Here is a 288,358-nt window from a genome sequence, read left to right as displayed (position 1 = left end):
TTTGCTTATTTTGTTTTCACTGTTGGATTTTTTTACATTAGAAAAACAAATATCTAATCTCTTATTCTCTAATTTGCAAAAGCACCTCTGGGTATCTGGGAGCATAGTGTGATGATACCTCTTTGGCAACAAGACTGATTTGGAAACTTCTTTCTCATCCTGCAGTAGTTCACTGGCCAGTCAGCCCTGCTGATGTAACTGATCCTGGGGCTACAAGGGTGTAATCAATCCGGTTTTACACCACAGTCTTGCAGAGGGTTGCACTGACACACCTGAGGAGGCAAAGGACAAGGAAGGAAATTTCTTTCATGGGAGTTCCTGCCAGAGAAGATGTAACATTGAAGTAATGCCTCAGTGATACTTACTTGTTCTAATTTTTTTTTCCAAGAAGCTATGCTGAGTCCTTAAGGATACTTCTTTTTTGCAAAATGTGATTGAAATTAAGGGTTAAGAGTAAGTAAAAAATGTCAATTTCCTGATCACAATTCACTTCCTTTGATTGCTCTACTTCCATTTTCTTGACTTTTCTTATATGATGTCCTGACTTTGATATTTCTCCCTAGTCAACTAGTCTGGATAGGACTAGAATTTTTATTGTAAAAAGAAGAAGAAAAAGAAAAACCATGCAGAAGATAAAAAAATGTTAAGAAGATTTTTAAAAGTAAAACTTTTAGGCCCACTTTTTGTGAAGAAGGAGAAAAAGAGGCACAAGCCCAATTTTTTTTCCTTTGCAGGTCACCTTTAATGAAAAGGAGTTGCTTCAAACTCCAGGTGACAACAAGAGGGGTCAACAACTCTTGTGTTGTAACTTAATTTCTCAGAAGCTCTTTGCTTTGAGAGGCAACATGATCCAGAAGAATAAGCATAGCATTGGGAATCTGGAACTCCTATGTTCAAATTCCAGTTCTGTCAGTAACTTGCTTTGTGGCCTAAGGCAAGTTTTGTGCTAATTTTCCTCTTTTTCTTGAAGGGGAAACTGGGACATAACTCTACATATATATTCTCTATCTACATAGGATATAAATATTTGCTTCCTCTTTAGCTTAATCTATATTTATCTTGTGGGAGTGCAGAAGTTGGATTTTTTTTTTTTTAAATCAAACTGAAAGCTAAACTAAAATTTTCTCCTTGTTGCTCCTGCTAGCAAAATTCTATCAGAGGAATCTGTAGGATATAGCAATCTTCAGATGTCTTGAGGTTTTTGTTTGCAGTGGTGCTAAACGTTGATAGAATTGGATGATAGTTACCTAAACAAGTATCTGCATAAACATGTTCGTTATTTTTACCATGAAAAACTCCTTGAAGGTATGACTCAGAGATATTGTAAAGGAGGAGTTAAAAATGAACTAATGTTATGAACATGTGAAGTGGTGGTGTTCCTTGTTCATAGTTTCTGACCTGTTGTTCAAATTGTGAATCCATAGGAGTATTTTCTTGTGTATATATTGACTCTGTGCAGAGAGGTTTTGGTCTCCTGTCAGGTTTGTTTTCCTTATTTTTTTTTGTTTTGTTTTGGATTTTTTTAGATCTCTTGGGTATAGGCCAAAGAGCCCCAGGAATTAACAGGCCACAGTTTGAAAATTATTATGCATTGATTGCAAATCTGTTCTAGGTTAGCTTTACTGATAAGCTTAACTGGAATATTGTCTTTAGTGGTGATGCAGAGATTCTTGAAAAGAACCCTGTGTGTACTTCCTGAAACTCTAAACAGGTGAACAGAAACTAAAATTAAAGCTTCTGTGTGAACTGAGGGAGGCTTCTAAAATCAGAGCAGTGCTGATTGTGTTCTGTCTTTAGTAAATATTTCAGCAGAGCATATTGGATATAGTAAACGTTGTACGGCTTCTAAGGGTGAAGTGTCAGGCAGAAAGTAATGGTTTGACTTTTATCACATCCAGTAAAGATTTTAGAGTAACACTGATAAAATGACTACTTTCTTTGAAAAGTCACATTCAGTTGCTTTTATGCAGTTATTTATAGTGTTCCTGTACCGCCAGCAGTTTTCTGTTCTCATTGGACAGTTTTTGGAAAACTGGGAAGGTGCACTGATTGTATGTGAACAATAGCTTATATGTGTACTCCATACTTATTTTGATAGCTACCTTTTCTTCCTCATGTCAGGTCTGCACAAGCTGTGAAGACAATGCAGAGGCTAATGGCTTTTGTGTGGAATGTGTAGAATGGTTGTGCAAGACCTGCATCAGAGCTCACCAGAGGGTTAAATTCACAAAGGATCATACAGTAAGACAGAAAGAGGAAGTATCTCCAGGTAACACACTTGATTTATAATTTCATAAAGAATATGTGTCTGCATTGAAAAATGTATTAGGCTATCACATTTCTTTTTGAAGTGATAAATTTCAAAAATTGTATTCCTTAATCCTTGTAAATGTAAAATAACAGATTCGTTATAACTTTTTGGTGCATCTTAATTAGTGGAACTACACTATTTTACTGGTTAGTAATGGATATGTTTTAATAGTTTCCTCCCTTCCAGTTACTTATTTCAGTTTAATTGTTGAAGGCTGCAACCATTTGATCCAATTCTGGTGTTTCTTTGGCTGCTCTCCATCTAAGTGGATCTCTTAAATGATCCAGCTAACAAAAGAGAAAACTTTATTTTAGGCATTAGATGCATTAGAACGTAGCTACTGGAAAGGGAGACTTTGTCATGGCTGGGGGTATGATAGACATTTTTCTGTCAAGTTTTTCTGTCAGATACGCTTCATAGTGGTAAGAAACCCTATAGACTAGTATTTCATATGATTTTTATGCGAAGTGTTTTAAACCAATAAATACACATAGATTTTATCTTTCACCTGGAATGATTGCAAATTGTTGTCTAGACTTCAGAGATCAGCTGCAGAAAATACTTCTTTATGCATTTGGCTCCTCTAGTTTCTCTAGAGGTCTACCAAATGGTTTATATTAACTTTACTGTCACATGCTACAGCCAAAGGAGCACTAATAGATTATATTTTTTCAGCACTCTGATAATAAAGCATGCTCTGTTAGCAATAAAGCATGCCAGAATTCACCTTTTAGCTAAGTATATTTTAAGTTTGAAATGTTTTGCCTTAGACATTAAAGGGAAGTATGTTATGAATTGGGATGTTTTTTCTCAGTAGGATCTATGATAATTCAGGTTGGAAGGGACCTCAGGAGTTCATCTAGTCCAGCATCCTGCTTAAAGCAGTCAGCTATAAGATCAGATCAAGTTGCTCAGGGCTTTATCCATTTGGGCCTTGAGAACCAACAACGATCGACATGATCTACAGTACAGCCTTTCTGAGAAATCTTGACTATTCTCATGGTAAAAAAGGTTGTACTTTTATTCATTGAGAACTCTCTTGTTTCGGTTTATTCCCATTGTGCCTTGTCTTTTAGTGACATTGTAGGACAATTATAAACATAATAGGATACTGACAAACATTCTACTCGTTCTAATAAGTTCATTGGACTTGCATGATTTATCCTGTATATATATAAATTATTTTTTATAAATTATTATATATTTTTATATGTATTCTAATATATATGTATTTTCATTCCACCATATCTAGTCTTGTGAATTTTATATGTAATGCGGACTCTCACTTCTGTAATCCTTATTGCTCAAAGGGTAGCTTCCAGTTTGATACTTTGGAGATATATGCTATAGTCTGTATCCCACTTTGAGATGTGCTTAATCAAAAGTGAATACTGAGTGTATTTTCAGGAGAGGACAAAAGTAGTGGGTAAAAGTGTCTTGATCATTATGCTGAATATGACTTGGTGGTAGGAATGCTCTCTGTGCATTTATGCCTCCTCCAAGTCTGCTGGTCAGTTTCAAAGATTTTTCACTGAAGGATATAGATCTGAAAATAACTTTCATGAAAATAAGTAAATTAATGTACATGGAAAAGAGACCTTATTGATCTGCAGTGAAGGATGGACTGCAGTGTGAAGCCAGTTTTCAGTAGAAGCCACATAATCCTCATGAACACATAAGAAATTAGACTTCGTCGGTTAAATTGTTTAAAGAACAGATTTCAGTTCTATCATCTGGTGGTGTTTCCTATGCTCTTTGGTATTTGCTCACTAGAAACTGAAGTGAGACTTCTCACCCATTTAGAATGGGGTCCTGAAGGGATGTTAGTAACTTCTGGTTATTGTATTCTGTACGTTTTACACTTTTGAACACTTGTGTCTTGATATTCTCAAACTGCCTTTCACTCATTTGGCTGAGAGAGAAGACAGCAACGAATTAAGTCAGCAATCTCATTTTCATTTAAGAAAGGTTGTGCAATGTCTTTTGCAACTGCAACAGTACTGGCTACTCCTTTTGTAAATAGTTTTGTAGGGCCGTATTAAGTTATGGTAAAATAGACTCTAGACGTTTCCCAGGAGAGAGGGTGTTAGCTCCATGCTTGATCAGGAGTGAGACCTTACAGTTTGAGCTTACAGCAGTTTTGTTCTTGATTAGGTGGCCTGATACACACTTCTAGCATCCAGGTGAGGAATATGGTAAGGAAAGCAGAAGAATGCAAATCTTTAATCATTTCAAGAGACTGGACTGACATCTTCCTTTATTCAACAGAGGCAGTTGGTGTGACCAGTCAGCGACCTGTGTTTTGCCCTTACCACAAAAAGGAGCAGCTGAAGTTGTATTGTGAAACCTGTGACAAGTTGACCTGCCGAGACTGTCAGTTACTAGAACACAAAGAGCACAGGTATCAAAACAAAGTATATGTTTTATGCCACTCACTTGGAGGAAGATAGCTTGAAGTTGATTGTAGCTCTAGCTGTAGGGAATAAGAGTCAGGTGAAAAAAGTGCAAAATAAAATTTTCTGCTTGGAAATGAAGCCCACAGGTGAACAGAGGTTGTATCCAAAAGAGTGTGGCTGATGAGTTCAAGGCCAGGTTGGATGAGGCTTTGGGCAACCTGGTGTAGTGGAGGGTTTCCCTGCCCATGGCAGGGGGGTTGGAACTAGATGATCTTTGAGGTCCCTTCCAGCTCTAACCATTCTATGATTCTACGAGTGTATGATAGTTTAGCATAAAACCTAATTCTTCCAGTTTTTAATCTAGTGATTTAAGACCTTTCTTTACTGTCAAATTATTTGGGTAGAATTTGTTGCTATGCAGCTCTTCAGAGAGTCCTTAGAAAACACGAGGGCTGGTTATGCAACTGTACACTTATGTGCAATTTCTCCATTTGTCCTTCAACAAGATGATTATATAATGGAAGATTACCAAACAATTTCAGAACAGAGGAAATGGGCATTTTTTTCTGTGAAGAGCCCTTTAAAAGGAAGAGTAAACCTAAAGTTTGGCTGTACTGTACTTAGACAACACTATTTATAAAACTCAAATCTTTGGGTTACTGTTCTTTGGTCATCTCTTACTGACCACAGAAGCTGAGAAGCAGAAGTATATACAACGTCTGAGTACAACACAATAATCTTGCTGGCTCACACATAGAGTAGTGGCCTGGGACAGATGTACTCTTAGGTTAAGTATTAATATGCTCACTATACCTGATGCAACCACTCTAAGAACTTGCTTGTCTGATCAGGTGAACATCAATAGATGGAGAAGTGTTGGCCACTGTTACTCCTTGGAACAGCCTAAACCTTGCTCCTTCAGAGTTGCAGTCGTCCTCTTTGATTCTCCTTTTCTTAGGATTTATATCCCTTTCAGAATGTGCCACTTCTTTTTTTTCCTCAAGTTGTTGATGATTTCAATTCCTTGATTTAAAATGTTGCTGACTTCTACTGACTCAGCGATCTCTCTTCTTTCTTCTGTTTCTGCATCCTTATCTTGCATGAAGTAATAGCTTACACACACTTTCACTTACAAAGTGATGACTACAGCACAATATTAATTTTTCTTTTCTTAATATTAAGCTGTGGTCACACAATATCCCTTCATATTTAACAAAATAAAAATTACAGGAAATATACTATAAATTCAAATATACTATAAATAAACTATATCAGCATTTGCTGGCATATACCTCCATGATGTCAGTTAAATTTTGGACTTGAGCAGCATCTTTCTTCAATTAATGAAGTCTTTTGTAAGGCACTCTGCTTTATATCACACCTTTTGCATGTGTAAATACTCACTGTTATTTACTACAGGTACCAGTTTATAGAAGAAGCTTTTCAGAACCAGAAAGTGATCATTGAGACACTAATCACCAAATTGATGGAGAAGACCAAGTACATAAAATATACAGGGAAGCAGATCCAAAACAGGTACGTATCAGATTTGGAGGTTAAAACTGACACAGAAGAGGGCAACTTTATATACACTGTAATTTCTCGAAATGTTTAGATTAGTGCATTTTGTTCCTCTGTCCTTTTATCCTTCCAGAAAGAGAAATTCTAAAGTCTTCAGTTTTCCATGGTGACTGTTGCCTGTTGAATGTACTTGGTTGTGTTAGATAACTCTTCTGCTCAGCCTGTGGATTTAACGGGCAGCAATAGCTTGGGTGCAACAAAAAAACTTACGCAGTAAAGATTGTAGAAGGCAGTCTTATGTTCTTGCCCACCATCAGCACACTTATTTTCTTAGTGTAGATCCCTCTTGGAAAGTGAAAGGTTATGACTCATGTTTTCATAATGCTTGTGACACGTTTGAGGATTTATGTAATGCTTTCATGCTTGGGGCTTTATTCACTCGGTACTCCAAACCGAGGAGAGAAATAAATCTGTATAACGCATACTGCAGTAGGCCTTTGTGGCTGCTCCTTCAGCACCCAGGAAGATTCAACGCAGCTCAGGATGCTGAGTGCAACTTGAACTCTTCCCCTCTGCCTGTCTTGGAGGATGATGGAGATAGAAAAAAACAGCAGACACCCTTCTCTTCTTTGGTGCATCTGAGTGGTTATTCTCCCTTGCATCTTAGCAGGAGTGGTTTTCACAATATAAGATTATGCTTTGCTGTTATGACTTCGAGTACTATTGTTGAAATAGCTGAATTAGAAAATCTATTTATTTTTGTTTCTGGTGGACCATTCTACCTTAGATGGAAATTAGACTTAAACAGTTTTGATTGCCACGGACCATTCCAGAAATGTGCTGGACAATTAAAAATTGAGAATTTCAATTGCAATGAGCATTTAATTTTTATCAGTGGCAGATGTCAGTAATTTTACAGACTTACAGCATTAGAATTTGCCACCAGTTAATTAATTTTATCATCACTGGTATGTGCTCTTCCTATTTCTCCCAGTAATTTTCCTGACTATAAGTATCTGATGGTGTATGTATTATTGGTACATGTGACCGAAATATATTGTAGTCTCAGCAACAGAGTAGAGTGGTTATTTTTATACTGTTTGGAGGCTGGGTTAGTGACCTAAAGAATATTCTTTTCTATACTGTCTACTTACAGAATTCTTGAAGTGAATCAGAATCAAAAGCAGGTGGAACAGGATATTAAAGTTGCCATATTTACACTCATGGTAGAAATAAACAAAAAGGGAAAAGCTCTGCTGCATCAGTTGGAGGTAATTTCATTTCTATCACAAGTAACAAAAATGTCCGTTTTAGATTTTTTTGTGTGTGTGCGTATTCACTTTAAAATAAAATCAATTTCTAGCTTTAGCCACCTGTGCATGTCCTATCACAATTACAGAGTGGAGAGATGTCCCACACAAGCCATTTGAGCAAGTGGGTTTTTGATGGAGGAGGGGAGGAGGGTTTGGTTTTTGAGGGGTTGTTGTTTTGTTTGTAATTATTATCTGTGTTCCCTGCTTTGTGAATCAAGATTGTCTTTGAGCCTAGTTTCTTTCTCCATCCTTATGCAAGTCAATTCTATGCGTAATGCATGAAAACTCTTTCCACCAGAATTTTTCATAATTCAGCAATCCAATGGCAAATCAAAGGAAAGAATCGTCTAGAATGGATACCTAGAAAAATATTACCTCCAATTGTGTTTTAAAAAGTGTGTGTGTGTATAGAGAGGCACATGTATATGTATATATATGTATAAATGTGTCATAAGAGAAAATGGGAATCTGCACAGAAAGTCCAGATATCTTGAATAAATGTATACTCGCTTTTCTGTTTGACAGCTGCAGTCAGGAGGCAGGGGTGTGTTTTGGAAGAGCTAAGTGAAACCACTTGATCATTGTGGATTACAAATATGAAAGCTATTGCCTGTTAGCTGTAAATTGAACCCTTTGGCTGGATTTGCTTTTCTACTTGCAGTCTCTGGCTAAAGAGCATCGGATGAAACTTCTGCAGCAACAGCAGGAAGTGGCAGGTCTCTCTAAACAGCTGGAACATGTCATGAATTTTTCCAAATGGGCAGTTTCCAGTGGGAGCAGCACAGCACTACTGTACAGCAAACGCTTGGTAAGGGTGGGAAGATAGCTCTCTCCATTAATTAGAGACTATGATAAGTCTCTAATTAATAGATAAGGCAGATATGCACATACACACTTGTCAGTAACACTATGGAATTAGACTTCTTAATGACTTCCTACTAATTGGAATATTTGTATATAATTTTTTATGGGTTTATCTTAAACATAAATACAGAATATTTCTAATAAATTTAGCTCTCTGATCATGATTCTCTCCTGCTACACTACCATAGAATTGTTGTAGATCTGCAAAAGTAGGGACGACTCCTTTTCTCTGGCGTGAAAACCATGCAGCCATGAAACACTGGGAAAAATGTGGCGTATCCTACATCATCACTGAGGTTCTTTTCAGTACTCGTTACGCTTCTGAGTTCAGAGAAAGATTATATTTATATACTGTAGAGTCTGATAGCCAGCATTTTAATGTAAAAATTAATGTATTGCTATGTTCTGTCAGACTCATTTTCCACTAAAAGTCTTCAAAAATTGATTAAAAATGAAGCTGAGGCTTTTGCTTGTCCATGCAAATGGTTATGAAGCTAAATATTTCAATGCTATAACAACACTTAAGATCTGAGTGCATGTGGTCTCGCTAAGCTGACTGCTCATGATGAACAGAAATCATAAAAGGCTTGAATAAAAATCAAACGAAAAGCTGACCATAATTTGTCCAGAAGTTGGACAAAGTTAGATTGTACTAGCCTGCTGGCAGAAAGCTGTGGCAATGATGAGGAAAGATGCTAGATCCCTTTTTTCCCAATTTCTATAACTGGATCACAAAGTTTTTTCTTTATTTTCTCATTGCTTAGTTGAGAACCTCCTGGGAGGTTTTGTGGGGGTTTTTTTTGTTTGTTTTTGGGGTGGTGGTTGTCTTTTGGTGGTGTGGGGTTTGGGGTTTTTTTTGATAGCTGTTAAAATGCTGCAGGCTATAGTAGATAGTGGAATATTACTTGGTTTTATCAACTTGCTTCAGGTAGTTAAATTCATTTGAGCTGCCTTACACTGCCTCAGCAAGTCATATTTTTTAATTGAATAGAGGAAAAAGGGCATCAAACTGAGTCATGTTGTTTATAATTGCTTAGTGTTGCCACAAAGACTTCTGCTATGTGAATAAGAAAAGTTATGATGCAGACATCTTAATCTTCTTAATCAAACAAGTTGAAGAAAAAGATCATCTAGCCCATAAAGCTTCAGTAAATTAGAAATATTTTTCAACAGATGAGCTTTAGACTCCCAATTTTTTTCTGAAAGATGGTGTTACTTGGGAGTTGAGTAGCTAACCTGTCTGTGGATGTCTGGAAAATCTGTTCCTGAACATTGATGCATAGAGGAGCACGTGAGACTTCTGTTCTGGCATATCCAACCACTTGATCCTAGGAGGGAGGAATGCCCAGCAGACTTAAACGCAGAGTTACAGCTAGGAGGCAATGTCTGTACTTGAGGGAAATGGCACAGTAAGTCTGCAAGAAGACATCAGTTTCCCGACTGTGGTGGGTTAGGCTGACCCTCCCACACAGCCGGTCACTCCCCCTCCCCCACCCCCAGGAATGAGGGAGAGAATTAAAGGAGAAATGGGAAACCCGTGGGTTGAGATAAGAACAATTTAATACAGGAAATAATAAAGGAAACTGGACTTTCCAAGACTCGTTTTAAAGTTTTAGAAAGCAGGTATTCTTTATTGCAACACTGGGTGCATGGGGGATTTCTTCTCCTAGCGTGCACACCCGCCATAGCAGTTTTCTTGTATTTATACAGACACACTCATAACCCCCTCCCCAAAAGGGCAGTCTCTCTCTCGGGAGATCATTTCCATAGTCCTCGCCTCAGGATCCGCCTCAGGCTCCTCCCTGACACGCCTCCTGGTGGTTGTGGGCAGGGGTCTTTGGGATGAAGGCCGCAGGTCTTCCTCGCTATGTGTTTTTCACTTCTTCCCTAAAACTCTGAAACTCTTGTTTTGGCTGGGCCCATAGAGCCAAACCGTTTCCCTGGCCTTGAGTGGACACCTGGCTGTCTCCTACTTGTTATTGCTTGAAGACAAATGTTAGTTCTTGTTAGTCCTTATCTCTCCTCTTTGTCTGTTTTTCTCCCGATGGGTCACGAGTTACAACCTTGCCATCATTTATTTTGTCTCTCTTACCGACCTTCTTTCTGGATAGCATTCCACAGCAGGGATTAGTATTTGATAACTTCTAACATTTCACAGAGCTATTTCACAGAGCTATGTATTCCAGAGTTTTATGCAGTCTTGTGTCTACTCTTATACCTATCCATAGAAATAATAGATAATATAGTTTTATACCTATACCTATCCATAGAAATAGTAGCTAATATAGTTTTATACCTATACCTATCCCCCTATCACTAAGTCTGCAAGAAGACATCAGTTTCCCGACTGTGGTGGGTTAGGCTGACCCTCCCACACAGCCGGTCACTCCCCCTCCCCCACCCCCAGGAATGAGGGAGAGAATTAAAGAAGAAATGGGAAACCCGTGGGTTGAGATAAGAACAATTTAATACAGATGATTTAATACACAGTGTAGATGCTCACCACCCCCTCATATGCGAAGCCCGTCTCGTCCCGAAGCTGCAATCCCAGACGAACGCGAGGCCCCGAAATAGAGAGGGGCAGAGAGAGAGAGAGAGAGAGTACTCCAAGAGTGGGAGTACTGGGAGAGAGAGGGGAAAAAAAGGCCATAGAGCAACAGCGCAGCAATGGCAAAAGAGCAAAAGCGGCGAAAGAGCCAAAGCGCAAAAGCCCTTCTGTCCGACTGACCCTCACTTTTATACTGGGCATGACGCTGCATGATATGGAATACTAATTGGCCAGTTTGGCCCTCCATCTTAAGTTCCACCACAAATCACAAGGGGAATCGTGTCCCCCTTGTCCCAACTATGCTCCCCCCTTATCCCGCCGTGTTTCTGCACTCCGGCACACTGAAAAGTCCTTGGAGTCTCACGTCCAACCACAAACATCAGCTTGCTATCAGCGTTCTTCTCAGAGCGAGCCTCTGAGTAAAACCAAAACACGGAGCTCTTCTAGCTGTTAAAAAGAAGAGCTAACTGTCCCAGCTAAAACTAGGACACCAGCCTAGTCCTCTAGCACAAACAAAACACTGATAGCTACCAGTATCACTGGCAGGAGGTAACTAGTTTAGTCACTAGTTTATCTACAATATATGTATGTGCATAATAGGAGGAATATATGGAGCAAACTATGGCAAGAACTGTGTGCAACCAGTATTGGTGACAGCACAAAAGACTAGAATTTCTATAGTGTAGTATACTTGATTCTGGTAGTGTACACAGAAATCCTAGGAAATCTATATTCAAAACAGTAGTGCATTTAAAATTTTCCATGGTCATGAAAAAAACTTGTCCTGCTAAATGTGTTTTGTATCTGGTCTAAAACCGACCTGCCTAAAATTGAAAGAAAATACTTGTAAACTGGGAGCTCTTATAAAATTCCTTTGTAAAAGATAACTAGTATCATTTTAAACAGATAAGATGATTTTGCCAAGTATGTCTCTTGAACTTTTCCAGGAAATTATCTATTATTCAGGAAAAATAACTGTCAAACTCTTTGTTTTCTGTATCTGCTGTGTATTATACTAAATTAGTACCTCTGTTAGATATTTCTAGTGATACAACTGCAACGAAATACTTTCTTTCAGGAACTAGATAAATACTGAGCATTTGATAGAGTATTTTGTTTGTGTAGTCATAGTTTGGTCCTTTGGAACCAGGGAATTGGAAGTCTGGAAATATCTGTGAATCTGAGTTTTCAAAGACAAAGTTTATAAAATCTGTTCTTTGTCTCTCTGACAAAAACTTAAATTTATTACCAAGGAAGATTTCCTGTGATGATACTTGTTGCCGAAAAGATGAGATACTTTTCTTTGAAAGAAAAATAAATGGGCTACCATAGGTTTGGGGGGAGGAGGGGAAAAACAATGGTTATGTAACCTGTACTTCACTTGCAAGTAGGTCAAGTCATTGAATGTTATGACCAAGTTTGTGTAAGGATATGCGTTTCTACGGGGGAGAAAAATTAATTTATTTTAGACTGTGGTTGATTGCTTTTTAAAATTACTGTAGGAATAGGGGAAAGATGTTAAGAATACCTCTTTTATTTGTAGCTTGGACAAATTTTTCTCTGTCTTTGACCTCAATTCTCTAGGGGTTTGTTCAGGGGGTTTTTGTTGTTATTTTTGGGGGAGGTTTTTTGTGTTTTGCTGTTTTGTGTTTTTTTTTGTTTTTTTTGCTTTTTTTTAAAGACTTTTTATGCTGTTTGGATACATGGCTCCGGCTCCTGAGAAAAAAAATCTCGTTTGTTCCTGTTCTAGATTACGTATCGACTACGGTATCTTCTCCGAGCAAGGTGTGATGCTTCACCAGTGACTAACAATACCATCCAGTTTCACTGTGATCCCAGCTTCTGGGCTCAAAATATTTTCAATCTAGGTATGACAGAGTTTTATTAGTCCTTTGGCATCTTGATCCTATTTTGAAAGCAATTTTTTTTTTGGTGAAAATAAATAACCTCCGCATGATTCATTTCTTGGTTTACTTTGTTAGATTTATTTCCTTACCTGTAGAAGACATTTAAAGTGTGTTGTATGGGAAAAAGTATTATTTATAAATACTTAAAATTCATAATACTTAAATTAATAAATAATACTTACAACAATTATTATCATTACAATATTATATATTGTGATTAATTTTAATAATAAATACTACTTAAAATAACGTATTAACAAACTTACCTTGCTTGAATGATACATGCAGTGGTGAAAATAGCAACTTTCAGTTTCCTAGGCAATACATGTGCCTTCTGGCTTCTGAAACAAGGAACACAATCTATAACCCTACTTCACATCCTAAGAAAGGATTCCAGAAGTCAGGCTCATTCTGCATCTTCCAGCCCTTTATTCTACTTCAGTCCCATCTTCTCAAGCTGAAAACCATAGCAGCAGCATAGTATGTTCAAGAACCTCCATTTGCTCCCTTATCATGCTGAACAATAAGCTTTGGAGAACTGAGATCAAGGGAAGAATAGGGAAGAAAAGACTACATTTTGACAGTTGTCTGGCTCTTAGATTGTCTTTCCTGACGTTGTGGAGTAGAATTCAGGAGAAAGCATGTTTTTAATAAAGTTGCAAACGTACTTCATCTTCATTATCCTAATAGATTTTGATCTAGTCTCCAAAGTGGTCTTTACTTTTTTTTTTGTTATAGCTACAAGTTGCTAGGGTTTTATGATACTGGTGAATCCCAGAACCTGGAGTTTAATGGAGATAAGCATCCTAGGAGCTCATCAGCTTAGAAGCAGGAATTAAAGCTTAAAGGTCTTTTAGGATTTTTGCCTGCTGTTATGTTTTCTTTCTCTCTCCACTGTTAGCTTGATGGGCATTCTTGTTTTTTCTGTCATGTGAGATACCTGTGGGACGTTTTCTGCCATTCATCAGAAAGTGCAGTTAGCTCTACAGATGTACAGAGAGGTGCAAATGTGTGTTTCTCCACAAAGGCAGAGAAAGAAAGTGTTACGGCAGTGTTTTTAAGGCAAACAAGCTCCTTTCCCTGCACACCAGGACATCGGATGGTAGCAGGGAAATTCTCCAAGTTCCTCCTTAGTAAATAATTTTCTTTGGGAAAGGAATCGAAAGTGAATCTCTTGTTTCCAGAAATGAACTGTCAAGCTGTGTGGTGGTAACTGTGAGCTGCTGCTAAATTGAGACAATGCTTGTCAAGAGGGAGCTTTTTCTTGTGTTTGATTTTGGGGCTCTTTTTTTTGTTCGTTTCATGAGCTGCTGAAATATGTTCCCTTAAATTCTGAGAAGTGCTACAATAGAAATGGCACCTATATAGATTAGCACAGGAGTTCTTGTAACAGTTTATCTAAGTGATAGATAAAACCAGATCACGTTTATCTATCTTGTTTCAGAAATCACAACCTTTAGGCTGTTACATTTATGATCAAACATGTTCAATCTCTGTAGATAAACCAGATTGAAGAACCACTGATGAAAAAGTAAAATAGTCTGAATAAAGAAACAAGTTACTTAGGGAATGGCTTGAATTCTAGTCAGGCTGCATATTGCTGACAGTGTGACAGCATCTGTATGCTCTTAGGCTAGCTCCCTTATGGATTTCAGAATGTATTTAAGAAAAAAAACCCACAACATTTAAAGTGTTTTAATTCCACTAATTGTACGATAACCCATGGTTTTCTAGAATAATGGAAAGGAATCATTCTCTGTAGTACCTTTGGGTAAGTAGCCTTATACCACAGACGTTAAGTCTGCAAAGACTTTTGGAAATGTAAGTGGACTTGGAGAGTACAGAATGAAAGTGCAGTATGGGTTTGACAGTTGATTGTAGTACAGTCAATACCATTCTTTGTCAAAGTAATTCCTTTTCTGGAGAAAGAAAATAAAACACCTATTTTGACAGTATTATTTTGACTTTCATTCAGCCGTATATGGGAAACATTGTTATTCATTTGCATTTTTCTCTGCTCACTTTATGGGAAACATTGACTAGACCTGCTACAGGCTTAATAAAGGTATTAGGCAATGGGCTGGAAGATTTTTTCCATTTTGTTTAGCATGTTTAATATTTTTGTTAATGACTGATGTGGTAGAATCATAATTAAAATGTATGCAACACCAAAATTACCAAGTGTCAATATGAAAATAACATTGTTGATGTTAACTTTCTGCCCTGCTCTGCACTATGCTATATTGGCTGGCCTGGACTCCCTCTGTACCTGTGTCTAGAAAGGGGACTAGAATGATGCTACTTGCGTAGCTTCTTAGCTCTTGGGATGAAAAAAAGAAATACAGAATGCAAGAAGCTTCCTCCTCCTTCAGATAATCTACCCCAAAATGAGCCAGTCTAGACAGCACAGGATCCACAGACACTGATCGAGATGAGGACAGAAGTGGCAGTGTGATTTCAAGTTCTGCTGTAACGGGTTGTCAAACTGTCATGTGGTGTACGCACCTCCTGAGGTGAATGCTCCTGGGAAGCAGCCCTAAGTGTCTGGCAGAGAAGGGAGTATGAGTTGTCTATCTCCCACTTGTATTGAAAAGCTGTTGTGCAACCTTCCAGAGATTATCGGAATTTTTTTTAACTCTCGGTCTTGGACCATAACTTTCCCTACTTCACTCTATTTTAAACCAAGAAAGTGTCTTTGTCTTTTCCTGTACAAACAGCATGCTATCCCCTTGAATCAAATCAAACTCTGTTCTAGTTGGACTTCGTGTTTCTTGGATGAGGTGGGCAGAATTTTACATGACTGTTTCATGTAATCGCGCTATATATCTCTTCAGATAAAACCTCTCACCCAGCTTTAATCTCTAAAAGTTACCTATCTAGTCAAATTTCCTTCTAAGACAATGGAGGGAGATAAAACATCTCCTGGAGGTGCCCATCACATCCTAAAATTGGTGGCGTGCAGCAACTGAGGGTATTGTTTGAGTATTCCTTGATGTTGACTCAGAGGCCAGAAACGATCACAATACCTTTAAGTCTTACGATACAGTTAAATGTGTTTTATCAGATGATTGGATCAGGATTTTCTTTCCCATTGAAGCTTTGCTCCCTTGCTCTTCCAGAGAGACCAGAACACCTTCCTAGGAGAACCCACCATATAGAGGAGGCTGCAGCACAAGACAGTTTGCTATAAAACACAACCATTTTATTTTCAGGGAAACAAACAAAATAAAAGGACTCCTCTATTTCATGTTTATCCGTTCTTTACATTATAATAATGAACAATGAGTGCATGGTATGAAAGAAACTAATTGTGAAAAAAAGCATTTCTACTAACTGCAATATTTTGGTATTTTATTTACTTTGTTTAAACTAGGTTCTTTGGTAATCGAAGATAAAGAAACCTCACCACATATGCCCAAAAGCCCTGTGATGGAAACAAACTTACAGCCACCAGGCAGCTTGCCTTCAAACCAGCTGTCTAAGTTCCCGACGCAGATAAGCCTAGCTCAGCTCCGACTCCAGCACATGCAGCAACAGGTCATGGCTCAGAGACAGCAAGCTCAACGCAGAGCAGGTCCAGTGGGTTTACCAAATCCAAGAATGCCAGGAGCCATGCAACAACCTCCTGCTTCTCATCAGGTAAGTTATGACTATTTCCAGAGAAGACTTTTTCCCATGGCACTGAAGGAGAAAGTAAAGAAAGATAAGAAAAAAGAAAGAAATTAAGTCTAGTTACATAACTTCAGGCAGCTTAATCTTTCGCACATGGCAATTTAAATGTGTTAGGGAACATTTTATTTACTGAGAATTAAATGGGCATTTTAAACTTGTCTGGCAAAATGCACACTCAGCCTATTTTTATTCATTAAAAAAATCATGGTATCCAATGATAGATACATAGTGCTGAGCTACATATTTTGTATTTTTGTCAAATGATTAAAAAGTACATCTATCATTTTTTTTCCAAGGCTCTTTTGCATAAACCTGTGATTCTCCCATATAACTTTCAAAGTTGGAAATACTCTTACTGGCTCTTGTGTTGTATCTGCATTTATTACATCAGAATAATTCAAAACCATCTGCTGGGTTTTGTTTTTAACATTGAAAATCAGTGTGTTGTGTGATCGTTCAGATAAATGTTGTGGTAATATTTGTTTGCATCTAATTTGTTAAGAGTTTCAGAAGTTTAAAAGGGCTGCTCAGTAAAAACTAATGGAATGTTGAATAGATATCAGCTGACTTGCAGAATTGTTTGTTTGATTGTTTTCATGCAGGCACCTCCACGCTTGATTCATTTTCAGAATCATAGCCCCAAGTCCAATGGTTCAGCTCTTCCTGCGCAACAGATGAGATTTCCCCAAAATCAGAATCTACCAAGGCAAGCAATAAAGCCCAGCCCATTGCAAATGGCATTCTTGGCACAGCAAGCTATAAAACAGGTAGAGTTTCTTTCCCTGTTCGCTCGCCGTGTAGAAATTAAACATTGAATGTGCTTTGTATCATCTTACTTTTATATTATGTTTCTAAAGTGCTTTTCAGTTAGAACAGAGACTGCGTTTTCCCTGTGACAAGATACCCACAGTTTTCTTAATGGGGTAACTGTCGAGTTTCTTTCATTCTGACAGTTCTAAGCAGCTGAAGCATTACGGAAGTGAGCCACTGTGTGTGCTATGTAGGTGTTTCATTCTCTTGTTTGCTGTTACTGTGATTTCTGACCACTTATGCAAAACTTTCACATGGCCATGGTCTGCATGCTACAATCAGTGAGCAGACAAAACAGAAAATCCCGCTATTGAGCTTGATGTTACTGACTTCACTGGGAACCAGGTAAAGGCTTGACTAAAAAGCTATAGCTGCCACCATTCTCCAGAGTATGCGATATCTGAACTTTTACAGCTGAGGATAGAAAAGAAAGTCCGCAATTGTGGGACCTCTGATGAGTAAGACTGATCAATACCTAGCTAATCAGCAGTTGAGCTGAGGCAGAAGCAAACACATGTTTTCTGGATGTTCAGGAAGGCAAATCTTTATTAAAAAGCATATTAATACATGAGTTGTTAGGTATGTGGAAGGAAGGAGAGAGTCATGTCACTAAAGATAAGCAGGGAGAAATCAAGTGAATCTGATCTGTGACCTGAGAAGTAGAGTAACAGCATTCATGTTTGTAATGCTTATGTCAGAAGTAATTCCAATTAAATTAAAGAAAGCTGTACAATATCTAAAAGAACATGTTTTGCCTATGGTTGCCATGAAATTCCATTAAAATTGCATGTGTCTAAATGAGAAATAAATTTAGTCTGATGTTGTGGTTTTAACCCAACTGGCAACTAAGCACTGCACAGCTGCTTGCTCACTCTCCCCTGGTGAGATGGGGAGAGAATTGGAAGAGTAAAAGTGAGAAAACTCATGGGTTGAGGCAATGACAGTTTAACAGGCAAAGCAAAAGCCGCACACGCAAGCAAAGCAAAACAAGGGATTCAGTCACTACATCCCATGGGCAGGCAAGTGTTCAGCCATCTCCAGGAGAGCAGGGCACATGTAATGGTTACTTGGGAAGACCAACACCATCACTCCTAAAGTCCCCTCCTTCCTTCTTCTTCCCTCAGCTTTATATGCTGAGCATGACATCGTATGGTATGGAATATCCCTTTGGTCAGTTGGGGTCAGCTGTTCCAGCTGTGTTCCCTCCTGTCTTCTTGTGCACCCCCAGCCTACTCGCTGGTGGGGTGGGGTGAGGAGCAGCAAAGGCCTTGACGCTGTGTAAGCACTGCTCAGCGATAACAAAAACATCCCTGTATTATCAACACTGTTTTCAGCACAAATCCAAAACACATCTCCATACTAGATACTATGAAGAAAATTAACTCTGTCCTAGCCAAAACCAGCACATCTGATTTGACTGTGCACTTCATATTGTGGTTAAACATATGTGTAGGTGGCGATCGAGTCAGCATTTCAAATTCTTAATCACTTCAAGCTGTTAAGGAAAGCACAACATAAAATGCTTGATGGCGTCCAAGTGACACTATATAGCCATTTACTTAATAAAGCACTGGAGCAGTTGTGCATTCAGCCTATTATCTGTAATGCTTTTATTTCACTAAAACTGTTAACGTTTCTCTCACAACACTGTCAATGCAGCATGAAATATTAATAGCTACTTAACATAGAGATACAGCTTTGAATTTAAGGATTCACGTTCATTTCGTCTATTCATAGTTTTCAACTACTCGTCGTCTTCCCTTGTCTTGTAAGATTGATTCTTGAAATTAAATAACTTCAGAGTAAACCAGGATTGTATGTTTGAATTCAGCTTCCCAAACTAAGCTGGTCTTTAAACTACTGAGTTAGAACCAGAATACGCAGTAGATGTGATCTGTTGGAAAAAATAACGCTGAATTGTGGATCGTCATCTTTTCGTTTTAGTGGCAGATCGGTAGCGGACAAACTTCAACTGCCCTTTCAACTTCAACTGCAAGCAGAACATCATCTACTCCATCCAGCCCCACGGTCACTAGTGCTGCAGGATGTGATGGGAAGACATATGGTCCCCCTGTGATAGATTTGAGTTCTCCAGTGGGTAACTCCTACAATCTACCATCTCTTCCTGATGTAAGTGTAACATAAGAGCAATATTTTATGGATTCTATTTTAAAATAAGTCGTAATGTTTGTGAGAAGTAGAAATTTTTTAAGACTGAAATTCTTTCTCTGTTCGTCAAAGTGAGACGGTTCCAGAAAACAGCAATGCAGGATTACCTACATGTTGCTGTAAATATCCAGAACTGTTCTGGGAGGCAACTGTTAGGACAACTAAGAAAAATAACATTGCAGGTTGCAATTGTTACTGGACTTGTTTATTTGGAGGCTGCATATTTTTCCCCCACCAACTCATAATGATACTAATAAAAAATGAGTTATGTTAGCTTTCATTTACCAGTGTTCATAGATAGCACTGGTTTGCTGATGGTATTTCTGGTACATTTTTAACATTTTAAAAATCTCTTTTTAACTCATTGAAAGAGCTGTCCTAGGTAGACATTAATTGTTAGTATGTGGGATATATTCCTTGTGTCTTTTCCTTTTGATATTTCTTTTCCTCACGTATCCTCTAACATGCCTGTGAGCAGGTAATAGAAGGAGCATTGTAAGATCATATTTTCTTACGCTTCTAAACTTCTTTTCATAGTTTCTTCTGATCGGTATGTGTTTGTCAGCGGTCCATGGTAGTGGTGTTGAGTTTTAGTCAGTTAACTTTATTCTTTGAAGTAACTGTCAAGCCTATTTTTGTGGCCTAAAGTTTTTAGATGTCTGAAATGCCATGTTTTTTTCGTCTTAACTTACTGTTACTTCCTGTTTCTCCCACTTGTCTTTTGTGTTCACCAATAAACTCTCAGATAAAAGTGTTCTGTTTTTTAAATAGAGTACATAGAGTACAGAATGACAGCATCTGTCAGGCTTAAAAGGTGAACTGCACAACATGGTCATAAACCTACTGGGTCTGTAAGAGATTTTAGCATACTGATTTTTGTGAACAGTATTACTATGAACTCTTGTATATTGTTAAGGTTATGCTATTAAGGTACATGGCCTAAATCACTGTAAATATTCTGACCTAGCAGAGGCTTCTGCATCCACTTCAGATAAGTCTAGCTTATAAATAGAAATTTCAATGCTCAATGCAGTTGGTGACAGTGGATTTGTAAGGTGCCTGGATAATTGAGGAAATTGATGCCAAGGTGACGTATTTTCTTATCAAATATGATCTTAAGTATTGCAAAAAAACTAACATTTCAAAATGTCATTTCTCCGTCAAACCAGAATGTGTAATTTTTGCAGAAAGTTAGAATGGTAAATGGGGAGCCCCTAAACCAGGGTTCAGTTGTCTGGCCTGGGCTGTGGGTGGAAAGAAGAAATGTTGGTTTGCTATTTGCATTTTGTGTCGATATACATGGCCGCTGCCCAGAAGGTATGTGGAACAGATGGAATTGAGTGTCCCTTGAGGTTCTTCCTGTCCTGTTAAACACTGCGAATTAGTAGGTAGTTTGTGTATTACTTAGTGTCTTTTTCAGAGGATATAACGTGAGCCTGTCAAAAGAAGATATGGAGATAAAAATTCATTTCATACTTCAGTGTGTGAAAGCTACCTGTCTGATGTAAGCCTTCTCTGTAACTGATGGAGAAAAATTGGCACTTATAGAATCATCTGATCTTAAACTGAAGCACTGTCTGGATTTGGCCATTTCTTTTCTTTTTAGAGAAGGCAAGATGACCTGTTTTAAAGTAACCACCTCACTTTCGAATGGCTAAAGTTAGGTGAAATGCATTTTGGTTTTTACCTTGAAAATAACTGTATGGCAAAAGCATGGGTTGTTTTTTTGAGGGTTTTGGTGTGTTGTTTTTCTCCCCCCTCCTAAAGCTAACTGCTTCCCCTCTCGTCCCCAACTTTAGATTGATTGTTCAGGAAACATCACACTGGATAACGTTGTAAGGAAGGATGGTACTGCAGAGCAGAATCAGCCAAAACCCCCGTCGAACAGAACTGTGCAGTCACCAAATTCATCGGTACCATCACCAGGCCTCTCAGGTAGTTGGAATGTGGTGCAATTTTCTGTTTAAGTGATGTAATGAAAAAACCTAATGTGGCAATGTTAACACTGATATCAGAATTAGTTATTTCTATTTTATATCAAAGATGAGAAATATAAAAATGAAGGCAAAGTTGTAGAAACCCTAGTAGGAGGTAAAGTTGCGACAATATTTTAGTGGTGTGAACAAAAAAATCTTAAATTTTTTTTTGTGAACAAAAGATCTTGAATTTTTTTTTGTGAACAAAAGATCTTGAAAAACAGTAGATTTTCGCAAATTGCATAGAAATCCGTAGAAAACCAGCACCCTTAGAGCTTCACCAGAATAAAACCTAGAAACTGTGGTTAGAGACATGTATTTGAAAAACTAAGGTAGGATGTAACAGGAGATGGTGGCTACAAATAGTGACTTGGGAAGTTCAGTTTGGATATTAGAAAATCTTTTTCACTGGAAGGGTAGTGCAGTGCTGACACAGGCTGACCAGAGAAGTTACTGTTATGGGTAGGTGAATGCGGTGGACTTGAAGGACCCAGGGAGTTCATGTCACTGTGCCTGGTGGCAGCTACTCCTTACTCCTGTTTCCCAATCTGACCTGTGCTGAGGCTATGTGAGCATGAATTCCCAATAAGCACTTGTGCAACATTCGTGCATTCGAGTGGCGTTCACCCGCTTGGGCAGATCAGCTGAGACAGGTGGATAAGGCACTCACAGACAGCACAGGCAGCCCACTGTGGATTCTCAGGACCAATGCTCAGCAAAAATGTCCTTCACAAGTCTTTCAGCTATCTAGTCCCCAGGCCTTTGGTCTCTCTCTTGCCCCCAGACCTCTTCCTACTTGCCAGCTTGTCTGGCTTAGTTTGCTAGCAGATCTCATGAGAGATCAGCTAGAATTTCATAAGGTAAGACAAAACAAACTGCAGTCATCAAGTAAGAGGGGTCAACCAGGCAAAGGTACTGACCCAACAGCCTGCTTACATGCAATGAGCCTCTCTTTAGTCCTTCTTTTGTTATCCCATGCTTCTCATCCTCTCAGGAAATTGTATCAAATGGTATATGGGTTAAATGACACTGCAGGAGAAATTTTCCCCAAAACCTCTGTACTTCTCTGAGTCGCATCTCAGACTTGGCACAGACCTGTGTTTTGTTCTAATCTGATTTTTCCGTCCTAGGAGGAGTCAGTGTGACGAACATACACCCTCCAATTCGTTCACCCAGTGCCTCCAGTGTTGGGAGCAGAGAGAGGTAAGGAAAGAGTGGGAGAGAAGAAAACGTAACTTCCACCTCCATGGAACGTGCCTCAGTGTCTTCTCTCATTAATGCATATAGAAGTCAAATTACCTCAGCTTCTCTGTTAACAGGACAGGCCTGATGGTTATTACAGCACTTTTTGCATTCTAAAAGTAGTAATTTCATTTGTAATGTGTTAGTAGCACATCTAAAAATGTATTAACTCTGTAAGTGATGGCTAGGTTGGCATTATTAAAAGAATACCAATTCTAAATTAGTTTTTAAATTCAGAAAAATCAGCTAAAGGAAAAAGTTGCATATTGAAAGTTCTCGTGAAACTATAAATTACTTCAGATTTAAGAAACTGGTGTTACAAAGAGGGTTATTAAGAGTTTTCTGCCATAATACAGTTAGTTAAGTGAGCAGTAGATATCTACTGAGAGTCTACACAAATGTTTTTATCCCTTAGTGATGGAATATTAATGAACAAATAGATTTACACAATGTTGTTTGAAGAGTGCAGATCCATTAATGTGTTCCAATAAATTAGAGCATACATCTGACATGAGATTAATTTTTCATGCAGAGAAAAATCAGATGACATTTCATCCTACTTCAATTGGAAATACAGATGCTTTTAAATATACCTTTTACTCTGTTCCATTTACGTGGTAAATTCTGTGAAGGACTCTTAGGAACTGTTTAAATGTTTGTCTGAAGAGTCTTTTATTTGCGTTTAAAAAAATGTGATTCTATCTGCTGCTGCTTGAATTCTTTTTATTGCGTTTAAAATTCTTTGTTATTATTAAGAATAATAATAAGCTGGTATTTTTGAGTTTGATTGTCCATTCTCATTCTATTATGACTAAACAGATGAAAAAAGACAGATCTAGTTCTAAAAGTAGGGGCACAGTTTTGGTAGAGCTGCAAGGCTGTAAGAAACTCTTCTAAGATAATGTAAATATGTGTTTTGTCTGGCTTATTCACTTGTGTGGTTTACAATGATTAGTTCAGCTCTGGAGACACACTGACTTTCCCCAAAATACAGCTGCATCGCCTCCAAAGTGGAATGATGTTCAGTGGAAGTACTCTTTTGTATATGACCTAAAAGAAACAGAAATTATTTGGAAATCTTGCACTAATGGGAAGTAAACCCATGAGTAATTACGTAGTTCTGGAACTGCACCATTAAAATTTTTGCTTTTTGTAATGCCTTTTCAGTATACATGAAACAAAATAAACTGGGATGTTGTATTCCAGAAAAGTAATACTGTAGTGCTCAGGATTCAAAGAAGCAAAATGGATTAGCATCCTGAGGTCTCAGAAAGCATCAGTGTACAAAAAGTGTCCGGTCAGTCCTGACTCTTAATTTCCTTTTTTTCCTGCCTCTTTCTGTCATTTACAGTTCTGGCTCCTCCAGCAGGCCACCAGGAGCTGATTCTACGCACAAAGTCCCAGTTGTTATGTTGGAGCCGATCAGAATTAAACAGGAGTCAAGCGCATCAAATGAGAACTTTGATTTCCCAGTTGTTGTAGTGAAGCAAGAAACAGATGAAGAATCACGGCCTCGGAATGTAATATTAACAGTTACAGAGATCTCCTTTCTCTTTGATGGAGGGTATTTTGTATTTATGGAGAATAAAATAATTTGCTAATATTCTGTTGGGGACTTTTTCAGGGGAAAACTAAAAAGCTAAATAAAAGGAAGAGGTGAAATTCAAAATCAAACTAGCTCTACTGCCAATTCAATTAATTAACTGGTGCGATTGAGGTTTTTTTGTCCATTAAAAACCTGCGAAGGCAGAAAATAGCGTGCAAACATCAAATTTTCATGTGGTGCTAGGAATTGTTTCTAATCATAGTGCAGTAATATACATAAATAAGGTTGCTAGACTTTTGGGGCATCAAAGATTAGTTTTTTATTAGTGGAGCAGTAAATAGCCTTTCATAGCTAATTTCTTGTGTTTAGTTGCCTGATGCTACAGTACGATAGTGATTTTTGCATGCATGTTGCAAGTTGTATGGCTGCTTGCATATAAATTTGTTATTCTGGTCAGTTTAGTTATTGTTTGGGTCATGTAAATTCACATAAACATTACAATCTGGCTTCCTTTCTTCTTACAGGCCACCTTTTCAAGAAGCATACTTACGTCGTTGCTGTTAGATAGCAATCATAATTCCACTTCTGATGAAGCTGTCCCAAGAACAGATGCACCAGACAGCACAGATGATCAGCCAGGGATACTGCAGGAGAACGTGTCCAGTGGGAAGACAGGATGGATAGGCCCATCCCACATTGGAGAGGGCAGAAAAGAGGATGATCCAAATGAAGATTGGTGTGCTGTATGTCAAAATGGAGGGGAGCTCCTTTGCTGTGAGAAGTGTCCCAAAGTATTCCATCTTTCTTGTCATGTCCCTACATTGATGAGCTTTCCAAGGTAATTATGACCCCTTCAATTCCATCTAAACTTGCATTAAAAGACATAAGTTTCGTGTTGTGAAACCCAGTACAAGAAGTTTCAGCGTTGAAGAAAGCAATGTCTTCTTTGGAGTCTTGAATCCAGAAGTTTCATTAATTGGTGAAAATTAGAATTTACATTGAAACTTCAGTTTAACTTTATTGTGGCTGCAAAATCTGTAATAAAACTCTTCACTTATTTGACAATTAAGCCAGATTGCTTACATCTAGGGCATCTATTATTAAAACTGGGCCACAGAATTGCCAATTTGTCATAAAACGTTTTAAGGGTGACAGAAAAGATTTACACTTCAATAGTAATAATAATAGTAATAATAATAATAATAATAGAGAAAAAGCTAAGCCAATATAGTATTAAATACATTATTTACTATAGTGCTGAACATGTCTACACTCCAAGCATGGAAGGTAGCGACTGACATCTTCTAGTAACATCCCGTTCAATGTTGAAACAAGCAGTAGGCTTTCTTGATTGGCCATTACAAAACAACTACTCAGTTTCTTGAGTTTCAAAATGCAGTTTGAAATAAGTTGTTATTATAAGCATTACTGGTGTTTGCTTCTGGAATTAGTCTTTGATTAAAATAAATGGCATTTTGCAATGTTCCAAGTTGGAAATGCCATGCAATAAGCTTATTAGTATTAAAGGATAAAAACATCTGTCATAACATGCTCATTGTTTAATGCTTTTATAAATATTAGGTTTTCTTACTAAACATCAGCACAGTTTGCTGGTGTAAAACATTTGAATAGCAACTTAGGTAGGTTAGTACATTGATCATCTCTGTGCTACTCTGAACAAGCATACTTCTGCAAGCATATCTGCTCTTTTAAATGTCACTAGAAATGGCACATAAAAATGTTTCTCTTACCTTTTGAAACTTCAAATTACAGTTTGTTTGGCTTTTTTAAATAAACGATGCTGCGTTACAGCCTTGTGCCATAAGAAAAACCCAGTAATGTCACAGTAAGCACTTAAACCAATATACATTTGTGCCTTTCTGAAAAGAAAAAAATAATCTTTAAGCAGGTAAATAGCTATGTATTTACAATGGTTCATTTCTATTAAAATCAAGGCTTCAAGAGTAAGTCTTTAAAATGTCTCTTTTTTTTAACTGGATCATTCTGTGGAAAATGAAATTATGATGTGTGGGGGCAAGGGAGCCAAAAATGACTTTTCTGACAAGTATTCAGACCTGTAAAGGTGCATATTAATACAAGTGCACTGTGTTCCTGGACTTCAGAACCACAGTTAGCTTAAGTTTCCTCCTGGCTTTAAACGTATCAAATTTTTGTTGACATCTACATCTTTGTAGGACTTTCCACACACCCCCCCCACCCTCAGCTGTAACAGTCTACTTAACAGCCTTTGGTCTCTCAGCATTAGTTCTTTCAAACATACAAAATATTTCCTTTAATATTATTATTTCAGCAGTGTCAGTCTACTTATTTCATGATTGGTTTTGGTTCTTACTTCAGGTGGATAGAACAATTTCATAGAATCATAGAATCACAGAATGGTTTGGATTGGAAGAGACCTTTAAAGGTCATCGTGTCCAACCTTCCTGCAATGAGCAGGGACATCTTCAACTAGATCTGGTTGCTCAGAGACCCATCCAACCTGACTTGGAATGTTTCCAGAGATGGAGCATCTACATCTCTGGGCAACCTCTTTCAGTGTTTCACCACCCTCTTTGCAAAAAATTTCTTCCTTATATCTAGTCAGAATCTACCCTCCTTTAGTTTAAAACCATTACTCCTTGTCCTATTGCTGTTCTCCTACAGATTCACAAGGTCACTCCATCTTTTTCCTTCACTCCAACCCACCACAGTGTTATCGATTCTTGGACATTTAAATGCATTATTCTTCCATCTTTCGTGTGTTTCTTGTTTTCTTCATAAAGATCATAAGATCTTTAGGTCATAAGCTGTATCAATTTTTGTATACCTACCACATCATTTCTGTGATGCTAGTCCAGGCACAGAGGTTACACCGTCATGTAAATAACTCAGTTAAGAGAGTAGAATGTAAAGGTCTCTTTGAAGTAAAATGCCCATTTGTTGTGGTTTAGCCCAGCCAGCAACTAAATGTCACACAACTGCTCTCCTACCCTCCTTCACCCCTGGGGAATGGGGAAGAGAATTAAAGGGGAAAAGGAAGGACGCTCATGGGTTGAGATAAGAACAATTTAACAATAATAACAACAACATCAACAACAATAATAATAAATTAAAAGTAATAAGGATAAAATAATAATACTGTATGAATATATATATATAAAAGTATGACAATAATATATACAAACAAGTGATTCACAGTGTAATTGCTCACTAGCCAGTGACCAACACCTGTCCCATCCTGGTAAACAACCCCGAAACAGCTAAGTCTTGGCACTGCAATCTCAGATGAGTGAGAGGCCCAAAAAGAGAATAAGAGAGAGAGAGGGAACTCTGAGAATCTGAGAGAGAGAACCCCAGGAAGAGCAAGAGCTTATTCCCAATCAACCTTCATTGACAGTGGGCATGACGTTGCATGATATGGAATACTTCATTGGCCTATTTGGCTCTCAATCCTAAATTCAAATCATAAAGGGAGTGGTGGGCCCCTTGTCCTGGCCGTGCTCCCCACCAGCCTGTTGTGCTCCTGCACACTGGCAAAAACATGGGAAGCTGAAAGGTCTCTGATGTCTCAGTGCCAATTGTAAACATCAGTGTGTTATCAACATTCTTCTCATAATAAATCCCAGACTAAATCCAAAACACAGAGCTCTTCTAGCTGCTAAAAAGAAAAACTAACTCTATCCCAGTCAAAACCAGGACAATGTTATTCACTATTGTATGCTAAAACTAGCAGATGGTGGAAATCTTTGGATTACTCTGAATAAAAACCAGAAAGATTTTTTTTTTTAACTTGGAAAGTCTTCTGCCTTACTATTGAAGTTAATTAAAACGTGCTGCGGAAACTATTTCCCATTTACAAAGATCTTATAACATACCTCTGAGTAAATACACGCAGTTAGATCTTGAAACTGGTTGTTGCTGAATTCGGTCATCTATGTCAGAAGTACAATTCAGCCCTCTTGTGGTTATCTGCAAGCATGCACGTTTCTTCGTTGGCAGAGAACTATCAAAAACATGGAGTCTTCACAGGTTTTCCAAAACTCTGAGGTGTGCAAATTGTATTGGAGAATCAGTGAACATAGCTTCAGAACTAATTTTGTTGTAATCTTATGCTGTCATTTAAATCTATAGGGTTTTCCTAGACTGACTGATAAAATCAGGAACATCTGAAAGTTTTGGGGAGTGAAGAATTTACAGTTTTCCAAAAACTCCTGTCTAGGGTAATCTATATAGAGTAGTATGTGTTTGATCAAGCTTATAGAGAGAATATATAGTTCACGCTGAAATAACACTAACGCTTTTCCTTCTGTTCGCCTTAAATGATTCCTTCAGTCTCTGTGCAGATAGAAAACAGAACTCCTAATAATGCTTTGCTTGAATCCTATAAGCTCAAGTGAAAAATTTCTGTTCTAATAAAGGTAGAAAGCATTTGTCTATTATGACAAACCATTTTTCTGTTATGACACCATTAATGATACCAATGCCATTAAAAAGGAAACAAAGTTCTAATAAAGACATTTTTACCAGCAGCTTCTGCCTTTTGTAGTATTTAAAAAAACAGCACCACCAAAACAACACATGATGTAGAAAAAAACACCCCACAAATGAGGAACTTACCCAAAAATATGTGGAAAGCCTTTTGTCACGTGTGTGCTGCATCACTGAGGTCAACATGTCTCTTTGTCTTCTTTAGTGGAGAGTGGATTTGTACATTCTGTCGGGATTTGTCCAAGCCAGAAGTTGAATATGACTGTGATAAACCTGCTCACAGCTCTGAAAAAAGAAAATTGGAAGACACTGTGGGTTTGGCGCCAATAGACCGTAGGGTAAGGATAAAATGAGTACTGTCTCGTTGTTTCTTGTATTCTGGAATGTATGCATCTTTTAAAAAGGGATGGTAAAAAAAGAAAATTAACTTTTAAATAGGCTCTGAGATCAGAACAGCCTTCATGTAAACATGCTGAACAACAAACACATGCTGAATGTCTGAGAAGCATCTGGAATATTGTGTCCAGTTCTGGGCCCCTCAGTTCAAGAAGGACAAGGAACTGCTTGAGAGAGTCCAGCGCAGGGCCACAAAGATGATTAAGGGAGTGGAGCATCTCCCTTATGAGGAAAGGCTGAGGGGGCTGGGTCTCTTTAGCTTGGAGAAGAGAAGACTGAGGGGGGACTTCATTAATGTTTATAATATGTAAAGGGTGACTGTCATGAGGATGGAGTCAGGCTCTTTTCACTGGCATCCAATGATAGAACAAGGGGAAATGGATATAAGCTGGAACATAGGAGGTTCCGCTTAAACATGAGGAAGAACTTCTTCCCAGTAAGGGTAACAGAACACTGGAACAGGCTGCCCAGAGAGGTTGTGGAGTCTCCTTCTCTGGAGATGTTCCAAACCCGCCTGGACATGTTCTTGTGTGATCTGATCTAGGTGGTCCTGCTCCGGCAGGGGGATTGGACTAGATGATCCTTTGAGATCCCTTCCAATCCCTAACATTCTGTGATTCTGTGAAGCGGTTGTGATCTGGTGCTCTGAACTGGGGCTGTGTTCTAGGAATTACTAGGTGCTGTTTCAAACAGAGCTCTTGTATTCAATGACCTTGCATTGAGAATTTCTTTCTTTGTGCTTTCCAAATTGGCATAGATTGACGTTATCAACTCATGGTTTTACTCTTTAAAGCACTTTGTCAACATCCTTTTAAAAAATTAAGGTGGTACTTTCACAATTATACAGAGATGCGATACTGATCCTGCAGAGACTAACACAAGTCTCTTGGGAATAACTACTATCCTTTTGCAGCTTTGAATAGTCTGATGGAAAAGCTAGAAAGCAAGCAGTGGGTCTCCAACTTTCGGTTTTCCCTTAAACCTCAGAGTTAAAAGAAAAAAAATTGTGCCTTTGAGCAGACAGTTGAACTGCTTGACAGAATCTTTTGGATTCTTGGGGTTTGGGTTTTTTCTTGGTGTTTTTAAGTTTTTCTTATTTCTTTGTTTATTATTTACAACTTTTTTAAGCAATTTTGAGCTGTATTGGAAACTTTCAGCAGTGTTTTACGTGGTTTCAGTTGGCAACTTGTGTAATATACTGAAATGAGTATTTTATTTGGGGTCTTAGTCTACCTGTAGAACTATTATTTAAACGTGCTGCTATCTAAAAGCAAAAAAGTTAGCTCTGTATTTTAATTTGAATATAAGTTATAAAAATGTAAGTTATATGTCTTGTAAATATTCTGATAAAGCACCAGCAAGCATAAAATCACGCATCAACTATTTTTAGAATCTCTTTCAAGGCTCAAGATGGAGTTTAATATATTTGGATACCCAAAGAAAAGATACTCCTTCCCACTGCTAACAAAAAGCGCTGTAGGCTTTGCAGTTACACCCGGATCAGGAAAAGTATTTCTGCTATCTCTGAGTATTTGTGAGGCACTAAGAGCCGCGCATGCTTTTTCATTCCCTGGAACGTCTGCGGGGCTCAGCAAACGCTGAATAGCACTGTTGGTAACTGTATGAGGTTTCATAGCAGGCATTTGAGAGTTGATAGAGATGTATCTGTTGCAGAGAAGGAATATGGTAGGCCACTAGTTCTGACAGTTAATCGTGCTTCCAAATACAGTTTCTATGCTCACTTTTCTGCTTAGGGGCTGGGGGAGTATTGAGCATCTGTTTCATATTTTCTGTAGTTTCTTATTTTAGAACAAATCATGTAGGATTCTCTAATTACTTGGGTATCTGTTTTTCTTGACACAGAAGTGTGAAAGACTGCTGCTATACCTCTACTGTCATGAAATGAGTCTTGCTTTTCAAGATCCAGTTCCTCCCACAGTACGTACCCCACTTCTTTCTGGTTTGTTAGTAGCGTAATTGGCATGTTTCTAATGGCATTTTTATGTCCCATCACAGTCTATTGTCAGAAGTCAAGTTTCCCAGACATTGAGTGTATTAAATGTGTTTAATTTTATTAAAATTGTCTGAAGGGGAGTTAAAAGTTGAAGCATTGGGTTGGAAGGAGATTGCTAGTAAAATTCCCCAAGAACTTATTTTACTTAATGCTTCAAAAATAAACACAAAAAGTAATTTCTGACACTGTCTGCTGATTTCACAATGCTGAGTGGTATCACTAAAAAGGTGAATTGGGATATGTTTGGTTTTTTAAAAAAAAATTACCTGATTTTAAGTATTAGGGTACTCCATAGTACTAATATGAGTACTTACTCATATTGAATTTCTTACTATTAGCTTGAAATGTTATAGTTTAAAATTATAAACAATACCTGGGTGCACTGGAAGTCCAAGGATACACAGAAGAGTTACCAGCGTGATCAGATGAAAAGTACCTCTTTTATGTTCTTCAAGACAAGTCAATGGCAAAAGAATTCATCAATAAGTAATATGCTCCTGTGCACCCTTTTAATTCCATTTGAATAAGAATTCTTCTTCTGAATAACATTCTATAGAGTTTAATAATAAGAAATAGCACAAGGCATTAATTGATTAATCATATGATGGTTGTGTATTACTATATTCAGGTATTATAGCATTTATCTTAAAATGTGAATCTAGTTAGGAAAAAAGTATAAAAATAATATCATTTGATTTCATATCGTATTTTCTAATTTCTAATTCTTTCTAACAAAAAAATAAGTCTTAATCCTACAACCACAGTTTGATTGCCAAAATCCTTGATATCTTTGAAATTTGCCACCGTTTCCAAGGACATATTTCATGACCAAAATTCATTTTAAGCAACCCATGTACCGCCTCCATTTGAGTGGATTGCCAAAGTTACCATATGGTGGTCTTGAGAGTGAAACTTAATAGATGGCTCATTTGACTACATCCAAAAATAACATCCAAATCGTTTGCTCTATCGTATGTAGCCAATGTAGGTGGGGTTTTAATTTGTTTTTCTTTTATTTTAAAATAGTGTCATGGTTTAACCCCAGCTGACAACTAAGTCCCACACAACTGCTTGCTCACTCCTCTCTGGTGGGATGGAGGAGAGAATCAGAAGAGCAAAAGTGAGAAAACTCGTAGGCTGAGATAAAGACAGTTCAATAGGGAAAGCAAAAGCCTCACATGCAAGCAAAGCAGAACAAGAAATTCAGTCACTACTTACCATCATCAGACAGGTGTTCAGCCATCTCCGGGAAAGCAGGGCTCCATCACGCATAAGAGTCACTTGGGAAGACAAAACGCCATCACTCCAAACGTGATTCCCCTTTCTTCTTCCCCCAGCTTTATATGCTGAGCATGACATCATATGATATGGAGTATCCCCCTTTGGTCAGCTGGGGTCAGCTGTTCCAGCTGTGTCCCCTCCCAACGTCTTGCGCACCCCCAGCCTCCTCGCTGGTGGGGTGGGGTGAGAAGCAGCAATGGCCTTCACTCTGTGTAAGCACTGCTCAGCAGTAATGCAGACATCCCCGCACTATGAACACACTTTCCAGCACAAATCCAAAACACAGCCCTCGGCTAGCTACTATGAAGAAAATTAACTATCCCAGCCAAAACCAGCACAAACAGGTGTTGGGAGGAGTATATTTTAGCCAGCAAAACTAGCATAAGTCAGTTACATGTTTAAAAGTACAATTCTTATATCTTAGAATTGTACTTTGAAGATGAGACCAATCTTGCCTTCTTCCGCAGAACTAAAGGTTTATAAAACAGTAAGTAGTGAACATGACTGCATTTGATAAAAAATTTTGTTCTCCATTTAGGTTCCTGATTACTACAAAATAATCAAAAAGCCTATGGACTTGTCAACCATCAAGAAAAGACTTGAAGTGGCCAATTCCTTCTACACAAAGCCGGAAGATTTTGTGGCTGATTTCAGACTGATTTTCCAGAACTGTGCTGAATTTAATGAGGTTAGAAAAGTAGATACTTTATCTGGTTTTGTAGACTTAGTTGCTTTCAGGAAAACTGTAGTGGGGCTAGAACTTGCAGCACAAGAATTTATTGTATTAAATTTATTTTGATGATGAAACTGCAGCAAAAACAGAGATCACAATTGAAACTACTGTGATGTTAGATGACTATGCAGTGGAGATCTTTCCATAGAAGGAAGGAAGATTGTAATGAACATGCTAGCCGAACAGCAAGTCAGCAGGTAAAGAATAGGACAATTGTTTATCATTGAGGTTAATGATAGGCATTTGATTTAAAAATTGGTTTAATCCTCCTTGCCTCAAATCTTCATTTCAGTGGGATTTTCGTTCTGGGAGGTCTGTACTCACCTTTATGATTTCTAATTGCATGTTGAGTGATTGATGTAATTCCTTATGGTACATAAGGGAATATGTGGTGAAAAGGGATGCAGGTGCTGAGTGGACCACAAAATAAGAGAGAATTACAGTGGGAATAAAGGCTTCTCTAAGTGGCCTCGGTGACGTTCTCATCCAGTCACTCTTGATAGCTGGGAATGCTTACTGCCATGGTGACCTCTGCTTCAGGAAACTGATCAGCCATGATGGCCATGAGTGACTTTGGGACTGCCTAGTCTTCCAGGTTACAGTCATCATCTATCCTAGTAATATTTTCACCATAATTAAAAAAGGTCTGTAAGCTAGAAAAATTATAGCATTTCAAGCAGTCATTCCAAAACATTTTTACACCCTGAAGACATATGTATATATTTCACAGCATAAGCCAACTTTTTTTTTTTTCTTTTCAGTCAGGGTTTCAGAGTTTTTAGAATCTCTTTGTATAGATTTCGGAAGCCAGGCAGTATGACTTTTGCAATTGGCTTCTGTGGTAATTCATCAGAGAAAAAAGTCATTGGGGCTGTTGGCTGAAAGATCTTCCCTCACCATCTGTTTGGCAGGTTTATGCTCTGTGGGACTATATGTTCCACAGGTGCCATTCTTACTGCCGATAGATTTTTTTGTAGTTTGTAAGAGCACCTGAAAGACCTAATGTGATCTTAATATAAAGCTATTTCGTGATGCATTGATGTTGTTAATTCACCCAACAGCCTGATTCAGAAGTGGCTGATGCTGGCATGAAACTTGAAGCGTACTTTGAAGAACTTCTAAGGAACCTTTATCCTGAGACAAAGTTCCCTGTACAACCCAGCTGCCAGAATGAAAAAGATAATCCAGAACTTACTGATGACTCGGATGATGACTTTGTACAGCCCCGGAAAAAACGCCTCAAGGGGGAAGACCGTCAGTTGATTAAATGAACCGCGTGTGTTACTATGGAACGTTTTTTAAAAACTGAGAATATTTATCACTGTTAATTGTGAAAAGGAGAAAAATCATGACTGCTTTGACTTGTACGTTTGTGGATATTTGCTAGACTTTCTACCCCTTGTCTGAAACACAAATCTAATGGAGACCAAGGCTTCAGAGCTTCTCTGAAGTTCCAGACTTTCATCATACTTCTGGAGCAGCACGGAAATTGCCATTTGTGTGGGGTGACAGCTGTTTAACTTTACTTTGAGGAAGAAAAGAAGTTTGTATAGAATCGAATTTTAAAACGTTACGTGGGTTCAACATGTGGCTTTCTGAGTTTGAAGAAAATGTGATCTCATCAGACTTTTAATTTTACCAAAGGCATGTGGCTGGCCATAATTTGATTTCTTTGTACTGTATTTAACAAGCCATGAAAACAGATGGTGTAATATTATTGTCCTGCAATACTGACTGGTACAGTGAAAGTGAGGTTGCCCCCAAAGAAGTTATTGGTAATTTTAAAATTAAGGGAGAGTGTATTAAAAATAACTTTAAAAAAAAAAGAAAAAGAAAAAGGATTTGTTTGAGAGTTTTTAATGGAAGAAGTAAAGGACAGAATACTTTGGTTTGTGCCATTTTTCTCACCACCAGCAAGAAACAAAGGTATTCCTGTACTATTTTGTTGATTAGATGTCTCAAGTTTGATGTACTTTTGTATAATGGAGTTGATGGGAAAGTCTTGAGGAGAAAAATGTTTGCTTGCAGCTATCAGTCGATCTTTGTGTATGTTTAGAGAGGGGAAAAAAGCATCCTTTCTGTCCACAAGCACTTGTTTTTCCAAATTTCTAAATATGTTGTTGTCAGAGAGCAACCAGCATCCTTTCTGAATCATAGAATGGCATAGGCTGGACGGAACCTTAGAGATCATCTAATCCAACCTCCCTGTCATGGGCAGGGACGCCTCTCAACTAGACCAGGCTACTCGAGGCTCCGTCCAACCTGGCCTTGAACACCTCCAGAGAGGGGGCATCCACAACTTCTCTGGGCAATTTATTCCAAAGTCTTAACCACCCCTGTACTGAAGAATTTCTTCCTAAGGTCTAATCTAAATTGGTTCTCCTTCAACTTAAACCCATTTCCCCTTGTCCTATCAGTGGACACTCTTGTCAAAAGTCCCTCCTCAGCCTTCCTGTAGGTTCCCTTCAGGTATTGGAAGGCAGCTATTAGGTCCCCCCGAAGTCTTCTCTTTTCAAGGCTGAACAATCCCAGCTCCCACAACCTGTCCTCATAGCAGAGGTGCTCCAGCCCCTGGATCATCAGGTTTGAAGAGATGAGGGGAAAAAGAAAGATACTGCTCTTCAACCTTCCATCTGTCCCTGTTAAAATCACCAGAAGGTGAGGACAAATGACCTTTTTTGTTCTGTCTACTTTCCAGAAGCACTGACAACGATGTAGATGGTTGTTTCTGCCCTCAGAGATTGCAGAGTGAGAGAGGTACTTGTCTATGGTTGTCCAGCTGTTGGTTTATACTCTTCATTTACGTCGCCTTAACTGGAAACTGAGTTTTCAGGAGAGCAGGCAGTCTTTTGGATTAATTGAGCTCTGATTGTGCCAGAATATTGCAGATGGAATTGTGAAGACGTCCGAGTGTCTGATATGGTGCCGTGGATAGATCATTGAAGAGACTACGCACACGGGCTGCTGCGCCTCCCTGCTGTGTACATATGCAATCAGAAGAAAGCCCTTTTTTTGCTTCTCATCAGATGAGATGCTACCCACCTGACTTTGTCGTAGAGTGGCACCGCACACTTGAATGTTGTGGATGCTTCAAAAGAACATTCAGTCATGTTTGCAGCAGGCCTTTGACATAGCTTTCGAAATGCCATGATGAGTTGCTTGAGTTTTAAGCTGCCTAGAGTAACCATTTATTTATTTCCCCCCTCCCTTTTTTTTTTGTTTTAAATTACCTGAAGATTGTTTCTTGTAACAGGAGTTTTACCATCTCAGAGAACCAGAAAAAAAAAGGGAAGTGAAGGAGAAGAACAGGAGGGTGAGGGAGACCATTCTAACAAAACAGGTGTGAGCAGTGCACACTGCAGTAGCACAGACGTAAGAAATAAGAGGCACTGCCATTGCAACATTTGAAGTCTTAAATACGTAGCAATGCCTAAAAGTCCTAGATACCCTGTCACCAAGTTTAACAGTGGTTCCAGAGGAAGGTGCTTCGTGTTTCTCTGGACCGTACGTTGCAAGCATAGGTTTGTTAGGAGGCTTAGTGCATTTAGATGTAAAGTTAATACAGCTTCACACTCAAGTTGTTCTCTCCCTGGAAAATACTGGGGAGAGGAGCATAGATGTACTTCTGCAGGCCAGTTACTTATCTGTCTGCTGTAGGCTGTTTGAAAATGTCTCTGTTTAGATAAACCACTGGAAAAATCTGACTCAGCTTTCATTGTGTGATCTTGAATGTCACCCTAAGAATCTTCAGAAGTTGCCACTTGCATTGAGATTGGAGATGTTAAATGCAGTTTAATGCAGATGATATGTACACAAATAGTCGAGGGATGCTATTTTGGTTTTGAGGGAAAATACTGTGTTCTTTCAAGCTGCTGTGGTAAAGACTATATCTACTTTGCGTATTTCTCCTCTCTGCCTCAATTCACTGAATGGTGGGTGGGGTTTTTTTTAGTTTTGGGTTTGTTTTTTTTTATGTGTGGAATGGCACTACTAAAAGCACTAGTAGTAAAGAGTCTTCATCTTGCTTCATGGGACAGGTAGAAAGCATCTCTTTATTGAATCAGAAGAAAGAGAATGTCCTTGAGAAATTTGTCATTTATTTATACAACTCATAGTTCTTACACTGTTCAGTTGCAATTTTTTATAATGGAAATAGTATGGAGAAGCAATCAACATCAAATGCAGATTACAGGAAATGACAGATTCCAAAGATTTATTTTTCTTTCCTCCTCAATCCAACATCAAACACTTGTTTTCATTTTACTTGCTAAAAAGGGGAGAGAAAAAAAATAATACATAAAATTAATAAAATGCACATGAAAACCAACAGAAATGGATACAGGGGGAAATAATATGCATTTGATATGTCCAACAGGTCTCGCCTCTGAGAGGCAATCCCCAAGACTGCTTTAAGAGTGGAACGATGCTGTCCTAATAAACTGAAGCAAGAGTAAGTAGATAGGCTTTTTGAATGCCATTGTCTAGATTTCATAAAAACCTACTTACATATTTTTTGTTTAATTGATTCATTTAGGCCTAGTTTTAAGGAACACATCAGTAGCCTGGAGCCTCAGGACTAAATATTGCCCTGTTAAAAGAGCTTTTACATCATGTATGTAAATTCTTATATGGATTAGATGACTGTACTGTTTGAGGCCCTTGACAATACATTCAACAGTCATGATTCAGCAGTCCCTGAATGACCACGTACACAAATGTATCTCCGAAATGACCATGAGATAAGAGTTAGCAAGTTGAATTTAAGATCTAATGGTGGCTTCTCTGAGCACACGACTTGTGCGTGGGAGGCTGAATGTAAACTCTCTCCCTTAGTCTTTGCGCTTAGTGTTTTGGCTTACTGCTTTACAGGAAACAGTAGCCACGAGGGCTTAGCCAACGGGCTGACACAGCTGGGGCTTCTGACTTGAATTTGATGAAGAAATGGCTGCGGTAGTTGAAGGTGCTACTTGTATCTGCCGTCCTCTCGCCCTACAGCACGGGCAGAGCAGAACATGTGCCTGTGAAGCAGCAGCTTCCCGGCAGGACTGGCGCTAGAAGCAAAGCAAACGCGCTGGTCTGAGATAGCCGGGCCCGGGCAGCCCTTCTGCTTTGGTCTGTTCTGAGAAGCGAGCTTTAGAGCTTTAGGCCACGGGGGTGACAGTGCTTTCAGCTGCTGCAACAGCACCTTCCTGTGCTTGCCTTACCTCAGCTTATGAGCCCTCAGGGGAGTTGGGTTTGCATTCCGGCTGAATGGGAATTGACTCCTTTCTAAATAGCATTTGGATCCGCAGGAGCCCCTGGAGTGGGAATACAAACCTGCAGCGCCCTGCCCTTGGTCTCGATGGGCAGCGTGAGCGCAGAGATGGCACAGACGACGCACACAGATGAGAAAAGGCACAGGGCCCCGATGAAGGAAGCGCTCATCAGAACCTGCGGGCAAAAGGACAGCTCGAGCGTCAGCTCAGGGGTACGGGGGCTGGCAGGTAGTTAGGAATTAGAGAGTGGACGAAGGGTCGCAAACACCTGAGACACTCCACAACAGAAAACCAATGTCTTGTGAATCTAAGAGCTTTCAGAAAGTAACAAATACTAGCTAGCTGAGCTCTGGGAAAAGGTTTTTGCTGATCTGCATCTGGCAAAGACCACCTAAGTACTCTGTATAAACATCAGATAAAGAACTAATGAGTTGGGGGGAATCGAATACATATCTCTTTTTTTTTTTTTTTTTTTGTGAACTCCAGGGGCATCTCTGTATATTTGATAGCAATGATTGGCACAATGTTTTCCAACGTTTTCAAGCATGCTCTTACTTGTGATATAAACGGGGCCACCATAGCTCCGACACGGCACAATGACCCACTTGTTCCCATCCCCAGGGCTCGCATTGTGGTGGGATAAACCTAAAACAGGCCAGAAAGAAATCGGATTAGTGCAACAATGATCTGGGATATGTGTCCTTATTTTTCCTTTTTTTTTTTACATTTTTTCTTCAGAGAGAGACGCATTACATTATCAAGGGCAGCTAGAGGGATAAGACATGAAAAGAAAGAAAGGCTCTTTTTGGTCTCGTTAGAGCCATTACAAATCTGCCATTTTTCACCCCAGGTAAAGTTTAGGGCAAGTCGATCAAAGCTGGATGTGATTCCCCTGCTCTTTGCTACCGCCACCACCTTTCTCCCAGCTGTGCTGGGCAGCTCACAGCAAAGTCACAGAGGATAGGCTGGGGGCTCTAGGAAGAATTTGATTTACATTGCCAGGCCCTGTATCTGGAAAGTAGGAAGAAAGGATGTTGTCTGCAGCCTTCAAGTTTGCCTATTTATTTTTATCAACAGCACTTTGTTTAGAAGGAGGAAAAAGAAAACCAGATCCCAATAAGCAACCTCCAGGCTTAGAGGAAATACACAAATATTTTCTTTTTCACATCTCCCAAACACCTGTGCCAATAAAACACTTAAGCATGTATTTTTCTTAACTTTAATTAAATCCTGTTAATAGATTTTAGCAAGTATACTCATGTAAGCCTTTGTTTAGGTACTTTTCTGGGCCAAGGCAATGGAGGTAAGGCAATTCAAGAAGAGTTCAGGCACCTGGCCAGAAAGAGGATTTCCAAGTTTGGTTTTAATCAGTGATGAAATTATGAGTAGTCTTGATTTACGATATGGCTGTTGCAGCAATGGTCTGAACATCAACAGCATCCAATTCAGGAGCATTAAAAGGTTAATGTTTAATCAAGCCTGGTACATGCTTAAATATAGTGTGCTATTAAAAGAAATATCAGGCCCACCCAGGAGAACCTGCTTCTATTTGCTTTTTATCACTTTACTCAATCTGGAAGGCAATACATTTAACTCCATGCAATTGTGGGTTTCTTTTTTTTTTAAAAAAAAAACAACAAAATGACAGCAAAAATCTCAACACTGCATACTTACACCATAGAGATCGTGGCTCCAAAGTTGTGTGAAGGACATGGTCTCTGAAGGATTAAAACTATTTGCAGATGGAGCACAACCATTTTCATGAAGTGAGAAAATACATATATACCATCTCATATACTACATCATTCCTTAAATGCTGGAAAAAATTCCTTTCTGTGATAGTATGTTTTCTAATTTTGCAGGGCTTGGGGAGGGAAAAGATTGTGGGTTTTGGAAGATGGTGGTACACAACAGCCTCAAAAATAACCTTTTGTAGTAGCTGACCAACAGATGGCTCAGTAGAGCATTCCTCTTCCACCTGCTCTTGTCTCCAACTAGTTGCCTGTTTTCTTCTCTGGTCTCACATGGTAAGGAAGCCAGAGATACTTAGTTCAAGAAAGGTGACTCTAACTAGTCAATCAATATGGCAGTGTTGCTGGGTCTAGGCAAACGGGCTTTCATGCCCCAGAGTAGCTTACCATACGTTCAGAAGGACCTACCTCTGCTGTGTAAATGTAGATGGTGTTGAAGTTTGCCGAAACCAAGGCACGCAGCACGAAGAGAAACCCAATCATGCCTGCGCTAGAGAGAGAGCCACGTGGAGCACAGTTAGTATCGCTGAACGGTGATCAGCAGAGACGCAGCCTAACACATGCGCTGTGCTAAGGCTTTTACCAGCTTCATATAAGGGAAAGCATAAGGAAAAGTCGAGCGCTGACAAGTGTAGTCTTTCTGTAAGCATGTTTGACAACGGGCTGTTGCATGTTAGGTTTCCTTTAGGCCAGTGTTAGAGGCTGGAGAGAACGATCTGAACGGGATCATAGTAGCTTAGCTGGTGCCTTCAGCGTTATGGTCAAGTCTTCCAGCCCAAGCTTCTGGTTCCTCAGGAAAACTGTTGCAAGTGAATTTGATGGCCTGGCTAGGATTTGGGGAAAACTGAAAATAACCATAATAGCAGCACAGAGGCCAGTACCTTAGTGAACGACTCTAAGCTTCCCGACAGGAGCTCGTTTAGCTTAACGACTATATGCAGCCTCCCCCTCCAGCTCCCCCGTATTTCAGCCAGCCTTTTGGGGCCAGTAGCCCACAGGGCAGGCAGCAGAGCTGTACGCCACTGACGAGCAGCCGTCAGGCTACCCGCCAGTTTAGAGGAAACTTCAACTTGAAGCCATCCTGATTTGCAGTAACTGTTAAACTCTGCCAGTGTGAGAGGGATCTTTCTTACACATCCCCACAAATGAACTGATAATTACAGCACTCATGGCAGCCTTTCCCTTGATGCCTTGAGCTCCTTTCAAAAATGAAAGGAGGGAAAAAAAGAGACTGAAAGAAAACTATGACTTCTTTCTGGTGGACGTTCTTCACATAATTTTTGATTTTCCAGACTGGACTAGAAAGCAGCTAGTCATATGCTTAGGAGAAGCCATACAGGCTCAGTAATACAAGTGAGTTGCTCTGCATACCCCTGCACCCCAGCATCTGCTGCCACAGCTTTCCTGGGAAGTGCAGGGAACCTGATAAAGGGGTTTTTCAAGTGTACAAGAGTTACTAGCCTGACTGACTGGTGACCCGAGAATACTACAGGTACTGCCTCTGCCCACAGCGTTACACATCCCCCCCCCCCCGCCTCCCCCAACACCCACATGCTGAGTGAGACTACCTCGAGGTGCAGATATTGAGAAGAAGAAAGAACAGTGCCGTACATCCCATGGTGATACACAGGCTCAGGCGTCTTCCGAGGAAATTGATGCCGAGAATGTTCAAAGGATTTACTAGAGACAAAAAGGTTAAAACATTAGGTGACCTAACTGTAATGATCATCTGTCTCTATGGACTTTGTGCAGCGTGCCTCGAAAATACCTCTCTGCATCCCCAGCGCCTACCAAAGGCTGTACAAAATGCACAAACCCTATAATTCTCTTCCAGCACCCCAACCCTGTGATAATTTGTCCTCTCTGTTTTGTTTGTCCTTCCTTTCAGAGGATGGAGCCTGTCCTTCTCTGAAATTGCCGTGCTGTGCTACGGCAGGACGCTGCTGCTGGTCCTGAGCCGTGCGCAGCGCAGGTGAGGAGGGTACCTGCTGGGTGACCACCGCTGACATGGGTGGTTCTGCTCTCTCTGGCCACAGCCCCCCCTGCAAACACAGGGGCCCAGACTGTGCCCTGTTGAGTCCTCCCATGAGCCGGGAACCAAGCAGGCAGCTGGGTACATCACTGGACGGGTCCCAGCCCGGCTGCACCTGCAGCATCCAGCACCTGGTCACTTTGCAGCTCATTTGCTGAGAGATGAACCAGAGACAGTGGTGGCCTCCCAGGAGCGTTGCAATAGCAGAACCACACAAGGCACCGAGTTCCGTCACGGGTGCCATGTGGGTGCCTTTGGGCTGGCCTGCCGCCCCCCGTGCTCCCCAGCAGGCTGCACCAGGAGGCATTTTGGTTTGCTGCGGATCCCCTGGGCACTCAGCTGTCCTCTACTCTAGTGCTCGCACAGGACCAGCTCCTGAAGACACCGCCTCATTGAAAGTAGGGCACTTGGGTGGTGCATTCAGTTATGTCAATGCGACTATTTGCAATCCTTGCTTATTCATGACTTTCCAAAAATTACCTCTGGGAATTTGGGAAGCCAGGCTTGATTCTGGTAAGTTAGGAGCAATTTCCCCTGGAGTTCAACCAAGACTCTCAATATGTACAAACTGCAAAGGAGGCCTTTGGCTCTGCTGTTGAGAGGACTCATGCTGAAGTTAAATTATTCACCTGGGAGCAATGCCCTCCCTTGCCCCTTGCCACTAGCTCAAGGCCTGTGTCCCAGACTTTCAGCTGAAGAGCTTGTGCCTGGCACTTGCCAGCGGCACTGAGGACGTTTTGACCTCTTGGCACATCACTAAGTGCTTGCAAATCAAGCTTTGCAGCGAGCATTGGCTGGCCATGAGAGGGGGAATGGCAGGAAGGGGAGAGGTGGTTACATGCGATCTCCCCGACAGTGCTGATGATCATGGTCTGGTAGGCAGCGGGGCTGAACAAGTGGCAGTGGCAGGGGCTGCGGCTCTCCTCGGAGTCATTGCTGGAGTCTTGCAGCGGCGGTGCTGCCGAGCCGCAAACGAGGTCCCGCTCCAGTAGCTCAGCGCTGGCCAAGATGACGCCGTAATAAGCAAAAGATATGCCAAGCCTATGGGGGAAACACTGCAGTGAGTGGTGGCGACAACAGGGAGGGTGAAGAAAGTGAAATGCACCAGGTTTTGGGTGCCTCGGGACCCCAGCGGAGTGCACCAGTTCTGCCACACTGGGTGCAATGGACCCCCTTTAGCCTGAGCCCTGCAGTGACTCAGGTGCCTACCAGGTCGCTGGTCACCTCATGCAAGACACACCACTAACACCTATGTCCATGCACCTCTCTTCCTTGGAGGACCCCACCTCAGCTCATGACTCATCTTTTTTACTTGCCTCTCAGTGCCATTTCTCTCTCTGCAGCAGGTCATGCTAGGGAGAGCGTGTCCCTTTGGTCCCTTTCCTCACATGGGGCTGTAAGTGAAGACTTTTCCAAACCACCCCTTCCCGGGGGACCAGGGAGTCTCAACATCAGGCCCCCATGCTTGCAGCTCACATGAAGCAACTGTCCAGGGTTTTTTTTAGTCCTTATTCTTTCTGCCCAGGGATTTTTGAAAGGAGTTTTCATTAACTGACTGGAGAGGCTCACATCGTACCCTGGCTGGCTGTCAAGAACACGGCATTGGTGACAGCAGCCTGGCTGTGTCATTATCAAGTAATTCAGCAGATGCCTGATCATAAGCAGACCAAGACGTAATTTTCACTTTTTTATCCCCCCTGGCGGTTTCAGAAATGAGCAGCAGAATCTCGGCTAGGGAACAGGCTGCCTGGGTTACTTGGGGGATGCTTGGGGTGTGGGAGGTGGGAATGCAAACCCGAGAACACGCCAGCGACTCCTGGGGGGACTAGAAGAGAAAGGAGAATTAAAAAACAAATAGAAAGATATTTCATAACACTCATACAAGTTGAGGGGGAAAAAAAAATAAAAAATTCAAGGCCTGACTTAGCAACATTTTGGGTCAATGAGTTCCCATGGACCCGTTATTTATACATTTCCATTCCAGACAGGAAAGTCAATGAAACGTATATTATCCTTGCATACAGCTACTGGGAACGTTGCACATGAAACCCGTCTCTCGTCAATCTTAATTTTCCCCAGCCAGTGGTACTGGTAACGGTTAATGAGTTGCTGTTAGAGCCCTGTTTCACTGACACCTTGGCTAGCCTGCAAAAGCGGTACATTTGCCCTCCTCTTGGGAAGAACAAGTTTATGCCAAGAAGGGAAGCAAAGCCGTGGGCACATCACTGTGGGCAGACACGTGCTCTTGCCTGGCTCTCAGCCCACCTTCCCTGAGCTGTCCTGTCCTGAGAAAGGACTCATGGCTCCATGCACCATCCTGGATGTCCAGCCTTTTTCTGCCTAGGTCAACACCAACCAACACAGTGTGTCTGAAGCATAGTCTGGGATCAGGATAAACCTACACCGACTCATGCCCATATACTCCTCCTCCAGCTGCTAAGGATCTACAGCTGCCTCCTGAGACAGAAGTGGTGCCTTGTACTGGCAGAGTCAATGGGAGACTTCTGCTCCCTGCACATGTTCAACTGAGAGGATGAGCTGATAAGCAAGAAGGGTAAAAAAGAAAAACAAAACAAACTTTTTTTACCATATGATCCATATCTGCAAAGTGGTTCTGAGGTATTTGGGGTGGATGAGGTCCTTGAATCTTCCTCTCCTTTCCTGCAAGTCATTTGTTACAAATAGAAGTTTTTAAAAAGCTGTCTTTTATGCAGGAGCAAGTGTTCTGCTGCAACAGACAGCACCCCAAGCCTCCCTGCCCTCACCCGAAGCTGCCGATGGCACAGACAAACTGGCAGATGGTGCCACACAGCACCCCATCAGCCCTCCGGAGAGGAAAACCCCTCTTCCCAAAGGATGCCCACAGGAGGAGGCACTGCAAAGGATGGAGGAGAGGAGAAGAGAACACCCTGAGCCCTCCCGGCCCCTACAGCACTCCCCCAGCTCCTGGCAGTCTGGCCCCAGCATGACTGTCACGGTGCCAGAGGGGGACATGACTGCTGCTGGGGCCAGCACTGCCAGGGCTGCTGGCAGCTCCTGTTGCCCCACATGCTGGGGAGAGGGGTCCAGCATCTGCTGCTCTGCATGTGGAGCAAGTTTGTGGCCACGTGTGTCTTGCCGGGAGGCCTGAAATGTCAGTGAGCAGAGAGACAAGCAGGCACTGGGGGGCTCTGATCACCCTCCTGCTCCCCAGGAGCCGGCAGCTGCCCCAGCATCCCACTGACGAGGGGGGAACGAGTTCACAGGCACAGTCTGGGTTGCCTTTATTTTGATTTTCCTCATCACTGGTTAAGCCTGAGAGGGAGCACAACTGACAAAAAACCTTCCCACAGCCAATGCGGGTCCATTACATAAATTCAATTAAACTACAGGGAAGCTTTAATCCTCATTAATTTCAATACAATAGCACCATCTTGCACAAATTGCTGAGGACAATGCTGGGTGCCTGTGGGATCGAATAAGCAGCAAAGAGGTCCAGGAAAGGGACTTAAAAGAGCTGGATAATAATTTTGAGGCCCTGGAGAATAGTTTTGTCCAATCTTCCTCTCTTGGGGGTCAAAGGAGCCACCTGCATAAGTCCTCCCACCCCGCAGTCTGCAGGGCCCAGACTGAGGATAAGGGGGAATAGCCTGGGGGAGCCCCCAGATCCTTTCCTGCCCCACCTGCAACACCCACACACACTTTTGGGCATTTCACTCCAGTGCTGGGACCCAGTGGACAAGCCAAGCCAGGAGCTGGGAGAAGCCTCTGGGAGCAGGGGGTTGACCTCATGGCAGGGACCCTTGCAGCCTGACCAGTCACAGCCCTGAGAGGGACCCCGAGGAGCAGGTCCCAGGTCTCCTGGCACAGGGGACACTCCTAGGGGATGGATGGGCAATAAGGAAGAACGTGCTTGGCCAGGAGCCCTTTCTATGGTAAAGGAGGCAAATCTTTTCTCAGCATGATATTTTTCTGAGCGAACACAAAAGATGTGATAAAAAGCTGAAAACTCAATTCCATTTCGAGGGCCAAGATTACTGTCTCTCCAAAAGAAAAATGACATCTTCATGATCATATTCAACAGTTTGGAAAGAAACAGATGAGGAGGGGGAGAGAGGCAGAGTGAGATGTGCTCGGCAGTCCCACTTCCCCCCCCGAACCCCGGATGCTGGCAGCCCTGCTGGGGAAGGAGGGGCCAGGCAGCGCCGCGGGCTCGGCTTACCTTGGGGGGCTCCCTCAGCACCCCCTCGGGCATTGCCACCCCGTTCATCTTGGCTATCCTCTGCAGCGTGGCCAGGGCAGCTGCCACGTTTCCCGTGGAGATGTTGTACCGCGCTGACTCTGGGATGAACTGAAAAAGAAGTGGCATCAGAGAGCCCTTCTACACCTTTCTGTCCCTCCGACCCTACTCACAGCTCCCCGTCCTGCCCAGGAGCTCGGCCAGGTTTGCACAGGGCACTGCCTGAGCTGGAGCAGCCTTTTGCCTGCCCTTGTCCCCAGCTATGCCCCTGGGCACCCCAGCATGTCCCAGCTTCCCATACCCCATGTTGGGGATTCACCCTCCCCCAAAAAACTATTTCTTGCTCCAGCTTGCAGAGGTCTGCTACTGAGCTGTCTGGGGCAAGCACTCGTGAGAGCTGGAAGAAAAAGACACAGATTAAACAAAAACAATCCTTAATTAATTGAAATTCTAAAACAGGATGAGGCACATGTCACTTACTTAAGCAAAAGTCTTGGAAGAATCAACAAAGCGATCAAAAAAAAAGGAAGATACGGATAAAATTTAGGAACAAACTCACTCATCACTAGCATTTGCAACATTCACCCTCACGTTGTGCTCTTTCCAAAATCAAATACCTTTTCATTAGATGATGGCTCTACTAAATTATAAAGAATTACATGTGTATCACTGAAATACGAGTTAAAGACTCCTTTTTAAAGGTATGAATGCTGACTGTGTCTTTTTTTCTTCTGGACTAAAAACATTTGATACTAATTTTTTTCTGGCAAGAATAATCAGGGAAACCAAAAATCAAATTTATAATAGTGAACATTCAGAGTGACCTTGCATTTGACTGCCCAGGTGGACTTGTGCGTTCGTTCAGCTGCAGGAAGGGATTTCACATCCACATGACTTGCACGAGCCACAGCTTAGCACTGGGATTTTCCATATCGCTCCCCAGAGATAAGACGGTCCTCATGTCTGAGGCTGATGTTTCTGAAGCATGAATAGACCTGGGGAAGCCATGGTTGGCTCTGACAGCCATTTGCTGTGTGAATGCTTTACTGAGGCTTCTTTCCTCAGCCCTGGCAAATGTATAGACTGAAGAGGATGTGCTGCGGCCAGCACTAGACCAAAGATATTACTTGTGATTTTTTGAACATCCTGTCTAGCTTGTCTGCCTTTCAATGCTTTGCCCATCACCGTGGTCCCTGGGTACTGCTGGCAGCCTGGATACTGGAGCCTGGGGTGCTGCAGGGCTGCAGCAGGGCAGCAAAGTCAGAGGCTTTGCAAAACAAGTCAAAGCCAAGCCATCTCCCACAGGGTGACATTTCCCTAACAGCTGGTCTGCAGCCCCCCTAGACCATCAGAACCTTCTTAAGCTACCTGGGTGAGAAGGCTGTGATGTGAAATGAGGACACAAGGGCAGCCCCAGGCTTGCAGGGGTGGAGGGCAATGACTCCTGGTGCTTGGGGAGACACCAGGTTGGTGGCGGTGCAGCAAGGAGTGGGGACAGGAGCTCTTCCTACCTTGAAGACCAGGATGAGAAGGATGCCAGGGATGGAGGCGATTCTGATCAGCCACCGCCAGCCGATGGTTGGGTTCACCACCGACGCCAGGCCAATGATTAACAAGGATCCTGCCAACCAAAACACCTTCCCAAGGGAAAGGAAAGGGTTAAAGCATGAACACATGGAAATAATTTGTTTCTTTTCTTCCCTTCTGGTCTGGTTCCATGGATGGATGGGGATCTGTGCTGGGGAGTGCTGCAGTTCAAACCAAGCCATCCTGTGGCTGTCTGAGAAGCTGAACTTGGCTTGAAGGACGGAGGGAACGACAGACAAGGATTTGGGGAGGGATGGCTGAAGATAATCTTAATTAGCTCCAGATGAAAACAGATAACTTGCTGTGGCTACCATTGTACTTAAAGCCACTTCTTTTGTCCTTTCAGTCACTTCTCTGCTAATGCTCACGACCCGGAATTTTCCTCTTGTCTAAATCTCTGAGGTGAAGCAGCAGATTTACAAGCACTGAAGGCAAAACCAGGCCAGATTTCCACTACTGGAAGTTGGTGGGTCTCCAGCGATCTCAATGCCAAATTATACCAACAGAGAATCTGGCCCTCAATCTGCAAGTACATTCCTCCCTGAAGTTCACTTGTTGCCATGAGGAGACGCTTCCCTTTTGAGGGCACCACCCCAGGGAGCTCAGCCAACACAAAGCACAAACAAATACATAAAAGCCACAGCAAGTTCATGAGTAATCTGCGGGCAGAAATAACGAATTTCTGGGGAGAAATACGAGATCGTTCTTTTTTATAAACCTTTGTGTTTCTGATGACACTTTGGTAATGAAGCCCTGGGATCAAACAGGCAGTAACGAAAAGCGAATTATATCCCTGCCACCAAGACCATTCACAAACATGTTTGGTTCAACAGTCAGATGAATTCATGTGCTCGATCAGGCCTCCGCAGATCTTTTGCGCATTCAGCAAGTGCCTGCTGCAGAAATATGGAGTAAGCAACAACCCCAGCCAGGTGTCGTGGTTTAGGCTGCTCCGGCAGCTAAACTCCTCACAGCCGCTCCCTCACCCTCCCCCGCCCCCGGGATGAGGAAGGGAATTAAAGGAGAGAAGGAAAAGAGACCCGTGGGCTGAGATAAGAACAATTTACTACTACTGCTACCAATATATATATATACACATATATGTACAATGATAAATGCATGTGAACAAGTGATGTACGGTGCAATTGCTCACCACCCCTTGACCGAGGCCTGTCTCGTCCCGAACTAATGATTCCAAAACGGATAAATCCCGATACCACAATCTCAGACGAGCGAGAGGCCCGAAAATAGAGAGTGAGACAGAGAAAGCACTCTGAGAGTCCGAAAGTGAGAGTCCCAGAAGAGCAAAGGCCCTTCTTTCCGGCTGACCCTCACTTTTATACTGAGCATGACGCTGCGTGATATGGAATACTAATTGGCCAGTTTGGCCCTCAGTCCTAAGTCTAAGTACAAATCATAAGGAGAGTCGTGGACCCTCCGTCCCAGCTATGCTCCCCCCTTATCCTGTTGTGCTCCTGCACACTGGCAAGAACACGGCAGCTGAAAAGTCCTTGAGACCTCAGTGCCAACTATAAACATCAGTGCGCTGTCAGTGTTCTTCTCAGAGCAAGTCTCAGACTACAACCAAAACACTGAGCTCTTCTGGCTGTTAAAAAAGAAGAACTAACTCTGTCCCAGCTGAAACCAGGACTTCAGGCTTGCTGTCATCTTTGGCCAGCAAATGGTCACAATCCTTCCAGCATGTCTCAGGACTAATTTGGGACTATCTAGCTATGCTAGCCCAATCTCACGCAAAGCCCTGTGCCATTCCTGAGCAGGGACAGAGAGAGGCACAGATTAGGACCTCATCTGGGAATCACCTTATTAATAAATTGTTATTAAACAAGTCCAAAGAGAGGAGGGTTGAGCCCAGGCCCAGGTGGAGTCGATGGTGCCGCTAGCCCCAGGGCTTGCCGTAAAGCCCATTGGCCCTGGCCCCATTAGAGTAAGCAGCACGGTTATCGATAAGGCAATCGAGAGGCTAGGTGTCAGCCATCAATCAAAGTCCCCATGCAATGTTTGAAGTATCTGATTATTTGAGAAGAAATTGCCTCTCTTCTGCAGGCAGCTGCCTGTGTACATCTTTAATATCGCAGACACTGTGCTCCAGGGCATTCACTTGGACCAAGATGAGTGTGAATAGTCTGGGAGAAAGGATGACATTCTGGAGAATTGGCTTCCAAAGCAGCTGGACAAATCTCTTGGGGCTAGAAGAAACAGTAATGTGCTCACTCTTACCTGAGACAAGGGCAACATGTATCCTCGGTATTTGGTGGGCAAAAATTCCGTTTTTATGATAAGCCTAGTGAAAAGGAAGAAAAATGTAGAAATGCAGCAGCAATGATAATTTCTCTACTAATCAAGCAACAGCTTCATTGTATATATATATATATATAAAATATCTATACTAATCAATCTCATCTCAGTTAGTGCTGGACGTTGCTGCCCGTAGGCAGAGTCACCATCCCCCTTCTACCACTGAGCACCCAGAGAGGGAGTCCGTGCTCAATGTGCCTCCCACTTGGGCAGGCACCAAATTACATGCAAGGAAGATGCATGGCATGAATCCCCTCCAGGCCAGGGCTGGAGAATACAGGCACGTGTTCCTGTGCACTGGAAAACCTACAAGAAGGCCCTGTGGGGCAATTGAGATGTCAGCACAGGCACAATATACATTTGCAAGAGTGGACAATTTTTAGTGAATCATTTTTTCATTAAACAAAGAAAACTGTCCATTCCACTTCTTATCAAATGGTTGGATAGCCCTTGGGGGAGGGCCTGGCACTGGCATCTCTCAAGCTCACAGGTGTGAATTGTACTTCCTTGGCTGAAAAGAAAGGGATGGAGGGAGAGACCCAAGTTGGCTCTTTCTATCTCAGCTATTGAAGTGCTTTATAAAATGTGCAATTTCCATCCATCCTCATCAGGCTCATTAGCAGCCTCTGTGGCCAGGGAACAGAAGGCCCTCCTGCAAAGGAGGCATCCCCAGGAGCTCGGCAGATGCACAATCTGGGTGCATGGTGTCTTCTCCTCCCAACACCACCTCTCTTCCTCCTGTCCTTTGCTTCAGCAAAGGGGTCTTGGGTCAGTGTGACCAGCTTTAGGCTTTCCTGCATGGACAGCTTGGAGGTTCGAGGAACCACAGAAGATACTGAAAGGTTACATTTGTTTCCCTGAGAGAGTCAAAAGAAATAATTTATTTTGCCAGGCTCCTAGCAAAGTGGTTGTTAATATTGTGAATTTCTCCTCTTCCCCTCCACGTCTCCCTTCCCACCCCAACAGGGCAAAAAGTTTCATTTAAGTAGAAATGTTTTACATCAGTTCAAGAAGAATTTGCTACTTAAGCAGAATTGTTCTGACTTTTTTACGAGAAAGCAGCCTTTGCTCATCTGTTACCTGTCCAATTGCTTTTATAATATACGTGCTTAATAATCCCTCTGCCACTGGCTTAACATAAACCAGCTGCACCCTCTATTCCTGGGCTCGGGAGTCCTTGGGAACTGCAATTTAGGTCGATTGACCAGGATTCAGTGAAATTACAGAATGGCATTTTGTTTCAAGGTCATGTGGGAACTCGCTCCCCTTTCCACTTCCAGTCCCAGTGGAGGCCCCTTCCCCATCATGTCCTCCCGGTCGCCGCGCAGCCACGGCTTATCAGGCTCAGCGCGAGGGAAACCAGGCACTCTGCCAGGGTCGGCCAAAACGAGCCCAAGGGCCTTAGTGTAAACTCGGGGACTCCTCCCCTCCGGGCCCCTGGGTGCCTCTGCTGACCTCCCCGTGACGGCTGCCTTGCCGCTGTCTGTGCTACGAGACACCACCTTACCCTTGTGCGTGGCCCGACACGCCACCTCCCACCATGGCCCGCAGGAACACAAACCAGATGTAAGATGGGGCAAATGAAGTCAGCAGGGAGAAATAGGCTGCCCAGAGGAACGAGAGCAGCAGAATCTGCAAAAGGAGCAAAATTAGGGTCATCGAACCATGGGCTCAGCCAGGTGCATGGCTCCTGTGGGGCTTGGGAAAAGGACGTGCAGCACCTGGTACTCCCTCACCTTCCAGCGGCCATATCTGTCGGCCAGGAGCCCGAGCACTATGCTGAAGACCATGTAGCCAAAAAACACCATCTAAGAGGAATTGAAACACAGCTGTGGAGGGCCCACTCCTGGCAGCACCAGGCAGCTCCACTCCTTGGACTGTGGGTGAGCTGAGTACTTCCCAAGCAGCAGGATGAATTGCAGTGCCCAGAGCCATGAGCGAGGTGGCTTTCAGGGGTTGACCCCATGTAGAGTCTCATTGCTTCAGCCCTCAAAGCTGCGTGTTGGATAGCAAGGACTTCAAAATAAGAATATAGAAGTGGGGGCTTGTTTTGGCATTACAGCTCTGGGCACAAACGTGTGCTTACATCACTTTGCTTTCTGTTTTTCTACAGTTGTGGTACTGTTCTTGTCCCTGAGAGGGTGCTCTAGGAATTTATTTGGTCCACTGGGAAATGCACTTTACAAAGCTCATGGTGGTGTCCTGGACAATGCCCACGTAGTGGATGACCTTCATGGGGGAAACACAAGTCACTCACCGTTGTCACTAAAGCCACCTGCCAGTCTTGAAGCTGCCACTCACATCGGATGACAGGGGACACAACAGCTATTAGCATGATCTCCATGGCTTCGGCCACCTTCATGAACGAGTGTGCATGTTAGCGAGAAAGGAAGCCACAAGGAACCCACAGTGGAAAGTCCTTCAGTTCCACCAAGCCTGCAGCCATGTCAGCCCCACTATGCCAAAACAGCCCTGTGAAGCCATGGTGCCTCAATAGTGGTCAGAGTGCTGTGCCTCATCTGGAAGACGTGAGCACTTGGAAACAGGGAGAGGAGGGGAGGGGAGAAAGGTGCCCCTAGAAAACAGGTATCTAGGTACACTGTGTATCTAGGAAGGCTGGAAAGACTCATCCTTTGCAAAGGTGACTCTTACCCAGCTGTGTTAGTGGAAGGTCTTCAACAATCTCTGGAGACCAAGCTGCTTGGTTAGGTACCCAGCTGTAAATTCAGGCATCTAACACAAAGGTGACCTCTGAAAACTCGTTTTTATTAAAAACTTCATTGCTCCTTTGGCTGTTTGCCCCAGCAGCTGGCTTCAGTTAAGGAATGAGCCTATTGTTTACACAGAGCTAGAGGTTTACACACCTCAGCTGTAGTGATCCTCATAGATATGTCTTTATCACACCTTTATATCAGCCTGGCCTCAGGCTTGTGCCCCAGTTCCCACACCAGATAGATACACCATTAATCCAAGAAGTTGGGAAATTTTTCAGGTAGCCAAGAGTGAGAGGAGCTCAGATTGCACAGGGCTTGGGTGCTCTGGGGATGGCATAAAAAATACCACTGGGAGGCTGAACCTAAGCCTCTGGTGCTGTTGAAGATGTGCCCCATCAGTGTTGCCCAGTGGGACGGTGCACCAGGGCAGGGGCCAGGCCATCATGCTCTGGATCAACCTGCTCGGCTTTGCCCTGAAATAGGTCTGATATCGGTTGTGGCCAATATTGATTTTGGCCAAAAATGACAACAGAAATCCTGCTTGAGAAGGTACATGTGAAAAAAACGGGCCACAACATGTGCCTGAGGTGCTTATGGTTGTTACTGCACAGTAATAAGGAAAATGAGCATTTTTTCGGGCCAGCGCAAATGGCTGCAGACACCTACCCCAGTGCTGCCCATGATCAGGAAAAGCGCAATGTGGAACTTCCCAAACCCAATGGTTTCCACAGCTTCTTCCACTGTAAATGTCTTCTGCCCTGAAGACCAAAGGGAAAGAAAGAGACAAAAAAACACCTTAACAGTCAAATTGTACCTCCTCTTTATGAAACGTGAATGTTTTTCATGCTATTGTGGGACTGCACCAGGAAAAAGACTGGAAACATTCACCAGTTATGTACCCAGTGACTAACCCCTGGTCATGCTGGTGGCTGGGCACGTCGGGGCTTGCTGAAACAGCAGACAGTGGGGGAGAGGGCAAAGTGAGCACGGGGAAAGGACAGCCTCATCCCCCTGGGGCTATTAGAGCCCTGCCCCAAGTTACCCCAGGTGCTTCAGAAACTCAGGGCTGGGACTGTGTCCGGGCAATGGTCTGCTCCCTTCCTCTGCCTAAACTGCTTTGGGGCTCAGCACCTCTGTGCCCCTGGGCTACAGGCTCGCTCCTGGCATGGGCAGTGTAAGCTGAGGGCTGCCCCAGCCCTGAGCCCTATAAAATGAGCACAGCTGGGACCTCTGGGCTCAGTTTCATCCCTAAGCCTTTACTCTTGACTTCCTTCCCCCAAATTTCAAGAGCAAACAAAGCATCTCAAGATCAGGGCTGGGATGACTTTATAAACAGACCTGGCAAAAAGTTTGCAGTACATGTATAATCTTAAGCTCTTATTTAGATAAAGTCATAGCTGCATAAATTTTTCTGTCAGGCCATTTATCTCACAGCTAAGTCATCTCAAACCCATCAACATTACCTCTGAAATGGAACAGAACTTACTGCAGGATTTCAGGAGAAAATTCTATTGCTTTTTTTTTTTTGTAAATGCAGAACTTTTTGTTTTATGCTTTTCTATGATTTTTTTCACTTTAAAATGCTTTTGAAATAGAATATATTTTTCTTGTAAAAAAGTTAAATTATCCAAAATGGAAGAATCCTTGAATTACAGATACAATAAAATATTTACACAAAGCAGAGTCCCGAGTAAAACCAAGCCAGCCAGGTCTTCTCACCGCCGTGGGTAGCAGCCACCAGTCTGATAGCTGTGATGGGAGAGGAGCAGTATGAAGCTGCTGCTTGTGGCTCCATGTACAGAGGTTTTAGGCAGTTGGAGTGCCAGGACTGGGGACCCTCCCTGTACCCTAAATGAGGACCCAAACTCCTAATCCTACCAATACAAACCCACCTTTTGGGGGTTCTTGTCTCTCCATGGGGATTTCTTCCAAGCCAATAGCGTTTTCTGCCTCTTTCGGTGCAGTGGCCATCTCAGCTCCTGCTGGGGTCTACCGTCACTGTCAGGCAAGGCTGGGATTTAACTGTGAAACCTCTGGACAGTCACAAAGCCACCTAAGCCATAAGCCAGCAAAGCAGCAGCATCCCATGCTGGAGTGGAAACATTCAGATACGTTTTAACATGGGTTTGTTTCAGGCAGTTATTAGGACATGACCCTTCCCCAAGTTTTTTTTTTGTGAAAAATGCATAGAAACACCAAAAGGCAAGTTAGTTGAACTGACAGAGATCATTCATTGCATTGCACCGGGTTTTCTTATGGGAAGGCCAGGGACTGCCTTAGGGAAGATTGGACACCCGCTAACACAAGGGAGCGTGTGATGACTTCTCCAGCCTGGAGGTGAGCAAAATGCAGAGGCAGCTGCACCTTGAAGAGCCAAGATGTGACACGGCTGGCAGCAGGTTGCCCCTCTGATGCAGAAATCGCTGCCCCTTGGCAGCTGGGGTTGAGGGAGCAGTGGAGGCATCCACTGCGGCAGAGCCAGCAGGTAGGCACAGCCGTGATGAGGAGCAGGGTGGCCCAGCCTGCTCCCCTAACCCCAACTGCCCTAGGACAGCATGGCTAGTGAGAAGCAAGCACCAAACTCCTCCTCACCCAACCTGTGCCTTGCCAGCACAGCGCTTCCCACTGCAAACCTGATCCTCTGCCTCACTCCCCTCACTGTGCTAATCCCCATCCTCCCAGGTCAGCAAGAAACAGAGCCATGTGTTCCAGAGAGCTGGCTTCCTCCTCCAGTGTTTCTGGTTTCCAATGCTAGATCCCTTGGCCTGATCACAGCTGCTTTTCCTGGTCAGAAAAGCTCATCTTAATCCCAGGGCAGGGATTAAGCACACCGCTTGCTTTAGCTGACAGGTTTTCCTGCCAAGAGCATGTTCAGACACCGGGGTGGGAGGCTCAACCCATCTTCAATTTGATGAAATCCTCTCTCCTTTGATTACCTCCCTTCAGGGTTGCTGAACTTGGCCCAGGCAGCATTCACGACCACCCAGCAGTGATCAGGGAGGCTGCAGCAGGGTGAGAGTTTGAGGGGATTAATGACTGAGAGCATCTAAGGAAAGATACAAAATCCCAGCAGAGGTAGAGGGCAGCACGAGCATGGAAAGTGCCGAGTTACAGTATTGCCAGGTCGGATACCTTAACAGCACTATACTGAGGTGCAGATGTAAGGAGGTCATTAGGGGCTAACGGCAGATTAGTCGGTCGGGTCACATAAACTGACCTTGCTGTTACAGATCGTTGCAGCTCAGCATCCAAGAGGACGTGTAGGATAGCACTTACAACTGTCTCTCAGTGGTGTCCTTGGAGGCAGCAATAGCTGCCAGCTGACCACACTACCACCAGCTGACCACGCTGGCCACCAGCTAAGGACCATTTCTAAGTGAGACTGGCTCAAGAGCAACAAAACAAGGTGCTTGGAAGAGCCCACAAGATAAAGGTAAAGCTTTACTGTATGGCTGAATCACAAAGGGATTTGCAACAACAAAATCTGGGGACCTGTTTTTCTCCATTTCTGTTCCTTTATGATTAGGGACCTGCAAACATGTTCTGCCCGAAGCTGTCACATCACGCCTGTGTCTGGTTAAACAGTCTCCTCTGAAGCCTGTGGTAGACACAGCACAGGGCACTGGCACGCCAGGCTGGGGCACATCCAGGACAAGGATCAAGCCCTGGGCCCTTGCCCACCCATCCTGATGCTGGGATACTCTGCTAATTTTTGCTGGAGCGTTTCACTGGCATCCACCCACCTTAGGCCACATGCTGCCATTCTGGGAAGTGCTGCAGCTCTTCCAGAAAAGGGGAGGAAAATCCCTATCCCTTCACTGTGCAGAACCCCCGATGAGGCTCAGATATTCAAGCAAAAAGATGCAGTGCCACCTCTGACACCTCACGATAGCCAAGACACCCCCAGAGGCATCAAAGTGACGGATAGAACCTATGGTAGACCCACACTGCTCTCAAATAGCGGCAAGTGAGCAGGTGGGATACCTTCTCTAGCACCTCAACACCAGAAATCTGTGCAGGCATCTGCATCCCCTCTGTCCAGATATTGGTGCAGCTGGAGCAAAATTCACTCATCCATAAGCAAACAAGAAGTCACTGTTCAGGTAAGTCCCTGGCACTGTATGTTCTGCTCTGGCATTTATGTCTAAAAGACAGATATTTAGATGCAACACTTCAGTAAGCCTCCTAACAGTTCATACCGAACCCACCATTTGCTCATGCCAAACGCTTGCAGCCCTGTTTGCCTTGATGAAGTAGCTAGTGCTTATCACGCCTCTTTGGGGAGTCACAAATAGTTCCCGCTATTTGTAAATCCCACTGAAAATACTAGATGCCAATTACATGAGCCAGAAGAACAGCAGTGACAAAGCTGCTGCTGGCAGGGAAAATAGCGATCCTCCATCCGAAAGGAGCAATCAAGAGCGCAGTGAAACTGCTGCTGGGAGCCGGTGGAAGGACGCGAGGACACACAATATGCAATGCTGTGCGTGAGACCAGCCGAGAATTTTGTCAGTGAAGTCAGAGAGCTTCTGCACGTGACATACAAATTATCAGATACCCCCACTATTAACCTAAGGCTTGATTAAATACTGTTTCTTTCTTTTTTAAGTGAAGCTTTCTTACCTCTGCAGTGTCTCAGACACAGGGAGCAGACCTTTCCTTTTATCTGTTTCTTTTCCGTCTGTTATTTTCTTTTTCCAGCGTTGGTAGTGCTGTGTGTTTGGGACCTGACTCCCAGGAGTCAGGTTTCCTCCTTGCTGGGTGCAGGCGGGTCTCTCTCCACCCACCTCCACCCTCTCAGAAGTAGGTGCTGCAGGTGGGGTGCCCTAGTGCTGACCTATGCTGGTCCTGTGGCACCTATAGGTCCTCAACAGGGGCTGCCCGCCACAGGTGATGGCATTTGCCCATCCCTTCTTGTGGGGATGGCTCCAGGGAGATGGAGGGAGGGCACTGGGAAGACATCCCTATTGCAACAACAGCAGGATTTTAGCTGACATGTTTCAGGGACAGGTCCTGCAGCACCAGTGCCCATGGAAGGCACCTTTTCCATCCCCTGCAAAGCCATGAGCAGTGCCTGTGAGTGCTGCAGCCACCATCCCCCCTTAGTCCTGGTGAAGCCAACTCAGGTGCCAGCACCATGAAAAAAATGAGGCCTGTTCATCTACTTCATCCTTCTAAATCTCCTGACCAAGGACCAAACTGCAGGGAGCATCTGTGGCTTAAACTGCCATAGTGATCCTGACCTCACCGTGCAGCAAACCTCAGTGCCACAGGTTGTGTTGGCCAACGGATCTGAGCTATGATAGGTATAGAATCATAGAATGGTTTGGTTTGGAAGAGGCCTCAAAGATCATCTAGTTCCAACCCCCCTGCCACAGGCAGGGATACTTTCCACTAGACCAGGTTGCTTAAAGCCTCATGCGCACATTTACTACTCAAGTGTGTTGGCATTGGTGAAGGCCAGTGAAGATGCTGGGATGTTTTTTGTCTCTCTCTCATGAGGGTTCCCAAAATCCTTGTTTGAAACACATACACTGAGCTGGCAGCAATGCTGCAATAGTGTGTAACTCCCACTCTGAGTCTCATACTTCCAAGCATCAGGAAGACATTTGCTGTCAGCCAACATATGTTATTTCACAGCTTTATTTTACATCTTCTTCTTAATAATATCTAATATTCAGCTACAGCCGTTATTGGCATCTGCTGAATGAGATGCATGATCCAGGCTGCCAGATCCATACCATTACGTTTTCATTGCAAAAACTCAGAGAGCGTGTGTGCAATCACAGGAGGATGCAGATGTTTCAGCATTCCAGCTTTCCAGCACAGAAGGGGAAAAAATGACCAAAATATCAGTGAAACTCTCAGCCACAGAGATGTGCTTTCAGGCCCAGGTGTTTAGGATTGAACAAAGGAATACTATGTCTGTCACATTTTTTTAACCACCTCATGATATTTTAGTTATTTGCCACAGAAGTGCAAAGACTGGTCAGAGTGAAGCATGAATGGAAATGTCTACATGTGTGAAAACTCCAGGAGAAACAAGAGAGTGAGGGTGAGAAGAAAGGTCTCCATGCTGGCCAAGGACATGATGTAGAGCCATCATATGGGTAAACACTGAGGAAACTGCTGTTTGCTGCAGGAGCCAGAGGCCAGACTCCAAGAAATTGTAGACTCCTGAAGTTTATGAAAGTTCAGTCCAAAAGCCAGTTCATTATCACCAGTTCAGAGGACCTAAGAGATTAGACAAGAACTCAGTATCTGGCTTTCCTCATCCTCCACATCACCAAAGTCGTCCTGGTGGGAGGGCCTGGCTACACACAGCAATGGCTCTTGTAAGAAAGAATAAAAAATCCAGGAGAGAATAAGTGTGAGTGACTGGAACCAGTCTGATTGACTTTGTTATCCCTTTCCCTTCCTACATGGTCATTCACTGAGGTTTTTTTTTTACATTAATTTCCTACAAAATTTTGTAACTCATGTCACCAGCTCTCAGGAACAAACACCTTCCTAGCAACGGGATGAGCTTTGGATCCAGAAGCACCCATTCCTCCCTAGGCACTGATCCCGAGTCCGCCCTGGAGGGGCACACTGAGACAGTGATTTGGGAAGAGTTCCCAGTCAGGTAGTTACAAGTCACACCTCCTCCAGAAATGGGTGAAGACCAGATAAAGACACTGGGGGTTGTACCAAGGTCTACTAGTCTGTAACAGTGGTCTCTGCTGGGTCTGACCACATCTGGTGGCCACATTCACAGCACCAGCTAGAAAACATGGTCCCATTCAGCTTAGCAGCGGTGCGGGAGAATGAGCAGTCACTGCTCTGCTCCAAACTCCCCCTCCTTTTCTGCAGGAAAATCTTTTAAAAACAAGGCACAATCTGGAACACTTCTGGGTTTTTAAAGAAGCCTTAAAAAGGACCCAGCTGAAAGCCAGGGTTCTCCTCAAAGTGTACAAGAATAATCCTGCCTCCCAACAATGTTTCACCTGGATGGTCCTCCTATGGAGTGGGGAAGTGCCGTCCCCATATCATGAACAGTCAAGTGAGCCACGGGCTCTGCTGTGTTATTCAGTAGCGCACAGAAAGGGAGAGCTGAACACAGAATCCAGCCAAACGTTTGAATCGCTGTTCGGCACGGTAAACAACAGACCGTCTTGTCACCTGCAGTATTGCCAGGATAACTTGTTTTCCTGGCTTAAAATGTAAACCTCAGACAAAAAGCAAAATACCAAGAAGCTTTAAAAGGAACAGATATTCTGTTTCAGGTAATCACCTTCTCAGTTACATTGCAATCACGTGGAAGGGTGCAATAAGGATAAAATATGTGTTTGTGCAGAAAATCCACCCACTGTTTCATAAAGCAAATTGTTTTCACTGTGTTTGGTAATGCATCAAACTGGTTTAGCCTTTCTTGCTTCAAGACAGTTTTTCTCCTAAATAGGAATAAACAAAACAGGCTGGAAGGAAGAAACAAAGGTGATGCGCATACGCTGAGCAACTGTGACATCAGCTGCATTCATGTCCGTGCATTTTTTGACTGTACTGTAGGTTACCCATTCCCGAAGAACTGGTAGGATGAGGTCACATGTGGGTCATGGACACACTCCTGTGCCCACCTCTTCTCAGCTCTAGCTGCGACTTTGGGCCCAAGCTGTTGTTAATAGGGAAAAAGGCTCGTGGCTCTGTTGGTAAGCGGTTCCCAAGGCCAGTAAGGCTTCTTGAGACCACAAGGGAGAAGTGGAGCAACAGCTTTGCCTGAGGATGTGTTTTCTCCTCGGTCACTGTAGCAGGAAGGTGGCTCTCAGGTCTGACTACTGCAGACTCATGGCCCGTGATGACTATTCCACTGTGTGTCCTGCTGGGAACGCTCCCAGGTGGGTTTCTTTGGTGGAGATGAATATCAGGAGAGTGAGGTTTGAAAATAGCACTTGTTCTGTCACACCCCATGGAAGGAAGCACTGCCACCTCCAAATCCATTGATGTGCTGTGTTGGGATTTTACATCCTCCATGGTTAAAAAACCCAACCTGTTATGATTAACACTATTCAATTTGAATGATTAGTAATTCATTAATATTTAGGAAAGATCACAGCACATCAATACTTCAAATTAATCTCAACTGTTTTGACTCCTCTTTTCTTCCTGTTCATTAGGCATTAGCATTTCTACACAGTCTGCTTTAAACAACCCGCCTTGAAAAATACAGCACAGGGGGAGTCATCTTAAGTCTCCAGCGAGAAACAAGTCGATAGAGAGAAATAAATTGGTTGCCAATGTCGAAACTGGTGCACTCTTTTGTTTACACAGCTCAAAACTAACACTTTTGTTAAGTGATGATGTGTGCAAATGTCTATAATCCTGCACTGTCAAGCCCTGAAGCAAATCAGATAAAAAAAGGGTTGTTGTAGTAAAGCATGTAGAAAATTGCAAGCCTGCAATATGATCTGTCTTTGAGCTGGTTTGCATTGTGTGCTAAATGAAGGGCTCCAATCTTATAAGAGACTTAATCATTGTCATATGATCAACCACAGCACGAAACAACAGCCAAAACGTATTTTCCTTGGAAAGAAATATGCCACAAAGATAAGGCAGTAAATGGAGCCAAACACATGTGAGCTGATTATTAATAACCGATTTAATTCAAAAAGGTGCACCTCCTCTTTTCAACCAAGCGGTAAGCAGCTGACCTGATCGAATGCTGAGGACCAGGAACTTGGCAAAGACATCAGTGGAGACACTCAGCCAAGGGTCCAGCCAGTCCGGCCGATGTAGCATCAGCTCTCGGCTCACACAACACTATGTGTGAATGCGGTTAGGACATTTTCATCTACAGCTGCTTATCTTTCAAGGGCCACATCCCATTCTGTTTCACCCCACATACCCCACTCTGTGAGTAACCGACCACAAGAGAATAGAGCCTGGTCTGAGGAGTGAAGCAGCAACATACTGGCTTCAGTCTTCTGCAGTGCCATCGATGATGTGCTTGAACGAGAATGGAGAAAATTTGTACCCGGCTCCCACGTAGAACTTGTTCTGGAACTCCACCCTGGAGAGGAGCAGAGAGGGGCATCGGTGCTGCCCACGAGCAGGACCTACTACCAGCTGAGAGGCTGAAATGTGGCACCCATGGGAAAAAAGAGGCTGCAAGGGTCAGTGGCCTCTAAGCCAGGAATGAAGGCTCCTTCTGGAGCCAGTAGAGAGACATGGGCATCCTACAGAGTGGCCCAGCAGGCATCAGCTCTGACTTTCCATCAGTCAGCCTGTAAACACCTTTCGTGAGGCTGGTTGGCAGGACCTCACCTGCCCGCTAAACTGCTTCTGGCAGCTCCAAGAGCGGAGATGACCGCCCACTGAGCTCATACTCTGGTGGTGTGCCTCCCTCCCTGCACAATGACAAGCAAAGGCACCACAATTTGCCTTGGCAGCATTTGTGGTTAGCAGGATGTCACACGGTGAAAAAGACCACAGCTTGGGGACTCGGGCAGGATGACAAGTTATGGCAGTGATGAGAGGCAACTTGTTACTTTGGTCTTGCTTTACATACTAGCCTAATGGTGCGTCCACACTGCTGTCCTTGCCTGGACTGACATCTAATTAAGGCAGGCACAATCTAACTTGAAACTGGTTTGCCACAAAGCCAAAACAGCCTGGAGCTCAACCTGGACGAACGGCAGAAGTACTGACCCAGGTTTTCAGCAGGTTTTTCAGCCCCAGCTGAACTCTCATTGCAGTAGGTAGTCTCCAGCTGCTTATTTGTTGGTAACCCTGGGTGGGATACGCAACCAGTGGTGTGGCTCTGCCTTTATCATGCAGGTCAAGGTGGCCTCAGTGGTTCTGCATGTTTACCAGGGCAGAGCTGCAGGTTGCCATTTGCCATATGTGCCCACAGCTCAGGAGGACAGGTAGGCTGCTCTGGGGAGCAGCTCAGAGATGGAGCAGGGAGATCTGACCTCCCTTTGGAGGAGTCTCCCTCTCTTCATTCACTAAGGCAGACTGATGTCCTACTGCATAGGTACAAGCACAGCATGTCTAACACCATCTGGTGTGGTCAGCTGTTTCCACAGGATGATCCCTCCCAAAAACTGCTTTGGGAAAAGCTCCCAAAGACCACACGACCTACCAGTGCAGACGCAAGGCATGCAGAAAGGCTGAGAGCCCCTCCATGACAAGCAGAATGGCTACTGTCAGCACTGCGAATGCTGCGAAGATGATGAAGATGACAATGAGGCCTGCCCAGCTGCTGTTGTGGAGCCCGTTGTGCATCACCATGGTCCAAAGGACCTCTGACAGTTCTGCAAAAGAAAATAAAGGGAAAACAGCACTGAGCAACAGCTGTGGACAGATACAGCGTGCAGTCTGGCAGCTCACCCATTTTTCCCTGATTAAATGAGCTGGCCTAGAATAAAACATACATGACAGTAACCATGTGTGGTCACCCTGCCTCTCCACAATGACCAGGGAAGGAAAGTGGATGCAGATTGTTTTCCACTGCTCCTCTTCACTATGTTAGAAACTGATGGGGCTGTTTTGGCTTGGCTTTGCATCGCAAGTCCATGTGAGCACACTACCAGGACTGCTGTTACCTTGGCATGATACAGTCATCAGTTTAATTTGCACCTCTTTAACATGGCAGGTAGGCAGTACACTCATCCTTCTAGGACTATCTGCTGCTAAATCCCAGTGAAGGTGCTTGAATGACACAATCAATATATGTGTAGATTAAGTTACAAGCTGTACTGATTGATGCTAGCTAAGAACCGCAGGAGACATGCAATTTCCATTTGTTCTCCAAACCACTTCTCTTAGGGTGTCAAGGAGAAACTGTGATGAAATAAACAAAGGACAATTGGTTGGCCCCACTCATGGCAAGCTTTACTAATGTTTAGGTTGCTTGCAAGCTCTTATTTTTCCCTGCACAGGTTTTTATTGACATTGACAGCACCAGTGTATCTGACATGTCCTGTCAATGCAAGACCATACTCCTAAACCAGCTACCTCAGTCACATTGGATAGATTTGGGACTGAGCAATTTTCCTCTTGTGATACAGGCAAAGCAAGGACTTAGCCCAGCTCTTCTCCATCCAGATGCTCCAGCCACCAGTTCAGCCTTATTTTCCATTTTGCCAATCATCAGTCCTCAAGTCATATTCAGACTATATATTCAATGACCTGATACTTTAGGTGACAATAGATACAAGGAACCCCTTGCAACACCTGCCCTCAGGAAAAAATGCTGTCAATGCCAGTTTGAAAGGCTTCAAAGGAATATGGTGGTTTTCCAGGCAGAATTCTGACATAACACATAAGCACTGCCCTTAGATAAGCTTTTTACTGGTTTACTGTATTTCATTTAGATACCTGTCTTCTATGTAAAGCTAATGTGTATTAGCTTCGAATCCTGCTAAGCTCATTTCTGTGCCAAGAAGTATAGCTCACCCCTGTCAATCCACGGCACGCTCCCCCTTTTGTTTTCCTTTTTTGTGTGCCAAATTCTTTAGGGCAGGCACAACTGTTAGCCAGAGGCAGTACAGCAATACTAATAAAAAACATTTCAGAAAAATTAGAGTCGTTGAAAATCTGAAGTTCCAGCCTGAGGCACTTTCTAGTATTCGAGCATTTGTTTTTATCTTAAATCAAGACAAAAGACATTGAAATGTTGTACATTTCTTGCAGAATGTGAGGTTCCATCAAATGTTGCTGGGAAAAATCCCAGTGAAAACAACAAGTTGCAGGAGTTCTTGAATCAAAACTTTTCTTTCCAGTTTGCTGAATCAAATCAAAATAACTGTTTCAAGTCATTTTGACATTCATCTGCATACCCTAAGGCTATAGCAAGTGCTGTCTGGGAAATGAAGCTATGGTTCCCATACTCTGTGGACTGGACTACCCATATGGACTGCACCTCTCGCTATCCCACACACTATGAGGGCTGTTACAGAGGAGCGGCTACAGAGCAGCGTGGGAAACAGGTCCCAGCCAGCAAACACAGTCAGGAGCTGCCTGATATATAGATGCCAGAGATCATCACTAAAAAATGAGATAGCCACCACAAAACGCTCAGATTTATCTGACCTAAAGCAAAACATTCTGAGACACAAATGTCCACAAGGAGAACTTTGATTTCACGCAGAAATTTGCAGCAATAATGAAACACCAGCAGAAGCAGTGATGGGCATGGAGTTTCTGGTGAGGTAACTAACAGGTAAGTCAATCACTCACGTGCATGGGCTAAGCTCAGCGCCCAGAGTCGCAAGTAGGATGCTGTGTTGGAGATGCAGCCAAGGCAGTATTCAATGGTATGGATAGCTTGGTGGACAAATATGTCTCCAAAATTGAACTGAAACAACATAAAACCAAACCAAACAGATTAGTTCTTAGTTCAGGGCTTCCTGGTTTGCAGAGCGACACTTCACCAAAGGCTCTTTATACTCCTCCTTTTTCCTTGATATGTCTTGAGCAAAACACAGATATTTCCCATACAAAAAGTCTGCTTTGAAAATTGTCAGTTCTCTGTGATCTACCCATATGTTCTCACGGGAGAAATGCAATTCCAGTGAAAAGCAAACGTTCAAGAATCAGTTCATATTCCAGCCTTACAATTTCAAATCTGAAATAAGATGGCAACCCAATTGCTACCAATCCTTGTGATTTCTTGTAGAGACAGAAATTCTTATATAAAATAGTTTTTTTCAGAGTATCTGCCTGTTGGCATACATGTTTTGGGAGATATCACTAATTAAGCATGTCTTCAAAGACTGTGAAGTTTCCCTGTGACTGGGAATAACCAGTCATGACTGTAACTGAGAATAAGCCAGCCATAACCATACTCAATATTGCTGGTACTCGCAACTGCTACAAAGACTTTTGTTACTTTTTAAACTGTGTTGCTTCATACTTCAGGAGGCCTTGACGATATCTGCCAAACGAAGACTTTTCTCCCTAGCCCACACTGAGGGCTGCCAACTGTTCAATGCTTTTTTTGCAATTTAGAGGAAGGAAAACTCACTGACTCTTAGGGGAGGCTTGACCTTCTCTGAGTGCAATGTGGAAGTGAAACAAATCCCCCTGGGGAAACAAAAGCTTGAGGTTTGTAGAAGCTTGATGTTTGTAAGAGCGCCTGCCCTCACCAGGCAAAACTAAAGGAAAAAATTTAGAGGAATTCATTCTATGAAAATTCAAAGCTTGCTCTGTTTGCAAACACAAACTGTTGCAACTGTGTGTCTTGGTATCTTGTTAAAAAGAAGGGCTGGCAATTCTGAAAAAGCCTTCTGCTTGGCTTTGTGTCTTCTACTATTGTGTCTGTCTAAATAATTTTCTGCCCACGTTTTCTTACCTCTTCATCGTCATCCTCATGTCCTCCATGGCCACCACTGTGATCTCCCTGGGAAGCTTTCTTGGAGTCATTGGTCTCTGGAACATCTACCTCATTTTCACCTCCAGGGTTTTCTAAGTTGGCTTGAGACCGAGTCTTTCAAAAACAAAATGTAATATGTCTTTTGTGTCATGCTACAGGTTGATACCGAAGTGAAGCAGACCATGGCACAGAACTCCATCTATAACCTCATGATGGGTAACATATGAAGAACTATATCATGAACATGAGGACAATTACAATAATAATCAGTCATCACGGACCACAGGCACTGAGTACTCCTGCCAAATGGCTAATAATACTTGAATATTTTCCATCATAGAGCATTTCCCAGTGATTCCAACTAAATCGAAGCTAGTTTCTGGTCTCACAATGCACACTTCATATCCACTTGAGAAGATCCATCACTTTTGGCAAATGAGAAAACTGATACATGTTAAAGCTGATGATCTCAATTAGATGGGTGCAAATCAAAGGAATTAGCATCAAGTGAAAGGGAAATGGAGCCTGAAAGGATCAGGTGACTTGACGAAGGTCACACACTTGCTGGGATACTGACTGAAATACAATTCAGATCTCTCGATTCATTTTAACTTGACAAAAACCTCACGACAACCCAGCTTCTCTCCATAATCATTCTTTGCAGAGTTTTCCCAGAGGCCTGAAAAACCCGATCTGAGCCTCACTCCAGAAATGACAGCACAGCATAAGAATAGCCCTACATTATATGCCTATAACAGTCCTATTAGACAGCATAACCAAATCTGGACCTCAAAGCTTCTGTCAGGTTTCGTCCTGTCACTCATTATAGCTTCCAGCAGGTTTCATGGGCAAGCTCTCATGACAACATATTGCTTCCTACTGCAGCAGTAATCATTGTCACACCACTTTATCTTTGCTTTACCTGAATGTCAGCATAGAGAACAGACTTTGTTGCAAACATATAAATCTGGGTAAATGTAAGATGTGATCAGACAGCTAACATATGAAAATTAGGAACTGAAATACAGGGGCATAATAGGAGGTGGGGAAAAGCTGTCAGATGTTACTAGTATAAAAGCAGGAGATGGAGTCAGCCATGTCAACCTTTCATCCAAATCCCAGAAGAATGACAAAATAAGAAATTACAGCACAGAGGCAGGGCTGCAAAAGTCTCCCAAGGACCTGGCTTTCAGTTATAAGTCAGAAGTGACTGAGTTGGAAAAGGTCACACAGTACAACCAGCATATCTTTCTTCAAATGGAAACATCTGTGCCCTATAAAAGGTACTCCAGGCACTAACTCCAACTATAAAGAGAAGTAAATCCTGATAGACAAGTAAAGTCCTGTTAGCCTAATAAAGAAGAGAATTAATGAACAACTGGGAAACTGCAACTGCCACAGTTATGTGCTGAAGAGCTGTGCAAACCGCAGAGACCATGGGAAGGAGGGCCCCATTAATGTGAAGGCAATCTCTTAGGGAAGAAGGCACTGCTGGAAAGCAGGCAACAGCTTTTAAATCAAGCCTATCCCCCAAGCAGTGTTGATGTCTCCAAGGCCAGGAGTATTGCAGATGCCCTGTTCCTACAGAGCAGCCAGCCAGTGGTTAGTGGTGATTGTGGACTGGGAACCGAGGTCTTTGCCCTGTCTTGTCTTTACCAGCACTTCAGTCTTTCTAAACCTTCTCTGGTTTTGAATATGAGACTTGGAAAAGCTCAGTGTCAGCCTAACTCCTCTCCCAACAAATAGGGCATGGCCTTGCGTGCAAAGCTCCTGCTTCACTTTTAGATGGCTCAGCCAAACATCCATACACATGCCCTCGGCTCATGTGCCATAAAGCACAGTTCAAAATCACTGGAGAAACTCTGAGATCAGAGAAAAGCAGAATTAGATCACTGCAAGCAGTTTCTGGGGTCTGTCTCCTCAGATTTGCCTTTGCTGTACTGAACTCCTCTTGCCTGATCCACATCCCTTACCATGCGCTGCGCTTTCTGGTGGTTGGCTCGGAGGATGAAAGGTTTAATTAGGAGCATCCAGGGAACAGCAATCAGAGCAAATATGACCAAGAAACTCTGCACTTCTCTCTAAAAGACAAAACAACAAGAGGAGCAAAAAGTTACTTTACTTCCTTTAGCCAAATACATTTATGGTTAGAAACCTGATTCTATAAAATGGTATTTTTTTTATACAACAGATATACTCCCTGTATCAGTTGAGTCTCCTCTGCTTGTAAGGACATGAAAATAAATGTATACTGCTTAAGGCTCCAGAAAGCACTGCCAGCTAGAGAAGGTTGGAGACTTGGAGATGAAAGGCTTTCATGTTGGAAAAGGTTAATTTGCCAAAACCGAATGTTATTGACTTGAACCTGGCTCTCCAGTGTCCCAAGTGAATGTCCTAGCTGCTGGGTGAGCCAGTCAGTCTGCCTTGCTTCGATCAAAGAAGAAATGCTGCAATAAGAGCCAAGTCATTCAAGTCTTCTCCTGGAAAGCACAAAATCCAGGTTCTGCTCTACATTTGCAATTCCGAAAGGGAATTGAATCCCCATAACTTAGGTTTCATAACACATTGCTCTCACAATATAAGGTGTTCTTGTTGCAGTATGCCACCCCTATTGCTGTCCTAACATAACTGTTTGTACTTTAAGGGAAAAACAAAACCAAAACCAAAAATAAACCAAAAAAAAAGACTAAGGAAACTCCAAAGTACAACTTTTGCATTTTTTCAAAACTGGCTCTGATCTCTGATCACCTTATGGTTGGTCTCATACAATCTTTGCATTCAGACTACCCATGTGGATGGCACAGAGAGTTACTTGCAGGGTAAGGGGATGGGAATATGATAGGGGGATAGGAATTTCCATCTTGAAAAGGCTTCAGGTTGTTACAAAGCAAAATGTTATTAATGACTTTTTAAAGGCTGGGGAAAACTCTGTTTTCCCAAAGTCCCCTGCAGCCTTCATGTGGTTATTTGGAATTGATCAGGGCTCTCTACTAACTCTGATTCACCAGCAGCCCTAAAACTAAACTCATGTTGAAGTGCCGGAGTGTGTAACTGTATAGATATAGATGCATATTCATAGAATCACAGAATCATAAAATGGCGTAGGCTGGAAGGGACCTTAGAGATCATCTAATCCAACCTCCCTGTCATGGGCAGGGACACCTCTCAACTAGATCAGACTACTCAAGGCTCTGTCCAACCTGGCCTTGAACACCTCCAGGGAGGGGGCATCCACAACTTCTCTGGGCAATTTATTCCAAAGTCTTACCACCCTTGTACTAAAGAATTTCTTCCTAAGATCTAATCTAAATCTGTTCTCCTTCAACTTAAACCCATTTCCCCTTGTCCTATCAGTGGACACTCTTGTAAAAAGTCCCTCCCCAGCCTTGCTGTAGGTTCCTTTCAGGTATTGGAAGGCAGCTATTAGGTCCCCCTGAAGTCTTCTCTTTTCAAGGCTGAACAATCCCAGCTCCTGCAGCCTGTCCTCGTAGCAGAGGTGCTCCAGCCCCTGGATCATCTTAGTGGCCCTCCTCTGAACACGCTCCAACAAATCTATGTCTCTCTTATGGTGGGGACACCAGAACTGGACGCAGTATTCGAGGTGGGGTCTCACAAGAGCAAAGGGGGAGAATCACCTCTCTTGACCTGCTGACCACGCTTCTCTTGATACATCCCAGGATGCGGTTGGCCTTCTGGGCTGCATGAGCGCACTGCCGGCTCATGTTGAGCTTCTCATCTATAAACACCCCCAAATCCTTCTCTTCAGGGCTACTGTCAACCCACTCTGTGCCCAGTTTGTATTTGTGCCTAGAATTGGCCTGACCCAGGTGAAGGACCTTGCATTTTGACTTGTTGAAGCTCATGCAGTTTGCACTGGCCCATTTCTCAAGCATATTTGTGGCTGGAGGCAGCATTTGCTTGTAGATTCTTCATTGATGCTGCTGATGTAAAACCAAGCAAGAAAAATTTTTTTCCATGTTCTGAGCAAATAAATAGAGATTACTTTAAAAGAAGCTTTCTCTTAGGGGAGATTTTTTGCCTTTTTTTTTTTTTCCAAGTGAAGTCCCCAGAGGAGATATTTCTGACAAAAAGCTGCCAGAGATCCTCTAGCTACTCCTATTCTTTAACCCATTGTCCACAACACCCACTGCAAATCCAAATCCAGCTACAGTGGATTGTAGCTGCTTGATCCATACCTGATACAGATATAATGAAGCATTTGAATCGTCACTGTAATTGAACAGAAACATATTGATGAAGTGAATGAGGATGCTTGGTGCATTCTGGGATGAGTGGACATCAAAATAACACCATTTGAAAATAATCATGAAGATCAGGTAGCCAAAAAGAGAGAGAATAAAAATCATCTCTGGAATGAACTGAAGGATAATGTTTACGTATCTCTTGAAGTAGCTGGAAAGAATCAGGAAAGATAATTACAATTAATACAGCAGGTATTAATACAAAGTTACACCCAAGTATGGCAGTACTGTTCACTACTCAGTCTTTGGAAAAGAACGTAAGAAACATACTAGCATCACTAGCCAAGAAAGAAATTTGTAATTGCAGTCTTTATCAATGAAAGCCATTATCTAAACACAAAAGCTTTGTCATACTGATTCTCTTCTAGTTTTTGTACTTGACCCACCAGTATCTCAGTACCTCAAAAGATTACTACATTGAAAATAAATCTGTTATTCAAAAAATGGCTAATTTACGGAGTTAAGCATTATATGCTGAGAAAGGTCAGAACCAGGCATAGAATGTAATTCTGTAGGAGCCATCCTCTTCTCTGTCATCTGCAAACACTCTTCGTCCTTGAAGGTCACTACGCACTTTCCAGTTTTGAAGAGTCTCTCAAGACAGTAGTGTCTGCCTCTCCACTTGAACATAATTTCATATTTTTTGTTGCAAAATACAGAAGCAGAGGTATAAACATGCACACCCACAGATCCTGACCAAAGGCCCACTAAGTCAGGTGAAACGCGCACACAGACACTGTGCAAGATTTCTGTGTGCTTTGAATGAGACCAAAAGGATTTGTTTTTCAAGATAAAAGCTATCAATACTAGGAGGTGCTATATATTTTTAATTTAGTGTACATCAGTATTTCTTCAGAATCAAAAATATAAGAGAGAAAGAGAAAAAGAGATTCTATCCAAGAGAAAATCTGCAACATGATGGCCACCATTCTGGCCTTCAGACTAAGCGCTCTGTACCAACAGTGGTGTGAAACAGTCAGTGTATGGGGCATTTCTATTCTCCCTGGAGAAAGGGCAAAATTCAAGTCATCGGTCTGAGATATGAGGCTTTCTCTGAATCAAGGACACTAGAGATCAGGACTTGCATGCTGCAGCAATGGTCTTGGTGAAACATACTTACATGTGGTTGAAGAGACTGAGTATCACTCCAAAAATCATGTGCACAATCCCTATGACAACTGACATCTTCATTTTGTAGGAGTTCAGAAAAGTCAGCTTGTTTGATGCAATATTCCAGATCTTTGGGGAAATGAGTAGAGACAGAAGAATAAGGCTTTTGGGTGTTTGCTCAATAACAGATTTGTGGAAGTTGTTACTTTGACGTCATAAATTTACTCCTACCAGTTCTAGTAAGAAGATAACATGCGACAAATCTAGATGTTCCTTATAATACTTCGCACTCTGCCAAGCATCTCATCTAAAAGATGTAAAGTATTATCCTCATTTAACAGAGGAAATAACAGGGATTTAAAATGATGTAGTGACTTTGCTTCGGTCCTCCAGACAGCAAAGGCTGGTAGTAGAACCTAGATCTTTTCAGTGTTGTTCCTTGCCCCTAGGCTGAGTCATTGCCTTCAGCAGAGGTGCAAAGACATGAGAAAATCCCTCCTGCTGCTGCAGAAATTTGTACTGTCTTCACCAGAGAAGTATCAACGGCAGAGCACGTTCAAACTTTTTGTTTGAACAAAACAACAGTGCCTTCCAGCTCTTTGGCCAGGGAGATCAGATTATCGCCTGCCTCTCTGCAGTAACTTTTCAGTTGTGTTAGGACAGTAACCATATGCCTCTCCTCAATCCTGCCTTTTTTATGCTACAGAGCTCCGGGGTTCCTTCGCCTTTCTTCTAAAACTTCCTAGACCCCAAAGTCTTCTGATCTCAAAGATGATAAGCAGATACCTCTTTTCAGATATCAAGTATAGTACCTGCACAGAAAGGAGGGAAGACAGGGTTATTTGGAAGGCAAAACATTAGCTTATGTGCCTTTGTCCGATATGCTTTTCCTCTTCTTTGGCTATGGAAGGGACTGCCTAGCCTTCTCAGCCCAGGGCAACTCTTTCTTTTCCAAGATATACCTCAGCCATCCTGCAAAACAAGTTGCAAAACACAAAGAGCCATCCCTCCTTCTGGACAGATGACACGGATAATTTCCACAGAGAGGGCCAGATGGAGGCTGTTGCTTTCTTGTCCACCCCTTCCTTGCCGGCACTTGTTCAGCCTTTCCTCCCTCCCAGTTGAGGGTCTCAGCCTCTCGAGCAAGCAGTAGCCAGGTTTGAAGGGGGGCTAGCCTGGGTTAACCTAAATTAGGGATGTGTTGGGGTAACGTACAGAAAATCCATCTTCCCCTGTCATGACTTCTTGAACTGAGCTGCCTATGTCCTGAGCAGAGCTTTAGAGCCTGGTTTGTGAAAAACTCACAAGGTCAACCTCTCTGCAAACCAAGGGAAGCCAGTGTTTCTTTGTGCAACCAACTGAAATGAGAGCTCATCCCGCAGAACAGAGGTTAATTGGCTGATACGAAGATTCAAACAGGAAAGCTTGATGTTAACAACTGCATTTCAATATGTGATAAAGAGAGAATGGCTAGAAAAGGGAAATAGGACACAGAGAAGAAGATGTGGATCCATTAACTAATACTGGCATTTACTTCACACTTCATACGATAAATACACTGCATGGAAACCAGAACTTTGCCCTCAGACTTGTGAGGTAGCTCTGGAATGAGTTAAGTACTCAGGTAAGGAAACTGAGTCCAACAGCCTGGTGACAGAGCAGGGACTGCAGCACAAGATCAATCTCCAGTGAAATCAACATTCCTTCCTGCTTAGTGTTTCGCTGCTGCCTCTGCAAAACTGTCAGCAGTATATATATTTGATTACTAAAGAAAAATATCACAACTACTGCATAAAGAACAGACAAAGATCAAGAAGAGAAGAGCATGACTCCAGGAGAGAGAGCAGGGAGCTTCTGGTGTACCTGATATGTAGAAACAGGACTAAAATACAAATTATCCTAAAGCAATTTAATTTAATTACCGGATCTATTCCAAATGGATATGGATTTCCAGAGTAGACTCCTGAGACTGCTGGATCCAGCTGCAGGTCTGTATCTTCCTCAAGCATATCATCACTATGAAAGAAAAGTGAAACAGTCTTTGCAGCTTAATCTCACTGTATAAGCCTACAGATTATTTATGTGACATTTGCTGAAGGCCACCATGTGGTATCTGTCACTGACTCCAGTGTTTCTGTGAACTGTTATCCTGGGCTTGTGTGTGTGCGTAAACGGGTGCTACACAATGACAGTCTCCATCACACTGGTAATTCTCTATGCATCAGTCCCAGACACCTGCAGATTTTTATGCACATCAGTGCCTGAACAAACAGGCCTGTTCCCGGGGACTCTACATTTCCATTTCAATAGCGAGTTCGTCTGTGTGTGTCAGACAAAACCTCTGATTCATTCATGACTGCATCCACAGCAGGGAGCTCTTCCCTTCACCACACAGGCAGTCACTATGTCTTTCCTTGAAAGCCTACGTGCTGCATTCGGTGTGTTTTCAGTTGTTGCCCACATTTAGCCACTTACGTCCAAGTGTTATTTATAAACATAGGGGTGACATGCCAGGAGGAGCCAAAGATGTTCAATGATTTGGAGAAGCAGTCATTGTAGATGAAGCCGGTGTACATGGAAAATATGCCCATGAGCAGGATCAGGTAGCGCCCGCTGAAAAACATGTTCCAGATCTGCAGGGAGAGAAGGCAGTGCCAGTGACCAAAGTACCTGCAGTCCCATCGAATGATGGGCCTCAGCAAACAGGAGGCATGATTGTACTAATCCATGTATATACAATGATTCATAGGAAACTTTAGGTTTCTTGGGCCCATCCAGGTCTCTGTGTAGAAGCAGGCAGAATTACTTGCCAATTCTCTGCCTCACAAGCATCTTCAAAGGATCTCCACTCAGCCTTTGGGTGGCTAGATGCTCCCTTTATGAAATGGGGACAATGACCCTTTTCCTATGCTGATAGGGTGCACCAGCTCCCTGGTACTCACCTCATTAGTGCTTTTCTGGGCAAGAAGGCTCTTCTCGTTAATGACCATCCAGAGTGCAAAGCCTAGCATGATAGCGCCATGGCCACAATCCCCAAACATCACCGCAAACAAGAAGGGGAAGGTAATGATAGTGTATGGAGCTGCAGGAAGGAAAGGACAAAGGACAAAAAGCTCAGCTCCTCTTAAACAAAAGACCTCAGCAGAGAAGCAGGCCACCCCACCAGACCATTCCTCACAGCTGCTGCCATTAACGGCCTCCACAATCCCTTCACTGCCCACCAGGCAATCAGATCTAGCGCAGAACTAGCTTTACCACCAGAAAGGCTGTAGGTTTATGTTCATTCTCAGTGCTCTCCTTGAGATGAGTGTTTAACACTTTCCTCAGGTCCTTTTGGCTTCTTTTTGCCTCAGCATGATAAGCTCAGTTTGTATTTGCCTAGTGAGCTTAGGTCTTTTCCTCAGTGCTGCTACTTCACCACTTGGTCACCATCTGTATTTGTGTAGTTCATTATTCCTGCCACAACTGACCACTGAAGACTGATGACCAAATCCTTTGCCTGAGAAAATCCATGCCTATGCACCAAACAGTACCGATATTTACCAGCAGAAAATATGGCTCGTGTTTCTCAATCAGTAACAAGTGCACATTTTAGGATAGTGACAGAGCTCAAAGGCTACGCTTTCACTCTAGCAAGCCAGGTGCAGGTCGATGAGTGTTTCTCACCTGGGTTGATCTCCCTGTAGTTGCCCACACCATAGGCATCCACAATGTTCTGAAATCCAGCTGTGAACTTATTGGTCCTGTTGAAGGTGGGTGGTGCCATCTTGGTTTGCACGGCGGTCAGGATAGGGGCGATAGCAGAGCCACTGCGCTCCTGCAAACCCGGTGACAAGGACAGACACAGTCAGGGTGGCTAGCAGAGAGGAATCGGTCCCGCAGCACCAAGGTCTGCCTACAAACGTGTACAGGCAGCAACATGAAAGCTGGGCTCAAGAGTGTTAGATCTCAACCCTTTTTCTGATATCCAGATTTTTCTGTTTTCTGCGCTATTGATTTGTTCAGGAAAAGTTGCCAGCACTGCTGGTTCCTGTGGGTCAGTCACAAACCGACTAAGATTTAATGCTGACCTTAAACTCCTCCAGGCCAAGCGATCATGTGAGAACCTCAACTTCAATTAAACCAGAAAAGGAAGCCCAGCATTATAGTAACAGACAGAAGTCTGAACATATGCTCAACATATAACAATGCAGTTCAGGTGACAGCTTCAGGGACCCAAAATGTTGGTCTCTTACCATTCCCTGATGGAGAGCTCTTTTTATTCGGCCAGCATCAGCCACTGGGAACCAGATCTCTGCAATGACGCACTGTTGGGTGACATCAATGTTGCAACAGTTCAGGATGTGGTAGATGGCCTTGATTTTCTTCACCTTGATACCCCAGGACCACAAGTTGGCTGCTGCCTCCTGCAGCAGTCGCTGGCGGTGGGACTCGGTTTGTGTCATCACCTGTAGGCACAGCACAGGCAGCGCTCGAGACAGGAAGACATAGATGGCATGGTCTATTCAGCAGTTATTTGGGGAAGGCAGGTGAAAGAGGGTTGAGGAAAAGGAGTGATTCGCATGAATGTGTGCGGTATCCTGGAGGACAGTGTGTCCAGGTCTGGACACAGGAGCATTATTTGACACCAAGTGCACAGTGGTGTTCAATAAGGACTTTCCCTGCATGGCCCTAACAGTCTGTAAGTGTAGAGGAGACTATCAGGAGTTACTGCACTGTGGGATTGGCTCCTTACCCAGTTACTTAGACTGGTCACGTCTCACCATGCGCTCCCACCCTGCCATCTCCTGTAGGCAGCTCTGTGCCACTAACTTGGGCACATCACGCCCATGAGTGTGCCTGCCCTGCTAGAGCTACAGCTCATGGCCCTGGTGGGACCCCCATGAGTTGCGTGCCCACCACAGTGCTGCTGCATAAATGAGCAATGAAGATAGCATGTTAGGAAGATGACCTGTGTGGTCTACAAGTGCTGAAGAAACCTAGCTGCCCACAATGCTCAGGAGTGAAATTCAGTTTGGAAGCAGTCCTGTGTGCAGGCTTGGCAGTCACAGGCATCCACAGAGGGGGTGACAGCAGGATGTCAACTGCTAGATGGTCTGCCTAAGGCACACAGGGCATCCGTTTCCTCCTGCCTCAGGACCCACCGACTGTCATGTGTGACAACACAAAGGTCACAGGCAGGAGTCTCTCCAAAAGGCATGAAGTCTTGAGACAGTATACAGATATAGAAGCTACCGAGCACCCATAGCAACTAACGTGTGATTTTCAGCCCTGTGTTAAATGTTAAAGAGCTTGGAGACTCGTACTTCTATAACAGCAGCCTTGGTTTTCCATTGTTAGTGTGACAAGCACCACAAGATTTCCTTGGTAAAGAAAACCTAATTTAAATATAAAATAAACCCCTAGAGTAATCTCTGAGCCTACATTTGTGACTGAGCAGCTGTATGAGTTGCTGAGGGAAACCATGCTGTAAGAGCTAGATGAAACCACTTTGGACAACGTGCAACTTGATTACAATACCTATAGCCTGCTGATGACCTTAGATCCCACCTTGCAGCCCCTTATCATGAGGTCTGAACCTCTGATGTCTGCACAGCCAACAGCAGCAAGCAGTTTTTGATGCCCTCACATGGGTGACTTTCCCTCAGCAGCTCCCTGGGGGGGTATGAATGGGCAGAGTAAAGCACAGGCACTGGCCTCCACAACAGGTCGAGGGACAGCTCCTGAGCTGGTGGTCTCATCCCCAGCCCCAGCCAGCTCTGCACATTCAGCTCCCAAAACAAGCCTGAGATCTGGCCACGGCCACAGAGTTTCAGATGAGACCAATGTCTGGGCAGGTCTCACTTGCAGGGTTCAGACCCCAGTAAAGCTGCTGGCACTTACTGTGTTTAAATCCTCGATCCTTGTGTTGACTCCGTCAAGCATTTCTCGGCGTTCGGTGGCAGACTCAGGACAAGGATAGACTGTGGCACGAAATCTAGCCTCAGAAGAGAGAAGTAAGAAACACCATTTATTTAACTGACTTTTTCTTCCTCTGGACTCTTCCCAGCTCAAAGGTTGCGAAACCGGACTTTATTCCTCACCCAGTAGTATATACTTCTTACATACTACAAAGTTGTTTCCGGTGTCCCAGAAAGGTCCAAAAAAGGTACACTCACCTCTTAATGAGAAAAAGGATCCCTCCGCCTGTTCTAGCAGAAAAAAATTCACTCCCTGTCTCAGGTGCCACAAGGGTACATGATATCATACAGTGGTCAGCACTAGTAAGTAGGTACCTTCCTTATGCCCACAAGCTGCTTGAACTGCAAAAAGCCACCAAAAAACCCCAACCTCAACCCCGGTCAAGGCAGCCCCAATACCACGGCAGCCAACAGATGTCCCTCTTGGACTGAGGCTGGAAAAATACCGTGTCCCTGTCTCTGCACTACCCTCTCGCAGTCACTGGGGGAAGGCATCAGCTAAGCTACTGCTGCACAGCGAGCTAAAGGAGGGTGACCATACAGCTGGCTCTTGGCTTCTGGTCCATCTCTTTGGCTAGACGGCTTGGGAGCAAGGGAACGATGGGTGAAGTTTTTTAAACAGAGTGGTGTCTGTTACGTCAGCTTACATGCAGCCAGGCCAGTATAAATGCTTTTATAAGCTCACTCCAAAGCTGTATTTTGCAGATTCAGCTGGTTTGTTTAATATGGTAAAATAAGGGCTAATGTGGGCTTCTAACATGTGACTGAGAGGCTTATCTCCATTGCAGGTGGTGTATACTGCTTCATCTATAGTATGCAATGTGACCTTCTCTAGTACAGCTGCAAGTCACGCTAGCATAAAGGTGCTTACACTAGTACAGCACGCTGCGGTGTCGTAAAGCCACTATATGACCCCAATACAGCCAAATAGAAGTAAAGAAGTCACACATCTCTCTGAAATGTGTACAGCTACCTGTCCTGCCTGCAAAACAACTCACAGAATATACTTCATGCACGAAGAGCAGGCAGGAGTTCCCACCGGGACCTCGCAGATCACAAGGTGCGCTGCTGCAAGGCTCCGAGCCTGCAGCTTTAACGGAGCTGAGGTGCTGCAGTAACTAAAATAGCAGAGATTCCTCGATTTTTTCCTACTCTGTTTGTTCAGTGATAGCTAGTGCTTGCATGAGCCCTACCACTTCAAGGGCACTATAAATGCTGTCCGTCAATACAGCCCCAACAGGTCTGCAAGGAAAAGATCATTTCTCTTTACAGAGAGGACATCTTCTGCCCACCTAGGGCAACACATTTCCACCATCCTGCAGTGGAGTTATGCTGAGTTAGGGTTGCTGAAGGGCTGCCTTTCTGCACGTGAGATGAATTAAAAGAAGATACAACAGGGTCACTGAGGTCTATCCCTGTTTAAGAGACGACAAAAACGTGCATGCTCTGTGTACAGATAAGCATCATGTTCTGCCTTTGTCTGGGCGCAGAGTGTTTTGCCACCTGCTCTCCAAAATCAGTTCCAGCACACATACAAGCGAGGATAGTTGCAAATTGATCAAAACACGCAGCAGCTTCCTAGAGATCAGCCCAGAAGTGTGGGTAATGACAGCACACGCTCTTCAGCTAAACTTCCTTTTCCAGAATTGAATCTCTCCTCACTCAACATCTGGTATTCGTTTCCAGAGGTTATTCACCCTGCTTAATTATCTCCATCTTCTTATTCTTCACGGCTCCTACTTCATCTTTAATAAGGATTTTTAATCAAATTTGAAAGCATATTCCTCCATGTTGTACAGTTCCCTCGTTTCCAATAACGTTATTGCAGCAGTGTTGCTTTGATCTTTTAACAGCCATTTTGCATACTGAGTATCAGCTTTGCCCTAATGGCACAGACATCTCTGAAAGCTCCAGGAGAATTCAGCAGGGAATCCTTACATTGATAAACCCAGTTTAGTATTCACATTAGCACCGAGGCAGCCTCAAGAAAAGGAGGAAAAGAAAAATTCTTACATTTTCCTCCTCCCTTCTCCCTCTACACTTTTCACTAATAAATTTGCACGTGGACTTCATGCTCATGAAATTGGCAAACTAATGTTACCAATTAGAGTCAAGCAGGGACTACAAGCGTAACCCGAGGCACACTGGTCTGCAAACAAATCTTACCCTGCCTTGCAGGAGACTGGCTTATATCAGTCCCATGATTTTTGCAGGATATTTACTTGTCATGAATGATGACTTAGTGCTAAGCAGAAATATCCTGCTGGGCCTGGAATGACACTGCCATCTGCTTTAGGTATAGTTAATCCTGCCTTAAAGATAGACCAGAACAAAACAGCTTGACCTGTGTACCAGGGATGGCTGATGGCCCACAGAGCACAAAAGAAGAGTCATGGGATTAATACATTTTAAAAACTACCACTCAGCAAAACATCCATATAAATGTGCATGTTAGCGAGGAAAAAATGTGAAAGGGAGGAAGCAAAGACATAAAGGATGATTTCAAGTCTAGTCTGATTAGTTGACAATAAACAAAACCCAGGGCATTAGCACCACAGAGGACACCCTGTGAATTTGTCTTAGGTAAATATGTTTTCCTTCAGTTACAGGAGGCTGAGAGAAACCACCCTAAGTTCCTTCCTATAAACCTAGCACTGTATATATGTCACCAGCTCATAACACTTTCAGTGCTGCCTGGCCCCACAGACAGCATCAGGTCCCAGCACACTCCTGCCTGCATCCCGCTGCAGAAGGTCATGCCTCCAGTTTGGAAGATTCTGGGTTCAATCAATATTCATATTGCTTGTTCTTTTACTCTCACCCCAGTAAAAAATCTATTGACTGCAGGGAATCTAAAATGCTGCAGGAGGGGAAAGAAATCCTCCAAAATGAAGCGCCTGCAGCACTCTGCGAGCAACCCTAGCCAAGTCTGAAGGTATGGCCTGGCAACTTGCAAGGCCATCGGCACGGGGGCAAATCCAATGGGAAGTGTTCACTGACAGCAACTGCCTGTGAGAGCAGGAGGGGAGAAGGGTACTGAATAGCATCTAAAAAGCAGGCAAAGCAATGGGACATAAGCAGGAAATCATAATCTCAAAAGAGAAAGAGACTTGCCAAAATCTCAAAGACCACCGGCAACAGCATCAAACTGATCCTGCACAGTGGTGATGGTAAAACTCCCGCAATCTGAGGTTCAGGATCAGAAATCAGTGACTAATACCCAGTAGTCTTCCCTCAGCTGTCCGTGCTCCTGTGGCTGCTTTATAGAGAGAGATGTCCAACTCAAGGAGGGCTGAATTGCTCTCAAGATGAGCATTGCCCTCCACTGCCTATAGCAGTGGGCCCCATTTCTAGTGCAGGAATTGCTAATAGTCCCTAGGGGTCTGTCACTTCATGGGACTGAAGTCAGTTCTCCCAGCTGGATCAACAGACCTCCTTGCGTTCGCTCTCATTAAAGGCAGGATGTAAAGGGAAGGCACATGTCGGGTGAGAGCAACTGCTCACCCCCTCCCCGTGACCTTCTGCAGCCTGCAGGCATTTGACTGGCCTGGCTTGGCTGAGAGGTTATACCTGAAATGGATTTGGTGACAGCAGACAGATCCCCTCGTCAAATCTGATTTACGCTGCAACAAAGCCTGTCCGTCATCAGAGTTATGAAAGAGTAACAAAATATTCAACCTGAATTATCTTTTCAAGATGCTTAACAGGGTGGAAACAAGTCAGGCTGTATGAAGCTTTCATTTCTCTTCCGGACTCTGTCTCTGATTACACAGTTATTACTCAAAGGCCTTGGGAAAGGGTTGAATAAACTACAGTGTCATCTTTTTATGCTGAAATGCAGGAAAGCTTGAGAGCAGGTTCAGGATTACTGTGTTCCCAGTGCCTAAGTTGTGCCCCTGATTTTCGGAGGAAGGATACCATTTATTTCTTAAAAACCAGTCCCTTTTAAGAAGTACCAGGTTAAAACCCTAGCAACTGAAGCTCTCAAAATCTTTAAGTCACTTTGGAAAATTTAGGACTTCAATTTCCAAGTGCCAAGGTGATGGCTGCCTTTCATGATTAGGAGCAGCAGAGCTGAGGAGCAGAAGGGAGCTCGGTGGCAGAGCTGACAGCTGGGGCGCGGAGATCTCATCTCCAGCTCCGATAAATTCAGCCAGCCCAGGTTGACAGGTAAACCCCTCCACAGGAGACACTGGGGCTTGCCCGTGGGCCTGCCTTACCCGTCACAAATCTTCTTGATTTTTTGTTTAAGCTGCTCTCCTTGATAGAAGATAATGAACACATTCTTCTTCACCTCTTCTTTCTGCAATGTAATTGAAGTGGAATTTAAAGCACCCAGAGCAAAGAGTCCAGTGCAGAAAAGGTGGTGTTTTTTTTTTCTGGCAGCCTCTTCTCTGGGTTTTTCTTTCCCCACAAGCCCCAGTTTTCCAGCAGCAATGTTTTCCCTGGATGCTGCTTCGTGAACCAGGCATGGGCAGCAGCTCTGGGTTCTGTGGAAGGAGCTATGTAGAGAGGAGAGGTAGGAGACAGGAGGTCTGCCAGGGCACAGGGCTCACCTTAAAGACACCAAGGGGAATCAATCCTTCATGGCTGGTCCAGGGTGAGGACAGCCACAGCCCACCTCCCCAGTGGTCCCCATAACACAGCTGCCCTGCCAGGGCTCACATGCACCTTAACCAGGCAGGACAAAGAAGCCACCTCGATAACAGCAAAAGGGGAAAGTAACGTCAAAAAACTTCTCTCATCCTCAAACTTTCCCACCTTTCTTCTACAGGCTGCCTTCAGACACACAGCTCTGGTGGGAGAGCTGGTGGTGCAGCATGGCCAGGGCACCAGTTCGGTTTCTGCAGGTCACAGGTGTGCACAAGGAGCAGCATGAAGCAAAACCAGGTCAGTACCTACCGTCACAGGGTCCTCCAGGGCAGTGTCCATTTCAGTGTACCTCAGGTAGATGTTTCCCCTGCAGGCTCGCCACAGTAAACGCTCAAAGGGTATCATCCTTTCCCTCTTTATTACCCCTGCTGTGAATCTGAGCAGAGTTAAAATAGAAATAAATTACAAGCCCATTCTAAGTCTTTTGGGACCTGTAGCATACACGAGTTTACAATCTGTTGTTTTCCAGTCTGTGATGGCCAGGGCTTTGCTGCTGTTGTATAGGTGCTTCTAGACCTTGCTCAAGCCCAGCTCTTATTTCAATCTACTGACTTCATCCTGTTGTTTTTTCTTCAAAACATTGTAAGTTCTCCCCATATCAACAGAAAAAAAAAGAGACAATTCTGTTTAGAAACAGAAGAACAGATTGATGTTTAAATTCACATGAACAGAGAGTGCCTGAATGACGAAGGTAGCAGTTTTGAAATGGTGGTTTATCTTTACTCCTTTTTGTTTTCCTTTTCCCAGAAAGCACCAGACTGCACCTTGGAAGCACACTGTGACATGCTGGTATACACCCAGCAAGGCAAGCCCTCCGCAGGCAGGTGCTTTGCTCATACAAGAGTCAAAGAGGACTTCAGAAATACCAGCATGAGCAGCTAAACCCACCAGTTTGGGAGAACACCATCAGTGAGTTTAACTGCACCTAGCTGGCGTAAACACAAGGGAAAGCTGTTTGAGCCTATGCTGGCTGCTGAATTACCATCAGCATTACGCTCAGTGGTGTTTCCTCTCCCCTAAGTCTCAGCTTCAGTGCCACTTGCTACTGTAGACAAAGCACAGTGCCAGCAATCCCATGGCTTTTTGCTGCGGTTAGACATCCATCTCTGAGGACCAGGCTGGTAGTCAGCTGCCAGAGTTCAGTAGCCACAGGTAAGATGTTGTAAGATAACAATTTTCAGTCAAGACCTACTAAAGGCTCATGGAATTGGTGGACTGGAAGTAAAGGTTCATTTGTCCTACTGACCCATAGCCTGACCATAGTTTTGGTGATAACTTCAGAGGAGCTTCACTCTTTCACCTTCCTTTAACAGCTACGCTGAGCAATCTCTGCTAAGAAGCTGAAGGAGCATACTAGTGTCACAGCAATGCAGTGCAGGTGAGAAGCCTGGCCAAGCTGAGGGCCATCACCAATACACACCCCAGCTTGGCAGCTGCAGCGGGAGGAGTGCTTCTCAGCTCCAGCAGCACAGATGTGTCTTCACTGAAGAAATCATCTGGCAGATTGGTTTCTGCCTGGAAAACATTAGTTTTAAAAACTATTCAGCATTGCCAGTTTGAACACTATTTTCACATTTTTCTCCCTATCTTTTTTCCCCCAAAGGTAGCTTTCCACAGAGATTTAGACCAAAGGGTGGGTGGGTGGGGGGAAGGTAAACTATATCTTAGCAAATGAAAAGCATAAACACTGTTTCATAGAGATCTGAGAACCAAGTTCTTGAGCCCCATTGACTCACAGAGCGATGCCAGTTCCAAAGTGACTGAAATGCTTTTGCAAGCATATCTTACTGGCTTGTGGCAAAGACTGTTGGGTTTTGATTAAAAATCAATAACAGCAACACACACCAAATGAAAATGCCAGTATTTTTAGGAACCTTCCACATCTCTGTTGGAAGAGCAAAGAGGCCTCTCACCTCAAAGAAGTCCTGGGTTTTCTTCAGCAGATGTCTGAGCTCTGTTAGCTCGAGGAAGTTCTGCTTCAGCGTTTGCTGATTCTGGTTGGCTTCCAGCAGCTCCACTTCAAGTTTCTCCAGCACCGCCTGTTTAGGGTCCAAGCACATCCAGTAAAACTCTGAAGCAGATCAGTGGCCCTTCACCAAGCTGGTACCAAACATCAAACAATAGATGGTTCATTTTTTTCAAGGGAAAATATAGAAATATTCAATGAGTGCATCAATTAACACTGAGTTTGTAGGAAGATATTCATCAATTCTGACACTTCATTTTCCCATTGCCACACTCCCTGACAGGTGCTTTGCTCTCTTCTGGCATTAGAAACAGAATTCACCTGGCTGAAGAGCAGGCAGGTAAGTGGGTGCCTGGCATAGGTGCCTCAGGCTGCCTTGGCACCTCTGTGGTTCCCAGTAGGACATCCGAGGCCCCAGGACTGACAGTCATTCTGCTGACTACAAAAGGAGCCTACAATAAGGCCATCAGCTTAGGTTTGTTAGCCATAGGCCAAAAATTAGGTGAGGATGTGGGCCCAGGAACACACCACGGAACCACCTTGCTCATGAAGCTGAAGCCCTTAGGAAGCACAATTTTCCTTCCTAGTCACCTACGTGTGCAGCATTTGAAAATGACCCAGTTTGTAAGCTTAACTTCCAGCCAGGCTAGAATAAAGCAACCCTTGCACATCCAAAAGCGAGGCACAAGTACTTCTGTCAGGCCACAATATAGCACAACTGCACTCCCACCAGGACATACAGCCCTGGGGGTTTTATGCAGTGAAGCCAGTTCTAGCATCAGCTCTTCTGGTTAATCTTAGTATCATGGAATGGTTTGGGTTGGAAGAGATCTTAAAGATCATCTAGTTCCAACCTCCCTGCCATGGGCAGGGACACCTTCCCCTAGATCAGGTTGCTCAAAGCCTCACCCAGCCCTTCTTATTCTTACCTACAGGATGATGATGAGGGGGTTCTGTTGGAACGGTATGTTGGATCTGAGCTTTCACAGGGATGGTAAAAAGGCTGGGCTCCTTTCGGAACATGCAATAAGACCAGCCTTAAGCTAACTGCTGAGACAGCAGCTTGGGGAGCACCTCCACAGGCAGGGAAGAGCTGTGCCAGCCTCAGTTACTGGGTCCTTCTTTGCAGGGGAGGGCTGTATCGATCACGTTACCCAGACACCCCAGTGCACAAGCCCTTCCCTCCCTCCTTGGTCCACTCCAAATTCTGTACCTCCATATCAATCATTTCCCGAGGCAGGGGGGTCTCTGGGTACTTTTCTAGTTTGACTATCTCAACACTGTCTTCCATCTCATTTTCCAGAAAACCTGCAAGGAAAGGACACAGACATCTTGATACAGGCTCATCCCTGCTGCACCATCCTGTTCACCAGCTGCTGCTAAAACCCCTGTCAGGACATCTGACACCAAGGTGAGACAAGGGGCAGCGATATACAAGAGCCATCATTCCAATGCATATACGCAACCATCAAGAGCTGAACACCTTATCAGCCTGCTTTCTCCAGAAGCTGTGGTGGTCACTCCCACCCTCGTGCCGTGGACAGCCCTCAGCCCACATACAAAAAGCCGGCATGGCACATCCTTGCTTGGGGCAGTGAATAAGGCACGCAGCAAGCTCTGGCTTCACTCCTCCCCTCTAGCAACAGCGAGCGCTGTTGCAGTGGCTATGGTGGGCACTGTGGGGGGGGAGCGCAGAGCTCACAGGACACGGTCCATGGGACACCAGGCATCACAAGCCCTGCTGCTTGGCTTTTAAACCTTTCAGCTCTGTCCCCAGGCTGAAGCCCTCAGCCACAGGGAGCGTATGCCAACAGCTGGCACATGGGGGTAAGAGCCATGTTATCTGGGTTAGCCTCCTGCCCAGCCCCAGCTTAATTTTGTGATGTTCTATGAGCTAATTAACCTCCTTTCTGTAGAGTTAACCATTTTCAAAACAGGAGCAACAATTTATTGCCCATATAAGGCAAAGCAATAATTAGCTGACGCATGCAAAACATTTCCAGGGGCTCAGATGAAAACATCACCGTTTTGCCACTAGTTCTGCTTCGCAGTGTGAGAGCACTTAACAAAGGAATGAATCCCACAGCACCATTTGGTGGGAAGCCTATTGCATTTGACAAGTGTTTACTCACGCAGGATCCTCTCCAAGGATTCGCACCTTCTCACTTCATTCACAAACTTTCTCTGGAAGCTGTTCACATTCATGTTCAGCTAAAAATAGGAGAGAAAACAAGCCTGGGGCTGGAGGCTGCACGCTGCTGCACTTGTTTTTAACAGCAGCAGAGAACGAACACCTTTGGTGCAGACAACCAACACCGCTGCATCTTATAGACTGCTAGAGGCAGGGTAACACCATGGGTTTCCTTAGAGCCAAGGACATCGTGGCCTTACGAGGCTCTTTTCCACCCAGCCCTATTGTGACAGCAGGAGTCACAGATGGACTCTCAAGGACAGAACCCTCATTTTCTGATGGTGGAGGGAATCGTCCTAAGGTTGTGCACAGAGTGTGCAGAGCACTGGATTGGGACTCAGGAACAGGTCAGGTCTCAGCATGGTGATTGGCTTTCAGATCAGCTTTAGGGAAGTCCCGCTCTCTCCACAGGCTTTTTGACCACCCTGCAGGTGAACCTTCCCTAAGTGCTTTGAGGGAAAGACAAGCACACCCTGGGGCACATCTCCCGCAGCTCAGTGTGCCAGTTGGACACTACTCACATCTCTGAACTGGACCAGACCCAGCTCTCCGAGCTCGGCCACACAGCAGTAGGCAGCCTCCACCTGCAGGAAGAGCTGCATCAGGCTCATCTCCTCGCTCCGGAAGACCGAGGCCATTTCACCTGCCCTCCTCCGATCTAGGTGTCTGTGGAGGCCTTGGTGGCAGCAGCGCAGTCTTCCTCGCCCAGCTAGGCGCCAGAAAGTGCTGAGTACTGTGGGAACATTGGGATCATTGAGTTAATGTGCTGGAAGCTAACCTGACGCTGCCCATCATGTTCTTCAAAAGGGTTTCTTCACCTCCTAAAAGCTTCCTCGGACCCACATGTGATTGTATCCCACCAGCGCGGTGACAGATGCTAAGCTATGCATATATGCGTATGACACAGGGAAAAAGAGGAGACGCTGGGACCCCAGGACGAACAACAAGCAAATACCCTGCCCTGTTCACTGCTGGGCCAAAGATGCTTCAGACCTTTTATTCAGGTTTGGATGCTGAGCCTGTGAGGACTCAATTTCTCTTTGTCTTCCACAACACAGAGAAGAAAAACAATTAATTTCACCTTGCAATTAGGCAGGTGAAAGAGCCCTGACTGGTTTTTATCACTTTCATTGGTAGCATGAACATGACATTGCAAACACATCTGGAGCATGGGATGGAGAGAAGAGGAGATTACGTTATTTAAATTAAAACAAACTTTAAGATTTAAAAAGCATTTTCTCCCCATAAAGGATTGTTTTGAAAATGAGATACATGAAATATCATGCATTTCATGAAAGTTCCTCTTGTCTAGATACTTCTTATTATTTACTTTGAGTAACCTGAACATACATACTGCCTTTAGTTGTTCTTGCACAAAATTAACTGATTGACATGCACAAACACAGTAATTATTCTTTGCTGGAATAAAATATGCAAATAGATACACTTCTTGCATGCATTCAGTTTTGTAGCAAGGCTACGTTTTATAAATAGCAAAACAAAGTCCCTTTATAACCTCATTGGGATGGAAAGTCAATTGGCTTTAACCTTCTCTCTCTTTCTCTTCATGAACTTTGTCTTGTAACACTTTTTTTAAATGTGGATTCTAATAATTTTCTTTATAACATACGAAAGATTTAATGAAAATGCGAGAGAAACATTTTGCAAGATATTAAAGGCTTGTTTAACAAGAGCACTGTAGTCACAAGTCTGTATTTGATCAACTGTCCTGTGAGTTTTCCTTGTCTGACTCTCTGTACCTATTCACTAAATGATTTAAGATGTTGAAAATACAATATATGACAACTAATAGCTTGTTAAATAAAACATATCATGTGCCTGCTCCAGTGGGTTGAATAAAGATATAATCTTTAAAGTTGGTTGGGCACTTTTTAGCAAACTATATTTTTCACAGGAAAAAGGCACAAAAGCTGTAAGAGACCCCCACTACTCATGCAAGAAAGTAAAAAAAATCCCTAGCTCTGATTTTCGAAAAGTTTAAAAGATTTTCAAAAAGTTTAAAAGATCATCAGAATGTCCCATCTTAACTTCTTCAGACTGAAAATTGTGAAGAGATGATAATTTAAAGCAGTTTGTATTTCTAAACCTGCTGTTAACTTCCATAAAAAATGTTAAAACCTTAGAATTAAAAGAACAAAACTCAAATGAAATATTTGGAAATATCTTAGTTAAGCTGCTTCAAACCATCCGAACTCAGGGTTCTACTTCTTGCTAATCAGTCAGTGAAAAACCCCAAAGGCTCACTTTCATCTTGATTTGGAATGAGAGAAAAATGAAAAATAAAAAGAGACCTCTTTCTAGTCAGGAAACCCTTCCCAGCCCCGCTCTGAGGAAGGCAGAGCGTTTTGCCCTTCATCCATTCCTGCAGATACAGGAGGCTTGCCCAAAGGCACCTGTTGCCAGCCATGCCTCTATCAACACCCCCTCCAATTTTTTGCTTTGGCAAAAGAACAGTTACTTGGGAAATCGCTCGCGCTTTTCCCGGTCGCTATGTTCCGGCAGTACTGTACTGCATTAAAACACATTAAAATGTGCGGATTTTCGGGCAGGGTAAATCCTGGTGCTGTAAAGTTTCTTTGGAGAAGGTGTTGCTCGGGTTTACCTCTCAGCCACCGCGCTCGTTTCTGGCAGGCCCTCTCCCCGGAGAAGGGGTGATCTCTCCGTCCCTTCAGGCGATGATAGTGGGGTTGTGCTCCGGCATGGCTGCGGGCACCGCGCCGGGAGAGGAGGGAGGCGAGCGAAGCGTCCTGGCCAGCTGTCCTGTCTCGCACGGGGCACAGCAAACTTTTTCTTTTAAGGTCAGAACTGGTCTGGACCAGAGGAGAGAAACCCTTTCTGTCCCGAAACAGCCCTCAGGTAGTCCGGACCCAGCACTTTCTGGCTCAGTCACAGTCCCCGTGTCAGGTCTGCGACACGCACGAGCCGTGTTGCGGCAGCACGCGGCTTGTTGAGACTAATAACAGACGGGGCATGCCAGCTCACTCTGCCCCGGTCACCCAAACCAGAGCCAGAACCTTTGAAACTTGCTGCGTGCGGAGAGCCATAAACCCATAAAAATTCATTTGCAAGCCCTGGCTGGAGGATCAGTCGCCAGGGAGGTGGAAAAACTTCTGCGCTGTTTCTTGCTGATTTTCCCTCACTGAAGGCAGCCAGGGAAAGGAGAAGGAAACAATGGGGGATTAATGATTTTCCTGCAGCTGGGGGACGGGCAGAGCTATATGGCAAAGAGAGGGCTGGGAGGGCAGGGGCTCAGTCAGCAGAGCTGCGCTAGCCTCGGGCAGCGCCAAGACATGGGAACTTGAGTCTCACCCCTTGAAATAACTAGTTCTGGGGGGAAAAAGGGGCTCTATAGACTTTCTCCCACTTCAGCTGCTAAAGCAGGGGCTCCAGAGAGAAATTCGGCCCCTCTTAAAACCAATGCCTTAGCTCCCACTGAGGTCGGAGGAGGCAGGGTTTCATCCTGGTAAATAAGGCTGGCTGGGTCACTATTAAATCTAGCACCCCTGAGAAGTTTCACTTCGAAAGAAGAGCTAATGAAAATGCATGACTATATGTAAATTTTAAAGCACTCTTTTAAATAAATGCTTTCTCAGATCTGTTTTTTGGGAAGCACCCAATAGCCCTGGCCCAACAAGCAGAAGGAGTCAGCTCATCCAAGGGAATGATGCTGAAAGGTGAGTAACAGCAGAGAGTTCCCCAGCACGGAGGTTTTCTATTGAAAAGCAACAAAGAACGGCCCCACTTCATGAGGTCAGCTCGTGCGAGAGGGCTCCTGCTACTTTCTGAAATCCAGCTGCCTGCAGCAGCATGACCCAAAAAGGAGGTAGTAAAAATTATAAGGCGATTCTAAGGGGTGGGCCTAAAACTTTCATTTTTCTCAGCTGAGCTGCCCGCAGGGCTCCCTGGCCTCCCACCTGCTTTGGTGGCACCATGGGGTGCTGCCACACCAGCCGCCGGCCAGCTCTGCTTTCTGCGTCGGCTCTACCAAGGCAAGAGAGCAAAGGCTGCTGAAACTCAGCACTTTCTGCTGGCACATGGGAGCTCCTCTTGGTTCAGCAGAAGCAAAGTCGATGCTGCCTGCTGCTCGCCACGTGCACAAGCAGCACGTCTGCCACGCAGGGCTGAGGACAGGCAGGTGCGGGAAAGGGAGGGCATTGCCTTGCAGCCCGGGCTGTAATGCTGAATGACAGGAGTCATCGTTCAGTACTCGACCAAGGTATATTGACACAACAAAATGAAATAGCTTCTCCAGCTACTCCTCCAACCTCTGACCCTGCAGCATATCCTCCCCCCAGCAAAGCTGTTGTGTCCATTTCATGATACCAGGATTTGCTTCTGGTTTGCACCTATGCTGCTCTTATTCAGCCCCAGCGTTACACTCAGCTACTCCCCTACAAGCTGTCAGGGTGGGGGGAGCAGAAGGGACCCCCAACACGCTCTTCATCACCAAAGCAAGCCATGCTGTGCCGGCGACTCCATCCCGTCAGACAAGGAGCAAGCAAACTCAGAGCATGGGCATCTCTTGCCCTTCCCTCCACACCCTTCCTAGGAAGAGGAGGGGAGCAGAAAGCATATCCTATTTCATGCCTCTGGCATGTGGAAGTAAGAACATTACTTTATAATAATCTTATCATTAAAGATCAGATGATGATGGCTGACGATGAGGCGCCATTCGGAGGAGCCCCGTCAGTGGGCTCGTTGTGGGTGCTGGCAGCTCTGTCTGGCTGGCCTTGGGCTCCCTCGCTGGGGTCTCCAGAAGGACAACTTGGGGTCACAGCAGGGCAACAGGCTCAACAATAATCTAATAGCAACCCCAGCCTAGACTGGAAAACACAAAGGGCAGGGTTGTGGAGATTTTCAAAATGCTAGAGCTGCTTTCCTCTTCGCAACAGAAAGCAGATCCCCTCTCCTCTTCTTTCATTTAAAGGGTAAAACCTTTGTGGATTTGACGTTTTCCCTCTGTTTGCCTGGTTTTAAAAATCGAATCCTCTGTTCACAGGTAGCTTTATCTGAGGTAGCTATTTTTCACATCAATGAAGGTAACAAACAAAATGACCCCCTCCCCGATGAACGCATTATTGGCATCATGCTTAAAGTTTTGTTCTCTTTAAAGCCATTTTGAGGAGTTTATAAACGCCCTTAAGCTTTTTTTAAGCTTTATACAGGCCAACTGGGAGAGAGCTCACACTGCAATACAAAATAGACAGACCTGCCCTCCTGACAGACACTCCTTCTGCTGCACTTAGAGATTTTGCTACCTAATAAGCAAGGGCAGGAGATAGACAGATCCACTGCTGTGGTCTCAGCAATAGCACAGATGACCCAGCATTCTCCTTGCCATTTAGGACCTCAAAGGCTGCACAGAGCCCTCATGAATAGGAACTGGGAACTGTCAACTAATCATCAAATTCAGTGCATCAACACACAGATCTCTGGGGAGTCCCAAACATGCAACCCCTCTGGCTGGGCTATCATCACGTTCAGCATCATGGGGAAGTTTCATGCAGCTGCAGGTGGCTCTGGGATCAATACCTCAGCTATAATCACCCCATGCTGAGCTTCACCTTGCATGAGGTTTTGCGTGGCTACGTGGGATGTTAATTTTTGAGCTCTCTTTCACCAAAGCTCTCTCCTGTTGCAGAAGCCAAGCAGAATAACACCTCAGGTATGCTGAAACGAGAGTAGGAGTGTAGTTAACCCAACCTCGAGTGTTATACACAAAAAAGAGGTTTGTCTTCTTACCGCTAGTATGCCCAGAGATGGTGTACCTGCTCTGCTGTGCTCTCATGGGTTGTGTGTTTTGCCATGCTATGGCTCAGTTGCCATCGTACTGGTCACTGCTGGGATGGAGCAGGATCACAGCAGCAATCAGCTTTCATCTGGAACTAAAAATATCAACATGTTCTATCAACGTGTCTATGTAAACAGAAAATATATATCTATAGACAGAGTGGGCGTGTACGTGTGTGATAAAGGTAATAACTTTGAGCGCCACACCTGGTTGTGACATGTCAAGGGTAATACCTTGGTCATCAGAGAACTTTACCTGTGAAACGTTCTGTGGCACAAAACATACCAAATGGTAGGTATTGCCTTCTTCGTAATCATCAGAACAAGCAGACCAGCAGCCCTATGCACTGTGGAAGAGTCTCCAAAGGGAACGGGTGAGGACAAACCTAATTTCAGAGTAAACAGAGTCCTGCCTTGAGAACTGCATGGGAATGGGAGCCCCCATCTTTGCCAGTGCTGCCGTCATGCCTTGCGTGCTGGGGCAGCCCGTGGATGTGTAGAAACCAAGCCAGGGGAAGGCTTTGGAGAGTCTTATCACTCTTCGGGCAGTCACAGTGCTGAAATATGAATGTGTTACACAGAAGGAATGAAGCAAATCCAAATCTGTGTCAGGAGATGATTTTATAGGGCTCCCATTGTGCCTGAACTTATCAAGCAAAGCCTTCATTTCCAATCCAATCCAAAAATTGCTGAAGCAGAGAGCAGCCTGTTCGCTGCTTCAGGAGGCTTTGGAGCAGGCCCTTTCTGACCCATGGAGGGAACACATTTTGGAAAGGAAAAGAAATGCATTATGTTAAGCCTGCAAAACATTCTCAGCATCCCTGCGAAATGGGCATGTTTACCTGCAAGCTGACAAAGAGCATTTAGGTAATAGTGAAAATTCAAAAGACATTTCATCGTAAATCGAATTATCCATGCAATAGTGGAGCAGTTTTGTCTTTTCATTCCCCCTCAAACATTTTGTGCTGCACACAACACTTTTGTACTCGATATTTGTGCAAAATTAACTGCCAGGTCAACTTTCAGAAGGATCACAGGTGAGAAATTCAGGAGGGACAGGTGAAGACGGAAGAAAGTGGAGGATCTTTCCCCAGTAAAAAGTTGAGTTTTAGTTTCGATGGAACAGAGTGCTCAGATAAAAACACAAATTAAAGACAACTGGCACGAAAGGACTTAGGCACTGAAATAAGGCAGAGATTAAGATTACCCTATAGGTTAATTTCAAGAAGGTCTGAGCAGTCAGAGTATTTTACAGCACCTGACTCATGTCTACTGAGGCCAAGAGCAATGGTTGCCGGAGTCTCGCTCCCAGCCTAGCACGACACACCTTGGGACACCCCTTGGGTGTCAGCTGAAGGACGAGGTCATGGAAACCCTCAGCAGCTGCAAGTGGCTGGTCGTGGTCCGGCCGGCACAGCCCAAACTCTGCCAGCCCCGGGTGGCATGTTGACACAAAAACAGGGAGAGAAGGTGGGTAAACATGCCCGTTTTAGCTGGCCTGCCTCCACCTGCGGCTCAGTGTGCCCTCTCTCTGGGGGAAACCTCTGGCTGCCTGTGTCCTGCTGCATCACGGAAATATTGGCAGCTAGAAGGGAGCAGAGTTTTTTCAGTGGCCAGGGGTGGCCAACGGGGAGGAAAAGCGGGTTCGCCCCACAGAAACGCTGGGCAGGGCTAAACTTATGTGGGTTTTGCTCTCAAGGCTTTTCTTAAACAGAGACCGAGCAAACCTCACAGTTTTGCACAGCAGCACCCCGTTGTATGCAGTTCACAAGGGAAGCCTATTATGTCCACCCCTGCAGGTTTCAGTAGTGTGGAAGGAAAAAAAGAGAAAATTATAAAATATGTCCATCCTACTAGGCTTGCTGCCCCAGGCGCCTTCCTCCTTGCCTCCCATAGGATAGCTGCACTTCCAGAACAGGTCCCACACGGCTTCGTTCTTCCGTGAGCACCCCCAAAGCCATGAGCGACCGCTGCTGAAGAGCACCAGCAACCGGCTCCCTGCTAAGCCCACCTCTCCCAGCGCCTTCCTGCCTGATTTGACATCTAGCAAAGACGTTACAGAGGGTCAAAGCAAGGAGCAAGCAGAGCCAACAGCCCCGGAGACAGCAGCATCGTGCAGTGCTCGTCAGACTAAGACGACACCACAAGTACTTCAATGGCATGGCTTTTCCAGCCAGGATTGTAGAAAAAAAGCCTTGCCCTCCAGCCAATGTAATTCTACCAGCAAGCCTCCTGGTCTGCAGATATTGCTGTGCTGGTGGGAAGCCCTTTGCCCATGTCATGGTTTTACCCGTGCCATGGAAGAGATGGAAGAAAAAAAAAAAAGCAAGCACCTTTTTCAGTATGACGTTGCACATGGATGATGGAGGCAGCAACAGCGCTGCGCTCACGGGGCGAGAACGGCCACAGCTCCTTCCCGTGCAGGCCCCAGGCTGGAACTCCGTAACTTGGCACAGGTCCTTACAGAAAGGCCGCAGTCGCTGTGTAACAGGTGTCAGTGGCCTACATGAAGCAGCTGATTTCCTCCCATTTCTTGGTGGAAACGCGCCTGTATCCTGTGTTAACTCAGTAGCTGCTGTATTGGCTTGACCAAAGACTGCTTTCGTTTTTTTTAGGCTTCCACACAGCCCTTCCAAAAAAGCATCATTGCCGGGCAGTTTTGGGGGAGGTCAAGCCAGTAAACATATAAAAATCAAAGTTAGACAGGGAGACAAATTCTCTGCCCCAATCCTCTGCTCCTTTCCAGCTCTATTGGACCACCTCGGCAGGACCAAAGGAGACTCAGAAGACAGAAGCTGCCTGAGACCCTATTAGGAAGGGCTGGCTCCAGAGGGCTTTCCTCTCTCCAGCTGCAGCAGATCCTGGGGAGAAACCTTCAGGCTTGACCTTCAGGGGCTGTCCACCTGCCTGGGTGCTGGTATCCACCTCCTGCCGGAGCTGTTTTGGTCAGAGCCCTTATCTTTCCTCACCCGGTCACAGCAGGAGAGTCCAAGGTGTCCTGGCAGCAGGCAGCTCCTTTGCTCCACCCTCCACACCGGCTCTCCGAGCTTACCGGGCATTTGCTGAACCAGAACTGCCAGTGACAGCGACCTGCTCCTTGCGGCTGCTCGGGTGGTAGCTGGACCCCCGGCATGAAGCACTTCTCCTGCAAGCTCCGGGCAGCCTTTGCTGTGCTCGTCTTCACCATCACGCTCTGGTATCCCTACTCAGCAGGTATGTCTCTTCTCTTATGCTCCAGTTTCTATACCCTGCCTTTTCCCTCACCCTTCCCAATACTTAAATATAGCGCCCACCGACAATAATTTGTGCTTTAAAAACAAGGTGGGCTCCCTCGTTTCATCTAAAAAGTCTGAAGAGCTGGAATTGATTAATGCTGATGGGAATTACTTGACGTGGTTGATCATCTTTCAGAGGAGATGTGCTTTTCCAGCTGTTTGCAGACCCGCTGTAAATGTGACTGAGCTGCACATCGCTCCGCTGAATGGCAAGGAGATAGGGGACCACAGTTACTTGGCTTTCACGTGCTTGCTGAGGCAAGGGACCATTTGAAACACCATCCAAAAGGCTCACTGCAGTCCAGTTTAGCTTTTACTAGGTGCTTTTTGCAGGAAGTCTGGCTTTGATGCCTCCTTAATTGGAGAAGTTGCCTAAAACTAAAATGTAAACGAGACCTATGAGCTGCTCTTTTTCCATCAGGCTACTGCCTACATTTGTATATCAGCACCAGATGAGACCTGCCAGATGTTTAAAGATGGGTTAGCTTTGACAGTCTGTCCTTTGGGCTGTAAAGTCTATAAACGTGAACCAATGCTCTGTATTCTGCAGTGTGCTCTTCCACAGGTCATACATAGTTTTTAATGATTCTTCTCAATGCTCCTGTGAGGTACTTATTAACCCAGAAAATAAATATAAATTATGGGCTTGGCCAAGGTCATTCAGCAAGTCCTAGCAGAGTCAGAAAGAGGAATGGGGAGCACTCGGATCCCTCCCTGGAGCAGGCTGCCCAGGGACCTGCTGCGTGGCAGCAGCTGTAAAGAAAGCTCTGGTCTTGTTGACAGTCGGTCAGCTCAAAATGCAAAGTTGGACAACAGCCAGTGATCCCAAGGGGGACATCTCCTGCAGGACAACCTCAGTTAATTTGCTGTTACTTTGAAAATATCAAACTCGACACAAAAGTTTGGTCAAAGATCTTGTTCTGTTTTGTTTTCCTGACCTGAAACTAAACCTGAGCCATTATTTTGAACTCTTCAGTAAAATCGAGCTGGAACTGATTTTCTCTCTCCGTCACGCTCCAAATTATCAGCTTAGAGTGATTGTTTGACTAGAAATAGTTCTCTTATAGCTTCTGCTTGGTCTGTGGACCAGCAGCACGTTGGACCCTCTCCATCTGCATGCAGCAGGGGCCCTTACTCCTGTAGGCTCTCCAGGCTTCCGTGTCTCTGCAGACCATTTCAGCATGGGATACTTCACCTGGCTGAACTTGAACTGAACTGCTCATAGTGGCACAGGAGGAGATAACATCTTTGACTCCCTTCCTTCTGCAGCAGGGGACAGGCTGGTGTCACTGCACAGGGACCACAGCAGCATGCGCACGCGGGTGTCCCGCTGCTGTCCTTGCATCTGATCCTGCAGTGCCGTGAGGCAGATGCTGAGGGCAAGGGGGGCGGTTAGGAGGTCTAAGGAGGCTGTGGCCTGTGGCACCACGTACAGATTCGGAGGGCTGGAGACCGGCTGCAGAGCAGTGCCAGAGCGCACGTGCGCTCTGATTCTGGGCAGGAGGCAGGATAAAGAGGCAAAATCTTCACTGAAGCCCCTGTCCCTCTCCCTCCCTCACTTATTTGTGTGTTGCATTTTCCAGACTGAGCTGGTTACTGTGCTGGCCTGAACAGACACAGCTGGCCTGAACTGCAGCAAAGCCAATGCTTCCCGCTGAGGCTGTGGAGGGTCTGCCGAGGTTCTGCGCGGGTGGCTCAGCCCTCGGCTCTGCCGCACTCCTCCGCACCGTGGAGTTAGTGGGACTTTTCTCAGGGCAAAAGGAGGTAGATGCACAGCTCACTGGCCATGGATCTCCCCTGTGCCACTGCATGCCCTCTCTCATTTCAGCCCTTGCTCGATCTGCTCTTGCAGCTTGGGCAAGGACAGTGGTTAATTTCGGCTCTGAGTGAACGGCTCATGCCAGGGTTATACTCAGGCAGAGGCACAGTGGTTCAACTGCTCCTTATGGCTGGTGCTAGAGGTCTCTCTAGAGTCTGTGTTGACAGTGGTGGGATGAGAAAGCATACCTTGATGCAGCAACATTTAGGGGTAGGAACTTATTTTCTCCAAGTTGTTTCCATCCCACAGACTTCTGCAAGGCCAACAGCTGTCAGATTTTCATGCTTGATGCCCAATATTGCTTTTCTAATCCAACTTGCCTTTTCTCCTATGCTTTCCTTCTGGCAGCAGCTGCAGATGTTTCCAATGGTTCAACAAGCACCACGCTTGCAGATGAGTACGAAGCACCATGCCTTTGTAAGTCTTCATAAACCACTACTACCACGATAAAGCCAGGTGATGAGACTACACAGGTGACCAAGTGGTTATCCTGGAAAAAGATTTATCTGTTGTCAAGGCTTCCATTGTGGGTAAAATTCTAGGATGTGTTTCTTAGACTCCTCCATTGGCTTGCCCAGTATAATATCTCAGGTGCATTCAGAGGGACTCATAGCTTTGAACAGATTAATTTGTAGCTAATTCAATTTCTGTGTCCTAAAGCTCCCTGCCAGATTGCCTGCCTGCAGCCACAACATGGATTCCCCCTTCCCTCACCCTACCAGGTCTTCCCCAAACAGCCAGTCTCAGCAACCTTAGATCCCGTCAGTCCTCCCAGAGTTATCCTCCATCCCAAATGCTGAATATCCCCACCACCCTGCACTTGCCAAATTACAGTACATGTACCAATAGAGGTATGCTACTTCAAAACATGGCATAGGCACAGGGGGCAGGCATCCATCTCCCTTCTCTAGGCACACAAATGATGTCTCTCTTGCTGTGGGAAGAGGTGTTCTCTACAGTGCCGGACAATTGTACCGTGCGCACTGAAGGCTGGCACACAGGAACACGGTCCTGCCAGACATACGTGAATGAGAGCAACTGAGCTGCACCTCCACTTGCCATTTCCCTGGAAATGTGCAAAAGGCTGGCTGCCCTGCACCGAGCTCAGGAGGCATTCACTTCTCACAGCTGACAAGCTTTGTGCACGTCAACAAGCAATGCGTGTTAACTGCAAGGTGGTTTTGGCTGCCTCAGCTCTCCTGGGTACTGGGGTTTCACCTTCTATTCCAGCCCCAGTGGTCGAGACACCATGATCCTCCAGGCTCTCTTTTGATATTTTCACGTTACCATCTAGGATGCAGATACAGAACTGGGTATCTTCACTGTGCCCTTGTGATGGAAAAAGTATGACAGATGCCTTCAAATAACAGCATAAACGAAACAACTAATGACACGTTCCTTAACTGACTTTAGGAAATTGGACTGATTTAAACAACAAAAAAAAAGATGCAAAAAGTGCAAGAAAAAATAAATGGAATTGTTAAAAATTATTTCATTTTTAAACACGTAAAACGAGGATCCCCCAATGGTGGCATGTTTTGCAGTTGTTACACACAAGTCACAGTTAACAGCCCAGCAGAGAGCAGCTGCTGCTTCTATTGTAAGCAGAGGAATTGGGTACCTGAACTATTGGAGATCCTGCTGAAGGTGTCTCCGCTAGAGATCCCCTTACTCTCTCACATGAAGGTTTCTCTACTCTGAGTGTATTTTTAACTAGCTACTTCTATCACCCTCCATTCCTAAAACTGACTGAGGAGATGCTAAGTAGGTGTTTTAAAAAATTTCCATAACGGTGGGCACAGCGGTAAGAGGAGCAGCTTAAGTGTTTGGCCAGACAGGGATGACCAAGTCTTGAAGATGTACAGATGAAACTGAATATTGCCATCCCCCAGGTTAAGAGCAAGGCTTAGGGGAAAGATGCCAGGGCAGAGTGACAGGCCACAGGGCAGACAGCGAAGTCACTGTCTCATCCGCCTTCTAGCAAAGGAAACCTGTTACGCACTTAGCCTCCCATCAGCTCACTTCATTTCTTTGCCACCAGATGTGAACTACTGCACGCAAGCGGCCATGTGCTGCCCAACGGGTGTGGATGATTACGGATGGATTGCAGCGGCCGTCGGCTGGAGCCTCTGGTTTCTGACTCTCATCCTGCTCTGCGTGAACAAGATCATGAAACTGCGGCCTGATGAACCCAAATATTTGGTAGCCTGAAGGAGGGCAAGCCAGCGAGCAGCACCTGGGAGCAGTGACGTGCAGACAGACTGACAGAGCATTTCAATCACTTCCTAAGAAACAAAAAAAGAAAGGGAACATACCTTCAGCCAAAACCCACCAGATTTAAGCTAGGGCTTCATCCTCCCTGGCAGGTCAGAGCTGCCAGCCCAGGTGTGGAGCAGGCAAGACCTTGCAAGTCACCACGTATGTCCCACAGTGCACAGAAAACCTTTCCTCTGAGCCCTTTCATGCTTGCTGTGAGTGGGCCAACGGAAACGAGATGCTGAAGGACCAGTCACCTGTCTATAGCATATTGTCTTAAGACAATCCAGTATATAACCTTTGCCTTTGAAACAGAAAGTGGGCAAATAAAGCTATTTTCTGGAGGATCAATGTTACCAGATCTGTAACTAAGCTATAGGCCAGGTTACATCAGTAAGCAGATGTAACTCATTCGTTATACTGAGTCCTCCTCACTCACCAGTCTGTGGTACTTTTAAGTCTATTAACACTGATACTATTGAAAACTCTGTTATGGATTGTTTGGGTTGGTGTGAAATAAAAACTAGTTTTTCCAGTGCAGTTTATATGCGAACTGTTTCGTAGGAATCAAAAGTTGGTTGTATTTATTCAGCTTGCGTCTGCCCCAGTAACCAAGCCAAGCTGAACCGTGGCAAGCAGGTTTAAACCAGCATATCCAATTCATGCACAAAACTGTTCCTAATTATGCAAGATGATAATAAACACTCTTATTGATGGAAAGATTCACACTGACTCCTTGATACTGATAAAGCTTATAGTGGTAAGGAATTACCCAACCCAAATTGTTAGAAACATGATTCTAACCATAAATATTCATGCAGGAAGGTTTGCCTCATTGCAGTCAAACTGTCTGGTTTGGGGCAGTTGCGCCAGTTTGATTTTTATCCATTATTAAAACAACAAATCAGTGTTAAACTCATCTAGACATACACAGGACTAGCAAACTTGCTAGAGACCAACTGAAATGAAACATTAAAAGTTACTCTTAAACCAAAGAAAGCTGTATTGGAGATTTGCATCTCTTAAATATCAGTAAAGCCTCCCTTCAGCTTATCAATGCATAACTTTTCCAGTTAGAAAAGATACCAATCAGTTTCAGACTCTTCAGATTGATTCTGGCACAACTAGACACATCGATCAGGACAACTCTGCCATTTCAGAGTGATGGGCAGGCATCCCTTATCAACTATCCACCACCAACAAAAACGGGTACAAATTAGACACGGAGGAAAAGACATCCTTTGCTAGCGTTAGTATCACTTAACACAAAAAGTCTTCTGGACTGAAATGCTGAGCAGAGATGCTGGTATCAGTACAGAAAGTTTTGAAAGGGAAGGGCTTAATTATTTTGTGACTTTTTTACTGTGTGTGTTTTGTTTGGTTGTTTTGTGGTTTGTTTTTTTTTTTTCTTTTTTTTTTTTTACATGCACTATGCTACTAGTAGTAAACAATCACAAAACAATTCTCAATTGAGAAAAAAAATCTCAACATTTAAATATGTAACAATTAGAACAAAAGTAATTTTCACAAGACAAATCTCTGTGTTGGACCAGACAACTCCTCCTTTCCACTGAAAAAAAAAATGTAAACAAACTCATATACGTACAAAGTTACAGAAACAAAGGACTGCATCTTATTGTTGGTGTTGACTGAAAGAACAGTGAGTCGACAGTTAATAACCACTGCAGTCACGGATGGACAACAAATCCAGCTACGTACATTTTTTTCCCCTGATTTATTAGTTCTGATAGTGGAAAATGTGCATTGGCCTGAAAGCAATGTGATAGATACAGTGAAAAAGTCTCCATGTGTTGCGTCAGTGCCTACTTTCTGCAGACCTCTTCCTACAGTCCTCCAGTCTTATGGAGATTGTTCTCCTGGTTGGGAACACAGAAGTGCCTGCTGGATATGGCACTGGTTTTCATCTTTGAGGGCATATGTTCCATAGCTTCCACATTTCCTTGGCTAAGGCCATGACTGCATGGACGCAGCTAGTCAAGAAAGCAAATCTATTCCAGTCTGAAGAGCTGTAAGCACAGGATGCAAATTCTAGATGCCTTACAGCCCACAAATAAGCTTCATAACAACTGGGCAATTCTGGGGGGCTTCCTAAAGCCTGCCTTTAAAAGTACAGCTTGTTTGGTTTTCATACTCTTAAAAATAGTTTGCTTGTGTGCAGCTACCTTCAAGGAATGTAGCAGACTTAAACCTCAAGTTTCGCTTCTCACAGCTTCTGTCGAGGATTCCCAGCTCAACTCAACTGGGGAAAAATAAGCAAAAAACCCCACAGTTTTTCATATAACGTAATGCCCTCAAGGATTTTGTATGCCTATGTTCAAGCGCGACACCCAAGTCTCAACAAATTCAGGTACACAAATGGAATACCTTACAGATCATTTCTGCTGTGAAATGTATACGTTTTCTAGACCAGTGATCTGCAAACCTCTGATCTAATTTAACAGCTTTGTTTCCTTACTGCATCACCTACTTTGACACTGCCAGGTTTGATCTATAGCTTCTTCTTTTTGAGTCACTTGACTTCCTATGAAGTGGACTGGGTCATTTAGAAAAATGTAGTCCTGTAATGAATTTCATAAACATACTACTACTCCCACAGTGTTTGAGATCTCTACACAAAATGGCAGCATCCCAAAAGCTCAGAGGCTACCAGTGTAAACATCTTATCTGTTCCTATGCAATATAATACGAAAAAATGCAATACTATTTTAAAGAGACTCTCTGAGGTACACACTATGTATTGTACTGACCCTAGGCATAGGAGGCAATCACAAGTACAAGGCAAAGCAACGCACCATGCAAAAGGAGAAGAAAAGCCCTTACAGTATTATCAGTTTTTCAGGGGCTTGTCAATAGCTACAGAAAGCACAGAATAAAAAAGCTGCATCCAGAAGACTTGAGAAATTGACATAAAGACAAAAAATTAGTATGCAGAAATGGATTATACATACCCGATTTACAATAAATATAATCTAAAGATTATTTGTGGTCCGCTGTTACATTTTGTGGAGTATTTCTAGCTAGGGAACACATAGTAGCACAGCTTGTGGGTTATAACCCCTATTTTAAGGCCAATCAAGTCACAGTAAAATGTTGTGGTCTGGTTTTGATGCACAAATTAAAGGTGACTCAATAGTAAAATGCCTTATAAATGTGGTCCACAAGCAATGTCATAGACTGGTGTACTCATTTATTATGTGTATTATTTCATGCTCCTAATAATATCCCTGACAGTATAATACCTCTAATAGTAGATCCCCAAATAGTGTAATGTTGCCCAAGTCCTGTTGACTTCAAGGGAGCTACACATATACCCAGCACATGTCTTGTTCTGTTGTCTGGGTTTTTTTCATTGTAATTCAGGAAATTTGTCATTTTTGTTTCCATAGGAAACCTTGGAAGCAAAACATAACTCCTGATTTATCAGTGTGCATAAATCATTTCACTTGTGTTAAACCTTGGTTCCCCTTCAGACCGCTACATAGACTGTCATGCTCTAGCACTGAGCCAATTCAGGCTCTTGTACATCTCAATGCATGTGAAAAATAAGATGATAGCTCACATGACCTATTAAGCTGCAAACTACCCTCGTAGAACAATGATGGAAAAGTTAACACTCCAGTTATTTACAGTACATTGTCCAGTCAAATTCTATATTCCTGGACCAAAAAGTTCCTCACTGGAATGAGATGGAGAAGAAATCTATGCCAGCTCACATGATTTAGCACAAAGAAAAAGAAAAAAAATTGTTGAACCCTGGCTGGGTGAATAAAAGTTAGGTGTGACTGAAAGCCACGAGTTTGAACTCTAACATTGCTATCAAGCCAGAACAGTTCTTCATATTTTCTAGACAAAATTTCTGAGTTTCAGGCATGAAGGTATATAGTGCCTAGAAAGGAAAGAGAGATGCAGATGGCACCTGGGAGAGCTGCTAGACAAGTGCCTCGGACAGACAAACGGAGCAGTAGGGACATGTAACCGATCAGCATGTCTCATACCAGAAGAGAAAAACATTAGCAGCAGCACAGCATTCCAGAGTAACTACTTTAATTTGCCTGGAGATAATATCAATCACATCTGACTAGTGATTTTTTTAAATTCTTAATTCAAGACTAAATGGGTTGGTACTTGATGCATGACTCTTCATCTTTTTAGATACCATTGCTCTGGTAATGACTCACATAACTCACTGCCTTTATCCTTGGGGTTTTAGTGAATGAGCTACATATTAAGCAATTGCACTTTACAATGATTACACTTTGCAAAATCACTAGAGGGATGAAAACTGGCAAGCATCAGAGCTTCCTACTCACACGAAACACACAGAGAAAAGACAGGTTAAATTCATAAGAAAAAGCGCTCTGTACTGGGACTCTGTAGGAATTTTGATAAAGCCATTACAAAAACTAAGATTCCAGAAAATTATTGTAATTAATTACAGCCAAGGAATGAAATATATAGGCATTCTTGGGAAGCAACCATCTTCTCTCATCCTTAAGCTCCAGATCCTGCTTATTTTGTGGTATCGGTGGTACCAGCATGTTGTGGAATTCAAACCTCGCTGCAGGTTTCTGTCCCAGACTCAAACATGCACTTTTCAAAGAGCTTATTTCCATCTCTTATTTCATAATAACCTTCTAGAAATTAACACGGGGTAAACAATGCAGTATTGTCTCCCACATCTGCAAACACTTTGGGAAAAAAATACAGCTGTAAGAGAAATGCAGACTTTTCCTCTCCAATTTGACAGTACAAAATCTAGAGATGCATACAGTTAACCATTTTGCTCACCTATCAGAAATAACAATTTATGGGCCCCTATGCCTTACTGACATAAAGCTCCCCCAGCATTGACTTCTCCCTCCAAAAAGAAAGCCTCTCCGCAGTCGTAGGAGAAAGTGTCCTGTCTCAGCGACCAGCAAACGAAGCTGTTCCCAACCCCACAACCTGCTTGTCACGGTGCCCTTTGCTCTAAGAGCTAAAGGACTAAATTAATTGTAAAAGTCTACACTTTCTCCCTCTGCCATAACGTGTGGTAAAGTCACGTCTTCCATCTGTAGACCTGCCAGTCACACATTTGGGAGACAGCGTGAACTAAACACCATTCACGCTGTGTCAGTCCCAAACATTCACGCTGTGTCAGTCCCAAATCCCTCCAATTTTCTGTCTCTCCAAAGTCCTCCACCACAATTTGGTTTGCCACGTGAGGGAACCAAAAGAGCCTGGGGCAATTTATAACCTAATTTAGATGAAGATTCCACCAGCTGTACAGACCTTTCGCATGCTGTTGCAACACCAAAGAGGGATCAAAGGCCCCTCTAGTCCAGTTCTGTCTCCCAGCAGCAGGTATTTGGGGAAGAAGTTAAAAACTACACTGCACCCAGCAATCCTCCCTTCCCCTCCCCTCCCCTCCCCTGCCCAGCTCACAGGTGAAATACAGTGCCCTTCTGATACAGAACTGAGCTCTTGCAGCAGCTCTTCCCCCTGGCATTTTGAAATTAATCCTTTGAGGACCGTAGATAGTTTCATGCAATAATACCTTTCTTCGACTTTTTCTTTTCAACTTTTCCCTTGTGATTCCAATCACCCCCCACCCTCCTCTTTCCCATTGATCTCGTTTTCCATAAACTTCACATAACTCACTACTGAGTCTATGCATCAACTCAAACAGAGCGTGTCACCCTTCAACTATTTAATGAGTGGCTTTATTTTTTAACACAAGCATACAGAAAACACTTCTCTAACCCTCAAGTCCTAGTTGAACTTTCTGCTGACTCTGCGCTCTTTGGTGGCTGTATCTTCCAAACTATTTACCCATTTCAGCTTTACCTTTGTTATTCACTATTTACTCAATACATGATGTTCCTCCCCTTCACTCCCTGCCCACAGCTGTGCCCAATGTTGTTTGCAACAACCCAAAAGACCTGCCTTGTCCTTTCCTCTCTTCCCTTTCCAGTGGGGAACGGGGAATCAAATCGACCTCCAACTGATGATATTTCTGTAATCTCTGCCTCTTTTCTCATGACTTCATTCCACGAAGTTAGTTTTATTAATATCCTTTTCCAGTCTCTTTGATGTATTTAATCATAAAGACAAAACAAGTGGTACCAACACACAAAGCTGCAGTTGGTGAGTCACTGGGAGAATCAGAACCGTCTTTCCTCGCTTCTAGTTTCCAGATCTCACGACTAAACACACAAGCCAAATTAGATCTTTGCTGTGACTTTCTGGAGCAAAAGTTGCAGTACTTCCTCAAGTCCTCCACAGCTCTGTCTGCTTTGTCTAAATGGTGGAAGAGAAGGGACGTATCAGCAAAGCAACCTCTGCTAGACAGTTTCAACATACCGTCCCACAGATCAGTCCCACAACATTTAATTCCAACATGGCAACCCTCTGGGCTCAAGTATATGAAGAAATCACCATGCTTTAGCTGAGCTATACTAATGTCTAGTACAGATGTGTGATGATGTTAGGTAAGAGATGTTAGTCCATCCTTAAATAAAGAGGACTAAATAACACTCATTGGCACTAGTGTCGGGTGCTTCTTAAGTGCAAAGCTGCAGGAACAAGCGCTCTTTGCTCCCAGGCAACGTTGTGTCAGTGATGCAGTCTACGGGAAGTGACAACCAACTTGTCTTCCTTGTAGTAGTTCACTGCAAAAGCAAGAATGTATTTTCCAGCACCCAGGCAAATTTTCTTGCACATGGCAATAAAGTATAGGAGGATGTAGTAATAACGTAAATACTTGAGTGTACCTCTACAAATCCTCTAAATGGGAGATTCCTTACCTTTGATGTGGAATTTTTGAAGTGTTCTTGTTTAAAACTGTCATTATCAAGCCTGAAGATAGAAACTACCATAAGGCTCAAACTCATCCACAGAAATGCTTGACAGGAAGTGTTCCACGTAAAATGCAAGGCAACTTACCTGAAATCATTTCATCCAGGATTGCATGGACTAACAAATCCAGTAATCGGTTCGTGAGTTTGTAGATGCCCAGATCACCTGTACCACATCAAATTTGTACCATTTCATATTTGGCAACTATGTTGAACTACTACTGATAGTGGCTAATCCACAATTCTTTCTCCTGTTTCCTTAAGTCCAAGGATAAAAGCTTCTTGTGTTTTTTTTTTTTTATTTTATTATCGCAGTATTTTTTAAACTCCTATTTCTTTAGTCAGCTTTCTTTCAAATCTGCATTTCAGGACCAAAAAAATGCAGCGCATTGCCAAATATAACACTACATTAATTCTCCTTGAATATAAAGAAATTTTTCCTGAAACACAAACAATATCCAGCTACTGCTTTTAAATCATGCACAGCACTAAAAATCGTTCAAACAGCCTGGATGAGAAAACCAACCTCTGAGAAGCCTTGGGACGGAAACCTTAGGGAAGTTTTCATGGGAACATGACAGAGCTCTTAAGAAGCATGTACATCAGCATATATTTGGAAGTGCAAACCCAGTAATTTTCATCTTTCCGTCTTTTTTTCTACTCTCTTAATTCTCATTTCACTTTGCCTGCTCTACACGTGGCAGTAAGAGGATTACAGTAAGCAAACCTGAAAACCACCATGTCAGGGATCCACAGAGGTTTAGCCTTGATTTCAAAAGAATCTTCAGAGCATTTGTTCAAATGTGCCAAGATTTTATTCCCATTAAGGCAAGATGTAACAGCCTAAACATAAATTTCCAGTTATGGAGTAAGAACTACTCAAAACTAAACAGGAGTGGCCATTACAAAGGAAAACATATACTTTAAATTTAAAGAGTATCAAGAGAAAGTAACACGAAATCAAGACAAAACATTCCAGCTCTACAAACTAGAAGTGCAAAGAAACGTGTATTTTTCTAGTACTAATGCAACTTTTTCTTAATCTATCAGTCTTCAGTGGGATTCACAGGACTGCAGCTTTACTCCGGAAAAGTCTCTTCAAAAATGCAGCGCAACTCCACAGGATTTTTGCTTCTCAAGTTTCTTACTCTCAGGGTAAGTAAACTCCCCCTGGGACTTGTACATCAAGCTAGACACATCTTGCCAAGTGCATCCCAAACAGTACTACAGAATTTGTAGGATAAATTCTCCTTCCCAAGCATACATACAACTCAATGGTTTTCAGTGGAAGTCATGCAGATGCAACCAGAGACAATATGTAGACCAACATTTGGATCTGAATTACCGATCTGTCACAAGCTGAGTTTGTTCTGCCCTCAGTGAATTAGCATCAGAGATACAGAAGAAAATTTTTACAGTTCTCCTTCTGACATAAGCTCCATTTCAAGGGACGCTCACCGTAACAGAGATGCCTGACTTTTCAAGCACTGAAGTGCACTCACACCAAAATACTGCAAAACCACAGTGAGTCTTTATCAGCATTGCCAAAAAAAACTTTCATTTCTGATTTCTGCTTCCTCAGTATTCAGGACCTACAGATAGCGGAATACATGAATGACAGTAGACTGCTGACAGCAGAATACGTCCCCAGGGCTTCCACCTCATTTTTAAATAAAATATAACAGGAAGAAGGAAAAGGTGCCCACCACAAAAGGGAGTTGGATTTTTATTTCCAAGATTTTCTCTCTCTCTTTTTAGTGCACTGTCACAGGTGGTCCTGGAGACATGGTTACTGTCCTTTGCCTTCTGACAATCAGATGTCATTCTCTTTCTTTTAATCCATTTCAGCTTTATGTCCATATTCAGGAATCACCAAACAACTGTCATTTGGTTTTTTATAATACATTTATTTCTTCGCTGCTGCAAAAACATGGCCTACAACATGTTCCTACCTGAAAGTCACAAATGTTCTTCATCCTGCCACTTCAAAGCTCTTGGCCAAGATATGTTTTTTTAGAGGACTGGCACCTGTTAACAAAGAACTGCTAGTTAAGGCATAGAATGGGAAATGCCCATTTCTTCCTTGAGCTGAAAAATTGTTAAAGGTGGAAAAGTGGAGACTGTCATGAGGGTAAGAGTTGACAAATGAGTTCAACTGCCTACTGCCATCCACATCACACAACTGGTGACTTCACTCAGGCTCGAATACATACTAGCTTCCTTGAGTAATCCATCTAATATGTTTTCAAGCCATGAGTTAACACACAACAGTGTCAGCTGTTTTGGTTCTTGGGAAGTTATGATCCCTGTAAAGAGCCTCTAAGATAACGCTGCAACCCTCCTGTCAGTGGTCTAATTTAAAGGCGCTGGCTTCAGCACTTGGTAGGAACATGCATTTTGGGGTGATTAATCTATTTATGTATTTATGTGTGTGCATAAAGGTGCATGATATTGGGGTAGCTAACACCTTGCCAACCACTGCTTTGGGCGCAGAGGTGATACACAGACTTCACATGATGCTGCTGCTCTCCAACCACTACATATGAAGCCTGTTCCAAACCACTGCAAGTACAGTATGTTGCAAAGGGTCAGTGAAATTCCACTTTCTGCTCCAAAGTGCACACATTTACCATGATGAGTCCAGCACATATGCAATTCACTCCTCCTAAAAGTAAGGTTTTCTTTCCTGAGTCACATGCCCACAGTCACCGACAGGACTGTGTGTTACATCCTGGAAGAGAATATTTTATAGGGCTAAACTGTGCCCCACCTTTCAAATTGAGTGTATGAAAGATAATTGTAAAATTTCACTTAGCTCCAAAGATAATCAAGAAGCAGGCTAGAGGACAACGTTTTGGCCATGAAAAGGAAAAGCAAACCAACCAAGCTAAATTATGTAGCTCTCATCTCGCCAAGTTCTTCTATATGCCAAACTAAACACAGACTAAACACAAATGTCAAGGAAAATTGTGAAGAAAGAGAAAAGCCTGAGGATTCCACAACCCTGATGGTTTAGTCATGGAAATGGATGTAACTGTTGGTAACAGCTTTCTGTGCCTGTGCCAACTTCTCATCTGATCAGTATTTTCAGGAACTGGTAGATTCATTAATAGATACTTAAATTCAGGATACTTAAAGTTTCAGAAAAAAAAGGTTTGAGAGGTGGGTTGCTTTTTTTTTCCCCTTTTAATAGAGCAATAAGAAAAATTGGCAAAAGAGCTCAAGCACATGGGGAAGCAGAAGCTTACAGATTTTTTTCCCCTGAATTCCCAAGTAGAAACACACGTTTTGGCACATGCATTCCACAGAGTCCTTCTGTAGCACATTAAAAACCCAGCTTTTCCTATAGCTGCCGAAAGCAAAGCGTGGGTCTTCCTTGTTAAGGCCATCCTTGTAACTGGTGCCTTACGTGTTACTTTTCTCACTATATGAAGGTGCAGACTGTGCCAGCTTGTTTTTTTGTGAGCAGTGGATCAGATCTCCAGCCAGTTTGAGAATGTAAGTTCCAAACACAACTTTCTGACTTGTTATGTTTTACTGTACTGCCTCGTAATATTGCCCTGTGAAATCGTAAGTTTTTAAAGAGGGATTTTTGCATCAGAAAGCTTCTTTTATTTACCAGTACATATTTGTCCTGTGTCCCACATTCTTCGTAAGATTTGGGACTGAAAAGAACAAAGATATTCTTCCAAACATAAAAAGATGGAACATCACAGTAGTATCACCATCACTAGCAAAAATGAACAAGAGATGGCTTAAGTATCTCTAACTTTCAAAGCTTTTATTTCATATTCCTTCTTAAATAGCTGGAACTCAATGAACTTACTTTCTAGAAGTCCACATTTTCTTGAAATGAAGTCACAGTAATGTGCTAATATTATAAACACTGGCCTCTGACCTCACTGCAGAATTAAGCTGGAGAAGGATGCGGGCTATGAAAGAGATGGTTTAAATGGGAATGCTTAGGAACAGTCCTCAGCATTGTCAAAAAGACCAAATGAACATCGCCCGAAACACTCTTCATTCTGCAAAACCTGTCATTTTGCAGAAGTCTTGGCAACATTCATGTTTGCAAACTTGGCAGAAAAGAAATGTTTCTTTATTTTCATCCTAGAAGTGATTATCACACAAAAAGCTTAAAAAGATTCAAAACGTAATAACCTGTTAGCACTGCTGTTCACAACCACGCTGGTGTTCTGACTCCATTCAAACCTCAGCCAGTGCCCATGAGGGCTTCGGGTATTGGCCAGGCAACTGGAAATTAATTTAGACTGCTTCGCTACAGTAAGTCCCTCAAAACAATTTTATACAGCCTTTTGATGATCATAGGGAAACAGAAAAATAACTGAGCTTCCTAATAAAGAAGGGAAACATACCACCTCTTTTTCCACGTCATTGAGCAGCCTGTTCCTTGTTTTCACTTTGGCCATGGTGTCCTCCTACCTGTTTTTATTTCAGTCTGAGTTCTTGTCACAGTTACTGAACTGTGCACTGGAGCCAGGAACAGATTTGGTAGCCAAAGACCACCATATCGCACCAGTGTTATACATCTGTATTCTACCAGTGCCATTTTTACCCCAGTAAGTGAGGCAAATGGTGCCCTACTCTGATCAACTGCTCAACGATCTCTTTGGCGGACTACTGTTCCTTAGACCTTTTCTGACTACCATCTGCTAGTGTTTGAAATACCCACACTGTAGTAACAAATAGTTTTGCTTTTCATTTTTCTAAGGCAAGGCTCCCAAAGCCTCCTCACAAACACTGAGATTACCCCCTATCTCGGTGCCAGTTTGTTAGCTTTAGTCCAGTCTGATCTAAAAATAAACACACTCCAACAAACGACGACTTAAGTAAAATTTCTGTATGTATTATGTCAGTTACAGTTATGCAATGGCCAAATATTAGTAAATTCGTAGCTAATATTAAATTAAAACTCTGGAAAAAACAGCGACAAACAGTTCCATGGCACGTACCATTCTCACCATGGGGATAATGCTTACCCTTTGTCCAAAGGGACAGTGGAAACAAATATAAATATAGAAACTGTCTCAAAACCGCAAATCTAAGCCTAAGTTAATGCTCTAAACTGTCACTGTCTTTCACTAAATTATTCAGATCCAAACATAAACAATGATTCAGGACATCAATTTATAACGTAATGCTGGTGACCCTGTACCAGTCAAGCTGGATTGGTTTCTGTCCACAAAGCAAACTACAGAGTGGCAATGTTTTATCGCTGGTCTTGCGAGAGCATACAGTATGTAAATATATTTTTTAAAGATATACATACACGTTTCCCCAAATTCAACTGTGGCTGAGTATTCCTCTCCCAGTTTTCAATAATTTTTAAACAAAATAAATACCGAGCCCTTTCTGTTTGGATGCTTTGCTTTGTTTTTCCAGCCTGAATGAGTCTACAGATATTTTCTTAGTTATACAAGGCCAATGTTTCACTTTGCAAACATTGAAGATGAAGGAACACTTGAAGCTTCAGCACCAGAAGGAAAACAAGGAAAAGTGTAGAGGGTAGCTCCATTTGGAAGCATAGAGCTAAACAATTATTGTTCCAGTTTGTTACAAGTAGCTCATAAAGACTTTTATTCTAAGTAGTCTCATTATTCCTGACAACCAACGTGATTCTTATGTGGAATCACACCTTCAACACCCTTGAGCTGATACAGTTTGTAATCTTGCAGAACAACAACACAAACCAGTTCCCCATAAGCACTGGAGAGACCAGAATACTTGCAATCTCTTGCAAAAACGTCATCTCAGTTTATTCAAACCTTCACCTACATCCTTAGAAAAAGAAGTCTATCATACTTGGAGTTTGTTCCTGTTGTTTTTTTGTTGCTGGAGCGATGAGTTCTTGACCTAAAGTTTTATTTATATGTTACGTCGAATGAGGGTAGGGAGAGAAGAGGAGCACCTTAATATTAGCAGATTAATTAGTATTATTTGTGATGACACTGATTTTCCCTGTTTGATCCCCGTCTCTCCTTACTATCCTCATTTTGCTGCCTTTTTCAATTTTTCCAGAGTGTTGTCAACAGAGCTGTGAAAGTTCATTCTTTTGAGAGAACAACATTGCTGATTTCCTCTAAGTCTTTGCTTCCATAGGAAGCAGATACCTGGTAGATTTGCAAGGGAATGCTAAATCAACTATGGAAGTTCTGCACTGGTGTCTGTTTCTGAGAAAGTCGTAGAAGTTCTTCTCTAATTGCTTTGATAAGAGAGGCTGAAGAGTGACCTGGCTGGAGGTCTTCAGTGGAACTGGTGGTGTAGCAAAGGCCCTGGCCCTGAAGGCTGTTGTGTGGAAGCTGAGCAGGGGGTGCCGAAGGCTGCCTGGCTGAAGTCCTCGGCATCTGGAATACTGGTGAGGAGGAATATTCTTGGTGTCCATGCATATGCGTCTGCAAAAAGGTAGAAAGCATTATTGTAGTTTCTGAACAAGCATGACAATCCCAGAAAAGACAAGAAAGCAAAAAGGCCAAGAACAGAGGGAAAGCAGCATGGAGATGCTTCTATCTGCTGCCACTGTTCTTCTGTGGTATGAATGATTCCTCTTATGGAGCACAAAACACATGTACACAAAATTGCTGGACTTCCTCAAGTTCAGGGATTTTCAAAATCTCTTTGAGCATCTATGAAAAGTTTGATCCCCTTTCTAATCTATGGTATGTTTAGAAACTGAAGTGGAAGGACATAGGGAGAAAAACCACAGAACTGGAAGTCAAGAGAATTGGTTTCTCTTTCTTTTCCATCAATTTCCTAAAAGACAAATCACTCTCTTCCTGGCTGTCATTTCTCCATACTGTCTATAAACAGAGATACTACAACTTTCACCTTCCCCTTCTCTGCTTGGCTTGCCTGTTCAGACTGTACACTTGTAGGGACTCTGTGACTGACCAGTGCCCAGAAAAACACGGTCAACAGAAGAAGCAGCAAAAGAAGATTATTCAAATTGGAAAGATTATGGTTTTTTTTTATACTTATCAGCTGTTTTACAAATCTGAGAAACACTATCCCAGTTTAGGGACAATCATTGTGAAAGGGTAGAAAGGAGTTAAATCTGCATTTGGTCAGTAACATATTTTCTAACAAAACAAGAGAGAAACGATAATGAAGCCTGAGTTTATGGGGTTGTCTAACTGGAAAAACATCTGCTTACGCTAAAACAAACCATGAATTTACAGTACACTAGATGACCACACGGACTCCCAGCATGGACACAGGCAAGGTACATTTCGAGAACCTAAATTCCAGCTGACATCCCTAAAGCAGGCGTTTCCTCTTGCCTCATATCGCTGAAAGCTGAGAGGCAGCCAGAAGAAAACACCAGATGCAAAGGACTCGGACACACCCTGCTGCACACACAACTGGGAGCGAAGCGGCGTAATCCCCTTTCAAAGGGTCTGCACTGGGGATGAGGATCAGCTAGCTGCTGCAAGTTCAGATCTTGGTTATCACAATTTAGTGAGCACTATCTTTCTCTGTGGATAAGCCTTCAGTAGAAGCAGAGAGAGCAATCTGATGAGGGAAGAAAGGACAGCAAGGTCAGCTGGAAGAGGATTTGGGGGTGAGGGGGAAGGGAATGAAGGGATTACAAAGCAGAGCTTGGGAAGGTTATGAGGGACCTAGAGTGACTGCGGCAGCAGTGTGCAGGGAACAAAAATGCATGAGACCATGTTCCTTAACATCTCTCATCATACGAATGAATAAAATCTAAGCCATTTTGTACAAAGTAGAACTAATAATAGATTCTGACTCTCTTGCACAGCTCATGTACAGCACTCATCATTTACACTCTTAATTTGGAGAGAAAGATTAAGAGGAAAAGAGGCTTTAATAGAAGAATGATAGGTAGAGAAGGTTTTCCAAGTAACATCCTGTCTTACTTCTCACAAAAGGAAGGTGATTTTAGTATCAGAAAGGAATGAATAGGTCTCTTGATTGTTCAGAATTATTCATCTGGCAGCAAAACCTGAAACTAATTCACATGTGCAGTCTCGAGTTAGCAAACCTGACAAGTACTCTGTGGGTTTATAGAAAAGAGATGACATTAAAAAATATTAAAAGCAAACATTCCTCAACACCTGAGCCTTAACAGCAACCTAAATTATGTTTGGGTTACTTTCACATTAAAATGCATTACGTGATGCAGCTCCTATCTCATCCTGCACTGAATTAGCACCATAAGAATGGTTTCTTAAGGAAAGTCAGGAGGAAGATCTGATGACCACACTGGCTGTTTTCTAACATTAAGGCTGTCAAAGTTTTCTTAAATATCTCAGAAAAACAGAAGGGTGTATTTCTGTGATCTCATATATAATATCAGAATTAAACAGGTCTGAGAACTTTCAAATCCAGATTGGTTTAGAAACTTAACCTACACTAAAATACAACAGCAAAATAAGAAGAGTAAAAAAGCTGGAAGAAATTGTTTTTGTTTTTTACTTTTAAATTTTGTTACTAACAAATACACATTAATATATTATATATTATACATGTAACGATAGTTTTATATAGTATACATAAATTACATATTTTTATATAGAAACTTCTGTATAATTAACAGCACTGTAAAATAATCTTTGACAAAAATATCTTTATTGAATCTTCCTTCTTAAGGAATGAAGATTTATGAGATCACATCGTTAATTTGTTATTCTCCATTTAATAACTATTGAACTCTGTTGCCAATTTCAACTGAATTGGGTGTTTAAATATAAACATACACATACATGTATATATATACATGCATGAACAGACATAAAAAAATTCACAAAAATAGGTAGTTAATTAGACATAACCTGATTTGTGCTATCATAGAATCTGCTTCCAAGTGGCAGAAAGACCAGGCCAGGTTGTGCTCAGCTGGACCTGTCAGCCAACATGTATCTCTCAGGTGATAGCTAGGGTTCATGAGAGACAACCTGAAGTATGGTGAGATGGTTTAGAGACACTACGGCGGGCAGCCAAAGTATGAAGATAGAGTTAAAGGACAACGGTGGCTTGGGGGAAACATTGGAAACCTGGAGAAGACTTGGTGGAGAGCTATAGAGGATTGTAGATGGATAGGAGGTGATGCCAGGTGGTGGTACGGAGGTAGAGATAGGAAAGACACTACACATATTTGTAAGAAAACAGCCTTCTTTTGTTCTGTTGCTCAAATGACCACTTGCTCAGTATTGTATTTTGTGTCAGCTAAGGAAATGCTGTAATTATCTTGGTTACCTAGGCCTTCTAGATGGAGAATTGAGGAGAATTGACAGTAACCTGCACACTGGCTTTGGGTCAGGAGACACAAGTGAGAGGTCATATTCCAGTGGAAAATCAGATGTTGGCTGCATAAATAATAGGCGAGGATACCGTGAGGAAAAGGGCCACTGCAGGAACACAAATGCAGATCCCTCTCGAGTTTGCAGGTGAAAAGAGCATTCTAGATCTAATCTTCCTAAATGTAGAGTTTAATTTTAGAAACTCAGCATGAGGGAACAATATGACTGTTTGCAAAGGATAAGTTGCATACTGCACCATAAGGAACATGACTTTAAGTCATGTTTAAATCATGTTTAAGTCATTAAGTAAATTCTCTTTTCCAAAAGGAAGACAGACAAATTTAGAGCTTTTTTCTAGTAATGAATCCAAACTCTGAAGGTAATTATTTAACTACAGAAAATTACAAGACTAGGGCTCATCTGATAATGCTTTTTTTTTTTTTAAAAAAAAGGGAAATAATCCTTTGAAAAAAAAGAAAGAATTCCCCATAGGAAAAGGAAAGTGCAGGCACTAGATGAGCTCTCCTACAACTAAATGACACCATACTCAGATAGTTCTAGCACATGATCTCCTCCTTTTGTGCTTTTTTTAAACAAAAAAAACCAAAACAAACAAAAAAAAACAAACACCAAATTGAGAAAACATCATATTGCAGTAACATATGAACAGCAGCAACCCGTGAGCAAAAAGTTCTGTCAAAGCCAAGGAAGTGTTTAAACTCTGATTAATTAAAAAAAGTCAACCTGGATTGAAGTGACGTGTACCAATCTGAAACAGTGACCGAAGGTGCAAATTGCAACCAAATTATATTGTATTGGGCCATGAATCTTTGAGAGTTGTGCAGATAACTCACATAAAAATCAACTGTTTGCATAGCATCTCACATAATGGGTCCATAACTGAATTTCTAGTATTCTGTTAGCAATTCAAGTAATAAAACATTAAGAAAGTAATGGTTGAACATGCACTTGAGGGTCAGAAGGGAAAGGTCCACAGATGTAGAAAAGAAAAGTCATTTTCAGAAAAGAAATACAAATGATAAGAAGGGGCAATGAATGGTAACCTAGAGATGCCTCTGAAAATGGAACAGGAGAGACACTAAGATGTCTCAAGCAAGTGCTCTTCTAGATGTAAACTGAAATTATGATGTTCTTCCACAGTTCCATGTACAGATATCAAGTTCAATTAAGTAAACAGATCTTACAGCTTTGACAGTTAAAGTTTTTGAATAGTATCAGCAGAGTTTGTCCCTAGTGTGCCCAGTTCTCAAAAGCTTTATGCTGCTCCTCTCAAGTTCATTTGGAGAGGTGGCAGCTCGGTTTCACCAAAATCTAAAGATGAGGCCGATCCTGTTGCATTTCCTTTCTGCAAAGCCATTTCAAGATCATGCAATACTGCAAACTTCAAGTGGTGTGAACACACACTGCCCTAAGTATGCAAAAGGAGATCCTTCCTTCCTCCCTCAAGGAAGAAACCAAAAAAATGAGTTTAAGCAAAGGAGCAGAAGGAGCATAAAGTTGTCGCTCTCAAGAGTATTACAATAAAGCTGTCACGGGTCAGTCTGCATCAGGATGCAAGTACCTCAAACATGACCTGGTAGCAGGCAACTATCTTTCCTGGAAAGGCCATATACTATCTTCAACCTCACACATCTGGTTGAATCAGAAACATCAACCTCTAGAAGCAGCACTGCCAAGAACATGAAATCATGATGGTTGCCTAGGCAACACTGGCAAACGAATACATATTAATGTACCACATCCTGCTGATTGAGGGTGGAAAATAACTCTTAGAAACACCTCTACTGTTATGTGCAAGTATGTACCTTATTCTATTGTCCTGACTCCTGCTGTTGTAGACTGATACAGAAGACAGAAGAACTATACCAATACAAAGTAGGACGGTAGTCTGGGACAATTTAATTCAATGTTTTCTACTTACAATGATCTCAAAATACAGAGGCATATTTCAGAGAAGAAAATGGAAAGCAGTATCCACCTCTGCTGGAGCTCAGAAGCAGAACTGGGTGAACTGCAATTAATGGGTGAAGGCCTCAAGTGAGAGAAAAAAAAAAGGTTAGAGTAAAGTGAGAGAAAGCAATTGGAAAGAAGCAAAGGTGAAAGAACAGCAAGCGAAAGTTAGAAGAGCTAACGAGGGTTCGAAGAGCAAAGCAAAGAATGTCAGGGAAGCAACTGAAAGTATTCCAGGGGAAAAAGTTCCAAACAGTAATGCAGGAAATAAAATACCCGAACATATCACTACTTTGGAAACTATGCAAATGTGTAACACAGTACTCACTGCATCTCGCCTAGCATATTCATCCTCTCCACGGTACTGGGGCCACCCTGGCCCCCCCGGCTGGCCATGCCCTGCTCTGCCTGAGGGGATCTCCACTTGTTGACCTCCGATCCTGCTAGCAATTCCCACCTGAGTGAGGTGCTGTATCTGAGAACCTTAAAAGCAAATATTGTTTTTTCATCTTTATATACAGTCAAGTTTGTAGGGCACACAAATGACAACATAAAACTTTGTTGGAAGCAGGAGACAAGAAGGAAGCGGAGCTGTTTCTGTGCAATTAATAAAAAAAAAATCAGCAGAAAGAAGGCTGTCAGTGTAGAATAAAGAAGGAAAAGTTATGTGCATTTTGTGCAGTTCATTGGAGTGTGATGCTTTTCATTTCCACTGCACTGAAAGAAGAGGTTGAGACACATGCATCTCAGACATGGATTACACTTCATTCCAAAAATATGCCAGCCCTTTCCAAACAGCGTTTACCGAAAGCCCTGGCAATGCTTTCATATAAATTACTTAACAGCAAAGAGAAGACATTTACCCCTGTGGTACATCTTATTTGCATCACACTGGCAAGACCCGAACTCTCCAGACTGCTTTCTATTCCATCTCTCAGAAGAATAAAATACATAACTATATAAGAGTACGGTTCTTTCAGCTTTACTTTGTGGTTAAATATTAAACGATGCTGTCGTTGACTAACGAGAAGGTCAGAACACACTGTATCTCCTTTCAGCCTGAAAGCTAACCCTCCTCCTTTCTCCATTCCTTCCCCTCCCCTCCCTCTGCTTTCGAACACATGCAAGGATAGCCACCACCATTAATTGCAAGAGACATGTAACAACATGCCAGCTTTCCTTTCTCCTGAATTTCCTCTCACAAGGAAACAAAATTAATTTTATTATTATTATATTTTATTATACATTAGAAATGAAACACATTTAATAAAACCACACATAAGTAAGAAAACTCTGTGTGTGTGTGTATGTAATGAAAAGGGAGGAAAAGACAAAAACAACAGTGTGATTTACATGATGGACAGTTAGGTCCCTTTCATTTTTTCCTCTCAAAAAAACCCCAATATTTGAGAAGGTTGATATTTGCATGTAAGTATGCTGAAGGACAGGAATTAATTATCTGAATTGTCTCCAAACTTTAAAGCAGAATACACATGAATATTTAGAGAACAGCATGAATCAGACAATAAAATAATCATCATTAAACTGTAACAGTCACTACAACCCTGTCATTCTCATTGTGTAACATTTACAGGGAGAGGATAGTGGCTATCAGAAGTAGGACTCTGACATGAGTATATGATTGTATTTCCAGTCTTTTTCAACTCTCCAGGAAGAAAACATTTCTCTTGGAGAAAATTGTGGCATTCGCATAAGAACAGAATTTTATTCTTAGAATAAGTGTTTGCCGCTTAATTGCCATGTGATGTTAGAATCTCATTCATGATAGCATTGATAAGTGCTACAGAAATTATCTCACAACCAAATTAGGGGAGATAATTTCATATGGGACAGCAGCAATAGATAATATCATCAGAAGCTAAAGATCCTGCTTTTATGCATACATTTCTAGGAAGAGAAATTAAAAATAAAGATGCAGAAAAGTATTTAAAAAATTGTTATTTAGCAGGTCAGTTTGGGATGCATCAGTTAGTTCATTTAGCACAAAAGAAATAGTCAGCAGTGGAAAGTTAGCATACCCTGTATGCTCTAAAACAATTAAGTAATTTAATAATTTTCCATTCTTAGAGAACGAGAGTTTTTTTAAAACATGCTGTGTGATAACCAATGCTTGTGAGATACTAAAAAGCTGGCAAAGCACTGCCTTTTTCTGCAAGATTCTATGGATGTAAAGTTAACCTCACTTTGTGATTGCTTCTTTTTGGCAGAGAAGGACTACATTTCAAGTGCAGTTGAAGGAGAATGACCTCTTCATGGTGATCTCAGTGTAGGAGTAGATATGGAAAAGGATCAGTTATTTCAGTGCATATTCAACTTAAGTAAAGTGTACCTGCAGTGCTTCCAACTGGTCGAGGCCGTGCCACTGATGGCATTTCCTCTGAGTATATCCCTCTGGAGGAATATTGAACCTCAGGTGGCTGCTGGTCTGGGTGCATTAACTCTGCAGGTTGAAGAAAACCTGGCCCAAAGTTCTGTCTGTAGAAAAGTATGGACACAAGATTACAATAAGTGAACTGCCTAATTAGAAACAGTATTGCAGGTGTCCCCCATACAACAACTCTTTATGATGCCTTTTAATGTATATTTTAACCTTAAACGTCAAAGAAAATTACATCTGAGGAATATTTCCTCATTCACAGCCTGCATTGCATAGGAATAGGAATTAGAAACTCTAACAAAATTTCACGCAAGTGTTTTTCACATGTCGTAGTCTCCTCAATGCAGAGAAAATAGTCCACACTTTGTTTTCCCCTTGAGAAAAAAAGTATCTTCAATAAAAAAAAAAAGGGGGAAAAATAAGATTTCAGTAGTGATGGAGCTGCTTACCTTAGCAACAAATCTGACTCAAGAGTTTCTGGGCATACAGTTTTGGTCTAAATCAAACAATACAAACTGCATTACATGTGTATTTCATGATCACCAAGCGTTCCGATAGTTTTTCAAGAAATTTTCAAACATTGCTCTTTAAGATTCATCAAACTACTTAAAGCTGTCATTGGCATGTATGAGGAGATGCAATGTATACTAAAATTCATGTTTCCAGGCTGGCGCTGGTGGTCATTGGTGTCATACATTTACTGAAAAGAGTTAACAACAGAAACTGTCATCAATCTAATTTCATTATTTGTGCCAAGGTAATGAGACTTGTAAAAGAAACCCCAGAATTCATTCACAGAACAGCAGTAGAGAAGGAGAAGGAAATGCAGCTTTTCCTATGCTTCCTATTATCATATCTTAACCCTGGTATGGAAAGATTATATTTTGAAAGACTGATGGCAGCTGAGTTTTCAAGCATTACTGATTCCTGTCAATGTGGTGGAGGTATGGATGCCCGAACTTAAGGTGCTTAGATTACTAGGCTAGCCTCAGACTCCAGGTATGATCAAAGAAGAGAGACATGCTCCTCAAAGGTATTAAAAGCAAAAGATTAAGTTCACTAAATCATTTTCTGCAGGAGTCTCTCACAGGTGAGTATAAAGGCAACAAAGTGAGACAAACATCCTAAGTCAGGCACATGATATTACAGAAACTGCCAACTAGGGACGTGTTTTGTACGCCTTTTACCACAACAGCACCTAAGCCCTTCTAGGCTGTGGACTGCAAACTATCCCATTCCTCAAGACCTAAGTTCTACACACTTTTGTTTTATAGGAAAATCCCATGACTGCATCTAATTCAAACTATTCTTGATTTGTGCTTTTTTTGGAAAAGTAACCACCTTTGTGTTACAGTCAGATAGCAACAAAAGCTGATATACTAAAAAATAGCCTAATAAAGCCAAATAAGAGCCTAATAAAGCATAAATAAGTAATTGAAAATTAAAGTACTAGCTACTTGGCATACAGTACTAAATGGAGGAGGTATAAGGGGTTCAAGCTGCAACAATCCTGTTGTGGAAGTGTCAGAATTTCCCCAGCTCCCTTGCATACAATCCCACCTGTGCACGAAGCAGATCCAGAGGAAACCATTTCCAAACAGACTTAACGAGCTAGTTAAACGAGCTAGTTAAAATAAATGCTTGAATGGGTAGGTAATGTTTAACAATGTCACTTCTGTTATGCTAATCACTGTAACCAGTAAAGGATGTGATCATTGGGTCCCTTATGCCTGCAGCACTTGGCTGGCATCTTGTAGCTGATAAGTTACTACAATTTTTTGATGTTGTCAACATTACTGCAAATGTATTATTTTTGTGCCAATTTTTCAGAGGACAGGAAGTATATCCTTTATTGTTGACGGGTTTGTACTTGAAAGGTGCACATTTAATAACCCATCACCCTCTCTTCTCAATCTTCTTTATAATACATAGATACAGCTACTCTTTAAAGTCAGAGATCAACGGAAGTGTGTAAAAATGCGATACAGCTCTTAATCTGTATCGTATAGGCTTTTTAGTGCTCCTTCCTACTCCAGACTTAGACCCAGTCTTCAACTTATCTTTGCACATTCAAAAAAATTACTAATCTCCAGTTATTTATTAAGTGGGGAGATATTGCCTCAAAAAAAATCTATTTTACATGACTAATCCACTACGGCTAAGTATCTCTCTCTGCCGCATGACAGAGTGGTCATTTTTTGCTAAAAGCTGTTCAGTATGCCTTTATGTGTGCCTAGCTGTTATGTGACCTAGGTCTTCTACATTTAACTTTTTTTACCCAGGTTGGTTCCACCCCATTAAAGATGCTGACTGCATTTGTACGGAGAAGGGAACAGTATGGTCACCAAACTATTATTCCATGCATTGGATAGTTAAGTCAATGGTCTATGACATTGATACATGCAACTTAATCATGCTGACTTCAGGCTATTTTTCCTTACTCTAATTGGTGCACTATTTCTATCAATTTCTTTATCATTACCTTCTGAATGTGAGCAGAATTCCCGCTCCACAACCATGACAACTCTTTTCTTGTTTTCTATCGATCAAGCTTTAGGAAACTCCTATTTTAATGAAAATTTAAAGGAATTCTTCCTGTTAAGGTTAACGACCTCGCAGATTGTTAACTTAATCTGCCAGCACTGGCAGAGCCAGCACCTGAACTATTAATAATGATGCCATTAATTCGTAACTTAGAGAAATCCAGAGTGCCTATGCCATAGGCTGATAAACTTTTGAACAAAAACTATGCTGCAAAGACACTATCTTGCTCAGGTGTATTAACACAGGTTGCAGCACTTTCATGATTAATTTATCACATTTTCCCTGAATGCATAACAGGCCAACAAAGAAAAAATCCTCAATAACCAACAATTGGTTATGCTTTGTGTTGGCAGGCTCAAAGCTCATAATTTTCAAGGTAACCTGAATTACACAAAATACACTGCATGTCATAGTGTGTCCCTTTCATGTATGCTTCACTCACACTGAAACCATCACCTTCAGTCAAGACCTAAGTAAGAAAATGTGATTAGAGACTCCTCCTTTTCTAGTTGGTCCTTTCAAAATTGGGTTGCAGAACAATGGATAATGGAAAGTTCTTCATATCCATTTTACCATCAAGTTTCCAAGGCAGTGAAGACTTCACCTGAAATCTAATGAATGACACTGATGCCAGCAGATTTCATCTCACATGGTGAGCTGTAAGAAGATAATGAGAGAGCAGCACGAGGCCACCTTTTTACCAACTTGGCTGCAGCAGCTTGGAGAGGGTGAGACAAGTCTGACCACAGTAGGTACCATGACTGAAAAGTCCAACTTCACGTGTCGTTAAAACACAGACAACAAATGTGGAATTAACAGTCAACTGGACAACTGTTTTCTTCTCCTTACATGATCGTCCCTCAGTAAGAAAGTGGAAAAATTGTTCTTCCCTCCTGATGTTATAATAACAGGCCTGCAAGGCAGGCTTTCTCTGTGAGGGTCACCATGCTCTGTAATTTGTTCTCAACTTGGTTAAAACCAGAACGAATCTGTTAGTCATCCACAAACTTTTGTGAGCGAGTGTTGCCCTGAGGCTACAGAAACAAGATGAAAGCGAGAGTATTGGGAGAATTACATGCATCTGAGTAACTGTTTCAGGCTCTCTGAAAGTTGAAACTCAGTGGTTTACTCAGTATTTGGAAGGATATCTATAGGCAAAGAGCTAGAAACATTTCTTTTAAATGGAGGTTTGGATTCCATACAGCATGCATATGTCATTCATGCTACATAAATAAATTACACAGGCTGGATCTGGACTCCTGTTACTTCTCATTTATACAGTAGTTTGCATAATAATATACTCGTGCCAGTAAGAACTCCGAAGGAATTGCGAAGAAAATAATAAATGATAATTTTATCAGTGAAAAGCTACCTTGGTAGGAGACCTGGTGCTGTTGGCGGAGTCATTCCAAACTCCACGTACCTCTGTCAAAAGAACGAAAAAAAAAAAAATTAAAACCAAAATGCATACCCTGGGATGCATACCACTGTCAGCCTTTGTTGTGGTTTAGGTCAATAAAGAAGAACTAACTCTGTCCCAGCTGAAATCAGGACAGCCTTTTAAGTAATGAATGGCAGAGATCACTATGCCTGTATGATTGCAACCATAGGACCTTAGTTTTACAAACCCAATCACACAAGAAGATCTGAGAATCACTGCCACAGTGGGCTGGCAGTCTCTTTTGTCTAATCAGAGTCTTTACTCAACTGAAAAACCTTTCAAAAATACTTTCTCTCACTTGCAGAAGATCAGGGGTTGCTCCAGTGCCTACTTAGCTTACAACCTTCAGCAAACCAAGCTTTGCATTTGAAAATCTCTTTATACCCAAGCAGCATCAGACTGCAGCAGAGAGACCATGGGTTCAGACTCAACAGTCCAATGGCATTATGAAACTTCTACTGAATTGTTGTGGAACTGGAGATCGTCTAAAAGATTATCTGTGTGTCTCAGTGCCCCATAAAATGCAAAAAATCATACTCAGAAATACTGCTTCTCTATCCTTCATCTCCTGAAAGCATTTGGATGGACTGCTGGAAAATACGACCTAAGCCAAATACATTCTTTTTTCAGTGTCAAAATATGAACTAGCACCTAAATTTTAAAAAACATGAAGTTTTACTCAGAACAGAAAAGTTATCCTAAAGGAGAACAACTTCTATCTTCTCTTGTCATTGGGATGGGAAAAGGAAAAAGAATCCAAACAGCTTAAAAAGCAAGTTCACCATCTTGTGACAGTCATTTCTGAATTCTCCTGGTTCCAGAAACTGTCCACATTTGTGATAAGTCCTGACAGAAAGGGCACAGTAACAGCAACCATGGCTCAACTGGTGCTAACTAACTGCCCAGAAAAGCCTTTTAAATTGCATCACTCACATTAAATGGGTTGTTTACTGCCTGAGTTGGACCATAAGGTGTTCCCCACTGGGTGCATGTGGTTCCCCTCCCTGCTCGAGCAGGAGTGTTGTTTACCGGCTGTCCTGCAGAGACCCCGGGTGGCGTGACGGCCGTGGAATTGGCTGCTTGGCTGCTGGGGGCCACCAGCGCAAAAGCATCGTCCAGCAGCGAGTGCATGGTTTGCCGAGCCTCTTCAATGGATGGCTGAGGTGGGACATACTGGGAGACTGGGTGGGAAGGCAAGCCAGGGAACTTCCCCAGATCAGCTGAAGATGATGTCTGAGGTTCAGGAGGCAAGTCTGGATCAGACTGGAGGAAACAGAAAAAAGATGAAGAGCAGCCAGGGGGAAGATCTAACCAGCTGACTTCCAAGCCTCAGCGGGCCTTAAGTCTAAGCAACATTTTCCTTGTCAGGACTACAATAAGATAAATGGCACAAGTGTCAGTGCTGGACAAAACCTGTCCCTTATCCTCTCCACTTCTGCATGCACATATGCATGCACATACATGACACCAGCTGTTCAAATACTTCATTGAGTGTGATCTGGAAGACTCCAATCTCAGGTAAGGAAGCACAGCTTTGTGCAGGAGTTACTCAGCTATAAAAGAAATCTCGCGGTTTGCAAGCACATAATGAAGTCATGCAGAGTGTGTTGGCTCCACTAAGAAAAAGACAATCAGCTTTGTCTACATCTTTGACTTCTCTGCAGCTTTTGCAGCCCCAAGAAATTAATTCAGTCTTTAGCTTAGAACTGACCACATCAGCAGTAATATTAAACAATTATTACCTCCTAGAAAAATGCACAAAGGGAGCTGTTAAGCAACTAAGTGGTCAGCTGCATGGAACTTGAACTTGGGTGCAACACCTGAATGGTACTCATGTCAGCGCTTCATAGCAGCAATACCTGAGGTGTGCATCACAATTGCTACCTGGGATCTTACCACATGCGCTTATTGTTCATCAGTAATAGGAAATGAAACGAGCTTCGCAGCAGCAGAGTTATTATATCAAAGCTTACTCTTACACTGCATGCAGACTGCAAAATCAGTCGTCAAGATGCAAAAGCCCCTACCATCAGGAGCTTATCATTCTGAGTACTGTCTCGCTACAGATGCCAAAGGGGCTGAGCTTGCTGTGTGACACATCTTAACTAAACAGCTTCAGATGATAATTCATTCTGCTGCAGCAGGACATTAAAATCGTCACACTCTTGTTAGAAGGCAGAGGGAAACCACAGAAATTGACACTGCAGTCACTTGACTGCATATGCAGCTAATGGTGAAATTCTTAAAATTATTAAACCATCTTTCACAATGAAAACTGTCCAGAGGTTTCCAATATTAGCATTAGGCTTATTAAAGTCTGCTTAGAAGTGGTTAAAGATGCCTAAATTCCGTTTGTGACATGGATATGATTGAACAGAGGCATTCTCCAGTGTCTTTGCCTTTTTTTTAGACAGGAAACAAAATTATTTTTCCAGATACTGTACTAGAATTGTTTCAAGTTACTGCAGTACAAAGACATTTTTCTCTGTCATTAATAATTATTTCTCACATTTTAAAGATGAGAAAATTTCTCATGAAAGGAACTGAGTCTTCCACTCTGTGAGAGCAAAGGTTGAAATTTTCTGTAACATATGAATACGTAACATCCAGCATATTGGACCAGAGCGAAACTACATTCAAGATATTGCGGAACACGCCAAGTACACTTTCATGTGCATAATCCAGTGGCATTAATGAAAACAAGGTTTTGGTTCTCAGCCTCTAATATCAAGGAATACTTGGCAGGATTTTACTGCTTAATACTGACAGACTGCCAGTGAAATCCTTGTTTCACTTTGATTTACATGCTAACTACATGTGACTGAAACTAGTCATACAGACCATAGTCAGAAGGCCAAAAACCTCCCCATGTTACAACTGTCATTACAATTATCAGAAACTCCTGTCATTCAAGAGACATACATACAATATATGCAGAATTATTGACTCCTGGAGGCCTTTTGTATGTTCCGTCACTGTCAGTTGTGATTAACCTGTCCTTCTCTGCATCAATCGGACTACCATTTATCTGATGTCGCCGGCGCTGCTTGGGAGAACGTTTTGCACGAGAACTTAACAGGAAGAAAACAAAAAGCAGAGGGAGAGAAAAAACAAATAAGACAGAAGTAACGACATTTCTTTTTGCAATTTTTCTTGTCATCCTACTCGAGGTTGAACTCCTTTGCCCATTCCCTCCAAGTCATCCTTGCCTCAGCCCTGTTTCTCTTCCCTTTTCCAGTATTAGTGCCAGTCCCATTAGTTAGCCTCAAATCTCCTCAAGCTTCTCCTACTGACAGTCTCAACGGCAGCTCTCCAAGCTGTCCCCTTCCTCCCCCAAACTGTCTGCAGCATCACCTCTCTTCCACATTTCATCTTGCAAAGTTATCCATCATCCATTCTCCCCCAGTGCTTCTCCAGTACATTTGCAGCATCAGAACAGACCACACTGCCAACAAGGTTTTGCACTTGGCATGTTGTGTTTAACCCTACCAGGTAAAATAGCTGAGGAACCCATGTAGCTGGGAAAAAGCCACTTTATGTCACTGCGGAAGCAGTCACAGGGTACCAGAGCTCCAGGAACAAAGTACAAGTGTTCATCAGCCCGAAACAGAGCCCAGGGAAGACTTTCTCTGAAAATACAAGGCCAGGAAGGCAGACACGTGAGGCTGACAAATGTGCCTCATTAACCAGAGTGAAAATGTAAGATGTTATCTTGTTGATTTGTGCATTTGCCTTTAAAATTCAGAATCTTCATGCTTTTTAAGTTGTTCAAGGGTTTCTTTATTTTGCATCTTTCCCCCCTTTATAAAAATATTGTTTCTTGCAGTTCCTATTATCTGTGAATCTTTTTCCAGTGCTTATTTGATCCCTCTACATCACACAAGAATTATTCGAATAAAAGGCAGACAAAATACTAAATCGTTTTAAGATAGTTTTCATACATGTGGGTTTATTTGTTGAGAGTTCACTGCTCAGAACTTGTAAAAGACTAATTTGAAAACAAACCATACTGGCCTATACTGGAATAAACAGAAGTGTTACATCAGTCCAAACCTTTTCACCTAGATAAATTCAACTAATGATCAAAATGATTTTAAGCCCTGAAAGTTCAGAAGTACAGGTCTGATGTACTTTGGATGCTGACTCTAAAAGAAAATTGTTCTTTCCCATCTTTGAAATCCTTACCTCTTCCTGGGCTCTATGAAGACAGTAGGCACACTGCCTCCAGGGTCCAAGATCTTGTCAATCTGCATCTGTGCCTTGCGATATATTCTGTGCTGTTCTTTGGAGTCAACCACCACCACATCATCCACCACTGGAAATTCATAGTGCCCTTTGCGTTTGGCGCGCAGACGAATCTTATTGCGGTGATGCTCAATCTCAGATTTATGCCTCAAGGCTGTTTGTATCTTAAAGAAGACAAAAAAAAAATCAACTGCATTTTTCATTGTAGTTTTTGCAAACAGAATTTTTTGCTGTTCCTCCGTAAACCTCTCCTTCTCACCTCCTTCCTTGCCTGCCTCTACCTTCCCTAAATCACTGAAAGATATTAAATAAGTCATACAATTTGTAAACACACTTTCTTTCTTGGATATTTTGCAGTATCCTTATTGTCTCTCCGCACAGATGTACTATTATACACAATACAACTACCAGAACAGCAGATGCAATTAGAGAGAGGTGGCAGTTTGTTAACAAAAAGCAGGAGGAACACGAAAAACTCCTGCTGTCCGCCAGAGGTGACACTGCTCTGAAAAAATAAGACTCATCAGTACAGGCTATATCTACCTTTGCTTGTCTAACAGAGATACATTTGATCAATAGCATTGAAGTCTGTCACCCATTCCCTTTAATGACCTTCATCATGTAAGAAGCAATAACTTCAAGAGCTAACTGAGCTCAAAAATCGGTGCTTCTGCTGAGCGTGAGAGGCCACCACAAGCTATGCAAGCGCCAGGTCCCTAGATGAGCATGGCATTATCAGCTCTACATCTTCCATCAGGCTGAGCTTCCATGTCTCCCTTCCACCCCTTTTTCCAACTCCCTGGAGTGCATCTCAGCATCTGGGGAAAGCTACACCAGACTTTTAAGGTCCTGGCCCATCACTCACTGAAATAATTCTTATCAGTGGAAAAGACTTGGGCACCAGATCAGGTAGCAACAACTTCTTTGCCTGTGCTGGACTCGTTCTGGAATGCATCTGCAGCAGCGAATTAAAAACCAAATAAAAATTGATTTTTGTGTATTCTTTCATGAAAATCCCAGAAAAAGCATAAAAAGGACATAAACCAGACTTACTCATTACATTTATAGTTAGAATTATATGTCTCCTGCCCATAAAACCAGATTTCTGTTTTGTGGCCCCTCTTGTCTATGTATACTAGATGTATGTATTTACCTCTCTTCCGTAAGGTACTCAGAAACATAGGATCTTAACACAGTTAAGTTCAAGCTTTCAGTAATCTACCTCTCTGACTTATGAGAAGATGCCATCTTTGTACACAGAACAAAACCAGGATGCAGGTACACGGCACTGTCAGGCAGTGTATGATGTGGCTTTACAGTGCATTACCTTCTCTCCTAATGCCCCAAGCATGCTCATATTCTGCTTACAGTAACCTGAGCCTCAGAGAAAGCAGGAAGTTTCTGTATCTTTACCATCAGATAAACACATCAGAAGTTGGAAGCAATGAATACGCTGCTAATTCACACCCTAGAATATCTTGAGATAACTTGTTTGTATAACCCACATCCTGAGTTGCTGAAAAGTCAAAAGAATTGTGTAGAATGAAAACCTAAGTGGGTCAGACATTCCAATCCTCACGTACTAATTAACACAACTCTCGTAAGTCGTGTCCTGCTGACTACCAAAATGATGGTAACACAAGGTATCCTGACCACCAAATTTGCTCCTCTTTCAGTGTTCAAGTTTTGGGTTAGGTATCTCTTAAAAACAGGTCAGACTATCGCTTTGGATGGAAACAGGATTATTCCTGTAACTTGTCAAAATCCAACTCCTCAGGAACTAACGACGAGCTCCTGATAACAGGAAACTGGATACTTTTCACTTCCTTCTTGGCTGGGCAAACAGTCCTCCACAAACATTCAAAGCACTTCAAAAATACCTCTTTATTAATTTTGTTGGTCTCTGCTACTCGATCAGAAAGCACCGAGTTCTGAACCGGAGGCGCTGCCATCGGTTGCATGGCAATCAGCTGGATCTTGCTTGGGACCCGTCTGCTGGCATCTGAGGAACGTGACATCCTGTCCACATGTTCGAAGATAGAGGCTGAGGAGTGTTGCTCGTTTCCACTGCTGGTCTGAGGAGGTCCTAAATCACCAGAACAAATACAGAGTAAAGTAGTGCTGCTAGGGTTATCTCAGTTAAATGTTTAAGCTCTACAGATGCTATGCTACAAGACTATGCCATGTTTTCCATCTGTGTTTAATTTGCCCTATAGGTCTGCCAGCTGATTCACATTTAGCATACAAGTTCACCCAGTGGTTTGTAAATTGTAAACATTTTTCCACTATATTTCCAGAAGGTGAGCTGTCATTCTTTATTTCTGTAAATCAAGCTCTTGGCATTTGCAAGCCCCCAAAATCTCAATCTACTTTACTCCATAAAAAGCTGTTCAAGTACATACTGCTAATGGTTCCTCTTATCAGTACTTAAGGAGATGCAAATTCCTTGAATGAAAGTTCGAAGAGCAATAAAAGATGTCTCACTGCAAAATGTAGTTCTTAGGACGAGTGACATATGAACTGAACAAAAAACCCCTTAGAAATTCACGCAAAACACAAAGAATTTTATAGACATTTTACTGATTAAAGCTTTTAAAGCACTGTTTTCTTCTCTGTGACAGGATAAACAGTTCACATAGTAAAAGGCAAACTGCACAAATATTGCCATGTTGCAATTTGTTGAAGAGGTTATATCAACTCAAACATGATCGGCAAAAGACGTTAAGGAAACCAACACGTGAAAGTTGTGGTCCTGGTCCTGCCAACAGTTCATCATTTCAACAGAAATGGGTCATCTCCCTCAAAAGACTTGAAATATGCAGGATCACCCTAGTGGTTTGCAGTTAAGCACATACTTAAATATTTTTTTGCTGGAACTAGGCCTACAACAAGGACCATTACATGGATTAGGCTTCCAAAAACTATTGAAGACTTACAAAATAATCTTTTGTCTGGTCCACATGGTAGCACCACAAATTCTCAAACTGCTTTTCACCATGAAGTATAAACAATAAGAGATTAAGATTTGTGACTTTTCTTACGGAAGAAGACAACAGAGCAGAGGGACACAGTCCCACATTCTTGCAGACTTCTAATAATGGGCTGTGGTTCTCAGATTCAAATCAGGAGGAGAATCTGATTTGATTCCAATACAGAATCACTTGTTGATCAATCTGATCCAAATGCAAAAGACAAGAAGGAGAAGAAAACAGCCATTGTTCCGATTCATTTGCAACATGTGCTGGTAATGAAGTATAGGGTTGAGAAGAGGAGTGAATGCTATCTTCTGTAGAAGATCACAGTAGATGACTTGCTCCTTTGCTTCCCTCTTCTAGCACAAAAAGGGAGCAGCAGAGAAAAGGAATGGTACATTGTACTAGATTCACAGCACATTACTTTTGGGCTGGAAAGCAATCTGGCCACAAGCTAAGCAAAATTCTTATTTTTCATGTTTCTCAAGCTTGATCAATGCATTGTCAAAAGTACGCACTTATAAATGGTATCCATCATTTATAAATGTCTTTCCTATGTAAGTGTCCTTTATTTTTAAACAGTTCCACTAAAGATCTGTGTCCCAAATGTTTTGCAAGACACAGCGCCTAAACGAAATATATCTATCTCTCTTCTGTAGCTATTTATCTGATCTTTACCATTTGTCATCTTCACAGCCCCATCTTCATGCGTTTCTTAGAAGGATGCAAGCATTGCCTCTCAGAGAGAGGGACACAAGATATATTAAGTAGTTAGTGTGAATTCCTCAGAGCAATCCTGTAGTACAATGAAATCTGAACTTCAGCATCCATCTTTCCCATTTTCCCCATACATTAGTCACTTTTTCCAGCCTTTCCAGTCAAACAGCAGTTCTCAAAGCTCACTGACCTCCACCATAAAATTTTAAGGTTATTTTCATACTACTAGGTTAGCGAAGGCCAATATATTCAATTATACTGAGCATTCACTCTAAATCTCTATAACTTCATCCATAACTTTTCCTTCTGTTATTCTCCACATAAACGAGTACTTGGCAGAGGCCTCTTGGCTGAAATGGTTCTTAAACTCATTTTATAAAGCTATCCAAAAGCCCCACTGTAAAATTTTGGTAAGGCTCTACAGTAACATCGTCTGTTACTTCCTTTTGCAGAAAAGATGCACATGCACACACACACACAAAAAAAACACCAAACCAAAAGCTGCATATGGCCTTTAAATCCTCTCTATGTGTATACACTGAATGTGTCTATAAATACAAACCAAGATGGAAGTATAGTGAAGTAGATAAGAAAGCCAAGAACTACACAGTGCTGCTGTACACATATGACAAAAGGAGAAATGGTTTCTAACTCAACACATGAACGAGTTCCTTTAGAAGTTCTGACAGAGTGAATAAGAATGGTTTCTCATTTCAAAGTTCTTATATTACACTATTGTCCATGGTTAGAAAATCTGTCTTTTAAAGCTATCAGATGGCATTATGTGAATGAAATTTTCATCTCAGACTAGACAGCTGAGGCTGAAAAATAATAGAGAGGATTTAATACCCAAAGAACGGGCAGGACACATTCAAAGAACTAGTCCATACCGGTCACATGTCAGGATCAATGTTCATCACTGTTCCCTGAGTTGAAACCTCTAATTGAACTGAAATGTCGGGAAAATGGATTGCTCTGCAGAAAGCTATGATTTCATATGAAAACCAATACAGTTGGAGATAGAGGAAGGCTATTGCTTCCTGCACCCTTTTGGACATAAAAACAAGAGGCACAGCAACTAAGGTGCATATAGCCTAATCCAAAATCAGATAAAGTCAATAGGAATCTTCCACTGATCCACTGGTGCTTGAATCATGCCAGAGTATGCAGTTTCAGGTAAATTTCAGGTTTTTTTGTACCCCAGTAGATTATGTGTCAAGGATACAGCTGGTGACTCTGATTAGTTACTTGTACAAACCCAACAATAGAAAGTATCATAGCCAGCCTTTCATCCATCCTTCTTTACCACTACAAGATGAAAACTGCTATCAGAGGACACAATCCTTAATTTATCTCTAGATATGCTATGCATTATCAAAGACAGTGTCAGCTTTACCGTGCCCCATCTTTGCTATGTTTCAGTCCTGACCAGAAAAACACTAGTTCATGAGAAAATATTTATGCTGCTTTGCAGGTAGCCTGCAAAGTCTCGGGCTTCCAGTAAAGACACTAACTCTAACAGCATCTGTAACTTGTTTATGCAAAGCTAGTTTCAGGACCAACAGCTGCCTCAGTTCTGCTTCTTTCACAGTGATGTTACTCTCAATAATTTGAAAGAATTGGGAGGAAATTAGAAAAATGTGCCTGAATTGGATGACTATAATTTGTGTTACTGAGAATTTTTTATACTTCAATAGCTCAAAAGCAATTTTGGTTGGTTTTTTTTTTTTTAAGACTCAGAAGACAAATCCTTCCATCCTTAAGATATAATTGCAGCTACCCTAGCACCTCTGTTCATATTTGTACTCAACTACCAGCTCTGGTTACTTACCCACTCTGTTTGCTCCTGACAACATAAAAGAAAAAGAAGAGACAACACAGTAATTACTACAAATAATTCAGCTAGAATGGCAACTGGAAAAAAACACAGCAGTAAGATGATTGCATTTACTTTTGAATGAAATGCATGAGCTTGGATCAAACCACCAAGCCTCAGCTGCACAAAAAGGGAGCTGAACCTGCCATTTAACGGACAGAGAGCTCTCTGCAGACAGTCCCTCCAATTCTGAATGCTAAAAATAGTCCCTATGATTACCAAACTAGAGGAATCAAATGCTGAAAAAATAGTATATTTGATCCAGTATGGGCATGATCGGCAAAAAGGACACATCTAACACAATATCTTTGCTGTCTCTGCCAGATAATTTAGATGCAGCAATACCTAACGCTTGACACCAAAAGGATATATTACACCTCACATAAGGGTTTTAAGCTAGGTGGAAAATGAAGAGACAAAAATGGAGCTCCAAGGTAAGAAGAAAGGGGAGAGAACTAAATCAGGGCAACAGAATTGAAGTCAGATAGGTTGGAGCAACTCATAAACCATTCTGAGATGTGCTCTGTGATAGCATAATCATTTTCCTATATATGTACTTGGGCCTGAGTTCTGGTCCTTAGAGCAAACGTAAGGCACTGAAAACACATACGGCATCAGTACAGCATATTTTTTTGTAAATTGTGTCAAGTACATACAGCATACTCTGCCTGCTGAATTATTAGGAAGTATAACTTTCTAGTCACATTAGCAGACCCTGTGCTTTGTTTTCGTATATGTTTGTTACAGAGGAAAGCCTGCTCCATCACCCTTGCTCTTTCAGGAGTAGTTCCACATTATGAAAGTTTAAGAATCATACGCTATTTAACTTGCTGTTTAGTCACTCAAGAGCTAGCAGTTTATATAAACTATCTTACTCATTTCTCAATCTCATTTCTTCAACATAAGCAAAAATCAAAGATTGTCTGCTATGATCCAAATTTCACTGGCATTGCATTCCCTAGCAGTCATCTTTACATCTCTGCTGGTATTTCATGAAGTATGTGGAAAACCATTCAAGATAGTGAAGAGACTGCTCAAAATGTGGTCAATATTTTCTTCTTCTCAGTTTCTGCTGCCACCAAGGCCATGTGCATGAACAGACTGAGACATCGCAAGCTCCTTTACCAGATATTCAGTATCAGAATTTTCTCTAGGGAGGCTATTGTGATTTAAGGCAAAGATCTGGTAACTAAAACCTCAAGCAAGGAGTAAGCCATCTAAACCCAAAAGGCTCTCAGAAAAAAACACTTAGCATTTGTGGTTAAAACAATGTTTTAATTTAAAAATGGAAGTGGGTTTGCAGCACTTTATCAACTTTTCGATGAGGAAAGAAATGTATCTTGGGGTACCTCCAAGACAGGCGGTGGCAATTTAACTAGAAGAAGGATGGTTCTTTACAAAAAAATTTCACTGTTATTAACATATTAGCATTGGATTTTCATCTTTCTAAAGCACAACCATTAAGGCATTTTGATGTTTGAATTAGTTATTTGTACAACGTTTACCTCTCTGGTCTCTTTTTTTCTATCTCACTTTTTCAAAGTTACAGACACATACCTATGCTATATCAAGTCCTGTTGGGACCTCTACTGCCGATGTAACTGTCTGTAAGAGTCCTAGCACAAGAGCCACAGTTAGGCCTAAATGGAAAGAGGTTTGCTGGGGGTGTGTGGGAGAGAAAAGGAGGGAAGATTCATTCTTGCTAAGCCATTCATTTCAAAAGCTTGTTGGAATGAAAGGAATGCACAGATCTTCAGCTTCAACAGAAGAAACTAAATCAAAAAGGAGAGAGGAAGAAAATTTTCCACGACACAAACTAGAAAAAATTCACAGCCACAGACGCGTTTAGAAAAGTTACAGCACTAGAGTAATTCTTCAACTTGAGTAAAGCACTGCTAGTGCACATAGAAAGGAAAAAAAAAAAAGTAACAAACCCTTCTTTGCTGCTCTGTGTGGTTTGCCCTCATTTGTAACAGTTGGTCTTGCAGTTTCTTCTCCTGTCTCTCTCTCACTGGATTGTTCACTTGCTGTGGAGTCAGCATCTGATGGTGAAATTCTGCCACAAACATTAAAAACACAAACCAACACGTAATATAAGTTTGTAAAGGCACACAGTTCTCACACACAAAGAATCTTGTGTTAAAGTATCTTGCGAAGACCATTAATATTTTCCTCTGTTTATAAGTAAATTTATTATAAATTATCATAGTTATATATTCATTGCCATGATGCTACTGTTGTTGTGTGTGAAAACTGACTGCAACAGGATTCACACGTGACAAGATTATTAACTAATCTTTCCTTTAAAATACACTTCAAGACAACACTGTGCATTCATAAGTAGTAACTTACTTTTCAGACAGAAAAGAATTATATTAGAAATAAGAAACCCACACAGGTAATTAGTTTAATATTCAGACTTGCTAACTTGGTGTTTTCTTGCTAATAATACAAGTCCATGTGCATGTTTTCCTGACTAGTTAAAAATAGGACCATTAAGAATTGCTGCTTTTATCTATTTATCCATGCAGTCATGAGATTCTTAAAAACATTTGTTAGCTACAAATTACAATCTCAGTGTTCATATTTTTTGTGAGAGATTGCAGAAGAATATAAAGAAATACTGTGATTTTCCCCAACAGAATTATTTCAGCTGTAAAATTACTGAGATAGTATAAAACCAACAAAAATATGACATACACCATCGCCCAGTTGACATCAAAGCCTGTCTTTTCACACAGGCTCAGTCTTTGTGATACTGTCTCTAGTGACCATTTTGCCTTGTGAACATTCATATCCTATTCCTGCAGGGAGTTATTCACTGAAAATGTGTATTAGTCCGTGCATCAACCTTGTTAAGTGCAAGATTTGCCTGGGCTGGACTAAACTAGTTACTGAGGCTCTTGGCTAAACATCAACCTGCCTAGAGCAGGGACTAAGATAACTACACCCAGCCAGACAAGTTCACTGAAAGTTAAACCAATTCCTTACAGCAGGCAATGCTCTAAATTCAACTCCCCTTTTTCTCCTTTCTGAACAATGCACAGATAATTGAACTCTGTCTTTCATTCTTTTCTGCAGGACTGTAATATTAAGAAGTCACATTCCAATTAGAAAAAAAAAGAGTATTAGTGGGGAAAAAAGGAGAAATGGTTCTCAACGAGTTTACAGATCTGCTGTATTGCATCTTTTCCAATTTCTGAGGTGGAGAGGGTGGGTAGAGCTACTGTGTCCATCACCTTTGTCTTGGTCCAGCAGGGTGTAAGGCTGGAGTTCTGCTTCCAGATCTGCTACTGACTTTGTTTCACCTTATTGTGCCTTGTTTTCCTTCATACTTTTCCTCAGTCTATCTAAATTATCATTAATTATAGGAACATAAATAGTGCTAAGTTGACATCAGTCTTTCTCTGTAAGTGCTAAGAAACATGCCGTTATATCCTCTCAAACCAAAGTAACAGGTCCAACTCTCAGCTGGAGCCTAGAGATGCTGTGCTTTCTGAACTCAGTTGTTACTTTTATTTGCTGCTTTTGACAGATACAGAACGTGTACTCACATCACCATTGTATTTCCTGGCATGCAACATACAGTCCTAAATTGCACTGTGATGAACTGAGTTCTGTATTTCCTCACAGAACAGAAAACAGCTAAAACCAACATAACACACTATGCTATCATTTCACATTTCCACTTCTGCCTCAGGGAATAAATGTTTTAAATCTCAAGCTGACATGGGCATGTCAGCCTGTTAAGAAGATGATGGTAACATCTCCATAGTTGAGCCTAAAGGGAGATTTGCTCTTAAGGGAGGATGAGGGAGAGAAGGGAAATTCTCTTTTTTGAAGTGTTTGAATTTAGATGCTATTAAAAAAAATAATAATCTTTGTTCCAAATTTGATCAATGATTCACTATTGTCTTCAGAGAAGCATTAAAATGTTAGCTTCTGAAAATTTTTCCTCTTTCATTTCCTGAATTTATCTAGATGAAATTTAACAGCCTCAAGTTTAAATTTCTTTCTTATACTTACGTGCATGTGAATATAGATACCTTCCCCTCCCCCTAAGTATCACTTGTCTTAGGTCACTTTTGAACTTTTTAAAAGAAACACAGAAACACTTGTCCTTATGATTTACATTAACTTAAATATTTAAGCTACACTAAAACAAGTTAGCTAGTTTTTCTTCCATTATTTTCTAATTCTGCCCCCCTTCCACTGTACCACTTGTAGTCTACTTCTAGCAAAGCCTATAGGGAGTTAGGAAGACAGGCTCAGCATCTGACAAGGCGGAAACTGAGCTGTACAAAGCCTATATGGGGAAGGTGAAGCAAGGATCTTAGGGCAACTGGGGCTTTGGAGGAAGCACAGAAGGTTGAGCAGAGGAGCAAGCTGCATCACAGAGACCTGCAGCTCAGGAAGAACCACCATTAGTGGTTCAGGGCTTCATCTTTTTCCCAACTATTACCTTCCACTTACCCCTTTTTTTTTTTGAGTTTTAACGCACAGAAAAGCCTTGATTGCATAGCTCTGTTACACCGCCTATCTGATAAACACAATCCTTTTCAGCAAGACACATTAACATCATTTGATTATTGGAAAAGGTTATGAAATTACTACTGAAGGTTGACAGGCACTTCTCCACTTGCATAGCTGTGAATTATCACTCCTTTTCCTGATCAAAACTGGTTTGCTATCAGAGCAACCAGGTAACCACAAATAAAAACACTCATGCATCTTCCCTGATTTTTGGAGATGCTGCTCATTTCTGGAAAGTCCAACTTATAATACATGTATTGATCACTATTAATATTATGGAATCACACTGCTATTCATCAGTAGTGTTAGTTTGTTTTTAACCAGCCATTGCCTTAGTAGCTAGAGGTCACTACGAAGAGAATGCATCAGAAAATATACACTTGGTGTTCCCACTAAACAAGCAATGACTTGACTGCAGCCAACCTAGTAGTGTTTTAAATACCCCTCTTAACTGGGCACGGTGCCTTTAAGAGAAAAATGGACACTAAATTCTCACAACCTTCTACTAATGAGTAGCAAGGTGTAACTCTGACAGCCCACTAGAAAATGCAAGTCCCGGAGCTCTGAAACAGTTCTTTCCACTGAAATTGCCTTAAAAATACAGTAATCAACAGCCATTAATAAACTGTCATCTACTAGAATCTGTTTTTCCTCTGTGAACTGACCTCCCTCTGTGTCGAACAGTCTTTGAAGGCTTTGAGGAAGTCTTGGATTTGGGGCTGGGCACATCTCCATTTTCAGATGGAGTAGTGTCCTTAATAGGTCCTGGTAAAGGAGCTGGCTCATGGATAATCAGGACATCATCTTTATTGTGCTGGCCCAGATGTTGCTTAGCAAAATCAAAGCCTTTCACACTGGGGGCTTGTAGCTGTGAGAGAAGAACAAAGACAAAAAACAGGAACAATGAGTACAAAGGCTTTGGTTAAGATCTGCAAACAATGCCCATTAGGAGGATGGTCAGGATATGGTAGTTTCAGGAATGGACATAAGAGAGCTGCAGGAACAAAAAAAAACAACCCACAAAACCCCCATGATTCTGTCATCTTACTTCAGCAGATAATATACAGTTTAAAACCCCTAATCAGCAAAACTAGTTAAAAAAAATAGCCTTCTGTTGCTGCTACATCTTTTCTCAGCTATTTCTTCAAATTTAATCATTGCCTGAGGAGCTTTTTGTGTACTTGTGGGCACAAGGCTGTAGATGCCTATGTACTGACTGAAATGGTTACCACTGTCAGATCATCTTTTCATTTGTTTCATTGTTTCTGTTTGTTTCACTCATTTCCAAAAATGAGTGAAGTTAGTTTAAATAATTTCAGTAACACATCATTGCTGATCTTCCTCATTTTAATCATCTCAAACCTGCAGGAGGTCTGGCAGTGCTTGTACAAACACCCAGTTTAGCTGATGAAAGAGAAACATTCTGTAAATCTGAATCATATGGCAGCCTGGCAACGACTTTTCAGTCAGGATGGATGCCCTCAGGAAAGTCCTGAAGATCTAGCTCTTAGAAATTTTATACTGAATAGATAGAAAAATATATAAAAGACTTTGGAGTTTAAAGAAATTAGATACTTATCCTAGAGATCTCATTAAAGGATTATGGATTCAATGGGTGTCTTGCTTGAGAAAGACGCAGAACTGGGCCTTTTCATAACTGTATTTATAAAAAGGCTACTATCACCTTGTCAATGACTTGATTCAGACCTAATTTAATCAAGCCTCCAAGTTTCAAGTTCTACTGCTGATTTCTTGGGGGCTTTGGAGTAATTAAAAATTCTGAAATACTAATTAATAGAAAGTTTTTCTTTGAGTCTTGCTCAATTTTATGTAGTTTGGAAGTGGAAAGAAACGTTGAGAACTCCAGTTTCCAACGTGCATGCACACATACTCACCACACAGCACATGCACAAAAGCTTCTGTGTGTTCCTAGAGTTGATTTCCTGCAAAGTGAAGCATGTGCTGGAGTGTGTTTATGGGTGCGTCAGGTTCCAGATGTTTAAATGAACCTCCTTTCATAAAGTTTGGCATACCAACATAGCTAACTACAAACAGACTCGTCTGATATCATGCCAAAGATAAGCTTGCCTAAGGAATATTCTCAAACAATCTCTTCAAAATATTTTCTTAGTAAGCAAACATTTTCCAAATGGTTCTTAGAAAGGGTGCCGTAGTAGAGCAAACTGCCTCTTTAAACCAGTAGATGGCAATAAAAGCTTTCCTGTAAAATCTAGCAACTATCTGAACGGTTGAGGTTTTGGAGTTAATTTCTCACAAAATGAGTAAGCTTATTATTTGAACAGATCTGGATGTCTTCCATGATATTCCTTTTTTCATGGGCTTTACAACAGTCCCTTCAATTCAGTATTATGGGTGATTCGATTATTGAATTTATGTAAATCATTGCAACCACTGACTCAAAAAGGGACTGTTGAGCTAGATCTGGTGAAGGTGTAACAGTTTCTCCATTTTTTGAGTCATAGTCACCTAGGTGAATCCTTCCTTAAACCTCCGCTCAGAGTTGAAACACGGCCTTCAGGCTCTTGCTCCCTTAAAAACCAAGCCAAACAAATGAGCCCAAATCTCCATGCCTTTTTTTTTTTTCCAAAGTACTTCTGAGGAGGAACTTTCCACTTCTGCTGTTAGAATTATCATGCCGGCTTGCGGCACTTTGATTACTGAAACTCCTCTTAGTTACTTCACCTCCACTTCTGATCTGTTTACGACATTATGTCTATTGTCTTTGAAGACGGTCCTGTGTGAGACACCCTCCCTTTGAACCCCCTTCAGTGGTTTCCCTTGTTCTAGCCTTTTCAATACTCCACCCATGCCTATACAACCCTGCTGCTGATCCTCAATGATCACTTCCTCTGTTTCGCTACATTCCCCTCCCTTGTCTCCAGTCCCCTTTGCTCCAAAGATAATGAGAGTCTTCACCGTGTGCTGGGCACAATTATTTCACAAAAATTCTTGTGTTCTTCTGCCCTTTCTTAAGCACCCTTGATTTGACTTACAAAGTTACTCTTTTTTGAATTGTGTGATGGGTGGGGTGGGCAGGCAAAACTAAAGAGATAAACTTTCTAGTAATATTGGAATAATTAGTATTGTTTTATTAAGATTACTATGTGTGTCAAGCATGCATTTCAATATACCTTAGAGTTCACTCTAACATACTGGGTTTGTAAACCCTCTGCAGAGTAAAGCAACATGCAAAAATTTAAATTTTTAATCTTTTAACTTTGAATGACCTTATTCCTAGCTGCAGTCTAACATAACCTTTTGTCTAAGCACACTTATGGAAACAGATATATCTACGTGTACATGTATGTACACCACAGCATATGTATGCACAAATGTTCATCTGCAGATAGACCACACAGAAGCTGGATTAAAAGACTGTTAGTATTGCAAAGACAAGCACTCACACTGTAAGAAATGGCACAGTTAAGATTGTCTGAACAATCACAATTGGATCCTTTCATGCACAGGGACTGCAACAGAGTCTTGAGTTATAAAATGATAAATTAACTTCTTCCATAGGAATCCTCTTGCCTTCTCCCACCCTGCTGGATCCTTGGCATAGGCTAGGCCTTCTGCTATTAGTCAAATTTGAGTAGAATATAAGAATGTTACTTGTAGAACCAGAATACTCATCTCATTTCACAGAGAAGCTGGCAAACACGTAATGAAAGAAGGAGGGGATGTAAGAAGAGAAAGGATGTATTATTCTACGCACATCTGCAGCTAGGGTGGCTCAGACTTTGCCAATGGATTTCGGGGACACTTGATGGCAACAGAGGACTGGCAAGTCTCTGGTATCACCATCCCAGGCCTCAAGAAGCACTCACCCAGAACCTGTGGCTCTATTTTCCTAAAGTTGCAGCCAGGTAAATGCCTCATCTGGTCTTACTCTTTCTTGCCAGGCAGAACCAGTCTCTCCATCCCACCCTCTTGATCCTCTCTCCCTCTGCCTACCAGCTGCCAGTTCCAGATTATACTCTCACTACTCCTTATATGAGGAGGCTCACTGCTCCTTATTCCTTTACCTGGCCTCATAGCAACCTCTGTGTACAGCGACAGAGAAAAAACTCTCTCAGCTTTTAAGTGACAATTCTACAGAGCTTATATGCGCAGAACAGGTGTAATCCTATCAGAATTTAACTGGTAAGCCTCTAACAAGTCTCTGTCAATCACATGCAAACATTTTCCCAAACGTTTAAAACTTAGTTGGAAGTGGGTGATTTCCCACAGAATCAGCCAAAGCATCTCCTTCACACAAAACAACCTTCTGGTCTTGTTTCCTTTCCTTTCCCATTCTGTACCCGCAAAGGCTGAGAAGATGCACTAGAGCTTCTCCAAAACAATGTTTAAAATTTGGACAGAGCACTCTATTTCCTCTTAACTTTGTTCTTTGAAAAAACAAGCTCTTCTTATCATCTTAAAAAAAGATTCAGTATGAAACTGATACTTGAATGGAAAACTTCAGCCTGAATGATTCAAATCTTGCAGAGTTTTGTACAAATAATGACATTTCTAGATATCTCCTGTGAAAAAAGCTTAAGTTGGCACTGCCAGCTCCAGCCGATATACGAACAGTATGAGAGATTGTATGCATGTGTGTGTGTCTTTGCACATATGAATGAAAGAACACGACAGAAAAAATATAATGTAAAAATACAGATATATAAAACATGGTAACTGACTGAACATGAAAAGATGGTCCCCAATGAAAAAATTGGTAGGACAACTTATTAAAAATAATACCCATTATTTGAGAAATAGAAATACTATTATTACTACTACAGCAGAAACAACACTGACAGAAATCCACTTCGTTTTTTTTTTTAAAAAAAAAAACAAACTGAATTTCTGATACCTCACCTCTCAGACCATGGTAACATTATGATTTCAACTTAGAACTGATACCAAAATCTACGTTTTCAGTGAAAAGTGTTTAAAAGACACTGAAACACAACTCTGCCTTCTGCAAGACTAGATCACTGAGACTCAGTGGAACAAACGAATAGTGTTTTCAAACTAAAGAAGTTTCCTACATTTTCTTATGAATTTCTGTGTGACGCCTGCCACATTCTTCCTTTTCTTCATATCAAGTTATACAGTGAAACAGATTGGATGATCTCTCGTCATCTTAGGACAGGTGGTTAGAATACCACGTGTGGATCTATCATCTACTACTCATAAATTAACCACCACCAAGGAATGAATACAATCTCTTTTTAAGAGCACATTTGTGGTGATATCGCTACCTGTTCAGGTGCTGAATTGAGCATCTCTTTATCAGCCTAAAATGCCTTTACTTAAGACTGCACAAAACTAGTATTAGCAAAGATTCCTTGTTTTAAATGTAAGTTGTTAGAGAATGTAGTTGTTTTCATTTGTTTTGCCTTTATATACTTGTGAAAGGGAAAAGATAAACTACTCTTAAGCTTACCACAAAGATCAACGCATCTAAACTACTGCATTCATAAGGCATTATATAATTATACAAATGCAGAACCTGCTGAAATCTAAGGAGAAGATGATTTAAAACTGGTAAATCAAGATAGTGCTTTAATTCTATTGTTACATACTGAATGAAATAAAAAATATTTGAAGCTTGAATAATTGAAAAATCAAATCATTTCTACAGAAACCTGCAAAGCCTGTGCACCTCGGTCAAGACTTATTCCATGAAAGCAGCTAATAGTTTCAGCACTGTTCAAGTCACAGAAATATAACATCGTTTCCAATATATTGTTTTCCTAGATGCAGAGACACGCCAGGAATGTCAACAATCTGTTTTCTCAAGAAAGCAAATACTGCACACACAGGTCAGTGAATAATTTCAGCAGAAAGCAGAAGAGAAAGAAAAACACTCACTTTGTAATCTTTCTGTAGTTCCTACAAGCAGCATTTGAATTTGGACATAATATGAAGAAAAATGTACCAAGACAATTTTCTATTGATTTCATACCATAGTCTTGCCTTGTTCCTTATAGAGCTAGATGCATTGAGCAGAGGCTGTTAAAATAAATTTCTAAGGAAACAAACGAGCTGAGCATGATTTCAAAAATAATATTTTAGCCTTGGTATGTAATCTATGAACAGGACAGGAATCCCTGTAAAGACGTCCTGCTGACTTGGAATTCTACAAAAATGATAGAATAAAGAAACTTTACAGAAAAAAAAAAATAATTTCAAGTCTACTAGTTTAAACGAGAATCAGTGTTCTTGAAATCAATGTGAGTTGAAGATGTCAGTCAGTCTGATTTAGGATGGCTTAAAGCTATTAAATATCACAAACTGCCTTCCACAATCTGAGATTCACACCACCAAATCCTCCTCCATATTCCCAGGACACCACAGCACAGGGTAGTGTGAATTCACTGCATTACTCTCATGATGCACCAGCAGGACAATTATTTGCAGATGCTAGTGTACTTGCTAGGGTCTTCCTAATTTTAACTTATTTTTTCCACCATGCTTCTACTATCCCATCCAAGACGTCATCTACTTCTTCCTCCCACAAGGATCATTAATCCATATTATTTGCAGGGACTGTTCCATGAGGTATTTAAAACATCTATCAATCTGCCAATAAATAAGAATTCAGAAATACTGAGGCATGTTCATCTTTGTCAGTCTCATCTTCCCATTCAGCTCATTCCCCTAATATCATTCCCACTCCTTATGCACATAAATATATCCTCTGTACTTTTGTTTACATCACTTTCCTTCAACATAAACCCCTTTGGGATCATAGCCAGGGACTGTCTGTAAAGTATGCATACAAATTATACATGCAATTCAATAACAATAATGCATATCTGAGTTAAGACAAAAGAAACCTTTGTTGATGAAAAAAGCATATTAAAAGATCACACAGAAGCAGAATTCCATCTCCATAGCCTCCCTCAAAATACTGAAAAAAGACCCATTTGTATTTCTCTGGGTCTTTTTGTGCCATTGACACAGTTTCCCTATGAAATGGGATATGATGCAACTAACTTTGCCATAAGCATAAACTCTTTCCTGGCCTACTTTAAAAAAAAATACTAAGCATCACTGAGAAACGTGCAGAGGGATCCTTTATTGCTGCTCGTTTAGGAAATGCTTTTAAGAATCAAAACAAAAAAGGTCTCTAATTTGATTCAAATACCTTCACTTGATAATCATGTATGTATGTAAAAAGAAGTATATGACAAATGTCAGTTCACTGTATTGCCCTTAGGTGGCATGCCATCACCCTCCCATTACGGCTGTGTTATAGCCTGTACTCTCTGTTATAAGCCCCATCTCAAAAAAGCAGGATTTTGAGATGTGAGGGCCAAAAAAGGGGTTGTGTGTACAAAATGCTGTCCATTTTCTCATCTCAGACCAAGCATCTTTTAATATAAACTATGTCTCTCATTTGTCATACAACAGCACTCCTGTCAACTATCACCGTTGCCGGGAACAGGTAAAGCAGTTGAGCAAACATGTCCTTGTGAAGAAGAAACATTTCTATAGTTGCACAGGTTTCTCATCATCCAGTCAGGGAAAAGTAGCAGCCGGAATAGCCAGTACTGGCACAGAAAACCAGAACAAGCTAGTGTACAAGCTCTAGTCCTCCTTCCCTCTGAAAAGTCAACACTGTGGTTTACTGCTCACCAGCATACAAATAGTAAGTAAAGCAGGAATGCCACAAAAAATACCACCTTAGGAATTTTACTCCTAGAGTAGGATTAAAAACAAATAAAGAAACCCCTAAACATAAAAAACTTTACAAAGCCTGAAATTCTTAAAACACCTGTTCTGAAATATTTTCTTAAGACAGATTCTTCTCAAGGATTTTCATCCTCCTCCTTTGTGCATTTCTTCCTGCCACACTAATATTACCATGACAGCTCAGTAAATTTCACAAAATTCAAGAGAGATTATGTTGTTGAAAGCCCGTAACTCTGAGTACATCTATGCCCACAGGCTGCTGGGATAACTGCTGTAACGGACAGAATTTTGTGTCTGAATCACACATGGTTTTAGCCTTCCTTCTCAGACAGAAATGCCTCAGGGTAGATACTATCTTAATCATGGTTCGGTGAGGTTCCTTTGCACACTGGACTGATGAAAGTGCCAGGAGTAAGTTAGAAGAAGATCACCAACTTTATAGGATAGACAGGTCACTACTGTGTCTCAGTTCCACCAGTCTTTTGTCCATAAGTTACGTCAAACAATTACTCCTCTAAGGCCATGTACACAACACCAACAGCAACTGCAACTTCTAAAGAGAGGCAGCACAACATATCAAAATTCATTAATTAAGGAAAATTTGAGTTCTCAACTTGTGAAGCAAAAGAATACATTCGATACATGGCTCTCACTGTCTGGACTGAGTACATACACAACAGTTCAGAAACACTTCCTCTCCACAAATGATGAGAAAAGCGCTATCAGACTTCTGAGGTAGAGCATAGGTCAGCAATCTTCATTTATTTTGTTGGAATCAGTGACTCAAACACATTCATATATCAAAAGAACGTTTAATGCACACAGAAAGAAAGTGCATTCATATATACTGCAGAAATAATCTGCTTTCTGAAATGAAGCTACGACTGAGTAGCAACATTAAAACCTTAGGCAACAATGACTTAATATTGGCCTGTTTCCTTGTTCCTAAAATAGCCAAGTTCTACAGTAAACTCTCTATCATCTTTTGTTAGAAAAGACAGAATTTATTTCCCCAGTATTAATCTAGTCTCAGTGATCTGTTATGTTTAGGATAGCATAAAGTTTATCCATATTTTGAAAATGGATTCTTTTTGTTTAACTCCTTTTCAAAAATAGTCACTATATAAAACATCACTCCATAAATCCATGGGTCACCTACATCTTCAATGGTATATGCAGTTCTAGTCTCTCCCTCTCAAAAAAGATAGAAAAGAATTAGAAAATGTTCTAGCCTTGTCAAAGGCTAGCAGTTGGTTCAAAGGTCAGTTCAAAAAAGAAGGGATAAGAAAACTGGGACTCCTCTGTCTGGAAAAAGAGATGAAGGAGACAGGAATATGACGGATATGTGTAAAGTCAGGACTGGCAAAGAGCACGTGCCTAGGAATCAGCCGTTCACTGCCCCCTCCAATAAAAGGACTAGGGGGCATCACAGAACACAAGGAGACGGCAGGATTAAAGACATATAACATGCTGTGGATACCCCTGTTGGCAGCTCAGATGGGTTTAGAAGGACTGGACAAGTTCATAGAAGAGAAATCTGTTGAGGGTTGCTAAATATCACCACTCCTAGAGAAAGATCCTTAGCCACAAATAACTGGAGGCTGAAGAGTTACTCAAAGCAAAGCATGACATACACTTGCCCTGTTCTTCCTCTCCCTTTCTATAGGCTTTTGCTTTTGGCACCTGGGCTAGCTAGCCTTTTGGTCTGACCTCAAGACAGCTACTCAATTGTTTGTAAGAAAGCAGATGGAGACATTTTACTTTTTAGATCTATCGGTATAAGCAGTGTATCTAAGTGTCGTATTTTATTCCTACAATTTGTGAATAGTTAATCCTCATCACAGAAGAAGAGTTCCCACAAAAGAGCTCTTGCATAGGAATTGCCATCAGAGAAATGTACTGTTGAGAAGTAATTAAGATGTTGAACACTGTGTTCCTTGTTAGAATTCAGCTATTGACTCTAAAGCAGCAGAACCTGTATGTCAATTTCAAAAAGACAACATTTTGGATAGCTAGTTAAGGTTGCTATTAGAAATGAATATTTATTATGCAAACAGTAGGCACAGACATGAATCTTTTGCAGAAACTCATGTCAGTTTTCAAGTAGTTTTTATAAGATTGGTGTCAGCTGCCTTTCTTAACATGAGTCTCTTTTGACTGGAATTATTGTGCAATGCAGAGCTGTTGCCTCTACGTTATACAGATGAACAAAAGCATTACAGGATGTCAAAACATCACAAGAATTTTTTATACCAGGAGCAGAAGCCTAGTATTTAGCCTCCAGCCGGGCTGGCCTCTTTGATGCTGGGAACATCCAAGAGATAGTCTACTGAATACACAATAATAAGCAAAACTCTCAATTCAGAGGTGTAAAGTTACACCTGACACATGAGATTCAGATATCAGATGTCCCTGTTTGAGGGGAAAAAATAAAAACCCAGGCAAGCCTCTCTCAGACATCTTGCAGAACACATGACTCATTACCCCTAACTGTGAGCGACACGTGGAGGTCTGGCTGGCTGTCAGAAGCTGGGCAGATTAGAGCAGACACGAAAGGGCTGGTAATGGTCCCCAGGTGACTAACATTAGCTGAGGTCTGTTGGCACACGATGCAAACTGGCAGCCCTCCAGCTCTAACACTATCTGTGCTACTGGTCAAGGAGAAGGTGGGGGTACTGTGTGCTTTGTCCTGGGCTTTGTGGGGACTGAGCCACCCCACCTCTCCCACACATGAATGCACAGGAGGGGCACTGAGCTGGGGAGATGTGTTCAGCCTTTAAGAACCACAGCGGCATGGCAGGGGGCCCTAGAGAGGAGCAACTCCTGGCTGAAGTAGGCTTTTTAACCCTACAGGTTTAGGATGTGGCCTCGGAAAAACTAGGAGCTGAGTAAGCAACTCAATCCAAGTTAGCACTGTGAAGGCAATGACTTCAGCATGCCCAGCATTTACAGGAGAACATTCAAGACCTTCTAAATAAATCATCAATGAGCTTGTCCACAGGTGTGAGATTCTTTTCATTAGGGTATGGAGCCTTTCCATGAGTAACTGTATAGAGTTGAAACCACCTCCAAAAAGTCCTAGCAAAGGATTTGATTTTTTTCTCCAAATGTTTATACACAGCAGGGAAAGTGAAATCCCTAGGGAACCAAGTTGCATTTTGATTTTTGGATGTCCACAAAGAAAGAAATAGTATTGCCAAATCCATTTGCATTACAGATAATATGCAGAATTTTTTTTTTTGTTCTCTGGGGAAGAAGAAATGGGGTGACAGTGTTTTCACACAAAAATGTCAGTAGTGCAGTACAGAGCAGAATGACGGTTTGGGCGTTAAAGACATTTATCTATTTTTTTTCATGAAGAAGAAAAATAACCCACAGCAAAAATTCAATTGCAAACAAAAGGCATAGCTGCTTTGCAAGGAAAAAAGTTCAGGTTGGGACAATGCTGTGGTGGATATAGGCAATGGCAAGAGAGAGAATCCTGCAATTTAAAAATGCCACTTCTGTATCTTTTTACTTCCAAAGGCAAAGACATCCTTATCCAGTGCAAAAACCCAGATCACATCAAGGTGAATTTCCAGTAGGATGCCACGGCTTACAGATTAAGTCATGAATACTTGATGTGCCCTTTAAATATCTTAGGTCCACCTCTTGAAAATAATCATCCTTGCATAGACCAATGAATCTTGCATTGATCTGCTTCTTTAGCTTACAGTTCAAAAAAAGTCCAAATAACTGATCTAAGCATGTTTTCCCATCTGATCTCCAGAACGAAAAAGGTAACCTAATACTTTTCAGGTATTGTTAATCCTGCTTTGAGGCAGAAGGATGGATTAGTTAATGAGAACCTCTTTGAGGTCCTTTTTTTTTTTATTATTTTATCTTCAAACTTGGTTTTGCTAGTGCCAGTTCCCACAAAAGTTTTCTTTCTAATGTATTTATGTTTATATTCTCTGAAGTAGCGGACTTCTGAGACTATCCAGAAGTAAAATATCCCTTAGTGTTGTTTGAGTTCAGGCTCTCTATGTATTCTTTGCAGAAGATAACATTATGAGCATTTTTAAGAGGGATCTTTAGGTCATCCTGTCTGCAAGACACTGATCCTGTGATGAAACTAGGAAGTCTGGTGGAGAGAACAGCAACAGGTAGAATGGCACAGTATACCCAATCTGCAGAACAGGCTTTCGCTGAATACAGTCTACCCTGCCCGTGTCACCACCTTAGAAGAAACATTATTTTTGCTATTATCTGTATTATCTTTGAGAGCAATCTGGCCTTGAGAGTGGAGATAAGCAGCAAATCTGAACTCAAGCCCAGCTTCAGATCTGCTATGGCACATAAATATAGATGCAATCTTGGGTACTTCTATGGGTTCATCACTGCAGGATCTGAATATTTTTCAATATAGCTATGGCTGCTGAAGTGGGAAATATGCTATTATTGACAGTCACAAGTGAGGGATTGTGACCCAAATATTCTAAAGGGGTGTCCACAGAGCAGATAAAGGACCAAAGCAGCTTAGCTATGCTGGCATGATATGCTGGCCAGTATGACTGAATTGTTGCATAATGCAACTACCTGGTGATTTTTACCCCACTGAGGTGTACCTGGGCAGCCATACCCTCGGTGCACACCCAAAAGGCATGTAGGGTCTTACTATAAACAGATAATAATACTGGTCTGCTTCACTAGAAAATAGGCTACAAGGGTATTCAGCTTATGACTTAACTGTGGTCATAGGAACACAGAAATCATATCTACTCTGTAAAAGTAAACCTTTACATATAGAAGATTAAAATCAAAACTCAAATCAAAATATTTCAGGAAAAAGCAGGAGTTTAAAACCAGAATTAAGTAATTAAGTGAAAGGAAGGCAGAAAGAAAAGATGGTATTAGAACAACACATGAAACCATAGAATACAGGAAAATTTGTAGTGTCTTTAAAGCATCTCTCTAAAGAGAAGAAAGCAAATTTGTAAGAGACATTTCCAAGCAGAATAAAAAGCTCCTGCAAAACTTGTCTTACTTATGTAATCTGCAATACCGTATGTTACAGATGTTCCCCCTCTGTGTTTCAAAGAATCAGCCTTTTAGTGGTAAAGTCTTTCCTCAGCAGCATGAAGCAAACAGGCTTTCCTCTCACCCCACCTCCAACCTTGTTCCAGGCTTTTAAATCACAGGTGACATAATTTGCTATCAGCTGCCACTGTGAATTCTAACAGATTATTATACTGCCCACAGATCTGCTATGTTAAAATGGCTAATTAAACACAGTGAAAAAAAGACTGGTGATACCTCTGGAGATCCACCAGTACAGTATGATATCCTATTTCATCTGAACAAGAAAAGGGTGTCTCAGTTTCGTGTCTTCCAACCAACACACATTTTCAAGTGCAAAACAGATTGTAGACTTATTACATGGTTGAAAGGAATTGTCTTATATTTCCAGTATGGATATGCCATGCATATGTTAATGAAATACTTTGATATTTATACATTCAATTTCTATATTTACATTAAAAGAAAATGTTTTTAAAGATTAATGGAAGTGAGAAGAGCTAGCACTATAAATGCATCTTTATGGCTTTTACCAATGAAATATTGATTCCAAGAGGAAAAACCCAGAACCTTAACCTAAATACCCTTCCATTTACAGATGCAGCGCAGGCCTTCACTTTTCTTTGGCAACAAAGTCAAGCTCTGTAAAGAGGGGATGGAAACAATCGTGGGTGGGGTGAGGAAGGGGAAGCCCAGGACCTTTTTTAGATTGAGTTTATTTACAGACCTAAATCCCTGACCACATGGTTTCACTCCTTTGATCATTTCTTTGCATTTACTGTAATAAAAAGTATAAAAATCACAAACAATTTTAAAGGGCAGGACTAGACCAAACGTCCCTAATTATTTGTATGCTGTTGTGACTGTCTGGGGTCTTCAACGCTTGTTAAATATGCCCTATTCTGACCTTGAATTCCAACCCACTGTTTGAAGACATGAAGAAAACCCCAAGACAGCTTGCTACTAAGGAAGCCAAAGTACTACTTTTGTTCTGCATCCAGGGCAAAGGAGAAAAATCAAAGTAGATTCTGCCAGTTGTTTAATTTGCTAAATGATAAAAATTTAAGACACTTTTTATTGCTTTACCTCATTTAGTATTAACATATGAGCCACCCACTGGCACAAGGATTGGACTAGATGTCCTTACTGGTTCTTTCTAGTTTGCTTACAGTGACTTCCCTAAAGGAGGCAAAGTGACAGGCTCCCTAGGCGAACTGAAATGAGACTTGCATACAAACAAGTTCAAGGCTTCTGACTCATGAATGATTAAAATGAAGAATACTGTGGAAGCAGAGGTGAAAAAACAATGGAGCCATTTTCCCAAAAGAAAGAAACTATGAAAAAGCTTGCGACAGCAGAGGTACAGAAAATGCAGGTGATGAAATAGTGTACCAAGGGTAACGATCTCCTCTTGTCTTTTTTGTATGAATCTTCCCAAATTAGCTGAAACTACTGTGAGGAACTTCTTCAATCAAAATCTGTGTTACATATTACCACACAGCAAAGGTGAAACAAGGTTCCAAGGTGAAGTTCATCAAAGGGTACCACTTGTTGCTGACCTTGATTCTGACACTCAATCTGCAGTGGCAAGATGAGTGGAAGTTACTATTGATTTGTTCTGACTGCTCTGGAAGTGCAACCACTTTCTGCTTCTCTCATCTTTCACATCATTAATTATCTTGAAAGAGAGCATGGTGTACAGACAAGACTTGTTACGGAAAAAACTGTATGACTGAACATGAGGTGACAGCACAAGAACATGACTACAGTACCAGAGGATTAGCACAGGCAGATTATTTTGTCTTTAATAATGCCTCTGAAAGCACAGTCAGTAATAAGCATCTCTGACACAGACCAGTTCTCTTCAGCTGCAAAAGGAAAAGTAGGATTTGTAACCCTTTAGTCACTTTTCCACTCTTTTTACTGAATACATTCTTTGTGAAAATCCTGGACCACGTATTTTTTAATTTACAGCCTTGGGTAGGAGAAAACCAAGACTACTGAATTTCTCACCATCCCAACCCAGTCCTCCAACACTTCAGCCAATACACTCACCCATGCAGTCTCATGCACATCCACTAATTAAAGTTCTAGTCTCACAACAGGCTCAAGGGCCCCAGTAGAACGTGGAGCAGCAAGGACAGGCTCTAGCAAACTCTAGTTCCAGCATGAGGTATAATGGATAGTGCGGTTTAGCTGTCAAATTAATTCAGCAGAAGCTCTCCAAAGAAAAATTCAGCCCTCTGCAGAAAACAAAGTCAGTGATTCAACACTCAGTATATTTCCTTATTCAGTCCCAGCCAAAGCCTTGAAACGAAGTGATAAAGGTTCCTTTCAGCCTCAGTGCCTACATTTCAGAAGGATGTATCTATCTAATGCAGTATCATATACCTAAGAGAAAAAAAATCAAACACTATGGGATTCTTGACTTCAACTACCATTTGACTTTTTCCTTTTTAAACCAGAAGGCTCTGAAAATGTTTCCACATGCTGTCCAAGGATGCTAGGTGTTCCCTAGACTCTCACATTCATTTGTGCTCAGAATATTCACGCTCCTCTCAGCACAGATTCCCATTTTACCTTCTGTCGCTGCTGAATGTTGCTCATTGTGTCCGGCTGAAACTCCAGTTTGTCTGTTCGACAAAGTTTCCAGTATAAAATAATAACGATCAGGAGCACCACAGCAACTGGAACTGCTACACCAACAATAATCCACAGGTTGCTATTCTGTGACTCTGAGGTGGACTCCTTCAGCTTCTCCACCGCTGTGAAGTTAAAAAGGAAGACAGTAATTTTATGTGGTTATATATTTTTAAATAAGGACGCTTCAAGGTTATGTATTTTTATGTTCTTGTAAATGGTAGTTAAGGAATTTATAAGAAACCAGCTGCACATCACAGGAAATGTCATACCACTTGCAAGTTAACGTAAGTCATGCTCAGGGAGCATTGGGCAGGTGACCTATTGTGATGGCCTACCTTCTGAAGATCTGTGCTTAAGTTACTAATGAAAATATACTTCTGCCACGTCATTCTGTAACCCAAAACTGAGCTGACATAGTGAAATGGGTTCAGACAAACAAAAAATGGTGTCCTTACTCAGCTAAAAGAAAGACCCATTTCACGCTGGTGCCCTCCCATCCCACAATTGTGGGTTTTGTGCAAGCTCCTGGGCAAGATAAGCTGTACAGAAATACTGGATTAGCAGAAAGCGATGAAAATGGCAAGAAGGTAACTAGTTAGCACAGTATTCTTCTAGCACAAGCACTAAAGTGAATGCAGTGAGGCTTGCACTTCAGGACCTTGTTGCAATTCCACACTCAGCAGAGTCTTCAAGAAGCAAAGCAAGACCACATAGCTCACTGCAAGACCGCTAAAATTTATTTTCTCAGGAGTGTCAAAATCACAGCATTGCAAGAACAAAACACTGGAACAGTGGGCACTATGCAGTGCCATAATCTCCAAAGCTAATATCACCCTTCCTGTTCCTCTTTGCTGGCACCAGTGTGGTTTTGACAGGGCTTACGCTGCGCAACGGTGCCTTCAATGCGGTATCCAAGGATGATTGCAGCCCGCTGGATATCAACTCTGTTCATTAGGTCTGAGCACTTCAGAGCACTGAGTCTCTCTCCATCTTGGTCCTCCACAAAATAGATCAGCTCCACAGGGTTATCCACACCAACTAATCGTGACACGTTCACAATCTGAAAAAAAATTGGAAAGCTTTTACATTTTAAGTTGTATTTATTTGGAAGCCCCATGTATTTGGTCTTTCAGTCCTTTCTCTCTCTCTCTCTCCCTTCCCTTCAGAGGGCCAGAACCTTAAGGACATTTATCTAAATAGAAACATTTGTAACAGCTTTGCCAAGACATCATCGGTATCTGTCTTAATTGTCACTGTATGCAACACCCTAGTGCATAAAAAAAGATTCCACCTTGTATTATGATGTAGAAATACAATTGCTGTTAAAGAAAGTCCTTCTATCTGTGACACCAAAGAATATGATATTATACTAACCACGTAACTGCTGTGAACAGGTACAATTTGGAAATTGTCAATATCCAGAGAAGTCTGATGAGAAGACATGCCATGTGTAGTGCTCCAAAACATTGTATGCAGCGAAGGCAACACACACAGAGGCTACTTCTCTCATCTGAGAAGAGCTTAAGTCAACGTTGAGCAAGTGTAGATACACAGAGCTAATATTCAGTAGCAATAATTTGCTTCCAAACTAAAAGTCAAGATATTTTCACCTAATACTTATACGAAAGATTCTGAGTAGAAGTCTTCCAGAGAAGACAACACTGCTGGAATAATCTATCAGTGTCTAATTACACAAGCGCTACTCAAGTGCTCCAGGACCCCAGGAAATTTACAGAAATATCTATTTTGTAACTGAAAGGAAAATTTCCAGGGAAGTGATACCTTGTATAATGTGTTTTTACAGCAAACCTGAAGTTTCAGGTTTGGGGTTTTTTTTTTCCTATTTGTTTCATGACACTTCAGTACTGAATCCGTACATTAAGAGAACTGCTTTCACTCTAAAGATGCCAATGCCATGCCACCCTGGAAGCCTCTACTGCCTTTAGCAGTTGTTGGTTAGTAATAGGAGCTACTGGAAAGATTAGTCATTGCTCTTTTCCTTCTCTAAATACCTAACTTGACCCTGCTTTGTTATTCATAAATGTTAAGCAGCAAGACAGGCAAATATTCTGTTAGCTTCAAATAGAACTGTTTGCTCTTCCTCAGCGAAAGCACCTGCACAGTCACTTCCATCCTCCAAACAGCTCCCCCTGGCATCCACCCTTCTTCAGGAAGGAATGTATTTGACACTGTGGGAAGCAATTCTTCCTACCTACTTCTAAAGACATTAATAATCAAAAGAATGCATGCTATGAGGAAGCCCTGTAGATACTCTCTAACCACCAAACATTTCCATTGCATATGAGAATCCCATAACAATTTTGAATTCCTGTAAAATTAAATCATATATAATAACTCTCTGTTTAACCATTTACATGTAAAGGTGAACTCAACCTAGAATTAGATCAAACAAATAGTAAGAGGTATTCTAGCATGTAAAACAGAGTTTGAAGAGCTCTAGAAGGAATTGCCACAAATGGAGCAATATATTTTGCTTCCTTCAGAATTATCCTTTACTATGAAGTACATATTTAATAAATTATAATCTCAAACACTGCCCATAAGCTTAAAAGTAAAGCAAACACACAAATGCTTGCACATCTGAGGCTTACAAAAGCAAAGCTTTATATATTTTTTTCTCTCCTAGTTGCCAACAAAACAATCATGTTGAAAGAAAGCAGTGCAATGTTCTAGCTCAACAGGGATGATGTTCTGGTCTTTGGAGACATAACCTCAACATGTCCTAAAAAAGCATTTCCCAGGAGCAGCAACATCAAGGTATATAATAATTTTTTTTTTTTAAAAAAAAAAAGGAAAAAAGGAAAAAGAAAGCACAACTGTCGTGAAAGTCTTCTAGGCCAAATCAACTGAAAGCAAAGAACAGAGTTCAACATCAGTCACATTTGACGTAAGAAACAGAGCCCCTACAAACAGAACAGAAAAACGTGCAAATTTCTGAAACACAGCAAAACCTACTAACAGGATCCATTAACCAATGTCACTTCTCATCCTGAATGCTATTCACTCTTCTACCATCTAAGGGGCAACCAATCCCTGACTGAAGGTAACAAAAGAGTGTCAATAAATAATGTTTCGATACACATATTCAGCAGCTGTAAGGCTGAATCTGGTTTCACGGAACCCAAACATATCACTATTTAACAAATTTTTACAGCTTCGTACTTCTGCTTTGGCTCGGCTGCCTTCACCACAGCCTGGCCTCAGTGCACAGGGCAGCACAATGTATGGGCTGGTATCTGCTTCCAGCACTGATGAACCCTTCCAAAGTAGCACTTAATTCACATGGAGAGTAAGGGAGTTGAAAGGCCTCATGCGACTGAAAGTCAGTGCATTCTTTGTTTAACTTTATGAAACCTCTCTGCGTGTAGCAAAGCTAGAGTTTGAGAGGTTTAGAAGATTCTTAAATTGAATCATCATACATTTTATGGCATTGTGGAGTATCCAAGAAGTACTGTAACTATGTGTGTTACACACACAGAGTAACAGTCAGAAGCTGTCTGAATGGGTTAAAAAAAAAAAAAAGAACTTCTCCACAGCTGCCTTTAGAAAGGGTGGAGGGGAAGGAGGACAGATTCCAGTGCAAGTTGCCACAACTGAAACAATACAACTTTTAACAAAGAATTAAAAACAGTGTATGGCTCCCTTTGCTGAGGAACAGGGATGGGTAAGAACAGCCAGAGAGGAGATAGAAAGAAGTTGCTGGAGGTATTTCGGCACGGTATAGAGAACATGGGAAAGAGCACAAAGAAATTCAGTGGAGGGTGGAGGTGCAGGCTAGTGTTGATGAACTAAGCTCACTGTTTTAAGATAAAACTTATTTGAAATAATTTGCTCTGTATTTTATGAGTGCTCACACCACACTGAGGGAAGCTGCAGACAAAATTTGAAATCCAAAAGGTGATGGTTATGGATTTCCATTCTGGGAAAGCTGATGGCTGAGCAGGATATTTTTGAGGAGACAACTGGACTTATAGCAATTGTGACAATATTGGTACTTCAGTTTTCATCTCTGTCACACTGATTCACTAAACACTTTTTTTTTTTTGTTTTAAACTAACCTATGGATTTGCTGCAACACAGAAAATGGCACACTGGATCTGAACTGGTTTTAAGTCTGTTTATAAAACTGAGGTACACTAACTGTGTACCATGTACACACTGTGCTCATTTTTTACACAGTTTCCATACACTAAGTTTTGTGCCGTTTTGCTCCAAATAATACTTTCTGTGCAGCTTCAGACTGGTTTTGTCTCATAGTTTACAGAGGTGTGTCTATCCTTGAGAGTGCTAAGAATGTAAGCAGAGGCAGAAATCATATTTTCCAGGCATCCAGTAACACAGCCCGTGTGTAAGGAAGCATTTGAGCATTTTACATTCATACTTGGGCAGTGAGGGTTGACATAGGCAGGGAGGGGATAAAAGAATTAATACATGGGAGGCAGAAAATGAAATTAAAAAGAGAAACAGACTAATTCAACTTCTGTGTACATAAATTATACCATCTTTGTTGATACTAGCTACGCATTTAACCTCCACAGAGTAAAGGCTTAACTATGTTCAGATGTCAGCAGATTTAATTTAAAAAGTGTTTTCAAGAGAACATCACAGGTCAGTGAACAGAGTTGCCTTGGCAACCACGGCCAGTTCGTAACTTCAAGTGGGGCAACCCAGGTGGTGGACAAGCTCGCCCGGCGTTTGCAGAGTGCCTGTCAGCCAGTAGGATGTTCCGTCAGCAGCCCCATCCGGAGCGAGGAACCCCTGGGAGAACTGGTTCGGGGTTTCGAAGGCATGAGCATTGCTTAGAAACAAGTAAACAGGCACACACACAATCTCCAAAACACACCCATGAGGATTGTTTTCCTTTTTTTACTACCTTCATCCCCTAGGAAAAAAAAAGTAATCAAAAAAGATTCTGCTTTCTGCCTTATTAAAACTAGGGTTTTAACGTCCCGGCAGTTCAATCAAGCTGTGCTGTGGCCTGAAGGGTTCGGCAGACAAGGCGACATAAGGCACACGTGGAACAGGCACGGCACACAGCCTGCCCTTCTGGGAAAGCTCCGGCAGGAATCCGCCAGGACGGGACACGGCGGTGCCGCTGGCGGCGGCCGCTTCCTCCGGCGGGTCTGGGCCGGGCCGGGCCGGGCCGGGCTCGGCTCCGCTGCCACAGCGTCCAACGCCCGCCCGCTCGGGCGGAGCCTCTCCCGTAAGCGAGCCGAGGGCCCGCGTGCCGGAGCACGGCGAGGGAAGCGCCTCCGCCACGGGGCGGGGAACGGGCCCTTGCCGAAACAGCGGCAGGACGAGGCCGCGGGACCCGACGGCGGGCCGGCTCTCTGGGCGGCTGTCGGCGGGGCCGAACGCCTGTGCGCGGCAGCGGTCACCGGCGGCTCCGCAGAAAAACCTGCGAACGCTCAGCCGGACCGGCCGTGGCTCAGAGCAGGCGCTCGGGAGAGACCCACACGCCGTCGGTAGAAAACCCAGGGAATGACCGTTCGCCTTAGCGGAAAGCTCAGCTCAGTCATCTCGCACCCCCATAGCTACTGTCTTCTCACACGCGTAACTGCAGCGTCACCTGATGTGCTCTTTAAATCAGAACATCATGCTGTTTCACGCTGCGTAGGATCACCTTGTTGCTTCCTATTGGGTTCAAAAGACAAAGCACGCTGAAATGAAGGAAAACTAATTATTTTTGTATTAGCTCCTGGTGTATTTTTAACTACTACTATTGGCTTAACTACAATTAAGGCATTTAATATTTAAAAAAAACTAATGAGAATTGAGTTATTACGGCAAACTATTGACAAAACATAGCAGAGGGCCTAGTCCCTGCGGATGCAACGCAAACCGAACACGTGCTTCCAATCTGCAGCAACAGCAGATACATATTAAAAATATATATGACTTGCTCTGTGAAACATATATTAATATGAGTGTCACACAAAAATGAATGGAACTATCTCATGTTTAACAGTCAGGTGCAAGGCTTCAGAGTTTTTTTTGTATGCAACATTCATAGGCTTTTTAAATTTTTTATCCTGGAGTGCCACCTGTTAACAGCACAGATAGGCAAATGGGAGGGGAAAGCATCCTATTCAGGCACCCTAGGTAGTCCAAAGCTCTTACTCAAAGTGTTTAGATTTAAAGAGTAATTTTTAACATTCTTAGATCCTAACACATGCCTTTAGAAACGAAATCTAAACCTCACAAGATATCACTTCTATTTTCTTAGTATGTGAAAGGAAACTAATATGCCTGCAGTAAAAGTCACAAATAATTGCTTCACCTTCTGACCCACAGTCCTGATTTTCCACAGAGCTTAGAAATGTCACATTTCAATACACTATAAATATCTTTCACCTCAGGAAAAACTCAGGTCTATAGGGGCTCAGCACAAGTGAAACGTGTGTCTAGTCTTTCGTGGGCATATGCATGTCCTGCTAATAAAAGCATGCAACGCTTCAGTGTTACTGGCAGCAGTTTCTGGTTTTATTTTCACTACCCTAGCAGTCAGTAGTTTGTGTGCAAGAAATATATATGGAAAAATCTGCATATAAAGCACAAGAACATGAACAGCTCTCCCTGAACACACAAACAGATGCATATATACAACACACTTCAAACACAAGTTATAAACTTGGCTATGAGGATTCAATAGAACTAGTAACAGTAAAACCAAAAGGTTTATTGCAAATGACTATGGACCAGATCCTTAACTAGGAGCACACTTGAAAGGATCATAGAATCACAGAATGGTTAGGGTTGGAAGGGACCTCAAAGATCATCTAGTACCAACTCCCCTGCCATGGGCAGGGACACCCTCCATACACCAAGTTGCTCAAAGCCTCATCCAACCTGGCCTTGAACACCTCCAGCGATGGGGCATCTACAACTTCTCTGGGCAACCTTCTCCAGTGCCTCACCACCCTCAGAGTGAAGAATTTATTTCTTATATCTAATCTAAATCTGCCCTCTTTCAGTTTAAAGCCATTGCCCCTTGTCCTATCACTACATGCCCTTGTAAAAAGTCCCTCTCCAGCTTTCCTGTAGGCCCCTTTAAGTACTGGAAAGCTGCAATAAGATCATCCTGGAGCCTTCTCTTCTCCAGGCTAAACAGCCCCAACTCTCTCAGCCTGTCTTCACAGGAGAGGTGCTCCATCCCTCGGATCATCTTCGTGGCCCTCCTCTGGACCCGCTCCAGCAGCTCCATGTCCTTCTTGTGTTGTGGACTCCAGACCTGAATGTAGTATTCCAGGTGGGGTCTCACAAGAGCAGAGTAGATGGGCAGAATCACCTCCCTCGACCTGCTGGCCATGCTGCTTTTGATGCAGCCCAGGATACAGCTGGCTTTCTGAAATAAATCCTCCTCCACTCAGAAGCCCACTACCGGTGCATCACTCCAGCTGAACACAATAGCTTCTAAGGCCATCTCACCTACCACACACCTGAACATCCTTGCCAAAGCAAGCTACCAAGAAGCTATAGCACCTGATGGTACCTACCATTCTTGTGCAGGAAAGCACAACATCTATCACAGACACCCAGCAGCAAGGTATTTCCTTCAGCCTTCCTTCTTCCACATCTCCTTTATTACAGTGCTAACCCCATCTAACAGCACAGGCAGAGAGCACCTGGAGAAGCCCTGTGTTATGTGGGATGATGTGATGTGTTGACCATAACTAACAGAATCCTCCACTGCCCAAAGACAGCAGTTTGCAGACTCTTTGCACTAATTAAGTGGCGTAAATGAGCAGCACTGCTGTTTGGAACATAAGCTGCAGACCTCATCTTATGTCCCAGTAAGTAATACAAAGTCGTAACAAAAATGCTGTATTTTCACTTTCCAAAATACTGTTCTTTAGCTAGAAAGGACGTGCTTGTAATTTTGTGCATGCAAAAATAAATCACCTGAGCTTTATTATGTAAAACAGTAAAACCGTAATCTACATGTACACATTTTATAGGCTGTGGTATCTTTGCTAGCAACATAAAGAGTATTTGTTTAATTTATATGCAAAGAGAGGACTGAGGCATAAAGAACAAAGTGCAATAAGAAGTGTTGGGAATAGAAGATCTGAAGCAGACATCCATTTACAACAATTCAAAAGTACACAAAAGAAAAAATAAAATCTCTATTACTGAAACAGATGTTTCTGAGAGAGGATAACAAAAACAAGAAAATCCCAACACCTGGAAATGTAAGTGGTAGCAAAAACTGTAGGATAAAAGTAAATAAAGCTAATAGGTTTGTATTAGTAGAAGGGCATCTGTGAAGTAAACCAACTGTCAATGAATTAGCTGGAAACAGTAATTTTTAAGAAGATGAGCCAAAGTATTTTGGCTTTTAGTTTAACTGAATAGAAAGAACACGTGAGAATTTAGAACTTAAAATTAAATATCCAAGTCTTCCTGGACATTATGTGAATAATTCCACCTGTGACAAAAGTATAAAGCAGTACTGGAATCCAGATAGCAGAAGCTGCCATGTGTGCAAAATTTGACATCATTAATCATTCCTACTTGAAAGCCATTCCTGTGACCAAGACTACTGCGACAAACAGGCCGTTAGGGGGTAGAATATACTATTCTGCTGCTGCATCAAGGTGCACATGATTCTATTTCATATTTCTACACCACCACCAAACCACCACAGAGAGCTGTGAAGTAGCTGTTCCAGCAGAGCACTTTTTTTGCTCAGATGACCATCCTGTCTCCTTTTGCTAGGCACCTCATGTAAGTCAGACAAGATAGCAAGTTGTTAAAATAGGATGTAAAATAATTTTCAATATTGTTTTTAAGAAGTCATCAGAACTTTTTAGTAGCCACTTAAAATACTCAGTTGTTTCCATTTCTTTTGTTTAGCTTAAAAGACAACAAAGTATCCAACAGAACCATATTTTAGGTGCAAAACACAAATGTCATCAACTGGCTAAACACGATGCATGCTTTTGAGTTATCTTTATCAACCCAAAACCTAGACAATATTAACTTATTCAGTAATTTATTACCCTTTATTTCTTCCTCTGACTTTGAGCTCTTAATACCTGCACAATGTTGCTGCCTGCAAAACTGGCTCGTCTCCATATCCGCCCTCTGACCAAAGCCTCGTTTAACAGGTGAGCTAGTTTCCGCTCCATCTCAGCCTGAAACACTTCCTCCTGAATTCGCTGGTCGACGACACCCAAGAGAACTACATTGCAGAGAAAGTAACCCAAGAACACAAATGAATTAGTAAAACTTTTCAGTGTCTTTCTTGCAACTTCAATTACAAGCTTTGAGTCACCTTGTGACATCTCATGGACAATTCAAGAGCTGTATTCATATGGGAATACTGCCTGAGTCAGCCAGAGGTTACATGTTGTAAAGGAAGACATTGGGTGGGAAAATGTTAGAAGAAATAAATTTAAAAAAAAAAATACAAAATAGGGCAGAGGCCATTCTTGAAATCTCAACTAGTCTAGACAGACTCAGGATATTGAAGAAAGTTTCAATTCTAAAAAACTCCAAACTTATGAGCATTTAACAAATTGTTTAAAAACAAACAAAAGAGAAAATTCAGTCTAAATTGTCTCCTGCAACTACTTTCAGCAGTTATGTTCGAAAGTGATACACAGAGGTGAAGATGGGCAGGGCAAGGGTCCAGAATCAAGGAGAAAAAATAGAAGACCAGCAGCACGTGAATGAAGATGTGTATTCCAAGTGCATCTTTCCCAGATAAGATAAACGAGTATGGCAATCACAGCACAAAAAAAACCCAGTTAGTAGCCCTGCTCGCTTCACTTCCCAACCCCAGGTACTCTGGGTCACTGGGGCAGCTAACGCTGAGAGGAATCCCCAAGGAACAACACACAGGAAAAATGAAAATAAATTGTGGACCTTTAACTAACAAAATGTCATCCAGTAAAAGAAAAGTAGAGTGAATGAAGCGACAGCCATTCAAATGACCTAATTAAACAACCCTAAAGGATAGTAAACCAACTCACTGCTGACTGCAGTAAAATACAGTTTTCATTCCTGAGGCTCTCCTCTAAATTGGTCTGTATTTTTTAGAAGTCTTTTTTTTTCAATAAGTGTTTTCATGCTTATTTTTTTTAAGTTTGATGCTTAATAAAGAGCCATCCAACTAGATATTTTTATGAAATTTTTAATGGAACAAAAATATTAAAACCACTTTTTCCATTTAAAAATTTTCACTGCAGATGTCAGAAAAAGAAAACATTTTCACGATTTCTCATAGGGATCAACATCATCTGTCTTCTAAATTCAATCATAGACTAAATATCTCAGAATTAAATATCAAAATAAATAGACAGTGGCCTAAGGCTATTATATACAGCAAGCAGAAGACCTGTGTATTGAATTTCAGTATCAATGAAACATAGCAGGAACTATGTTCTAAAACTGAGAAGGACAGCTACAGAGAACACTGCGTATCCCAGCGTTTTATGACTATTGGGATACATGCACATATGTCTGGGTAATCTAATATTAAACCTCTCATCTTTATGTGCATAAATGTCATCATTTTCCTATGTCATGATTCTTTATTCTTACAATACAGTATATACAGACTGAAAGGACTGATCCAGCCAAAGTCTACTAGCTCTTCCCAGGCTCCCTGCAAGAACTGGGATTACAAGAAATTCCTCTACTGCAAAAAAGGTGCTGCAATTGGCTTTCAAAATCTTACAGTCAGGAAGTTCAGAAAAACCCAAAGGGACATGATTTCTGAGCTGGAAGAACCCTCTTACTGCAGGATCTAAGGGAACTCCCAGCAACAACAGACAAAGCAAACCTAAGGCTGAGCAAGAGAGGGTGGGGATGTGACCAAAAAAAGCCAACATAAATAAATCTCTAAGGAAGGATGACATTGGGTGTGGGAGACATGCACATAGCTTCTCTCATGTTACTGAACATGATCTGAAACTCTCCATTTTTCTTCTCTAAAACAAACTGTGTGGGCTTCAGAAATTAAGTTGCAACTTGGTTTCCTGTTTAAAAAGTAAACTGGATCACTGGTGAGAGGAGACAGAGATACCTGAAAAAAGAGTAAGTCTATACTACTGATGAACTACAGATGGTAAAGTTGTGGGAAGACAAAAGTGTATCCAGTGGGGCATCAGCACTCTAACAGCAAGTTTGGTAGGCTCTGCCTGGTCATCGTTCAGGCTTTCTCCTTAAAAGAATCAGTTAGGACCTACAGCGCGCAGGCAACCTTGGCAGCCTTTGAGCATCTCAATGTGACAGCTCAACCATATCTGTGAATTACAGAATAAAACATCCGAAAGACTTGGGTGGGAGGGATCTGCTGTGAATGAATCAGAAGAGATCAATGAAATGTGATGAAATTCTTTCATGTACTCAGAATGTATCTATTTTCATTCTGTTTTATTGCTGGCATGTTTTAGTAGAAAGTGCCACACAAATAAAATTTTAATTTTCACTTAAAATGATAAAATAAAAAAAAAAAAACAAACAAAAATCAATGTGGTATATTGACAGCATGCAGAGTAAACACATAATATCCTGACAGTGTAAGTTGTCTCACTAAGAATGATCTGCTTTATAGACAAAAAGTACTTTGTGTGCAATATCAAGGAATTGCGGTAGTTCATTCTAGACTTGGGAATTACATTTCCCAGATATTCCAGGTCACTAGGCCTGGTTTTAGAATTTGGTTTAAACTTTGGTTTTAGAATTTATTCAGCTCAGGCACGTTATTACCTCACAAGAATGCAGCACCCCTAAGCTATCAATATTTATGTACGCTAGTTATCCTGCTAACAAAAATAATTGCACTCTTACTTACTCACAGAGATTGTACGTACCTGTTCTCACCCAGGAAGATTTCATCAACTGAGACACATTAAGCTTAGGATAATGAAAGGCTGAGGGAAAAACAGAATGGAGGAAAAATATCCGTAAGAACAGTATTCTTGACAACATACACAAAAAAAAGAAGCCACTTCATAATTTATACTGTCAGTAAGCATCTTATTTACACAGACGTACTACTACTCCTGAGGCTATGCAGACACAATGGTAAGGAAAGCATTCCAAACACACGCTCCCTAGTTCATCTCCGAACAAAAAGAAGCTAAGTGAAGCAGTCAGATTCATCACCTGAAAGATTTCAAGCTGCTGCACCCAGGTCATTGCGCCTAGAAATTTAAGAAGTTCCCTATCTGAATTGTGACTCTTACTGAGCTAGTTGCAGGATCAGACTTTTGCTCAAAGGGCAACAAGGCAACTCATGAGTGTCTCAGAATGAAAATAAGACCTTCTCTGAGGCAGAAACTACACGGAAACACGAGATGTAACGCAGAAAACTAAATATATCTGATTTGTGTTCCAGATTTGTGCAGGGGGAAGCATTTAAAAAACACCACCTTGAATTTCTTTTTTTTTTTTTTTTTTTTACAAAAATCACAAATAAATGCATGTAGAAACATTATTGTAGGCAAATCTCATGGCTTTTGTGTCTGGCTTGGTGGCTCTGAGCTTTCTTGATTTTTAAAAAAAAAACCCTCTACTCCAGACTGAAATCCTTGCCCCAGTGAGGTAAATAAAGTCTGTTTCTACTGACTTCAGTAGGGATAAGGTTTTTCCCAAGGTTTCCACTGGAGAGCAGTAAAGGCATATTGGGAAACAAGTGAAGATGGGGGCTGGGCCAACAGTTTCCTCAAGGGAAATCTTAAGTTTCACTATGGCGATAAGGAAAAAGAATGGTCTTCACTTTCTCAAAATATTTAATCCAGATGCAGTTTCCTAAGCATTATACAAAGGTTAATTTTTAAACCATTTCATGGATTGAAAGAATGCAGCCCATAACAATTAAATGACCTGGTCCATGCTAGATCAATTTAGAGTAAAGATGTCTTGTCTTCAGTTGTAGACTAGTTTGCCACTATCGCATGTTTCAAAGAAACAGAAAATTACCATTTTTCTAATTTAATTGTGCAATATTTTATAGAGTAGCTGACCTCTGACAGTGTACCTAAAAATTGATTCTGTTGCCCCTTAAAAAACTTCAGAATTTTTTGTTAAGGTAAAAGCAAAAGAACCATTAGTTGTGTCATACCTTTTATTTTCATAGATTTATAAATAGTACTATGGAAAAAAAAAAAAAATTTGGTTATTCCACCTTCACTTCAATAATAGCACCACTAGCTTCAGAAGAACCAACCGGGAGGTACTTTGTGACTTACTATTCAGGAGAGTACCAGAATATGGTCCTTTATTCTGAACAGGAAACATCGGCCCTCTATACACTGACCAGGATGCATCGAATTTCCAAAACTCAGACACACAAAAAGCACCTCACAGTTCATTTAAACACATACATTTATTTCCAGCTTACTGCTACATGATTCTTCTGATTGTAGCTTTTAGATTGGAGTTCTATTTTCTCTGGTCAGGCAATTGTTTATTTCAATTTAGAAATACAACCTGAACAAAAAAGCATAAACTAAACTGCATCTGTTGTTTTTCCAAAGCATGGAAAGAGCAAGATAAGAAAATCAAAAACCTTCCAATGTCCATAAAGCATTGAAGTGCTAGCAGTTGTGAGTTTTTTTTCTTCTTTTAAATAAAAGTCATGTTTTGCCTCAATACTTAATGTGCTCTTCACACTTTTTCTCATTAGTACTTGAAAATGATTTAATTCATGCAAATTGCCGGATGACTACTCACTTAAACTTTTCACGGAATTAATGAAATTTAAAAATAAAACAACTTGAGCAGAAAATCTTGAAACTGAAAAGAAAGATGTGCCATGATCATCGGCAACTAAGGCTGGGTTCTAAAACCCACAAAGAATGCATGAAATGATGGGCGCTTCTGCAACTGAGACCATGCTCAAAAGTCAGAAAATCCACGTTCCAGCTCTTATTCCATAGGTCACTCAAGTGTCTCACCAGCACACGTGGCCAGATCCTGAGCTCAGCTGGAGTCTTAGAACTGCAGTAAGATCATATTTGCAAGACTCCTAATACCCTCTGGAACTCACGATTAAAACCAGCACAAACTGATTGTTATTCTGAGGGGTAAGTTGGACAGACAAAATGCAATTATTAGTTAGATTACAGCTGCTCTGCTAATGACTATAGATGCATTAATGAAGTAGATGCATTAATGAAGTAGATTATTCTAATGCACAGCCCTGAAGCACCACACAGCATAACAGCATTGATTCAATGCTGACTGAAGAGGCAAAGGGTCACCTATTCAGCCAGGAACCTCTTGGCGGCAGTTTGAAGCACACAAACATGACCTTCGTCAGATGCTCCAACATGGATCTCTCTGACTCTCTCGTACAGAGATGTGTGGAACCATACAGGACAGAACCAGTACCATATTGATCATTCTTATTTCTTATAAGTGGAGGAACAGTCATAGAAAACATGGTGAGAACGTAGTATTTGGAATGAGAAGGTACCAACTGAAAAATAAGATTCCATGCAAATGCTGGGGTGCAGGCAATAGTAATACACTATCTGTTATAAGTCTGATCCAAAATCCATCCAGATAAAAATTGCCAAATATTTCTGCAGTCTTTAGACTGCATCATATGATTTTATATTACCCTATTGGCCTTGCAACATCTCCAAGATATCCCAAATAGATGCCACCCAAAGTGCTACTTACAGCACTGAAAAAACAGCAAGTCCCAAGGCAACTCCCTCTATTTAAAGCCATAATAAAACCAAAGACATTTATTCGGGCTGAGTTCATGAAGGCCAATATTCCTCATCTAGTTCACAGTTAGCCTTTGCCTGTAGTCAGAGAAATCTTTCAGCCATAAAGAGATACCGAATATATTGTTTCCTGTTGCTTTTAATAAACTAGCACTCAAAAACCGTGACTAGTCTTGGGTTTTTTCTCTGATGACATGTAGTTCACAACCATCTAACAAGTTTACAATCTAAAATGTGAGATGCAAGGTGGACAATGCGAAATAAGCATGCAGGAAGCTGTAAACTGAACATTTGAATAGAAGCATGTTGCAGAAGTCACCTAGAAGTCTGTGGGGGAAAGAAAAATGTCTGGAAGTTTCCAGGCTTAGCCACTCCAACAGCCCTAGTCCTGCACAGAACAGTCTATTCTGTCAAAATAATAACTTTCACTACTGACTCTGACTATAAATGAATGGAAAAAGCTGACAAAAAATTCCTGTTACTGACATACTGCACAGGGACAACCCACACAGTCAAAAATATAAACAGCACATATTAGTTAGGTGAAAAATCCAGTAAAAGGCAACGTGAAGCGAATAAGCAGCAGGGAGCAAATACGTTCCTTCGAACAAGGCTCATATTCGGGATATCGATGGCAAGGTCTCACTTCACTTAACAGTGCTGAGATACAGTGATATCGCACAAGTAGCTTTTCCTTAGTATGACTCAACTTCAACTCCCTGACAGCTCAGCTCACCTACAAATAATTTCTTTTTCTTCAGATGCAGACTATAAAACTTAGAAAATTATATACAGAGCCCTCAGGGGAAGAAAAAGTCATCACCAAGAGTATTAACTGTTACCATGTCTGATAACTAAGATACAAACAGCATAGAACAATATGGCAAGGAACATGTCACAGTATGGTTTGGGTTGGAAGGGACCTCAAAGATCATCTAGTTCCAACCCCCCTGCCATGGGCAGGGACACCTTCCACTAGACCAGGTTGCTCAAAGCCTCATCCAACCATCCTGTGGATGCCCCAACCTTCGAGGGATGGGGCATCCACAACTTCTCTGGGCAAACTGCTCCAGTGCCTCACCACCCTCAGAGTGAAAAATTTATTTCTTATATCTAATCTAAATCTGCCTGTCTCTTTCAGTTTAAAGCCATTGCTCCTTGTCCTATCACTACATGCCCTTGTAAAAAGTCCCTCTCCAGCTTTCCTGTAGGCCCCTTTAAGTACTGGAATGCTGCTATAAGATCATCTGGGAGCCTTCTCTTCTCCAGGCTGAACAACCCCAACTCTCTCAGCCTGTCTTCACAGCAGAGGTGCTCCATCCCTCGGATCATCTTCGTGGCCCTCCTCTGGACTCGCTCCAGCAGTTCCACATCCTTCTTGTGTTGTGGACTCCAGAGCTTAATTTTGGCTCTAGACAGGGCTCTCACTCGGATCATGGTTCTAGATCACTTGTTGGTGCTAGAGTGGGTTCTAAATCACTCAGTTCTAGAGCACGTTCTAGCTCTTTTCTCTGGAGACAAAATTGGAAACTGGTTATCACACCAGTGATATGAAAACAGGAAAACAATTTTTATGTATTTGGTTTAGATTCAAAGTCCCAAGGAGCATGTTCTAGGTCACTTGTTGGTTGTAGATTGGGGTTTGGTTTTGGTTCCTGATTGTTATGTAACTAGGTTGGGATTCAATTTGCTTACTGGTTCCTGATTGTTCTGTACTCAATTTCATGTTCAGGAAGATGGTCTTGAACTTCTAGCTCACGTGTTGGATCAAGACAGTTGTTTTGTTTTGGATTGCAATCTAGCTTACTACTTGGTTCCAGAGCACATTCTAGCTCGCTGGTTGGTTCTAGAGCAGGGTCTAGCTCACTTGTTCTAGAGTGGGTTCCAGACTGCACTCTAGCTTGCTTGTTGGTTCTAGAGCCGGTTCCAGGTCAGTGGTTGATTCTAGAGGAGAGGGAGGGGTTTTTCTTTCCTTTTTTTCTTCTTTTGAGAGGAAGGCTCATAGAATGGTGATCCTGTCATCTTCCCATAACTCTCCTAAGTTTGTGGCCATTCTTTTCTCTGGAGACAATATTGGAAACTGGTTATCACACCAGTGATATGGAAACAGGAAATCCATTTTTATGTATTTGTTTTAGATTCAAAGTCCCAAGGAGCTGAGTCAAGGGGAACTCGCCAAGCCCAGACCTGTACTGCAGCCATGTCCTACGGCAGAGGTAAGGCTCGAGGCAGGTCATGGGGAAAGCAAAGCAGACACAGAGATTTCCTTGGAGGAAGGAAGAGAGGAACTAACCGTTGGCTGGGCAGCACCAAGGTTTCACCTCATCTGATCCATTGCTGCTGCTTCCAAGGTTTATTTGGGAAGGGCCATATTGGCAGAGGTCTCGGGGACTCACAGCAAAGGGTCAAGTGGATGGTGAGAGACAGTCGTTGGCTTCCCAAGGTCTGCAGTTTCCAGTCCTCCTTCTTTGCCTTATCTTGGCAACGTAACCACTCCACTTACCAGATTCTTCTGTTATGCTCTGAGTTTGATTTCATATTTACATAGAAACAATTTACATATAAACAATAACATATGTAAATTGTTTCTATGTAAGTATATAAATATCCAAAATTCCTCCCAAAATTCATATTTAAAAGCAGAGAGTTGTATATTAATTTGCATAGAGCAAAGCAGCTACCTATCTAAGGAAAATCTTCACAACACCCTCCCTGTTATGAGTCCTCTGTAGACTGAAGGACAGCACAAAAGCAGAGTTCAAGGCCTAGAAAACAAAAACATTTAGGCATCTTCCTGCCAAAGTAGCTTTAAGGATCTGGCTGTTGGTCGTCCTCAACAGACTGCTGAATAAGAGGTCTCAAGAAGGACCTGCCCAATGCTGCTGAGCCTCTGGATGTGATTTCTGTCTCTGAATAGCAAAGATCTAAAATCTTTTGGCTCAAAATTCAGTCACAGCAACAGTGCAAAAAACTTAAAAACAGCTAAAAATAACCAAGTGTGGTTGCCTCACTTATAAAAGCACATGAGCTACGTTCATTATTGTGCTTGCTGAGAGACAGATCCATAGCTCTAACGAGCTGAGAAACTGTGTTCCCACTTTGCTGTCTTACCAAATCACACCGTGTCTGGTGCTCCAAAACGGGGACTACAAACGTGCCGAAGTGCTATTGAGACCAAACTAGACAAGTTCAAATCAAAACGAGCTGTCCTGCAGTGGGCTCAATCTACAGTAAACATGAGTTTCTCTAGCAACAAGCAAGTCAAATGCTCAGCAGATGCTCCTTGATTTAGGACACCATATCCACCAAATCCTCATGTTTTCTACATTGTGAACTTTGGGAAGATCTTATAGTTCTTAAAAATTCTGAATTACTAAATTGAAATGTAATATATTTATTTTAATTTGATTTATTACACATCTTTTATTTTATTTTATTACAACATTAAATGTTTTGAAAATTCAGTCTAGACAAATTTGAAGGTCATCCTCAAAATTTCTCTATCAAACAAACAGACGCCACCATCACCAAACTCTGGCTTGATCTCTGAGGCAAGCGCTATGCTGTGTTGGCAACATTCAATCGATAAACTCTGGCAGCAGTTAGGTGGGGTTGTTGAAGGCAAGGGTGTATATGTAGCTTGTTCAGCTGTCATCATCCCTGCTACTGGGGATGTGCACCAAAGAAACAGCATTTTTAAAGAGCTCCAAATAGGAGAATCTGGGAATAAAGTGTGTATCATGATGGACTTAGTCACCATTGATGAGTAACTCTGCCCTCCTACACTAAGGGTCTGCTTGAGGATTTGAAGCTTGATATTGTTTGGGAGATTTTGGTGGATTTGAGGGGAGGAAGACTAATTTTGTGTTTGAAGTCTGAAGACCTGTGCTCGAATTTGCAGGAATGAAGTACCACACTGTTAGCATACTTGTTTAAAATCACCAATAGGAATAAACAAACAATTCCTGAAGCTTCAGAAACAAAGTTATTTCTATAACTCACCCACAAGCTTGGACATGCCACTGCAGTAACTAAATTTGCCAGGCCACAACAGCCAACATCTAAATTACTTCATTGCAAATCCTCACAGTAGTCAGGAAAGGAGGAGAAATCGAAATGGGACCTTTTTCCAAAGGCACTGCCTGACCTCTTGTCTCATTCTACTTTGCATGATTTTCTCATTAACATGTGCGCTACCACAGAGCTCCCCTGGCATTAGCCAGGAATCAGCCCCACTGGCCAGGAAGTATAAGCATGCAGACAACACAAGGAGAGCTCCTGCTACGAGCACTAAAGGAACTAACTTCGAATTTCCTAAGTACCATCGGGAAAGGAAAATCAGAAGAGTCTACATGCATGTTTAATAGGAATGTTTTTCCCTTATAACCAGCCTATCTTTCAGGATACACCGGCCTTGGTAGAAATTCTGTTGTCATTTAATTGCACCGTAGCTCCATCGCACAACTCAGAAGACGGATTCTCAGCAAGGGGCAGCCTGTGAATTCACTACAAACATTGCTCCAGAATATGTGGACAAAACTACAGGGAAAAAAAAGCCCCATGACACTGAAAATGTTACCCAAGAGACTAGAAGTTAAATAACTTCTAGGGCAAAGGTGCAAAGTGTCAAAAACAAGACAAAGAGATAACAGAGAGCAAAGAGAAATGTGTTTCAAGTAATCAAGGTAAGATCAACATTTAATTCTAATTCAGTACGAGATAAATAAAGACGACAGCTCACAACCTGAGAAGTTCTGTGGCCTCAGGAGGAACAAAGGAAATGCTAGTCATATACGGACAGGGATTCTCAAGGCTTTTGGTCCTGGCTCAATTAAGTACAGTCATGATTGCATAGGTACAGTTTATGCAAGACGGAATGAGAGCAGAAATGTTTAATGGAAATGAGTCAACCACCTTGTACATTTTTCAATTGATTATGTGAGCAGAGGGTTCAAAAGTGTTGAAAAATGAAAACAAAAAGTTTCAAAATCTTAGTACATTTAAACTGCTTCTAGTCATTGGGAAAGTAGCCTGTGCAATCATCTTACATAGATTTAAAGGTGCTATGGAGAACAGCTTCTGTTGACAATCACTCATTTTACAGTATCTTCATTGACATACTACTGCACAGCTGCATAATGAGCAGCAGCTACCATTAGGCCTGATTTTCCACTAGACATTTAACTGTATAACAAGAATCACTGTGTCAGATGTTGTGCACCTATATAGCTCAGAAAAATAATTCTAAAAATTAATAATCTGCATTGGAAAGCACAGTGAGGTAGGAGAAACAGGGAATTAATGGACTGAGTTAACAGCAACACCCATCAGGGGCAAAAGGTAAGTACTGTTCTCTCACAATATTGTTTATGTTCATGAATCACTTCTGTCATGAGCAATCTATTAGTGTACAAGGATAAGCGTTGAGTTTAGAAACCTGGCTTATTTGTGAGACAGCTCATCTGAAAAATCTAACCAAACAAAAGTTGTCAAGGCTGAGTGTTAAGCAAACTTTGCTATTCAGACAGTTCCCATTAATCTAAGTTTAGCATGGCCATGGACTGGAAAAAACTACTTGCAATGCAAGTTGTACATAAGAAGTGAGAGGTATACTTAAAAGGTAATACCGTAAAAGATAACAGACTACTCAGAAAAGCACTGCTGCTGACTAACGGAACATCCAGACAGACTTTATGGGCAATATAAGCTTATGTTGCCAGTGTCCCAGGCTTTCTAGAAGTCAGAGCCACAGTTAAGTGCAACACAAATGCCAAGGTAGCAAACCCTGCTGAGAAGCAGCAAAGGCCCCTGTAGACATAACCACAGAGACACACCATGGATTGCACTTCACAGCAATATTGATCAAAGTGACTCTTTTTTTTTTTTTTCAATCTGGACTAAGACCAATGGACTAATGAAGTCAGGTTAAGCACGACTGGCCCAGCATAAAAGGAAAGGATGATGACAAAAGCAACAAGTTGCTGTAACGCTGATACGCAGTATGTGAACAGAGAGTGGCATGGATTTGCTCTGCAGAATTCATGACACAAGTTAGGTACTTGAAGCTGCGTTATCACTTATGCACAAAATTACTTTAAAATTGTAGAGAAAAAAATATTTAAAAAAGTATTTTGCAGTCTTGGTAAACAGCAAGCACTCACGTTCAGCAATTTGCTGCACAGGAAAGCCCAGATAGAAGCTGAATTCCACCACGGACAAGTTTCTTAGCTGCTCACTGACTTCGGATCCATTTAGAAAACCGTACCTATCTCGGACAGCAAAAACAATGCTCACGGGGCCTTGCCGAAACGCTGCCCCAGGCCTGCTCAGAGTTATATTCAGTATCTGAAAAGACAAGATTGAAGCAGGGTCATCAAAATCATCACTGGCATTTCCATTCCTTCCTTGACAGAAATTTTTCTCCTAATATGAAGGAGGGGGCAATTCACATCAAAACAGAGGAATATCTATTCCAGATTGATTCAGCCTGCTGAGTCTCAGAAGAGGTAAAGTTACATGTGAATTCCTCTTCTAAGAGTTATCCTTTAAGGCCAATTATCCAGAATTATCTGAAAGCTACAGTTCAGAAAATTATGAAAAAAAGCACCCAGAGAGACAGTCAGCAAAATAAATCTACTGATAAGGAAATCTGAGATGAATATCAAACTGTGTGGAACAGACAGGAAGAGACCATAGTAAAGAAACATTCTGAAAATGGATGTTCTCTTGGTCAAAACCTTCTGCATGATGCATGTCCAGATCCTACCACTGGCTAGAAGCCTTATTTTGGCAACAATGTACGCAGCAACTGTGTTCATGTAGACAAATCTTCCAGACAGCAAGGAAGTGTTTAAAATAAAAGTTTGCTAAGCTGATAGTCCAAGAAATTGTTTAGCGTGTTCTATCTTCAGTCTATCCAGTCACATTGTGTCATTCAGTTGTACTGTTCTGAGCACTTTACTGTAGGTACTATAAAGTACTTTAGGTACTATAAAATTTATGCCATTTTTCCTGCTATGATTTTATTTTAGAGTATCACAGATGGGCATTTATGGTGCTAGTTAATAACACGATAAAATTTTTACTAATTTTGGTATTATAGCAAAGTTAGATTAAATTTAAGAATTCAGACAGAAGAGGGAGTTGGTCTCATTAAGCTGAATTACAGACTTTCCAGGGAGTTGTAAGCTCTGCTGTGTGATTCAGTACCCAGCACATATGTGACACATTTCATCTGTGAAGTTCCAGTAGCAGCTGCCATGGACATCATATATCGCTGTAAGTATTTCTAAACCTCAGAAGCAACTAGCATGTTTGCTCACATAACGGCAGAGTACAGATAACTCCTGTATTCATTCCCTAACAGGATCCCCCGAGATCTGAAAGTTGTCTTCTGTCAAAAACATTCTAAACACACCCTACTCTGTAACAGTAAAATCTGATGGGTATGACTTTGATAAGGGTTGGAGCAGTCTTTGTAAGAAAAACTATAAAACCTATTATATTCAATGATGCTTTTGGATATAAATTATCATCTTGGATCATTTTTTCAAAAACCTTGAAACCAGATAGATATGTGCTGCCATATTATTCTGTATGGAAGGAAAAAACTGACTTCATGACAAAGCCTCATAGTTCTACATGATCTAGATGGCAAGTGGTAGCCAGCAAATATCTAATTCATTTTACTGGCTGGGGGAAACACAGGACAACCAAAGGTAAGGAGAAAAAGAGACAGACACAAAACTTGCTAATGTTCTTACCTGCACAGTGAAGTTGTAGAACTGCTGGTGTTTGCTCACCTCCATGAATGCCATCGTCAGCCCTTTCTCAATGCGCCGGCTAAAGTTGCAGAACCCAATATCCACGTTCCGAGGCACAAACTGAAGCACTGAAGGCAAAGGGTACATGTTATTCCTACAGACAAGTACTTCCACAAGAGACAAAAAAATGAGCAAGAGGATCCACAGGGTTATCACTTCTCATGGAATTCAGGACATACTCAGTGAAACGCTGGGTAAAAATACAGTAGAAATACATTTTGTGTTGGTGCAGTAAATTCTCTACTCATCAATATCTGTTGCTGTTGTAATTAGATTACCAAAAGATATCAGTGACAAAATACCCACTGTTTCCTCTTGTGGATTGAAAAACCTTCACTACATACATGTGACTAATTTTATACAACTTGAACACTGAATCAGCCAAACTAAAATTCTTAGTAGCCAACAGATCAATGAAAATCTTAAGGAAAAAAGCAACAAATCTCTTTCTTGTAGCTTGAAATATAATATTTAGCTTCTCTAAAAGATCAGATATTGAGTCTATTAATACACATTATTATCAGTCTAAAACTTTCAAAACACTTAATTAGCAAGCTATCTTTTAAGTCTAGAATCATACACCTTAAAAGTCTTTCACAGGAGAGAAAGAGTGAGCGTAGAGGAAGCTGAGCAGACACACGGACTTTAACTACATGCACATCTGTGGACTTCCTGATATAGTCTTACCCAAAGAAATGCCATAATCAGGTTACAGATCCTAATAGCAATGTCATACAAGGTTCAAGAGCAGTAATTATGCCTACTGTCTATATAACCATGTTATGCAGTGGAAAAAGAACATCACACCAGCACAATTTAAGAACTCATGTCTTACTGTACAGTTATTAACAGAGCAGAAACAATACATGAAACACACCAGAACAAAAGCACCATGTTTGACATTCGTTAACTCTCTGCCTATATACTCAATTCCTGTTACTACCTCTGTTAACAGTCAATCAACCAGGCAGGTAGTTTTGTTATGCAAATAACACCTGAAATAGATTTTAAATGATACCTCTGTCTTTCAAAATCTATTACATGGGTAATATTTTACTTTAGGTTATTAGTAGTCATGGACTTCAAATAAACTGCTGCCATACAGCAGCCATGGAAAGTTGAACACTACATGAGCAATTCTCCTGCTCACATTATACATGAGCAATCAATCCTCCAGCTCACCAATTGTCCTACATTATGATAATCCTAAAAAGTAGCAATTAAAGTATACTTTAAAGTATAAAGTAGCTGCATTGTGTTTTTATAAGTAAATGTTTCACACAAATTTTTTTCTCTTCTCACCTTTTGAAGCAAGAAAAAGAGCACATGTATTTTGCAACATGCCAAAAAAACTTTCCTGAAAAATAATGAAATTATGGGATTAAATGTTTACAATTTATCATGTCTCAACCACAAATCCGCCAAGTATTTCACTAATAACCAAGAACTAAGATTCACAGCAGTAGAACACAGGGTTTTGAACTCACCTGTCTGAACTTGGAATCTGTTATCTGGCACAGTGAAAGAAGGATGCAGTGAGAGGATCATAGGGGCCTCACCACGAAGAAGACTGCTGTTCATAAGCACATTTATGACAGCTACTGCCGTGTAAACAAAAGGACCTGATGTCACCAGGAAAGTAAATTTGGGGGAAATTTTATAAACCTACAAGAAGAGGAAAAAAAAATAATTTAAATAATCTTCGATGTGAAATGTGGCAACACTTTAGACCTACATAGTCTCATGCATTTCAAAGCCACTTCATCAAGAAGTAGGAAAATGCAATCTTTATTTTTCAAAGAGAGAGCAGCAGTACAAACACTGGGAAGGTGCCATGCCTTGCAGCCTCTGCTCCAGTCCATCAGAGAGGCAACTCTCCTGTGCTAGGGGCACCTATTAGAGTCTCTTCAGTACAACACACCAATCTCAATGCTTCTTGATTTATCACATCACAGCATAGTAGCACTCCCGCTTGCCTGCATTCCCTTGGCATAGATAAGAGTTCCCACGCAAAATTGCTGTTTACTTACTGAACCGCTTGCGTAGCTTCTGCATTTCAGTCATATACTGCATAGCGAATACATCCTATACCATTCACATGTGATATGCAAGGAGCAAAATACACATAGCCTGTGTTTTATGGATATAATTTTCACACTCAAGAACACTTTCTACCAGAGAAGGTTTCTATCTGCCTATTTCACCACAGTTACCACAATTACGATTTTCCTCTTTCAATTCATCTCCTGACTTCGAGTTGTCTTGAAAAAACCCTGAGGAGCCTGAGTCATCGTGTAAAAGAAATGAGACTGTAAGTTAAATACAAACCTAGGTGAATGTTTCCATGTAGAAACTCTTATCCACTATTTCTCTGTCACCTAAGTTAGAACAAACTGAAGGCTTTTATTTATTTAAAAATATTGCAGTGTCTTCTCTCCTTCAGAGAAAGTCTCTCAATACTAAGGACACCTGTTTCTCCAGAATTACTTCTTTCCTCTTTGGTTTACTCCCCCAGTTTGCTTTATTTGCCTAAGGCAGTCACACTAAAGTATTCTGAGATGTCCAACATGATGGCCTCACAAATAAATAAATAATCTAAATCAGAGACCCAAAGGTTCTGATAAATGAGCAACTCTTAGATGAAGAAGTGCTAGCACCTTGCAGGCTTTGTGCTGGTGAAGGGACATGTTAGATATCCTCAACTTCAGGACCAGCCTTACAGGAAAGCACAGTGCTACTTAAATTGGGACCTACATGTTCCTTACCGGTATTTCTGCAACAGTATAAAGTGACGGCAATCGCTGTTTAGATGAGACAGCAAGAAGCTCTTTCCTGTCCTCTAAAAACCATGCATTTCAAAGAGATCATCTTCACCAGAAGAAACTACCTCAGTAGCAGAAGGAAATAAAAAAGCAATCTATGCTGCTCATTATTCTTTTCTTCCTTCTTAGTCTGCAAACATATGCAAAATCCAGCTTTTATTTTAAATGGATTTAGACCCATAGATCTCAAATTTGTTTGATATGAATAATATGCACAGCTCTTTCCAGATCCTCTTATCTAAAATTTTATCCTTTTATCTCAGGATGAAACGATCTCTGCAGCTTCAGTTTGTCAAATGGAAACAGCAGTTATAATGGGTGAGAAATGCCAAAAGAAAGTTGCCCATTACTTGCAAAGGAGACTACTTAAAAGGCAAGAAAAAGAGGAATTAAAAATTACAAATGTCAGTGACAATTTGCTGGTGAATTATAAAGCAATATATGCTGAGGAAGAAGAGCGTAGTGTAGCCAGCATATACTTATGCACTAGTTAGGTATTTCAGATGAGAAAGAACACCTCTGATAACTAACGCAGCTGTCTCCGCCTCTGACCTGTTGCCGTGCACCACAGATGCAACAAAAGCAGCCTACTCCAAACACCCCCTGCAATTTTGCATCAACTTTCTCATCTTAACAGCTAACAGTTTTTCACTTTTGTGCCTCACTGCAGCAGAAACTGCAACTCCAGAAGAACGGAAATTTAAAAAAAAAACTTTTAAGTGTAATTTTGAGATAGGGGGACTAGATCCATTACAAGTCAAAACGACAGCTATGTCTGCTTGAGACATTGCAGGGTTGTCTTGAGTTTGCTCTCTACAGCCCAATTCGGATGACAGAAATAATATCGCCATGCCAGCATGATGCTGTCTACAAGCTAATTCACAGAGAAGTTTGCAAAGTTATCTAGGATAGATGAGCACAGCTCACGACTCGATTCATAAATGAGAATAGCTCCTCTTGGCACAGCTCTAATGGTTCACAAACCCATCCATCCATCCAATGCTCTCTTGGAGGTTCCACGTCTACTGCTAGGACAGCGAGAGGCTAACAAATTAGCTAGCTGAACCACCGCGTTTTAGAGCGCCACACACTAAAGTAAACAAGCACAAATTTCTTTTATTTAACAAGTTCAAATTTCTTATCTTAACACTTTGGGCTAGAAAGCTGGAGAAGCACGCAAAATTCCATATGTACTTTGGAGCCATTCCCACAGCAAAATCAGAAACCTTCGGTACGAGTAGAGAACCCTTACACCACCTCAAGTTAAGCTATCCCTTCTCCAAAGTGTGACGGCTACTCCAGCTCTGCTGTCTCCAGGACACAACCTATCTCATTCAAAGCTACCTTCAACAGAGAGTGCTTCTAGTATAGAAAGTTTTTGAGCCTCAATTTACTAGAGGCTAGAAGAGTATTTGAAGAAAACATCACTGTACACTTACTCTGTCCCTTATGACGTTCCCTAAGCATTTGCTATTGATTATTGGCCACTAAAATATTTTATTAGATGCACCTTTGCTACAAATTAATCCATGCCCACACTCCACTGTATTACGCTGTGTCAACATCTGGCAGAAAGCATAAACAACCGATTTCCTCATCACCACCTTATTAAGCTTCCCATAAAGAGCCTTCAGAGAGTGTTTAACTTCCTGAAGATGGGCTACAAAGGCTCACAGGTCTTAAAAATGAAACGAAGCTGCTCCTCCCAAGCAGGTTAGGATCTTAAGGCAACAATTCTCTCACCATTTTTACACACCCAAACGGTACCAGCCAGAACTTCCGCAGCACTGAAGCCAAGTGCAAGCCTACAAGGTGGCATCTTGGAAAGAAGTATTTAACTTTCAGTCAAAGTGAACCGATCTGCTTCCTCTGAAGGCAGAGATTTACCCATTTTGGCTTATAGAAATCAATACGCTAAGGGCAGGTCCAAAACTCCACATTAAATACAGCAACAAAGTGGCTGAGGTACACATCATACTGCATGACAAAATTTCCAAGCACAAACGAAGCTGGCAAAATGCTCTTTCCTGTTGGCATGAACTTAAAGGCACCAGGGGGTCCTGGCAGCGAGTCACTGCCAACACTGCTCTATTTCACACCCCAGTGCAACAAAGCTAAGTCAACAGAACGTTGTATAACAGATCTTACCCAAGTGTCATACGGTTTACGTTAGAGAAAGCTGACAAAAATTGCTCTTATTCAAACAATAGGGTCTTATTCTTTTGCAGATGCAATACATTGAGACCAACTGAAAAGAACTTTTAAAAAAATAGGTTATTCTCACTTTGCTGTAAGGACTTTTGCTAGGAAAAAATTGACAAAAGTTTTTTTCATTTGGCAGGATTCAGGCCTGCCTCTTTTTTTTTGTTTGTTTGGGGTTTTTTTCCACATCAACAACTCAGAATGTTTGAAATAATAGAGAAGCAGAGACCAAAGTTTCAACTGAAAAAGTTGGGAAAAAAAAGTTTTAATTCTCCTTTCGGTGTTAAACTTGGTTTGTACTTAAATTGAGCAGCAGTTATATCCATTGTTGCCATGGATTTTATTTTTTAAGGCATACATTACTATTGAGTTAAATTTAACAAGACTGTCTACTGATTTACTGCGCATTACATCACAGCAAGGGAACAACATCTGTGAGCTGTAATACGAGACACAGTAAAAATGCAGCTTAGAGAAGTGCACTGCTTTACCATAACTTGCAAATGTACACACAGTTCCTGAGTATTCTCAAGTAACAAAAGTCAGGTCTGTTTGATTAATTAAGTTTAGCAATATAGACGAATTCTGTTTAAATTTTTGCATTACATCACCATTAAACATGCCGATACTATAGACGGATCTTTATTTAAAATAACACTTTTGGTAGTACTTCACTGTTAGAGGTGAATACATTTGCTAGTCATTATTTTTAGTGCAAAACTCATACACAAGGCCACACAAAGAGAACACATATGACAGCAGCATTCTAGCATAAAATAAGCATAACTGATTCCACAGAGATGTCTTCTCCTTTTGATAAAATAGAATTTGCAAAGCATAAAGCCAGACTAACTGCATTACTTATAAAAACAGTTGCTTCTGAGCAGCCTTAGGGTCAAAATATCCTATTGAGAGCTTTACAAGGCAATAGTGGGCATGAAAGGAAGGAATTTAAAGGGAAAAAATGTAAAGAAGCAAGATATCAAATGTTTGAGCCAATCAACCTTCAAATATTTAGCAACAGATTTTGTCCTACTGCTGTTACTATTAAGGGAATAAGTGCTTCCATACTATTGAGCCATGTTAAGGTCACTGAAAACTAGTGTAGTTCTATCACCATGAACTTTTGACTTCTACTTGACTATGCCAGTTTGCACAATCTGAGGGTATAATTCACAAAACAGAAGAAAAATCTCTTATTTACAAAAAATCCTAAAAAGCTCATGGGCAGGTATTGCTAAAAGGACCTAAACTAAACACAATTTATAGTGGCGGCTCACTGTGGCTGAAGTTTGGCAGAGATTTGTAACACTCATATGTTGACTGAGTAACAGAGAGGTATATTCAGCAGACAGGAGTTGTTTAATTACTAAGTGCAGTGATTATGGCAGCAACTGTCAAAACACTGTTTCCCCACACAGATCAGCAAGCAGAAGTTAGAGGCACCAAGGGATTCTGTACATGGAGAAACTCAAGTTATGTTCGAAATTCAAACTGCTACTTGAGTGAACTTCGCAATGAAAACGAGATCATAGATTCAAAAAAGGAAGATAATGCGGTGCTAGGTTATTACAACTGGATGGACACAGACATAAAAAATTGCAAGTGCAGCTGAATCTGCACCTACACCAGTAATTCCATTAAAACATTTTGTCTCCAGTGTTGAAGTATCTGATTTTACAACAAAGGTACCCCCAAACTATCTCTACAGTCTTTTCCTCTCAGACAGAGGGTTTGAGACAGAGGGGGGAATCAAGCCTTTAAACCTCATCTCAACCAGACACTTATTTTGAGGTTAGGAAACAACATTGAAATATTGTTCAAAGATGACTCCTTGAACATCAAAACAGAGGACGCTTTCAAAAGAAACCAAGAGCGCAGCAATTCTTAGCCCTGTGAGTGGGGGAAGGACAGGAGTCACACCTGTTTGAAGCTTAAAAATAACATCTTACCATTGCACACCTGATTTTTTTTCCCTGCCTTTTTCATCTGCCAAATCACACATTTGGGATTCCACCACTTTCCCTGCAAGTGTTGATGGCCTCACAACACAAAATAGCACAAGGCTGTGCAGAAGGTTTTGTTTTGTTTAAGGTTCTCAGTATATAACCAGCTGGCAGAAGAAACAAAACTTTTTAACAGGTATTTCAAAGGATAAAAGCTTTTCAGCTTGGTTTCAATTCAAAGGAGGTGAGCAGTAGAGGCTGAGCACCGTTTGCTCACCTCTGGCAAAACCAAGAAAGGTCTGTCCTAGAAAATGATGACATTCTGAAAGTGAAAAAGCTTATGTCATTCACATTAAAAAAACCCACCCACATCATGACTAACATTTAAGCTAGAATAAACCTCTCTCTGATAGAGTACCACAAGTTGGTTTTTAAATCACCGTTTAAGCCTGTGAAATAAAACCACTGTTGTATTATATTGATCAAAGAGTACTTGTACACGCTTCGTACCACTTACCTCTAGCTCTACGGATCGCCTGAACTGAACTCTGAGCACTTCTCTGATGGATTCACTGACATTTTGTAGAACAGCTCTTCGGGCCAGCACTGGAAATTAATGTCAGTCTGTAAATATATTTTAGCTTCATTTCTCGGGCTTTGGTTCAAAGCTGCATTTTCAATTGTGCAATGCATGAAAAAGCAGGCAATGAGATCAACTGCATCAAAAGGACAAGATGATGGAGAAGGAAACAGGTAAAGGTGTGACTGTATCCTAAAAAAGTGACCGTATATACAGTTTAAAGAACTCCACGTTCACTTTCACTCTCTCATTTGTTTTTCCCTATCTAGTATTCTAGTAAAAGAATCTTCTAAAGAGCCACTGAGGCATTCAAATTGGATCTGAAAGTTGTAGCACGTTCAGTCTGACCTATGAATGACGAGTCTGCTGTCATAATGCAGTTAAAGTTTTGTAGGCAACACATGGAATGCAGATGAGGTCACAAAAAAGCCACAGAAAATACACATCTACTTTTCTTTAAATAAAAAGTAAACAAACACGACATTGATGACTGAAAGGGATATTGACTGAGTGAGAAACTGCTTTAAAAACCCCGCGTCCCTATGGATGTCATGTCTGTTACAGTCACACTTGAGACTGTGACGACAGTCACGGAAACAACTGGAAAGTGTTGTGTTGTCATCCTGCATTCACCTTCCATGAGTAACTTGCCTACAAAACTACTCAAATTACAGGTGAAAAAAATAAATCTTTCTTATCACTGGCATAGCCAGAGGAGGATGAGATTATGCCCATTCTGCTTCACATATTACAAGTATATCTTCAGCACAAAATGTGTTGCCTACCACAAAACATGCAGCATTTCTGCAGCTGCTCTGGATTAGTTTGCTGGTATTATTTTGTTAACAAGCTAGGAAGAGGTAGGAAAACACCAAAAAAGCAAACACAGATGCTGAAACGATTAATTCTGAAACACACTAACGTCACTTTTTCTGGTTACAAACACACCAAAGCCAATTGAAGTAAGTAGGGAAGAGGGAAAATTTAAACATAAGCTAGTACAGTAAAATTACGAAAATTGTAATTAAACGCAAACATTTTTTAAACCAATTCTTCTCTTTTGTATTACAACATTACCTCGCATGCAGGCTTTCTACAAACAGCAGCAACAACTGAAAGGAGAAACTTATTCAGTCAGAACACTTAACAGTTCGGCAGCACAGCAGCATGACAGTAACATTCATTCACGAGCCATGAAACGATGAAGCAGCCTCCAATTCAGTATACCCGTGTGCACGCATCAGCAGTTTTAGAAGACAATTTCATTCTCTGTGCAGCGTAACGTATCTGTAACTCACTATCACCACGGACTTGCTCAAGAGAACTAATTCTGTTACTTTCAAGAGTAAATGATAAATCAATGCCTTTACAGCTGTTTGTATAAATTTACACTGTATTTCTTTCAAAGGCTCACTTAGCTAATTCTACACCTGCGATTCAGCAGGCCACATTCAGGGAGTCACATTACAGTAGCTTGTGCAAAACCAGGTCAGAATGTTAGGAATATCTTACCCGCAGTGACTAAGTAAGCATCGGGAATCGTGATGTCGCAGACGTAGGGTTGCCTGGTAGTGGTCACGGCGGAGGTTACAACCACAGGTTCGAATGGAGTAGTGGTTGCCAGAGGGGTGGAGGAGAACGTCCCCAGGCTGCCTACAGCAGTCGTGCCGCGGCTGCCCGCAACACTGGCACCAGTGGTCATGGGGACAGCGGTGGGAGCAGCTGACGCATCAGTATCAGCAGTTACATTGCTTCCTGCTGTATCTTCATTTCCAGTGGGAGGGCTAGCAGTCGGAGGAAATTGCGTAGGAGCAAATGACATGGTCACAGACAGAGATGCTGTAGGAGAGAGCATCACGCTGCTGGTGTCGACACGTGATGTCACGTTGTCCAGGTCCATGGGAGGAAGGGCTGTGTGGGCACCACCCTCGCTGCGAGATGTGAAAAGCAGCGTGGGGTTAACTGTAGCACCGATATCCTCATCAGAAGCCAGAGCAGTTGAGAGCAGAGATGAAGATACATTTAAGACAGGAGTTGTCGGAAAGGTAGTAAACAAAGAGATCAGATTTGTTTCATTGACCAAGATGCTGCTGGTAACAGACTGGGTGTCGGAAGCTGGCAGCACCAGGGTAGGAACCACGGAGTGAGAGGCGGAGAGTGAGGGCTCCAGCTGAGAGGTAGCTCCTGTAACAGCTGAGGTAAACACAACTTCAGAGCCTGTTGGCAATACTGAAGGTGCTTCCAGAAACACAGACGACTCAGAGTGAAAATCTGATGACAGTGTTATCTCAGGAACATGTGCATCTGGAACAGAGGATGTATTTGAATAAAAGTATGATGTTTGGCCGAGAGGGAACTGAGAAACCTCAGCGTCAGTGGCAGAGCTGACAGTGGTAGCTAACTCCCAGCTGGAAATATCCTCAGAAAGTACCGCTATACCAGTCAACAAGGTCTGAGGTAAGAGTGTTGATAAATCACTTTGCATGACAGAGTAAGAATTCAGCATGGCTGATGATAAAGACAAGTAGCTAGGTTCAATAAGAAATGGTGTTGATAATAGACTGGACGGAAAATCTGAAATATTTAAAGATGGTTCTTCTCTCGTAGATGTCTTGTCAAGCAAAACCACAGATTCTGATGGCATTAATTCTGGCAACTCCATCAAAGTCGTATGACTGACTGTAGCAAACGATGCTACCAGCTCACTTGAGATGAAGGTTGAGTCAAACAGAACAGTGGTGGCATCAGGAAGTTCTACACGAGTGTTTGGTGCCAACAAAACTGTTTCCAGAACAGAGAGGGAAAATTGGGCAACAGAGATGTTCATTGATGTTACTCCAGGGAGCTGATGGTAAGAAGAAGAAATTGCTATAGGTGTTCTATTGTTAAGGACAGTGTCCACAGTGCTTAATAAAAACACACTGGAGTCCGGCATTTCTGAAAATCTTGAAGAAAATGAAACAACTGGTCTTGATGGAAAAGATGTATCAAAAATCTCAGGTGTAGGCTCCTCTAATTCGTACCCGTCAGTGATCATAGTTGTAAATGGAGTTATGCCTTGTACTTCAGAGGCATGGATGGACAAAGTTTCCACATAGTCACCTGAGCCCACGTCATGTTCTGGGGAAAAGCCTGCCTCTGTCAGAAGTGAAACTGAGTCACAATACAGACAAGAACTGTGTGATCTCGTGAAAGGCACTGGACTCACGAGCTCGCTGACAAGCTCTGATTGACTTGGTATTTCTGAACCAGCAGGCGAATTTGGTGTTGCACTGGAGAATTCATGTGTAAACAGTCTGGCATTAAGAACCATATCAGAGTCCATGGAGATGGCGGCTGAGCCAAGTGGGAAAGATGCAACTGGAAGACTAATAGGAAACAAAGCAGGCGCAGTGCTGACTGCTGAAGCCGGCGGGGCCCAGGGAATGGTTGGAGTGGGGTAGGTCCTTAGATTGAGAGTTTCTGCTGCCCTGCGATTTGCATAGGCATAAAAGTCACCATACAGGTCTGCGCTTGGTGCTGTGGCATCTGGGGTCACACTGCTATTTTTATCCAGCAGCTTAAGATGAAGAGGTGACCCTTCTGAAGCAGCCCCAAAAGGCAGAGCTGTTAAACTTGCATTTATGTTTTCCTGTACTACAACTCCTGCCTCTGGAGAAATGGAAGTGAAATAAATAGCTGTATTTGGAGGGTACAATGGCAAGTCTCTGCTTGCAGTTAGCATTTCACTATCTGGTACAAAAGACTCCAACTCTGTAAGAGTGTTACTGCGTTCAGGGCCAGCACTCAACGGAGTCTTTTGCTGTGCTATTTTTGAGAAATCATATGGTGAAAAAAGGACAGATAACGAAGGTGTCAGCAACACAGTTTCTAACGTTTCTCTTAGTGGCTCTACTGTATTAACTGAGTGATCATCTGTTAAAACCGCAAAAGACTTCAGTGGAGGAGTCCACTGTGCCTTTGGAAACAAGCTAATAAATTCATGGTCACTTAAGAATGCCTCATTGCTTGTTATGGAGACATCTACCAACGGCATACTTCTCCTTTCTGAAATCCCGACCATTTCTTCTTGGTTAAATAAAGTCGCATCAAAGGGAGCGGTAACTGATGATAAAACTGTTTGAAGGAAATGGCTTCCTCGGGACTCCAAAGTACTTATTGCTAAGGCCATTTGCGTCCTGCTGCCTGATATGCTTTGGTGCACCTTTGAGTCCATTAAGAAAAAGGAAAAATTTTGCTGCTCCAAGGATATTTCATCTGAAAAAAAGAGGGAGAGAGAAAACCAAAAAGCACCAGATTAGCACAAGTAGTAAGATCGCAATGAGCAAACCTCACCCACAGTATTTCCGGAGACAACTGCCCAGAATTCAAGGGCTGAGACAAAACCTCTCAGTAAGCAAAAAACCTCCATGAGTGAGTCAGCACAAATAGTAAGATTCCCTGTGAAACTCCATTCCCTGGAAACGAGCAGGACAACACGAGCTCCTCTCATGCTGCACCTACTCACCTCTACAGCAGCACTCCAGCAAGTCCCACAGAAGGACAGAGTGCGGCTTCCTCTTACCCATGCAAGGCTACCATGCGTAGCAGCTAATGGTCCCACAAAGTAAACAAACCAAAAACGGTAACAAGGAACAATGCAGTAAAAAATTCTGCGTAACTTTAGGTCTTCCGCTTTCCTTTAGTATAACTCGATTTCCTCCAGTTTTATTATTTCTCAATATTAGGCTCACTAGCAGATCTGTTCTGTTTCAAGGACCAGATCCTCCTTCTCATACCAGAAATGAGTGATGCTTATGAGAGATGAAGAGAGGTTCCCTTTAAGGCAAATTAAGGCAACGTTAAAGCAAATGTGGACTTGATACCAGCCACAAGAATTTGCTAAGTAACACGTCCAGTAGTCACATTGTCAGCCATTCATTTAACCTCAGGCCTTTTAGCAGCCAGTGACAAATTGCTTCGCTACACAATTGCAATCTTTATTCACAGCCCCCTGCAGGAGTACTCTGTTTATGGGCCACCTGTAATAAAACTTTCACTGCTTCCATTTGCAGAATTCAAGTAGTAACAGCCGCGTTCAAACAAGAAGGAGAAAAAGCTAAGAATTCACCAGATATTTTAACAAAATACTTGCAAAAATCATATATGAATACCATTTGCATAACTTGACTATAATTCCTCCTCTCTCACAAAAGTGTTCTTGGATTACAGAGAAGAACTGTTATAAGCTTTTTCAACCATGATGTGTTTTGCAGAGAAAAGGTTGATTATTGCTTAAGTACTTTTCTGAAATGTCAAGATTGGATTAGTAGCCTTCAGAGTTGAATATTAAAGAAATCACAGAAAATTGCTGCAGGATATTTTTCAAGGATACACATAAATGCTTCATCCTTAAATTATCTATCCCACCTGATCATCCTGTTTTCATATGCAAGTGTGTCCACACAGTGCTGCTGCAACCGACTGACAGCGTACCTTAAAAAGGCTGGGGGGTGGAAATCCCATTCGGTTAAACCACCAGGGCTCAGTTCAAAATGAAAACGAGAATACACAGTATAAAGTGGCGGATGATGATACAGTACATTGCTCAACTGTAACTACATTTGTAACCCTTTAGAGGATGCCTTTGACTCAGTAACCCATGGCAGATCTTGCAGGAATAGCTCACCTATCTGTTACGCACCATTATCAGTCTAACACTTTCCAAAAGTGATAAACTGCTGTGCTCACCCCTTCCTCTCCCTGGTCTATTTGCTAAATTCCTTGATACAACTTTTCAAGCACTGACATACCAACTTGATAAATTTTCAAGCTGCTGATCTGAAAAGCACAATTACAAGAATTAATGCACAGAGCCAATACCACTGTACTACTTACTAATCACATCTAATCAATCATGAGTGCTGTGATTATATACTTTATTTTACAGATCCCATGCACAATGTTTTGCAGCATAGCAGATACTATTCTCTCACGTAGTCCCAATTTATTTTTTCCTCCTGAAACTCACTGTAGGCATTGCCAGCTTTACGATGCTTAATTATGCTGTGATGATAAAATATACTGCCTTACAAAGCTCTCAGGGGAAAAAACAGACAGACAAGAAAAAACAGGTACACTCTTGTAAAACCCATGCAAGACAAATACACAAGTCCATCCTTGACTTCTTCCACGGAGGTCAGCTGTTTGAACACGGCACAGTGCAGCACAGCGCAGCCACTGTGGAATAACAGCTTTCACAAGCAGTTAACATGGGTAACAGACAAAGCAGTTTCTAGCAAGCGTGGAACCGACAACACGGACCCTGAGCCAGCCCCGTTCGCTGACCAAAAGCTGTTTAAAGTTTTCTCCTCACTAGAAGTCTCCTTAGCCTCGCTCCTTCTTTTGACTTAGGCTTCCAGCCTTTATTTTTCCCTTTGTGACATTCTGGGCAAGCAGAGAGTTACTAAAGGAAAAGACTTACAAGGCTATGAAACAAACACCAGCAAAAAGAATCACTTCTCTCCCTGTGTGCATGCCCAATTCCTTTCAGCCAGCCCTGTAAAATCCTGTCCACCTTGCTTACGCTGTGGACACCAAGCACTTGCTTACAGTGAATTCCAAATTGCAGGCGAACATGCTAACAGATAGAGCTGTTCTTGTTCATCACAGCTTCGTGTTGTAAACCCCTGCAGCAGTAACACAAGACAGCTGCGCTAGCTTCAACACGGTAAACGTGGAATTGCGACACACGACAGTTAATATGATCGGTAAAGGTAAATACATACTAATTAGTAACCGCACTTTCGATCACATAGCTCCACAGATCTTTAACCCAAAGCTAGAAGTGATTCCACAACAAAACAGTTTCATGGCCTATACCTGCCAATGCTGTGTATCATCATCTTCCTTCACCCAGAGAGAGAGCTCCCTTTATCTTTGTTTGATTTGACAGGGGAGCTGTCACAAGGCAAGTTCCTGCTGGAAGCTACTACACATCACGGAAAGATGTTCTGAAGAGTTACTTGCACCACCATAAGCTATCCAATAGACATGCATAATTGCATGCAATTGCAAGGGCAATCTTGGCTTTAAATTCATTCCGACTTTAGAATTTTTTTTTTCTTGAGAGCCGGCTAATATTTTTTCCTTGAAAAACATAGAATAAGTAAATAAGAATTTTATCATACACTTGTGCTCCTTAATGTAAAGAATATTGCCACTGACACCAGGAAGGAAAGACGACAACTTCTGAAAAAGATGTTTCTTTTTTTTTTAAGGAAAACACATCATGCCTTGGAAAAAGTTACAAGCTATTAAGAGCATTGTTACTTGAGGTAAGTGCAGTGGGAAAAATTCACTTGTGCATATAGGATTCTGAAACAACTACTCACCAGTAAGTCCATAAGCCAACGTTCCCCATTGTTTGCCTTGCTTAGTGTTTTAGAAGCAGGAAGCATTAGTGACATGCCATTAACAATACAAATTATTGTTTTCTGCCATCTCCAGAAGTACACTGTACTACTCAAATACTGCTTGTTAGAACTGTGTGAGCATCTCATGGAGGGCAGATGGGACACGGGGCAGATGTGTCTGGGATCAGCCAGACAGCCCCCAAAGAGGAAGGAAAAGCAAAGGAAGAAGGGAAGGAGGCGAGGGCACATCACGGCATCACAATCAGGCCCTCACCAGCGCAGAGTGGCCGACGCGGCTACACCATGGGACAAAGAAAGCAGACAGATTGCACATGTTCTGGTGTATCTCAATGCCATGGCTGCACAAAGCTACTGATGAATATCAATGCTGTCTTGTTTGTTTGCACAGCTGTTGTTGTTGGGTAACGGTTTCGCCATCCAGCAACTGTACCGCCATTGAGCTAGGCAACAGTGACAGGATGGCAACCAGGCAAGCCCACCGCCGCCAAGCTGATAACATCGTGAAAAAGAATAGATAGCTTAAGAAGCAAAGCTGTGATCCCAAGCTACAGAAAAGGGGGGAATAGGAGAGCACAGGCAGGGGCCACGGGAGGCACAGATGGCACCAGTACAATGCCTCAGCTCAGACAATGACATTTGGACACGGGAGGAGTGAGAGCATAGGAAATGTGCTGATGGGCTTGGGGTGACGATCTCTCTGCTGCTTATGCTGCCCCCAGAACTGGTAAAAGCCTGAATGAAATTCATAAGTAATGACACCTGTCACTGACACGATGACCCCCTCAACTGCCCAATCTGTATTAACAGAAGCACGGCTGCGCACCGTTAACGCTGGCACACTTGTCTGAATTTGGGAAGGGTTGTAACACCAGCACGGCACTTTCCCATGACTACAGCAAAGGATTGCTGCAGTCTATAGACTTTACTGGTGACAAAAACATACCATGTCAGCTTGCCAGAAAACTACGCGTATCCATAAACCAGGATCTAGACCAGTCATTTTTCCAGAAAGCAACTAGAGGGATGTAGTTTTCATCCTTCCCATAGCTGCAGTGCTGAAAAGTAGTATCTGTTCTATGCTCTATAATAAAGTAAAAAAGAGATGATTCTTCAAATATATATTTTTAATAATACATGCATATATTCATATGCTTTCATATATTTGTACCTTCATATATATTTAAATGCAGGATCCAAGATGTAACCTCACCTCTGCCACTGACCTCTCATATGACTTCAAAAGAGTTGCACCACTTTTCTGTGCTCTGCTATTAAAACACGGCAATTGTACACTATCATGACTATCAATACCTATTACAATGTAGGTAATTTTGCATATGATAAATTATAGATGATAGATACAGGCATGACAACAACTAATACAACAGAGAAGTCTTTACTTGTGATAAAACAAAACCTTGAGAATAGAATGAGTAATTTTTGCTCTATTATTTTTGCAAAACTAAGTAACAGCTAATAAAGTTTGCAAACACCAGAACATGCCAGCAGACTAGCAGTAAACCAGTTCAAAACATATATCACTTGAAAAAAATGATCTTCTGTGTACTAACACAATGATCTACAAAATTAAATTTTAGTACCTTTATTTTTTAGGCAAGGAGAAAAATTGCTTTTTTATTGCTGCCTATTGTTTCAAACATAGACATTATAGGTAGAAAAGCAACTAATACTACATACATTCCAAGTATTATGGGAAAATTCCTATTAACTAACTAGATAACAACAGCTCGTAAATTATTAAAATTAAAGCTATGAACTCACTAGGAATATTCACCGCTTGAAACTGCTCCCTGACTATGGGGTACAGTAGCACCATCACATTTCAGGGAAGCTTTTAACAATACATTTTTAATTTAACTTTTTGAGAAACAGAAACTAAGAAATTGAAATAACTGAGCACCCAAGGGTAGGGAGGATGATAGATGGAAACATATCTAAAAAAAAAAAATCATAACATTTCCTCATATGGCTTAACACTTAACTCTCTAATTTATTTACAAGCATTTAGTCCAGCTTCCGTCAAAAAGAGCTTGTATGCATTAAGTCATTGCAAAAAATTTACACAGTTCTCTTGGGTAAGCCTCTAACTAAATTTCTTAGGTGTCTGGCTTGTAGGACAATACCAGTCACAGAAGCATGTGCAGCTGAAAAGCTGTCTGCTTTCTTCTCTGGGAGGCATTAAGCTCGAATTGAACAGTGACAGTAATCATCCCTGGCACACAAAAGCCAGGGAGAGGAGGGGATGGGAGCCTGCACTATTCCTCCCTTGCTGAGTTCCAGCTCCCAGCTCCTCTGCGGGGCTCTGGGCAGCTTTTGAAAGGTCTTGTTCCCCGGAGCACATGCTGCACCCGTGCCCAACACTCCCTCAGGGCAGTGCACACTTAGGCTGTGCAAAGGACACAAATCATCTGGAGTCCTAACCGCTGCTTCCCTAAGATTCTCATTTTCTTATTGTAAAAGATCAATAAATCTCTCTCATCATTTACCACATGCACTTACGAATTTTAACTAATAAAGTCGCTTGTATCACCTGAAAGGCTAAAAGAGAGACAGAAAGTAAAGAAATAAAAACAATATGCTAAGTCTTGGCATTCCTTCGCACTGCAGTTGAAGATAAAATTTCATAACAAATAGAAAAAGATGTACTAAGAAAATTAGTGTTAATAAGAAGCATGCAAAATGAGCGCCTATGTACACGCACACTCGCTTTTGCACACTTGAGGTTTCGACATATAGCCAAAAGAGAAGAACGTCTTGAAGTCATTCTTCATCCACATGCAAACAGATGTGGCTCAGCTGCTGCCCAGGTGCAAGTATACAAGGAACCCCTCGAGCACAAGTTTCCATCTCTGCACAAGGGGAAAAGATGCACCAAAGCACAAAGGGAAGGGGCAAAGATAAACCCTTGCTTACTTGCCTGCAGACTTGAGGACTTTGTAACGAAACAGGGTTAGTAGAAGGCAGTCTAAATGCATTTCATACCTGAGTCAGAAAATACATCACGACACTCCTCAAGTATTGCATTTGAAAACTAACACCAATGAACTTGTAATACCAGGCACTAGCATGTACATCTTTTTCCTTATCCAACACTAAAAAACCTCCTCAAAACTTTTGTTAGGACACTTCTGCTGGTAACCATCACATTAAAGAGCTGCTGGCAGTCTGGGATTCCAACTTCCACTGCACAGCCAATGGAACATCTTATCAGAACACTTGCAATCTATGTTCTGATCCAGCAATCTTCCTAATATATCCATTGCTGAGGCAGAACAGGACCCCGTAGTAATTTACAGTAAATGTTAGATTAAAAGAAAAAAAAAAAACCCACCAGTTTTTCTTTGTTTAATACCACTGTAACACATTCCGTTTTGCACAAGAGGAAAAAACCTTGAAACCCAAGTGAAGCTTTTTGTAACAAAAAAGATAACAGCACACGACCAGATCAGGCAGTAAGGGCAGGAAAGCATACAGATGGGGAGGGAGCAAACAACCCCACCACCCACTCCACAATCGCAAGCACACGGCGAGATCCACCTCCCAACAGTATTACTGCCTCCGAAAAACCACAACTTTGCTAACAGGTGGGCTGGGAACAAAACCCATGCACAGAACAGTTTGTCACGCCTACGCAACACCTGCAAACCCAAACGATACAGAAATGCTCACTCACGGAACTGCATAAAGCTCTTCCATCACCAAGATGTCTCAAGCTGACAGCCCCTCTCTAGAACTTCTCCAAATAGAGATACTCGAATGCAGAGGTGAGAAAGCAAATTAGCCACAATAATTCACACCGTTTCGAACATCTCAGAGGAAGAAAGGTAGATTTTTCCCATACAGAAGCCTTCTATTACAGACCACCACCCACAGCTGAGGAAAGCAACGGCTTTGTGTAGAGCTCAGTGCTCTAACATGACCAGGCTGGCTGGCCATGCAAGCACACGCAAAGAAAACTGTAAATCAAACCGTAGTTCAAAGCGCAGCTTTTGCTGGGAGCATTTACGTTTTTTTGGCATTCAGTTGTACACGACATCATCATGTGGGAAGCCATATGTTAGCGATAAAGTACACACAAACTTGAATTGACTTTACAAACGTTAATTCTAAGAAAAACTCTCATCAAATTTGCTCATCATGATAACCAGATCACATTTTTAAAAAGAAAAAGCTTTCCTTTCCCCTAGCCCTTTTTTTGTTTTAAATTGCTCTCTCCACAACAACTTGACTAGAAGTCTCTGAAGAGCCAGTGTTTGTTTTCATCCAACCAAATTACTACTGAGAAGCTCTCTGTTTACGCTCAACACTGCAGTGTCCTCCAAAATGAAGATCCTGGAAGCTTTTGGAAAGACCAATTAAATAATTGATATTAGCCTCTCTTTTGTGCAGATGACATATCAGCAAGTTTGCACTCAATTTATACAAATACTTTTAGGAAAAACACATCCTTAAAACAAAATAATTTTTATTTCTTAAATTGCATTATCACTATAAAATCTCTAGCAGCAATGAAATGACAGAGAGCCTGAAGACAAGAGTAACTGTCTAATTAAAACAGAGCCTACGCTGTATCCTAGTAACTCAGTTATCCACAGGGACCCTCTTCATTGATACGTATCCTTAACTGTGCAGTGCTGACAAAGGAAAAATAATACCGTTGACTGAGCTTTAAGTTGTTCAGGTCAGCAGGTTCGTTGCCCCAAAATCGTATTGCTTTAAGGAACAAATGGAAGTCTCAACCTGCAACACCCAAAAGCAGCTCCTCTGAGAAGTTATTTCACGAGACTTTCGTTACACAAAGCATGATGGAAAATCTGAAGAGACGAGATTTTCAACTGGCACGGTACCATCACTCTGTATTGAACTCACAAAACAACAACTTCATTGCTCCAGGGCCAGACTGTAACAATATGCCTGTACATGCTTAATTTTTCAAACAGCTGTATATGCATAAGCAAATACTACTGAAAAGCCCTTGCACAGTCGGATATGAAGGCATTTAGTGGTACTCGCAGCATGTATCACTCGGCAAATCAAGTCACATGAGAGAGAATCTGTCAATGCATTTTCACAGAAAAAGGAGATTTCACAGAAAAGCTGGGAAAGAGAGCAGAACAGTCCCAGCTACCTCAGCCTTTCGGGCTGAAGCTAAGCACTCACCAAGAGCTGAAAACATGAAAAGAAAAGGCACATACAAAGAGATGGAACAGAAGTTCAAGAAGTACGCCCTTTACGTAGAGGTTTGAAATAAGTTACCTAAGGTTTTTCTTACAATGTGCAAGTGTTACTGGCCTTGACCTCACTTGGAAAAAGAAAAATCTCCTAAAAAAAACCCTGTAATAGAAGAGTCACCAAATAATACTAAAGATCAAACCTCTGCCATAATTTATACCCATAGAACTTCCAGAATATGATTCCCTGGCAAAATTGCTAGACAAGAAGAAAGAAGACAATAAAAGTATTATTTTAAATAATAAAAACCAAGCAACAACAAACAAATAATCAAAACAAAAAACACAACCGGAAAACCCACACACACTTTTCTGCCCTTTCCCTATAGGCTGTCAGGTTTAGGCACCCTCTGCACAACATATGCAAATTAAATGCAAATATCCTTACTCAAGATTCTGGAACTGCACTAGTTTTAAGAATAATTATGGTATCAAGTAGTGAGTCTCCATGTGCAAGTATCTCAAGATTTAGTAATTAATTCTAGTCTTTTTGTCTTTTCCTCCTAAACAACACCCTCAAAACATGACAAGCAAAGAAATCGCCATTGCTAGCATCTTAAGAGAAACGAAACTTGCCCAAAGCCTTTTCTTCCACGTCCTTAATGCAATACAACAGGCCTAATCACTGCTCTCAGAGCACTCCACTGGAAACAGGTTATCCTGAGCTACTGTCATCTAAGTTTTCAGACCTGGGGCCAAGTTCACGACCAACAGAAATGAGTTCAACTCTACTGGCTCCAGCAAAGTTGCATTATCTTTTCCAAGTGCTGAAGTTGGTGCTGTGAGACCACAAGTTATCGGCCATAGAATAATACCTAAGATATTAAGGTGTGAGTCTTCTATTCCTTGGTACTCTCAGTTGCTCAAGATGCAGGTGGCACTCCAAACTTGAGAAAGAAGGTGTGGATACTGAAGTCTCCAAGTCCTGGTAGTAAAATCATCCTGTAATAAGAACTGCAGTTTCTGCATGGCCCTAGAAACTTCATAGCCTCAGTTAATAACAGAAACAAAAGAACAAGGACATAACATGTTAACAAGAGTAGCAGAAATAAATAGGAAAAGGATCTGCTGTAGGGAACAATGAATGTATAAATCCAGAAAAAGAATCTAAGGAGTGTATTCTTACTAAAAATACGCATAAGAGAACCAGAAAGGTAACAAAACAACTGTAAAGGTCAGAGAAATACATGTGAGTGGAAAGCATTACATAGTCCTACTTTATGGGGAAGTCTGCTCACAGCATTTTTTACAGGAACAATATCTCTTCAGGAACATCACACAGTAAAACATCTTAATTAACACATAGGGAAATATACTACAAAGCCAACAATAAAGAGAATAAGTAAGGAATCTCTTCTTATCTAAACTTAACACACATGAGATAAATGACAAACAGAAACAACTTGCTGGGAAACAGATCAGTTAATACCCCTTTCCCAAGCAAGATTACCAGCAGAGAGCAACTGAAACATGTTTCATAACAACTGAGCATTAAAGAAACTGAACTGCCACAGCACAGCCACACTAGCCTTGGAGAAGATGCTTTTGTTTGCTATAACAGACATTTACTAGCAGCATGAAAAAAAAATATATTTTCCTTAAAGCAACGAAGACGAAAGGAGGTGGGCTGGGCATAATGCACATGCAGATGACAACAAACTCTGCCAAATTCCATACTAATCACAGCATGCTTGTCACTTTGCCTGCCATAAAGCATCCTGTAATGGATTAGACTTTTCAAGATCCTGTAGCACAGCACCATGTTAGCTTGGCTGTGAATTATTGCCAAAGTGAACAATGACACTGAAGAGATGGTCCTTACTAGGACCCTTCCTGGTCCTTAAGCTCCCTGGGTCATCCCTTCATTTACCCATAGGCTCTACTGTGTAAGGTTGTATCAGGTTCCATTCTACTCCCACTACTGTTCCGTAAAGCTATCGACACAGGACTCAGTGACGGGTTATAAATTGCAGGACATACTAATTACACACAGACCTATATGCTCAACTCTTTCTGTCACAGATAGCACCATTTAAGGTATTCTCCATTGAAAAAACCTAGGCCAAGATTAGAAGCTCAAGTGAATCTCACATCTGGTTAAAGCCATCCTGATGCCCAAGCACACCAGAGAAATCAACTGGGAAAAAGGGTTGAGATGGATTCTGGCTGCATAGTCTCCAAGACAAAGACAAAAAAAAAAAAAATACCCAAGAAGAGTATACATTTGTCTAGTGAGAAGAATACAGGCTTCTCTTGAATTCAGACCTTGGTGTTTGTTCAGAGAAGATGACATCTACATTTCAGGACAATCTAGAAGTTTAACCCAGTGAAGCACTGATGAGTTCCTTCCTCATACAAGACTCCTCAGGACAGTACACAGTATTTTTGGAAGCTGAAACAGATACCCCTTCGATTCTGAACTGAACTTAAAAGTTGGGTTTTTAGTTTATGATGTTGTCAGTATCTTCAATCTATCTACTTAAACATCACATTGAACCTGGTGAAGCACTGAGTTCCTTTCACATGTGGCATGCCTCAGGACAGTACACTATGTTTTGAAGCTGAAACAGCTACCCATTGGATTCTAAACTGAATTTAGAAGTTGAGTGTTTGATGTCTTGAATAGCTTTAACCTTCCTACTTGCAAAATAACCAATGCATTGAAACTGGGCCCCTGCAGCGTGAATGGGGCTGGCGGTGTTCTCCACAAGGTACCATACATTTGAAGCAGCTCCCTTCTCTTTCCAAAAAATTCCAAGAGAAAGGAAATAATTCAGTTACATCTGTAATGAGGGAAAAAGCAGAACTGTGAGTAAGTAAGAGTTTAGTTTTATCGGGAATCATGACACGAGTTCCAAGAATAAAAGCACACAATGAGTAGAGGTGAGACTGATGTGCATTTTTATCTGCACATAAATGCAAATAAATAGATATGGTTTTCAAAAATAAAGAACAGGCGCCTTCCTGATCACACACAACTGTTCTCCTTTATTGCATACTTAGTACAATTTAAAATAATTGCAGGCTGCTTCTGTTGATTTTTTTAAAAAATTGGCTTATGTATATCACAATGTCTCCCAAACAAAAATAAAATGAAAATTACTGCACGTTAATAACTACTTTCACTTTTATTCCAGATAATGTTACAATAAACAGTATCATTGGATAAAGAAACATCAATACAATAATTTCCATAGTGTATCAGTCTTAAGAAATTTACTATTCAGAAGAATTCTATTTGCAGTGAAACAGGTTCAAAAGAAAGGGAAAAGAAATACACCAACCTTCTCTATTAAGTTCTCAGTTACTTAAGATGGAGTATTTACAATGTACATGAACGTTGTTTGATATGTCCCTTAGAAAGCTGGAAAATCTACTCCTGCCTTAATGGAAAGGGGCTGCTAGAGGTCAGCACATTAGGCATAACCAGATATACTCTTAAGAGCTAACGCCAGCTCCTGGTATGTATGTCAGGATTCTTCCCCTTTCTTAGGTGGAAGAGCTGAATTAAAGATCCTGCTTGACTCTTGATGCATTCTTCTTCTAATATCCTCATCCCAGGAAATAATGTTATTCATAGTAACTATATATCCACACCTTAGAAACTACAATAGAAGTACCAAGATGAGACACTCCAAACAAAAATTTTGTAAGCAACTACCTCAAGGACTCTTCAACAAAAAAAAAAAGGTTATCTGAAGAGGAAATACTTCCCTATGGAAAAGAACAGCCCCCAGTAAAAGAGGATGAAGTCTTCTATATCAAGCCCGTTTCAATTATTTAAGAGGCTGCATCACTTTTTTCTTCCCTTACAACAGCTGGGCCTTTCACAGGTGTCACTGCTTAAGCGCCCACGATCGAAAACGGTCAGTGTTTCTGGCTCAGGTCACAATACAGATACTTTGTACTACTTTGCCACCTATAGCCAAACTAGTATAAAATCTTTCTTTATGCTAAAGGAAAAGCAGGTCAGTCTTACACAAGGTATGAGCTACAGTTTACTCTATTTAACTCCCCGTGGTTTCAAACTCCCCTCCAACAAAATCACTTAGGAACAGACTTCTAGCCTAATTATCTCTAACTGCAATATGCCTGCTATCCCACCAATACTCTTTTGCTTTAAACTGACTTAACATGGAGACTGGCAGAACAGTTACCACGGACCTAAGGCATCATTTCTCCACTTTCTGGATAGAAAAAAGCACTTCAGGGAGGGCTTTTTTTCCCCAGATAAGTATAAGAAATCATTCTGGAAACACAGGGACATTTCCATTTTCTTTTTAAGTACACCAGATGCAGCTTAAAAAGGCCTAAAGAAGAGATGATTTTTGAGTATATGGGCTTGATTATCCTTCACTTTTAACCTTACACAGGTATTCACACATCTGTAAAGTGCTGTTATCCTAACCCGGGAAAGTTTACACACAGCACACAGAAAGTAACTGCCTACACGGAGAATTTGGTCCATTAACTAATATTGGTCTCATCCAGGAAAGAGCATGGTGGTACAGAGAGCGCCTGTTAATTAAAATGAAAAGAGAAAACGCACTGGGAGTATGACAGTTTGAGATTTGCTCTCAAAAGCACTACATTTAAACACTCTCATTTGCAATGATCTGAGCCTTATTCAACCTTTGGAGTAAGAACTTTCTTTTCTGTTCAGACTTCTTCCCACAGGGCTAATGTTATGGCACCCAGCACAGAGGTACAACTGAGCTTAGCCCCTCCAGTGCAGTCCTGTGCAAAGCACCTTGAGTGCTGTAGGAAACGGAGTGCTCCTCACCCAGCTGACTGCCCGGGGGTTCTGCAGGAAGATGTACAAACACAAGCCAGTTGTCTCACGCTGTGATAGTAAAAAAAAAGAGCTTGACGTGTGACTTTGTGTCTGGTTTTGGATGCTGTACTTAAAGAAAATATGGTCTAATTATAAAGAATCCAAAGAGTACGAGAATGGACAGAGGTCCTCTAATGAGAAAACAACTAAGATAAAGATGGGATTAATCATTCTAAAGTAAAAGTGATTACAGGGGGAAGGTACATAATAAAACGTGCCAATTGTTTTCAAGCACATGTAAAGATATAGTAAAGAGGAATAATCTCTTTCCCACATCCATAGTGGACAGCTCAGGGGTCCTATTAGCCATTAGGATGAGTTTTCCAAAGGTTGATGTTGCTCTGTATTGGAAAGGATTGCTCCAGATGGTCCAGGAGTCTCCATCACTGGAGGTCTTTAAGAACAGTTTAAACAACCACATCAGGAACGATAATTGCAGCTGATTCTTTCTTTGAGGCTTTGAGACTTCTTTCGGACCTATTTCCTCTGATCCTCTGATCTGTTCAGATGCACTGCAGAGCAAAATCAATGTCACATGTGTTTAAAAAAAAATTTGCAGGGCTAAACCTCCTGTGCAGTTTCTCATATACAGCAAAGCTATTTTAAAGAAAAAATACCAATAAGCTGTGTTTATGAATATCCAAACTTTCCTGCTACTTGAGAAAGGAATTTCTCCAGGATCTGATAAATTAAAAATGTTAGTTTATGTATACTGAATTGTCACCAGAAACATGAAGTTGTCAAGGAATAGGCCAACCAGCACACTTGAAGGTATGCTAAGCAGGGATTGTAACCGGTGATTATATGGAATTCTCCAATCCTAAATAGCAGTTAGTTGTCAATGGGTAGTAAGCAAAGTGCATACTACCCTCTTTAAGAGGAACAGAACAACGTGTTCTGTATTTGGCTGGATAAAAGCATACACAAACAACTTCACACCACTGAGGACCCACCAGTAAGAGGGATCAGTGTTTGAAAGCAGCATGTGTATGATTTTGTCACCAGTTGTGCATCCTCTGTGGTGAATACGTTACTTAAAGTATCTCTAAACAACCACAGAACTTATTATAGAAACACAACTTGTTTAGCTATGCTGTTAGGGACCTTTCTCCAGTAAGGCAAGCCTCCGTATTTTTTCTCTTGCCTTTCAGCATTGTCCATTCTCTTTCAAAGGCCAGACTGCTCAGTGCTTGATTACAACTGGAGTAAATGCAATAAAGTCAAATGTTCTGAAAGCCTCAGATGAACAGAGGAATATTTCCACCTGTAAACAAAACACAGCCAATGTTCAGCTCCCCAAAACTGCTTCCACATCTTCCTACTAGCACAAGAAAGGAGGAAGAAATTAGAAGCAGTTTCTTAGTTACAACCACAAACATTTTAAAAGCACTGCAAGCACAAATGCCTGTACAATTGCACAGTCACAGAAGTTATCCCCATCACAGACACATACCACTTTTTACTTCATGAGGCTGTTTCACTCTCTCTTTCCCTACCCTGCTGCTTCCCACAATACCTACATCAAGGACAAAACCAAAGTAATAAAAAATGTATTCTGAGCTGCTCTGGACTCCTACAGCTAGCAAAGAAGTTTCTTCAGCAACCAAGGCTGTGGTTATCCTCAGCTGCACTTCAAGACCTACTTGGGCCTCCAAAACGACAGTGCTGCCCTGCTAACAGATTAAGAGCAAAGTAGGACAGTTCCTGCTGCTGTGGAATGCTTTAAATTCCTATCACTGCTGACAACAATTGCGTGAGAGAAAGTTATGAGCATATACTGCACACTGGACTGAAAATTTTCCCCCAAACTTATACTATATGACGCTTCTACCTGAAGAAGCTCAGATGAGAAATGGATACAGACAATTACGCTTGTGTGCTGTAGGGTTGAGGCTCTGGTGTCTGCAGCAGTGTTGGGATATTTCAGCCTGTTAGAAAGGCAAGAGAGGCTGTTCTTTATATGGAAGCAAAGCTAGAAGAAAACCTATACGTGCCTTGCCCTTAGAGATAGAGCTGTTCTAACATCGCCATCCTAGGATCAAAAAAGTGTGGTTTGCCTCCTCTAGTATACGTTGCCACCTGACAGGTAGAATAGTTAAAATGGAACTCTTGGTGAGGCTTCTAGTTGTAGTAAGTGAAAGATATTTTGATGTTACTTGCTGTTTTGTGGCACCATGTACAAGCCCCTAGCAGAGATTCAGACCCCAGGCCTTGGCAGCACCTGCTCCATGACATCCCGCTTCATAAAAATTACAGTGAGTGCTGGTAGGAGTTTTGCCTCAGTCATCGTTTTCTAAATTAAATTTATTTTAAATTACTGGAACTAGACCCCAAAGATCTTTCTCTCTAGCTCCTTATTCTCCTTCCCTGCAAAGTTAACTACCTGGCATCACTTCTACTTGAGACAATCTTAGATTTTATTCATTTGCACACGTACACACATTCATTCTTTATTAATTAGGATTTGGAAAAAGCTAAAAGCATACAGTCACGTAAGCTTCCTACAGATTCAAGAGTAACGTTAAGCACAGTAGCATTTTCCATTTTGGCCCATCAGATCACTGAATCATTTAACCCATGAGTGGTTTTGCTTATTATCTCTCCAAACGAACGATGAAGGCAGAAACCCTCAGTACCAAACTCAGTTAAGAGATGCAAGCAGTAGCGCTCCCATCCAAGAAAACTTTTTTTTAAAATGCATATCCAGGGCTAGTATACACTTCAGTCAAACCACAACTTGCTTAATAAAGAAACAGAAAACAAACAAAAAAAAAGAGGTGTACTAGCACAAGTATTCACAAAGTCAAAGCACAGTCGTCTTCACAGGCAGCTAAGTCACCAAAGCGCCCATTATAAGCTTTCCTGAGACCTTCAGAGTCCAGACATCCCTGTAATTACCCCTGTAATCTTCTTATGTGCTCAAAAGTATCTGCTAACACTAGTCACAAAAAAAAAAAATTAAAAAAATCATTTTTGCACATCTTGCAGCACTAACCCTCAAACCAATAAGCACACTGTGCTAAAGGGCCAATTATCCTTTTAAGGGATAGGAGAAAAGTATTAAAATACAATGCACTACCTGCGGTTGGCAGGTCTAGTTTTAGCAGTTGCCATGCCCAGAGACATGGGATGCGCCTTCCTGTTTGCCAAGTCTCTGAAACATCACATTATACAAACCACCTTAAGATGGTGTAAGCAAAAACCACCTCAAGCAAATGGAAGGTGTCTCATGTCATCAAAATATAAACAGTTAAAAGTCTGAAAAAAACAAAGGAAGAGAACATTAAACATATACACACACATATATAATGCCTATATATTAAATGTAATATATACATACACATAGTACATAATACATCAACATGTACCTGGTGTAGTGGAGGGTTTCCCTGCCCATGGCAGGGGGTTGGAACGAGATGATCTCTGAGGTCCCTTCCAACCCTAACCATACTGTGATTCTATGTGCATATTCAAGATCAGTTCTAAGAGTCCTCCCTCCCACACAGCTGAGCTTAAAGCTGTGATATTTTCTCAATTTCATAGCCTGAGACCCAGTTGTTATTTGAGTAATATCTTCTTCAAACTGTTTTCACACAACAGATCAAAATACAGGGAATCACATAATGCTTATATCCAAACTCTGCTATAATTTAGTGGAGATTTAGATCGTCACCTCCATCTCTCTTCTCCTTCCAGTTCCCCAATTCTCAGTCAGCAGCTTAAATCAGGATGAAGATTTTGCTAAATGAGCATGAAGTTATTCTATGTTCTGTTCTCTCCAGTAACTTCGGATTCCAATGGACAATTCAAAAAATACTCAGCAGAAGTCTAGAAACTCAGAAACAGTCAATTTCACTCATGTTACATGAACATAAGTATCTGATATGAGGAAAGAAGCATAAATTAGTCATTCATCTGCCCTTCTCTCCACTGAGCGAGGCTCAGGCAGAGCTCAGCTTTTGACACGCCTTTGGGAGCAGCTGGCTGGAAAACTTGCATATCCACAGCTCCAGACATAGCACCACACATACTGCTTCTTGCCCAGTACAAATATCTTTTTGACATTGATCTGCTGTTACTGCCTTGGTTGGACAGAGATGGAGGGAGGAGAGCGAAACAAGACACTACTGTCAAGGCACAGGGATTCATAAATTCTGCCCATCATGGAACAGATTTATTCTAAACCAAGTTGCACTTCCATCCACCCACCTAGTTCTGTGTAGAAATCCCAAAAAGCCATGTAGTGACAGCAGTTTTCAAATGGCTGCACAAACGTTTAACCTAATCACTTTAGAAAATGGATCCTTCTTTCAAGTGACTTCTGCACATGAATTGAGCAGCTAAACACTTTCAGATGCAAAGCTCAATCTGGCAAACAATCCAAATGTTCAACACAAACAGAAGACAGTTGTCTTCCCCAAATAATCATTCACTCGTTAGGTAAGTAAAAAGATTAAAACCATTGCTTGAAAACAATGATGAGGACACTATGAAACTGCTACCTTATTCCAACTCTGAAGCCCTTTCCCATTACTGAAAGACTCCACATGCAGACAACGATGGCAGCCCTACAGCAGATTCCATGAATCACAACAAAAATTTTCATCCTAAGGTGATCTCCTTTCATAGGCCCCTCTTCCACTAAAACCAATTGTTGTATTTAAAGGAAATCTGGCTTCTAATCTGTTGGCAGCTCTAAATATCACAAAAAACTTCTTGACAGCAAGCACGGTTTCCTTCTAGTTTTAATAATGGAAGGTAATGTGCAACTACAGCATTGCCTACACTTCAGTCTGCAGCTTGAAGTCTTCTAAAGATTCATTTCCTCTTTCACTCTTATTGAACATTTTGTTCACTTCATAAAAGAAATAATTTCATTAATACAAAATGTAAAATGAGCGTCCTATCTGACATGGTACCAACGAGAACCAATGGAGGGAAGTAGATTTTACGCTTATGTGTTTTCAACTGCAGAGGTAAAACAGAGTGAACTACAATTACGACTTGGACCAAAGGCTGGAGTTACTTAGCACAAAGCACATGTTATTCTCAGTTCTCTGCAGGTCTCCTACAGATACCATGAGTCAGATTTAAGTAACAGCTGGGAACAGAATGCATCACTACGCACTAGTCGGAGCACTGTACTCAGCATCACTCAGAATAAGAGAAAAGGACAAAGGATATGAATCTTCATTATTCTCCAAAGTATTTTTTCCCTGTTATCTAATTTATACTCATAATCAAATTATGTATATATTCATGATTTTAAGTTATTTAATGATTTGACTTAGAAAATCCCTCCTTAGGCTCAACAGTCCTTATCAGACAGTTGTCATTTCTGAATACATAAAGCAGCACTGTATTGTTTCACATTTGGAAGTCAGTCCTCCCAGCCTCTAAGGATTGGAAATTTTACTTCTATTTCAAAGCTGTAAGCTAAATTCTGCACAGTCTGTCACAAAATCTAGATAAATACATCAAGCAGGTCAGATCTGGCCTAAAGGCAGGGCATTCAGTCTTCCTGCATATGCTACGTTCTGGCTCAATGACTTAAAACTCAAATATGCACAGGTTAGACTATGTAATTGATAGAGACGAGCTTGGGAGGCAGAAGTCTAAAATCTATGGGTTATTTTCCCAAATTAAGTCACTATACATACAAAAGACTTAGTTGAGAGTTACGTAAGAACAGGGTAAGCATCATAATTTTATCCATGTTATGTCAGACGCCAGGCTATCAACACACTAAGCGGCAAAACTGAAGTAACCCTTGAAGAGAACATGGTAAAACGGGAGAAAAAGCAACACACCAAATAGCTGGTTAACCACCTGTTGGGAAAAAAAAAATAAAACAAGGTCCTACCAAGAACAGTTATATAAAACAGCCTAGAACAGTCTGTTATGCTATCTAATTACTCAGAAAACTATGCTGGTGCAGTACTATGACTAAGCAGGGTAACAACCTTTTCCATCTCAAAAATAAAAATAAATGTAGGATTCGGCAGTCTGCAGTTGCATGTCAGATTTCAGTGAACTTTGATTAGCACTGCATCCAAGAATCTCACTGTGGTAAAGCTTCCATCCCCTTCATCCCACCAGTAATTTAATTCCCATAAGGAATTAGAAAGGCTAATGAACTAAACAGCTGCATAGAGTTAATTTCTGCATTCTCAGTGCATGCGTGTTTCTTATGTTTCTTCCTATCTGTGTAAGGACATTTCTGTTGGAGGAAGAGGTTGAAGAAAAGGTGAAAGTCAGACTTTCTCTGTTGCACTGCAGCGTAAGAGCAAATAAAACTATGTTGAACATTATAGCAACAAGAACCAGATCAAAAAAAATTTCTACCACCTCTAACTTTCTACTGTTTGAACTTTTGAAATAACCCCAAATCATTTTGCATTAGTATCAGTTTAGGATTTAATTAATTTTTTTCTTTTAAACATATGAAGGAATATCTACTCTAAAGTAGTGATAGAAACTACTGTAAAGTAGGTTATTACTTTCAATTAATACTAGCACTATGCTTACATTTAAAAGAGGATAGAAAAAAGACGACAGTGCTTAAAGCACTCTACACATCTCACCTGCTTAAAATCACATGTGGCCAAAAATGAAGACACTGAATCTTCTCAAGAGAGAACAAGGAGTGAAGAGAGGAGTGAGACCCAGTACAAGGAAGAAGTCAAGGAAAAAAGATGCCCTTTTCACAGTGTCATGGAGCAGCAAGTCAAGATGAAATCCCAGGAGAGAATAAGACCGAAAAGATGCTCTACTGTCACTTAATTACGTAGCCGATTAGCTAGCTAAACATCAGTATTTTTGGCCTGATATTTGCCCAGTAACCCGCAACAGCAGGCAAAGACAAATCAGACATAACCTCTTGCTTATTTCCTGACACATAGAGGAGTCTAAAAGACATGCAAGAGCCATGCAAGATGACGCAGAGAGGAAATGTCACAAAATATTTATTGAGGTGCCAAGAACGGAAGTACCGGAGCACTGCAAACACAGTAAGTGTAAAGTTTGAAATTGCACAGCATTCCAGATGACAGTAACCAGGAGGACACCAGGCTCCGTCTGGTTAAGCTCAGTTACGAACATGAAACAAGCATAAATGGTGCTTTACTGATTAAAAGCACCTCCATCTCAAAAAAATCTGCTTCTTTTGCATTTGATTTCAGAACCTGACAAAAGAGATAATCTCAGGCTTTGATGTATTTGAGGATACATTTAGCTGTTCACTCCTGGTCTACAACTTTTTTCCATTTTCTAGTGCTCAGTTTTTTGTAATCTAAAAACACTGCACTAATTAGTACAATTCAACAGCAAGATCCACTTCTTCTGGGTGATCTGCAAGGCCTCTCTTAAATTCGGTTTAAGTACTGCGAACTTTAAAACTCTGCAAAATAGACTTTAATGCCCTGTCCTCAAGACTAGCTATGGCATGCAGGAAAAATTGCATGCAATCATTTCAGTAAAATTGTTCAAAAGGTAGTACGCATGTCCAAGGAATAGAGCGAGGCTATACAGGTGAGCAGCCTACAAGCAACACAGAATTGGTAAAAGCAGAATGCTTTGGCTGGATTAGTGGGATGCATCAGCTCAGTGAAGACTGCAAAGTGGTCAAGAACCACTGAAAAAAAGCTGGGCAACAGTCAGGACAGTAGAAGGAGGAAGTCAAGTGAAATGTTTCCCTCTTTCAGCAGGAGTAAGAGTTCAGTCGGCTCACCATCCTAAGCACTAACAGAATGCTAACACACACACACACGAAAAAATACAAAGAAAAACCTTAAAAAGTTAAATTAAATGAGGTAAGTTTCAGGTTAAGTAGTTGACTAGACAAAGTCTGTCTAGTTTATGCTGTCTAGCTTATGCTCTACCTCTAGAGAAATGTAAATAAGAATACCTGACCTTAACAGTAGCAAAACTGGGTAGATAGTGCTGAATGCTTTAAAAGCAAGTTAAGTACTAAACTTGTTCTGCCTTTTGCTTTATTCCATATGCTAACAACATAAATCTAAACATCCTAGTCACTGGGTGTGGTTTATTTTAGAGGAGACTTTTTTGAGACTTTGTTTTAAAACAAACCACTGACATTAGCCTGACATTTATTAGCACCCTTGCCACAAAGAAAACCATTATCTGGCCTTCAAAACGAGGAAAACAACCGGAAAACTGAGTTAGCCTCAAAACGCTAGAACTTGAGTTTGCACTGAGGAACGTGTAGTTTTGTTTTTTAATAGAAAGGGTCCACTCTGATGACAGCATATTTTTCTAGAAAATAGTTTTGATTAATTGTGCAGTCTTTTGATTTTGCTTTTTCTTGCAATTAAGCTCTATGCTTGGCATACTTTATCCGTACCGTAACTAAATTATATCGATTAATATAACCTTAAAATGCTACATGCTTCAGTATCGACCTGGCTATCAGCACAACTATACCACAGTATCTTCCTGCAGCTCTCATGCATCAGGCATGAGGACTCCACATCATCTACAATTTACTCGTTTCTAAGCAAAGATTTGAGCCACAGCCCTCAGGGAATTCTCTTGGCTAATTCACCAAGTCCAGTTGAGAGTGCACCAAGTATGAGTCTGCTTTCAGGTTTGAAGTTCATCAGAATGACTCAAACCACTTAAAACGAGCACATTTATTGGCACCTCAGAAACAACGTTTTAGAACAAAAGCATATAACAAATAAAACCTCTGCACATTTTGTGACTTGTAACTCATTATCCCTAGGGTTCCCTGAACTCCATACCTTTGGCAGCATCAAGAAACCTCATCCTTTCCACCTCTGCACTTTCCCCTCTTTCCCTGTGTACCTCTATTCTCTCTTCAGAACACTCCTCTCTTTCTCATTTATCAACTCAGAAATCTCCTTTGATCCCCTACTTGACTTCAAGAAGAGTAACATCCTAGTTTGGATGATGCCGAGTCATTAAAACGTCTTCTAACAGCTGACAACCCAGCAAGGATTATTTTCACTTCTCTAAAGCAAAGCTCCTACAAAGATTCATCCTCACCACCATTTCCTTTTCTAGCCCTGCTAGACTGTCCTTTAATGCAACTACATGGCACCACACCATGAAAACAAGACAGAACTATATAACGTCCATAAAAAATAACACAAATTTTTTTGTCCCGTTTAAGTATCCCAGAAGGGCTGAGAAATCTTTCAAGACAGAAGTGCCACACAGGCTTGCTGTAATTCCAGTACATTCTATATTTAATGCTCTGTAAATTGTGAATGTCTTATTCTGGATCCCCACGTTCCCCTAACTCATTAAAACTATAAAGTAAACATTAAACAACTATTCTTTTTTATTTTTAAAAGCTGAACTCATGTTGGAGCAGTATGTTAAACCCTTGAGAGCTTAAAGGATTGCTTCATCTAATTCTTTTTTCCTCCTTCTGTAAAATGTAATCATGACATAGTATTGCAATGTAACAGCTGTGTCGGTGATACATTACGATGTAATCCCTAAGACTGCTCAAAAACTACTATGTATTTTTCCTTTATAGTCTCCCATTTCACTACAATTCAAACAAAAATGACAGAGAGAAAGAATCATTTTCTGAAGTATTTAATGTTGACCTCTACCTGCCAGCCCCCTCCTTTTCCTCTTTACTCTTCCACATGGGCAAGCATAGATCATTTTAAATCCAAGATAGTCACAGCTTGGATGTACTCACCTGTGCTCATCTAAATATTCAAGGATGCAGCACTTCATTATTTGCAACAGCTTATTAGCTTTATAACACAAGAGGGTACGATTTTCATCTTTTTTTAACCTATTAAAAGGACTTTTGTTAGCCTTAAGCTGATAAAGAACTTCCAGAAGAGTCTTGCAACAGACCAAAATAAAAAAAGCCCTTGCTTAACACAGTAAAAAATATTCTGAGTATTACATAAATATAAAGTGTTTACATACTTCTAATGAATAAATGAAATGCAGTTTTCACTTAAGTAATAGTTAACCTGTTTCAATTTAAAAGTTCCTTATAGTTATTCAGTTGGAAAGACAGCAACGTTCAGACATAACATACAGCTTGTTACCACTTTGTGAAATCTGCAATAATTTTTACTCAAAAAGATCCAATTATTAGTGGTTCAGAGATGGAACAAGTGCCACTGTGCTTCCAGAAGACATGCTAATCACTGCCTAGAGTGCAAATATGTTTTCCCTAGGAGAGAATCAAAGTAAAACCTGACTGCTTTTCTCCATCTACACATCTATTTCATTATTCCACAATAATATTTTGATGTTCATATAGTCCAAAGGGCTTTGCTTTCCACAGACAGGTTTAATTTACAGTTCCTAGCATTGCATGTTTAGAGGCTCTAGAATTGAAGTCTTAGAAATGGGGATAAGGAGATGAGGAGCATTTTGTTTCTTGATTTTTAGGTAGTCATGTACGTTGAAGAAAGAATGAAATATTAAGAGAACTACACAATGAGAAACACATGTTGTTTCAGAAAATGCTTTAAGCTGGAAAAAATGAAACAAAACTCATGCTATACTTGAACTCTGCATGCAAGGTTTTTGTTTAAGAAGGCAGTCTTTTATACATTAAATTTACTTCCATCCCTTTCCCTTCACCAACAAGAGTTTGCATAACCAGATGTTCTTATACACTGCAGTTTACAGCTGCCCCATATGGAACTGCAACAATAAATATGCATAACTATGGAAACCAAAGCAAAGGTCAGAAAAAAGATTCAGTAGTTTGGTAATCTGATAGCACAGTTTTTTAATAGTTACTGAACCTACATATTTCCCAAATGAACCTGATTACAAAACATGTCAAACATATTTTGCATCCAAATGCTTCTCTCTATAGTCTTAAAACCTAAAGAATACTTAGTTTTACTTAGAGAAAAGTCGTTTGTGTTAAGATTGAGCTTCTTCCTACAAGCTGCCAAGTGCTTTCTGCCAGAAGGAAAGTACATGGAAAAACTCACTGAATTCAATAGGTTATCAGTGGTACAGCTCAAAATCTAGATCTCCAAGATTATTCCCAGATCTTACTGAGCTACTTCTTCCTTTAAATAATCCTATGTTTATGTTGTCCATACAGTGAGGACTTCAGTGAACAAATATCATCTTTTTCAAACCATCTCCCTCTTTTGGTTACAAAACAAAAAGTGGATACTAGTACTAACAGATCAATAACGCTACAAACATAAGCTCTCTTATCTTGAAAGATACAAGGAATATTAAAGTATTTGTGCATATCACTACATAATATCCTAGTGAGGAACAAAAGTAAAACACACCTGCAAAAGCAAGTTCAGCTAGATGGGTGATTTACTAAGTCCCCTAAACCAGTCATTTCTCCTGAACTAACCAAAGAATCTAATTTGTGCCCCTAGAAACACATCCAAACTCCCTTTCTTGCTATCGGCAGAAGACTAAATCAAGATAAAAGGTTTAGTACAAAAATATTCTCTCTTAGCCATTCTTCCTTCCATGAGCAGGAAAGGAAATTTAAATCCCAACTCCTTTCTGCCCCTAAATTCAGTATTCTCTCCTCCAAAGCAAAGCTTTCCAGACTCAGTTGTTAAGTTCTCTAACAGGCATGGCTAACAATTTCAAAAGTAGGACTCTCAAACACTGTCCAGATGAAATTGGGAAGGATTATTTATTTTTAACAAAACTGCAGTTGATTAATCTCTGGTGCACATCACAGAATTAGCAAATAGCTACTTGAATAAGGCTTTTAATTCAGAAATCTATAAGGCAAATAAGCTACTTAACATAAAAATCAAGCATTTTCTGAGACATCCCCCCCAGTATGAATGACAAACTTTAAACACTGGAGTTCTTCTTACAACAATAAGGTTGGGGCACAATGGAGAAGTTTAAATATTTAATTTCGACTGAGCTGTAAGTCATTAATTTTTTATTGACGCAAATCTGCAATTCAGCTAGAGCTAGACAGTGAGGCAGCTCACTCTGGCTGAAAGCAGGGTGAATTTCTCCAACACAGAATGGGATATAATCCTTCCCCCCTCCCAACAACATCTCCTGGTTTTACATGGAGATCTCAGGCCACGACAGGGTCAGAACTGCATCTGGGCCTGGATGAAGATGTATCTTCTGCTCATCATTTTGCTCACTATTCAAAAAAATGCAGCTTGATCACGTATCTGGAATATACGATTACAGAATCAATTACACAAAACTATTCTAAAGAACACATTGTGCTCTGAGAATGCCATAGGCAGTCAGAAGCTGATTCGCACTTAGTCCTTGTTGATGGTAAAAGAGCACTGCTCATCCAAAGCCAACACACTGAGGAAGTAGAGATACTAATATTGGACAGTGGCATGGAGTGCACCCTCAGCAAGTTCGCCGATGACACCAAGCTGTGTGGTGCCGTCGACACGCTGGAAGGGAGGGATGCCATCCAGAGGGACCTCGACAGGCTGGAGAGGTGGGCCCATACCAACCTCATGAAGTTTAACCAGGCCAAATGCAAGGTCCTACATCTGGGTCGTGGCAATCCCAGGCATAAATACAGACTGGGTGGTGATTGGATCGAGAGCAGCCCTGAGGAGAAGGACTTGGGAGTACTGGTGGATGAGAAGCTCAATATGAGCCGGCAATGTGCTCTTGCGGCCCAGAAGGCCAACCGCGTCCTGGGCTGCATCAAGAGGAGCGTGGCCAGCAGATCGAGGGAGGTGATTCTCCCCCTCTACTCTGCCCTCGTGAGACCTCACTTGGAGTACTGCGTCCAGTTCTGGAGTCCCCAACATAAGAAGGACATGGACCAGTTGGAGAGGGTCCAGAGGAGGGCCACGAAGATGATAAGAGGGCTGGAGCACCTTTCCTATGAGGACAGGCTGAAAGAGTTGGGGCTGTTCAGCCTGGAGAAGAGGAGGCTCCGGGGTGACCTTATAGCGGTCTTCCAGTACCTCAAGGGGGCCTACAGGAAAGATGGGGAGAGGCTGTTCAGGAGGGCCAGTTATGATAGGACAAGGGGTAATGGTTTTAAAATAGAGGGAGGTAGGTTCAGGTTGGATATTAGGAAAAAATTTTTTACTATGAGAGTGGTAGAACACTGGAACAGGTTGCCCAGAGAGGTGGTGGATGCTCCATCCCTGGAGACGTTCAAGGCCAGGTTGGACAAGGCCCTGAGCAACCTGATCTAGTTGGAGATATCCCTGTTCCTTGCAGGGGGGTTGGACTAGATGACCTTTGAAGGTCCCTTCCAGCCCTAACCATTCTATGATTCTATGATTCTATATTGAAAAAAGAAACACACCTGTATTTCTATTTGCAGAGCAAGACAGAGGTTTTAGGTGATAGTTCATCTAAAGCTGCAGTCTGCCTACAGCAGCTAAGGTTCATTAATCCAACAAAAATGCCAAAAAGAGAAAATACTAACGTCTTCCAAGTTCAGCCAGTATTGAAGGCAAATTAGTCTTTTATTTTCATTTTTAATGATTCTTCCATATTCTTCTGAAAGTATGTATTTAAAATTTGTCAGTCTTGCTGCAAAGTACTAGCCAGTCTTGATATTACATGTGCTTCATAAAATTTACTTCTATGTTTCTGGGAAATAAGAGGAGACCTGATATGTGCTCAAACTTTTTAAGAATAAGCCTTGTTCCAAGTTCAAAAGCTCAATACTTTGTCAGGTTCAAGGTTCTCAGGTTTTAAGTCAAATTGGTCAACCAGCTAGTAAGGAAAAACCTGAACTGATGACATAAGGTATGTTGTTGTGCTCCTTAAGATTACGTACAAGCAAAATAAAACATTGTGAGCTCATTTTGCTGTCACACAGATGCGCATAGCCAGTTTTACAAGGAAGTCTGGTTTTGTGCCATTTCGAACAAAATCCAGAAGTGACAGGTGTCCAAGAGACATCAAAGTGGAAACACTTCATCTACACCAGAAGAATGTATTCCCATAACACCGTTCGAAGAGGAAAGAGCTCACACAGGACGTGCAATAGCTGCACACCTGTAAGTAAGTGTTCTCTGGTCAAGTCTCCTCCTCCCAGTGCTGTGGATGCGTGGGTTAGTCAGGGCCAGGAGTAGAAACTGCTGGGCAGAGGAAGGATGAAGATTAAGAAACAAAGGAAAAAGGAAGAGTGAGGACCTCCACAAGCATTACCAAAGGAGTGAGGGGAAGTGCTGCAGTCCAGCAGACTCAATGTATGCCTGTCTCCCACCCTAGAGCAGAGAGGGAGGAATCCAGACAAATCACCCAAAGACCTGTGCATACAGCAAGGGAAACATCTCAACTCCATCAACAGGGATTCAGGAAGTCTGCAGACTTGGCAATGAGCAGCAGGACCATGCACCAGGCACACAGGGCACCGGGGCTTGTACAGCAGAGGCTCAATGAGACAGCTTGGTTGTTGTGGGGCACCTGTGTGCTGAGGAGCCTCCAGGGCCTGGCAGAAGTCCAGAGACATCAAGAAAGATGTCATGTCAACTGGAAAGAGCTACCTGTTGCATTACAGCCACAGGAAAAGGGTATACGCAGTGCATACTCCATACAGACTACCTGCACCATGGACAAGTTTGGCAGGGCCTGGAGGCAGGCAGAGCTGACCTGGCAGTGATGCTGATGAAGCAAGACCTCTCTCCTTCCCTCCCTCTTCCAATGGAAGCTTAATGACTTTTTTTTTTTTGTGGCCACTATTCCTACTAGTCTTCTCCTTAGACATGGACTGATGTTCCTCTCTACCCATCCTAAGAGTCTCCCCTAAGGAGAGAAAGACAAAAAAGAAAGGAAAATTATTTAACTGGACACAAATGAAAAACGTCAAGGACAGTGAGGGTCAACAAAGAGAAGGAACTGTAACGAGAATCAAGCTGAGCAGTCCCAACAGCATCCACTGTTCTCTGAAAGGGGACCGACTATTGTATTTGAAGGATTTCTGAGTGATTTTTGATCTAACCTAGCAAGGTCATGCTTAAATTGCTGAACAAGAGACAGACGCATATGAATCAGATAGTTCAGGTCTCTGGCACACAACTGTCTGAATGGGAATCAGCTTTATAAAGTACTTACAAAACAGATTGCATCTCTGTTAAAATAAAAACAGTACACATCCTGCTGGCTACTTATTGCACACTCCAGAAGACACACTTTGAACATCTGCAAAGCAGCACATATAAAGTGTTTGAAAAACAGTTATGCCAAATCATTTACTGCAAGTGAGCTAATGCTTGGTTAGACCAAGTTCCTCTAATATTTGTCTTCATCAAGATTCTTCAGCAAAGGCCAAAATCTCTGTCAAAATAACAGCTTACAGAGTATTAAAAGGAAATGATGTTAAACATATCATTTCATGAAGCAGTCTTGCTTAGATGTTTAGCTACTCCATTACTTACCAAATTCATTTCATATTCCAACCATTACTTCTCAACAGAAAGTAGAGAAAGAAACCCACATTGACATGTAAGCAATTCAAATCTAATTTAGTGAAGTTGATTTTGAAGCTTTTTCTCAGGAATGAAAAGTAGTTAATGAAATGGAAGTACAGCTTCTGACTTCTAGCGAGGGAGCTGCACCTAGGGGGCAGGAGGATGGGACTGGATCACACTGCAAAAGTGCTAAATCACGTGTTTCCAATCTTACTCAATTGCTGACAGATACAGTTAAAAAAATTCTAGTAAACTTACAGTTTAAGAATGCATTCTTTTTTGCAGATTTAAAAATAAATTTCGTAGTCTGAAGTCTTCAGAAAGCTATTGTGAGATTTCAATGGTCTAGGTAAGAGTATCATGGGAGGAGAAGGAATAGCAAAAGCAGCTCTGGCAAGAGAATTCCAACTAAACAGAGAAGGAAAAGTGCAAGTAAAATAGCAGGGTGCCTGTGATAACTTCTAGAATCTAATTTTTAAAATTTGTAAGGTTACTTTTTACATAGTCAATGCAAACAAAAGTTTTAAAGATAAGAAATTCTGAAGCAGATAATATATTAATGTTTAAAGTAATGAACATTTACTATATACACATACTTATTAAATATCTATTTAGATATCTGTATACAAATATATAGAAACAACTGGAAAAATAAAAACTTAGCCATCAGTATAGACAAAACTTATAAACAGAATTTTCTTCCTCCTTAATATTGAAGGCTTGAGTAACTTTTTAAGTAAGAATGACCTTTATACTTTGGAGATCCCATCTCATAAATATCTTTATTGGGAGCAAAGTCATTAGATACTTTCTAATAGTATTTCAGTTTTATTTATGAACTAGAAACTACAACAGGACATGTGGAGCATGCTGCTGAGACATAGGTGACCTGATTTGTTTTCTACTGTGCATGGGCCTGCCACACACTGAAAACAGAAAAAGTAGGCAGCTTTTTAAAATTCAACTGGACAAGACTGGACTTTCTGCCTTGAAGTCAGAACTCCGAAAGCTAGAATGATTTTGTTCATAAAAGTGGGTTTTTTTAAAACTCTTGATACCAGCTTATTTCAAAACAGGGGCACTGCTAACTTCAAGTGCCTTAAGACTTACCAGTTTTCTGAATGATCCCCCAAGCAGTTTTTACACTTTTTCTTCTCAAACTGTTCATCATGGCATAAACCCAGATTTGATCATGTTAAGTGGTAAAAATAATAATTTAAAAAATAGGCCACAAGCATGGAGAAACTATGAGGTAATCCTCTTTTCCTCTGAGACTTTAAGATTGCTATTGTACATTTAGGTTTTTTTCTGCATATGTAAAATGTATTTCCAAGCATTTAGCTTCCAATGCAAATGAACTAACAAAGACATCCACAATGCTGTTCAGTTGCTACGAAAGCCATCCTGCTTTCTGCAGCCTCAGCTCTCACCACAGATGTGTCAGATAACTTCTATGAATTTATTATTAACTCTTCCTTCCTTGCTACTATGATGGACTGAATTTAAAAGCACAGTGGAAACAATAGTTGATTGAATCACCTCTTCACTGAAACCATAACAACATTAGAGAACAAAGCAAGCGATACTCAAGAGGAGTCCAATTCACATCTGGCCTTGCAAAGTTATTGTTCTTTGTACTTGTGTTTATAAAAAATATCATATTAAAAATACCAATATAAAAATACCTTTAGGAATCAGTATGCTCTCTTAATGGTAAATACTATGGCAGAGAGATTGCATCACTTGTCAATAAATAGATGCTTTTCTGCCAGCAGGTCAACTTTTCATTGTCCATGCACAGACTACCTAAACAGCTGTGGTAGGAGAACGAGTTAGGAGGAAAGAAGGAACACAGCCTGCACAAACCCCTTTCTGGGCATCCCAGGCCTGGCAGGACACGTGAGCTCAGCAGTAGGGCTATGAAAACAGAACTGCTGGTTTTGGAACCAGCACCATAGCAGCATTTGTGTGAACTCGCAAACTCTTAAACGTCCAAGTCTGCTTTGTGCAGAGCCATCTTGGATGCAACCAAAATCTCAAACAATTTTTAAACACAGATATACTGCTAAATTCCTCTCACAGAAAGGAAAAAACACAAGTAAATAGGAAGACAGTAGCCAAAGCAACCAGCAAGAAATGGTTTCTCTCTCCAGGTTTTGTGTACCTTGGTATCCATCAAGACAGACATCCCACAGTATTTTCTTTGGCACGCTTCTCTGTCACCTATTTCCCCAAAATGTGAATCTTGACAAAAGTGAATCTTCAGAAGGAACTCAAAGTGACTTGTGGATGAGCTCTAAAACAAATTTATTTAATAAGGAAGCATGCAGCCACGTCCATGAAGAGCTCAATAATTAACACCTGTAGGTGGAAACTAGGTAATTACAGGGAACAAGAAATGAAATGAGATCTTGCGGTGCTAATTCAAAGCTCTAGAAAGTGGCTTGTAAGATAATTAATACAACTAGCTTCTCCCTGCAGCAAGAGGTAAATAATGTAAAGGTTCTTTCCACTGCATTTAAAAACTAAGAAAACACTATGTAAGTCATCACCCTAAGCCCAAATTGTTTGTACACAAAACCACCAAGTATTAAAATCTGTATTCTCTTCCTCCTTTGCAGACTCAGGAGATCTTCTCTCAGTTGAATTACTAATGGAATAACAATCACAATAATAAAAAGCCTTTTTGAATAACCAATCTACAAAATCCATTTTCTGCCTTATTAGAAGTGTAAAATGTTTTTTTGGGGGGGAGTTCTTCCTCCCTTGCTAGTACATCAAGTGTCGTCTTTCAATGTCATTATTATTTATTCAATATTTTCAGTCAAGTAGATACTTTGGGAAGATATGACTATTGATTAAAGCAATAGATATAAATCAGGGGGTACATGGAGAAGCCTGTAAAAGGCACCTCTGTAAAACCACTTTCAGGAATCACAGGCCTGGCAAGGCATTTTAACTGAGGCATGCTGCTAATGAAAACTTTACAATTTCTTCTCCCAAGTCTCTTATTTCATTTTAATCTCTCCATGTTTCCCAGATGTAAAATAAGCTAACAGATACGAAGCTGACAGGTGCTTTTTGAGGAGCACTGAGTGTTTCCCTCACCTAAGCCAGGATGCTCATCGGTATCAACCATATTACATAAAGGCCTCAGCCCCACCTCACTGGGAACACGCTGGTTTAGCCCGTATTTAGTGCCAGCAGCATCAGATCTACTTTATATACCTTACTTTTGCGAAAGGAAAGTGCTATTGGTCTACACCAACCCTCATTCCCTCTCAGATCCTCCCGGATTTCACCACTGGCCAGCTAAGGCTCAAAATTATTGCCCACATCTCTTGAGCGCTCCACTGCCCAAACCAATTTTACGTGCAAAAAGGGCAAACTACTCAGATCACAAGAAGTTAACTTACTATTTAGAACAGCACTGCCCCAACAGCAAAGACAGATGGATGCATACAGCCTTCACCACAAGAAATACAAAACATTAAAATAAGCTTTATGGTGCAAAGGAAGAGCTTCCACTCCAATGCCGAATGTCTCACAGGATTCATAGTTTAAGTCAAGAACATTTATCTAGATTAAATTGTGGTAGAAATAATCTCCAGCAACTTGAAAGAAGGTAGAAAGCAGGGCCTGACACATCCAATAGCACTGAAGTCTTCCAGACACTCTGAAGAGCTAACAAAAGCTAATGGTGTAAAGATGTCTAAGCCCCCAGCATTGCTGAGAACATCTCTCTATTTCCTATTTACTATAACACTTGGGTATTTAGGGAGAAGTGCAGCTGCAACCATGTAGACTTTGTGAAAGATGACATTTTGAGGGAAAATTCCTCATTTTATAAAACATAATTTTCATTAAATTATGAATTTAGTACCTGAAAGTTCATTTTCACCACTAGCTCCATTACCAACACAAACAAGCCAGCATTGTTGAGAATACAATAAGCTGATGTAAAAGGGAGCTGACTCAACCCCACCCTCCCCTCCAGATTCCCCCACAGATAAGGTTGTGCCAAAATCCTATCAGATATACTTTGATCGTTCTTCAGTGTTTCAGACAGTATGAACTGGGGCACATCTGCATTTCTTTATTGTCAGAATAATGACAGGATAATGGTGTTGGCATTAGGCCAGCCATTTTTTGGAACATTGTTGGCACAGATCATATTTGCAGTACTGTGAGTAAATGGTCTTGCCTGACAGTTATGAAACAAGTCAAGGAAATACGGTACAAGAAAGTTATCCCTAAGTTTCCCACATTTGTAAATAACTCCTTATTAGTTAAAATCTTTGTTGTTATTGAGTAGTCCACATAACTGTTGGAGACTTTTCTGAAAAGTGACACCTTCTGTAGAGAGCTAGAGGTGCTGTAAAAAGATAAAATGCACCCAACTTCCAAGAATTATAAAACCAACACTGTATCTGCAGAAACACTTAACGAAGTGTTCGCTTGTTAACTGACTTAATGTATTTTTGAATCATGAAACAAGAAAGCCTAAAAAATTTGTATCACATACATGATATGTCCTTGCGATGCACTGACAGCATAGAAATACATTAAATAAACTACAAAGTAGAAAGGTATTCTCTCTCCTTCTTCATCATTTCAAGAAAGAGCTTGTGCACTTCTGGCTTTCTTATCGTTATCTTCGAAATAAGTGTCTACTGAAGAGGAGATGGCAAAGCTGTTAAGTTCAAATCAATACCTAAGTAAAAGGCCAAAGAACTGTAAAATATGAAAGGGACTGTGGCAAGGCTGTTTGTGAAATCAAGAAAGTGACAGCCAGGCAAGGCAGATGTTTTTACCACCATACAGCCTTCAGTCTTCTCACATATGAAAGTATTTCTTATTCATATAAAGGCTTTTAGCAAGTTATGGAGATACACAACCTAAATAAGCTTTTGAGAGATTCACCTCTAGGTGCTCATATCTGTAACAGGCTTCTGCTACATCTAATACTCTTGTGTTCAAATAAGGCAGCCATGGAAAAGCCTACAAGTCTTACCTCATCGCTGTTCTGCCAAAATAGAAAAACAGACAGTAACCAAGTTTGGTTTTTAAAATTAGAGATTTAACAGAAATATCTTAACATCTTGTGTTTTATATGATACTAGAAATATTACTATGTTTAAGATATTAAGTTGGTTAAGACATCTGATCTCACAGAAGTGTAATTGAAGAAAGGATATTTACTTGGTTTATGTTTATCTATACAGTCATACCCAAACTACCTGTTTGTTATAAATTACCATAATACACTTCAGCTGAAGTAGTTTCAGCAGCCACCTGAGCTCTCTCCAGCTCTTGAAATAAGCAAGGCTAAAGAATTTCTGGAACAAATAGGCTTATGTAGTTGTAACAAAAATCCCCCGGGAACTCTCCACAGCCACCATGCTGGGAGCTGTAGAGATAAGAATTGGCTGGAATAATAAAACGGATTTATGGAGAAAAGAAAAAAAAAACACAAAACACAACAAAAAACCATCAACAAAAGTATGGACCATCAGGACACATGTGGGACTCGCATCGGAAGCATTGACACCATTCAACATGCTTCAATCTGTGTGTGTCTACCTGGGAAGGATCAAAAAACATGGCAATTTCTTTAGTTTAGGCAGCACAGGAGCAGTATCTAGGGAGCTACTCCTAAAGCAAACCTACTCAGTATTCCCTATCTAGGTAGTATGAACCAACTGAGTGAAAAAAACCTGAGCCCAATTTCATCAACGTGTCACCAATCAAATAAAAGTTTTAAATTAAGGAAATTTCTGGTCTCCAAAAAAACAATTGACCCTTAATATAAAGTGCATAGGGCTGGACAAGGCCAACTTCCACAACAGAGAAATTATAGCTGGCTGTAAGTTTTAACTGCCCTTGAGCCTGGAATCTGCAGGTGGCCTGGTTCTGCCAAAACACATCTCAAAAGATCCCGCACAAGCACTTCTGTGGGGAAAAAGCAACAGGCATCTGATGCAGGCGGCTGCTCCGCCTGAAAGCACTATAGTCATAGCTCAGAGAAACAAAAAAGTTTCCTTCAAGAGTGGATAAAGGCTTTCTTCAGACCTGCCCTTCAGCCTGATAATAAAATCATTTATGTGCTGCACAGCTAGAAGTTCAGGCACTAGGCTCTTCTAACTAAGCTTAATAACTTGATTTGGTACCAAAACATAGTGCTTCATTTTGAATGCAGCTTTAGGTTGATTCTGAAGACTAGGTTGTTTATTGACCACCTAGAGTTAGGCGTGATCCAAGGTCTATGAAGAGTTACTGGTGAACTAGCAGTGCTGGGGATAGACACAGCCCTCCCCCGAGCTGTAGCCATCATTTTCAAACACAACAGTGTTTAAATTCAAGAGCTCTCAAGAATATTACCACAACAAAGAGTCTGCTGTAACTTAGGACCAATTGGGACCATACTTATGGCAGTATTGCAATATACTTTTAGCTCATTTCACCCTCCCATGTAACATCTATGGATTCCACCACAGAAGCCTGCTACTGTAAGGAAGGACTTTGGAGGCTCACACCTCCAGGTCATTGCTTAGGGTGGGCAATGGGAAGCAGGCATGGAAAAAAGTGACAGAAAGACATTCAGATGCCATATTGATGTCCCATCATCATACCTGAAATATACTGGTGGTCTCAGTTTAGTTCCTAAAGGGCTGGTGACTGCTATCCACAATATTTTTTTGTCTTTTCAATTAGCGTTTCCAGTTGGAAACCTAAACAGCAAAGTTACGGAGTAAGAATAAGGGGCCTTGACAGTACTGCTCTCTCCCACTCATCACATGAGGCCAAGTTCTCATCAGTAATAAGCTGTATGGGGGCATTTTCTGCCCCCACTATACTGCAGATAACTAGGAAGAACATTTATTAATAACAATGTTTATTGTAAAGAATTTATGGAAAAGCCAAAGTTAAATGCATGTTATTTTACAATTTAAATTACAGTAGTTATTTTAAAGTTTATTTCATTGTTCTATGATGCAAGTGCAAGCTTCTATTTAAATAAAGCACCTGCAAGAAAAATCATGAATAGACAAGCACATATTCACTCAGAAAACTTGTATTGTAGACAGCTGTTGATGTATTTTCCTCCTCAAGAGTACTTGAGAGGAGAGTTCTCTTAGGATGAAGAAAGGAGACAGTAATTATTCATATTACTGTGACAAACATGAACTCAGCATTGAAAAAGTGATATTGAATTGTTTGGAGGTACAAAAAACTTCAGGTCTTCAACCCTTCAGCATCTATATGGTGAGAATCCTATGCTCAATATAGAGATTACAGGCAAAGCCACAGTACATCTAGGAAATGGACATTTGAAGGAGAACTCTAAAGAAGAAACTAGAAGTTATCAAAGTTATACAACAAAGTGCACATAAAATTCAAACAGTAAGAATGCCTTCACTTATAAAAGCCATAACAGACACTAGAAATTTATTTCAATAAATTAATTACTGCAGATTCTTTTTTAGAGGAGAGCAGGACTTTTATTTTTAATGAAAAGCAAGCTAGGTGAGAAAGACCAAGTTTATGAACATCTTTAAAACAGTCTTGAAGTGTTTACAAAATTAACTCCTCAGCTCTATGTATCATTCAAGCCTTAGTCATGCAACAGCAGTATTCCTTCTCCATCATTTGAGTTTCCATGAATCATGAATATGTGACATAATTATGAAAAAGAAAATGCATCAAATCTTTGTGGTTTTTTTTTTTAACTGAGAGATTGCAGTGTTTAAAAAACACAACTTAGACCAATTTACAGAAGCAATGGTATAGTTTATATTAACACGTATGTCAAAAGAAACAAAACTGTGACTTTTGTTTAGTTGAAGTTTCTGGCAGAGTTTGAGCTGACCAATTTAGACAGCCACAAGAATGTAAAAAGCACTACTGGGAATTGTAGCTGAACAGAGAGCACTAAGAATCCCCTGCCTACCTCTGAAATATTTATGTTATATCAAGCAATATCTCAATTAACTTCTCAAGCAATAGCCAGACCAGTAGCAAGTCACAGTTCCACAGTACTGGCTGCTCTATAAAGCCACAAGACAATTTACCTTATCTTTCCCTACACGTTAGGGTAACTGCATTAGCCTTCCTGCAATCATAATATAGTAACAGCAGAATCAGAATCATGCTGTCTCTGGGAGTTAAGTTTCACAAGGCTTCACGCACATTTTGGCCCATTTTAATAGTCACCATGTACACAATGGATCCTCAGTCCCAAAGTCGTTCTCTACAGAAGTTTTTATCAGGGTTTAGGTTCACAACCATTTTATTTCTCCCATGTTGTTAATAAGATGTTTTAGCAATTACTTTTTAGAGGCATGTTACATCCTGATGCAGAACAGATAGCAGGTATATTCACAGAACCAAAGTTGTTCAAAACTCTCACCAGGAATGATGAAATACATTGCTTCAGGCACAGAGGCATGACCTACTAGTTATCTTAAGAAGTCCTTCCTACAGCATGCTGTTCACTGTGCTCTATTAATGCTAAACATAGCTTGCGTTTATTCTAACTACACATAGTAAATTACTAGAACTCACTGCAGCTCAGGTTTCAAAATATTTCTGGATTGCCAGTGAAATGCATTAAGAGGAAAAGCATCCAAAGAAGAGGGAGCACACAGATGACAAAAACTCCCACACTTTTACAGATTAGATCAGGTCAAAAGTTGCTGTGGTCCCTTTTCCCTTTCTTGACCTTCCATGACACAGCCAAAGAAGAAAAACAACCCACTAACATGACAATGCTCTCACTTCTTCATATTGTCATAAAATTGAGCAGATAGTTTGCTTCTCATTATTTTCGAGAGAGCTGAAGTCAAAATAGTGCTCATCAGACTGAAAAAAACAAGCAGTCGTATGCTCCCTTCCCCAGTTCTAACTAAAGCGGCAGCTTTAGCTTATAACGCACGTCTCACAGGAAAAAAATGACACACAAAAAAATAATCAAGGAGTGCCATACATCTCAACATTTCAGGAAGTTCTTAACTAAAATACTCCTTTGCCTTCTTAAATAATTCCCTGTAGGACTCTCAATACAACCACCCCACCCTGCCAATGCTCTAGAGGAACACTGGGATACACATTGCTGATTACATACTCAAAACTCCCACTCTTGGTTTTACTTCGCCTGCTTTGGTACTCTCAGATCGAGAGCTGGGAATCTTTTCCATATTGGAACCACATACTAAAAGTAAGACTGCCATTTTAAAATGGAACATCATTTCACATGGTATAACCTTAGATTAGGCCAAATGAGGTCATTTCAAGCTTTTAAAAAAATGGGAGTGGATAAAAAGAAAAGACAGCTCTTATCTTCCTTGAAAAAGCACCACTTATCCAAGCTTGCATTTGCCTTCATGGCAGCAAACACAGACAGAACGACAAACCTCTCCTCTTTTAATGGTTCGATTTAACTGACAACAAAATGCACTCTTGTAATCATAGGGCGGTCAAAGTTGGAAGGGAGCTCTGAAGGTCATCTTCTCCAGCCCCTCTCCTCAAGCAGGTTGCCCAGGACCATGTCCAGATATTCAAAAACTGTCTCCAACAATGGAGACTCCACAACCTCCCTAGGCAACCTGTACCAATGCTCGATCACCCTCACAGTAAAAAGGTGTTTCAGTGGGAACTCCCTGTGTTTCGGTTTGTGCCCATTGCCTCTGGTCGTGTCACTGGGGACCACCAAAAAGAAGCTGGCTCTGTCTTCTTTGCACCCTCACTTCAGGTATTTATATACATTGATGAGATCCCCCTCAGATGACTTTTCTCCAGGCCAAACAGTTCCCAGTGCTCTCAGATGGGAGAGATGTTCCAGTTCCTTCATGATCTTAGCAGCCCTTTGCTGGACTCTCTCTGGTATGTCTGTATCTGACCTGCACTGGGGAGCCCAGAATTGGACTCATTACTCCAGAAGTGGGCTCACTAGTGCTGAGTAGAAGGGAGGGATCACCCTCCTTGATCTGCTGGCAACACTCCTCCTAATGCAGCCTGGGAGACCGATAGCCTTCTTTGCCTTTGATCTCAAAGGCTGGCACCATCCTCTTTTGTGTTTGCATAGTAAAAACAAAAAACAAAAGCAAACCCAAAACAACAAAAAAAACATAGAAAAATAGTTCACAGCGAATAAACATATGTGGTTTTAATTTTCTTTAAATACCGAGTTTCCTTGAAAAGAAGAAAGCTGTACTAGGACATTGCTACAGCACACATCGTTCATGCACCTATACAAAATATAATGCTAGTGCTCAAAGTTACACAAGGAAGAGGAAGACGAAGCTGGGACGAAGCTGGTCACTGTTTCAATTAAAGAATGGCATACACAGTGTAGTAATTCTCAAACAAAAGTGATTTATAACAGATGACTGCAAAATTACCTCTGAGCAGTCACACTGCAGTGGATCTTTATGAAAAAAGAATAATAAATAGCACAGTGTTTACCCCTGAAGTAATCTTTTCCTATTAAAAAAAAAAAGAAGAAGAAAAACAGAAAACACCTTTTGACAAATCCTTCCTCAAACTCAAGTTTTCCATTAACTTCAAAACGTTAACCTTTAGAAAATCTTTGGACATGCAAGAACAAACGAGAGCTTTAACTTTCTAGCTAAGATTTAAACAAATAGAAGTGGCAAAAGATGTCTCGCATCCTGTGCGTTCCACCAGTACACATACTCGATTTCACTGTAGGTTACTGCGATGCTTTTATCCCCAGAACATCTTTTACTTCTTGTTTGTTCATTTTAATTTTATAAATGGACTGTTGTGCTGCAACTAATTCCCTCAAGGCCAGCCACGAGCTAAGGACATTTTCCTGTTCCACCTCATCTCCTATTTCAATGGACTACTCTTGCTTATGACTAGTACTATGTGAAGCAAACCCTCCACAACTTTGGTGTTTAAAACTTGTCAATTCTTGTAAATTACTAGCTGCTGTTTAGCCAAGCCATACACATGGCATTTAGACATTTTATTTAAAAAAACAAATCCCTGAAATCGACACACTCGAATTAAGTTAATGCAACATCCTTTCACAGAAGGAGCAAAAAAAATTAACAAAAGCCCAGTTCAAAAGCAACTTAGTGCTGTGACAGCTGAAGCTGTAAACAGGCCTGCCATTAAAAGGGACTGATATTGCGGCCAAGTCATGAAGAATGGAGATACAGATATTAAATAAAAGCACACCCAATTTTAGGTAGTACTTTACCACAGAGCCTTGCATCTGCATTCCCATCAGACGGAGAAATGGGACAGGAACAGAACAATGCAGTGTCAAGAGTCCTGTCTGATATGCCTCATTATCAAATGTGTAAAAGAGGCACAAGAAAACTGCTTTTGTGTTTATAATTTGCCCAACACTGACGCGTTTAATACCCTGCAGAATTACCTGTTATGTAACATGTTGCTCAGTCAAATCTTCCAAAGCAACAAAATACCTTGTTCCAAACTACTAAATAATTTGCTTTTTGTGTACGTCTCCTGTCACATTCAGTAAATCTACTTAAGGTTTCTCTTCGTGCAACAGGAAATTGCCTTAACTGACGCATTCCATTAAAGCAGACAGCCAGTGCTCAGCTTTGAATTGCTCCTTTGTAAAAAGTCTATGAAACACTAAAATGAAAACTCTGCTGTATCAACATGCACTCTACAGACTAAAATAAGTCAGATTTAAGCAGATGACTCATGTTAAAGTAACATAATATCAAGTTTGCCTTGTAAAGAAAAATGCTGTTTAAAGATTGCTATTAGCAATTTTTTAAAACTATATAAGGACACGTGTTGAAGTCTTCAGGATTTCTATAATAGTCTTAGCATGCTGCATCTGTTACTGCTTATTTTTACTGCTCAGGAATCTTGAGGACCCCTGGAAGCCATTTTCAAATAGCAGATGAAGTAAAGATTCAAAAGGCTTCCCCTGTACCCAAACATAGTTGTTTATGCACATTATATTCTTGCGTTTAATCTAAATATACCTCAACCTTGCACTGTGAAATTAAAAACTTACTCTCTCTCTAGACCACAAGCAGGATAATTTGGTGGTTTATAAGGCCCTACCATACCCCGACTGTCTTTTGTATCTCAAACTCCCTAGACTGGATAGGCAGAGGGAATAGCTTTTAATAACTTTCTGGTATTAGCTTTTTATACATTTAAAAAGCCTTGCATTTTTCTGTCCTAAGTTTTAAACTGTATTTATATTTATTTCACAAAATACTAATAGAAGAGTTATTACTTTCTCTGTTTCATGCTAATAACATTTCCCTTTCAATTCAATTTGATAATTCTTGACATTCCTGCACCGCATTTCAGTACATTATGCAAACCAGTTTTTGCTTAGAGCACAGCTTGTATAGTACTTACAATGCTAGATAACTGAAAAATCATCACTGGTCAAGACCTGCACAGGTCTGTAAGCAGGCTGTACCCAGTACTTTAACACAACCTGCTAGCTCTGCAGCAAACATGTCTCTTTTGAAGTTTCCTTAACAGTAGCATAATGCATTGAACAAACCAATATGAACTATCATTCTCAAAAATTCAGAATATTCTATTTCTTGAATAAGTCTCTCAAAAGTTAGGAAATCTAAGATTAAGTATAGCCACTCATTTAGGGACTTAAGTGAGACTATAAGAGACCATGTGTGATGAGGAGGCCAATAGGAGTTCTTAGGTTCCAGCGTAACTTCAAAGAGAGTTCTGAACATTGAACTTAAATGACATGGCTCACTGAATAATTTACAAGTAAACGACAATAAAAAAAAGAGAATCATGTACTTCATGGAAGCTTATATACGCTTACTATTTTCAAAAGCTTTAGGATAGACCTGAAAGCAAAACTATTCCATTCCTTCCCTGTACATACACTCATTCTCACTTTTTACGTTGCTTTTAGCCAGACACAGTCCCCTTCCTTCTCCTTTCCAAGAGCTAAAAAGTACATTTCCAGAGGCTACAGTATTCCACAGAAGTGATGTCTTGAAATTGCTTATGCTATCTCATCATATACACTGATTTATACAAGAAATCAGAGCCAGCACCTTATGTTCTTTCAAATACACCTGTATTAACATCAAATATTTTGACCAAAACATTAACTGTTTCTATTTGTGACTCAGTTATGAGGTCTTACCAAGTACCACTGATTTGCATAACTGTGTGCAGACAGTTCACACCAGCTATATAGTATACAATTCAGTCTGCACACAAAAACAACTAAATTAAAGTCAAGTCAAACTAGTTTGCACTTACCAACACACACTCTCCATTTCTTCAGGTTCATTGACACACGAAGCCACAAGACTTTGAAACGTTCACTACTAAAGACACATGATCAATCTGTTGCCTGCGAGCCCCATTAGAAAACAGCTGCATTATACAAGAGTATAATCTGACCAATAGCATTTTACATAGTAAGTACAGAACATCATAGTTGAGCTTCTGATGCCAGCAAGGAACCCGTCAGGAACACTATCAGGCAACAGTGTGCCATCCCCATATCACCTCCAGCCCCAATGTTTGCTAAACAAAGTACATGCTTTTGATTTTTCAGAATTCATGTATCACAAATCTGTGACACACTTAGTCTGTTTGCTCTACTAATCAGCAACTAAACTCGCAGTGAGGCTCTTTCCAATTAGTATCTTTTGTTTAATACTCTAGGGGATGCAGTAATTGGTGCTCTCAACTGTATGAGGACACAACATAGCATGCTTTTCAGTCTCTAACAGCAGCCAACACCAGGCACTTTGCCAAAAGATGGCTGAAACTCTGCATGCAGTAAGCAATGGTGGGGTGAGCAGCCCACCAGATAGATTTTCAAGCCTTTCCTAGTTAAGAGACAGCCTTATAACCAGGACAATTTAATTCTTCCAAAACTGTGTGGTTTATAACCCAAGTCCACTCTGGAAGTATCAGCTTTGCCTACTAGCAGGAGCTATGCATGGTCTTCACAGTTACAGACTATGGCAGCACACCACATGTGCTCCCTGTGAGACCAGAAGGTAGGGAAAGGAGGCATCTCATGTCTAGGACCTTAGAACCAAGTCTGGGCAACTGCTACTCATTGTCAAAAGAAAAAGGCCATTTAGAAAGCCAAGCATATACACAGAAGAACAAAGATTGTGCCCTTTGCAAGATTTGCCCAGCTACTGCAGCTCTACATGTTCTCATCATCGTTATAATGCTTGTACCACTGTTTTACTCATGGCCTTTTACACTCATCCCTGAAGTCTGTTCTGGATTTTCCTCTATTTATATGTAGATATCACACAGATGCCACTGAACACAAGCAATAGACTTTTGCAGCATATTCCACCTCATCTTCCCTAAGAAGATTACTATGTTCAAGTTAATTACATATATAGATACAATTACTCACTACTTACTCTTGGAAACAGTCAAGTACATCACCAGACTACCAGTGGGATAAAGTTTTCAGAGAACTTACAACAGAGCACAATAAAGCTGGATAACCTGAAGTGTATGGAGATTTCTTCAATTACTTTCCATAAGCTAGCAAGCAACCTAATTAAAGACTTCCATCACGTAACTATTTTTGTTCCAAATTCTGTAGTCTTTATTTATGCAAATAATCCTATTAGCTCTAATAGAAGTTACTTGCTATGAGACAGAAGTGTTATGCTACTTAAACACAGTTCTCAGTTACATATCTCCTATATGAAGGACACACACCAATATAGATATGGAACCTATGTTACTAAATACAGTTGGGAAGTCTTCCTTTCTCTTTGCTCAGGGATTACAACAGAAAAACAAAACATTGTAATTATTGCATATTATATATTACATAGCAAAAAATAAGAACCAAACCCTCTTCCCACAAACCTTCTCTTTAGTGCTATTTTTGGTTGGTTTTTTTTCCCCCCTAACAAAATTGTGGTCATTTTCCTACAAGTGCTGAGGCTCTCTAGGGAAATTTAACTGCAGTTTTAATACTGAAGAAATAAAACGCAGGTTTCTTTAGGTCACAACCTCAAGAAGTGGTATTGAAGAGTTCAAGTGAAGATACACTGAACTGAGGGCAAGTCCAGAGACTGCCCACAACACAGCTCTTGGGCAAAGATTTTACCAGCATGCTAATCCTCACTGAGGTCACTATCATCAACAGTGCAATTTAGAAAGCAAATGCAATGATACCTTTGCAGAAGCTAAATGGGAAAAGCTACTGTAAGTCAATGCTTCAGATAACACTGAAGTTAGGTTTTGCTGCCCAATAAAACAGCAATAATCATAGCCCTAGTAAGTCTCACAATACTTACACAGAGCCAGCGAACTCATTCACAGCTGACATAACAAAAAAGTTCATCAATATCAATGAAAAATTAACCTTCGTATTCTAATTCTAGTGTAGTAAGATTTACTATGCATCAAGGGATACTCAAATCGATCCCAGTATGATACCTTTCTGCTTGTAAGTATTTTCATCATGAACCACAGGAAGATTTACATGGTGCAAGACACCCTGCTTGGCTGTTACTTTACAAAAAGTCATCCCACCTGAAACAAATGGCAAATTCTCAGTATCCTAGATAGTTAAAAACATTACTTTAAAAAAAGACTTCCCAACCGGGATGGACATGTTTGACATTTATTCTTTATAAACCCATGCTGGTTTTGGCTGGGACAGAGTTAATTTTCTTCATAGTAGCTGCTATGGGGCTGTGTTTTGGATTCATGCTGAAAACAGTGTTGATAACACAGGGATGTTTTCGTTATTGCTGAGCAGTGATTACACAGTCAAGGCCATTGCTGCTCCTCACCCCACCCCACCAGCAAGTAAGCTGGGGCTTCACAAGACATTGGGAGGGGACACAGCTGGAAGAGCTGACCCCAACTGACCTAAGGGATATTCCATACCATATGACATCATGCTCAGCATAAAAAAACTGGGGGAAAGGGGAGGAAGCGGGGGGGATGTTTGGAGTTACAGCGTTTTGTCTTCCCAAGTAATCGTTACATGTGATGCACGCACAGATTTTGCTTTCCCTATTAGACTGTCTTTATCCCTTTATGAGTTTCTCACTTCTACTTCTACTAGGTTAGCCTACAGAGGGTGGAAGCGGAGACAGATAGCCTGGGAGGAATACAGAGAAGCTGTAAGAGTGACCAGGGATCAAGTGAGGAAGGCTAAAGCCCTGAAGGAATTGAATTTGGCAAGGGATATAAAAAGCAACAAGAAATGCTTCTATAGGTATATAGGGGACAAAAGGAAGTCCAAAGAGAATGTAGGCCCCCTCCGGAAGGATACTGGTGCTCTGGTTACCCGGGACATAGAGAAGGCTGAGGTACTCAATGAATTTTTTGCCTCAGTCTTCAATGGTAAAACCTCTTGTCTTACCACCCAAGCTGTGGAAAGAACTAGCAGGGACTGTGAGGATGAACCACCGCCCACTGTACTTGAAGACCAGGTTCGAGAACATCTGAGGAACTTGAAGGTGCACAAGTCCATGGGACCTGATGAGATCCATCCGCGGGTCCTGAAGGAACTGGCAGATGAAGTTGCCAAGCCACTGGCCATTGTATTTGAGAAGTCGTGGCGGTCTGGCGAGGTCCCCGATGACTGGAAGAGAGGGAACATAACCCCCATTTTTAAAAAGGGGAACAAGGAGGACCCGGGCAACTACAGGCCGGTCAGCCTCACCTCTGTGCCTGGCAAGGTCATGGAGCAGATTCTCCTGGGAACCATGCTAAGGCACATGGAGAGCAAGGAGGTGGTGGGTGACAGCCAACATGGCTTCACCAAAGGCAGATCGTGCCTGACCAACTTGGTGGCCTTTTATGATGGGGTGACAGCATCGGTGGACAAGGGTCGACCAATGGATGTCATCTACCTGGACTTGTGCAAAGCTTTTGACACTGTCCCGCACGACATTCTTCTCTCTAAATTAGAGAGTCATGGGTTTGATGGATGGACCACTCGGTGGATAAGGAATTGGCTCAATGGCCGCACTCAGAGAGTAGTGGTCAACGGCTCAATGTCCAAGTGGAGACCGGTCACGAGTGGCGTCCCTCAGGGGTCTGTGTTGGGCCCGGCCCTCTTCAACATCTTTGTCGGTGACGTGGACAGTGGCATGGAGTGCACCCTCAGCAAGTTCGCCGATGACACCAAGCTGTGTGGTGCCGTCGACACGCTGGAAGGGAGGGATGCTATCCAGAGGGACCTCGACAGGCTGGAGAGGTGGGCCCGTACCAACCTCATGAAGTTTAACCAGGCCAAATGCAAGGTCCTACATCTGGGTCGTGGCAATCCCAGGCATAAATACAGACTGGGTGGTGATTGGATCGAGAGCAGCCCTGAGGAGAAGGACTTGGGAGTACTGGTGGATGAGAAGCTCAATATGAGCCGGCAATGTGCTCTTGCGGCCCAGAAGGCCAACCGCGTCCTGGGCTGCATCAAGAGGAGCGTGGCCAGCAGGTCGAGGGAGGTGATTCTCCCCCTCTACTCTGCCCTCGTGAGACCTCACTTGGAGTACTGCGTCCAGTTCTGGAGTCCCCAACATAAGAAGGACATGGACCAGTTGGAGAGGGTCCAGAGGAGGGCCACGAAGATGATAAGAGGGCTGGAGCACCTTTCCTATGAGGACAGGCTGAAAGAGTTGGGGCTGTTCAGCCTGGAGAAGAGGAGGCTCCAGGGTGACCTTATAGCGGTCTTCCAGTACCTCAAGGGGGCCTACAGGAAAGATGGGGAGAGGCTGTTCAGGAGGGCCAGTTATGATAGGACAAGGGGTAATGGTTTTAAAATAGAGGGAGGTAGGTTCAGGTTGGATATTAGGAAAAAATTTTTTACTATGAGAGTGGTAGAACACTGGAACAGGTTGCCCAGAGAGGTGGTGGATGCTCCATCCCTGGAGACGTTCAAGGCCAGGTTGGACAAGGCCCTGAGCAACCTGATCTAGTTGGAGATGTCCCTGTTCCTTGCAGGGGGGTTGGACTAGATGACCTTTGAAGGTCCCTTCCAGCCCTAACCATTCTATGATTCTACTCCTCCGATTCTCTCTCCCATCCCAGCAGAGGGGAGTGAGTGAGCGACTGTGTAGGGGCTTAGTTGCCCACTGCTGTTAAACCACAACAAAACCTAATGTGATACTTCCATAGCAAGACTTGGGGATAGAGAGACAGAAGGAGTGGCAAGAACCATTAGTTTCCAAAGATTTTCAAAAAATAGGGAAGTAAATACAGTGAACATGTATACAGACATGTTATAGTTTCTGATGGGTGATGAAGGGATCTTGACAGGCTGGAGAGATGGGCCTGTGCAAACCTTATGAAGTTCAAGAAGGCCAAGTGCAAGGTCCTGCACAAGGGTCAGGGCAATCCCAAGCACAAGTACAGGCTGGGCGGAGAATGGATTTACAGGATCCCTGAGGAGGACTTGGGAGTATTGGTTGATGAGAAGCTCAACATGAGCCCAGCAATGTGCACTTCCAGCCCAGAAAGACAACCAAATCCTGGGCTGCATCCAAAGAAGCATGGCCAGCAGGTCAAGGGAGGTGATTCTGCCCCTCTACTCTGCTCTCGTGAGACCCCACCTGGAATACTGCGTTCAGGTTTGGGGCCCCCAACATAAGAAGGACATGGAGCTACTGGAGCGGGTCCAGAGGAGGGCCACAAAGATGATCCAAGGGATGGAGCACCTCTTCCACAAAGACAGACTGAGGGAGTTGGGATTGTTCAGCCTGGAGAAGAGAAGGCTCTAAGGAGACCTTCTGGCAGCCTTCCAAGTACCTAAAGGGGGCCTACAAGAAAGCTGGAGAGGGACTTTTGACAAGGGTATGTAGTGATAGGACAAGGGGTAATGGATCTCAATTGAAAGAAGGTAGATTTTGATTAGATATAAGGAAGAAGTTTTTTACAATGAGGGTGGTGAGGCACTGGAACAGGTTGCCCAGAGTAGATGTGGATGCCCCATCCCTGGAAGTGTCTAAGGCCAGGTTCGATAAGGCTTTGAGCAACCTGATCTAGCAGAAGGTGTCCCTGCCCATGGCAGGGGAGTTGGAACTAGATGATCTTTAAGGTCCCTTCCAACCTTAACCATTCTACAATTCTACGATGATTCCAGGTTTGTGCAAATTTTATTTCTCCTATAAAAACAGTTGTTGTCTGCTACCCTCGACAACTATAGGATTTGGTTTCACCTAAAGAGAGGAAGATCAATACAATCACATTACTTCCAAAAAATACACATAAGACTTTTAGAAATGAATCCTATTCAGAGCAGTTGTTCTACTACACACTACACATATTGACTTTACCACCGACAATGAATGCATCCATGAACTAGAGTTTTGGCCAGCACTGCACCAATTCTCTTCTCTTTTTTATTTCCAAAGTGACAGACTGCAAGAGTTGAAGATGAGTACACCATTCTTCCAGTATCAACTGCTCTCACAACCACCCATGGAATCTTTAATTCCATGAAAGATATCTCTGGACAATTTAAAATTTTAGATATGTGGTTTACATAGATACTGTGTCCAAATATCCCTCTTACTTCAGGCAGCCAGAATACACATGAAAAAATATCTTCAGGCACCGACTTCTTGCACCAGAATTTGAAGGCTTTATTTGGCTGCTAACTGGAAACTGGGGAAAAAAAATAATGACGAGCTGTACTACTCGATTAATCTTTCTTCTAGTAAACGGATTATATTCTTTGACACAGTTCACAACTCTGTACAAGCAAGGTCTTGAAGAGAGAACAACAGAATACCTCTGATTGTTTGAGGACATTCTGTCTGGATCATTCTGCTTTCTCTTGTGTATTATGTAAGTTGCCTAAAACTAAAATTTGAGTTTTCTACAGATAGGTGAAGTGAAAAATTGTACATGAATGTTGAGATACTGAAAAATATCAAAATTTGCAATCAAAATCATGTTCAATATGCAAATTACTTTCAGAAAAAAAATTGTCAGTGTACTGCAAGTCAAAAATTGTAATGAACTCAATGTGTCAAGTGTTTTCCACTCCAAATATTCTCCATTATCCAAGTCACAAGAGGAAAAATCTTTGCCAGTATCATACATTTTCATGCATGTAGTATCCGTACATCGAAATCAGCATTAAGCACAAGGCTTTAAATGAACTGTTGAAAAGATCATCATCTCACTGCTGAGGGACTGAAGATTTTGAAATCAAATTGTCATTTTTCAGAAGTTTAAGTACCTTTCCTATTGTATTTCTAAAGCTGTTAATCTTTAGTTAGGAGCCTCATAGATAAACTATAACACTCTGATAATGTACATTATCTCCTTACCGATACCATTAAGGATCAGAATTGCATAGATGATGACAATATACAAACATTCAGCTCTTCCTGTATGAGATAACACTTACTGCTAGTTATGAGAGAAACAACAGTAGACAACATGATGCAAAATCTTCTATACATTTTAACAGCGAAATCTCATTTAAGAGACACATTAGAGGCACAATGCAAGAGGTAAAAACCAAGTCATCACTTAGTTCTTTTTGTCATACAGATCTAAATAAGCCATGATGATGTTTCTCCAGTCCAGACAGGTACTTACAGTCTCGAATTCTGAAGTATGAATCTGAAGTGTAAGTATCTTAGACAACCACTTTTTAATGTTACAAATAAGCCAACAAGAAGTAAAACAACCTCACAGGAAAAGTCGTTGTATGGCATCTCAAAAAGAAAACTAAATCTTCTCAATTAGCAAACACGGCATGAAAAACAGAAACCTCAAGAGAGTTTTGTATTTCATCGAATCCTCCCAAGGAAAACAGCAAATTCCCAATTTTAGCTTTCTATACAGTATCAATCCACAAACTATATGGTCAGATACAATTTAAAAGCCATAACTGAAATAAAAGCCTTACTTAGCCAGCTGCGTGGCTTATCAGCATGCTGTCATCTGCAAGGACTGTAAACATCAGTTGGGATGTTGTGTATGGTTTGTAAGGAAATTATATGCCACTGAACATAACCCCCCTCTGTGGATTTTAAGAGAAGAGATAGCTACCATTTATATTGCTCTCCCAATCTTTCTGTTAATAAGCCAAGAATAGATGAAGGTGACAACTAAGTTTATTATACATAACCTTGTTAGTAAACAGCCTTGACAATGAATCTATTCAGTCTTTTCAGGAACCTTTCTAGTGCCTTCATGATTAAGATGATTATAATGATTTCCACAGTTTAAAAAATGTTTTGCATACTGTCTTCATCTCTGGCACATCTCTAGCTGCTTGGACATGGTATCTTGTGCCTACTTGCCTTCACTCTTGCACCCAGCCTTCTCAGATGCCACAACTTTTGTTTGCCAATTTCAGCTGTATGTGAATAAGCAAGCCCACCGTAGCGTGGGAAAACCATGTATGGCCAAAAGTAAGTTATATAACACTGATGCAAAAATATTGTGCATGTCTTTCTGGAAAAGACAATAAATCATGGCTTCACTCCTTCCAGATACCTCTCCCTAAAAATTCCTCCACAGCATCACCTGACAATATTTGAATGTTATGTACGCATGTATGCTGTATATCTAAGATAAACTGGTTTCCTAGATTAATAGCCCTGTCAAGTTGCAGAATATTATGAAAAAAACCACATTTTTAAGAGAATGATCTCACAAGCAAACATCTACCACTTAGGGTGATCGGATGAACCACGTCAACTCAGCAGCTTAAGGATGGACTGGAAAACTGTTAAACAGTTCCACATAGTCACACATTGTTTGATTTTAACCTGTAATCCCAGGATTTGTTGAAAATGCATGGGTTTCAGTAGACATAGCTTCTTTTTTCGTGGGATCTTAAATTCCTAAGTCCCAAAATAGGTTTCTAACTATCAAATTTCTTACTTTGCAGGTTTTTACTGTGGCACATCAGGCAGTAATACTGCCAAAATACATGCACACATATTTTTATATGCATCATGTATGTATATATAAATATTGTATACATACATGTATGTATATATAAATCTATGTGTGCATGAATATATTTGCTTTAAGATCAGTATGACAAATGTTGCATATTACCATGCAATTCTTAAGTTCAATGATAAACCTATTAGAGAAACATGAGAAAACCAGCTATAGAACACATTAAGCTCAGAAATATACGATATCCTGAGACACAACTATTTGCTTTTAAATAATTTCAACTAGATTCCACTCAGTGTCCTGAGAACTGGTGTATTAAGCATGTTTCTCCACTTCTTTTGTTTCAGGGATGTACACACATGCAAGTAGAAAGAGAAGCTAAAACATCTTCATTCACATAGATCTTTTCTGGTGGTACAGGAACTTCAGATTGCATACAAACTAAATGTAAATAGGTATAGCATAAACCAAGAAATAAAACATTTGTAAATGGTTGCTAATCCCCAAGAAAGCCAAAATAGCAAGTAAGACTCTACTTTTCTCTCCATTCATAGCAGCCAAACACCTTAAAGGTAAATCTCACAAGATGTGTTGCTTTTACTCACCTCTAAGTGCTAGGTATATAACAGTAACACACAACCTCTTCTTGGGGAGTTGGGTTTTACTGGTAACAGAAAAAAGCATAAGCCTCCCTCCCAAGCTTATCCTGAAAGTATTTCCAAAAACACCTACTTTTTGAACAAAGCTTCCACCATTTAAAGACTACTCTTATTCAGGTTGCTTACAGTTTCAAGAGAATAAATCTATGTTCACAAAACACTGAGTTCCCTGTAATCCATCAGCATTTCTATCTTGGACCTGCTACCTAATTGCCTTGCACAGATGGACTAAGCACAACAATCCATGGAAGAGTTAACGGTTGTAATCTCAGAAGTTCCCAAATAATTTGTGTAGAAGTAAATCGTACCTCACATGTTAGTGGTAGTTCTGTGACAGGCAGTGCATACACAATGTTAATCCACTTGAAACAATTTTAACTGGATTTTCAAAGCCTTTAACAAGGCTCCTAATCAAAACTCTCAAATTTAACTACTATGGACTATGCTCAAGATGTCAGCAGGAATCAATTAAAAGCTTTAGAATGCAAAAAGATTTCCAGCAGTGATGCAGCTACAACGCTTAATATCCTCAAAACACAATGAGGAACAGAGAGGTGAGTAAATTGACAACATTTGCCAACAGCATTTCAGAAAAGTCCCAACTGAAAACCGACACTGAAGAGCAGTGGAAGGCTCTTCCAACATCATGAGTTTCTGCCACATTGGGCAAAATTCAAGATTGATGAATGTGAAGTACAGAAAGGAGGAAAAACCACCCTATTTACAGAAGTAACAATAAGCTCTAACTTAGCTACTAACTCAGGAAAAGAGATTGCGAAGTACCATTCACTATGATTTAAAAATGTCAGCTTGGTACTCAGCAGAAATCAAAGACACGAAACAGAATAGTAAATACCACTAGGAAAGGAACAGAGAAGAACAGAAACATGTTATTATGCCATGCTATATTCAAACACTGTGATCTCATCTTAAGTACTGCACCATTATAATTATAATTCCTAAAAAATAATAGAGAAACTGAGGTGTCACAGAGAAGATTAAGAATAAAGTGCAGGTACAGACTGGCTCCACTATAAGATTCTTCAGACTGGAGGAGAGACAACAGAAGTGAGACTATGAGAATAAGGTTTCTAGAGTCATGAGTGGGAGAGACGTGATGAATTGAAAAGCAATTATGACATTTCAGAATAAACAGTTAAAAAATCCAATAAAGGTACCAACTAGCATAAATTTAATAGCAACAAAATACAGGTATTTTCTTCAAAAAACATAACTAAATTATGGAACTCACTACCATGCAATAATAAGAGTCCAAAGAGCATAAATAGATTAAAAAAACCCTAGACAAATACCTAAAAAACTGTATTCAGTTGCAGAAAAATAGAAGAAATCAGAGAAAAGAACACTCCAAGCTTGCTCTGTTTCCTTAGCTGTAAATAACCATGGAGTTAATTTGACCTTTGCTGCAAAACAGCAGATACAGAGGAGTAAAGAAGAAACAAATTTCAGTATCTGCAATGTGGATAAAGCACAACACACAGCGCCAGACATGAAAGTTGCTAGGTATGTTATCGAAACAGGTAGTGGTTTTGAAACTGTCCATTAAAATAATTTCCTTTAATTCCTAACATGCTTTGAGAATTGAAGTTTTGCTGGCATAATGTTATCTCCTCCAAGACTCACTTGCTGAAATTCATTTAAACCTTTACAGTAACCAGAATATAAACTCCAGGACAAACTCAAATCACTACCTTCCTTTAAGAAGTCTGCAGCTGACTGATGGAAGTATCTTTCTCCTCATATGGCCATGCAAGGTTTGCAAACTCTTGGTCAAGTATTTTACCTGAACACTTGCTTGAAAACTTGTCCCACAACTTCCACGGCAGTGCCATCATTCACTTAAACACTGTGAATCTTCGCATGGTCCGATATATACTCAATTGATTTTTATTACTTCAGAATATGCTGTTCTGTATGCAACATATCACAAGAGTCACAGCTCTTACTTTAAACAAAATCCAAAAGTTCCACTAAGTCACAACCACATCGCATCGCTTTAAAAAATCCATCATCAGTTTTTAACTGACAATTGAGTTGTCATTTCAAGAGAAACATAAGGGACACAGACTTGTCTTAGCTTCTTCCACACTGGCAGCTCCACACATCAAAAACTGTTCTAAATGGTTATTTTTTGTCATTAATGTATTTGGACAGTGAGACTGGAGGTCTTGAATAATTTTATGATGAAATTATTATTCATTTATTTATGAAATGCTTCACTACCTACAGAACTGGAGACTTTACTTAAATTTCAAAGGAGGATAGTTTCCTAGATATGCTGGTTTTGAAGAGTACATTTTTATTCTGTTCTTTTATCGTTCTTTTTGTTCCAGTTGCACCTTTATCTCCCATGCCCTTTTCAAGTCTGTCCTTCACTGCTCTCTGACCTCTCAGAACACAATCCTGTTCCATCACACCACCAGATATCTTTGCCTTCCCAATTCTCAGCTTCTTGCAGTTTTCACATTTTCTGACAACTGTGAATAAAACAAAGGACACTATCAATAAAAACCACTTCTTAAGCCACATTCATTCTCTAAGGAAAAGCCATGAAATAGTTGCCTCATTTCCATTCAGCTGGTCTTTTCCCCATCCGTTGCTTTTCTTGGTCAAACGTTGTACTAAGTTTGAAACTTGGCGTAAACCCGGATTCAGGAACCCTCAAATATCATTATAGCAAGATTTTTCAACATTTACTTCCCAGTTTCCTGAGGAGACCAGTTACTATTCCCAAAACATCCACAAAAGGAAACTCAGAAGGGAAAAACCTATCACCATCAAGTTTTACTAGCTACTAGGAGTCTGCAAGTTAAAAAAAGAGTAGTAGCTCTGCTGCATATAGCTTGTAGAGCAAGAAATTCAATAAGGACTTCTGAACATGGTAGAAATTCAACAGCAAGCAGTTGAACTGAACAAACACAAACTAGTTCAGCTAGCAAACAATAAATGGCTTTGGCCCGAAGGGTCCAGTTCAGATGATGCCATCTTCACCAGAGCAAGAACAAGATCAATAGCACCTCTCCTCAGAAGCACACAGACAAAACCCCATGCCAGCATTTCACTCAGCAGAGGCCTTAAAGGTTACAGCAGAAAACCACACAAACAAAACTACGGCAATATTGCTGTTCCCCTTTGTCCCCCTTTCCCATCACAGTTTCAAATAACAAATACTCCATGTAAATGGCTAACCTCGTAAGGAAGTGAGAGATAACCATTAAAATTATTTATATTGGTCACCACAGATATCGGCTTCTATAGTACTGCGTTGAATTATTTATTAAAAAGTTTCCATTACTACAGAAGTGTCAGTTTAACTCACTCCAGCTTCTTCACTCTGTGCACACTAACAGTTGCCAGTGTGCAAAATATGCGAGGGGACTCCTACTACAAGTAGTACTGGACAGTATCATTTGCACCTTGGCATGACACCCATGACAAAAAGTTGTGGGTTTTTTTTAATACTACCCAATATTCCAAGCCAATTAAACCTTTGGTGTAATGGAGTCAATAGGGAAAGTAAGAAATAAGCATCTACAACTTGTTCTCTGTTTCCCTTCTAGTTTTATTTCTAGAGCTACCTCTTACTTGTGGTGGCACACATCTCTGGGGAACTTCTCGTTTGGTGGGAAAGTCGATTCTGAGACTTCTTTCCCTTCCATCCTTTCTTCTTGCCTTTCCATGGGAATTCAGAATATTATCCAAACACAACCATCTGCTTCTACACCCACAGAACCCTTCTTGGTATAGATGCACAACAGGCTGTGCAACAACCTCTACTCCACTACAGCACTTGCTAGAAAAAAGGGAGGAGCACAGTCCGCCTGGGTGGTAGCAACTGAGATCAGCTCACCCTCCAGCTCCTCACTGCTGAGACTTGCCTAAATTAACTCCTGCTTTTTAAAGTTTCCAACACATTAAGTTGCTGTATGGTCAATTATTCCTCATTGTTAAAAACCTCATACATAACTCCTAGTCTAATGTTTTTAAGCTTCAATTTCCCCTTACTGAAAATCCTTCCTACCTGGTCCAAGGGCCCTTCCACTACAGAATTTGTTTTCCACAACAGAGAAATCAAGTCACATATCCACTCTTTCTAGAACATGCTAACTAGACTGCTTTTTTACATTTTCACCTGGAAACATCCTTTCCAAAGCCTCATAGGGGTATTCTCTGCACCATCCCCAATTAGCCAATATCCTTCCTGAATGGCTGACACTAGTAGCTACCATGCAACAGCCACATACACCAGTAAGAAAACTTCTCAACTTCCATTCATATGTTTAAAGATTATTCCCAAACACACCCCTGCACAGTGAGCTCCTCCTCTTCAACAGCCTACCAAACTCTTCCTCCTCCTGATAAATTCCTCTCCAGCACCAAATCACTAGTTTTCAGAAGTTTTTGCCATGACATCAGTATGGCCTTCACCGTTCATCTCTACACTAAAGTCTGCTTAGCTGCCATATGGTCTTTGTATAAAAACAAAATGAAGCTTCCTATAAGCATTTTATTCAACATACTAGTCAACAAAGTTGGTACACTGTGTACACGGTGTTAGTGTCTGTTCAGTGGCATCTTTAAACAAACGGGTTTAATTATCTTTTTAATCTAAAGCTAATACCTAATCACAACAGATACCTTTGTGGAGTACAGTCTTAAGGAGTCAGCTCCCACGGGTAGCGCTACTCTCAAATTCCAGCAACATCCCTGCAATCCAGAAAGTCATTTCATGTTTCTTTCCATTGCCAGACAAAGCAACATCTCTGATACATTTAATGGACCCTAAATCAGCATCATCCCTCTCATGTTTGCCAAGTAGTAGTCTACATTTATCATGAATTAGCTTGGTATATTTTGTGACAATTTGTAATAGTTCTTGACAGAACTGCAAAAATGCTGTTTAAATGACAAATGACTGCACAGAACACTGCCCATAAGATGCTACCCAAGGATTAATCTAGAAGAAAAATACATATGTAGTATCCAGCAGAGCTACAATAGTAGGTCTTTCCATAGTCATAAACTAAGAGGTTATACTCTGAATATTAAATACTTGGTTCATAAAGCTGGTCTAAAACAACTTTAAAAGAAGTGTAAAGCTTGTTATACTAAAAACTGAATGCTTCTCTCCTCACAGTTGAAGAAGGAAAAGGAAAAAGTACTCAGTAATGCTTTTCACCATCAAAAAAAGTTTTAGTAAACGAAAAGCGGTTTTGATATCTTTCATTAAACATTAATATTTGTTTCTCATGGCAAATATGAAATTGGATAATGCCAACATGCTAACGGAGGACTCCTTCCCTCCCCTCACTACCATTCTATCAATTTCTGTTACTGAGTGTTAAAATCACTTAAATAAGGATTTAAAGGGAAAAAAAAAAACAACAACTTCCTTCCTTTGTTATTAGGGACCTAAAATACCCCAAACTATGACTATATGCTTACCATTTTTTATCCTACTGTAATGCCAAGATTCAAGCATGGTCCACTTACTTTCTAGGATGTTAAGCCAAACAAAAAGCTTCATTTCTTCTGTCCTCCTTCTTCCTCTTACCCAATCCAGTTCCAGGTTTACAACAGCAGACCATTTTAGCAATACTCCCCTTCATCAATAAGCATTTCATTTCTAAGATACAACATACAACAAATAGATACAATCATCCAGAAAAAGATCAAGTTCAATGGAAGACACTAGACCCTTGCACAGAAGACAGTTTCCAAAGGCTTTAAGTTGACTAAAATAGTGAAGATTATTTCATTTTAAGCATTTCTGAGGTAAATTACATTGCTTGGAGTGTTAATCTCATCATAAACTGAAGTCTACATAAAGTGAAATAAACAAACTTTTCCATTTAACTGAGCAAAAGTTATGTCCTCAAGATATAAAGCCTCTAAAAAGTAGACACTGGTTATCAAATGTCAGTAATATGCCAACATCTGCTCTCGTGGGTTCCATACGGTAATGCTGTTGACACGAGAATGATGTTTCTCTACCTGAAAAATCATCACCTGTATACTTGACTCTAGTTTGGTCTAGGAAGAAGAAAAACCTTAAAAACATTAAAGGATAAGCTATTGACACCATTTTTCTATCAAATATCTGGGAAATCTCCAAGTATCTTTAGTTTCATGCCTGCTCCGTAGAACTCAGTGACTGATGAAAAGCACTTCACATCAAGCTTGTGCCACAGTAGTAAACCTGTATGCAAGTCCTTACATCCTCCTCAGATGCAAGTCATATACCAATATTCCTACAACACAGACATGAGAACACGCAGAGGATTTTTAAAAAAAAAATTAAGCTATGAAAATATGAATGTTCAATACAGTATCATTTCATAGCAAAGACTCATGTTGGTGTTTCCTGCAGAGGAGGTTCCAGTAAAGTCCATCTAAAACTAAAAAAACCAACCTATTAAACAAGAAAATCTAATGAAACTAGACATTTTCAATACTTGTAGTTTTCTTCAAAATGTCAGCATGTTCAGATTTGTATGGTGCTCTTGAGCCTCCTGGGTTGTTTTTTTTCCCTCCTTCCTCTGCGAGGGATTAGGAAACTGAGAACTTGTCAGTTCCCAAACTGGTTTACATAAACCAGGCCTAATTAGAGCTGAAGTCTGTTACAGTCAGCATCATGAGAGATCTTCACATTTCTTGGAATAGCTCAAAGACCATTATACTACTAGACATAATAGACAAAAATACACCTATTATTGATCTTCAAATAATTACTGAACAAAACTCACGAAAGTTATCAGTGTGAATGAGATGAAATATGACTAGGATTATATGTTGAAATACATACTTCTGGAAAATTTTCCTGCTTTAGTTCTTAGTGGCAGTGTAAAACTGTATTATCAAAGGTAACTATGCAAAACAGCAAAAGGTCTGAAGTTTTTACACTATTATATAGGGACATATCAGGAAGCCTGTTTTTCATTGAGAGCCTACTCTGGCGAAAAAGCCATCCTCCATTAAGTACCACTGAGAACTGCAACACTGATTTTTTTAATTCAGTCCCAGAGATGCTTTAGAATTTTTAATGCTTCACATCCAAGTGATACTTAAATCATAATTAAAGAAACCACTAGGGTGACACTTCCAGTTCCATACAAGATTAGAAAAAACACAGTCTCTCTAAAGTGACCTACAATATGCACAGCCTCAAATGATTCACTTTTATTAGTTTCTCCCTGATGAGGCTTTCTCTCCACAAGACACTGTTCCATCATTAAGTCAACAGATAAAGAAAGGAAAATACTGAGTTCAGTATCATTTGGCTTTAAAAAGATTACCAAGACAAAAATAAAAACATACCCATTTACTCTGTAATAAGAACATGCTGGCTTATATTTTTCTTCAAAATATTTCAGTATTCTTTTCTGCTCCCAACCCTCCACAGTACCACAACACTCAGGAAGACTCCTGAATTTCCTACTGTAAAACGCATTAGTTTGCCTCTGCCCAGTTTCCCTCGGAAGGGGCTGCGAAGTGACGTGCCACCATGCTGCTTGTCCATGTCCCTGCTGTCTCTCTTGCTCCGGAAGGCAACACAACAGGCCCCACACCATTAATTTAACTCTTCTGCTCACAGGGAAGCTGCCATCAGCAGCAGCCACCAGCAAGTTCACACTCATAAAACTTTGCAAAAGCCTGCTGGAATTGATGAGTGCACTCACTATAAAATATTGTCTCCAGCGTTGACAGTGTTTTCACCTCCTCTCTCTCATATGGTAATGTTGAATCAGGCAAGAAAACAAAGATTTCCACTACCTATTTATTGCTGAAGCCCACTAATTGGAATCTTCCTCTCTCTTCAGTAGGTAGACAGCATGATATATCATAGATACTTTTTAACTCTCATATTTTCTTGCTTTTCACACATTCCTGGCCAGTCTAGCCAAGTTAAGACCTCTAAACATGTATTTGTGTATTCCTCTCAGAATGCCCAGGGATGCATTTGCTGCCCTATAGACAAGTGCGGCTTGTTAGACTGGAATGAACTTATAGTAAGTGCCTGATTCATACACACAGTAATACAGGTGCAACTACAAAGTGGTTTTCTATCTGATACAGCGTACAGAAATAGAAGAGAGCTAAAAATGCAACAGCGACAGAGGTTTAGCCAGTACCCCAGCTAGCCCTCTGGGACTACAAAGCAGGAGCAGCGGCTGTCGCACAGGGAAGCAAGCAGATGGAGGGAAGCCTGGGGTGTTGGCAAAGCTTGGGACCTGTGCGGCTGTGCAGGGAGAGCATATGCAAAAACAGTGTGAAGAAAGGAACTGAAGTACTCACGTGGGGACTAAAAAGTAAATAATTTTGATGCTAGGGCAAGTGTTGAAGCCAGCCCTAAAACAGAAGGCATCACATGTAAAGAAGGACGTAGGGCCCTACTAAAAATGCATTAGCAAGAACACTAGATCTCTAAACCTGTTAGTTATAAGAGTGAAAATTCTTTATCTATACAAATTATGGAGCTTAAACTTTCTATACAAAGTATAATATGACTGAGGACCAAGGAGACATTCTAATTCAACCATTCATATGAATATTTCCTTAAAGAAAAAGATTTTACTATGTTCTCTCAGAACTGAACTACTTAAAAACACAAAGATCCACTTTCCTTTCAGAAGATAAACCTTCCACAAAGAGCAACAATCATATAAAAGTTACTAGTAAGTGATTGAGTTCAAATAAGAAAGAAGTTGCTGTTAAAATGAAAGTTTCTCAATAGTAGAGGCTATTTAAGATCAAGCAAGTTCTAATCCAGTTGCTCCTCAACAAATTAATGTCAGAGTAAAATACAGCTGTGTGTGGTGCCATTCTGTCACTGGTAGTTGTGTTTTGAAAGGTTCTTGCCGCTCCCTTATGTCCCCAGATACTCATTTCTGCGCTCCAGAGGTGCCAATCCAATTGTTTTCATGACTGTGCTCCAAGTTAGGGTTTCAAGAACTATCCCATTTAAAGGAGAAAACACGAAACAAAACCAGTAAAAATATCCCGGTAAAGTACTGTTTTAAAAATACAACCTATACAACAAATATCCAAAAAGCTGAAGTGACAAGCTAAGAGAAAAGTACAGAAACAAGTTAAATTGGATTATCCTCTGCTTAGGATAACACAGAGCCACAGGTTCATAAGGGGGAAAAATCATTCACGTCTGGCAAGAAACTGCACTCCTGCTTTCTTCCTCTTCCCCGTTTTCCAAGCCTTCCCTTCCTCCACAAGAAAAAACCCCACCCATGCCTAATAAGTTCTACTCTCCTCCTTAAGAGCTTGGAAGAAGCACACAGACTGCAAAACCAACAAAAGCTGGAATCACGTCATTTTTTTTCTGGTTTTCAGTAGGAGGTAAGATGGAACTCCCTGCAACTTTCACTCCAAGACAGAGATGTAGCAAAGAGGGTAAAATATATGGCAAAAAATAAGAGGAACATTGAGGAAAACAGAGAAAGGAATGCTGACACATTTGTTCAAAAAAACAAACATCCCATAAAAGTATTTTCTTCCAAGAGGGCAAAAAAGAGGAAGAAAAGGATTTGAAGTTTACTATATTGGACAAAAGAAACAATGTTACCATGTTTGTGAAGTGAAATATCTCGGTCTTGTGCGTCTATCTGAATAGGTATATATTATGACAATTCAACATCCCAGGCAAGCAACATAAAACATTGATATGAAACAAGGCTGAGGTCAGAAGACTAGCTTTGACTCTCCTATTGTTGTATCCTCTGATTCAATACACCTAACACCTGCTGTCATGTGTAACAATAGAGGAAAATCCGGTGGGTTTACTTGTTTAAAATATAAATTGATCACTTCATGACCAGCCCACTTACCAAAGTATGACTTTTATTTAGAAACGTGTCATTTTCCATAAACACCAGAGAATGCTATAAGGAGGTCCACAAGATTTTTTTGGATGGAAAACCGGCTAATGATATGACTGTCTGAGACTACATCATCACAATTCATGCCACTAACTCAATTACACAGCCACTGAACAATTTCTGCATGAACACAAGTGATTAACAAAAAAAAAAAATCTTACACCTACCACGCTCTTTTCAACTTCTCAAACACACAAAAAAAATCCCACACATTGAGAAACACCAAACATGTTCCCCCAAAAGACTGAATAGGAGTTTAATTATGAGACATACAAGACATTTATTGTTAATAACATATCCCATTGGCTTTGATTTACTTGTCTGGATATTCTTTCATGAAAGCAAATCAGAAAAAAACTCAAACATTATTTTTAAATATATAGATTTCCAACAAAACTCCTGTTTTAATATTTTCCACCTAGCTTGAGATAACAGGGCTGCAATTTCAAAGCTCTAAATTCTTTAGACCTGCAGACAGAGGACAAAATTCTTGCCTCGACTTAACAGTTTTACCCTCAACATATTTGAAGCAGCAAGGAACCCAGTCCCAGAAGTTAGAAAGGATGCAGTCATGCTGTTTCTCTTACACTGCAGCAACAATCCTGGAAGCATCAACAGGCTTCTGACCTTGCAAAGTTTCCAGGCAAGATGAACCATATGAAGGTTAGCACAGGGAAAATACTGCAGGTTATAAGGATAGCCGGTCTAATGAGAGACTTGATCATTTGGGTTCCCATCTCGTAAACATCCCATAGCTCCCGATCCTACTTCTCTGCTGCTGACAGACTATGTTCATGCTCCTTCACATTACAGTAAAAGAAACAGTTAATGAAGGCACTGTAGAATTACCAGAGTAAACTGCCATCAGTTTACTGTACGATGTAGCTCCTAAGGTGAGCACAACAGATACAGAACTTGAGGCAGAGGTCTCAATTAAACTTTGGGAGAGTTCATACAGCCAAACCTGCACAGATAGTCTTCAACCCCTTATGCATTCTTCAATCATGAAAATAAACAATCTCATCTAAAGTTTTCCCTCATCTCTCAAGGGGAAAAAAAGAAAAAACTCACAACCTCCAACATCAAACCAAAACACAAACGTATTAATGCATTATAAGCACAAACCAGTACTACATGTCGAAGCTTATATGCATGTTCCACATAGACACCTGCTGTTTTGGGTGGTTGCTTTGACTGCCTATGACGAACTAAATTTAACATGCACCTGTGCCTTTCACCTGTCCTCCTCCAAATAATTCAACCCACAAGGACTGATCTTAAACACGCAGAAGAAATCAAATAGCTATCATTTTAATTAATTCATTACTTTCACTCTACTGGTAAAATTCTCGTTTTTTTCTAACTCAAAACTAAAAGCAACAAATCTCAAAATACATCTTCAGAAAACACAAGTCCACCAATTCATTAGAAATATAACTTCTGACATATAAGAAATGGAAGTAGGAGCTTGAAGTATGCACTCAAATCAAAATATTTATCTTCATAAAGCATATTAACTCTTGCATCTGCATTTGGAAGACGTAAAATTTATATATTTTTCTGCTTTTAAAAGTATCCAGAAAGCTATTTAACATCATACAGAGAAGAAGTTGTAGATATGACCTCCAAGGTCAATACTATTTAGGAATGAGGGATAGTACCGCAGAATATTTCTGAAGTATCTTAGCTAAATGACACAGATGTTTGTACTGAATACATGACACACATAAAGCTGCATTCTGTTCTTCAAAGGTGTATTTTATTTCCAAATATTTTATATATTACAACTGTTCTAAATTGTCAGTGCGATCTCACAGATCAGTATCATGTTTTAATGATGGTTATGGCTCACTCAAGAAATACATAAAAACAACTAATTTGAATGTTGTTTTAGTAAATCTGAATGACCTTGTTTAACATTAAGATTTCTGGAACTATCTTCACCTGACCTCAGTGTTTAACAAACTTCACACACAAATAAACAGCAGCAGTAAAAACTAAAGAATCGTAAGAATTAATCCTCCAGTACAGAAACTATGTTCAATTTTGTTTCTAAGTTTCTAACGCTCCCAGGATTTTAAGAAGATTATACTTTCAAGTGACACTGTCTACTTGGAATCCAGTCAATTTAAAAAGAAGCAAAATGGATTTACATTCATTTCACATTCCTCAGCTATCCTAATCCTTCTGACAATTTTTACAGATTTAAGAACCTGGATGTGGTAAAAGCAGCAAAGTAAGTACTCACAGAAGAAAAAGTAAACAGAGTAACACAATTTATTTCCTTGAAACTTCCTTGCTTGTACTAATACTGGATAAAATATTTCTTGACAAAACTTTGATTACTACATTGATAAGCATTTACACAATTTATTTTAACCGAGTTACTATAAAAAGCACATGCACTCTGGAAAGACAAAGGAAAATTTTTTTTTTTTTCTTTCAGAGTGGAACAAATTACATCTTCTAAAAATTTAATGTCAATGGCTGGAAGCCCAAATCTGTTTCATCTTTCAGCATAAGGACAGGAAGTAAGGTCATTGTCAGCTTCTAATTGAAAACATCTTCAAACCAGACTTCTGCTCTAGATCGAGATTTTGCTCTGTGACACGCTATTTCTATCCCAATATATCACACAAGTTAGTCCCAGTTAGCATTAGCTCCAATTTTAAATGGAGACATCCACTAGAGAAGCTACCTAATCAGAATCCAGTGTAGTTGATAAACAACGGTCTTCCTTCTATTCAAAAAGTAATGCGATATTAGCCCAGAGGGGTCTGCTATATAAATGCTTGAAGCTTTGTTTCCAAATAATGCTAAATTAAATCACTGTGGCTTTCTGGTTGAACTGTGCTCACTGTGATCTGCATGCAGGAGATGGAATTTATTTACAATAGAATTACGGACCACAGGAAACGGTGAGATAGGCTCAATATCTAATGGAATTCACACCCAACTAGAAGGAGAATAAAGTCCCTGCATCACTCTGCAGTATCAAACTTTAAATGCCTTTAAATGAGGAAAGAAATTTTTACTTAGAGAGTATCCACAAACCAGTTCCATACGCTATTGGCTGGGGAGCAAACAAAGGAACACTCTTCTTCTGATGTAAGAAACGACACCAATTCGATTTTCTTATTCAGTATGAAAACACTCAATAGGAAAATTCAGTCCAAAATGGTGTGCAATAAGAAAAAAACAGGCTGAAAACAAAACCTGTAAATTGCATCAATACTACTTGAGAAAAAACATCTTTACCTGTATTGTCTACGTGTCCTATGCGATCATTTATTTTCAGGTGCATTTACAGTTCTCAAATGTAACTTACCAGGCACCTGAGAGTTTTCTACTAAAACTGAGCACAGCTACTCCTTTAGAAAACCCTACGCAAGCACCTCAGCTTCTTCTGCATGGCTCTAGGGCAAGCTCTAAAGTGAGGATGCTCAAGTCAAATACACAGGGGAGTCAGGAAAATCTCCAGCTTACCAATATCAAGCAGCCCTCTTCTTACTACAGCACTTCTCAACTCAGCCTTCCACCATCACTTCCCTAAACCACATTCTCAATTTCACCCACTCCTATGGTAGCCCCCATCACTAACGTTATCTCTGCTGTTCCTTATTTCAGCATCCTCCTGATCAAAGTTCCTATCCTCCCTCTCTCGCTCATCCTGCCGTACCAACCGATTTCAGATGAAGTGCACAAAGACAAGCTCCCCACTGTCTTTACTGTACAGAAAAGCTTCGCTGGGACACGCTCGCTGCAGAGCTGAAGTACTGAGTGCACCTGAGCCGAGGCCAGCACAGCTCAGGCCAGGGCATCCATGCTGCTTTCCCAGTGGTGGCTACTCCAGTCAGGAAACTTGGCCACTTCCCAGACACCAGGTGGACCACCCGCTGTCCCCAGCTATTGAAGAACAGAAGCTTTGCATTCTCCCTTCAACCTAGACCCCACCCATGTGCTGCACTGGCCGGCACTACATACAACACAGGCAACTGAAAGATTTGGTCTAGTGCTATTTACTTGCTCAGCCTCCCAAGGATCTCCCATGACTTAGGAACTCTTCCTTCCACCATCTGTCCCTTCCCCTAAGGCAAGGATAAACCCTAAATTCTGTGCCAAGATGAACAAGTTCGCAGCTTGCCCAACTACATGTTTCATAGAAATATCAATAAAGTGCTTTGAGCACTAATATTGCCTCTCTTTCCATCCCACCTGTTAAGATACATAAATGCTGGTGATTCAGTTGATGAACAAAGATAAGACATGCACAAATACATCCATACCATTTACTTGTATCTCTCCTCTCTGTGATAATCTATGCAGTAGTATAAAATGCTTAAGAAACTAAAATTGCACAGAGACTAACTTAAAAAAGTTAGTTTGTTCCTCCCACCTGTTATTACTAAGGATAAAGCCACTACAGCAAGGATCACTTTGAAACCTTACAAAACTGGTAAGCCTAAAATGAATCATGCAAAAGTTAAGAATTGTCGTTACCAAGGCTACCTGCAAAATCCTAATTCAGCTTTTCTCTGCATAAACACTATGACACAGTATTTAACTGTACAACCAGAGATTGTTGTTTCACTTGAATAGCACACCAAAGTTTTCAGTAACAAACAGATATGCACCATTGGGGCCAATATCTGCACATAATCACAGAATCATAGAATGGTTTGGGTTGGAAGGGACCTCAAAGATCATCTAGTTCCAAGCCCCCTGCCATGGGCAGGGAAATCCTCCACTACACCAGGTTGCTCAAAGCCTCATCCAGCCTGGCCTTGAACACTTCCAGGGATGGAGCAGCCACAACTTCTCTAGGCAACCTGCTAAAGTGCCTCACCACCCTCAGAGTGAAGACTTTCTTCCTTATATCAAATCTAAATCTGCCCTCTTTCAGTTTAAAGCCATCGCCCCTTGTCTTATCACTACATGCCCTTGTAAAAAGTCCCTCTCTCCAGCTTTAAATTATAGTATTTGTAGTCTCACAAAAACAGAATTGCAAAATATTTCAGGAGGTCATACACTCCATCCTTCTACACCTCTGTGGAATCACTGTTGCAATCCATTCCTGCTTGATCATTATATAAGCTGTTCTTACAGTTCTGGTGACAGATTACAATACTGCCCCAAACCATGTATTTCAGGGTTTCAATAACCCCACTGTTCGAAAGATCAGCAGTTAGAAAACCTGTCTTGTTCACTGCAATTCAAGTATTTTACTTCTTTACTTGCTCAACATAAACAACTGTTTATTTTATTTCTCTCTGTATTTATCTTTTATATGTTTGAATAAATTCCTATCCACCTGTTTTTTGGTTCTAGAGTAGGCAACCTCAACACTTCTGTGGTCTGAACTCTCTCCAGTAGCCTCTCTCTTCCTTGAAGGACAAGGTCTCACACTAGACACAGCAATCCAGCTGGAGCTCTTTTGCCACTGAAGAAAATAAACGAGTTAGTACATAGGATAAGCCAAAGATCTTAACTCATGTGTTCACGAGATCCAGCACCACTGCGATCTTGTTGAATCACATTGTGTCTGTGATCCACAATAAACACCAGACCCCTTCATACAGCATTGTTGCATTGCCTATTCCCCATCCTACAGCTGTGCAGGTTTTCAGCCCCTTCAGTATGATACTGATAGGCCTTCAGTATGATATTATTAAGCACTTTCCTTACTGAAAAGCATTTGGATTTTTGGGCCCTTTTTCTACTACGTTTCCAGCATTCCTCCCTCCTCCTCCTCTTAGTTGCTGGTGAATTTTAGCCTCTTATCTCTATTTCAAATGACAAGACCAACACTGTCTTGACCAGATGGCTAAAGCCAATTCAAAATACTACACAGGGAATCAACTTATAGAAGAGAAGCCTCTCTAACTCAGAGGGGAGAACGGAAGAGGACTAAAAGGATTAGAAAATAGTTTGTGCGTGAAGAACAAGCTGGTAGAGGATGTAGGCTGAAACTGAAAGCGAGCAAACATCAACAACCATAAATATGAGTTATTTTTATGAAGATTCGATTTTAAAATAAAAAACAAAAAATCCTACTACACTTTGATACAGTATAGTACATCTTCCCATCTAAAAGGCTAGTTAACACTCACTAAAAAAGTTTTAATATGGTAAATGCATACTGCTACACCACCACTTGCTACTTTCTATTTGCTTACAAATAGTTCATTTCTTACACTTTTCTATGGATTCAATGTTGCTAGACTGGTTTATCATCCACTAGACCTTCACTGTTCTAAAGACAAAAGTGCTTGGCTTTCTGATGAACTTTTCTTTTGTGCTCACTGTTATGGCATCTGAATCGTTCATACTATTTTGAAAATCAAACAAGAAACTACATCTAAGAAATTACATTTTACAAATGGTGAAACTAAGAAACAAGTCCAAATTCTGAATGCCTAATTTGAAACGTTAATGAGTATTTAGAATTACAGACACAACATCTACTCAAGAACAGCTCCCTTTGACTTCTTTAGCAGCTGCAAGCACTCAGCATTTCTGCAACACAGATCCCGGAGGTCTCACGTCCAGTAAATGAGGAACACACAGCTAGTGACCACCTGTGGGAAGCTTGGTTTAAGCAACTCACATCACTGAAACTCTGCAACAGCAACACAATTCAATTGTCTAGGACAGCATTTAATTACATCAACAGTGAAACCTTTATTCAAACTTCGCTGTCCCCTGCCTCAATCATTTCACACCTTTGAACATCTGCTACAAAAGGAGCAAGAGCCCTATACGTAACTTCATTTGCTATCCAACATCTACTTCTCCCCAGAGCAGGATCAATTTTGTACACTGAATGTGATGAGGGTCCTATCTGCGTATGCACAGATACTTACGTGCAGGTGCCTATATAGCTGTAAGTATTATCTATATGGATATACACTTTGTAATCACACAAGTATAGCTGTACCATAACTTACAGGCACAGAAGTAGTTTAGAATTGTACACGTTATTGTAACATCAGTATTTCCAACTTGCTGATTTCTGCCTTTGCAGTCTTTGTATGTCGCTATAATTTCCGTGAAGGAAATTTTCCAGTTTTAAAAACAAACTCTGAAAAACACTTCTGTCACAAGGCTGAAACACAGGCATTCACAAAACGTTCAAGGAGTAGCAGCAGATTATTGCGTTGCTCGCTGAGAGGAGTAAAAAGCCAACACTCTGAAGCCCTAGGTTCTGTGTCAAATTCTGGAGAAATTGTCCCAGAGCAGCGGGCTCACTCTTCCCTGTTCCTAAATTCCAAGCTTGATGCTTCTGGTCACATCTCTTCCAGTCTTGTCCCAGTCCCTTATGTTCCTTACATCTGATTCTTCCTTTCAACACTAATTTTTGGAGGTTTATTTTCCTTTTTTAAAACTGAGTCCATTTGTGTTTCCCAGTGTGCTTATCCTACTACCAGGCTGTGCTGCTTATTTCTTCTAGGATTAACTTCTGTATTGCAGTGTCCTCTCATTCATAGACTTATTTCCCACTCCTGACCCAATGTCTTGCCTCCTAGTTTTTGTGCCCTATCAGTTCCAGTTTCTTTCATCTCATAAACTCTCTTGCAATTTGTGTGTCTCTTCCCCTCCTACTCTTACAATTCCCAGGTTCCTGCACACATCTCATCAGCAAGCAGAACTGTGACCGGAAAAGATCCGTTGACCCTTCTCTTACTCCTGCTGCTTAACTAAATCTGAGTACCATGCTGGCTCCTTCTAGAAGTCTTCTCTCTGTTTTCCCTCTTGGGCTTAATGCAATCAAGTACCCCCACACAACACTGTACCACAAAGTAGATGCTTCAGTTCCCCTAAAGAAAGCAGAGCACTCTGTTACGTAGCACAAACACGTTCTTAAACACAAGGCAGGCAAGTGCCAATTCTCTGTTCTAAAGCTCAATCCAGTCACACTTCTAGAGCAGTTTAGGTAGACTTTCACAGAGAAGTCCAATCTTTCCTGTATCATTTTGGGTTATGGGAAGCATGCTTAGTACTTCTGTCCAGGTGGCACATATACCCACTGGTCAGTATCAACAGGTAGGTGACGTTCCATGAGCATAGGCTATATCCAAGTTTTAGCAGTCGAAAAAATGCATCATCTCTATCACAGCCATGTGTGCCTAAATTCAGTTGTTACAAGCTTTTGAAAAAAGTCATTTTCAAAGCAGCAGCAGAGAAAACATCCCCTTCAGAACAGACACAATCTGCCAAAGTTTAACTGCAGGCTCCAAAGCATAAGGGTATTGAAGTTGATTATTGAAAAGAAGCTGGCAGAACTCAAAGCAAAAACCATTGTTTTCCTCTTGCCTCGACAACAGAAGTAGCTGAACCTTTTCAACTGACATTTTGCAAAGAAAAAGCTTCAGCCCATAGCAAATGCACAATTTATAAAATTTCAGTTGAAATAGTTTTGTTCTCAACTCCACTGCAAAGCAATAATATTTCTTACAAGCATCTTACGACATCTTACAGCTTTTATTAAATCTAGCACTATCAGACCAGTCTACCATTTTCCAGTATTTATTCTGTGCATTTTAGATGTAATTAATTACACTGATGTAATCATGTGAGTACTGATGGTCAGTTGTATCTTTTCCCTGTTTCATGTGTTAGGAAGAAGACACCACTAATCCATCACTCTTATGAAAGGTTTTTCATTAGTCTTCCAAAACAGCTGTCTCCAATAACATCAACAGCTGAAAACACAGTACATATAGGGAGTGTCAATCAAATGTGTCACTGAGCTCATGTGTGTTCAGCAACCACTAAAGAAAAGGACAGAAATACACCACTTTTCAAGGGATAAAAAAAGACATATCATATAACTCCAGAGTGCAAAACTGGCCATATTGACAAGGATTCTGTGAAAATGTGATTCTTATACATGAGCCAAAAAAGAAATTAAGCATGCATTGTTCATTTAATGCTACCATTTGACCTAACTTTGAGGTTCTAAGACTAAATTTAAAATACAACTTGTGTTATTTCCTTATGTTTTTTTACTTATAAGTAGGTTCCCACGACACACTCTAATTGCACAAGCGTTATTAAATAGTGTTATTCATGTTGTATGCCACAATGGGCCAGGCTGGAGACTGGAGGTTAAGGACATCATCCATAATAACTCTTATTGCATAAGTGTTACCCATACTGTACGCCACAATGGGCAAGGCTGGAAACTCACTGGTAATTTAGGACATCAGCCACACACAGATTTGCATTCAAATGAAGGAAAGCCATGTCTCCCAGAGCTGAAGTGGGACTGTATTATTAAAAAGTCTATTCTGGCCCACTTCTCTCCCAAGCAACTCCCCGCTCCAACACACACACACATTCTGAATCGAGAAATAAGAAGTGGGTTCTCAGAACCTGCCACTTACCACAATCATCAGCTTCCCAAGACCTCTTGGAAAAGATTTGTGCTGCAGCAAGAATCACTGCTCTTTTATGTGTCCAGTGCCTGAAATCTATTACCCAAGGTAGGTCAAAGCTGTTAAAGCCTACTTTGTTAAAGGCATGCTACATTTCAAGTCCCAGCCCTGCCTGAGAAATCTAAGATCTTGCTTCACAGAAAACAAACGTCACTCACAAAGCAGACACAGCTGAACAAAAAGCCACACTGTCCACTAGCTTGTTTAGCATTCTAACTTCTTGAAAGAACATGCAAACAGAAAACACATTTCCTCTGGCAAGACTACAAGTGCAGCTTGTAGACACGAGGCTGACATAAATAAAGGAAGCACAGCATAGAAAGCAGTCTTAAAAGGAATCCTCCAACCATATGGGTCTTCTCTGAAAATGAACTGGAAGCAAGCTTGACAAGCTGAACTGGCCACAAGAGACACAATGCCAACTCAAGTGTCTACAACACACTCATGCAATTAAGTTGAATAAACAATATCCTGCAACTGTCCCACAGGGCAGCTACATCTGATTTCTCGCCTGACCTCCACAACTTGTCTTTGGTCCTTGAGTCTGAGGAGGACTCACTGCAGATTTTTCCTACTCCAGCACCTAGCTCTCCTCTTTCCTATGAAAACAGCACAGCAAGACAAGATAAATACTCCTGATTGTCAATACAGGAGTTGCACAGATTGTGCAATGTAACAACAGCAAAAACACAGCCTGGGCTGAGCAGCGGGACATTCACAGAGCCTGACCAAAGCCCCAGTTCACAGAGGTGCTCAAATGTATACCTACCTTTAGCATACTAGCAGCCTACCCACATACTAAGAGTTCAGTATCTGCTTAATTGTGGAAGCTGAAGCCCTGATTCAGCAACATGTGACTTCAGTGGGAGCTGGATCAAGCATTCCAAAATCCAAGTTGATTTACTACTTAATTTTCTTAAGTACTGACGTTCACAAGGAAGTGGCTCCAACAGCCATTCCACTCTTCTCTATGCCTCTTCCGCATAACTCAAAGCTGTAGGAGTTTGCTCTTGCTGTTCCTAAACTGGTCAAGACTGACTGGCACTGAAAAGCAAATGAAATGCACCCAAGAGAGATACTCAGGGAGTTGTAAATCTGTTGAGCAATTAAGTGAATGTTGGGTACTGGTCATATGCAGTAGGCTTAGACATCTCTTCTGTTTCACACCACCCATTATACCATCAGAACATTTAATGCTAAAGAAAACATGAGGATAAAGGCTGTGTCCTAGCTTTTTAAACATTATGCACCCAAGACAGAGAAATGGGACACCTGTCATGCTTTTTAATAAAGCATTTCGCCTTAACCGAAAAGGAAGAAATATCCTTGTTCTCTGCAACCTGCAGTCTTCAAATCTCTGTGATCAACGGACGATTTCTAAGATGCCTATGAAAAGTACCCTCTGAAAAGCAGCTTAGCATTTAGTATGTTAAAGTTCATTGTACATTGATTCCCATGCCCAGTGGAAAGAGGAAAGGTAGAAGACTCGCAAATCAAAACAGCTTGAAGGCTCCTGCCGTAGACTGAGCAGGAAAGCATCTCTTTGGGCAAGATCTGTTGTCTCAAGAGTGCTCTCTCCCAGCAGCCCAAGCACTGGCTACAGTACATAATATTTCTACTGCTGTTTTTAAGATATCCAGGAATGCACAGCAATCACACAAAAGTTTACAGAAATCCACAGCAATGTTTAATTAAGAACTACTAAGTATCAGACAACCAATTAAACAAAAGCCTTCACCGACTTACTATGAAAATCTAGAAAAATAAACCCAGGCATTGTACTGACCTCAAAGAGGCAAAAAAACCCAAGCAAATCTCCAACTTATGAATCTACTGCTTTGCCTTCTCCTATTTGTATACAAAGCCTGTTCTGTTTAAGAAAAAGAATCTCTGAAGCTTACTAGAAATTGACAACTTTCATGTAGACTGGAAACGGAACATATCTTGTTGGCTACGACGGGAGCTGGAACAGAGCGTAACTTCCCTGAAAAACTAACCAGTCACCGTCAAAACACGAACTACTTTCTGAAGCAGAAATACGGCATTATTAAAAAGATAAGTATGTTTTATAACACTAAGGCTTCTTAAGGACCTAACAACAATCATCAAGATTCTCATGTTTAAACAAAAGAGCCAACACTAGTTAGCCCACTTCTTATCACTTCTTACCACTTATCAGCAACTTATTAATGTTGATAAAAATATATTGCTTCCTATCTGTTATCTACAAAACAAAAAACCTAGTCACAGCAAAATTATTCCTTTCTATGAAATGGTAGTTGTTGCTATTTAAAAAAAAAAAAGTATTAAAGAAGAACCAAAAAGTGCTACAGGAGAAGAACTAAATGAGCCACCTTGGAGATTAAATTGTCTGCTTAACTACAGACTAATTTTGACGTCTAGAGCCACCAGAGAAAAGGAGAGAGGAAAAAAAGGGAGTCACTTATTCCTGGCTATTTTGAAACACCTACTGAACACACCACCCTCTGAAGCCCCAGCAGTTCTCTCCACACACCAGTCGTGCCACGGCTGTGCTCGGAGAGCAGCATTTCGCGGGGCTCTGGTGCTTCCTAACTTGGAAGGCGAGGGAGAACCAGGCTGCCCCGCACCCCCGCGGGTGCTACCACCTCCCGACACGCGGCACCCCCAACACCCCGGGCACTCCGAGAGCCGCAGGCAGGGGAGAGAGGAGCGGGCGCCGAGACCACAACTCCGGGCGACAACTGTCTCGCAGAGGGCATCCCACACGCCCGAAACACCGGGTGCCCCGAAAGGTCTGGGACAGGGCTGCCACCAACACCCCTCCCCACACCAGTTCTCCCCTTCGTCCCACGGAGCGGGGCCAAGCCCCCCCCACGCCCCCCGTCCCCCCCGCGCCAGAGCGGACGCGGTTTGGCGGCGAACAATGCGCGCGCTTGGCGGAGCTCCCCAGCAGCGCCGCGCGCAGCGGCGGCCCCCGCCCGCCGGCACCGCCGCATTGTTACCGGCGCTGCCTCCCCCCGCACGCGCCCGCTAACGGACTCCGGCGCGCGGGGACGACTGCCCTCGGCAGAGGCGGCCGACGCCCCCCGCCCCCCCACGCAGCCCGGCCCCGGCCAGGCACACCTGCCGCGGCCCGGCCGGCCCCCTTTGTTCCCTTACCTGCGGCGGGCGAGCCCCGCAGAGCCGGCACGGCAAGCAGCAGCGGCAGCAAGGCGGGCAGCGCCGGCCGCCACCACGCCGCGGCCGCCGAGGCCACCACGAAGCGTGTCATCCCCTCCATGGCACGGCACGGCACGCCGCGGCCCGGTATCAAGTCATCGCGGCGCCTCGCGTCCCCCCGCGGGCTGAAAGGGCTGGGCGGGCTCGGCGGCTCCTCCCGGGCGCATCCACCGCCGGCGGGGCTGGGACGCCCGGGAGCGGGGTGCCACCGCAGCTCCCCCCTCCCCACGCCCACCCCGCGAGGAGTATTCACGGGGGCAGTGCCGCGGCGCCAGCCGCCTCCCAGAAAGCGGCGGGGCGGGAACGGGGCAGGAGCGGGGGAGTGGCGTCCCGCTGGGCCTGCGAGCGGCGCGGCTCGGCCCGGCCCCCGCCCGGGGAGCCGGAGGGGAAGCCCCCGCGCTGCGGGGCAGCAGGGCTCCTCGGTGGGCCGCGGCGCTCGCCCGAGCGAGCGGCTACGGCCCTTCACGTGCCAGGCAGCGGCAGCCCCGACCCGGCCAGCGCGCGCTCGCTCGCTCCCTCTTCTCCCTCCTTCCCTCCCTCCCCGCCGGCGACGCGCTAACCCCGGCGGAGGCCGGCCCCCGGCGGCGGCGAGCGCAGCGGGGCCGCCCGCCACCTGCGCGCGCCCCGCCGTCCGCGTCTGCGCGGGGGCGCGCCCACCCCGCCCCCTCCGCCGCGCGCGGGCGGGGGCAATGCGGAGGGGAGGAGCCAAGTCCCCCGCCCGGCCCCGCTCCGCCCCGCCCCACCCCTCGGGGGGAGGCGTGCGGGACGGGGCTGCGTGGCGTCAGCAGGCACCGCCCCCGCCCCGCCCCGTCCCGCCCCGGACGGACGGACGGACGGACGGCGGGGCTCTGCCGCCGCTCCCTCCGCCCGCGCCGCGCCCCGTCTGCGCGGTGTCGTCCCGTCGCGTGCTCGTGGCTCGCCTCCCTGCACGCGCAGCCCGGGAAGGAGCGGGATTGGGGTCACGCAACGGCCGTTCCCCTCAGCTGAAGGCCCGGTTGGGTCCTCGGTGCCTCTCGCTACCTGCTCCGTGAGCGGGGCGGCCGCAGGGCCCGCTGCTGGTCTGCGTGGGGCATCCCTGTTCCCTGACTGCGCTCCTCGGCGGCGGAACGAGGCCGGCAGGCTGCTGGCCCCATCTCTCAGCCCGCCGAGTCCGGGAGTCACCAAGGAGCACGGGAGACAGCTGGGAGAACGTCCCACCGGAAAGTAGAGCTGTGCTTACCTAGTTTCCAGCTGCAATTCCGATAAAAGAGGCGAACAGTACATCAGGGGACTTCCTACCGCCGCTCCCAGCAACAGATACATCTCACTCCCAGAGAAGGATGGAAGGAGCAAAGGATTCGTTTTGCTGACTTACCGAAATAAAGCAAGACGTATAAGCTTTAGCTGTACATCAGGCAATGCACGTTGCAACGTAGTATCACACAGGCAGCAAAGGGAAATAAGGCACGGCAGATCCTTGGCAATGGAAATAAGCAAAGCTGAAATCAGCCAAACCGCATCAGCTGAAGAGGTGGCCCAATATAGACATGGCAAGTAAGGGGAGCGTGTGAAATCTGAAAAACCTACTGGTTTTAGCTTAGACGTTTTCAGGGTCAGAGAGTCCACGGATGTCCTGTCTTTGGCGAGGTGTCAAAGGCAACCGCTTTGATGAGTACTTCAGGCTTTCTAGACAAGACCTATACTTTCATTCTAAAAGTCTTGGGCAGTACGATATAATTTTCTTTCATTTTGTACAGTGGAGAGATGTCTCACAGAAAATTTCACGTGCAATTATAACCTATATCTTAAAATGAAACTAAAAATCTAAGCTATAACATCCCATGCAAAGACATTAAACATTGCAAAAAGAAGACCACAGTGGGACCAAAAAAAACCCCATAGTTTTTGAAACATCTTACAAAAAACAAACGCAGAAAAACTTGCCTAACATCCACCTTTATTTTTTTCAACCTGACAAAAAAAAAAGAAACACCAAGGCCTGGGGATCGTTTCTGTTATACTAAACTGCTGATAGAAGTATGTCTTTGATATTCCTTTTTATTTACTAGAAAAATGGGATTTGTGTTTCCCAGAATCCATTACGAATCAAACAGCTATTTTCTTAATATTTTTTTTGCTAGCCCCCTGAAAACAGCTCAGCTCAAAAGAGAAGAGCACTCTTTAGCCTTTTGTTTAGAACTACGTGCTCACCATTTGTGGATACACGCCATGTCAGGTACTTCCTTGCTGCCATCTCCCTGTTTCTCTTGTCCTTCCCAACCTCTTGCAGATCTGCAGTGCAGGCTAATGGTTGTCCTGGTTTTAGCTGGGACCGGGTTAGCTCTTCTTTTTAGCAGCTAGAAGAGCTCCGTGTTTTGGTTTTACTCAGAGGCTCGCTCTGAGAAGAACGCTGATAGCAAGTTGATGTTTGTGGTTGGACGTGAAACTCCAAGGACTTTTCAGTGTGCCGGAGTGCAGAAGCACGGCGGGATAAGGGGGGAGCATAGTTGGGACAAGGGGGACACGATTCCCCTTGTGATTTGTGGTGGAACTTAAGATGGAGGGCCAAACTGGCCAATTAGTATTCCATATCATGCAGCGTCATGCCCAGTATAAAAGTGAGGGTCAGCCAGACAGAAGGGCTTTTGCGCTTTGGCTCTTTCGCCGCTTTTGCTCTTTTGCCGCTTTTGCTCTTTTGCGCTTGCTGCGCTTTTGCTCTATTGTTTTTCTGTCTTTTTCTCTCTCTCCCAGTACTCCCACTCTCGGAGTACTCTCTCTCTCTCTCTGCCCCTCTCTATTTCAGGGCCTCGTGTTCATCCGGGATTGCAGCTTCAGGACGAGACGGGCTTCGCATACGAGGGGGTGGTGAGCACCTACACTGTGTATTAAATCATCTGTATTAAATTGTTCTTATCTCAACCCACGGGTTTCCCATTTCTTCTTTAATTCTCTCCCTCATTCCTGGGGGTGGGGGAGGGGGAGTGACCGACTGTGTTGGGGGGTTCAACCTAACCCACGACAATGGTAGCCACCAAAAGCTTAAAAACATCCTGCTTCCTTCCTATACACCTTCGCTGTAAGCCGCGGCGTGCACCAGTGTTGGCATTGGAGCGTGCAGTTACACACTCTTTCTGTTTGCAAAACGTGGTTTTCCTTTTCTTTTAGTAAGCTAGCCCTCAGAAGTACTCAGCAAGGGAATAGGAATCCAGCCCTGCTTCAGATGCAGTGGGAGCTTTGGCAGTCAAGACCCTTGAAATAAACTTAATTTCAAAACACATTTCAGACATTGCTTATCATCTCCTTTGCTGAAAGATACCACATTACATCCTTGTCCTAACAGTGTCTCTAGTAACAGAGCACGTAAAGCTGCCTGTAGTACACTTCGGATTGCCGTTGGATAATTTGTTTCACTGAGACTCAAAGGTAACTTCCCAGACTAAAGCGTGAGACAACTTCTCTCACATTTCTGAGACGTTATCCATAATGAAATCCACCACAACTGCTAACTCATTCACTATCTCAGCTAACATGATTTCCTGCTCCAGTTCCCGGAGTTCAGTTCACAAAAATAATCTTCCTATCTTGTGTTTGGGTTCACGTTCCCCAGTTTCTGTGTCTGTTGAGACTAAACTGGTATTTGTGTTATTTCCCCGCTTCCTGGGCTAATTTAGGAACTGTCACATTTGATCGCATATTCTCTATTCCCTTGCAATTTCACACCTTCCACCAGACACCTCCAAATTAAACTCCCGTTGTTAAAGAAGAACCGGCATTGAAAGAGGAGCTGCGAGGCAGCTACCTGTTACGCTACAGTTCACCCTCTGTTTTGGTCTGCTGTTTCCCAGAAGGTGTGAAGGAATTTCCCAAGTCATACATGATCCTCTGCCCTTCTTAGCCTCCTCTTTCACTGGAGCCATACTTTGGAGTATTGCTTTTGCAATTGTAGCTCCCACTCCCCTTAGTGATTGTGTTAACTTTAGTATGTTGGTACTGCTGCTTAGTTCCTCTAATCCTTTTTGCAGCCCTCTTAGTCTCCCTTTCTCCTGGAAAGCCTCATCATACATGCCAACCTGACTGACATTTGCTTCACCCATTTGTCTTGATGAACCAGGGCAGGAATTACCCATACGAATTTGGCATCTTTGTGGCAGCAGACTCACAATAATTTTATGACCAGCTATAGGGTTTTTTTTTTCCTTCACCGTTCTTTTATGTAGCCTTCAGCTATTTCTTCAGTATACTTCTTTTCATCTACCAGAAAGTCCTGAGTACAGCAGGAATGCAGACAAAGGACAGGTTTTTGGTTCCAGCTTCAAGCACATCTCAGCCTGTACTTCTCTGTGCTTTCCTCAGTACTTCTTCAGGCTATGTTAGTGCATCCTCACCACCTTCTCTCTCTCTGCTCCTTTTCACCTATGGACAGATAAAAGGTGCTATAGAATTACCATCAAGCACTTTGCTCAGATATCCCTTGAAGGGATGACATGGGGGTATTTGTGGTGGAGGCTGTGTTTTTCCTTTCTCTTTAGAACAGCAAAAACAAACCTCACCACCTTACATGCTTCTAACAAGTCTCCTAAGCCAAGAGTGACAGTTATTTATAATAACAATGTTAAAAAAAAAAAAAACAAACCAAAACAACAAAGATCTGTAGAAGACTTCAGACTCCACTAAAACAGAAATTTGAAAAAAAAAAAATAGAGCAAATTTTGCTAGGACATTAATACTGGCCAGAAATCCTAGAATCTGTGGCTCTCACAGGCTTCCCTACATTGTCACTTGCAAACTCACAACGTGAAACTAGCTATAAGTTTAACTACATTTTACTCTGCAGCTTGTAAATGCATTCATCACAAGAAATAACTGAGTTGGAAGGTGAGAAATTTCTTTCCTATGATACTCTACTGTGGTCCTTGGTAGTATGGATCAATATATTAGGTCCCCCTGCTTAAGAGGAGAGTAGAAGTGATCTTTTCTAACAGTGTGGTTCACAAGGGTTATTTACTTACTGCTGAATGACTTCCCATTGCATATAAACCAGGAAGTTTTTGACGTTATTGAGCTTTCCACTACAGTGACGGCTACTCTGATTTATCACTGGGGCAAGACTGAGGATGAAAAAAAATCAAAGGCTGCACGAAGTATGGTTAGATTAATGATGACAGGCTCCACCTGGAAACTGTTTTGTGAAGGATGTAAAGGGGTAAAAAAAACTTGCTACATTTTGGATAGAAACCTCACAAAGTCAACACACACACACACAGGCAGTTGGAAGCTGCAACCTCAGCCGTGGAAGTGAGAACCCACGCTGCAATGATGGAAACAAGGGCGTCCTCATAAGGCTCGTCGTGGAAGTGCTCATTTCTTCTTCTTGCCCAGGTTTTGTTGGAAGGGAAGGTGTGGAATTAGATCCTCTTCAAAACTGCAAGTACTTTCCAATCATCTTGCTTTTTAGCAAGTAAAGTATTACATTAGAGTATGTAATACCCAAATCTGGAAACCTGTTTCTCAAAACTGCACAACAAAACATCGATTCAGAGACACTGAAATGAATCAGAGACCATCAACATTATTTCCAATGGAATCAGGCAACCGCTCGGTAATTTTAACTTTCACAGTTATTACTAGTTTGGGACTCAGTGACCAGAGCTGCTGAAGATATTTTTTGCTTTAGTGAACAATATTTACATTAAAAGAACCCCAAAACCCTAGACTTTTTTTCTCCTGCTCTTTTGCTGTTGCAGAGATTTGTGAAAAAACAGATTTTTTTTTTCCGAATGTTCCCAATTTGCTGAACTACCCATTGAAAAAAAGATTCAAAGGGAGATGTTCTAGCTTAGCTTTGCGAAGACCTTCAGACAGTTAGTTAGGCTATTCCCAATGCTCTCAGACATCTAGTTTTCTTACCAACACTTGTATCTAAGGGAACAGAGAGTGCTTTTTTTCATTATGGTTCCTCTTTTACTCTCTGCAAAACTGTGCTATGGAAAGTCTCATGGTATGTGACATAAAACAGACTCAAACCATTTACAGATCAATGCAGCCCAGTCTTGTTGTGCACTTCCATTCTATTTCTGAACTCTCATGCTTTGCTTGATCCAAAGTTGAGCTCTAAGTTACTTCTGCCTTGCTTCTTTAACTAGCTGATGCAGCAGCAACAGAAGCGGCACCAGAAAAGAGCCAACTTCAGAAGGCCAGACTAACAAAACAGATTGATTTTGCTTTAGAAAGTACAAATAAGGTACTAGAAAGTATGCCTTCTAGGTTAAAAAGTGAAAGAAAAATTTAAACTTCATTAGGGTATAGATTTTTGTACTTGTGTAGCTTAACAAGACAGTCCTGTATGGTCTCATGTTGTAGCTGTGTAAAACGCAATATTGGGAACTGGTGCCAGGAATGCCTCCACAAATATCAATTTGTTCCTATATAAAAAAGGAAAAAGGCAAGAGACGTATCGATGCTGTGTTTTCAATTCTGAACTTCAAAGCTGGAGAAATATATGGCAGTAACTCAGAGAAGCAGCCTTTTCTAAAAAAGTAGAAGTATCTAATAAATTGCTTTCTTCCATATTTTCCACTACAGGTTTAATTGAGACATTAGAGAGACTGCCCAAGTGCATTTCTGTTTTGCTGAAAGGCTTGTCATCTTTTTGCAAATGCCTTGGGCTGTCTGTTTAATCCAGTTCCCGGACTTCTGGCATTGAGTCAGCAACAAATGTCTCTTAACATACAGCTTCATACTGCTCTTCCTAAGAATGGTTAGTCTGATTGCCTCCTCTAACTCCTTCACTTTCACCACCTGCCAAAACCTTTTACCTCAAATTCCTGTCTCTTCAGTTCATCTGAGGCAATGTGTTAGAATAAATGGGCTTAGTGTTGTTCCTCTGGTGGAGAGGTATGTAGCTTTGAACTGATGGTCTTTTTTCCTTCATATCTGCAACCAATCCTGACCTTAACTATCTCATTATGTTCATAAAATACTATTTTATAACACATAGACACACTATATTCAGAAATTATTGCACCACAGACACATTTTGCTCTATCAAACTATCCTTCATCCTTATACACTGAGCAACTGAATATAATTCCATCTATACTTAGCTGACTTACCATTATAAAAATAGTGCATTTCAAGCTACTATAGCGTTGATCATGACAGCAATTAGATTATTTCTCTGCCTTATGGAGCAACACAAAAAACGAGCAAGCCTGATCTTGTCTGTTGTAGTTATGGAACTTATGAGAATTAAATTTCAAGTACAGTGAATTTACTATAAAATATCCCTGGTAATCCCATCTTAAACAGAGTGCTCACTGAAAAGGTCACTTACACATACATCCATTAAACCCCTCCCACAAAACGGAATCAACAAACCTTCCTGCCACTTTATGCAATGTCAATAAATACTTCCAAAAAATATCCAGACCTTGCAAAATCCTCCCCACATCTGTTTCCAATCATCACATCATAATTCAGGGTACATCTCCCATTCCGGAAACCATTTGGACTTCATATAAAAAGATAAGGCTTCCTCCTGTCTGGCCCAGATATAGTTTATACCAAAGATTAATCAAATGCTATCCTAATTTATATAATGAACAAGGCAGATCAGTAGGTTTCGCAGACTCAAGGATCAGTGTTTTTTGGAAAGTAAGAATAACTAAATGAGGCAATCAGTAGATGCTTTGCCAGATTTTAGTAGGAACAGCTGGAACGAACACTTTCAAAATCTTGCCCACGACACTCACCTCTAGTGAGCTTTTGCTCCTGCTGACAGATGATAGTAGCTTGATCTTCCTGAGATAAATGCTTTAACAGCCCTTTTCCCTTCCCTCAAATCTACTTTGGTTTCCTGCTGCTAATGGTTTCTGGTCTCTCTAGAAGTTACAACCCCTGGCTCCCTCCCATTCAATACCTGTCACAGAATACCTATACTTCTCTTCTCTACTCTTTTATCTTCATTCACATTTGTCTTCCTACAGTCTTCCTGCCTTTATGTCACCATAAAGACCTTTTCTCTCTATGTTGCTTCCTCATCTCTCAGTGAAATGTCACCATCCAGAACTCCGTAAAGCAAGAAACTTACTTGATATGACTATACTTGAGGCTCAAACTGTGTTATTCCTAACACGTTTCACATTTTCTTCAACCAGCATTGTCCCGCGCCGAACACCCTTGTTTAGTATTGAACGTTGCAGTCGAAGAGATGTGCAGCTTCTCGCTACTTTCATTACTTCTTTTCTTTTCTGAAAGTAGAGCTTACAAACACTGCCTGCAAACCAGGACTTCGTTGTATCGAACTCAACAGACACAGAATGAAGCAAGCCAGAAAAGATGGTTCTTGACTCTCTCCACCAAATAGCCAAAGTACAAATCCCAGCCTTGGAGCTGGCTCATTCAACTTTGCCTCAGGCTATTTGCACCATGGTGTGTCACATTGCAGCTTAAGTAAACTTTAAAAGACCACTGTACAGACTTATGACAAACAGACATAATAGAGACACATAAAACACTTGAAAAACCTTAATTGTCAAGAAAAAGCAGAGTTTGTTAAGGACAATGATTGAAAAAGAAACAATTTAATCCAGAAAAGGCAAACCTGAGTCAGAACCTCTGGCTAAAATTTCTGGCAGTGGGGTACACCAGCATGGAAATTGCCCCCCAAGGACAGCAACAAAACCCTCCTCTTTCGGAATTTTAAGGCTCACATAGACTGGGCACATAGCAGAGTTCAGGGGACAATGTTAGATGCCACGAAAGGCTTAGTCCACTGCTAAATCCAGTGACAGAATAATGAGCTGAAAGCTCTGGTATTACTAAGGTACCTCTTACTCACAGCTCAACTGTCTTTTGCATTTACATTCATTCCAGGATGCTCATGGTATTTTCTTCTGTACTCTGATACGGATTTTAAGATGAAAAACACTAGTAAAGAGATTGAATTACTGACACAGATACATTAATTGGTTATTTGATATTTTCATATTCTATGTTCATCACAGAAAGAATTAAAATTACTTAGCTGCCTTCAAAAATGGAAGAGACGAGACAGGCAAATGGGAAAAGGCCGTCGAACCCCACAGAGACATTAGTGACACAGGCATTCACCTCCTCGAGTCACGTGGCTGGTGCACGCTCTTGAGCAGCCAGGTCTTCAATAAAGTTAAAAGCATGACTAATTGCAGTCTTCCTTCTCAGGTGCCACGGCAGTGGCAGACTGAGCAGCCAGACTGAGCTCAGAACATTAGAATAATTAGACCTAGTCGGTGGTGGGCCAGCATTTATCTGCTGTGATGACTTGACTGGGCTGGAGCTGCGTGGTCAAAAGCCACCTCTAAAACTGTCCTCTAGAGGTGCTCATTCCAAACACTGAGGTTGAGTCCCAAGGGTGAAAAAGAGTAAAAGGTAAAAAGTAAAGACCAAGAAGTTAAAACAAAGGAGGATTTGGGACATGTCTCCTGATAACCTTTTTGCTTAGCTAGGGGAAAGCCACAGGACGGAACAATCCTACCCCACAGAAGAAGTTAAAAAAGCACGAGCTGCAGCTACTGCTGATCAGGGGAGCTACTGGAGCGAGCAGCTGCAATTTGAGCTGAAACTCTTTCCTTCTCTAGTTCTTTTCGATGATATTTTATGCAACATTAAATTAAGGTCAGATAAAGGACATGTTAGTAATGTCCTTGCCAGTGAAAACCACAAGTTAACTATTAAATTATGTTTATTTACTTACTGTTTTATAAAAAGAGTTTCCCTTTGAAAGTCCATTTGAGGAACCTGTGAGACTGAGAACAATATTTGGATACAGTTCTGAATGGTTAATGAAAGCTCTCCGTGCTCTGTCTGAAACCAGTTGTGGTTCCCTTTTAGCACGTTACTTGAATGTATACACTGGGAATATTTTACTTTGGTTTATGTTATTACAATTTGCAAAACTTACACTAATAGCCCAATTTCATGCAATTATCTGAATGCAAAACATTGTTCGGTTGAATTCCCATAACCTAATCCTGCTAGTTCCCTTGGCTGTCTCACTTTCAATTATGAACCAAGGTCTGCACATCAGATGAAATGCTGCTATTGTAAAAATGGATCCTTTCTTTAAAAATTATTTTCAGTGGTCTTCTGCCATAGAGGCTGGTTTCGTTGTCTGCAACCAAAGGCACTTTAAGGAAATCTGATTTTAACATCACAGGCCTGCAATACATATACTTTAGCTAGAGCGGTTTGTTGTGTTATTGTGGTAATAACCCAGTTATGTTTGCACCAAAATTGTACCTCTAAATGTCTCTTGAGCTGCACATATGGGGCAAAGTGTGGCTTTATGAATACACAAGGGAAAGACAAGAAAAGAGAAAGGCCATACAGAGAATTATATCCTTTTTTCCTTCCATGTATAACACAGCTAACAGTTTTGGAAGGCAGGCAATGGATGATGTTAACACTATACTAAAGCCAACTTGGTGTTCAAGTATGAGTATTCAGAAATCATAAGGCTGGCTAAGGGATCATAAATGTCTGGTTCTGTATTTGCTTTTCCCTTCTTGGAGCCTTTACAGTTTGCATCTCCAAGTTTTGCTTCACGATCTAGGAAAAAAAATATTGAGCTTTTTTCTTTTCAAGTAAAGTCCAAGTATTTATTAAATCACATGACTCCAGGATCTAGGACTTAATGAAAAATACCAAAGAAGTTGAGACTTCTAAGAGTCAGCAACAATGTGCTAAGTTCACCAAATCAAGTTAATGAATTAACCCAGCCAACTGACCTGCCTTTCTGGAAAGCAGCACATTTTATACATCTTGAAAAATGTGGATAACGTCATATGACGTATGCTTCCTTGAAGCTTCAGAAGGCTTGACTCCTGCTCTAATACATCCCTCTCTCCTTCTGTTCCTCTGAAATACCTTTCCTGCATTTCCTCATTTGTGCTCAATGCACTGCATCCTTGACTGCTTATAGACCTCTCATTTTTGGTAGGAGGAAACCATTCTTACATCCACTTGGAAAGAACTTGCGTTCCTTTACTCAACCAGGACTAATGTAATAGATCCTTTTTAACCGAAGTTATATGCGTACAATTCTTTGAAACTCAGTCTCTAAGCTCCATTCCTTTGTTGTGAGTAGAAAGAAATAATATGCATTTCATTATTAGACAGGGCAAACATCTGCCTCTGGCCTTACCTGGATCTCTCCTTTATCTACAGAGGAAGGCTTCGATGACTAGGTCCTTCTTGTAGATTGATAACGTTAGATGAATTGAATCCCAACCTTGATGTCACATTTTGCGTACCCATGAATCAAGTAATAAAATTAAATTACTTTTTCATTTTCACTGTCTTAAGTATCTTCCATCTTTTTTGTCCTAAAGGAACAGCTGCCTCTCCAGGCAGTGAAATTTCTGTTCCTATAAAAGCTACACATTTATCTGACATCATTATTCAGGTCTCCAAATGACCTTCATCAAATAAAAGAAACTAGACATGTGATATTTTGGATATTAAAGGGTGAAAAATAAGCAGAAAAAGAGAGAAAAATCCGAAATTTTAAACAGGAGAGCAAGAAGAACAAACTCACTGTTTTTAGCTTTGCATTTCACCTTTTACATAGTCACACACCCAGATATATACACTTAGATACTCTGTTAGTAATTACCTTTAAGGAATACTTCGGATGGTAAGGCGGGATTCTCCCATTTTATTTTGGCTGGCATGCTTTACAGCAGCCCCTTCTCAATGAACTTGCAAACATGGCCATTCTGGCATCCTACCTACACGGTATTTTATTTGTGAATGTTAGTACTAGGCCAGAAGAAAGTCTCAGGGACCACAAATTGCATTTTGCGCTGTATGCCAGCCGTCTCCATCACAGACACCAAAGAGTAAAAAATACATATCGGCTCCCTAAGGATCCTCTCACTTTCTTCATCTGCTTTGTTAGAGCTGCCACAGTCGCTCACTCGTTGCAGAGCATCAGACAGACACGTGTAACATCGTTACTCACTTGCACAGGGAATCACTCACAAAGCTGCTTTCCTATCGTTAAGTGTCTCTGAAAAGTGACTGACAGCGATGCAGGCCTTGGCAATTGTTTAACATCACGAGCAGACAGAAATAAGTGGACTGGCTGCCTTGACGCTGCAGTGTTCCTTTCTCACATGACTGTCTGGAAATTCTGCTGCCCTGAATTTCTGCTTTCTAGTGAATGTATAGTGATGCACCAGCCTCTTGCTTAGGGATGCCTTTCACAGGTATGGTACAGTATGTTACACCTTCCAGCGTTTATGTGCTACGTGCGCTGCTAGCGCAAAAGTTTGCATTGGAACCTGCAAGGTTATCAATTACAATTCTGATTTAACCTTCCTATGTCTTTTGTATCTTTGCAATACTCATCTCTATATATACACGTGCATATACACGCATGCACAGATACATTTAAAAATATACAAGCATTTGATGCTCTATTTTTGGAGCAGAAATCAATACTAGCTGCCCACTGCCAAGTGGCTCCCCAGAATGCATGGCCATGAAATTCTGCATTAACAAACACCAGTACGTAGAGGAGAAAAATGTTCAAACGAAGGCATATTTCCATTTCACACTTGCAAAGCGTTATATAAACAGAAAATAAGAAGGGATCAAAATCCACATTCTTAGTGCTCTTAAAGTTGTGCATCAGATACTGTATTTCATTATACATTTTTTAAAAGGTGCCACCTACTCTCTGGGACGAGAAGTCTTTTAATAGCATGAAGTTAGTCAATCTTTCTTCCATTAATATTCATATATATGCCCCAGTTCTTATGTTTAAATCCACTAAAGACTCACTGCTGCTGCAGCCAAACACTGTGCAGGCCTGGGACCCTTTTGTGCTGGCAGCCCCCATGGAGCGCTGAACTGCGTGGTGGGCAAACGGCATTCATTAAAGATCAGCTGCTTCACCTGCTTTCTGCGCTCCTGCTAATTCCTCGAACATCTTGAGCCCACCCTCAATTGAGGGGGGATGTGCTCCCACTGCAGTGATGAAAGCGATAGGCAGGGACTTGTAACGTGCCTGTCCTCTGTGTTGCAAAAGACATTTTAATAATCTTTGCCAAGTTATTCAATCTTTTAATCTTTCGCATTATAAAACGTCCCCCATTTTATGAAAGGGAGACAATAGTGCTTCTCTTCTTCCCAAGAATTTCTTACAACCGTACAGCTTCTGGTTTCCATTTAGCACTAACTTGATCTCTTTATTCAGCTCCACACTGTGATGTGTAAACCTAGCCTGAAACAGAGTCCAAAGGCAGAAGAGACCATTATGATCATCTAGTCTGGCTTCCTCTAGGATTTTTCTCAGGGATTCCTGTATGAGACTCCACGGTTTCAGTTGCCAAGGAAACAATTATCAATCTTTTCCATCCCTCACCATCCCTATCCCTCCTTTCCATTTTGTTATTTCTTGCTACCATAAAAAATCTTGTCAAATGACCTAGTCCCTAGCTGTAGCACCCTCACCTCCACCTTAAAGAAAGAATGGGAAAGGGTGATGAGGATCCTTAGCTGGGAATTCAGCCTGAAACTTACCTCTTATCCTTGGATTCTATCCTGCAGGTGTATGACCTTTTGAAAACAATGCTCTCAGCTGCAGATTGCTTATCAAATGCTGTATTGTTTGACTAACAAGGCATATTATTTTTTAAATTACCCAGCAGTGTACCACTTGATATATTTTTGATATCTTTCCTTTCACCACAGCCTTAGCTCCACTACAGCCTCATGCAGAAATGCTTTGGAAAAAACCCACACGTTATTGTAACATGCAGCTGAAGAGCAAAAGTGATAATGAGGAAAAGAAAGGAAGATGCAAAGAGATGGAAAACTGTGTAGGAGGAAGATAGAAGGCAAAAACCCTGCATCAACTAGAGACTAAATTAGATGGAGGCAGAGCCAGAGATAAACTTTTAGAGACTCAGAATGCTAAACGCAGGTACCTTCAGGCAAGTTACAGGAGATCTGCATGGTTCCCTAATGTTGAATGAGTCCCACCTGTATAACTCATAGCTACTGACAGTTGCACCATTTTTATGCCCCTAAACACAGTTCTTATCAGGGTGACTGTTTGAAGGACAGAAGTGTGTCTCACACGTAACTTGAAAGGTAGTCCCCTCAAATTCAGTCAAATTATATCAGTGTAATCAGTTCCTCAGAATACACAAGAGGGACGATGAACACATCAACTGCAGGGAATGAAAGAAGAACCAATTCCTCACAAAAAGCTTTTGGGGAAGAGGGCTGCCATTTGGTATGTTTTGCTAATTCACCACTTAGGGTAATTGTCCCGCTTTTACAATTAACCTAACCATAGCTCACATAAAGGAAAGCAGACTTACCTTGCAAACCTCAGGAATATCAGATGATCAAAGAAAAATCAGGGATATGTAGAAATGGAAACATTCCTCAGGGTAAACTCCTAGGGAGAGAGAAACAAGGTAGACACATTGATAAGACAATTCCTGCTTATGGTCAAGGAGTGATGCTTCAGCCCTTCCTCTTCTGGACACTCATTTGTGGACCTTGGTGAAGTTTTTACACTCTATGTGTGTTAGAGAGATAACAGGGTGGTCTGAGGATGGCCAAACTATGCTTGTATACACAGAAGATGTTATGTCATACATACACCACTGTGGAAACACTCAGCAGATGTCCAGTAGATCCGGCACCAGAGCCCTTCTGCCTCTGCTGGGACCTCTGTGGGTCCACGCCTCAGGACAGGCCTGTGGCATTGCTCACTATAAGCCTGGGAAATCTGGATCTTTTGGCCATTTGAGTCCATTTGTTTAAGATGCTGCATCTAAACGTAGCTCAGCAGGATGCACGGATACTGAAATCCCTGATACTTTTTCTGTAGAAATCACTTGTTGATGGTTTAGAGTGGTTGTAACAGAAGTGGTAAGATAAACCTACGTGTGAAAAGCAATGGAGAAAACAAGTTATTTTTGTGAATGTCAACAATATCTCCCTTTTCCTGTTGGCTATTTTCCTGCCAGGCTGTACAGAGAAACGTTAGAGGGAAGCAAATAGGAAGAAAACAGTGACAACATACCAATGCCATTTCAAATATCACAGAGCTGTTAAAGAAGTTTATCGGGGAATATCTGCCCACATACCTTCAGGCAGGCGAGTGTTAATTTCTCCTAAGTCCAGAGAGAATAAAGAAGGCACTGAACTGCTGAAAACCACAGCTAGACAAAGAGGAATGGATGAATAGCAGTATTGGGATGAGTCAGAAAAAGCCAGCCAGTAAGAGAGAGTTGGTTTTGGCACTTGACCTCAAACAGGTGTGTTTATGCTCAGTGGAAACTGTTGAAGCAACCGTGTTTTCTGGTAAAACTTATGTACTAGTGCTCTTTCTTTGTTTCTTCTGTTTCATTTTCTGATTTTCTTCCTTTGGCTATAGAAACATCTTTTTTGAATGAGCCCCCTGGAACAGCTGCTGGCCCGAAGCGTGCTGGGTCAGCGCGGTGCGGAGCAGGGGCTGCTGGCTTCTGTATTGACATGTTGAGTGCTGGATTCAACTACTGGAGGAGACTATGCGAAGGGAAAAAAATCATCCCTGGTTGGCAGTGACATGAGATGACTTCATGTGCTGCTGCCTCACAAGCCTGTGCTTCCTCCTCTTGACAGTGGTACACAAGTGTGAGAACTCATTATTCCCAGATAAGAAAAGCCACAACTCCTCCAAACCAAACAAAAAAACCCCAAACAACAACCAAGAAAAAAAACCCAATGGACAGGTAAAGCTGAGAAGGGTGCTGTCACTTGACCCTGCTGTTTCTCCCACCCAGGTGTGCTGAGTAGTTCCCAGGCAACCGCTCCCCTGCTGCTGCCTGCCCCTGCCAGGCTGATGGCAGGGAGGAGGGTATCAGTTTGCAAAAACACAGACATCTCACTCCGCGCAGAAACAGCACAGTCTTCCCTTACGGCAGACCCGAGCACATTAATCGAGCAAATGGCACCAGGAGGCAGAAGCTGAAGGTTATCTCTTCTGCTGTCTGCGCGGGCTTTAAACTACTCAACTCCCATTCACACTACGGGACAGCTTGGCAGTGGGGCGCAGGCAGTGGTGTCCTCTTCACAGCCCTGGCTGGAGATGTACTGGGGAGGAAAAGGCTCTTTGCTGCTTAGGAAGCTTGACAGGGAGTCAGGGAGAGCCCTGATCGTGGAGGTCTTATGTCCTGGAGAGCCCCTGCTGCTTGCCTCTGGATCCAAGACAGACCCTTTATGCCCTCAGAATCAAAAATAGCTCATTTCACCAAATGTCCTCTAAGATCTTGAATGTTTCATACTCATCAACACCATCCACTAAGGTAAAACTTTCCCGTCTGCTCCTGCTCACAGCTTCCACCTTTCCAAGACTAAGTAGCCCTTTGCTACTGGAGTATGCCCTATCACTCTCCATGACTGTCTTCATCACTGTCTTCTGTCCTGCTCGTCATCACCAGCCCCTGCTGTTATCAATAGTGATTTCATGTTCATTTAGATCATAGATTAAATTGTTACATTAATGGATTAAGCAGCTTCCAGCATCACCCTGATCTCCACGAGCCTCTCCTGGCCTCCTCGCTGGCACTTTGAGGTCTGTCGGTTGGCCTCCTCTCGGTGCTGTTCGCACAAGCTGTACTGATATTGCACAGTGTTCACTTTTAGACTCGAAATGCAGTGCACTACTGACTCGTACACCCAACACAGTTTCACACACCTTATTGCTATGCAATTACCTTTGTCAACCGAATAGATAGTCTCATCAAAGCACAAAAATCAGGTTTGTTTGACAAGTTTGCTTATACTTACCATAAAACCGTGTCAGTGGCATTAATCATATTCTTTCACTTCATTCTTTCTTGACTGAATCCCATACAAGCTTTCCTTTATTTTCCCTGGAACTGAGCTAAGCCTAGCCAGACTGCAATTACTAGGCTCATTCTCTGGGGCAAAATGATACTAGTCTTTTGGTTTGCTCTGTGCCTTTATTATTTTCTGACCCCACCTTTCTCTGACTGTCTCTGCCCTGACCTCCTTCACAGAGTACCGTGGCCTCTTTTGCTCTGGAGAGGCTTAGGGAAGGGATTGAGGCTTCTTCCTCTGCCTTGCAGAGCACTGCAGAGCTACTGTATGTACGAAACTCTGAGTTCTGGGAGGGCAGAGGGCAAGAGAGAGGGCTGTGGGGATCTGCATGCCCAGGGTACCACCTCAGTACCTCCACGATGTCTCAGTCTGTCCCACAGAGACAGCCCCTGGTCACAAGAGAGACCAGACTGCCTGAGAAATGACGGACAAGTGAGGAGGGCAGAGCTGGAGAGTTCTCCTGCCCCTGCTTACACTTTTCCTAACCTTTGTCCAAAAGGTTTAACAGTATTGCTGTGATCAATGACACCATAACATAGAATCATAGAATGGTTTGGGTTGGAAGGTACCTCAAAGATCATCTAGTTCCAATCCCTCTACCATGGGCAGGGAAACCCTCCACTACACCAGGTTGCCCAAAGCCTCATCCAGCCTGGCCTTGAACACCTCCAGGGATGGGGCATCTACAACTTCTCTGGGCAACCTGTTTCAGTACCTCACCACCCTCTGAGTGAAAAATTTCTTCCTTATATCAAATCTAAATCTGCCCTCTTTCAGTTTAAAGCCATTGCCCCTTATCCTATCACTACATGCCCTTGTAAAAAAAAAAATCATCCTTTCTGTTGTTATCAGCAGCAAGGTTCAAATTATGTAATTTCTCCTTACCTGCGGGTCTACTCTAAAGTCTGCTGGAGTCTTTTCATAGCATCAATTAGCATCAGATCAGAGTTTATGATTGCATCTCCCTAGAGGTGTAAAAGATGTGTCATGCTCATTCTCTCCCTTTTTGGGATGCTCAGCGTGATCAGAGGGTCTCCTCTGCAGGAGAGCAGTAGCAGTTGCATTTGCTTCTCCGGAGGAGTCACGGGGCTTCTTTCCACTTGCCAGGCCCCTGTCACACAGTGTGCAGTTTCGGAGCCACTGGTGGGGCTCCTTCTCACTAAGCCAGATTCTCTGATTGCAGGATTCCCCAGAGAATTAAAATAGATTTTTCCCACAAGTCCTTACAGAAAGCAGTATTTACTCACCAAGAAACATATTTAAGATCATATGTCTGTTCTGCTAGGGTAACTTGTCATATAAGCGAAGAGCACACACCAGGCCACAGAGAGCACAGGAGAAACACACGTTGCACGTGTGGGTAGATGCAAGAGAATTGGTTTCAGATGTTCTTTGTTGTATTTGGCAACGTACTTCAAGTGCCCTTTGCTGAGGAGGCCTATTAATAAATGGAGACAGAGGCCGTAATAAACAAAAGAACAACTGCTCAGAGAGTAAATAGTGCCCTGGGCAAGAAAGCGGGATGGCTCAGTAACAGAGAGCTCGGCACAGAGCAGTTAGGACCATTGATAACTCTGCTTATCGAAAAGAGGAAATTAGGATGATGGGAGAAAATAAAGAGAAGGTGGAAGAAGAAAAGTGAGAAAGAAGGCAGCCACAGAAAGCTGAGCTTTATAGTAAGTGTGTGCATTGCCCTATGACCCTGTCTGCCTATAGTTAGAGGGCAAGGAGGCAAATACTCTATTAAAAATCTCTTAAAAAAAAACAGATCCTTTCTCTGTGGCCTCTGCTTGTAGTGAAATAAGGTCATAAATGGTTCAGGAAAATTTTCTCAAATTTTTCATTAAACATAAGGCATAATAAAACATTATGAAAGGAACCCAAGCATTGCTTCTGTTGTAAACTGCAGGCAGTTTGTTTCTCAGAGGTGGTTTACCAGTTATTCTTTTTCCACAAAGGAGATCATTAGCTTCTCAAGTATCCGCATATAGCTCAAAACCGTGGAGTATTTCTTGGTGAAAACCCTGTCTTCTTTGGAAACTCTGAAAGTGGAAATGAGGAAAGATAAAAGAGACATCCTTCTCGGTTCAGCTTTTTTCTCACAAGGCTGAAATCAGGATGCTGCCTTTACAGCTGAAGTGAAATATTCTGGAGGGATAAAAAACAAAAGCAAAAAACAAAGCTAAACAGCCCCTTACCTTCCTGAGAAGTGATATTCTTCATCTTCATTATTGTGGCCAGGAGCCTCTGGGGAACAAGAGATTTAAGAAGCCAGAGGACTCCCATTTTTGTTCAAAGGAAGGGCAACTGAGATGGAATAACGGCCTCCCGTGACCGTTCGCCATCCAGATTTTGCGTTCAAGTAGTTCCATCAATTTGCTAGGAATCTCACAATCGATGGTTCCAGTACTGGATGTGTCAGAGCTGTTAACATTTCATATCCAACAGAGGTATTATCAAATCCTCCGCGCAGGCACAGCGCTGTTCCCTGTGATCAAAGGCAAGCCCTGCGATCAAAGGTATATGTTTGAGGATCTTTGACTCCTTCTAGAGAAAAGCACTGGTGATATCCTTACTTGAGTGCTGAATGAACATTCCACTTACTTTGCTTTACCTCTACTACTAACTGTTTTTTAAACTAGAACTAGAGCGCTTTTTTGTAATCATCTCCATGTTCTCTGAATTCTGCCACCTCTGTTCAGAGCACCCGAATTGCAATGTCTCTCACAAGGTTTCCCAGCTCTACTGGGTCTGGCTGGGATGGAGTTAATTTTCTTCAGAGCAGCCCACATAGTGCTGTGTTTTGGATTTGTGTCCAAAACAGTGCTGATAAGGCACCAGTATTTTAGCTGTTGCTGAGCAGTGTTTGCACAGGGTCAAGGCTTTCCCTGTTTCTCACTCTGCCTCCCCCCAGCGAGTAGGCTGGGGCAGGGCAGGAGATTGGGGTGGGACAGCTGACCCAAACTGACCAAAAGGGTATTCCATACCATATAACATCATATTGAGCAATAAAAACTTGGGGGAAGGGGGAGATTCCAAAGCTGCTGTTGCTCAGGGACTGGCTGAGCATCAGTCTCCTGGTGGGAGGTGGTGAGTGATTGCCCTTGCATCACTTGTGGTTTTTTCTTCTTTACTTATTAAGCTTCGTCTCAACGCAGGCTCTTTTCGCACTCGTACATTTGAATATTCCTGCTGTGCTCAGCACTTAAACATCATCTAGCACCCAAACTGCTTTATTTCACACGGATGTGCAGCATCTAGTACACTGGCCACGACCAGCTTTTCGGTGCCACCTAACCGCAGTGAAATCGAAGGAAGAAGACAGGATTTCCAAATCCCTTCACTTTTTGGAACTGACAGTGCGTACCGTGCACCCGCCGAGCCGAGCCGGGCAGAGCCGAGCCGGGCCGCGCCATGCCGAGCCGCGCCGCGCCGAGGCTGCGGGCGCCGGGCGCCCTCTGCCGGCCGCCGGGGCCCCGCGCCTCGGGAGGGCTCGGTGCCGGCGAGCGGCGGTGCTGCGGCGCGGTGCCCGGCGCGGCGGGGTCGTAGTTCCACTGTTGGAGCGGGTAGAGAAAGATTTTCTTCCTGCACCCTAATGGACTGTCTTGTGCACACCCCGTTTTGGAGACCACTGTCCAGAGGCTGGATGGAAAAATCTGGTCGAGAGAGGACCTGATTTTTTCCAGGAGTTTGAGCACCCAGTCTTCTGTGGTTCGGGTAGAGCAGTGCAAACTCGTTGCTTCTGTAAATCCCCTCTTTTCTTTTTCATACCTACATCACTATTTTCTTCTACTCTTCTTTAACCCACTGCCTGTTTTCCACTCAGCTCTTTTTGTTTCCTCATGTCTAGTCTCTGAATGTTTCATCCCCTTTATCCGCTTCCCCAGTAACACCAGACCTTCTCCCATCTTGTGATGCCTTCCCTCTGCTTCACATGGTCTTTTTTTTACCTCCTTTGCTTTATCTGTCTGCGTTGTACACCCCCATTTCCATATTTTAGCAGGCAGCATCAGGGGCGGAGGGTGGAGAGAGTGACAGATCGGGGCAAGTGACCTGGCCAGGGGGATTGCACGGAGGTGGGGAAAGGATTCCCAGTGGTTTTGATTCTTCCCTGCTGGTGTTTTAACACCAGTGGGGCGCACACACACACGAAGGGTTAAAACAAACAGGGTAGGAAAGAGGGGCTTATCACAAGGCTGGATGGGGAGCCATCACCATCAGTGTCTCCAGGCCTTGCCACCACGCACACACAGTTGTTCATGATACTAATTTTAAAGCCCTAAGAAAGAACCAGCCGCCGTAACCTAATGGGATTTGCTTTTGCCGTCACCCTCCACTACATGCTGTTGCCTCTTGCAGGTGGCACCGGCTCACCCCGCACCCCTTGGCTTTCACTCACCCTCCTAAATTATGCACACGCATGCTGGGGTCAAAGCAATATTGAAGGAAAATAAAGGAGGTGAGGTGAAAGGTGAGGAAATGGGATCACGGAGGACAAGGGTCATTAAAAAAGGAGAGGAGGGGGCATTTTGAGCCTAGGGAAGGCAGGAGTAAGCGGGGAGACGTGGCTAGCGAAGGAGGACTGGCTCACTGACACAGAAGAGAGCAGAGCTCTGACGTCTGGGGACTCTACCTCACATAATGTTTTTAAGAACGGGGTAGAAATAATCTGGCACGTGCAGGTGGAGAATGGTTGAACCTTCGTTGATGCCTCCTGCAGTCTCCTTCCAGGCCTGCCTTAATTGTTGCTATCACTCCTATTTGTAAACTCCTGAGGAGGCCTGTTGCTGTCTGAAGGTGAGAGACAGATCAAGGATATTTGGGTGAGGAAGAAACAGCCTCAGAGAGCCAAAGTGAGTTTTTCTCGAGCAGCCCAGCAGTGCTGTGGTGATGGAGCTGTGACCAAACCCTGAGCTGCGCAGGAGCAATTCAGTAGCAGCCTTGCTCTTTGTTCGCACGTACAAGAATTCCTCTCTGTGGTTTTCGGGCTGTCCCTGGACATCTGGAAGGGATGGGAACTTTTGTCTCAGGGTCCGGTCACAATATTGTGAACTACCGTAAGTCCTTCTTTTTAATCATGTTTCCTCCTCTTTTTTTTTTTTTCTTCCCTACGACATTGCTACAAGTTTTATTTTTTTTTACGAGCTTGGAACAAAAAAAGGGCAATAAAGCGACTTTTTCATTTTGAATGAGTTCACACACCAGAGGTGGCATGCTGTCCAGTACCAACGGGCAGCATTCCATATGCCTGCTGGACTTGTGGCTTCCTGCACCCCGACACCACATGTCTGGATGTGCCCAGAAAGGCCTGTGCACAAAGGCAGCCTGCAGTTAAGCGTGCGTAAGCTGCCTGGTGTGTCTTTTCATCGCACCTTGTTACAGGGTTAACACAGGGACGAGTTCCTGCAGGGATGGATTGCGGCTCCCTGGCCTGTGCTGGGTCCCCAGGGTTGGCAGGGTGGTGGCAGGGCTGCCTGGAGGAGCCTGCTCCTGCCCCAGCCTGCTGCCTTGACACACAGGTTATAGCGTGGCTTGGGATCCGTCCATCGAGCTCCTTCCATGGCTGCTTCCCTTTGAGCCAAAGCCCCAAACAGCAGAGATTTTGATACACAGTGCAGTGCAGGGGCCTTTAAATAACAGCCTTTGTTGCTCGTTATTTGCAGAGCCACCTTGCTGGAAAAAACATAAAGCGAAGGCACATTGCAGGCCTGTGTGCCCTGGCCTGACCGGCACAGTGAGAACGAGAAGACACAAGAATTCACGAGTCGCAGGTCCACAGCTCCAGCGTGGGCGTGCCGTGGAGATCTGACACACATACGCAGGTGGCGGAAGGGCAACAGGCTGCGTGTGATGGAGCAGGACCGTTCCCCTCCCTCTCCCAGTCCCCCCTCCCCTCCAGTTCCATCTGAAGTGAATAGCAACTGTGAGGGCAGAGCAGCTTTGAAAGTCAGAAGAGTTCTACTCATATGTATAAATACAAATTTAGCTACCAAACTTCAGGTGCTAAAGAATCAAAACATAGCCACTGCATTGGAAAGCACAAACGGCACATGCCAGGAACAGCTGCACCATGATGTGTGTGCCATGTCAGCGTGTCCCCCCCATCCTCTCAATTTTAAGTAAGAGACAAACCCACCTTGAATAAACCGGTTTTGCTGAGGTGAAAGCTCTCAGAGCAGCAGCAGAGATTCCTTCTGGCCCAGAAAGAGCCAGACTGGCCCAAGCTTTGTGGTGGCAATTTGTACCAGCTGCTCAGTCCTGTGCTCTCCAGGTGCCCACGTTACTGCAACTCCAGAGGGTTTGTGCCACAGGGAGAGACACACCTGACCTCAGGAGTATTTTCAAGTGGATATGCAGATAAATGAGCGATCTGAGGAGAAACCTGGGAATTGGCTGCTCTTGCAGGCCATTCCTTGGAGCTGGGCAGTCTGGAGGCCAGGCTTGGGCTGCCCATGATGTCGGGTTTTCTAAGACCATTCTCATCCTTTTAGCTGATGGCTGAAAACCTTCACTGTTTCTTCTCACAAGGCGTCACAGGCTCCATTAGAAGCAGCCCTGCTTAAATTGAGTAATTGTTTTCCCCTCCGAGGAAAAACTGTCAGAAAGTACATTCTTTGACTACAATGCATTTTTAATCCGTTTTGGTCTTGGACAACAGAATGACAAACATTTTTTACAGTTTTATAGATAAATTTTACAAAACAAAGAAACGACAAAAAAAAAGAAGACACTGTAACACGGTACAAACACGGAGAAACTCTGAGCTGGTTAATTGAGCTCTTCCAGATTTACTGCCGTTTCTGAGATCAGGTCATTTGCTAATGTCTGTTCCTTGTATCACGACCCAGTAAACTCCCCATTTCCAGTAGAGCGCCTAACCCTGCAATGACCTATTAGCATACATTTAAGAAGCTTGAAGTTTAATAGGACACACAATTTTAAATTAAACATGGACTTAATTGGTTTGCTGAACAGGCACAGGCATTACAGCTCTAATTGCTTTTGCTGAGTTGGGCTCTCAGGCAGTTTAAGGCAGCTAGGAAAAAGGTCTCATGACATCTCCCTACCAAAAGTTTCAGTATCTACCTGGAAATTCATAGCACCAGTCCCCCCAACACTCGCTGCTTGTTCTGGGAATCTCTGAGACAGAAGGCTGGAAAACCGAGCCCTTGGAAAGGGGCCTTTGAGTCACTGCCAGCACTCACTGGCGGAACAAAACCAGCTTCCTGCCCTACCTGAAGGCTGATGCCCTGCCGGGAGCCCATTGCTGGCAGTGCCCTGCAGTGCCACCAGCCCGGTACAACCCGCGGAGCCTCCCTCTGGCCATCCCCAGGAACGGAGAAGTTGAACTAATGAGATGAATCCCCCAGGCCAGGAGACCTGGTAGCTCGCACGTGAGTTGCTACGCTGGGAAAGGTCAGCAGCAAACCAGGTAGGTCTTGCTCTCCCTCCCTCAAGAGGAGTTGTTGAGGAGCCATTTGCCTCCTCCAAGGTGATGCTGTGATATCACGGGGTACCCTTTGCAGACAGTCCTCCTGCTCGCCCCCAGGAGAACCTCATGGGGAGAACCAGGCACAGCCCAAACAGCAGATACGGCTATCGGCAACAGCGGGTGGTGTAAGCATCTTAATGTCTATGTGAACCTTTCAAAGGTCAGCTGGGACTTGGCAAAGAAAGGAAAGGGAGCAAAGGAAAGGAGGGCTCAGGCACAACAGAAAATAAAACTAGACCCATGTTTGCTGCTGATCCACCATGCTGCAGTCGGCACAGCGGGATGTCACCGGGAGCTCTCGACGGGGCTGAACGCGGCAGGTCCGAGCACCCTTCTGTGCTTCACCGAAGCCCAGATCTGAACATCTGAACGCAGGCACTCTTCTGCCCTGGGAAAAAAACCACATCTCACAAATCTAAACGCGTCACCTCAAAGGGAAACTATTTGTTATTAATGACACTATTACGGCTGTTTTTCCAATAGACCGAGGAGATTAAATAACAGTAACTGAAAACTAACCAAATGTTCAGACCAAACTTCAACAAGCTAGAAGACATACAGACACACAAACTTTGCAGTGACTTAAAACAGTTTAATGTAATTCCAAGACAAAGTGTGATTACATTTCTACACATATACAATATGCATATGTGAGTTTACAAATTCTGATTAATAACTCGTTTCACCTCAGAGACCGAAAAAATGATCAAAAAGAAACCGTGAATAACAAGCTATAACATAGTTCACCACAACGGGACCTCCTTTCTCACCCTACAGTTAGTAATATTACAATTAAAATAACTATATTCTTCTATAATGTATTTTCTGTTAAAATCATCTCATAAATTTACAATGCTATTATTAGTTTCCAAGACTAATATAAATTCACTCCATTTTTCTACAACGAAAATGATTATTAATTAGAAGCACACAACGTCATGATGAAAAACACAAGCATTTTTTTTTTAGTAGCAAGAACTTGATTGGTTAAGAATTAGTTTTCTTGTAAAACATTCTAAAGCCAAGTAAAATATCCATTCTTATAACATACCTATAATATGAGACTAAGGAATAGGTTACATATAGGTCTACAACACATCAGTTTGTTTTTGTTTTTTCTTTCAAAAGAAGAAAGACGTATTTACCAAAAGAAAAAAAAAAAAAGAAAAAAGGGGAAAAAAAACAACAAAAAGAAAACAGAAGGGGACAATTCACATAGGAAAAAAGCAGTACACAAGAAAATACTGTTGCACACAATAATTTTCACAAAGATTAACATGGATTAACACTCTTATTACAGAAACCGTACAGTGAAGGAACACAACGGCTCAGGGCTTTCGTGGGGTTACTGGGCTGAGATGATACTGTAGAGAAAGAACCACTCGAGATCCAGAGCTGGGGCAGGGGCATCTTTTCCCTTGCAATTGTGATAGCGTTTCACAGCTTTTTCCCCCCCTCTTTCTTCCCCTTAGTAATTTTGGTGCAGTGTATATTAACTTCCACTTTCCATCCAGAGTACGGTGGGCTTGTGGGCAGTTGAAAGGCATAAAATATTCTCTCCATTTCCCCCCTCCTGTTTTTAAAATGATTTGACGGCTCATAAACAAAAAAAAATGTTTCACCCGTTGGTTGGTTTTTGACTACCTGAAGTCTAGACTCTTCACCTTCCGAGATGCCCCTCCTTCTTCTCTCTTTCTCGCTCCCTCTCTTACTCTCTCTCTCTCTCACACACTCCTTTAATAAAGCTATTAACGACACTTCCTCTCCTTTCAGAAATTTGATTTGGTATGAAAGATACAGGCTACATTCTGGTTCTGCCTAAGTAGAATATGGTACACAAAACGCCTTGATTGCTCTGTTGGTGAAACATGGGATGAGGAGATCCTGTTTTACACCTGAAATGGTCATGCCCTGGAATATCTGTGGAAGTTTCATTTCAAGAAGAATATAGAGAAAAAAAAGCATAAAA

At 41.7% G+C, this 288,358-nt stretch overlaps 5 protein-coding genes across 5 annotated transcripts in view; 2 read left to right on the top strand and 3 right to left on the bottom strand.

The window, feature by feature from the left end:
- TRIM24 (tripartite motif containing 24) overlaps positions 1–35,341 on the top strand; it is a 72,340-nt gene extending 36,999 nt beyond the window's left edge. The window contains exons 3-19 of the mRNA XM_086611174.1: positions 2,122–2,269; positions 4,580–4,712; positions 6,127–6,243; positions 7,385–7,499; positions 8,203–8,349; positions 12,704–12,821; positions 16,234–16,499; positions 17,135–17,299; positions 19,287–19,472; positions 21,311–21,446; positions 22,618–22,690; positions 24,081–24,249; positions 24,800–25,113; positions 28,969–29,101; positions 31,023–31,097; positions 32,993–33,142; positions 34,249–35,341. Coding sequence (XP_086467300.1) covers positions 2,122–2,269; positions 4,580–4,712; positions 6,127–6,243; positions 7,385–7,499; positions 8,203–8,349; positions 12,704–12,821; positions 16,234–16,499; positions 17,135–17,299; positions 19,287–19,472; positions 21,311–21,446; positions 22,618–22,690; positions 24,081–24,249; positions 24,800–25,113; positions 28,969–29,101; positions 31,023–31,097; positions 32,993–33,142; positions 34,249–34,458 — 2,655 coding nt within the window. The 3' untranslated portion in view covers positions 34,459–35,341. The remainder of the gene's footprint in view (positions 1–2,121; positions 2,270–4,579; positions 4,713–6,126; positions 6,244–7,384; positions 7,500–8,202; positions 8,350–12,703; positions 12,822–16,233; positions 16,500–17,134; positions 17,300–19,286; positions 19,473–21,310; positions 21,447–22,617; positions 22,691–24,080; positions 24,250–24,799; positions 25,114–28,968; positions 29,102–31,022; positions 31,098–32,992; positions 33,143–34,248) is intronic.
- A 2,955-nt stretch (positions 35,342–38,296) lies between these two features.
- SVOPL (SVOP like) lies at positions 38,297–55,032 on the bottom strand. The gene is made up of 14 exons (XM_009982369.2): positions 54,954–55,032; positions 53,728–53,819; positions 52,605–52,703; positions 52,084–52,155; positions 51,855–51,979; positions 50,270–50,333; positions 47,956–48,081; positions 46,427–46,555; positions 44,813–44,886; positions 43,064–43,266; positions 41,762–41,873; positions 40,602–40,683; positions 38,998–39,087; positions 38,297–38,617 (listed from the first exon to the last, which is right to left on the bottom strand). The coding sequence occupies exons 1-14, from the start codon at positions 55,030–55,032 to the stop codon at positions 38,456–38,458; spliced, it is 1,509 nt and encodes a 502-aa protein (XP_009980671.2). The 3' UTR covers positions 38,297–38,455.
- Positions 55,033–62,013: 6,981 nt separating this feature from the next.
- ATP6V0A4 (ATPase H+ transporting V0 subunit a4) lies at positions 62,014–87,195 on the bottom strand. Its single transcript, XM_009982367.2, has 20 exons — positions 87,079–87,195; positions 86,499–86,577; positions 85,580–85,674; positions 84,314–84,439; positions 83,821–83,915; positions 82,650–82,776; positions 81,968–82,050; positions 77,671–77,764; positions 76,023–76,235; positions 75,454–75,604; positions 74,730–74,869; positions 74,263–74,420; positions 73,710–73,803; positions 71,798–71,916; positions 70,612–70,828; positions 68,389–68,496; positions 66,395–66,529; positions 65,281–65,398; positions 63,182–63,353; positions 62,014–62,107 (listed from the first exon to the last, which is right to left on the bottom strand). The coding sequence occupies exons 1-20, from the start codon at positions 87,193–87,195 to the stop codon at positions 62,014–62,016; spliced, it is 2,535 nt and encodes an 844-aa protein (XP_009980669.1).
- Positions 87,196–95,478: 8,283 nt separating this feature from the next.
- On the top strand, positions 95,479–99,673 carry TMEM213 (transmembrane protein 213). The gene is made up of 3 exons (XM_009982370.2): positions 95,479–95,581; positions 97,811–97,879; positions 99,504–99,673. The coding sequence occupies exons 1-3, from the start codon at positions 95,500–95,502 to the stop codon at positions 99,671–99,673; spliced, it is 321 nt and encodes a 106-aa protein (XP_009980672.2). The 5' UTR covers positions 95,479–95,499.
- A 13,060-nt stretch (positions 99,674–112,733) lies between these two features.
- Positions 112,734–262,092, bottom strand: KIAA1549 (KIAA1549 ortholog). Its single transcript, XM_086610749.1, has 21 exons — positions 261,972–262,092; positions 185,558–188,302; positions 183,983–184,071; positions 177,983–178,160; positions 176,436–176,563; positions 174,834–175,017; positions 165,805–165,864; positions 163,021–163,166; positions 154,844–155,021; positions 153,899–154,083; positions 139,219–139,421; positions 135,955–136,076; positions 133,976–133,990; positions 130,336–130,541; positions 128,396–128,619; positions 127,137–127,281; positions 125,240–125,473; positions 124,142–124,194; positions 120,178–120,323; positions 118,156–118,310; positions 112,734–112,988 (listed from the first exon to the last, which is right to left on the bottom strand). Exons 1-21 carry the CDS (start codon positions 262,090–262,092, stop codon positions 112,734–112,736), a joined length of 5,772 nt encoding a protein of 1,923 aa, XP_086466875.1.
- Positions 262,093–288,358: the final 26,266 nt, after the last annotated feature.

Source organism: Tauraco erythrolophus, chromosome 4 (genome assembly GCF_009769465.1).
Source record: "Tauraco erythrolophus isolate bTauEry1 chromosome 4, bTauEry1.pri, whole genome shotgun sequence".
Taxonomy (NCBI): Eukaryota; Metazoa; Chordata; class Aves; order Musophagiformes; family Musophagidae; genus Tauraco; species Tauraco erythrolophus.
Note: the sequence above shows the minus strand (reverse complement) of the source record. Positions and strands in the feature narration are given on the sequence as shown.

Bases quoted from the DNA above. Each gene is read 5' to 3' on its own strand.
- ATP6V0A4 (XM_009982367.2), bottom strand. From the start codon at position 87,195: ATGGCCTCGGTCTTCCGGAGCGAGGAGATGAGCCTGATGCAGCTCTTC. The intron at 75,605-76,022 runs GTAAGAGACCAA...CCGGGTTTGCAG, and splicing joins GAGCTCTCCATCAGGGAATG to GAGCGCAGTGGCTCTGCTAT. The intron at 68,497-70,611 runs GTATGGATCAAG...TTTGTCTTTTAG, and splicing joins CTTCATTATATCTGTATCAG to AGAGAAGTGCAGAGTTTCTT.
- SVOPL (XM_009982369.2), bottom strand. From the start codon at position 55,032: ATGGCCACTGCACCGAAAGAGGCAGAAAACGCTATTGGCTTGGAAGAA. The intron at 53,820-54,953 runs GTGGGTTTGTAT...TTTGGTCTTCAG, and splicing joins GAGACAAGAACCCCCAAAAG to GGCAGAAGACATTTACAGTG. The intron at 39,088-40,601 runs GTAGGTCCTTCT...GGCCTGTTTTAG, and splicing joins TCTACATTTACACAGCAGAG to GTTTATCCCACCACAATGCG.
- KIAA1549 (XM_086610749.1), bottom strand. From the start codon at position 262,092: ATGGAGGGGATGACACGCTTCGTGGTGGCCTCGGCGGCCGCGGCGTGG. The intron at 178,161-183,982 runs GTAAGTGGTACG...CTCTTCTTGTAG, and splicing joins GGCGATCCGTAGAGCTAGAG to GTTTATAAAATTTCCCCCAA. The intron at 125,474-127,136 runs GTATGTATGTCT...TGTTTCCTCCAG, and splicing joins TCAATAATTCTGCATATATT to TCTGATCCAGACTTGCCTCC.
- TMEM213 (XM_009982370.2), top strand. From the start codon at position 95,500: ATGAAGCACTTCTCCTGCAAGCTCCGGGCAGCCTTTGCTGTGCTCGTC. The intron at 95,582-97,810 runs GTATGTCTCTTC...TCCTTCTGGCAG, and splicing joins CTGGTATCCCTACTCAGCAG to CAGCTGCAGATGTTTCCAAT. The intron at 97,880-99,503 runs GTAAGTCTTCAT...CTTTGCCACCAG, and splicing joins GTACGAAGCACCATGCCTTT to ATGTGAACTACTGCACGCAA.